Below are 265,866 nucleotides of genomic sequence, written 5' to 3' on the forward strand. Positions count from 1 at the left end.
GCTCTTCCTCTGACTTATGGTGGCCATAATGGGATTGAATTGATACTGGGAATAGCAATTTATGAAGGATTTTGATGAACTGGAGCATACACTAAAGTGGAGGCCCAGGATGGTGTAGGCTCTGAAAACCACATCACATGAAAAGCAGTGGAAAGATCTGCATATGTTTGGCCTGGAGAAGAGGTAACTTGGGGTGAGATGTGTGAAAATGTGTGTCATGGGGAAAAAAAATTTAATTTCTTATTTTTTTCCCTATGTGCTCCAGAGATAGAACCAGGTATAAATAATAGAATAGCAGGTTCTGCTAAAGTACTTTTAACAAATAGTGCAGTCACAAAATGGAACAGGCTTCCCGGTGAGGCAGTTAGTGGGTTACTCATCAATATAATTATCCAGGCAGAAGCTAGATGACTGCCTATCAGATGATTTTTAATAACAAGCTTTGGCATTTGGTGGAAGGATAAAGAAAATAATGTCAAAAATGTTTTTTGGGTTTTTTTTAAGTTTTAAAAATTTTTAAACTTAAACGATTTAAAGGGGAACCTTCATTCCTGTGTCCCTGTTGACACCTATCCTACTTTGTTTTTTCCACCAGGTGGTTGTACATAGTCTGGCCTTCCCCACATTCTGAGCTGTCCTGTGGGTGTCTCTGAACCAACCAAAAAGAGTCAAGGCAAGCATATTCCTTTTCGTTTTTATGAGCTCTGAATTGTAATAACCAATTTTTTTTGAAATTCATAAAATAAGTGGTGATTTGAAGCTTTAATTCTGGCTCTTGGACCTCCTCATAAATCTTGGCTAAGAATTTCCAGATCATGAAATAGCTTTTCCCCTGTTATCATTCAATAGAGGGAAGGAAGGTAAATTTTCCCCAAAGTTGTTTTCTCCCCCTTCATGATTCCCTTCCCATCCTCTCAACCACGGCAGTTGTGGGCAAGGGCCGGGAACTGGCAGGGAGCGATGAGCCTGGTCAGGGAGCTTTTCCAACCGTCAGATGCTCAATTCCTCAATGCACTGCTGAGTGCTGGGCGAGGAAGGGATTGCAGCAATCTTATACCAATTATTTGGCATTCCTGAGCGCTTACCCTGCTCTATTTTTCTTAAATCAGCACTTCAGTTATTTACTTCTGTATTATGTCTATTGTTCATTGTCTCTGCCGACTGGAATGCAAGCCCGATGAGGGCAGGGTCTTCGTGGGTGTGCTGTGTATGTTTTGTTTTCTGCTACATCTTAAGTTCCCAGAACAAATCTGCCATGGTATAGGCTCTCTAACATTTGTTGAATGAAAGAATCTGGTGGATGAGAATTCAGTGTTACTTTAAAAAAAAAAATCGTTTAAAGTAAGTTTGTTTTATTTTTGGAATCTTATTAATTTACCAGTAAATGTTGTATTAGTCTGGATTCTCCAGAAAAACGGGATTAATAGGGTAGATGGATAGATATGTGGATGGATCGATTTTAAGAATTTGGCTCATGCAGTTTTGGAGGCTGGCATGTCCAAAATATGCAGGATAAGCTGACAGGACGACAGGCTGACAACCTAGGAAAGAATTGGTCATGCAGTTCAAATCCAAAGGCAGTCTGCTAGCAGAATTCCGCCGTCTTCTGAAGAGGTCAGTCTTTCTCTATTAAGGCCTTCAACTGATGGGATATTACAGAGGATAATCTACCTTACTCAAAGTCTACTGATTTAAATGTTAGTCTTTAAAAATACCTTCATAGAAATATCTAGAATATTTGTACAAATATCTGAATATCATGCCTACCCAAGTTGACACATAATATTAAGCATCACAAATATCAATCTAATAATTTGTTTTACAGCTGCAATGATCTCAGAGAGGAACACTCAGCCTATGGACCACAAAATGGAGTCATTATGAGACAAATAACTGCTGTACCCAAGGTAACAGATGACTCACACAGTACCCCAGGCTCCTGACTGCCCATCCTATCTATGTTCTAAGAAAGGAAGCAGCTACAAAATGCTGTTTCAGGTGTTTTAGTCTCTTTGTTTTGTTTTGAGAAAAAGCTTTGGTGCTTCATAGTACAATAACACAACTGAAGTAATGCCTTAATCCCAGATTACTGTAGACTTAAGGAATTTATACTGTAGAGTTGTATAGTTTGGGGAGATATAGTTCCTAGATATCTTGAACATGCATAATCTGAATCATGTTATAGTTATTTTTATTGTCTTTAAAAATGCAGTTTATGTTTTCATCCAAGCTGTAGCGGACAGGTACAACAGGGTGGGGGAAGGGTTGTAATAGGATAAAACGGTTCTATTAAAATAGGAGTCACTGACAAAGTAATATTTGAGCAAAGACTTAAAGAAAGTGGGGTAAGAGATTTAAGGCAGAGAGAAGAACCAGTGGGAAGGCTATAAGTGAGGAGGATGACTGGCCTCCTTAAGAAACAGAAAGGAGGTCAGTGTGTCAGACTGTGTGAAGCGGCAAGTAATGGGAGACCAGGTGGAGGGCAGAGGTACACAGCTCATGAAGAGGGCCTCATGGATCATTTTGAATTTCACTCTGATTTAACTGAAGGACCATTGGAGAGTTTGGAGCAGAGGAATGTCATGCTATGACTTCATTTTTAAAAGAATCCCACCGTTGAGTGAGTGGGGCTAGACTTTGGTTGGTGGTGGTCATGGGGTGTTGATTCAGGGAGACCCATGGAGTTGAGAGACTCCAGCAGTTATCCAGGTGAGGGATTATGGTGGTTAAGACCAGCTGCTAGTCATGGAGGGACCAAGAAATGAACAGATTCTGAAGGTGGAATATGAGAGAATGTGGAGTATGGCAGTCTGGAGCTATGCATGGAGATGTAGGTTTGAGACACAAATTTGGGAGATAGAAATTTTCACTCAATTTGGTTAATCATTTATTAGGCACTAACCTAGACATTTCAGGTACAAATATTAAGAATATATAGCACCTCCCTCAGGGGTCTCAATTAATGGGGAAAACAAACATCAATAAAAACTGAAATATTTAATAAAAGTGGGTATAAAGACCGATGAAGATGCAGACGCAGGGATGATTAGTTAATGAATTCTGCCTGTGGGAAGAACCAGGCAGGGCTTTAGAGGGGAATTAAACAATTGAGCTGGAACTTGAAGATCAAGGAGAACTTCCCTACATGGTCAAAGTAGCATATTACAGGCAGAAGGGAAGGCATGAATATGTACAGTTTCAGGTTTCATGAGGTAAATGTGTTCCGGTATGCATTAACTTGTAACAAATTAGTCAACTGAATACCTGATGCATTTTCCTCAATAACATGGAAAATACAAAGCTGCATTTACTATTAATACTATGGACCTATACATAGCCATATATATGAAATCCAGAGACCTTTATTCCTGGGACTTAAAAATAAAGACTGCCCCGCATGTAAGTTACCAGTTTATTCTGGTTCCATAATACTTCATACTAACCTTTGTGTCTTCTCCTGTGCTTTCTGTGCATGATGGCTTTCCTACCAAAGATAGAGCAAAAGCCAGAGCAGTCTACTTTCCTGTCTCATGCAATGGATGCCGAAACCCAGAGAAAAGAAGAAGGCCACCCGTCTGTTTTAAGCATGGCTCTGAAATCATCTCAGGGAGTAAACAATAGAACTCAGAAAGTGTTTCATAATCCATCTGGCACCACCATCTGGGCTCCAGGGGGAGGGGCTGGGCAAAGGATAAGAAGGCATAGAAGGGATAGAGAGTGTGGTGGTGCCAGAGACTGAAGAGCCAACTCGGAAAGTCATCTCAGACAGGAGTAGAGTCAGCATTTGAGGACTGCCTGGAACCCACTCCTGCCAGTATTGCCCTTTACCAGCTTGGCATGTATTGACCACCCACAGGAGTGTCTGCCTGTCTGTGCCCTAATCTTCCTTTACGTGGGCCACTCCCCTTTGAAAAACTCCAAACTCTGCTAAGCACTCCTACTGATCTAGCAAAGTGTGGAAAGTCAAGAGATTGGGGGAGGGTCTCAGGGAAAGTCTTACACTCAGGTGAGAGAGAACAGGATCAGTTCAAAATCAAAACCCTCGCACCACCTGCCTCAGAATGGGACAGGGATGATACACACCCCTGCCAGAATCTGTCCTCCTCCTTTCATTCTGCAGGTCTTTGCCGGGAGCAGCTGGGTTCTTGAGGCATAGCTCAGCCTTGGATTGGACTCCGAGGAACAGAATTTTCCACTAATTGGGTTCCTTTAAAAACATGGCTGTCTTGGGATGACTGATTAGTTCAATTGGTTAGAGCGTGGTGCTGATAACACCTGGTTGCCGGTTAAGGGTTCGGTCCCCACATGGGCCACTGTGAGCTGCGCCCTCCTTAAACAAACAAACAACAACAACAAAAAACCCAAGGGTGTCTTCTGTGACATCTGCTGCCCCAGAGTTTTTGGTTTTGAGTTCCTTCCCAAGTCTTAGCCCCTTGTACTACTCTTTATGTCCCAGGGATCTTTTATTCTAAGAAGCTTGGTGTTTCTTTAAATTGCTGATTAAACATTTCTCTCTGGGTATAAACTTGGCTTTGTGTCTGGGAGCCCTGTAGAAAAAAATGTTATTTAGTAAGCCGAAGCTGTTAGAAGTTGTTAGATAAATGATGTTACAACTGGCAGTCAGTAATAAAGTAAATAGTAAAAAGATAGCATGGCTAGCTGCTCCTTCAGATCTCAGACAACCTGGAACTGGACTTTTGTACTTTCTGCTTAGAAAAGCATGTGGTGACTTTGAGTTTGAGGCTTTACAAAATGACATGCTCATGGGCAAAGAAATTAACTTTCTGAAGCACTTGGACTACTTCTCTGCTCACTTTATTTTCCCTACAGTGGAATGAGGTGGGCAGGCCCATGTTTGACAAATGAACTATGCCCAGCGCAGGGCAGTTAAAATGTGTTCCCTAGGTCACACACAAGGACAGTCCTCAGACTGGGGCCTGTCTCTGGACTCCCTGCAGCCTTGTGCTCAAGCTTCTGGAAATCCCTCTCTTCTATAATGCCTTGTGTCCCTGGTAAATTACTTCATCTCTCTGTCTCGGTTTTCCAACCTCTAAAATAAGGTCCTTCCAACTTTTAACTGTCTTTTCTTTTCGTGGTGCCCCAGTGAGCAGGAGTTTGGAAATTGGTTGCAGGTGGAGAGAGGCAATGTTTAGTTAGCTAATCACGCTTTCCAAGCTATGTTGCTGGTTTTTCTTCCCATGCCTGCGGTAGCTAACTTTTCTGTAAGCATTCTTTCGAATTTGTTGACGGCATTTAGGCTGTTTTAGGTCCTGCCTTCTTTTTGGGAACAGGGGTGGGCGGAGAGGAAGGAAGTATCCTGCAACTACCAATATTTTCCTCTAGGAGGAGCTGCACAGCTCCGAGGACAGTGACACGCACCAACTCCAACTCCTCGCCGGGAAACGCTTCATCCCAGCTCCTCGGAATGCGTGGCCCGGACGGCGATCGGCACCTCTGCAGCGAGTCTCGAACCAGCCGCCCTGAACTACTGAGTCCCCTCGCTTCTGCCGCGCTGGTCCCGGGGGCGGCGGGCCAGGCCCGGCGTGACCTCTGGTGAACCGCGGCCGCCGTTTCCCACCCCTCCCGTCCCATCCTCCCTTCCCGTTTCACCCCGCCCCCTCCTTCTCTCCAAGCCTGACAGCCCCGGAGCTGCCAAGCTGGGCGCAGCCATGGGAAGAGGAGGCGGTCTAGGGAGCGGCGGTGGCGGCGGCGGCGGCGGCGGCTGCTGCAGCGGCGGCGGCGGCTGCGGCTGCTGCTGAGCCCGGGAGGCGGCGGGGACCCCGGTCTGCGGCCACGCGGGCCGGAGGCTCCCGCGCCCTCGGTCCAGTGCGCACGCAAACCCGCGCTCTCAACCCAGAGGCGAGGCTCGAAGGTACTGGAGGGGGGTTCCGGGAGTCGGGCTCTTAATTTCCCCCAGTTGTGCCAGGGCGCCTGGGAGTGGACCCTGGGACGCCAGTTGTTTATGAAAATGGGGACCTGTCTTGTGTATTTACACAGATAATTATTTTCCCGGATGACTTGGGGGTTGTCTGTGCTCCCCTCCTCGCGAAGTTTTCTGCTGGGGGGTTGTTGTAACCCGATCCACGCTGTGAACGTGTGTGTGTGTGTGTGTGTGTGTGTGTGTGTGTGTGTGTGTGTGTGTGTCTGGAAGTTGATGGGGGCGGCCGGGAGCTGAGGGCGACGGGAGAACCAGCTTACGCTGGAGATTGCTCCCACCGGTGTTGCGGTTCCTGGAGGGGCTTCCTCCGAAGGTAGTTTTGTAGTAAAAGTTTTGCGAGTGTTTCTGTTTGACATCATCAGTCGGACGGGGGCAGAAACGCTGAAGCTGCCGCGGCTGAGCGGGGAGAGGTCCCAGGCTGCGCGACGGGAGGAGAGGGGAGGTGGTCCGGCGGTGCGCGTCTAAACCGAGCGCTCCTCCCCAAAGCGCACCGCCCTTAGTGGCGTTTGTGGCGGCTGGAGCCTGGTATTGGCACGCGCGGAGCTGGGGTCACTAGAGTCACGGCCACAAGATCCCCATGAGCTGGGGTGGGTGGAAATCCTGGCGAGCCGAGTTTCCCCAGCCCTGGACATACTCGCGGTTATGAAATCAACCAGGCTCAAAGTTTTGACAGAACTGCTGGAGGCATGACGGCTGAGCAACTGGTGAGTGGGGTAGCCGCGTGTGTGGGAGATGGTGCTGGCGGCGCGAAGAGGATGTCGGGCAGGGCCACCCACTTGCGGGTGCGTGGGGAAGTCTTTTTGGGGGCGATGCTTTATCTATAACCCGGAGGTGTATGCTGGCGCGGGGCTGCGGGAGTTGGTGGTCTGACGCGGAGTCTGTGTACGGAATGGGTGTACGTGTGCGCGTGTGTGCTCCTGGGGAGGCGTGTCGGCGCCTGAGCCAGTAGGGTGTTCAGGGGGGAGGAGGAGACCAGAGAGGTGCCGCCCGCCTGTTTGTGCCGCCAGACCTTGGAAGGGACAGGGAAAGGTAACGGGAGGCCTGAGAGTTGGGAAGTCGCGGAAGTTCCTGCATAGGATTTAAGTGCCACGGACTTTAAAATTCTAAACCTATTGCCTTCGAGGGGCATAGGGCTGGAGGTGGAGGTTTCTGGAACTCTCAAGAGACCTGCAAAGGGGGATCGAGGGTTCTAGGAGATGTGTGTATGTATGGGTACGGAATCCTGTAGACACGGACCCAAGTCGGAGCTGCGGATCTGAGAATCCCGGGGTGCTGCTGTCCATAGTCCAGAGACGAGATGGTCTTTGGAGTGTTTACTGTTAGACTCCCTGGCGTCTGCGCCTGGGAAGGCACTCACCTTTCCTGGCAGATACTGTGGCAGCTCTGTGTCCTGAGCAACTGGTGTTCTAGGCTAGTTTCTACCTGGGTCACCCTGGAAGTCCTGTTCCCTGTCAAGGGATAGACCTTGAAGGTAACTAGTATTGAAACATTTCCAGAAATTAAAATGCTGGATAGAAACAAAATAAAATGATTTATCAGACAGGGTTGGGTCCATCTTTTCTGTGATTTCGGGATTCTGTTTCCTTTTAAGAAAAACAAAGCTCAGTTATTCCAGATTAAATATCAAGAGGTTTCCAGTTATTTATAGTTTCCCTTCAGATGGACTTTAGATGGAGCAGGGAGGATGTGTTTTAGCACAGAGACCCTTGAATACATCATTTGTAGTGTAAGCATGTCCCATACCTCATCTCTTTCTTCCAGCCTTGTAAACTTTGTGTTTCACATTGGTCTAAGGAAAGTTGGTGAGTCAACATTCAGCCTTTCTTTTCGAGTAAATATATCACAGTGAAATTACAGTTTTGGTCTCCTGAATGCCATGGAAAGCCAACACTTAATGGGCAAAGGTGTGAAATGAAAGTCTATAAATGCAATGACAAAGTGACGACATGAGTGTATGTTGTTTTTTTTTTCAAACCGAGCATAACTTTGCCTTGCAAATATTTGTTCTAGGCAGAGTTTGGGACTGTGTTTTTGATTATTAATTTTTAAACAGCAGACTACTCATCATAAACCACTTAAACATGGATATTAGATGCCTTCTCTCCAGCTCTCTCTGGCGCCTGCATTAACAGATGTTTATGATGCTTGGTAACCTATGGGATTGTCATGTTGAGTATCTTGTTAGCTCAAGACATGTTTATAGTATAATGTAATAAATGGAGTCCCGCTTGCAGCTTGCTTCTGCCAAGTGCATGAAGCACCCCGGCATGGAAACAAATCTTGAAGGTGGTCCAACTTGGCGAGCCTTTTGGCTATCTGCTGGTAAGCATTATGAATGTAAAGAGAAATGTAAGTGATACAGTGTGAATATGGCACAGCAAATTGTGGAGCTTAGGAAAAAAGGAGGCATAGGTTATATTTTTTAAATTTGCTAACCCGAAACTGAAGCTTTTCTGTCATTCTGCTAAACTGCAGAATTATGGAGACGTGGTTTGCTTTTAGAGAACACATTTTTTTAATGCGTCAGTAATAAAAATAACTTCTATTTCTTAGTGTGCTCACATGTGTCAATACAAACCATCACTTTTTCTTCTTCAAATAAGTATAATCTCTGTGGTAATGATTTAAATAATATGAGTGTTCCAATCACCGAATCACTTTCTGAATCTTGAACTGATAAGAATTGAAGTTTGGGAAGACAGGACTCAACCCTCTGCTAGTTGTGTAATAAGGCAAAAAGGTTGTCTCCTTGGCAAGTGATTTTTTTTTTCAACCTATAACAGTATAGTGTAAATAATGTGCCCCATAAAATGGTTGATGGGGATGATAACCAACGTCAGAGTTAACTGTCTGTAAGGTACATGAAATTCTACTTCAGTGTCTCTCCCTGTGCATGGGCCAGCCCACCTTTTCTTGAACATAATCAGATGAGAAACTTGCTTCCTTGCTAGCTGGTCTGTTCTAGGAGAGATTCATTTTTGGAAAGTCCCACCTTGTACTGAACCAACAGTTTCTTCTACCCATTGGCCTACTGTTCAGTTGCTGGAGCCATACACAATGCATCTAATCTCTCTTTCCCTTAAGTGCTATCTTTGAAAGCAAATATTATGCTCCTTCTTCCTGAATTCTTTTTTGTCTATTTTTGCAGCCTTGCCTCACCCACTGAGGGGTCCCACCCTTCTCTACCCTGACCATTATGCCCTAGATTCCACATTCTCTCCCTCCCTCCTAATGTGTATTTAAAACACAGATGTGAAATCCTTAGTTCTGAACTCTCTACATCAATGAAGGCAATTTAACATTTATGAGCTTTTTTAGCCTTATCACTACACTCTTTGCTAATTTCAAATCTATAAACAAGATAACAACTCATTCTTTTCAGATTATTAGTCATCCATAGTCAAAACATGTTTCCAGACATTTTTTCACGCCTGAATTTTCTTTGGAAAGTTTAATATCGTGCAGGTCCATTGAATTCTACATGCAGTGCAAATAGCTACTGAAGTTCTGTCTGTCAAGAAATACCAACCTCAAAAATACCAGATGTAGAATGTTCTAAAGACAAGCAAATTGAAGCTGCATACTGTAGACAGGTAGAGCCTACCTTATGAGGTCCTTTTCATGGACCTTATTGTCTGCTTCCGCAAGCATGAGTCAGTACTAGCAATCAGGCATTTATTGAAGCCTTATTCTGTCCAAGTCTCAGAGAGTATGCCGTCTGGCCCTTAGTGAGATGAAAGTACATCAGACAGAAAGTACATCAGACTGGGATTTAAGATGTACCTATACGACATGACTGAGTCAACAACCTGCTCTTCCTCTGGAGCTAAATAGCCTGCTAATGCTCCAGGGGAATCGAAAGCAGGTATTTCACAGCATCAGTTCTAGGGGAGGTTCAGTCCTCTTGTGTGTCTGGATCCACGGATGCTCCTCACTTACCAAGTCCTAGTCTTGAAGGAAGGAAGCAAATCTAATATATACTGTGTTGCCCCGAAAATAAGACCTAGCCAGACAATCAGCTCTACTGCATCTTTTGGGGCAAAAATTAATATAAGACTGGTCTTATTTTACTATAATGTAAGACCGGGTCTTATATAATATATAATATAATATAATGTAATGTAATGTAATGTAATATAATACTGGGTTTTATGTTAATTTTTTCTCCAAGAGATGCATTAGAGCTGATTGTCTGGCTAGGGCTTATTTTCAGGGAAATACAGTACATGAGGTGAGGGTATGATCCAAAGGCAAGCACTTTGGGGCCCACTGGACCTCAGTCTGAACCTGACCTTTACCACCAGGCATGCAAATTGCTCCTCTGAGACTCAACATTTCCTCCTCTGTGAAAATTACAGTTCCTACCATCCAGGACTAAGGTGTTTACAAACACCTCATTTCTGGCCTGTACTACGCATAGAACCTACCTGGATGGGTGATTTTTCTTTTATGTATCTGTCTGGAGTTGCCCATTTAAATTACAAGTTTCTCCCGCCCCCAGCTGAGAGTCTGCCACAGTGAGAATCTTCTGTCTTCCTGCTGGAAATGTTAATGGTTGCTGATGACGATGGTGCTGTGTTTTATCTATCTATGTATCTATGTATCTATGTATCTATGTATCTATGTATCTATCTATCTATCTATCTATCTATCTATCTATCTATCTATCTATCTATCTATCTCAGCAAGTCTAGGTATGAAAGAAATGACTGTTTTTCTTGACGAAGAGGATAAACCAACCTGTAATACAGGCTGACATCTGGGCCTGTCAGAAGCCCCTACTTTGTGCCCAGAACTTCAGTCAGGACGATGAGTCAGTGACATTCTTGTGCCTTAGATAAAATTGTCCATGCCATTACCCCCTCGTGTGTGTGTGTGTAGCAACATTCCTCACTCATCCCCTTGCATTATGGTCTCCATCCATATTACATTTGCTCCTTTCCTTTATTCTGTTCCCATACAAAGACAGAAAATAATCAATGATAAAGAGCATTCTTTTTAATTTCAAAAACTTATTTCACTACTCCCCACCTCCTACGTTCCCCTTCACTTCCCCACCAAAAAAATGTAGCAGACCCACTGACGTGAACTTGGACATGCAACTTCTAAACCCTAGTTCTACTTTGATACAAGAAACCCCCAAGTTAGGATGGCATAATATAAAATAATAGTAAGCTAAGTGTCAGGAAAGTTGGATTCCCTTTAAGTTCTGCCTTTAATTTGTAATTTTTGCAAACTACTTAACCTTCCTAGGCTTCATATTTCTTTCATGTTAGAAACAAATAGACAACAACAAAAGAGTTGTAAATAAGATGACATCTTAGGACTCTTTTCAGGCCTATGATTTGAATCCATTTAATTATTGAATTTCTCTCAGCTCCTTTGACACTTTGCTTGAACTTCTCTGAGAATACGTAATTTCATTTTAGTTTCATGGTCTACTTTTTACATATCTGTCTTCCTTGCTAGGCTGTGGGTTCCTCGAGAACAGGAAATAAGCTATTCATTTTTATATTTTTCCGCTCTGTTGAATGCTGTAAACACAGCAGATATGGGAAGTCTTAGTTGAATTAATTGGAATGCTTTGGACAGTTGAGCTATACTTTATATCACTTATTTACCAATACACAACAATTTTGAATATAAGCACTAAGAAATAGTATTTGCTTATTTTATTCCCTCACCATTAATTTTTTAATCACTTAAGTAAAACAGATAAAAATGTAATCACAACTATGCCTTCATCTCCCATGCTGAAACAATTCCAGCTCATCATGGTCATGATGCAGAGTCTTTTCTTTTGTTGTTGTTTTTGCTTTGAGCTAAAGAAACTTCTATGATGAATACCAGACTCTTAAAAGAAGGTTGACAGAGAGAATCATTGTTTAGTCTCAACTTCTTTCTCCAGTGCTTCCCTCTACCTTCTAATATAGGCAAATGAAGCCTTAGATCAGGCACCAATTTTACTTAATAATGATTCATAAGAAGGCAGTGATTTTGTCGGAAATTGTTGGGCTGTGTGTTTTTAATTAGCATCTAAACTTACCTTCAAATACTCCATTCCAAAATCAGTAGATAATTTCTTCTACAGAGGCCTTAAAAGTTCCAGATGTGTTTACTGCTTTGATTAGGACTCACTTCTTTTGTTACTGACTAGACTTCCATCAGTTTTCTTTAGAATAATATCGTTGTAATCCCAATGAAATATACTTCTTTGACTGTGAATTTGTTTAAACATAAACAAGTGTATCTCCAGCTGGCCGGGCTTCTAGGTGAAAAGTTTATCCTAGGGAAAAAACTCATTTCATGGAGATTCAGCACAAGTGCTAGAGAACACTCTACCCTGCCTGGTAAAGCCCTCGTTTAGCATTAGAACACCAAAAGATTTTGCAAATTGAACAGGTTCTTTTACGTATTTATCTATGATGGATAGCCTGCTAGGATAGACATTTGTTGTAGTAACGCCTTGACCATTTCCTCAGTTGTTTATAAAATGAAACATTTAAAGTAGTATATAATTTAAAAACTTAAAAGAGGCATCCCTCTCTGTTCCTTTAGTATATATTAGGTATGATAGAGTCATGAGTCTAAAGACAAATGCTTATTTTTTTCGTGCTTAAAATGTACTTTATCATATTAAGCATCATATCCATCTTTTTAAAAAATTTTTTGAGTTGCCCTATCAAAAAGAAATAGAGAATAATCATTACAAAACAGTCATACACAGTATTCTCCCTGACACACAAAAGGTGCTTAAGTGATGCAGGAAGTAGCTCAGCTTGAGTTTGATGATGGCTGGTGAGAAACCTCAGTCAGATTTTCAGTTTTGATTGCCATTGGGCGGGAAAGCAGCCTTTGTCCTTGGTCGGTATGCTGCCGTATGATCCTAATTCATCATGTAAACTGCTTTTTTGGAAACCTTCAGGCTATTGAAGTTATTGTTATCTTAGAAAACTTCCATTTGTCAAAGCAGAAAGAAGAATAGTCTGGCAAATCATATGTGAATGATAAATTGTGAAAAGAGTCCTGAAGACAGAGTCTCTACAATGGCTTCTTCCCCTCGGGGTAGAAGAAGGTACCAGAATCCCTGGGCAAGATGATATTGAATAAAGAAAAGACACCATTTTTATACCTAGCAAGTCAGAAATATTAAAGAAAGAAGAGCAAGAATGAAGAGGAATAATTTCTTTCATATTGGCACTCAGTGGGGCATCTTGTTTCCCTTAGAAACATTGACAAAATAGTGCTTGTCTTGTCATAGATGTTCAATAAATATTTTATTGATGATCTTAGTATGTAATATAACACAGAGATAAAATGAAGTGTTTGACAAGAAGTATATATAGAGTTGGGGGCAAAAGGATGTGGATACAATCAGATGATAACTAGGATCTAAGCTCATAAATTCATATTTGGTATTATTCCCCTTAGATTAATTCTCCCAGACTTGATGACTAACTTTCCAAAGTGGATCCTGTTCAGGGTCTTGGAAACTTCTAGAAGTTTTTAATATTTAAAGCACTATTGAGATGTGTTTTGAATTTTTCTGTAAGACTTAGTAGGACTTAGGAGATATCCAGTTTGCCAGCTCTTGGTATACCCCTCATCACAGAGTATGAAAATTTAAATCCTTTGCTTTCCTCTTGTAAAGTTTAGTGTTTTTACTTTTTCACTACAGTATATATAGGGAATGTGAGAATTAATTATGTCATCTAAAAAGTACTTTGAAAACCACTTGGGAAAAGATAAGAGTAAATAAGATTTTTTCATTATCCTACAGGATGTAAGTTTGGTCAAGATAGTGATACTTTGGGGATCGGTGTGAAAAATCAAGGGCAGAAAACATATTTATTGAGCTATTACTGTATTCCCAGGAATGTGCTAGACACTCTGGGGAGTACGAAAGTAGTGTAAGACGTGACCCGTGACTTTGGGACCTAACATTCAAGCTAGGAAGGCAACACTAATAATGTACATGGTGTGATTATGGGACAGTTGACAATTATGAGGCCAACATTACCCTGATACCAAAACCTGGTAAAGATAACACAAAAAAAAAAGAAAACTACAGACCAATAGCTCTGATTACTACAGACACAAAAATCCTAAAGAAAATACTAGCAAATCAAATACTAAAATATATTAAAAGATTATACATCACAATCAAGTGGGGTTCATTCCAAGGGTACAAGGATGGTTCAACACATGTAAATTGATCAATGTGATACACTACATGACAAAATAAAGGATAAAAATCATATGATTATATCATTAGATGCAGAAAAAGCATTTGACAAGATACAACATTCATTTATTTATTAAAATAATAAAATGGATATAGAAGGAAAGTACTTCAAAACAATAAAGGCCATATATAACAACCCCTCACCTAATATACTTAATGGTAAAAAACTGAAAGCTTTTCCTCTATGATCAGGAGCAAGACAGGGATGCCCTCTGTCACCACTTTTATTAACATAGTATTGGAAGTCCTAGCCAGAGCAATCAGGCAAGAGAAAGAAATAAAAGACATTCAAATTGGGAATGAAGAAGTTAAATTATCGCTTTTTGCAGATGATATGATTTTTTATATAGATAACCCTAAAGACTCCACCAAAAACCTACTAGAAACAACAAAAAAGTACAGTATAGTTGCAAGATACAAAATCAATGTACAAAAATCCATTGTGTTCCTATATACTACATTGAAATTTCAGAAAAAGACAGGATAAAAAACAATTCCTTTTTCAATTGCAACAAAAAGAATAAAATACCTAGAAATAAACTTAACAAAGGATGTGAAGGACCTATACAAAAACTATAAGACATTATTAAAAGAACCTGAAGAACACAAAGAAATGGAAAGATATTCCATGTTCATGGATTGGAAGAATCAACAGAGTTAAAATGGCCACCTTACTCAAAGCAATATACAGATTTAATGCAATCCTCATCAAAATCCCAATGGTATTTTTTCAAGAAATAGAACAAAACATCATCAGATTTGTATGGACTCACAAAAGATCCCGAATAGCCAAAGCAAACCTAAGAAAAAAGAACAAGGCTCGAGGTATCACACTCCCTGACATCAATTTATACTACAAAGTGACAATAATCAAAACAGTATGGTATTACAAGAAAAAGACACACAGACCAATGGAATAGAATTGAGAACCCAGAAATAAACCCACATATATATGGGCAGATAATTTTTGACAAAGGAGCCAAAATCATATAATAGAGAAAAGACAGTCTCCTGAGTAAATGGTGCTGGGAAAATTGGAAATCCACTTGCAAAAGAATGAAATTAGACTGCTATCTGTCACCATATACCTAAATTAACTCAAAATGCATCAAAGACCTAAACCTAAGACTTGAAACAATAAATTGCATAGAAGAAAGCATAGGTACTCAACTTATAGACCTTGGGTTCAGAGAGGATTTTATGAATTTGATCTCAAAGGCAAGGAAGGTAAAAGCAAAAATTAACAAATGGGACTAAATCAAACTAAAAAGCTTCTGCACAACCAAAGAAACTACCAACAAAACAAAGAGGCAACCAGCCAAATGGAAGAAGATATTTGCAAACAACACCTTCAATAAGGGGCTGATATCCAAAATATATAAAGAACTCATACTATTTAACAACAAAAACAATCCAAGTAAAAAATGGGCCAAGGACCTGAACAGGAGGCACGTGTGGAGCTCACTGGGGTAACTTGTAACAGGGGAGTTGGCAGGGTGTATCAGGCTGTGGATTTGTTTTCTACTGGAAGCCTTTCTGATATCTTATTATGGATGCTGCATATAGGGCCATCCCTTGGGTAGGGCTATTGGATTGACTACCCTGAGCCTCATCCTTGCTGGGGTGTGGTGACTATTGCAGGGTGTCTCTGCATACTTCTCTTGTATGAACATAATATACACGTAAATTCAATTTTAGAACTTTTTTTGTAACAATATTCCAAGAGGTCTACTAAAGATGCCAATAATATGGCTTCCTTTAAAGAATGTAGTCTTAAACAGATGCGACAATGTAGAGTTGTCCTGGAATTCCCTCCTCCACCTCCACTTCGCTGCCACGCGCTGCTACTGACAGTCTTGGCCCAGTAGAGCCACAGGGCCTCATAGAACTTGAGATCATCTGCCAATGATTCTTAACCAAATACTGTTCTCTCTGTGAGGTGGTGCCTAGGACATTTGGGAATATGGTTGTTAGAAGGACTGGAAAAGAGGTATAGGCTTTTAGTGCCTATGGTCAGGATGCTAGATTTCTGTAATGCCAGGGGCAGGCCTACACAAGGCAGAATTGCACCTCCTCAAATGCCAGTGGACTCATGTTGAAAATTGAGTCCAACATCCTCGCTTGATTTATAGGTAAGGAAGTGGGAGTCCCTGGGAAATGGGATTTCCTGAGAAATAACAAGATTTCCCTAAGACTGAACTCCACAGTGAGAGATTTGTAACCTAGTTCTTCTCGCTTTCTTTCAAGGGCTTTTTCTGCTACACCACATTCCCACCCATAAACAGTGATCAGAATCATGGAATAGCATGTTTATCTCTGTCATTCATATGTGAGAGAGAGAGTTAGCTGTGTTAACTATCTGAGTGGGTGGGTTGTGAATTGAGACAAGTGACTCTTGACCAGCCGTTCTTTTCACTGGGAACACACAGAGATTTGCTTGTGAATTAGGGCTGGCAGATGCCCTCTGATTTGTCAACCCCTGTGAAAGCTTAAAAGTAGGTTGACATTCTGGAAAGGGCATTGGGTAGGCTTTGGAATCACACAAATCTGGCTTCTCTGATGGTATTTGAGTCCATTTGCCATCTTCATGACTCTCAGCAAGTTAATTAAACTCTCTGAGCTTTCTCTGCAAATGGGAATGGTGATTCTTACTTTACAAGGCTGTTGTAGTTTACATGAGTCAAAGTGGTGTCTGGCACCTACCAGACACCACAGAAACAAATGACTCCTAGAGAGGTTCTGAGAGAGGAAACTTAAAACCTTCACTCATCAAAGATCCACTTGATACCAACTATTGCTTCCCGCCACCCTTTTTCTTTCCCAATAAACTGAAATTAAGGCTTTAATGAGTCCCCAGGTGTTTCTTTTGTTCGTGTTACTGGGACCCCAATGTGAGAGTCCCTCTGCCTGCATGCTCTGGCCCAAGGAAATGCACAAGCAGGAGTTTGCTGTACCGGAAGAAAAATAGTTTAACATTGAATTGGCCAATCAGAGACAGAGAACTTATGGTCTAAAGACCCAACTCCCCAATGGCATGTAAGTTTCAGATTCTATAGGGCAAAATCAAAAGACACCATGGGTTAGGAAGTTCATGAGGGTCGTGCTGGTAACTGATTGGTCAGAGGTGAGGTAAGGGTAATAAATAATTTCTTCAGGCCTTGAGGACAGTTTTGACATCTGCTCCTGCATCTTGTTGTCTGATCTCATGGAAACGTAGCCAGGGGGTCATTCTACCTGAAATATAACTTAAATCAAGATGTTATCTTTATCTGGATCTTGTGACCATTTGTCAGGTCTGGGCTATTATCTTGGGGGTTGCTGATTATCCAGGGGGAAGGCCAGGTCTCTTGAGAAGTATACCGTGTTTCCCTGAAAATAAGACCTTGCCAGACAATCAGCTCTAATGCGTCTTTTGGAGCAAAGATTAATATAAGACCCGGTATTATATTTATTATATTATATTATATTATATTATATTATATTATATTATATTACATTACATTACATTACATTACATTACATTACATTATACCTGGTCTTATAGTAAAATAAGACCAGGTCTTATATTAATTTTTGCTCCAAAAGACACATTAGAGCTGATTGTCCGGCTAGGTCTTATTTTCAGGGAAACATGGTATATACGTGTATATAGAGAGATATGATTTCTGGAACTCGGATTTAAATATAAATTTAATCAAAGTTATAGCCACCTCTGGTTTCATTTGAATTATTGAAATTTCCCTTCTTCAGAAGAGTACTACTGTCCGAAGATTAATGACTTGTCTGTCAGTGTGCCTAGACTATTGCCGTACAACAGAAGTAGAAGGTATATCCCAGATGATTATTGGTGCCATATGAAGTTTGGGTTTAAAAATCACTACTAAAAGCCATTCCTGGATGTATATGTTTGTCAGAGAGATTTCTGTCTACCAGCAATGGGAGACTCTAATCCTTAGGCAAGGTGATACTTTGGGCAAGTTAAGGGACAATCGAAAGTTGGCCAGTTGGGATGATGGGTGTTGAGGTAAAGAATAGCCTATGATGATATGCTATCAGATATGAGAACCTAGAGGAAAGCACACAAAAGCCTCGCTGTCTTGGTCCTATTAGAGTAAACTTCCCCCAAGTAGGTCATGCTGTTACTTCACCCTGTTTTATTTTCTTCATACTAGCACTTATCCCTATCTAATATTATCTTGTTCATAAATTTATTTTCCTGTTATTTTTCCATCTCCACTGACAAAAATGTAAGCTTTCTAATAGTAGGAATCTTTTCTATTTTGTTCACTTTTTATCCCATAGAATATCCTTAGTAAGTTCTGGTTGAATGAATGAATGCATACATTTTATTAGTTACTGGAAGTTTTTGTTGGCATTCTTCCAAACATTTATTTCCCTTCCATGCATCCAAAAATGAGTGGCTTTCATGTGTCAGTTCCCAAAGTATTTATAATTTGGTGAGATCTCTTCATGGTATGGAGTGAAGAGCTCTTTCCAGGAGCCAAAAATAATCCAGGACAATATCTCCCTGTAAATGACCTTAAACCAATATATGTAGTGGCTTCTTCACTTCATCAGCAAATATAGTTAAGAGTAATGTCTTGGTTTGTATTCCCAGCAGACCATGAGACCAGGCTTCAGGTAAAAATTTATTTGGGAAAGTGAAATAAGGCAGGGAAAGGAGCCAATAATGGGTGCATTGTGAAGCAAGTTACAGCCGTCAGCAATTGAATTTATAATCTTTCTGGGGAGACTTTGGGAGTCCAGGCAAAACACACATCTTAGAGTCCTCTCACCTAAGGTTGAAAGAGATTAACTCTTTACCCATCAGCTTTTATCAGGCAGTAATTCCTGGGCACTAATGCTGGGCGGGGCTAAGCAGTCTCTACATGCTAGAGAGAACCTTCAGGCAAAGAGCTGCAGGTACTGGCAGTTAGAAATTAGGCGCCGTGAGGTCATAGGGTGGAGCAGGGACAGAGACTTGCATTGGGTAATGATTTTTTTAAATAGACGTTTTATTTGGGACTAATTTCAGATTTACAGAAAAGTTGCAAACATGTATAGTTCCTGTATATCCCTCGCCCAGTTTCCCCTAATGTTAACATCCATAATCACGGTATATTTGTCAAAACTAAGAAACCAACAGTAATGCAGTACTATCAACTAAGTTCCAGACTTTATTCAGATTTTCTTGGTATTCCCACTAATGTCCTTTTTCTGTTTCGGGATTCAATCCAGAATAGCACATTGCATTTAATTTTACAATTTTTAATTGTGCATACACTTTTTTATTTTGGCCCTCTCATGCATTCCACTAACTAGTCTTTATAACTAGACAATAAGTTCTATGTGTGAAAATACAGTGATGTTGACATCCAGAATCAAGTTGGACACAGTATGTTCTCAAAACAAAGTAATTATATCAAAGCAATTACAAGAACAGGGCTTTATTCAGTAGGCATCTGTGTAGCTAAGCCTCCAGCAGTTAGCTAAGAAGTATTCACAGCAGTGTTATGACACATTTTGAACATGTGTCCTGAACAACAAATGTGAAGCAGGACCCCCTAAATCAGACACGACCCCATCCCTTCACTGTGCCTAGCATTGTATGTACATGTCACACTTGATCCTGCTAGCTGTGAGTCATATAGCTTTGAGTACCTTAGATAGATGACGGAATGCGACTCAGGGACATTAAGTCACTTACCCAGGGATTCACAGGTGGTAAATGACACAGCTGAGGTTAAAACATGTTTAAAACATGTTTTTTTTAAAATAATTTCTTTTTTTCAGTTACAGTTGACCTTCAATATTATTTTACATTAGTTTTAGATGTACAGCATAGTGGTGAGACATTTATATAATTTATGCAGTGATCCCCTTGATTAGTCTAGTACCCACCTGACACTATGGGTAGTTGTTGCAACATTTTGACTATATTCCCCATGCTGTATTTGATATCCCCATGACTATTTTATAACTACCAATTTATGTTTGTAGCCTGTACTCTTAATACCGAACTCAATTATTCGCGCTCTTCTCCACTTGCCCAACCCCCGTCCTTGGTGCCATTTTGCTAGGCATACAGTCTTTGACAAGTCTGTATTATCAAACTGCAAGAGACGTGGATGCGTCTGGAATGTGGTACATTCCTTAGTGAGCGGCATTAAGTGTTAGTCTTGAATCTGTGGATTGTTTTCAAAGGCTACCTAACATCGGTAAAACCTAACGTCTTGGTATCCACATACGTGGACCACAAAGCTCTTTAGAAAGTCATCCATATGCCAATAATAAATTTTTGATACAAGGGTAATAATAGACTTGGAAACAAACATGTCTAAAGAGCATGACATTGATGTTGTATAATAATTCAAATATTTTATTATTTTATAATGTGTTTGAGTTTGGATAGTTGACCTCCATTTCTCAGTCTTTCTATGGTTATTGTTTTTTGTTCTTTTGTTTTTGTTTTTTTGAAGTGTTACATGAGGGATATGGAATATTCAGTGAAATCTTTGACTAATCTTTATACTTGCAATGATCCAAATGAAAATTACCGTTGGTTGCCTTGGAACTTGGGGCATAAAATTCAGAAGGAGAAAGTCTCATAAATTATTTGAGCTTTGACTCTGGGAAGATAAACAACATGGGTATCTAGGCAAACCAATGCTAAAATTCCCTCTAACCTCTAATTCTAAATTCAGAAAAGAACAGGCTTTAAGGTTTTTTGTTTATTTTTGCTTTGATTACAAGTTGTTGGAAGCCTAGAGTTAGCATCTAATAACAAAATCCATGTAAAATACAAATTATTGACTCAGAATGAGATCTAACTTTTAAGAAGCTACAAAGGGACAATCGTAAAAATGGTGGTCTTTTTTGTCTTAGAAGGAATACGCAGGAATTGACGGACAGGTATTCCCTTCAGACTCTAATGTGTAGAGCATTGCAAATTTTTAAGGAGAAAAACCATTACCTTTCAGAACATATGTATGAAACTGTTTTCTTTACTTAAATGGCTCTATTACGTTGGCATGGTTTTAAGCCATGACCTTTGACCCTTTGTATATGCGATTACAGGCATAGTCTGTTCATGCAGACTTATAAATTGTGCTCACCCCTCAGGGGCCTTGGGGTGTCCAAAGAAGGTCCAGCTGGCTGCACTGTGTGCCTCCATACCTGCAAAGTGCTGGGCTTTGTTTTACACACAGCACTTCTGAGAAAATTTACATTAAAGGAACAGCCACTCTTCTTTAAAGAAACAAGCAAACAAAGATGATTAAACCCATTGTATATTTCCTTATATTGTATAGACTGCTTTCTGACTGCCTATCGTTAGGAAGCCCTCAGATTTCTAGAGGAAAAAGCACTTAGCTTTGCTATAAGTTCAGATTCACTTTCATAACTGCTAGATTGTAAACTCCCACAGGGCAAAGAACTGTGTATTATCTACTTAGTGGGCACTCAATAAATAGGTTGCTTCACTAATTACCGTTGTGTGGACAGTATCAAGGAAGTGCTTATTATGACCGAGGACTATACCAACTTCTTTTATCGGGGTCTATTATTTAATCCCACACAAAGCCCATATGATCCACCTAATTGTACATTTTCTGAAACTATGACATGGGGAGGTTAAATAATTTGTGCAAGGACCCTCAATTGGTAAGTAGCGCAGTCAAGACTCAAATGCAGATCTTCCTAATTCCAAATGTGTCTCGCTCCCATGCTTCTAACCACTGCCTGTGTGGTGCTTTTACAAATATATCCACAAATTCTTTGTTACTCCTCCTTTCAAGAGGTGGAGCTCAAGTTCCCTCCCTTTGAGTGTAGGCTGGACTTGGTGACTCATTTCTAACGAACAGAGTAAAGTGAAAGAGAAGTTGTACAACTTTGTACATCATTCAAAGGCACTGTGGCTTCTGTCTTGGTTGTTCTGTCTTTTGGATCATTCACTCAGGGGGAGACTAACTGCCATGTTTTGAGATGCCCTATGGAGAAGCCTACCGCCACCGTGGTATGAAGAACTCAGGCTCCCAGTCCAGTAGCCAGTGTGAAACTGAATCCTCTTAACAGCAACATGAGAATGACCTTGGGGGTAGAGCCTTCAGCCCCAGTCCAGCCTCAGAATGACTCTAGAGCCTTCCCCACCCCCAATAGCTTGACTGAAACCTCATGAAAGGCCTCGAGCCAGAACCACCCACCTAAAGCCTCTTCTCGGTCTCTGCCCCTAGACTGTATGATAATAAATGTTTGCTGTACACTGCTGAGTTTTGGGTTAATTTTTATGCAGCAATAGATAATTTAGGCAGCCTAACACTGCCTTGATCATTTTTTAAAAACGAAATTGTCTTCATTTTATTAAATCATAGATTTTGAAATATTGATACAGCCAGGAGAAATTTCCAGAAAAAAACATGCAGCCAAATTTAAGAAGTATAATATTAATGCCCAATTAACATAATAGTTGTAATGACTTCTCTGGGATTTGAGATTTTGTAATTCAGAGGACAACTGCTTAAAAAAAACCCATGATTTAAAAAGGAAGGATATTAATAATAACCACATTGCTAAAGATAGCATTTTGAACTTTAAAAAAATCCTCGTGGAAAAACTCAGGAAGTATTCTGTTTGGTAGGTTATCACTCATAATCTTACATTGTCAGGAGCATGCTTGTACTTCACATGATTTAAAGAAGGATATAAGCCAAAGTTGACTTTTAACCTCTTCCCCAGTGATTTTCAAAGGGGGATCCTAAAAGCTCATAGGACAAGCTATTCTTTGGTTTGCTGTGCCTCACAAATTGCATTAACTCTGCTTTATGCCTGCTTGCAGTTTAATAAATGACTTGGACTTAGATTATTATCTTTTGGGCTTAAGCCCAAGGATTTGAATAAAACTTTGGGATATAGTACTATGTTCTTAATTTAAAGACGGACTCTGAAAGCTGGAAGGAGATATGTTAGTGTTGGTTTAAAGGATACATATGGGTACTAAATTTGGGACGCTTAAGTCCTTACAGATGGTCCTATAACTATGATTTGCCTTTTAAAAAAAATGTGGAAGTGACTTTTTTCTTACATGTGTACAAAGAGATTTAAATGAGTTAAGGAATTCATTCATGAAATGGATACAGCTAGGTCTTGTCTGGTATTCAGAATGAACATAAGCAGAGATGTTGGTTTTCCTCGCCTAAGTTGGAGAACTCAGCACAGACCCTCCAAGTCCTTGCCTTTCAATATTTTCCCTCCATGCAGCTTGTGCCCCGAGTTCTCAAAACCAGTTTTTATAGTGAACTGGACTTGATCGTTTATCGTGACCTTGATTCCTAGGTTTTTACTGCAGGGTAGAATAAAGATGAACATTGATAGCCTAACTATAAAGAACCATCATTACCATAATTCATTCATTCACTCACTCACACCTAAACTCACTCATTAATTCAATCTACATTTTGCCCAACAGAACAGTGGACAAGGTACTGGAATACTGTGGTAAGCAACTTAGAAATAGCCTCTGCTATACAGAAGTTCATGGTCAAGAATGGAGAAAGGCTTTAACCAAATATAATTAAAAGCTATTGTAAGTAATCTGAAATAAAAGTATAAGGGGGCCAGATTCAGGTTGGGGCTTGGTGGTTCTGGAAGGCTTTCAAAAACAAAATATTTGAAATCGAAAGGAGTAGCAGTGGGAGGGAGAAGGTGAGCAATCTGGGCGGCGATTACAGGAGCTAGGAGCAAGATCTAAGAAGAGGCAGGGGCTGTATCTTACAGTGTTGCAAACTATGTTATAGTCTTTATTTATCATAAGGCCAATAGAAAACCATTGAAGGTTTTAAAGCAAGAGAGTGACATTATCAGGTCTGCATTTTAAGGAGGTCATCTGGCTCTATTATGAAAACCGGTTGGAGGAAGAGTGGAAAGAGGTTTTCAGTGATGGATTATGGGGTTGAGATGTTGGTAACTTGGACCAGATTTGTGGTGGTAAAGGTGGAGAAAAGTGACTAGACTTACTATTATGTGTGGGTGATAGATTTCCCATTTATTTGTGAAGATGATTGGACTTAATGCTGACTTGGCTATGACTGGGTGAGGTTTGCCGTGGATAACTCTCAGGTACTGGGCTTAAAGTGAATGGGGAATACTGCAGGGAGACCAGGTACAGGTTGGGAGAAAATAGTTTAGCTTGGGGACAGTTTGAATTGGACGCCTTTTTAAGACTTCCACAAGGAAACACAGTGCAGTCTTGGTTCCTGGATCAGAGGAGGTATCTGTGATGTAGAATATTTTCTTTGTGCCGAGATTGTGTTTCGTGAAACCAAAGAATGGAAGCACGGACCAAGGAGAGGTGAGGAGCTGTAAAAGAGGATAGTCCATTGAAGGTAAAGAGTAAAGAGTTGTAGGTCTCGGAAGGAAAGTGGGGTTCCGACCGGGTTGCCCAGTGTCCATCTTTCTACAAGGATATGAGTGTGGCTCTTGAGTTCCTGTAAAGGGCCCGGTTGGCCCTCAGTTTGTGCCGACCCTTGGACTTGATAGCTTTATTACGGTCCACCATCTTGGAATGGGGCTGAAATTCTATTCACTGAAATCTCATATGAAGGTACATTAATGGTTTACCTGTAATTCAGTGACAAGGATTATCACTAACAGGTTTTTCATTAAAAAAACTTACCTCTGTCCTTTCTGCATTAAATAAAAGGCCATTGTATAGTTAACTTTTGGCTAAGGTGGGGTGTTTATGAAATGTGTAGGGCTCACAGACATAACTATCGCTAAAGAAAGCCTGGCAAATCTAGATACTCCCAATCCCATAGCCTTGTCTGTCATTCCATACATCTACTGTCAAGGGCATTTTCTGGAGAAGAGGATCATAAGAAGATTTAGATACCGTGTTTCCCTGAAAATAAGACCTAGCTGGACAATCAGCTCTAATGCGTCTTTCTGAGCAAAAATTAATATAAGACCTGGCCTTATTTCACTATAATATAAGACCAGGTCTTATATAATATAGTATAATATAATATAATATAATATAATATAATATAATATAATATAATATAATATAATATAATACCGGGTCTTTTATTAATTTTTGCACCAAAAGACACATTAGAGCTAATTGTCTGGCTAGGTCTTAATTTTGGGGAAACACGGTAGACATGGAGCACTTTGTGAAAACACTGGCATGTTTTATCAGTGCGTGAGTCAGGGTTCTCCAGAGAAACAGAACTAATAGGATATGCATATATATAGAAAGAGATTTATTTTAAGGAACTCAGTCACAAAAATGTGGCAGCTCTCAAATCCAAAATTTGTAGGGTGGACCAGCAGGCTGGAGACCTATGGACGAGCTGGTGCTACACTGCAGATCTGAAGGCCATTAGTTGCAGAATTACCTCTTCCTCTGGAGAGGTCATTCTTTTGTTCTGTTCATACCATCAACTGATTGGATGAGACCCACCCACGTATGGAGAGCAATCTGCTTTATTCAAAGTCTGTCAATTTAAATGTCAATTTCATCCAAAAGCACTCTCACAGGAATAAAATAATGTTTGACCACATATGTGGGCCCTGTGGTCCAGTCAAGTTGACATGTAAAATAACCATCACATGCAGGGAGGTTATAGCACCATCTTCTTCTCTGGATCCAACAACAACAATAATATTTAATCCAATTTGCCATTTATGGTATTTAATGTGTGTCAGGTATTATACAGAATATAGACATCTTCATACTGCAAGTTGGCCTTCGTTGGGGATGGTGAACTTTCCTAAAATATATTTTTGGCCCTTCTTACAACACTGAGAATAGTTCTGTGCACATAGAAAGTATGCAGACTGCTCAGGGCCAGTGACAAGGGACTTCATAGCGATGTGTCTGAAGCCACAGTTTTGTGAAGCAAGACTCCATGAGCAGTTAATAGATTTCCATTTGGCAGTAGCTGCAGCCATTAATCAGGAGGTTCACTACTGTTTTCAGCTCAGACCCCTGAATTGGAGCAGATGTAACAGCCACAGAACAGCCCTTATTTATCTTCCTTTAATTCTATCTCACCATTGCCAAATCATCTTGAATAATTATCGCTCTGACCACTCACTTTCTCAAGAATCATCTTATTAGCCGATGGCCTGATTTTCAGATTCCTTAGCCTGGCATTCACAGCCCTGTGGTATTACACCAACTTACCTGTCCATCTGTGTTTTTGCCGAGCTTCAAACTGAATGCCTTTGCTCTCAAAATATCTCATTTGTTTCTGCCCAACAACTTCCGTTCATGTTGTTGCTTCCACAGTGGGCTTTCTCATTATTGCATCCTCTCAGTCTCCTTATCCTTTGAGGCTGAGCTCAAATGCCACCGTGTGAAACTCCAATCCAACCCTTCCCCTTCCCTTTCCAGCTTGAAGCTCTTCTTTTCCTTTTCCCTAGCACGTCATTGGCACGTCTGTTAAGACTCTCACACTTCCTCCCGTCTCAGTTTCTCATAGGCTCTGTCTTACTGTATATGGCCTGCCTTCAGGATGGCTGTGTGCAGTCTCCCCAGTAGCCTCACGACAAAACCTTGCAGATGCTGAGAACTCTGTAAGTTCTTGTTGGAAAATTAAAGTCAGGGACCTAATGTGTAAAGCCTCATTATGACATGTGTTTCATCAAAGAATAAAAACAGTTGTTGACTTTTTTGCACATCCTCCACAGTACTTAGCAATGGGGGGGGGGGGGGCACAGTGGGCATTTAGTAATTAGCAATAGATGGATTTATTCCGTATTTGATAAAGTTTTTTTGGATGCTTTCAGACTAAAGTAGGACTAGTCTGATGATACAAGTTTTAAAAGGCCATATTATTGCTGATGCCCATTGGGAGGGAAATATGTTATCTTTTAAAGTCCAGCAAACAGAAAAGTGAATCAATCATGAGTCAGATTCATTGATGGAATTGTGACACCATCAAGTTCTAAAGTCTTAGTAGTGATGTCTCACTAGAAAATATCCCACTCTGAGAGCATCCATCGCTAGTTTTATGTACTGAAATAACAGTATGAGTGTGTTCTTCTGCTAGAGGAAGGACTTGGTGGTCCCGTAATCATTGTGGTTTAAAGTTTTTTTTTTAATTTATAAATTTGACATGACTCTACTTTTCTGTTCCCTCTAATTTCTGGTGGTGAGTCTTCTGAAAATATTCTTGATTTCTCCTGACTTAAATCACAGTAAAAGAGACTTAAGCAAATAGCAAGAGACTCTGCCTGTATTATCTTCTGATTTGAAAAATGTACTTCCGTTCAGTGAACATTTACATATGTCATATGCTTGTACACAGTGCTGACTAGCTAGGGTCTGACTTAAGCTCAGTGTGCTTGACTGAAGGGAGAAACTTTCGTTTGTTGGTTTGTTTTAATGTATTTCAAGGTCCTTGTTGAGATATAATTGACAAATAACATTGTGTAAGCTTAAGCTATACACCACGATGAGCTGACACATGGATACACTGTGAAATGATCACCACATTAAGGTTAGTGAACCATACCCATCTCCTCACACAGTTACCTTTATATAGGAGGCCTGACAATTGAGTTCGAGAGGTCATCCTAGAAAAAGTGCTACATACCTCATTGCTGAATATCAATCACTACGGTTACCTTTGAAGTACTCTGTGGGAAGCTATGCACCAACACCAGCGCCTAGTTCACCCTTCAAAGCAATTTTGGAACTCTTTTTCTGGAATGGCCATTGGAGCTGTCATTGTATTACACTTGATGTCCTGAATGTCATCAAAATGTCTTCCTTTCAATATTTCCTTTATCTTCAGGTAAAGAAAGAAGTCATTGGGGGCCAGATCAGGAGAGCAGGGAGGGTGTTCCAATACAGTTATTTGTTTACTGGCTAAAAACTCCCTCACAGACGGTGCCGTGTGAGCTGGTGCATTGTCGTGATGCAAGAGCCATGAATTGTTGGCGAAAAGTTGAGGTCATCTAACTTTTTCACTCAGCACTTACAAATAGTAAACTTGGTTAATTGTTTGTCCAGTTGTTACAAATTCATAATGAGTAATCCCTCTGATATCAAAAAAGGTTAGCAACATCGTTGCCACAAGTTCACAAACTCAATTGTCAGACTTCGTATGTGTGTGGTGAGAGCATTTAAGATCTACTCTTCTAATAAATTTCAAGTATACAAGACAGTATTGTTAACTATAGTCACCAAGCGTACATTAGGTCTCTAGGACTTATTCATCTCATAACTGAAAGTTTATACTCTTTGATAAATATCTTTCCATTTTACCCACTGCCCATTCTCTGGTAACCACCAATTTACTCTCTGTTTCTATGAATTTGACGTTTTTAGATTCTACATGTAAATGAGATCATGCAGTATTTTCTTTTCGCATAAGAGACTCATAATGGAGCAGTTGAAGCAAAGTATTAATAAGCAAAACAACCACAAATGCCAACAGGCTTCCTGTGGAGAGAAGCCATAGCTGCCGTGGGAGGAAGAACTGCCTGGGAACCCACCTTTGTCTGCTTGCCCACACAGATGGGGCAGCAGCAGCTGGTTGAACTTAGCCAACCTGTGTTTCCTTCTGCGTGCCTGCGTGAGTCCGGTCCCAGGGAGGTGATGAAGGACAGACCTGGGCTTTGGAAGCACCCAGCCTGGAGGCTTTTCACCACACTCACAACTAACCCGTTGGGAAGCAGGGGAGACGGGAGACAGGACAGCACAGACTCATCACTCCTGGAGGAGGCAGGGAAGGCTTCCCAGATGTGCCATTTGAGGTGATTCTTCAAAGTTCTCTAAGAGGCCAACAGGCATAGAAAAGGGGAAAGGGTGTTCTTAAAAGGGACAACGCAGACACATGGAGAGAAGACGGTGTGTTAGGGAAATGGTAAGTGATTTAAATAGCTGGAGCAGAGGATGTTTGAGGACAGGGGAAGGGAAATGAGGCTGGAAAAGTAGATGTGGTTCATAAGTTGTGTTCGGGAATCTTGGACTTTTCCTGGGGCCCAGTAGGTAGCTGCACCAGAAATTCTTATATAGGTAAGGGATGTGATCAGATTTATTTCAGAAAGACAACTCACTATGAAAAGAGAGATGCTTGGATTATGTTGACATGTGGGTGGAGGTGTACTTTTAAATAATAAACCAAATGAGCAGTAACTTGATTACTCTTGCACAATGAATAGGATTTTGCAAACATCTGAATAGGACGAAAGGAAGCCTGTTATTTCTCACCAAGGCCTTTAAGATGGAAATATAATACCACCCTATATTCCATCTTTGAGGACAGTCGCTGCCTACGGTGTGTAAAGAGGAAAACTGCAAGTGCAGACAGACCAGTGAACGCAGCACATGTCTGTCACAGGCAGTCAAGAAGCCCTGTAGACAGGATATTTAAGTTATGGATATTGCTATTAGCAAGGGTTCCACTCCAAGGAGAATAAATACACCGAGTTAGTGGTAGTCATGAGAGTGACATAGAGTTGTCTGTTCCTTTTTTGTGCTGTTGCAGGGAAAGCAAGGTTTAAATCTAATGAGATGGCTTCTTGTGACCAGCTTGCCGCTGTTTCACTTACTGTTTCCGGCTCTTTATCAACAATGATCTGAGTGATCCTCCCCTTAGACCTCGAAATGTGTTTCCTCTGATTTGGTTCTAGTCACTGACGTTTCTGTTTGGGACTGATTTTTGAGCTTTCATGGAACTTTGTTCCCAATTTATATGGGAATAGAACGTTGAAAATCCTAAAGTCATGCATTGACTTTGTACTTCTTGGGGTGTTGCCTCACCTCACTGGTGAGGGAGGGACTGAGAAGTCCTTGGCCTTCCAGGAGTTTATAATCCAATGTAAATGCTGCAGGATAGTCACTGGATTTGGGGGGAAAAAGGACTCTAGCATCAAAAACTAATACTTCTGCTGGTCAAGCATTTGAAATATTTTACAAACTGTATGTATTGAAGCCCAAACTCCAGTTCATTGGCAAAAAAAAAAAAAAAAGGCATTTATATTAGAGTTTTGCTAACAGCATGTTGGGATGAGAACTATTATTTCTTTCCTGCTAGCTGCAGGTTGCTTCAATCTTTGGACCACCGTTTTGTCATCTGCAGAATTAATGGGCTAGACCAGAGTTGTGGTTTTCAACTCTGTTTGCATATTAGAATCACCTGAAAGCTTCCCCGTGACCAACTAAATCAGAATTGCCATTGGAGGAGGAGGCAGGCATGCGTAGTTTTAAAGATGCCAGGTGGGTTTTGTTTTGTTTTGTTTTTTTGAAGCCAGGCTGAAATTCACTGGACTAGGTTGAAGTCTCAACTGGAAATCTATAGGGGAGCTTTCTCAGCACATGGGTATGAAGCTTAATTATATTTTAAATTAATTGCCAACATTGAAAAAAAAAAAAGATTGCAGTTTCTCTTGAAAAAAACATGGAAAGATTGGGCAACAATTGGATTTTTATTTCTGAGTGGCAAAAAATCCAACAAAATAAACCAGTTTCTACTGGGCCCACATCATTCATTTGTGTTACCTTCCTGGCTCATCTGTGAGACTGAACTAGGTTGTCTTTAAAGTCTCCAATTATTTGAATTGCCTGCTTCCAAAGCCAGCATACCGATGGAAAACAGATGACACCTTTATCTATAAGGTAGTTGCTATATGAAATCAAAGGATACTTAATCTTTGAAGATGGAAAAATCCCAGGGTTCTGTGGAAGGGAGCTAGGGCTTTTAACAACAGAAATCCCCACACTACTACGTAGAGGACACCTGCTGTGAGGGGGGGGGGAGTGAGGGTGGTGACAGAGGATTAATTCATTTTCCAGGGATTTGTTAGGAAGCTCTCCCTCCCCTTTCTCATTCTTTCCTGTTGGAGAGCTAGATCATTAGTTGGGATGTGACTGGCTTTCCCCAGGGAGCAAAGAGGCCATGGTCAGAGATTTCTCACTTCTCCCTGTGCTTTGCTGCAGAACGCTCCTGAGGTTTTGGCCCTCCTCCCCCTTCCTTGTGGCTTGCTGTGTCTGCCTGAGAGCAAATACCTGGGGGACTGGAGGGCTGCTTTGTGTGGTTAATTGGCAGCTGCCTGGCATGAGATTTAAGTGGGGTATATTTGAATTAACAAGAGTTTACTTTTTACAGGTTGAAAATGTGTACTTGATTTCTGTATGACCTCTTACCTGAAATGAATAATCCTTTGTGCCTTGCTCTATTAAAAAAAAAAAAAATTTACACTATCAACTTTAATATAATGACAGTAATAAAAATAATTTAATGAGCATTTTATGTGCCCAGGTGCTTTACTTAGCTATTTATTTCTCACAACTATCCTATGAACTTAGGTTATGTTATTCCTGTTTTACAGTTGAGGAACGCTGAGGCTCCAAGCAGTTGTTTGATTTCCCATATTTCAAAGCTAGGGTGCGATCCATTCACTTGGATAACCAGACCGCTGTTAGCAGTTTTCTTTGTAAATTCAAATGTGTATTGGTTTTGCCAAAGACAAGGCACACTGTTGTATATTAAATATTATTTTTTTACTATTCCCTCCAATTACTTTTTTGGATATGTTGTTATTGTCTGATGTTTCACACAGTGAATTACTGAATTCCATATAACTTCAAAAATCTTGAATTTATCTAAGCTTATTGCCTATATTTCCTACCTTTAACTTTAAAAAAAATGGCACTGATAACCCAAGCAAATTACTTACTAACCACATGACCCTGGGCCTCTCTGCCCCAGTTTCCTTGTTGGGAAAATGGAGATTATAATATAAGTGTACACCTAACCTTAGCCCTAAGGGATATTTCCAAGATCAAGTGTGATAATGACTGAAAATGTATTTCATCAACACTACAAGATGCCCTTGTGTATCTTAGGTGACGATGTAGTCGTTATGCCATGGAAAGCAAGACAAACATGCTTTTGCTTAAAGACAACTCTCCATGGAGAGTTTTCCATTTTAGAGACTTAATCCCATGAAAGGTTTTTCGATTGATTGGGCAATGAGAATTCTTTGTCTCCGGTACTCAGGTTGAAAGTTGATTTCATTCTCCGCCTCATTTCTGACAGTCGCCTTCCACACTGTCTCGAGGCAACTATTGCCAAGCTCTTCCCAGTTATGATGGATTAATTTCTCCTGTGGAAGCCATGTCTACTCCTCATGTCTGGAAGGTCGCTTATGTGTGTGCTCAGCCTCTGTGATAATTTGACACATGAAGTGACTCTTCTTGTATAGCTCACGCTAACTTGTCAGGAAAAGATTTGTTGGGAGCAAGAGGAGGGTGGGACACAGTATTTCTTGTCTGCTAAGTAATCTGAATTTTGAATTGAGCCTTTCATTCATTGTTTTGTGTGTGGTTGTGTGCTTGTCATAATTATTTGTCTTTAGAGTTTATGGCAAAAACACACTCTTCTTAGGTCCTAGTCCCAGTGTGAGGGTGTACAACTGTATGTACTCATATGCATGTGCAAACCTATACACAGAAGGTGCCCCCAAAATGTATACACATTTTAAGAAAGGAAAAAACTGTATTAAAATTGTAAGACTCAATATATACCGATAACAAAAGATGAATACAAGTCACGTTTTGACTTCTGCAATTGCAAGAGGTGCTCAAAGTGGTTACCATCAGCATCCAGACACTTCTAATTATGGCGAACTACTGCTTGAGCAATGTTGACCAAAGTGTCCACTTGTATACATTTTTTTGCACCCCTGGTATGTGTGTGTATATGTGAATTTTTATGTATCTGTAGGTGGTGTGTGTGCATACTTACAAAAACTAATGCTATGTATAATTACCACTGTGAATTCAACAATGACAACAGTTACAAAAAGGCCAGGAAATGTAGTCGTCTCAGTAAATACTTTAGCTGCCCAAGAAACTTCTTTGTTTTTCATATTGTGGGATAAAATACACATTTGTCTTTATATCAACTTTCTCATAAAGTCCTTTGGTTGGTACATACAAAACCAATATTTGTTGGCTCTTAATCTTATGAAGATAGTGAAGGATCAATGCTCTGAGCTCTATAATTTCTCCTACTCTGTTTAAAGATTTATAAAAGAGAAATTTAGGAGTTGTTACTTTTTTAATTAGTATGTTTTGGGGGGTATTATGTTAGTTTCAGGATGGTTTTAAGTCTTTTAAGGGTTACTTATTAACACAAGTTTTAAATCTTGTTCTAATTCAGTTAATGCAAATTTCTGCTTAAAGGAGAGGGTTTTTATTTCCAACCTCTTCAGTAATGTCTACGTTGAAAGAAAATGATGCTGAACTAGAGAAGCTATATAAATCGTATGACCACATACCTGTTTTCTGGCATAAACTAATTAGTCTTTTGACTATGTTCAACGTACTATTGAATTATCTGCTTGTTTATACTTCAGTTTCAAAGGCTAAATGCCAGTTCTTGTTGTTACCCTGGGTTTCAGTCAAAGGTTTTTACTAAACTTTGCTCCCTGATGTGAAATGCTGGGCAGGGGAATTTGCAGTATAATCATTAAAAATTTCAATCCGTTTCATTTATTAAGAGCCCATAAGCAAAGTAAAGAAGCAATTGAAAGACTAATGAGTGTGACACTAGCACGGTGAGATGGATGGGCCACTTCTTTGTGTTTGCTAAGCTGGGCTCGAGACTTGGTAAATAAATAAATATCTCAACACACTAGTAATGATATTTCAGCCTTCTGAAGCCCAAACTGCTATACCCCCCACTCTCAGAGGGACAGCATGAGGAATAGACTGGTCATAGCTCTCAGACCTCTTTTCAAACCTGCCTGTGAGGAAGCGGTTAAGGTCAAATGAGATTATAGAGGCAGGATGCTAACCCACCAGGGCTCATGACTTTATAAGAAGAGGAGGAGACACCAGAGCTCTCTTTCCAACATGTGAGGACACAGTGACAAGGCTGCTGTCTGCAAGACAGGAAGAGAGCTCTCACCAGGCATGGAATTGCCCGGCACCTTGAGCTTGGCCTTCCAGCCTTCAAAACTGGGAGAAATAACTTTCTGTTTAAGTCACCCAGTCTGTGGTATTTTGTGTGGCAGCTCAAAAGACGGATATACCACATAGGCAGGTTACTTGAATTTACTAGATAGGTAAGTAGGTTATTTAAAATTTCAAATCCGGGATCTACCACTTACTAGCCATATAAGCACATTACTTTTCCTTCAACCAGCAAAATGGTTTTGTTGTGAGTTTTAAGTGAAATTGCATATGTACTTGGGTATCATGGTGCTGACACATAGTAGGCCCTTAAAGTTAGTTTTCTTTCCAGGAAGCTTGGAATGGATCTTAATTTTGCTAATGGTCTGCCCAGGGAGTGCTTATTCCTCCCTGAGAAGGGTTCACCTCCTGTTAGAATAGGCCTATGACTGCAATAATCTTGCATGTTAAGCTTACATTTTTATCTTCAGGGTGTTAAATCTGCAAACACCATCAGTTAAACCCAAAAGCAATAAAACGTGTTTCCAATAGTTAATAATTGATAGATTAATAAGAAATCTGGAAGAAACCATGTTTAATAATGTTTAATAATGAAGGCTATATTAATGATACCCATTTGAGTGCCTGTCAGTAAGGAAATAGTTATCTTTTGTTATTAATCAGTGGAAACCAACTGGCATAATTAGGCTCTGGTGTGTTCTCTTTAAATGACCTTCTAGTACCTTATTCAACATCACATGAGAGGCACATATGCTTCCAAGTATCTCCTAAGGTCTGCAGCAGCCCAGCTCCCACCATTGGCCACGCAGGTCCTCACCAAGAAGGAGGGTGCAGCTGTCTCTTATAAGTGGGGCCAGGAAGGGGGCAAGCACACTTTGCTTGGCTGGGAGGCAGGCAAGCTGGCTGGGTTTTGCCCTCTCCCGTACCCTGTCTGTTGACCACATTTGGCCAGAGCGACCTTTTCCTAAACTCAGACCTCATTATTTCATTCATTACCTGCATACAATTCTTTAATTGTTTCCCAGTGCTCTTAGAAAAAGTCTTTACCATTTTCCTCAAAAGCCTGCATGGTCTGGCACCTGTTTACCTCTCGTCTTTGTAGCACAATCCTCCTTTTGGGCCCTGGCTGCATGTGTCAACTTTCAGGTGGTAAGACTGTTTACTCCTCTCTGTGTCCCCCTATGTAATGACTGTCAGTTTAGTTGTCATTTCCTTAAGGAGGCGTTCCCTCAGCACCTTCACTGGCTATATGTTTCTACGATTATTTGATTCCCGCTGTCTTCCTCCCAGTAACCCATGAGCACCATGAGAGGGGGACTGTGTGTGTTTGGTTTCAGCTCTGCCTCCATCACCTTGTCCAGTGCTGGCTTCGTCACCAGAGCTCTCTTAATATTTATGGAAAGGAACATAAAAAGAGGGGGGGGGGAAGGCAAGAAGACTAACCCAGGGAGTGTGAGATGTGAGCATGTAACCTTGGGGATGCAGCAGAGTGCTAGCAGGAGAGATTGGTGGGAACTAGTTCAAAAGAATGGAAAAGCACAGGGAATGAGTGTTACCTTCTTCAGCATTTTGCCTCTGGCGGATCACCTCCACATCAGATACCTAAGAGGGTATAGAAATAACCCCTCTGGTATGCAGGTCTCCTCTTCCTGCCAGAGGCATGGTCCCTAGGGACCGAGAGATGCCTCATAAGAAGCAAATTCCAATGAAACTGTTCAGGGGCACACTTCGGAAGGAGGGTCTTAAAAATGAGTGTCAAATCTAATGTTCACATTTCTAACCCAAAGACAGACACTGACGTGAACAATGACACTGAGAATTATTTTGTACAGCACTTGAATTGCTGGGTTTTTCTTGTCAGTCTGTTACAGGGCATAGCTCTATTCCTGTCATTAGAATGATTTTAACATTTCTCAACTCAGGCCTCTATGAGTCAGAGAGTAGTTTCATTTTTCAGTATGACCATGGGACTGATGACGTCACTTCTTATTAAAATGAAGGCAAATTAAGTTTAAGAGTACTTGTTTGGGAGTTTTTTTAATTTTGCTCCCAAAAAAAGATGTAAGAGGGGGGGAAACTTTAGATTTTAATGATTTTCTTAATTCAGATATAGAGTGTCATAATATGTAAATTAATTATTTCCTCCTCAGGTGGTCTATTTCCAAATATTTGCTTGATGTAAGGTTATAGCCATTCCTTATTATTGAAAGCAAGTTCCTTCCTTTGTCTCTGTCTTGTTATGGTTATGAGAGTGAGTGCTTTGTTTTAGATATTTGACAACAAGTTGTGTGTGCGTGTGTGCGTGTGTGTGTGTGTGTGTGTGTGTTTGAAAACACCTGTGTATGTATATGTAAGGAGGTCCTCGAATCCAGAAATGCTAGATGGTTGAAATGTCAGCATTTCCGATTGCATAGTTTTGTGTTGAGGACATATAGCTGTGCATTACAACTCATTACTGAAATGGAAAACTAGAATGGGGGGGGGGAAGGTAACATCAGATCTGAATGGGAATTGGCATATACTCTAACTTAAACTTTTGAAAAATAAAGAAATTGCCAGAAAATAACTAATGATAACTTAGTTTCAATATTGCACTGATAAGACTAAGGTATAAAAAGGGAAGGGGGAGATTTATCATTTTAAGGCTTATACTGCAATTCCTGAAATACTGTAATATTTATTTAACCTTTTCTTTATTTAATTTAAATGAAATTACTGTCATCTCTGTAAGCATTTATGTAATAATGTTTCATTTACTTTTCCATTAAAAATTACTAAGATAAATAAGGAGTCCTGGTGAATGAGAGATAATTTGATAAACATGTATTTCTTGGTAGAAAACTAATCAAGTCCAGCTCCAAATATATATTTAGAGAGAAGCACAGTAGACAAGCTTAATGATTTAGCCAATGATATGACTTCAGGGAAAATGTTTTTATTCCTTATTGGCCATATCTTTTAATACTTGCATTGAAAATAAAATTACATTGCAAGATGGAATGTGGTCTGTGGAATTTCATAATTGGATATTTGAGTCCTAAATTGATTAACAGAAGTATAAACATAGAAATAGATTTTAGGTTAAACCTGAGAATGATTAAAAAAAAAAAAAAAAACTTAAAATCTTTGAGTATATGACAATAGGAAATTCAGATATTTTCCTGGAAATTTTCCAAATGGAAGAGTCATCTTTTTGGAAACACAAAATAATAGGGAGAGGTGTGTGGCTGGACCACAAACCTTTTCAGAGACTTTTCAACCTGTAGCTGTAATTCATATATTTTATCATCATAGAAATTTTTTTTTTAATTAAAGTTTATTGGTGTGACAGTGGTTAGTAAAGTTACATAGGTTTCAAGTGTACAATTCTGTATTTTAAAACAGAAAATAATTCTGTCCCATTGATTTTTTTTTTTTAAGATTTTATTGGGGAAGGGGACCAGGACTTTATTGGGGTACAATGTGTACTTCCAGGGCTTTTTTCCAAGTCAAGTTGTTGTCCTTTCAATCTTAGTTGCGGAGGGTGCCGTTCAGCTTCAAGTTGTTGTTCTTTCAGTCTTAGTTGTGGAGGGCGCAGCTCAGCTCCAGGTCCAGTTGCCGTTTCTAGTTGCAGAGGGCACAGCCCACCATCCCTTGTGAGAGTCGAACCGGCAACCTTGTGGTTGAGAGGACGCGCTCCAACCAACTGAGCCATCCAGGAGGCAGCTCAGCTCAAGGTGCCGTGTTCAATCTTAGTTGCAGGGGGCCGAGCCCACCATCCCTTGCAGAACTCGAGGAGTTGAACCAGCAACCTTGTGGTTGAGAGCTCACTGGCCATGTGGGAATCGAACCAGCAGCCTTCGGAGTTAGAAGCACAGAGCTCCAACCACCTGAGCCACCGGGCCGGCCCCTGCCCCATTGATTTTTAACCAAGGAAAAAATTTGCTTATAGCCACAAAATTTAATTCAGTCAGAGCCAGTGGTTGAATGCAGGTCTTCTGACTTCTAATGTAGTTTGCCTTTATTATTTTCTACCTGTTGATGACTAATCCTCAGAGTTCCTCAGAATCTGTGTGTGTGTGTGTGTGTGTGTGTGTGTGTGTGTGTTTATCAAGCATTTATAAGGTGCTAGCACTGCTCCAGATGTCAAGGATATAATGGTGAATGGGAGCTCATGTTCTGACTCAGAAATGAGTGTTCTTCTTGTTCCAATTGAAAGTACCCTTTTATCTGCAGCTTTGAGTTGTAAGTTTATTTTCACTTGCATTTTTAGAGAATTAGAGTGGGGCCCTGTTATCAGAAACACCTATGTGAAAAATTCAGATGCACTGTGTGAATGAGGTCTTTGGAAGGTAGGAGATGATGCAGGTAGAAATGCAGCGCATAAAAGGTGGGCCTAGTCAAGAGAGAAGGAAGAGGCAAGCGTGAGGCGGAGGAAAAGTAGGAGGGTCATAGTACGTTCTGCAGATATGTGCTGATGGACTGAAGAAGGAACAGAACCAGGGAAATCTCAGCCACGTTACCTCAGTTTTATCAGGTGTATAGTGGGGATCAAAGTGGGTTGAATTAAGCAAACCCTAGAGTCCTTGGCAGAGCTAATAATTCTCAATTATGGATGTTGTACATACACAGACACACACACACACACACACACACACACACACACACACACAATGTACTTACTAATGTTTATCATCAGGAGTATCTCCTATATTCTCTACTACAAACAGTGGAAGAGAATCCTCTTCTCTTTCCAGATTAGAAGTAACAAGGTGGTAGTGACCCAAGTGAGTGAATTAAACTGACTGAAAAGGTGCACTGTAATATATTTATTTGGGGGGAAAATAATAAAGATAAGAAAATTGAGGCTTAGAACTATTTATTTCTGGTATATTCTGCTTTGACAAACCAGTCTGTCATCTGCCTTAGCCTATACTGGAGGAAGTACCAAAAGAGAGGTAGGGAGGTAGAGAGATGATGAGAAAGAGGGGAGAGATGGGAGCGGGGAGCGGGGGGAGATGCGAGAGAGAGAGAGGGGGCACATGAAAGAGGGTGGATATGGAGAGGGGGGCAGTTGGGAGAGAGGGGGAGATGGGAAGCATGGGAGATGGGGGAGAGAAAAGAGTCTCGGCGTGGTGGGGAAGGGCCTGCTTTGTCCTTGCCGTTGCTCCTGCCTGCCTCTGCCTCTACCTCTGCCAGGTGTGTCGAAGCACCTTGTCTTAGAGCCTCATGAGACCTTCCCCTCTGGCCAGTGTTCAGGCATCTTCCCAGAACTCTAATTCCCCTGACAATAGAAACGGTCAGACTGGCAGACAGGCCCAGGGTGGGTGCTGAGAGGAGAGCAGCCACCTCAGACCCCAGAGACCTAGGACATTCCTGGAGTCAAGTCCCCTGATACCTGCGTCACCAGCACAACTGGGAAATGGAGCCACTGGTAGGAGAACAAGAACATAAGCATACGCAATGTTTGAGGTCTCAAGTTTGGACTTTACCTGGACTGTTACTTCATTTTCTAGCTGTTGACTGATTTTTACAGCACAAGAGGTTCTCTTTTGAAAGCTCCCAGGGACACTTCTCGATGGGAGCAGATACTCACTTTGTCATTCAGAAAAGCATGTCAAGAGTTATCCTGTCTCAACAACCTAGCAGTCTCACCTCCTCGGTGGGAGTAGAGAAGAATATATATTTGTGTGTATGTACCGTGTTTCCCTGAAAATAAGACCTAGCCTGACAACCAGCTCTTTTGGAGCAAAAATTAATATAAGACCCATATTACAGTAAAATAATAAGACTCAGTCTCATATTACAGTAAAATAAGACCAGGTATTGTATTGTATTATATTATATCATATTATATTATTATATTATATCCGGTCTATTACAGTCAAATGAGGCTGGATCTTATATTAATTTTTGCTCCAAAAGACGCAAAAAGTCCGGCTAGGTCTTGTTTCGAGGGAAACACGGTATATACTCATATCTGTATATATGTATATATATGCATATGTAGCATATACATATTGCATTATTTAAAACCATGTCTTGCAATTATTAATTATTTTTCTGCTCTTCATTTGATATATCAGAACAATATTTCAGTTATAAAAGGTGAAAATTCAAATTCATATTGGTATTCCCAACAGATTTCCTCTTGGGGGATCATTCCATCCACCTATAATATTAGTTCTATCGCTGTTCCAGTGGTGCTTCATTCTAGTGAAATGTGACTTTTGGTCATTTAGAAGCCCAACAGTGCCTTTCTGATGATTAGAGTGAATCACCGTGAACTCCATTTAACATATATTTTCCAGAGAGAAATCCTAAACTTAGAGACTAGTTTGCCACGGACCCTAGCCCTAGACTTCTGTGAGGTTCATTGTGAAACAGAAATATCCCTCTTAGGGGGTCTGGCTCTGTGCAGTCTTGTACATTTCTTATTCAGATACAGGAATGCTGAATTCAGTTTGAATATAAATTTAGAGTAAAAAATATCTCTCAGTAGAGCTGCTTCTGTGATCACTTTGCCTTCCAACTTGCTTTTCCTTCTTTCCCTATCACTGCACATTCTTGAGGAGTGTGTTTGTTTTAGCTTTTGTGGGCTGTCTTTAATTATTTTTTAAAAATTAGTTGCACTGAGCCCACTGGGATCAGTGTACTCAGAATATTGAGCATCAAGGAAATATTGAACTCCAGCAGACTCACTGACTGGGAATGTGTGTGTGAGAAGAAGCCTGGAGCAAGGTAGGAAGTCCTGAGAATGTTCTTGTTTGTGAAGGTAGAAGTCACTTTTTATACTATCGTAAACTGCCTGCAAGTATCTGAGTGCGTTTCTGTTCCTGCCTTCAACTGGGTCAGCGCTTAGCTCTGCCATAGTCTGCACCTTGATGTTTTTCCTGAGAAATGCGTTTTTCTTTTTCCCTCAGTCCTACTGCCTGGTGTAGCACTTTTTGATTTGTTGTTGTTCTGGCAGTAGGTCAACTGGCTCTCATGGCCCTTAACATTTCGGGTAAATACTTCCAACAGTTGTGACTGGAAGGAATCCAAATCAATTCAAGGCATTTGCATCCACTCTATGTTCAAAGCACTATATTTTGACTGATTTTTCCATTGGTCAGTAACTTAAAAAAAAATATGACTCAGGAGAAACTACTGTCTAAAGAACCAATGAAAAGTCAAGTAGTTTTTGATACTAGGAGATTCACTTACTATGTAAGGAGTGTGATCAGTCATCAACCAAAATGTCAGTCAGAAGTGAAAACGGAGAGACGGAGTGAGAGTGAGTGGGAATCCATATTCCTACCAGCATTTGACAGTGGGAAAACGGGCCTTTTCCCCCTCGTCTTTAGGGTCTCTTTTGAACAGGAATACTCTTTGGTACAATTTTAAGTAATGTTAAGAAAAATACTTCCGATTAAATAATTTTAAATTTCATGAATTCTTAAAGGTAATGCCAGTTGACAATGAGTTAATTGTGAAAATAATGGTGGAGAAACTGCTGACTGGAGAGAAAATATGTTTGAACACTGCATTCTTTTTCTACTGCTACTTTACATAATTATAAAGGCTTTTCCCAAAGTTTCCTTTTGTGGGAGAAATATGGCCAACAGAAATTCAACAGAAATTGGAGACTTCTGAGTTTCAGGCAATTTACAGTGCTTCAGGAGTTCCCTACTGTCTACTGGGCTATCAGTGAAGTCCTGTTGGGTCTCTCTGTTCTGCCTCTACCCCATCTCTCCTCACATACACTTGTAGTTCTTGTTGGCATTCATACTTACTCTCTTTTTAATTGTCAGTGTACACAGCTTGCTAATGAGAAATCTGCCCAAGGAGCCTGCGCTTGGTGAATAAAGGCTCCTTTCAGCCCTATCTGTGAGTTTATGATTCTGTGAGACCATAAAGATGTATTTTATTTGGACATGTAAAAACAAAACAGAACAAAAAACCCTGTTTCTTCACAGCATCCAAATTAAATATTTTATTGACGGTGATAAGGATTATTGAAGAAAGGGGTATTCATGATAGCACCTCTTTCCCGAATGATACCTAGTTAACATGTTATGATAAGGAATCAAATCTAAAAGTGATGCCCATTTAATGATGCCAAGTGATGTAGCAAGAGCCTGGAAATATATAAAATATAATATGTACATAATAAGTGTAATAAAAGGAAATCTTAGCCCAGGTCCAAAACATTATCATTAGCATAAAGACAGATTGCTGGGGAAAGAGTAGCTATTTGATCAATTCATCCAGATCTGAACTCTCAAAACTCAAACACTGTTATTTTGTCAGAGTGCTGTCAGAGAAGGAATTAAAAACCAACAATTGTAACATTCTGGGCTGTATTCCAGGGGCAGGATTTGACTCAGGTTTTTATCTTGTTATTAGAACCAGTCACTGTTTCTGTGCTCAGCACAAAGTAGGTGCTTAATAAAGCTGGCTGACCCGCTCAAGGATTGGTAACGGTGGTGAGTGCATATGCTAGCTAAACACTTTGCTCTGGGAGATTGTCTCCCGTTGGACTTTTCATACTATGACATGCTTTAAAAGCTAAGAAAAGTCATCTTTACATACAGACATGTGACTCATTCCATGTGAACGTAGAACTCAGTGAAATGCTGTTCTTCAGCCAAAACTTTCACGTTTGTGGCATACAGTTCATTAACTAAAAATGTGATTCCTACTGTACCTTGGTTAGGACCACAGGTTGCCATTGTTAGGATGCCCTTTAAGTCTTGTAGTTTGGAAGGTTTTCAGAAGTTGTAAAAAAAATGACTAGTGAAAAATAAACATTTTCCAGAAGAGGGAGGTATGATATTGTGATTAATCAGCCTGAGGCTTAGTCCTGGAATCGTGAAATCTGATCAAAATGAAAAAGTTGTTCTGTTTGCATTTTCTTCCGGAAATAGAATGCCTGCTACTCTCTTGTCTTAAGTGTAACCGTGCTGCCCTGAGGAGAGCCCAGAACTGCTTTTAAATTCAAGAGGACAACTGCTTTCTGCTCATTCAGATCCTCTGAGACGTAACCCAAGACAGGAAAAGGGTGCTTAGCAGGGGCTCTTTGCCAGAGATTCAATATGTGAATTTTACTATGACAATAAAAAGTTGGCCCACTTATAAAAGGTTAATCAAGAGTTCATTGTAGTGTGTTCTTCTTTCCTAAGATGGAACCAATTTAAATTCTGGCCTCTGAGCAGCAATATTTTCAAAGAGGTAAGCAACTCTTCTGCCAAGTGGCCCCACAAATACCTGTAATCCCCATGGCAGGAGTATGGAAAATGGAAGGGTTGGACACTCCTTTGACAATTTACACCACTGGTTCTTTTACTTTAAAGCCAGCTGGGAAGAATTCTGAGAAAGGCTTTTACCCAAGTTCAATATTTATGAACTGTTGAAAATGAAAAAAGTGTCTGAGCACTGGGTTGGTTGATAAAAATTACACCATCAAATTTGCCCATTATTTTCAGGCTGCTGAAAATCATTCGAAAAATCAGTCCTAGAGCTGGAAGAGACCTTGTCCCTCCTTCCGCATAGTCTTACTTCTACAAATCCATGCTGGGCTGTCTCCATTCCTACCCTTGCCCTGCACTTTCTTACTGTCTACCTTTAAAGTCTTCCATCTGTTGACTTTTCTCTCACTCTTCAAGGTCCAGCTCAATGGCACCTCAGTGTGAAAGTTTCCTCGTTTTCCTTATTTGGAGTTCACTGCTAATTCCTCACTGTTCTCCAAGCCTTTTGTGTATATCAGTACCCCCATCATAGCCTTCCTCACATAGCCTTCCCCTCGCTTTGTGCTGTGGTTATTTATTTACTGATGTATCTTCCCCTTCTTTGTTTGAATAAACGAATTCTGGATCCAACTTTACAGGAGAGAAAATGAGCTCTGAAGAAGTTTAATCACTTTCCCCAGGCCACACAGTCAGAAGGATGACGGGCTTCACTGCAAGTCTGCTAATTTTTGTTCCAGTGCAAATTCTCCTCCAGTCTAATGCAGAAAAGCCTTCTCTTCTCTTGTTGGCTTAATTTGATTTAGTCCATACATATACACATACATATACACACATATATACATACATACACATGAACATATGTGTGTGTACACACACACAGTAATCCCTAAATTATAATCAAGCTGTCTTTCCAGGGTCACAGTCAGTTATCTGAAAATCAGAATGCAGTTTCACATAGACTCATTACTGTACATGTAACTTCAGAAGCCAGCTCCCAAGAAGACTTAGATTCCACATCTAAGTGAGTGTGTGGGGACAGAGCCCCAGAAAGTAGTTTACAGGCTCTCGGCCTCACGTGGAAGCGTGCTGGCTCCGGTGGTGGTTGGCCGTCAGCTGTAGCCGGTTGGCCAATTGGCCGCTAGTATAACTGCTGTGGCTACCGAGGAGAGCCAAGGAGAGCCAAGGAGAGCCGAGGAGAGCCGAGGAGAATGGAAGAGAGCCGAGAAACAGAGTTGAGGGGAGTGGAGGAGAGTCGTCGGTCAGTTGGTGGAAAGGCGGACAGCAGGTCACGCGTCCGGTGGGCCCAGCCTCCAGTGAGACCATAGTGGTATGACTCCCCTACCTATGGCTCCGTGGGTGTTCCTTTTTGGCCTCACCATATCCTGCGTTCTTGTGTGGGGAGCGGGAGCAGAGACCCCGCAGGCCGCCCCGCCCGACAGAGATCACAGAGTATATAGTGTCAGATGGGTAGTAGACTTATTGGGGGGATCACTTCATAAATTCTATAAATGCCTAACCACTATGCTATACACCTGAAACTAATATAAAATAATATTGAATGTCAACTACAATTAAAATAGTCATAGGGATGTGTAGTGGAGCATGGGAATATAGTCAATAATATTGTAATAGCTACGTACAGTGTTGGGTGGGTAGCAGACTTGTTGGGTTTATCACTTTGTGAGGTGTGTAAGTGTCTGATCATTATGTTGTTCTGTGCACCTGAAACTAATAAAAAGAAAAAAAGGCCTTTCATTCAGGAAGGTATGCTGACTAGCTTCACATAAGCCTGGTGCACCTGGACCAGCCCTCTCACTAATTCCTCACCTCCGTTCTCCACCCTCCCGGCAGCTGTTCTGTATCTCCACTCCTGGTGTCCTGAGCCCACCCTCCTCTTCTCAGCAGATGATCAGGTTTACTGTTTTAACCAAGATGATTTAGGTCAGTAGTTCTTAGACTTTAGTGTGTGCAAACATCACATGGAGGGCTTGTTATAACAGTTCCCTCGGCCTGTCCCCAGGGGTTCTAGTTCAGTAGGTCAGCGGTGGGGCTCGTGACTTTGCTTTTCCAACAAGCTGCCAGGTGACGCCGCTGCAGCTGGTCTGTGGACCACACTTTGAGAATCAGACTTAGGCCATCCTAGGTGACAGGTTATCTTCTCCAGTACAAAACCTCTCTGGAATTTCTTCCTTCCTTTCTTTCAGTGAGTCAGAATTCAGAGAAGAGTTTTTGTGGGGACAGAGCCAGGAGTGAAGTTGCCAGGCTCTCGGCCTCACGTGGAAAGGTGCTGGCTCAGGTAGTAAATGGCCATCAACTGTGATTGGATGGCCATCAGCTGTGGCTAGTTGGCCGTCAGCTGTAACCAGTGAGCCATTGGCCACTAATATAACTGCTGTGGCTATGCTAGCAGGAAAATGGGGGCTAGCAAGAAGATGGGGGCTGAGCTAGCAAGCGCGGATTGCAGTTAGCATGGCGGGTTGCGGACAGTGTGGATCCAGCCTCCAGTGAGACTATAGTGCCGCCAGCGAAAATATAGTAGTATGACTCCCCTACCTACGGCTCCGTGGGTGTTCCTTTTTGGCCTCACCGTGTCCTGCGTTCTAGTGTGGGGAGCGGGAGCAGAGACCCTGCCTGACACCCTGCATGACAGTTATTCTCTTCCCAGGCCAAACCCTTTCACCATCAATTTTTCATCCCATTGTGTTTCAGCTATTTCAGGACCTTGCTCCAGCCTTTAGCTGATCTTCTCTGTGAGTCTTTTATATCACCACTCTATTGACTTTATTTCTCTCCTACGTTACTAACAAAACTGCTCAGGTTTCCTCCCTCAGGTGTACTTGTTAACTTGCATAGCTACGTCTAATGATGGTAAACCAAATGATTTCTGTAAGAGTACATGACCGTTTCAGATTCAACTCAGTTGGCTGGGACTTGAGGTCCTGTAATGTGGGAATTGGCTTGCAGACAGCAGAATTAAGCCAAGTGTAATTTTTTTTTTTTTTTAATGGAGATGGATGGAAGAGAATAATAACATTGCAAAAGACAGTTAACTTGTATATTTCTTATTCTAATAAGGGTTGGTTCCTCTAGGTATTTAAATAGCACACTTGATTCACTGACTTGAATTTGTTCTCTGAGGCATTTCAGTATTGGCAGGCCAGGTGAAGGGACACCAGCCTTGTCTGAAGCTGTTGGAGGTGGGAGAAGGGAGGACAATGTACAGGAGGTCCTTGAGTAATGAATGCTGTTTAGTTCAACGTCATTTCATTGTAATATTGATAAGAAAAAACAAAAAACAATTCTCTGTTTGGGCCACTGTCTGGGTGGAGTTTGCACATCCTCCCCACGTCTACCTGGGTTCTCTCTGGGAACCCTGGTTTCCTCCCACATCCAAAAGATGTGAATTGGCGTGTCCAAATTGTCCCAGTACGTGGGTATGTGTGTGAGTGGGCCTGTGATGGAAGGGCGGGCATGCTGTCCAGGGTTAGTTCTGGCCTGGCGCCCTGAGCTGCCGGGATGGGCTCCGGCCACCTGCAACCCTGGACTGGGATAAGTGGATTGGAAAAGAATTATCTTACTTGTTTTTATTAATCTTTCTTAAATGTGTGTACAGCTCACATTTATGTCAGTGTTTAATATTAGAAGTGTTTTGTGTCTTTATTTAGAAGTTTGATGTTGTTGTTATGACCAGAAATACGACAAAGGACCTTAACTCTTGTTTATATGGATTAGCCTATGGGAAAATTGGTTTCCTTCATTCATCGTTTGACTTGAAGTCGCAGTTTCCAAGAACCTATTTAGGACATTAAGTGAGGACTTACTTTGAAATGTTTCACACAAACTATTTTGCATTCTAATGATTGTTCTCCTTACCTAATCACTGCGTGGGTAAGTATGCTTTGTTCTTTCAACGATCACTTACACTTTTCATTTGCATTCACATCACTTCACTAATCTTGATTACTTATAAAGAATCATAATCTTACTCTGTCATACTAAAGGTGACTCATTCCTATGTGTGTTCTTACTATGAACACTTTTCCTAGTTGTTCAATGTTAGTGTTCTTTAGAAAACATAGGAATCAGATAAAACATGAAGGGAAGGCATATAAAAGAAATTGAACCTTTTCCGCTTTCTTATTCATTTTCTAAAAATTGTTTATATTCCTATAAAACATGTAACTTTATTTGTTCATGTGTAGCTCTACATTAGTTTAAATTATCTGGCAGAAACCTAATGAAATATTGTCTCCTATCTAAGGTATATATTCCTTGATATCAAAGACCATATCTTATATTGCTTTTGAACTCTTACTAACATTTTAACACACTGCTCAGGACTTACCAGTGCCAATTGAATGAATGAATGGTATACATGAGTGAAAAAATGCAAGCCTCCAACTTCTTCAAAAGTCTCATTTAATTCAAATGAGGCTCTTTAAGAAAATGTTTGTGGTATGATGTTCAAACTTTTCCTTTCTCCTCTCTCTGCATGGTTTATAAAAATACTTGGATATTATTATTTAGCGATTTTTTTTTAATCCAAAAGGTGGATTCTAAAACATCATTTTACAAATTTGCAGAAAACAGTCTTCTACATAATGATATCCTTAATAGGCTCAATAATTCAGGGTCCATTTTTTCTGCTTCTTTTAATACGCTATAACTATTGTGACATTGATTTTCTTCAGAAAATTTTATGCAATTAGAATATCATTTCTCATGGTGAATCTCAGTAGTCAAAAATCCAATGATTGAACTCATTTCACATTGCCCCCTAAAGGGCCAAAGTGATTTTGGATTCTAAGAACTATGGAAAGGTTCTCTCGCAAGTGGAGCAGTTTTATCAAATAGAATATCATCATGAGTATTTTTTAGTGTATCAGCTTACTGTACGGGAAACATATTTTCTTTGTCTAATAACTAATTGACAATTGACTGTGTTATTTTTAACTTAAGCCTTGGCAAACAGATGTAAGCTGAGAAAAGCTCTAACTTCTGTGGTTATTTTGGACCTCTAATTTGTGCCTCAGTTTCCAAATTTGCTAAATAAAGATTATGCCTAGCTGTCACTATACTGTTCACCAGTAGGATTAAAATGGATAGAGATCATGAAATACACCACCAAAATAAGACCATTGGGGACCAGATTGCAAAATGGTAATTACAAATCAATACCGGTGACCAAGCATAATGCCAGATTACTAAATGTGGTTTCTTGAAACAGTGGGCCATATTTGTTCCTTGGCACCTACCAAAAGTACATTTTAACTGAGAGGCAAATTCCCTTTGTTCTCTAGTGTAGGAAGACCTTACTGAGAGAGCTATTTATTTCATCCATCAGCCAGTAGGCAGAATTGTATTTAAAACACTAATAAAGATTAATGCCTATCTAGCTTCAAAACCCTCCAAATGAAGCTTCTACTATTGGTGATTTTTGACAGTGGCTCTGAACATTTGCATATCATGAAACTTTTCTGTCAACGTTTAACTAAAAACTCTTTCCGGCTTCTTATGGCCACAGTGGAAAGAGAACAGCTGCTTACCATTTTTGATACAACACTTAATGAGCTTTAATTTCTGCCTCCCTCTGCCCATCACAACATGCATACCCAGCCTACTCACTGCTCTGTCTGTTGTGCCTGTCCTCTGGCTCCTGCCTTCCTTTCATCACGCTTACTTAGTTTAGCCTCGTTTGATTTAGTTCCTCATAAAGGTGCTCTCTGCATCTACTATGAGCTTTAACTGTAGTACTAAACTCCAAAAAGTAATAGTGACATCACATTTATCAAAACACTGTGCTAAATTTATATACAGAGGGTGCCAAAAAATGTATACACATTTTAAGAAAGGAAAAAATTATTAAAATTGTAATAATATAAAACTACTGATAACAAAAGATGAACAAAAGTCACGTTTGACTTCTGCAATTACAAGAAGTGCTCAAAATGGTTACCATAAGCATAATTTTAATATTAATTTAATTTTAATTTTTTTCTGTTTCTTAAAATGTGTATACATTGTTTTTGTCACCCTCTGTATTTCTTCATTTAATCCACATGACAATCTTATAGAGATTTGTAGTTCCCTTTTATAGACAGGTAAACAAAGGTCCTGGAAACAAGTAACATGTTCAAAGTCACCTAGTTAGTAACTGACTTAGCTGGGATTTGATCCCAGATCTGTGTAGTTGGAAAGCCCATCATCCTTTTAACTACATGCACATAATTATTATATTTTCTCTCCAACCCGGGTGTGACACTGTATTCACATTTCATCTCTCTATTTTAAATTAATTTTTTTAACTTGGCAGAATTTTGGTGTATTGGTGTTTTGAGTTCTTTGGTGCGTGTGTTAATATTGAAGACCCACAAAATATTTTACTTTTTATATAATAGATTTTCTCTCCCTTCTAACGTACCTATTTTCTCTCCCTTCTAACGTACATTTCTGGAGAAACTGTAAGGTGCTCATTTAAGGAGTCCCCCTTGAGACAAGCATGTATATACCTGAACCAAAGTCATCAACATCTTCATCGCCACAGCCATCACCACGTACAAAACATTGGCTTGGATTATTTCAATCAATCTTCACAGTAACCCTGCAAAGTAGATTATATTGTTAACCCAAGGTGAAGAAACTTGCCCAAGTTCGTCTAGTTACTACGTGGTCGTGCTTAAGTCCATCCAACACCAAATTGCACATGCTTAACTCCCCCCGTGGAATCTAGCGTTGTGCCTGCTTCCTTTTCCTTCCATTCCTCACCATCTGTCCGCTCTGCCTCCTTATCCTGTCCTCTCTACTCCTCACTTCTTGCCCTACCCATCACTACCTGCCTGCTTAATCTTCTCAGCTTTCCCCTTCCCTTTTCAATGCTGTTCCCTTTCAGTCCTATGTCACCTTCCCAGTGCCCTCCCAGTTCATTTTCTTGGCCCTCTTTTCATTTGTCTTTAACTTCTTACCTTTATTTTAAAATACACAGCTTCAAGCCTGAAAATCGACCCTCTGGCTCTCTTGGCAACGTTTGATCGTAACCATATAAGATGATTATTAGCTAGGTGAAAACTTACAAGGCATTTTAAACACGCACTCGCACATGCACACACCCACACACACACTTACTTTATGCGTTGATTGCCATTTTACTGAGCAGCATATTTTTGACAATGCAACAGCAGTTACAAAAGAATTTGAGTTATCATCCAGAAGCATAAATAGACTCATCATTTTGCTGCCTTTCATTTGTTCTATTGTGTAGAGAGTTGCTTTGGAAATCATTGCTCATTGATATGAAATACCAGTGGAGTTTCATTTGGATGCCTGGGCTTAGGCATTTTGCTTTCTCTCCAAATTAATTCAAATTCTGATCCAAATTCATTATGGCCATTCATCTTTATAAGTAAGACTTTTAAAATAGGACAAAGCTATAAAATAGACATTTGAGAGCAGTGTTATATATGCCCAGCTGAATAAACTGCCCTTCCATTTAGCTTTGAACTCTAAACCTCATTTAAATATCCTCCCTTTTTTTTCTCTCTAAAGAAGAGAAGACAAGAAAAAACTAACAATTACAGTAGATTCTAAGGAAAAATATAGTAAGAATATTTTGATAAGAGATAGTCCCTCATGGAAAATACAAAATTTGGGCAAGCTCTTGCGGCTGATCAGTAGAACGTGGAAGAAACATGAAATGAACTTCTTAAGCTACTGGAAGGGGATGGATAAGTTTTGATTACTGAGATGTTCACACAGCATTTACCCATCAAAACACTGGAATGGCTCATATGGTCCCCTGTGGCTTCTACCGTTTTCTTCCAGAAGGATTAGGTTGTACACTGCTTAGGACCACACTTGCTCTCAGTAATGGAATCACCACATGAATTATATTATGAATACTGTGTACCAATACATAGAAGGATCTCACTGATTTCTCACAATTGCACCCATTATGATTATAACCCTGGCCTAGAAATCTGCAATTACGTTGAGCGGTTGAGTCCACCTGATTACATTTGCATTTGTGACAGCCAGTATGGCCTTTGTTGGCGTATGCCACTTTGCTGAGCCCAGGGCTGTGAATGCAAAATCTGGTCAGGAGACCCAGGCTGCACAGATGTAGCTGCCCCCGATGAACTGTACCCCAGCTCTAACCTGGCCCCCAGGATCCTGCCTGTCTTTCTGGACTGACCTTCCCATGACAGATTTGTTCCCTGAAAACCATACTCTTACACACTTTTGCTTTTTTCAAAAAAATGATGAAGACTACCTCCCGTCCGCCACCGAAAGCGACACAGTAGTATCCGTTGTACCACATCTGTACTTGCACAGATTTAAAAATCACAACGTGACTCTGGACTGTAAAACATGAATATATCATAGCCTGTATGACAGGCTAGTTTGATGTTAGAAAGCAATTTTTCTGTATTTTAAATCATCAGAAAATCCAACTATTGAAGAGAAAGTGAAGGTGTTAATTTTGAAGTAAGCCTGGCACTTGAAGAGAAACCCATAAATCTTACTTGGGGGGAAAAAGGGGAAGTTCCAGTTTGGACACTGCAAATGACAGTGCCAGCTGTTGTCATAATATTTCTAACATCCATGGAGGATTAATTCCAGGCCCAGCAAGTTCATGGATGAGCATAAACAGCCATAGAAGTAAACACTGGTGCTTGTACTCTGACATTGTGAAATTAGGCAGGAGACCTCTGTGGAATTGGGTGTCTTGCCAACGCTGGATTATCATGCCTGTGGATCACTCACTTTGTGGATTATCTGAAGAAATGTTAATCCCAAACTTGCTTTCTTCTGCCTCCTGGCTCTCTTCCTCTGTAGCGGTGTACTCGGGAAATGCAATCTCATTTGAATGTAACCTTGCCATGAATATTCATTAAATGCTCATAGAGTACAAACCAAGGGACTGAGAGGTATAAGACGCAGGCCTGGTTTTAAAGCATTTACTTTCACTGCAGAAATAAAGGCAGTCAGCATAATGAAACAAGCATGGGTTTCAGAGACAGGTGAACCTGGATTCAAACCCTAGCTTTTTCTATTGAAATATGGCCTTGGGCCTATCTCTTAAATTTTCTGAGGCTCAGTTTCCCATTCTATAAAATATGGGTCCTAACACAATGTTACAGAGTTCTTTTGAGAATTAGAAATGTTCATACAATCCCTATATCACTGCATGGTAGCTGTACTTCCAAAATAGATACACCTCATACACCTTTTACTATCTGTTCTACAAGGCATAATACGGAAAGTGCCAACTGAGCAGTCCAGTCAGAGAATTCCCCAGGCCCTCAAGAGGCAGGAGGCATGGAGAAGGCGGTCTGCCGTCCAAGGGCTGGGCTCCAGCTAAGGCAGGACATGTGGGTGGGACTTCACTAACCAGGCAGAGGGAAAAGGCATTTCTGGCAGCAGGTGTGGGTCACGCCAAAGCATGGAAACAGGAATGCATGTGGCATTTTCAAGGTAAAGATTAGGAAGTTTTAGATAAGACTGGAGGTGGATACTTTGAACAGCAAGCCAACTACTGTGTTTCCCCCAAAATACAACCTAGCCTTACAATCAGCTCTAATGCGTCTTTTGAAGCAAAAATTAAAAGGGTCTTATATTAATTTTTGCTTCAAAAGACGCATTAGAGCTGATTGTCCGGCTAGGTCTTATTTTCGGGAAACACGGTAGTAGTTCATTGAAGAGTGACTGTTAGCTGGAGTAAAAGAAAAATCGCAAGGCCACTTTCCTTCCTTACCTTCCCTCTTGCCTACATCATGTTCGGGCAATCCCAGCTTTTTTTTGCACTCTGTCTCTGTAAGTAATTTCAAAAAGGCAAAGCTTCAAAAAGGGTCACTCTTATATCTGCACTTGTATAACTACTGTGAAGCTCTTCAAACCGTGACCCTGTAATAATCAGGCAAAAGGCCACCTGAGTTTAAAAGACCAGCTAATCCATATAGTGGATAGTGGTGGGGGGAAAAAAAAACTAGTGGCTAATATGAGAGGATTAGAATAGAGAAAAGTAAAATATAGAAAGACAAGTGAAAATTAAGATGAAATATGGGGAAGGGACAGCTTATGATTCAGGTTAAAGCGGTGTAGACATTATATTGATGAATGGAGCAATGTATCTGATATGTCTAGCCAAATATTGATGGTGGCCTGTTTCTGTTGTTGGTCTGAGAATTGGAATGCCTGTCCAGGAAGATGCTGTAAGCAGTAGTGGAGGTTGAACCCAAGGAGGAGGAGACATTTGGGTAGGGCTGTGGTTCTGCTTGATGTAAGGTTATGTTTATATGTAGAGGAAAGAGTGATTTTAAACATAATTAACTAATGGTAAATTATGAACTAACGCTTGCAGATGTGTTTATAATCAGATTTTCTTTTTGCTGCTGATTTGGAAAACAATCTTTGGAGAAATATATTTGCAATGGGTGAAATATTATTTTTAGGGAGCACATTTTGATATCAGAGCTTCAAGGTACTCCTAAGAGAAAGCTTTACAAGTGGAGTAACCTAAAAAGATATTCTTTATGTGCATTCAAATTCAAAATAAGGGAACAGGAAAGAGTGTTGCCTGAGTAAAGGTTTTTCAGAGTTAAAGGGAATATGGCAAACCCTGGGCAGAAATTGACTTAAAACACAGATAAGCCTGCAAGTATTTAAAGGGTGGAGGCATCAAAGAATGTAAGAAATAGTTTAGATCATCACAAATAAGTAATGGAATGTGTAACAGGAAATCAGAATCCATGCTGTCAGGAAAAGTCATATTATTGTGTAGAAACTCCATTATTTGGTACATTTCAGTGGAAGTGGTGTTTTCAAAGGATTGGCACCCCCATGTCCTCATGAGTGTTTGGGGCCTTTTCTGGTTTTTCAGTGATTCTGCAGGCAGAAAACAGGTTTTGTTGCCAAGTGTGTCAGTGGAGGTGGGAGATAAAGGACTCGTGTGTTAAATGAAAGCTATTGTTTAGAATAAAGCCAGCCTTTCCTTGGCAAGGAGAAGGAACTTGGTGTAGTATATCGTCAGGAAAAATGTTCTTTTAATAGCAGATGTTTTAAATCTTGGTTGTCAAGAGTGTTTTTTAAAAAACTACCTAAATATTTAAACATTTTCAAGTTCTGATATTTAAAAAAAGAATGGAAACTTGTTTTTATATAGGGCTATATGCTTAAAAATTATTTTTTGTAGTTACATGGATAAATAAGATGCATAGTTTCAGATCTGTGTATTTGGCTTTCTAGGAGGACTGTAGTATCCAATAATTAATGATTTTTGTGGCGGGATCTAACACATAATTGGAAGGTTCATACATTATCTGTTTCTTACTAATGGGGTCCATCTACCGTGACAGCAGAAAAGAAAGTGAACTTTTAGGGTCTGTTAATGCTTATAAATGTAGAGCAAAAGAAATGTTTCTGAAAGTACCACTTCTGCATACATATACCCAATTACCAGTTTTGTGCACGTTATACATGTATTAGGCTTGAACAATTTCTTCCAGTTTTCATTTGCCAAGACAGACCATGATAACATTATCGTGTTTACCCAAAAATAAGACCTAGACGGACCATCAACTCTCATGCATCTTTTGGAGCAAAAATTAACATAAGACCCGGTCTTATTTTACTATATAAGACCAAGTCATAATATAATATAATATAATATAATATAATATAATATAATATAATATAATTAATATAATATAATATAATACAATACAATATAATATAATATATAATACCGAGTGTAATATTATATAATATAATATAATACCAGGTCTTACATTAATTTTTGCTCCAAAACAGGCATCAGAGCTGATGGTCCAGCTAGGTCTTATTTTCGGGAAACACGGCAGTAAAATACAACTGGGGTGAATGAGTTATTCTTATCTTGCCTACCCTACAGTCATGCTGCAAACCCTCCATCATGGTTTTTTGGCTGAGGTAGGTCTTGGCTGTCTAGCCGTCGATTAACATTGCTTCACATAATCAGCATAGGGAAGCCTCTGACAATTCTGACTCTGAGCTCTTGGAGGGCAGAAAGTGAATCTTAAAGTTTATTGGGACTATTCCCCACTGCATCAGAGAATGGATGCCCAGTAAATGCTTCAGAGAATTCAAGTCCCATAGGACAGCATACGCTTAATTCTACTTATCACGGCCAAATTCTCCTTGCATCCTATAGCTGAACTCAAAAGGAACAACAGGAACTCAAGGGAACATCATCACCGAGATTGCACCGTAAGGCTCTCTGGCTAACCTAACACTCCTCTTCATGTTGGAACTATTGGCTGATTGGAAGTGGTGGGATGCTCATTTTCTGGGGGAAAGAAAGGGGCATACATAAGTTCTTGCCTCCCCAGTATCCCTCTTGCTGGGTACTAGTTGCTCAAGAAGTAAATGGAACCCTATGCAAACTCCTAATATTCAGGCATTGACTCTAATTATTAAAGATTGTTAGGGGGAAAAATGTCTCATGTCCTCTTCTATCTAAAATCCCTTAAGTACCATCAAGCATGAATGGATATATGGCAGTATCCAGGAGACACACCAGCTATGTAACTAACCTTAGAATCCTAAGCGTTCACTCAGCACTCTGGAAATTTGCTACGAGGCAGCCACAGACATCTCTGTGTATCTTCAAGAACAGCTTAGGATGAATGGGAGGAAAAGGGAGAAAGCACGCTGCCTTAAATACAACTTACGTGTCGCAAGCTGATCCTTAGACAGTTGATAACATCCTCACCCAGAATTTAAATCTAGTGGCGAGTCTTCTTGAAATTGATTTTTATTTCTGTTCCTGGTCCTTTACAGATGGATGAACTGCAGTGAAGGTGTTTTTACTTGTGCTATAAAAATTCATTAGTTCTCTCTGGTGAGGTGCTTGGCTACCAGCACCAAACATGAAGTGGCTGGAATTAAGTTTCCAATTTAGCATCCCTCTTAGGTGATGAAAGCTCCCCACATCTTGGTGTTTCTGTTTCTGAATATCTGCCATCTCACTGAGACGATATGTCAGCTTCTATATTTTATTGTTTTACAGGTATGGAACTATGTGACGTAGCTTCCAATTCCCTCTCTTATTTAGGGGGCTAGCTTACACTGTAACGTATAGGTATCGGTATAGTATTAATATTTGTTGCTTTTATAGACAAGAAAGGAAAATAATAGCTAGAAGGAAGGTGCGCCTATACCACATTCAGGTCGTGCCATCTGTCTAATAAATACTTCTAGAATGTTCCAGGCACCTTGCATGCACTGGGAGATGTGCACACAGAACTGGAATACAGCAATAAATTACTTTGACAGTGATATGGTGTGGCTGAAGGGTAAATATAATTTTTCTTCTCTACCCCCTGAGAAATTTATGAATTATTTATTAGCTAATTTTTCCACGAAGATTATAATCATCTCACCTGTTGCTTGCCAGCCTAGTGAATTATTAATACTGGTTGCTCTATTTATTTACATAATTTCCTTATGTATGTTATTCGTCCTGTATTAATTAAACACACACACACACACACACACACACACACACACACACACACACACACACACACCAGGCACCATCTCTTATTTTTCTTCTTGATGGCCTTTCGTTACTGACTTTATCCTGTGAGATTAGAAAAAAAAATCCACTGACCTCAAAATTAGCCCAACCCAGACCTATGGGATAGTAGGTTCACTTGGGTTGGGGTAGAATGCTGTTTGTGTAGATAATTGAAGCTTGCGTACCATGTTCAAATTTCAAGAAGAAACACTTGTAGTACAAGAAGCATGAAAGCTTTGGCTTGTAGTGGTGCAGTGGAGGTGGAGCTCAGGAATCTCAACCATTTAGCTCTATATGTCTTCATTATACAGGAGATTAGGTTGCATATTTTATCTCCTGCTACAGATTCGTTTTGAAGCCATCATCAAAAGCTTTCCTGACGATCAAGTAAATCCTATCTGTGCTTACCTTCACTGTATAGGTAGATCCACCCTTGACAGCAGCTCTGTTGGCTAGTAAAATTAGTGATTCTACTAATTCTGTCAAGTAGACTTATCCTTTGTGAATATCCCTCTTTTTATTAAAAAAGGAAGGGAGGGAGGGATGGAGAGACAGAGAGAGAGAGACAGAGAGAGAGAGACAGAGACAGAGACAGAGACAGAGAGAGAGACAGACAGAGACAGAGAGACAGAGAGACAGAAAGAGAGAAAGAAAGAAAGAGATAAAGCTCCCTGTATCTGGCCGGCTGTGATTTAGCCCTCAGTGAAGAGTTATGATAGATTGAGATGGTGCCAGGCTGCTCCTATGATTCATCTCTTCTCTTGTCAAGACCAGTTGAGGCAACACAGTCAATTGTGAAGAGTTACTTTGTGCTGGAAGGGAAGCACAAGCAAAAAAATATTATTAGGCTTTCTTAGCAGAGAGAATTAGTTCTTCTTGATTAGTGAACAATTCTTGTAATTTGAGGTCAAAAGTATTGTCAACCAATTTAATATACAAGCCTTTTTCATCATTTGCAATGATTTGTTCTCTATTTGAAGGTCATTTAGCAAACTAAACTAATTATTTTCTTAAAATCTTGTTGAAGACCTAGCGACATGCAGAAAGTGTAAGGCCAGATATATTGGATACATCTGTATTGAGGTGCAGATCCTGGCGCTCTGCCTGACCTTGGGACTCCCAAATGGAAAGTCATGCATTTGCATTGTGGGAATCGAGTTTCTAGAAGTTGAGGCAGTATTATTTGGCCTAGGAAGTTGTAAGCTTCAGGTATGCCATGTCCAACAGCTGATTACAGCTACTGAAGGACAGATAGCATCCATGGATGGTGAAATACCCAGAATTAGCAGTGTCCTGACAGAAAACTAATTTACCCTCATCTGTTGTTTTCATCCCTTCATGTTCATCCCCTTAGCTGAAACACTGATCCCCATATAGGGCATATTACTAGTCACATTCCATTTCATTCAATATAATCTCTTCCTGTCTTCACTAATTTCACCTTCCTTCTTTGTCTTGCCAAAAACCCAGAGCTCTATGGCTCAGCGGTAACATTTCAAAGAAGCTTTCTCTAGATTGGAACTGGGTAATCTATCGGGTCTAGTTTCTGGCTGGCTTTCGAGAACATACATCTTTAGTTTTATCTTTTGGATCATGGATCATCATGGGAATTTTAATTGAAAATCCTCAGTTTACAGATAAAACAGTTGAGGTCCACAGTTGTTAAGTGATCATCTAAGTTGCTCAGTTGATCCGTTGTGGACCTGAGATTGAAACCTAGGTCTCCTGGGACAGTGCTTGGAATGTGATATCATGTGGCCTTTCACTTTATCATGTGTGTAGGTGTTCACTGTGCCCCTGCACTGAGTACTTGCTTTTCATCCTCCAGTCCTGAGACCTCCGGCTGTGATTTTCTTCCTCCTCATACTTTCTACGCTGAGCTTGTCAGAGCATGGCAAAATATTGGCTAGAGGGTAACAGAGGATTATGCTTCATTACTACGAGAGTATACTTTAGTGCCATTCAAGAAATTTATTCCTTAAGGAATTGAGTTGCAAGTTATCCCAATGTCTCCGAGGCTTAGCTTTCAGGAATAAGAACGCTTTACTCCCATGCTTGCATCTTGTATAAACTCTTCCTTTACACTTTAAAATATCTGCTGAAAGAGGAAGAAACTATTTATATACATACAGATGAAATACTGATAAATCTAGAATCTCCTCCTTGCCTGAAAACTTACTCTTAAGCCCTAGTATGTCTATCCTTTAAACTTGTATAAAACTCTTATTATATAACATTTTGAACGTATACAAATGTAGGCAGAATAGCATAATGAATCCTCAAATACCTATCACCCAGCTTCAATAGTAATCAATGCATGACCAATTTTGGTGTCATTTCTGCCGCATCTAATTTTCCTCTCCCATATTATTTGGAAGCAAATTTCAGACATCATTACATTTTATTCATTAGTATTTCAGTGTAAACCTCTAAAAAGTAAGCATTTTTGAGATATATTACTATACCATTATTACATGAAAAAATTACTCATTTAAATCATTGAATATTCAGATCGTGTTCAAATTACAATTGTCTCATAAATGTCATAAGTTGTTTTGCATAGTTTATTTGTATCTGGCTCTAAATAATGTCCACATATTGCAAATGGTTATGTCTTTTAAGTCTCTTAATCTATAGGTTCCAAATAATCAATGTCTCTCTACAATCTATTTGTTGAAAACACTGAGTTGTTTATCCCGGAAAGTTTACTGCCATCCGGATTTTGCGGATTGCTTACTCATGGCCTTGCACATATTTTTCTGTCCTCTTTATTTCCTATAAATTAGTAATTGTATCTGAAAGTTGTATTAACATTTTCTTAAGAAAATGAAAAAAAATATACCGATATACACTGGCGCGTGGAATGGAGTTGTTGGTGTGAGGTGACCTGTCAGGGCTGGCTTTTTGAATGTGGAGGAAAAGGACTGTATGAACTCAGGATAATGTGGAGGTATGTTGAGAGGAGAGACCCAGACTTCCTGGGTTTTAGTTCCAGTTCTGTCACTTCTTAGCTGTGTAGCCCTGGGAAAATTATTTGACCTGTCTGTCCTTCAGTTGTCTCATCAGTTCAGTGAGAACATAATAGGACCTAACTCAATTTGCATTAATCCTGGCACATTTGAGTCTTTCGTTTTGCTTGATAAGCAGTGTTTCTAATGCCAGAATGCCTGCTTCTCCCATTTCATCTTGTTTTTCTCTGTTGGTTTTCACTTCAAGCCCTCTGGCTTGTTTCAGGGTAATGAGTATTGGTGAGAATCTTATTTATCACCAAATGTTTCTTGTTTGCTTTTGCCTGGTTGCAATGTCCTTTAAAGCAGAGATTGCCAAACTATAGGCCACTGGTTTTTGTGCATGCAATTTAATTGGAACACAGCTACGCCCATTCCTTTAAACATTATCAGTATCATCAATGGCTGCTTTCTCAGTAGAGTCGAGTCTGGTAGTTACAACAGAGACTGAAGACCACAAAGCTTAAGACATGACTCTCTGGCCCTTTATAGTAAAAGTTTGCTGGTGTCTGCTTTAAAGAGAAGGAAGTTATCAGATTCACAGGGTGCCAAAGAACTGCTGGCTAGAAAAGAGAAGTTGGGGATTTCTATGGTTTTCTTAAAAAGTAGAAAACATTGGAAAAGAGTCTCCTGTTCACAGGTGACTTGCATACACACAGGTATCAAAATAACATGTGTGCTTGTAGGCTGAGGGGAGGAATGGCAGGGCTTCTCCAGGCCCTGAAGTCATACAAAGGATTGCTTTTCCTCTTTACTTTCCTATTTTGCCACAATTTCCCTGGAGGATGAATGTCTTGAGCTGTAATAGGATTTGGGATACTTCCTGATGTTTACTTTATATCTGATATTCTTAAGTTCCCTACTAAACAGAGTCACACTTTCTCTGTGCTTCAGCCTGGCAGGCCCAGTCTGCTACTTACCTTGGGTTCCCACTGCTCACCTTGATGGGAATCTCTTTCACTTGCCTGGGGCCTTGTTTACTCAGTAGTATCTGTGCCAATTGATACCAAGTCAAATATCACGTTAGACCGAGGCCTACTCTGACTGGTAGGTAGTAACAAGTAAATTTGGCTTAATTTCTCCTTGAGTCTGGAGAGCTGTTTGGAAAGGAGAAAAGAATGATTTATTTTTTGACTGGATTGACCAGTTTATATCAGTCATTGGCTCAATTTCACATTTAAATCCCCATAAAAACTCTGCAAGAAAGATAATATCATACTTCAGGAAACAGACTCAGAAAAATAAGTAAATTTTATAGTTTCTGTATAAGTATTATATATATATAATATATAAATATTGTAGTCTCTATCAGCAAGTGTCATTGAGACAGGTTAGTTAGTATGTTGTTAAGTAGACAGGAAAGTCTCTGGTGGAATAAACAAAGGCAGCCATATTCCTGAAACTCCAGGTTCTGAAATAGCTCATTCACTCCAGGACAAAAATGTAATGGCGCTCTGAGGTTAATAAGTTATCTTGTAAATCCCTTTAGGCTAGATGTACAGAGCAGATCTGACAGATAAAAATGGGTTATTTCGTTAATTCCTTCAGAATGGACAAACACAGCAAACCTGACAGACGAATTCCATTAGAAGGCGCCAGTTCCCTTCTCCAAGCAGACAAGAAAAGATATAAGAAGCAGAGCCTTTTGCCTTAGACACTGGGCACCCCAGTTGGGACCCCCTCTCGCTGGAGAGCTGCAACCCTTTGCTTTTAATAAACTATCCTCTTTTGCAATTCCTCGCCTCTCTGGTCCGTGCTTCCATTCTTTGGTTTCATGAGACCACGATCCTGGCACTCACAGAAATTTCCTGCATCATCATGAGCTTCTTCTAGCTTTCTGTTCTATAATTCTTACCATATTGCTCTTTTTCTCATGCTCACAAAATGGCTGCAAGAGATCCAGGCACTGTTTCCAGGCAAGAAGACGGTGAAGGGTAGAGGACAAAAGGCAAACAGACAAGCCAGCCAAGTTTGTTCTCCTTCTTAGATGTCCTTCTTGGTGACTTCAATTTACATCTCATTAGCATCACAGGGCCATCCTTTCTGTAAGGGAACATGGAAAATGTGGAGTTTTCTGTTTATTTTAAGCAGGGCACATTGCCACCCCCTTCAATGTGTTCTGTAGGTACAGAATGGGAGGAGAATTGTTACTAAGTAGGCAACTTACAATCTCTCTTTCAAGAGACCATTCTAATGCATAGAAAGATTGAGAATCTCTAGTCCAAACTCTTAAGGATCTTGCTTTTTTTCATTTCAAATGAATTTGACAGAATAATTGTTAGTTAGCATCCTTCTCCAATCTCCTGATATAGACAGAGAGCCAACAGATAGCATGACTTCCTTCTGGCTTCCACAGTAAAACAAGGCACATCCCAGTGAGGAGTGGCAACTGTTTGATGTTCTCAGTCAAATGTGGGGAAGGATGATGACGTCCATTTCTCCTAGCTATGCATTAGCAACGGGCATCTCTATAGACCAGCCGGCAATCCATTTGGCAAGGGCATGGGAAGGCCACTGGGGTCTACTGGACCACATCAGCTTGGCAGAGACAAGTGTCACATATGCTGCAGTGCTAGCTGAGTAAGGACATGTCTGACACCTACCAGGTGACTCTTGTTGAGTCATCGGTAACTTTTACCTTCCAGTTGCCATTCCCTATGACTCTTTGTTGATTGCGCACAAGCTCCAGGCCTGAGTGGTGTAAGGAGAAGCAATGGTAGTGATGCCTCCGAAATGTAAACACTAATGGGTGCAGTTTTCACCTTGACAAGGAAGTACTACTCTAAGTGTCTGAGGTATCCCATGCCTGGATCCTGGCCCCATATCTGGCTACCCACAACAAAGTTGTGTTTTTTGCTTTTGTTTTTTTTTTCCCTGTCAGACATACAGCCTCAAGAAAACAGTGTGCCCTAAAACAAACAAACAAACAAAGAAACAAGGATTTCAGCCTGCGAAGGAAAACAGTCCACCCTGTTTGGTCACCTGAGGGAATCGGTCAGCTCAGGAGAGCTGGACTTGCTTTTTGTTGCTCTGCAAAGTGGACCAAAACTTAGTTGAAGCACCATGACTGGACCTTTTTTGGGGAGGAGAAGGGAGGGGATTTTAAAACTATATGCCAAAAGTGTAATATAGTTCAGAGGTCACAAACTCGGAAAGCCTATATAGTCTTGGCAGGTAACGTGAGACATGAGCCAGTTGTGCACAGGCCAGCGTGTGCTCCTTCTAGAGACATGTTGTCTCAGAGACTTGTTGTCTAACTCCTTCCTTTCTCCCCTCCCTGCCTTCTTCCTTTCCTCCCTCCCTCCATCCCTCCCTCTCTTTTCCTCCTCCCTCTAGACCTGGGCTTCAGAATGGGCACTATCGGCATTCTGGGTCAGATAGTTCTTTATTTTGAGGGCTGCCCTTCACATTGTAGGATGTTTAGCAGCATCCCTGCACTTTACCCACTGGATGCCAGTTATACACTTCTCCCCACTTCTGACAACCAGAAGTTATCCCTGATATTGCCAAATGCTACCTAGGTGAGACATCTTCCTGGTTGAGAACCACTGCTCTAGATTAAGAAAAGCAGCCAGATTTGTAAGCAACAGTTTTGTGGGGCTTCTTGTGTGTAGGTTTTGTTTTGTTTTGTTTTTTGACAAAAGCTCTAAAGATGGAAAAGTTTTAAAACTAAGCTCATCTGCAAGCTATCCTGACAAAGTGCTTCGAGAAAGACCCCGTAATCGCCATGCTTGGCAAATGCGCGGTGATGCCCAGCCTCAGAGCAGCGTTTCCATGTGTTGTATTAATTGCTATCAAACTAGATAGCAGTTTGAAGGGGGTGGGCGTCATCATCATCCATGTAACTCTTAAAGTATTTGTGCAGATTTTTCCTAACAGGAGTGTTGCTTGCCCACGGGCACTTGCATATCAAACTCAGCGGGTGAGAGTAAGAGATACATAAAACAGGGAGGGAACTCAGAGATTTTCAAGTCCACTTCTTATGTTTTGTGGGACAGGACACAGGTCTCCAGAGTATAGTTTGCAGCACAATTTGTTATGATAATCCGCAGTGATTCAGACACTAGCCTGAAATTTTTCACGGTATAGGATAGAATTATTATTGTAAAATGTTAAAATTTTACTCTAATGGCCATTTTCAAGGTTTTAGGAATAAGTAAGGAAACCAGAGGCAAAATGAAAAATATTTTCTTCAAATTGAAGGCTCAAAAAATTAAGGATACCATCAGTGTGCGTTCTGCTTCAGGACCTAGAAACTTAGATTTGTTTGCTTTTTGTAACATGTTTGCATAATGTCAACTAATTGTGTGTGGTGGGTTTCCATTCATTTGTCTTACCATACTTATAAATTATTCTTACTAAATAATTTGGAACTTGAAAGGATTGATGGTTTATAATTGATTTGTTCTTAAATCAGACCACATATTCTCACTATCTCTCTTCCCATCTTCATGCAGATTAACATCTTCACGTAGTTTATGATTCTAAAATGAGGTGATGTGAATTAATTCATCCCACTGGTATAGGATACCCATTCCTGTGTCCAAATTTCACTAACTGGAGGCAACCACTAATTGTATATTTTAACTTGAGATGTTTTTAAAAATATATAGTATTCATGTTTTCTCCATATGGTCAGTTGCTGATCTAAAGGAGAAAGAATAAGACAGGAAAATTATCAGATTCAAATGGTTCAAGTGAGAACATCACCAATAGAAAGGTACAACATGTTCTGGTATGTACACGTTTTCATTACAGGGTGTACTCTCGCTCTCTGGGGTGGTGCCTGAGGCTCTGGCTGACTTTAGTTTGTGATTACCAGAGTCGCTGAAAAGTACTCTCCAGAGTCAGGTATGGGTCTAATTTTTCTCTGACCATGTTTCAAATATTTTCCTATGCCCAAGCTTCTGAGCAATAAAAAAGAAAGCTTCCTACTGTAACATCGTGTAAAGCTTATTGAAAGACTTCAGGAAATGCCTTTCATCTTGTTTTGGGCTTTGAGTATGATCTCATTCAGAAATAGGTAGAGTGTCAAAATACGGAATGTGCTAGTATAAGAAGCACATGATTCGCTTTTTAAAAAGCTTTCTGGGAGCACGGAGATGCAATCCATTCTAGACTTTAAGGAGAAAAATGGTTGAAGGGATGTGGTACTTCTACCTAAAATGTGGTAGATTATACTGTCACCTTTTGGCAATGATGTGAAATGAAGAATCCCTTTGAAGACTGTTGTCAATGCATTTAGCACGTATTTATTGAGAGCCTTTATGAGCTGGTTGCTGTTATAAGTGGTAGAGAGTCCAAGTCCTTTTTTATATTTAATAAAAAGAAACAGACAATAAATAAGTATATCATATGTCATGTACAGATAAGTGCCATGGGGAAAGACAGTGCAGGGTAAGGTGAAGTGGATTGAGCCAAAGAGTTAGTATTTTATGTGTGATAGTCAGGGAAAGCCTCTCTAATAAGGTGACTCAGAGAACTGAAGGAAATAGAATGGAGAACCTCATGGACATCTAGGGGATGATATCAGCAACGATTGTAAATGTTCCAGCAGCAAATGTTAAGAACAGCAGGCCTATCTGTGCTTAAAGGTGAGGGGCTTCGGAAAACCATTAAGGATACATTAAATGTATACACTGGATATATATACACAGCATTGATTGGAGAGATCATAAAATTGGGTTATGTGTTTGCAAATCTCTTACCTGGCTTTGAAATATGAGAAGACCCATAGCCCTGGTGCACATCATGGTGTTTCGTTGTAGCTGAGTTGTGATGACCATGGGATTGTCTTTTGGAGTCATCCTGCAAAGCTCAGACTAACTCTGAAAGCAGTGGTCAGTATACTTTGCCCAGGTTGGATGATGTTACTAATCTGTGTTGAGAAGTAATACAACCAGATTGTGGCTAACTGTGGGCCCTGGTCCAATTCACTAGATTCCGTGACCGATTTTTAATGGGCCAGGCAGGAGGGAAGAAGAGGGGCAGTTTCAAGGAAGAGACAAGTTACCTGCCTCCACATCCCTCACATGACCCTCCTACCTCAGTCTTCAGTACGAGCACTGTGTTCTTCTCAAAGGTGACACATCTTCTCCAGGCCAAGGCGGAGACACAAGGGCTGCAACCACAGCACCTTCCCCGGAGGAGCTTCTAGAAAATTCTTACCTTATATTCTGGGTCTCTTGATTATCTGGAGAGGGGCTTCATTTGCTTTAAATGTGAAAAGAAAAGAGGCATCAGCTCAGCTAAGATTGCTGCTCCAGGTATCTGAATGCCTAACATTATGAATGCCTAGCACTAAATGTGTCACATGTACCAGTTTGAAGTTGTTTCTCTGTTCTCAAGGACAGTCAGATTTCACCTACGTGCCTCTCAGGCTTGCCCTGCTTTGGGGGTTCTTGAGCGTGCATGTTGGGAGTTGTTGACTGTTAAAGAAAGCAGGACTGGCATAGGATCAGCAGGAGAATATGCTAGAATTCTACTTCTTAGAGCTGAGGAGAATTACTTTTCAAGCCCAATCCTTGGACTGATGAATCAAGAGTGATTAAAGAAGCAAGGAAGCACTTCTTGAAAAGGGATGGTATCCAGGTACAAGTCGTTACTTGAGCAATTTTGTCCACAGTTTGCTTGTTTCAAGTGCTCCAGTGTTGATGGTTTTTTGCTTTTCAAGGCTTCTTTTTTTAATGCTGTCATGCACTCAACAGATATTTTTTGAGCATCTACCCAGGACCCAGTCCTGTGCCGTGCATTTTCAAAAGAAATAGGTAACATTTTCCTTGCACTTGTGGAATGGATAGTTTTGTTAAAAAAGATAAGACTTCCAGCAATCCAAGAAGGAGTAAGTGAGAAGCCAAGTAGGAGACATAAGTTCAGTGGGAAAAGTCCAGGCTTTGGAGTTGGGTAGACCTGGCTTTGAATCAGATCTCTGACTCTGACCAAGAGTATAGAGTGCCTTTGTGAGATTCACTTATCCTGGCTAGGCCTCAGCTTCCTCTTCTGTAAAATGAGATAATAGTACCTAGTACACTGTCACATTGGATGCTGTAATGACTCAATATTATACATAAAGGTATTGTACAGTACCTGGCACATATTAAGCACTTATATTATTATTGTTGTTGTTATTATTAGTCAGACAAATAGATCTGGGTTCTAGTTTTGATTCTGCAATTATTTAGAGCATTTCGCTAAGTCGCTTAACTTGATCTCACCATCTGTGCAGATTACCTGTAAAGCAAAGAGAACAGTCTCTCTACAATATATTTTACCTCCAAAATTCCATGGTATTTTGAACTGAATTGTATTTGAGCAAAAACCTCAGTGGCTGCTTCTCTTTCTTAACACTAATACTAATGCTAACAATAAAACATCGATATTTACTGAGGACTTGCTCTGGAGCCAGGAGCCAGGCTGTGCTCTGCACTCTTTGTTATTTATTACACGTAACACAGGGAGATAGATACCTTGTCCTGTTTCATAGCTTCTAAGCTAAAGCTTATCTAGTTTAATATTTCTGAAGTCAGATTACATTTATAATTGTGAGATTGTGAGATATATTTCATATGGTCATATTTTTCTTTTTTCTTTCCCGAGAGCCATTTCTAAGTGAGATGGGCCACCTTATAACTGATGGTATCTTTGAAGCAAGGGAAATGAATATTTTTTTCCTGTATTTTGGATGATAAAACTGAAGCTTAGAAAGGCAAATTTGCATGCCCAAGATGAATACAGTAACTAAGGCAAATCCAGAATTTGAACTCATATTTGTCTGGTTTTGTTCACTCCAACATACTTCTTAGGAGCAGAGGTTTAAAAAGTCACCAACATATAGTCTTTTGTTCACTTCATTTTCCATTGCAAGATATTTTTGCTCCATCACTAGTCTGAACTGTTGATTACCTATTTATTAATTTTTAACAGGAATACATTTTTAGCCCTCCTAGCCAGACTTCATAGATTGTATCTTGTGCAGTGTAATGTTGGTATCCGATGGCAATATTGGGTCTGTCTGAAAAGTTATTTTCTTTAAGATAGAACCTACTAGACTCACAGATTTTCTTTAGAAATTTCTCCCTAACCTGGGTTCACCTGGGTAATAGCAGCAGATTTTTGGCTAGACTTTCAAGATCCTGGGTCCTTACAAGGAAATAAGGGTACAGTGATTAACAGTTGATTATTAAGCAAATTCATTGAAAATTAACAGCAGTGTTATTTGACCTTAGTCTTTATAGCCAACCTAATCTTGGGTAAATATAAGATTGTATTACTAAACTTTTGACATTTAGCACAAATTAGCTATCAAATGGGCCAGTTATTACTGTCGAAAACTTTTTTGAAATATATTAAAATTCTTCTCGTTTCCCATGTGTTTCTTTCTCTGAAGAAAGAATCTCAGAGCCTTTTATTAGGCCAGGGGAACCTCTCAAACAATCTAATAACTAGCTAATTGTCCATGATATTACTTCAGTTTTGTCATCAAAATAATTATAGCTTTAGAGTCACAGTTAACAGAAACAGATTTCAGCAGTCTTTTGATTGATTGTTGAAAGACAGATGACCGTTAGCCTTTGTAAGTGTCCTTTGATTAGGGAAGTGAAACTTTTATCGAAAAAAAACTATTTGCAGACGTGGTTTCCTGTTAAATTATTCTGAGGTTCTTAAAGGATCTGTTTCTACTTTTAACAAGACATAGGTGGTAGCATACTCCCCTAGAATGAATGAATGAATGAATGAATGAATGAATGAATGAATGAATGAATGAATGCACGCATGCATGTGTGAACAAACAAACATATTGCATACATGTGGGATCTGCATTGCCTTCCTCTGGTCTAGCAGCGTCAGCACCAAAGTGCAGTTATCAAATTACGCATGGTGGAATTGAAAACGATGTGTCAGTCAGGATCCTGGCAAGACACAGAGTCTAACTTAGAAGTTTCAGAAGCCCGTAATGAAGGGAGATGTACAGAAGTGTGGGTAGGATTAAAGTCTGCAACAAGGCGTGTTGAGGCACTCGGACCCTAGCCGCAGGGGGAGGTTGTTACCACCCCTAGACCTGGAGCAGCAGTGAGAGGAAATGGTGTTAGTGTTACTCTGGTTCTCGGACAGCAGGAGCCCTAGAAGAGGGGCTGCAAGACAGAGAGAATCCCGTGGGGACTTGGGCTCTGCCAGAGCCCAGGGAGTGTGGGGATATCACCCCTGACCTCTCTTTCAACCTTCTAATCTCCACTGTTCAAACCCAGTAGGAAAACAGCCAGCAAGGGAGCCTGGAGATTGAGCTTAAGCAGTCATACTTCCTGAGGTATAGGAAGAGAGAAAGACTTCGCATGGATCTGCTAGGAGAGGAAGGCCGAACAGAGAATAACCAGCCCCGGTGGGAAATGCTATTTTAGAATCCCAGAACACTAGTATATTTAAGCTTCTAAAAAACAAGGGTACATTCAAGGAATTCAGGGCCCTGACCCCATTTGATCTTGGGTTAGCATCCACTTTCTGAAACTTCCTTCCAAATACACTTGTAATACCTGATGACAGCAGCCAGAATTGCTGGTCAGTTCAACCTGTCCCAGCTTCATCACTCAGGTCCATATGTGGTGATGGGCTGAGAGGGTTGGTCCTCTGGCTCGCTGATGGGAGAAGGTCCTTAGAGAAAAAAATAAAGAGTCTCTTCAGGAAGTCTAACACCTAGGGATAGAATAAGGGTCGCAAGGACTCTGAAGGCGGCATGTACATGAAAATGACTTGCAAATGATTTCACGGCTACATGGTAACGTTCTGTCCCACACTCCTGCTGGCCCCCACTGTCGTCCAGAGTCCTCGTTTGAGAGCAGGTTTGGTGGGCTCTTTATTATCAATATAAATAGTGACGCTCAAGAGATGATCACTCTCAGTATTAATGGGAATAGGACGCATCTTACCCATCTCCCAAAAGAAAGTTTGTGTTCGATGTTACTCTTGTTCACCAGCTTGAAAGGGAAAAAGGATACTTTTTAAAAGAAGGGGGCAAAGATACCACCATATGATAAAATGTGTATTATGGATTTTCATTTGCTATATGACAGTTGCTTAAAGCCTATACTAGTTAACTCTCCATTCGCAGCTGACAAGAAATAAAATCCTTACCACACACCACATTCCGTGGGTCACGCCTTAGTCCTTTTGGGCTGCTATAACAATATACTGTAGACTGGGTAGCTTATAAACAACAGAAATTTATTGCTCACAGTTCTGGAAACTGGAGGTCTGAGATGAGGGTGCCAGCATGGTCGGGTGAGAGCCCTCCTTTGAGTGGCACACTGCTCGTTGTGTCCTCACATGGTGGGAGGGGCCAGGGGGCTCCGTGGTCACTTTTACAAGAGCCCTAATGCCATTCCTGAGGGCTCCACCCTCGTGACCTAATCACCTCCCAAAGGCCCCAACTACTCATACCATCACCTTTGGGTGTTTCGATTTCAGCATATGAATTTGGGGGGGACATGACCATCCATAGCAGGTCACTGTCATAATCTTTTGCACATCCTGTGCTGCATCGTACTTTCATCTGGCAAAATTCCAGCCCAGATTCACTCCAGCTCTCCCCCTACACCATGCCTGTCCCGGAGAGCAGAATGGCATTCGGGAAAACATACCGCACGCCAACTGGTTTCACTTTAAGTTCATAGCCACTAAGCTCACTGAGCCCTAAGTAATGACTGGCAATACCTCCATATGTCCCTTGTCCATTCATCTTCCTACTCTTCTAAAGAACCACATCACACCTTCTCTTTCCTCAAGAACAATTCCCATGTCCTAGTCTGTGAAGGTAACCTTTCTTCCTGTTTTACTGGGGGAGAAAATAAAACCCAGAGGCCATCAAGAGAATGCACCCACCACATCTGCTCCTTTCTGAGAATCGGTATCCATATGCTGTGCCTTCTTCCTGTTAACAGAGCTTCTAAGACAAACCTCTCCACTTGCCACTCGCTTTCCTTCTTGTCTTCGGCTCAGGGACATTAATTACCCCAGCAATTCTCCCCCATCTTCTCTTGTATTGTCTATTTTTCTCTCTCCACTGGATCATTCCAGTCATCATAAAAACATGCTGCAATGTCCCAATATTATGACAAATAAACATACAATTGTTGATCCTGTGTCATTCTTTAGTCACTGCCCCATTTTTTAAAAAATCCCTCTTTTCAGCAAAACTCCTTGGGAGAGTTGTCGTAATCCCTTGATTATCGTGGGACAGCAGATGGGAACTGGGTGTGGCCACTGGGACAGTTGCTCACCTATTTCAGTTGCTAAATTCAGTAGCAAATTCTCAGTCTTTCTCTCTGACCTTACCAAAACTGAATTGGTCACCCTTAGCTCCATCCCCCTTTAGTCATCCCCACCTCAGCTGGTGACACCTCCGTGCTTCAGTCACTTAGACGGAAAAATGTTGGAATCACCTTGACTCCTTTCTTTCTCTCATTTCCCAAAGCCAATTCATGCGCAAATCCTAACCGTTTCACAGCATTTCCACTGCTACCTGCTTGGTCCAAGTCACCATCCTTTCTCACCTGGATTATTGCAAAGGCACCTAAGTGGTCTCTGCACTTCCTCATGCTTTCTCGCCCAGCCTCCCCCCAGCACCCCAGTTTACTTTCAGCCACCGTATAATCTCGTACCTCTGCTCAGGCCCTCCTGTGCGCTCTCATCTCATAGTGGCCTATGAGGCCCTTTGTCATCCTTGACTTCACGTGGACGGATATTTCTGCTATAATACTATACATCACGTAAAACTTTGTGTTCTGCAAAATGTACTCTAAAAATGATAGGGCTTACGAGAACATTAAGATGAGAGCAGACCTCTCGTGTCTTACATAACTTTAAAACTTCACTAACCAAAGCAATCATGAACACCTTAGGAGAGCTTGAGAAGGGGGCACATTACTGGGGAGACCGCTGTGGTGCCCGTGCTCATTTTTGTAATGCTCTTGAATGTGGCTGTGCCACAGCCAACCTGACCTCCTTCCCTGCGAAGGTCAGATTCTGCTCCTGCCATTCTGGCTCCTTTTGCCTAAGAAAAATCTTGTTTCTACATTATACCAACATTATCCTACTATTTACCAATCGCCTATGAGCTATTGCTGTTACTAGAAACGCATGTTGTAACAGAACAGCCTGTCCTCACTTACTGCCAATTTAGCTGTTTCTCAAATGTGTCAGGCAAGCACCTACCTTGAGCCTTTTGCACTTGGTCTTCTCCCCGCCCAGAGTGCCCTCCCTCCAGAAGCCTCTGGGTATCATCGTCTCTTTCAAATCTTCATTCAGATTTTTCCCTGAGAGTGTCAGCTTCCCTGACAGCCCACTTAAAAGTACAACACCCTCACGGCCCTCCAGACATTCTCCCCTGCACGTCATTGCATATTCTTCTCGATAGTGCTTATCATCAACATCTGATACATTAATATATTACTCACTTATTGCCTGACCCACATCCATGATTATGAAGCCCTGGGAAGGCCAGGACTGTGTGTGTGTGTGTGTGTGTGTGTGTGTGTGTGTGTGTGTGTGTGTGGCGGGGGAGGGGAGGTTGATTCATTTGCTACCTTTGTTTTTCTCTGCTGCATCTTCAGTGCCTGGAACATGGTCCAGTACATGCAAGGTACTTCATAAATATTTGTTGAATGAATGAATGAAACTCAAACTTCTTTAGAAAAATTCATCTGAATTTCCTTCTTACATGCAGAATAGTCCCTCTGCCTTTATTTCTTTTCTGATTTTGTTTAAGTGTGTGTGTGTATATATGACAGGGAGAGTGGCTTTTGTCTTTTTTATTAGTTTCAGGTGTGCAAAACAATGTAATGATTAGACATTTATACCCCTCACAAAGTGATAACCCCACCAAGGCTACACCCCTCTGACATTGTACATAGCTATTACAGTACCTTGACTATATTCCCTATGCTGTACTTCTTGTGACTTTGTGTGTGTGTGTGTGTATTTGACATTCAATATTATTTTATATTAGTTTCAGGTGCACAGCACAGTGGTTAGGCATTTACATAAACTATGAAGTGATCCCCCTGGTAAGTCCAGTACCCATCTGACACCCCAAATAGTCTTTAGAACATTATTGATTATATTCCGCACAGTGTATGTCACATCCCCATGACTGTTTTGTAACTACCAATTTGTGCTTCCTAATCCCTTCACCTTTCTCACCCATCCCCCAAGCCCCTCCCATCTGGCAACCATCAGTTTGTTCTCTGTGTCTATGAGTCTATTACAATTTTGTTTGCTCGTTTATTCTGTTCTTTAGATTCCACGTGTAAGTGAAATCATATGGTATTTGTCTTTCTTGGTCTGACTTATTTCACTCAGCATATGTTCTCCAGGTCCATCCATGTTGTCACAAATGATAAGGGAGAGTGGCTTTTTCAAACCTGGTTTCGTTTTTTGTGTGTGTTTTTTTTTGTATGCATCAGACTTGCATGCTGTTTCACACTTACCACTCTGTCCCTGGGATGTTCCAACTTGCAAAGCTTTGATGTTTTAGTCATTCATTATAAAGGGTGTCCTGGAAAAAAATTGTGACGCAGGTTGTGTGTTATCTTTTTGTACCCCTCTACCAACATAAGCACTCCTTGCTCGCATTCTAGGAATCCAAACTCTCGTGCTGCCAATTAAAAATTTAGTCCCACAGGCTTTTGAGATATTAGCTTGTACTCTAGCAGCTAGTAGGTTGCTGGAAAATCAAATTGTTATGGGAATTTGAATACATTGCCTCTACACCCACTGCTAGTATCGGTATACAGTCAAAAAAACAGGTCATTCCAGTACTTCGCAGTGATGGCCATGGGGCAGTTTTATGCTGATGTTATAAAGGGACAGGGACATGGTGACTTAACTCCCTCTGGTTCTGGGCAAGGCTTCACAGGGATGGTGATATGAACGCTTGGGTGTAGTAAGTACAGAAGTTCTCCATGCTGAGAATGGCAGGGGGTGAATCCAGGAGTCGACATGTTAAAAAGCACATAAATGGAAGGTTCCTGGTAGGTGTGTTACCGGGACCCCAATGTTACAGTCTGTCTGTCTGCATGCACTGGCCTTGGGAAATGCATGAGCAGGAGTTTGCAGTATAGAAACAAAAATAGTTTAATATTGAATTGGCCAATCGCAAGAATGGGAGTTAATGCTCTAAATACCCGACTCCCTGATGGCATGTAGGTTACAGATTGTATAGTATAAAATCCCAAAGACACCCTGGATTTAGGGGGTTGGGGAAATGCTGGGAGTTGATTGGTCAGAGGTGAGGTAAGGGTAATTAATCATTTCTGCAGGTCCTGAGGACAGTTCTGAGTACTGTTCTTGTCTCCCTCTGTCCAATTTCATGGGAAAGTAGCCAGGGGGTCATTCTACCTTAGGGCTCAGGAACTGAAACATAACTTAGGTCAAGATGTTATCTGTAGCTGCCAGAGGTCCAGACTTCTGACTGTTGGTCAGGTCTGGGCCAGTGTCTTCTCCTGCCTTGGGGGCTGCTGATTATTTGGGGGAAAGGCTAGGTCTCTGAGGGGTATATACAGAGGGTGCCCCAAAAATGTATATACATTTTAAGAAAGAAAAAAAAAACACACTGTATTAAAATTGTAATACTCAATAGATACCATTAACAAAAGATGAATACAAGTCATGCGTACACATTTTTTTGGCACCCCAGTCTATAGAGAGAGAGGATTTCTAGAACTAGGATTTAGAGTTAAATTTAACCAAAGTCATAAGGACCCACAGTTTCAGGTTCAGGGAACAGTATGGTGAATCATTTGGCATGGAGGTGGGGAGTGTAGGGTAGGCTGAGGTAAGTTCATACGCTTTAAGGAGTTTGGACTTGATCCAACTAGGGAATTAGCAGTTTTAAGTGATATGACTACACTAGTCTTCCTCCTCCTCACCTTTTCCAACCAATCCCTGGCTTCTTGAAACTGTCAGCTTTAAGCTTATGTGGACTGGACGTAGATGAGGGCCTGGCATATAGAGAAAGACCTATTTGTTTCATGAATATATATGTATTTGTGTATATGAATGATCTATCAATATTAATTTCTGCATTTTCTCTACAGCAAACTTATTCTGTAGCCACATCATTGACTAGCAGGTCACCCACCATAACGTTTTTTGACTTGACCTAAAAGCTCTGACACTTCCTCTTTCTCAGGTCTTAGGTTCCTTCTACTAGTTCTGATTCACTTCTCCATTTGTGGTGATATCGTCCCCCAAACATTTTTGAACACCTTGAAGTTCTTACTTTGGTGGCTTGAACTTATGGCGCTGGGAGAAAAGTTTTTTTTTATTTGTTTGTTTGTTTTTTAAATAATCACGGAAATCAGGTTGAATTAGAGAGATATTTAGTTGAGGTTTGTGATGAAAACAATAGCCTGCTATAAGCCGTATCTTGGATCTGCCCTTGACAGGTTGTGTATCATTAACAAGTTACACCATATTTTTGCACCTCAGTAGACTAATGTAGCCAAATTTCAACAAATGATTACTAGAGGACTTATGCTTTAACCCCCCCAAAATGTTTTTCTTTAGTAAGATTTCAGCTGTGTAGGGGCAGTTATTTGGGAGAAAAATGCCCACTTAGCCTCTTAAATCATGCTTCCCAGGACTGGTAGAAGAAGTCTACAGTTTCTTGCATATTATTCAAATGACTTTGTGGATTGTGCAGCCTCTAGTCTGCTCCCTCCCATGTGGAGGCCAGCTATCTCTGGCCACTTCACAGCTCATTAACAGTCCAAATAGAGACCCGGGAGAGGAAACAGATGAGATGAAGCTTAAATATGTCACATTGGTTATTTCTTAGCAGCTCTGATAAAAGGCTTAGCAGGATGAGGTTAAAACTTGGTTAAAGAGGTTTGAGGATTATCTGTGACTTTAGCCTATGCATGCTACCTTCCTCCTTCTCCCTCGTCCCTTTTTGTAGCCATTACACATGAGTTGGCTAAAAACATTAATGAAACCAATATAAGTTTTTTACTATCTGTAGATCTTTGAAAAAAATATTTTATTACTTACAGGAAAATCAAAATAAGATCAAAACTTTGATCAGAATGTTATTTTTCCCAGTCAAAATTGGCAAGCTCTTGAACCACTACTGGTCTTGAAGACAAGTGGCTAATTATAGGTAAAGATTTGCTAAAGGCAGTGGGTGCATCTTACCTATGTTTTCGATTCCACATGTAGGAATTTGGCGACTTATAAGTGGCTCTGGGTACAGGTCCCGGATTTCTTCTGCAAATCTCCCAGGAGCAAGGGCACCTCTTTGGATAGGCAGATTCAGAGATTCCATACTGAGAAGATAAATTCACACCATACTTCTTGGTGTGATCTCCAGTGTTGCTTCTCTGATAACCAGGTCTCTCTTCTCTCCTGTTAAGAGTTTATGATCCACAAACAGCAAGTGTTTGGGGGGTTATGCAAACTCCCAGCTATATATGGTGACATAAATGGTTCAGGATGCAAGAAGAAAGAAACTATTCCGAGATACAAGGATACCTTGGGATCAATGTAAGTGGAGTAACCAACAGAACTAGGTGCTGGGTTTGATAGTTGGAAGATTGGGGCACAGTCTAAGTAAGAGAGGGTGCTAGGGCAGCGATTAGACTAGGATCTCTAGTGAGATAATGCTTGGGTCTGTCCCTGGAACTCTGCCATGGTGGGGACATTGGTGAAGTTCTGTGGTCATTACAGAATGAGAGGGGAGGATGGAACGAAAAGATTGTGGGAGGGTCAGTCGAGGTCCCCGTAAGTCATATGACCCCAGTTTCATTTGCTAAAGGAGCTATGTAAGGTTTCCTTTGTTTAGTCTCAAACATCTGAAAGAAAATTAGACCTCGAAAGACCAATGAGACACTCTATTTCACTGGGAGTTTTGACATCTCAGAGAAGGAAAAATGATGGGGACAGGTGATGGGGACAGCTAAATTTTAAAGTCTCATGAAAGGTGGCCAGGAGAGGGCAGTCACCTTTTATCAAGAGCACAGACTAAAATTGGAAAGAGTAATTAGGCCACAAAGTCATAAAGTATGATGCAGGCTTAACCCAAATGTAATGTCTTACACACAGTAGGCACTTTGTATATGTTTGCTAAAGCGTGTTAGCTGCTGCTCTTTCCCCAGATCTCATCAGAGTCCCATAGAAACCTTGAACCTGGTCCCTTCCATAAAACCAAAGAATGACTCTGAAGGGAAAAGATTGAAAATCCAGAAAACAGTTTTGCCTTACTGGTGAAAACAGTTTTCTTTTCCTTGTAGTTTACTTTGGCATAAGCTAGTGTCTCTTTCATGCCGACAGCTACTGTTTACAACTGTTGTTATCATGTTTTTCCTTCTTCATCTTCCGGAATACTCTCTTCCTGTTGCTAAATACTGTCAGTTTACTAATGGAACCCGCTTTCTAAGCTGCTGCATTTTTCGTTTTCCATCGGATCCATGTTATTATGTTCTGTGTTATCTCAGTAATGGTGACTTCTGTGTACCAGGTTGTTGTTCAGAGGGAAGAAGAGTGATGGTGACACAGGTTGAGAACCAACTTGATGATTTCATGCATTTGGCAATAAGGCTTAATTAAGACCCCGGCTTCATTCTGCTGGATTTAGTCTGTAACCTGCTGGAACTCAGGCTTGAATTAACACGGGCTGGATATAAAAGCAGTAAGCCAAGAAGTGTGCACTTCTCTCAACTGTAGCTGTTTATTTAGCTGGAGAAAATTTAGTGGGTGGTCCAACCTTCACCACCAGTGAGAACAGAGTTGAGTTGTAAAAGTTTGGTAAAGAAAGGGCAGTAGCAATCCTTCCACTTTTTTCAGTTTTATCACAGCCTATAAATTAGTTCATTAGGTATGTTGATCACATAGGAGCTAATATTTTAGGTTTCTCTCCATCAGGTTATTTAGTTTACATCTAAGAACTGTGCCCACTGAAAGCTCTTCCTGACCCATGAAATGAATCACAATAATAAAAGTTAATAGAAACAAAGATTTTATTAGGCTTATTTTTGGAGTAGGTCCAGAGAATTACTGGGGTATATTTTTGTTGTTCTTTACATTTTGTTTATTTGTTTGGGTCATTATAACCTCTAATTGGTATTTGTTCCTTACTCTTGTCAGTGTGCTCCCACATGGGAGAGGCAAAAGGACTGAGGTTGGTGCAGTTGGGACATAAAACCTTAATAAATTGCCCCATGAATTGCCACCTTAACTACCACCTTTAAAGCATTTTAATACAGTGAGAGTTTATTAGATTTTTCTCAAGTATAGCAAAGATTAAGATGAATTTCTTATATATCACTGCTATTGTTCGACGTCATGCCTAAAACACAGTTCGTCTTTATCATAAACACTTAAGCCACAAATCACTTAAGAGGCAGTAAGGAGAAGTGGCTGAGGACTCTGGAGTCAGGTGGGCTAGTTGGAATCCTGCTTCTGCTGCTTCCCAGCTCTGTGACCTTGGGCTTCAAGGTCCCCCTTTTGCAACATGATTACAGCTTCATAGGCTTGTGAAATGAGGTAATACATTTAAAGAGCTTAGAACAGTGTCTCACTTGTAGGGAGAGTAGGGGAAAAACAGGGGAAAGGAGACAGGATAGTTGGGGAAAGGAGAAAAGACAGTTGTGGGGGCGCGAGGGAGATAAGAGAAAGTTACAAAAGGGAAGTGGAAGAATTTCAAATACAAAATGGCTGCTCTTTAGTTATTCCAAAGAAGAAACATACTAGGTGTGCTCATTGGTTTTGAAAATCCTTAACACTCATCAGCAAAAGACTGGAGCTTATATTGAAGCAGAGGTGTAGACCCGCGTGACTTCTGTCCTGGCCAATTGCCTGGTGTCCCCTGTGGTAAGCTCCATCCCTATTGGCACAAAGGGTTTTATGGACAGGTGGTTGGGGCAAACTTTGAAACCTGACTATTTGCACTTGATTGCCAGAATGTGTAATTATTTACCGGTGCTTGCTAAGGGTGTCAGTTTAGCTTTTTTGGCAGAGAAAGGATTAAGTTTAATAGTTGAAGGCAACTTTTTCAGTTGGCCTGCCCTGGCTTTTGTTACAGCCCTTGGTTTGGCATGTAGTAACCAAACCTACTGGTTAACTTGTTAGGCACTTATTATTTAGAAATTCTTCTTCTCAAAGCAAAAAAAGAACCCTTTGTCATGCCATAACTCTCTCTTCTAAAAAATGACAAGAACTGAGAGTTTAGTATCAAGGGCCTAATTGGAGAGTTGAGAAAATAAGTTTTGGAAAGACAGTAATAGCTTAAGAATTTTCCTTAGATGGAGGTTTCCTTTTTAAAACCCAAACTGAGCTTTATCAAAACAATAACTGAACTTTGCAATAGGACTGCACTTCCGGGTTGTTGGAGCTGGGATGTGTCTGTGTTGTTCATGACTATAATCTTTGGGCCTCCATCAGTATCCAGCACATAGTAGGCACTCAGATGCTGAATGAATGAGTACAGTATTTAAATTAGCATAGCTGTCTCTCTGAAGCAGTCAAAGGGGATGGAAGGCATGTTAAACCAAAACATAAGTCCTAATGCTTGAAATGTCATCACTTTTTCAATGGTCAGCACCTATTTCGTTTGTTCCAATTAAAAGAGAAAATCTTGATGTAAAGGAACATCAAACAAAATGTTCTGCACTCATATTGTGCTTTGACATCTGCAGTAAGGTTTAAATAAGAATTTCCCAAATCCGATTGTATTGAAATTGCCATGTGTTTCTTACTGGTATTGTTCATTCAGACTTCAAGTGAGGATAGTCGCTGCCACTCAAAGTGGACATATGCTTTTCATTATGAAAACGGCCTGTCTTCAGGGCGTTGTTGTGTACTCTAACAGCTTGCATGTTTCCTTTTGATGCTGTGCTCTACTGCCATTGCAAAGTCGGAGGACTCAGTGTGGTCTTGTTCCCTTCCTGATATTCTTTTGGTCATTTTAAAATATGCTAAGTGCATTCACACAGCTGACTGGCTTCGTTCTCCCAGTTCTGGGGTCTAATCATATTAGATTGTTCTCTACCAGCTAAAAAGCTGGACATAAAAAAGAATGATTATAATCCTCTTCCTCACTACCCTCCCTTTCCTCTCTTTCCCTAAAATTGGCCTCTTGATCTCATGATACTAATTTTGAATAGTATTAATAGTATTATGATTTTTAATTAATTTTTATTAATACTATTAATAATGATGAATAGGGCACGTGTGTGCACATATACTGAGGGGGAGAGAGAGATTGGTGGGTAATTCAACTTGCTATTAATACTGAACTTTCTCATTAAACAAGTTTTTTTGGGGGGTATTGTAAATAACAACATTGTCTTCTTGGGATGTGGGGAAACGTATGCTTAGGAAACAGAACCTCCTTTTCTCCTGTTGGTATGGAACACACATGCAGAAGGAATGAAGGGATACATTTTCTGTAGCCAGGGCTCTGTGAGAAATAACACTGGTAGAGAAAAAGACTCAAAGAGAAGTCAGAGCTCATGGCACTTTTCTCCTGGCACATTACCTCGTCTTCATCAGCTTTTCCTGTGCCTCCGAGAGGCACATTTGGAATGACCAGAGCAGAGGGCCCGGCTAGCCTTTGGATCGCCATCTTCCTCTGCCCAGTGTGAGTGGAACATTGTATGACTGGTTCTGACTTTTCCTGCCATGAGCACACTCATCCCAGATGAGTAACTCCTAGCTGAGGAGGGCAGGGAATTTGGGCATTCACAGGGAACCAAGTTGCTATCTGATCTGCCCACTGGAGAAAAGTGAGCAAGAATAATTCTTTGGGATCCTGAAAATATAAACATGAATTGAAAAATTAAAACTGAAGAATCCACTTGGAGTCGATAAAAAGTGTTAAACTCTCTGCTGGTCATGTGACATATTCTTGGCATTCAGGGAGCCAGAGACTCTTGTGGTCTAATCTGGAAAGAGTCACTAACTCGCTGTGTCACCTTGGCAAATTGGTTGATCTCTTTGTGCTGTGGTGCTCAGTCCAGCTGCTGGAAGGGATGAAAGCAAGGCCTCACTGAAACCAGATGCTGCCTCTCTGAAAAGCTTTCAGCAATAAATAATATCGTATATACTTTGTTCTTGGCAGAATTTACTGAACTGTTATAACCCCCTGTTTTCACTTGCTTCTAAATTTCTGGAAATTTCTCCTTTGGGCTTGAATTTTTCCATGCTTATCCTCAGCCCAAAGCTTTTTGGAAAGTTTAACCAAAGTTTTACTTAGCTATTTTTCCTGAATGATGGGAGAATACGGGCCATGCATTGTTTTTTCGGTTCAAAAAATAAATTTTAATTTTTCCAGAAAAATAGCTGAGCTGCTACACTTAACGTGTAAAAAAAAAAAAAAAAAAGAAAGAAAGAAAGAAAAAGAAATAGTGAAAAACTCATGGTATGCTAAAGAATGCCTGCAGAAGACAGTTTTAGGTTGCTGAGTGTATCCTGTCTTTAAACAAGAACACACGCAATCAGGACACAGATTAAAAAGCTCTAGTCTAGTTTTAAAGGTGACCAAAGGATGATTCCACATATTCTCTCAGTAAACCATTCTCAGTTACCAAGAGACAACTTCAGCTACCATCACTGATCATGTTTCTTGACCACTTGCTCTCTGTTTCCCGGCCTGGTTCTTAAAAAGGTTTCATGATTATGAGCTGGCATTGACCTCCTGTTGACATTTGGAGTTAAGTTAACCATGTCTTTCAGGTGGGCCTGCAAAAAAGCCTTCTCTGGTTCTCCAACTGCATAATGTATTTGTTCACAGCACTTATAACATAATCACATACGTGAGTGGTGACGTCAGTCTGCTTCCCCCATGAGACCAGCAGCTCCATTACAGCACGAACAGCGCGACGTGTGTCTGTTTTACTCACCGTTGTCTCTGTGGGACTTAGCATAGTGCTGAGCACATAATAGGAACTTATTGCTGAATAAATTAAATGAACCTGCATACAGTGTTCTTGTTGGAATTTGTTCGTAGATTTGTCCACTCAGATAGGCGTGTATATATTCAACAAGCCTCATGGAGTATCTGCTTTACGCCATGCATTGCTGGGAATCTTTCCTTTGGGAGACATCACGGAAGTTCTTGAGGATTTATTACTTATACACCAAATCAAAACAATTGTATTATTGGGGTACTATTACTACACCTATAATTGGAATATTGGGCTAATAAAGCCAAAGCGAATCAAGGAGACTTTATCATTTATTGGGCATTTATTATGTGCCTAGCACTGTGCTATGTACTGAAAAGAGAACAATTAGTAAGGACTCTGCCAGGAAGTCACTTATAGGTTAACAGTGGCAAGAAAACAAATTCTGAAATAACTATTTTTCAAGGTGGAACATAATAGGTGGAAGGTAAAAGCAAGAGAGATATTACTGTACCACAAGATACCTTGTGATCTTGTACAAATCTCCTAAAAAGCCAGGAAAAGCATTATGACATTCCCTATGGTCAGAGTTCCCATGAGAATAGGCAGTTAGTCACAGTTCCTCTTCTAGGCATATTCTGCACTTCTTAACCCTACTAGCCATTCTCTCTCTCTCTCGCTCTCTCTCTCTCCCTCTCCCCCTCTCCCCCTACCCCTCTCCCTCTCCTTCTCCCTCTCCGCCTCCCTCCCTTCCTTCCTCCCTCTCCCTCTCTGTCTGTCTTCAACCATGAGAAACTGGTCATATGTGTTAGTACTGGAACCTAAATTGGAATGAAGCTCAAGTTCTTGACATCCATGTCAGGAGAGTCATTGTTCTGTACATAAGACCCTAAGACCTCTTTATGCTTAACACAGCATGGGTATGAGTTCTTTGTTTCATCCCAAGTTTGAAAAACATGTTACAGTGACATTAGTGTGTGTAGTCATAGATTATTGACTGGAAGACAGACGGCTCCCTGAGCTCCAGCCACACTGACTTTCCTTCTGTTCCCTAACACACAGAGCTAACTGTCTTCTTGTCTGGAATGCTTCACCCTCAGGTTTTGGCATAGCTGGCTCCTCTTGTCATTCAGTTCTCAGTTCACCTGAAAGGTCTCTGTGACCCCAGTTACACGAGGAACCTCCTCACCCCATCCGTATCCATCTCCGTCACTCTCTAAGATCACATCAACCTATGCTGTCTTTATAGCATTTTTCCTATATGACAGTTTCTTTTTTTACTCATTTGTTTACTTTTTTTAACTTTTATTTATGTAAGTGTGTTTTTCCAGGACCCATCAGCTCCAAGTCAAGTAATTGTTTCAATCTAGTTGTGGAGGGCACAGCTCACAGTGGCCCATGTGGGGATCGAACCGGCAACCTTGTTAAGAGCACCGCCCTCTAACCAACTAAGCTAACCAGCTGCCCCCATTTGTTTACTTTTTATTGTCAATTTTCTCCCACTAGAATGTCAGTTCCATGAAATAAGAACAGTCTTTGCCAGTCTCTTATTTCCTGGAAATAAGTGCCCAGCAAAGTGCATGGTGTTTGATAGGCGCTAAGACATGCTTCCTGAATGACTAATGAAATGTGTGAATGACGTGAGCGTTTTATTCTGCTCTGTGCCTGAAGAAAGCTTCTAGCAAGAACATTAGCTGTTCTGGAGGTGGCTTTGCCTCGGCTCCAGCCCAAACCTCCTCTCTGCTTGTGCAGAGTGGGCACTGGGAGTGTGTATATCCCTGCTTTTCTGATGAAAGGACAGTGTCTTGGACATAGGCTCCCGTTAGTCTATCCTGTGAAGCTACAGTTGCTGAAGCCAGTATCTTTCAGGATTTAACCCATATTTCTTACTCTAAACCAGGGGTGTCCAAACTTTTTTCAACGCTTTTCACCAAGGGCCATATGCGGTAAAATACACAAACAGCTGGGCCACTCACTCAAGGTGAAGTACATATTGCCTCACCTGGTTTATTTAAGTAAACTAAATATATTTTTGGAATTTGCTGCGGGCCAATAAAAAATGGATCGCGGGCCGCAGTTGGCCCACGGGCCGCAGTTTGGACACTCCTGCTCTAAGCCTCTCAGACATCTGATGCACTGGCTTCCAGGTGTAATTGAGAATGTTGGTTTACGTGTGTAAAGCGATTTATGCTGTAGACCTTCTCTAACACTTTCCCAACACATTCAAAAAGCTTTACACTTTCTCTTGTTAATGATTTTCATCTGCCAAAGAGCTTGTCTGGTTATAAAGAAGATCACTGGAAATACTTGGCACATATTTTCCATGTTCCTAAGGCTGATTTTGTTTTATTTATTTCTTTTGCTTTGCTGGGAAAACCTGTTAATAAAGGAAAAGAAAAAAAAATTAATTTATCTTTTCAGAAGCAATGTTACTTGGGTTCAGAGTTCTATATATATATATATATAAAATGCATTTCTCTAGTTCTTAGCTGAATAAAAATTGGAGCAAATAGACAATTTTGGGAAATAGTTTGGGGTGAAAAGGTTTTGGCATATTCATGGATTCTCTCAGCTATTTCAAAATAATTTTTAAAGACTTATTTGTATTGTCCAAATTAAAGATTTTGGCCCAAAGGAAAGGTTAAAGTCATGGTTTTTCTCAGCTTGACTTTTTTTGGTGTTGTGAATTTATAAGCAGGATTGTTTGAAGGGGGAACATAGATGGGACCTTCGGCCAAAGTAAACACTCCATTGTTTCATAGTTTTGTACTGCACATCGGAAAACATCCATATCAGTATTCTATCAAGGGGACACAGATTACCAGATTTGTAAGAAAAGTCCAGTGGTTGATTGAGCCACTTTGAATGTAAGGGGTGGTGCACGTTGACTGCCAAATTTCTGTCAACACAAGAAAAAAAATTCATATATCAAAAAAAAATTTTTCGCTCATCCGTCATGTAAGAAATTTATGCATGTTAGTACTTACCAGAAGAAATGGCACAGATAGTTTTCGTTTTCAGCAGTCTGTTGAAATATCTTGATCAAAGATATGTTCTGTTTTTGTAGAAAATAGAAAATATCTATTTTTGTAGAACATCTTTAGTAGATTGGTCTTCCCATCATTTTACCACTTTTTTAACTCTGGTAACAATATTAGCTATGGTGATCCACATAAAACTTCCAACTATAAAAACTTTTTTTTTCTCTGATCTTAAAATGACAGGTCAAAAAGCCCCCACTACTACTCCCAGCTCATCCTAAAAAAGAGATTAGTGTTTATAATCATCCCTGTTCTTTGCTGCCAAGGGGGGTTGGCATTATGGTTGCTTGTTGGGCAATTTTTCTCAGTCCCAAGGTTATTTCTCCCATTATAAGAAAGGGTATTAAAACCCAAAGATCATGCACCTTGTGGTGAGGTGATGAGATGGTTAGCTCTACTCCTATTCAACCAAGTCTCATTTACTGGAGGGGAAAAAGAACATTTTATTAGGGACTATAATTTTCCAGACATTATATAAAATAGTAGAGGAAGCAAAGATGAGATCTTATTTCTGAAGGTTTAGGTCTATTTCCCCTTGGGCACTGAGAAATGAGAAGGCAGGGCTGAAAAGATAAATTTATTTTGTTTTATAAACCACATGATCATATTTATCAGGCACCCATTCCATAGTAAACAGTGTCAGTTTAACACTAAATATACTTATTAAGCCTCTACTGTCCTAAGGGAATTTAAAACTTGGGAAAGAGAAGACAACTTACACCTCATTGTCATAGACAGGCTGTGACACACTGAGGAAGAGAGTGACAGAGAAAGTAAAATGGAGTTCCAGAGCACAGAAAAATCCCACCTGATTCAGTGACTGAGGAAAACTTTCTGAAGGAAGAGCCAGTGCGAAGAGCCTAGAAAGATTGGTAGGTCTTACAAGATGAAAAAGCTGAAGTGTGGAGAGAAGGAAGAATAGCGGATACTCCGAGTAGTACCGAACATAGCGAGTAAACGTTTGGGCCTATCCGTGTAGCGCACTGAATGGAAATGCGTGCTGAGGGGACTGCAGCTTGGTAGGTAGACCAAGACCAGTTTGGATGGGGCCTTGATGGCCACCTAAGGACTCAGGGTCTTCAGCAATGAAAGGTCAGTAAAAAACAACAAACAAAATGTTATGTTCAGCGCCAGACTTTTGATTCCTAGCAACAAAGTACACGGTGGGTTGAAGGCAGAAGAGTTGGAAAACTGGGAGACCCATGGGGACTGTGCAGTAATAGTTCCTAACATCAACAAAGAGATAGAGCCATGCTTGTGTATGATTGCAACAAAAGCCTCTTCACAGATTAGTGTCTTTCAAAGGCGTAGTAACTGTATAAAACACAAATGAAATGGAAAAATTTAATGGCGTTTCATTGTAATGGGATTTAGTCTAGATGGTTCAACTGTGGAATTAAGAGCCAAATCTAATGCTGTAGCAGATCACCATCAGCTGATACATACTATAAGACATATATTCAAATATACCTGTCAATATACATCCCCTTTTACTTGTTAAAATACTGGCCATCTCATTATTATATGATAGTAAAGCTTGCAGGGTTGTGCACCAGGACCCATAATAGAGGCAAGTTTTGGCTTTCCCCATTTATCTGTAATGACACAGACAGACGGCTGAGTCCTGAAAGTGAATCTGGCCAATTTTGAGTTTGACAGCCTGCGTGAAAGTGGATGTTCCACATTGTGTATAACTGAAGTGCGCTCTCAGGAGCACAACTCTTGGGTGGGTCACTTAATTCTTTCTCAGTTAGGGTGTCAGTACGTTTCAGATCTACAACAGAAATACCCGACTTGCCTAAGGTGGGTTTGTGTAGTATATTCACTCTTGTCCTCACTTCCATCCCTAACATATAAGATCTATGACTTTTTCTAGATCAATGGTTTTTAAATATCTCCTTAGTAAGTAAAAATGGAGCCAAAATCATTCTCAGGCCCAAAAGGAAAATGAAGGTACAGGGACTCTTCAGACCACCTTCCCTAACTTTATTCCTCTGGCCCCATCTTCTTCACCTGACACAAGCTAAATGTAGAATTAGCACTAAAGAGAACAAGAGTGAACATGTTCGTTTTTGAACACTGGCTACAACCTACAATTCAAATTAAAATTCTGATGGAAGGAGACAAACTTGTCATTTGGCTCTTCAGTTTTAGAAATGTTAACTGAAAATTTAAAGTTTTTAAATATTTGTTAATTTTTAAAAAAAAAATACCAAGTCTTATGAGGAAGGCTCAGGAGAACATTTGTGAATGAATGAGTGGGCACTTACCTCTGAAATTGTTATGGAATAAACGTACATGCTGTATTATAAACTAATGCACATGCCAATTTAGTTCAAAGGGCAAGATGAGCCATGGATATAACTCATGGCTCTGATTTCCTCGTCTGGTCTATTCCCTACTTGGCCTTTTGGCTCTAAAGTGAGAACCACATTAGAACTCAAAGAATAAAAAGCCTTTACCCTTTCAGGGGAGGAAACTGGAAGCACTTTTACATTTTCTAGACACTGAGGCAACTCTGTGGCTATGGAAATTACTACTAGCACCAAATCTTGCATTAACATGCAAGGTGTGCCAGTTTTACACAAGCTGTGTCATATGCAGAGATAGATTGTTGGCACGAACTAAGTCACCTATTTTCTTCATTTTCCACCTCTTTCAGTGAGGACAGCTAAATAGACTGTTTCTAGATGAGCATTTGAAGCAGCTCTGATCAACTCTTTGGAAAATGTTTGTGAAGGACATTACTATGCAACATGCAGAGTAGATAGATAAGGGAACTACTTCTGCCTACGTATATTGAAATATAAATGGAAGCCTATTAGAATAATTATATTATTTCCTAAAAGTTAAAATCATTTTATTTAAACCATTAATTCTGTTTCTAAGGAATTCTCAGCAGGGACTTCTGAGTTCATTCTCAAGGATACTGCATATTAGTAGAGAAAAAGAATACTGATTATGGACTTTCTCAGGTTCTTCTCTGCAATTCCTGAGACCACAGTGAGTGTGGCGTTGTGGTGTGTTTACACTCAGAAACGGAGATGGCCATGGATGTATGAAGCTCTCCCTGGGTCGCTATGTCCTTTGCAGGGCTTCTGCCTTGTGCTGTCCTCTTACGGTTACTTTATTTTTTTTTATGTTTCTAATCAACTGAATCATATTGTAGTATGTAAAATGTTTTGGTTCTTGTTTGAATGGGTGTTTACTATGCAGGATTCACAATGAGTCACTTGAGTAAAAGGAACCAGCCCCTTCATAGCCATTTATTGTAATTCATAGTGACGAAGACTCCCTGGTCCAGCTTATCAAGGTCTTGTTGGTGTATTTGTGACTTCCAGGGAGAGACACCGAGAGCAATTTATTAATCATTGTGTCCCTAAATCAGACAGAGTTTTTTATAAGAGTACTTAAGCACTCAAATGAACGTGCTTCTTGAAGGCTAGTGACAAATACAGCATTTTTTTTTTTTCCCCGCATTAATCAGACTCTGGTGGCATCAGACCTCTGGGAAGCCTTGTGACAGGATCTACACTGTGCAATATCACATGCAAATTGCTTTTCTTCCAGGAAGGGTTTTTTCTGGAATCTATGAAGAAAATGTTCCTCGGGCTAGAAACTGGGATTGAGAAAGCTCCTCTTTCTTGTCAGAGGACACTAAGTCTGGTGAGGCCAACTGTTGAGCCCTGAGGGTGGGCAAGGTGGATACAGGGTGACAGTCATAGGTGAAGTGACTGGAATCTAGCCGAGTAACCCTTCCAGCCCTCAGAATGGTTGCAGGTGTAGCTGCCCTCCATGGGGAAAGTCATGAATCTCCTTTATCTTTCTACCTCTCTAACTTTTTATGGGCTTGTGATTTTTGACTCTGGGCAGGGATATAAATGCAGAGCTCTCTGACTTGATTTGTTTTATGTTGTTTTTTGGGTTTTTTTAATATACTAAAGATGCTACCTAAATGCCTATGTACCTGCCATGCAGATGAATACATCAAACGTAAACATTTTTCCCATGTGTACCTTCGAGTTATTTGTTAAGAAACAAATTATACAAATAAATTTGAAGTCCCCAGTTTTACCTCCCCTAGTCTCACCCTGCTCTCTGCCACCCCAGAGGAAACAACTGTCATGTACTGGCATTTGTACAGTCCTGTTTTCGGACTTTTATATTTTATTGTGTCTGTGAAACATGTTTGTTAAATATATGGAATAAATTATGTATTTTAAACTGTACATGTATTTTACTTTAGGTGTAGAATTCTGGCAGTTACTGTTTTTGTTTTTACTACCAAACCTTTTGATTTCAGAATTTGTGTTGTTATATTACCCTAGTTCATTTTTTTCTTGCTGTGTGTTACTCCATCTTATAAAAATATCACAATTTATCTATTTGAATTGATTCAATTATTTTACTAAAATAAGTGATACTGAAGTAAACGTCCTTGTATATGTTTCCCTTAGGACACATATGACAAGAGTTTTTCTGGCGTATATGTCAGTGGACTTGCAGTGTCAGAGGATATGTGCCAAATTGCTCTCCAAAGCACTCGTATCGTTTCATACTCTTACCAGCAATGTGTGAGAACATTCAATTTCCAGGTCCTTATCAGATTTAATTATGTGTAAGTTGTTGGATATAAATAATTATCTCATTGTTTTAATTTTTATTGCTCTGATTATTTATAAAATTGAGCAGACTTTTTACAGGACCATTAGGAATTCCTTCTCCCTAAGTAATCTATTTTTACTCTATTCTTTTTTTAAAGATTTTTATTTACAACATAGCTAACATACAATATCATATTAGTTTCAGGGATATACCGTAGTTATTCAACATTTATTCATTCTTTTACTGTCTATTCGCTTTATAGAAACATATGTGTGTATATGTATATATGTGTATGATTCTAATGTATATGTATCTTGATGTATATGTTTATATTTCATATATATGTAAAACTAGTCCTTATTCTGTTATACATGGTGAAATTTCTGCCTCACATCCACTGATTACATTTTTCATGACATCTTTTAACACAGATAATTTTAAATTTTGATATAGTGCAATTTCTTTTATTTTTCTACTTTTGTGCCTTGCTTAAGAACTCTTTTTCCCCCATGCTTATATTATATATAAACTCCTCCTATTTCTAAATTACTTTAATTTACTTCTGAAAGTTTTGTTTTAAATGTGTAGATTTTGAATTTATGTGGAGTTATTAGGTGATGCAAAAGTAATTGCGGTTTTTGCAATTGTTAACCTTTTCAACCGCAATTACTTTTGCACCAACCTAATAATTTATGTGTATGGGGTAAAGCACGGACTTTTTTTCTTTTTTTCCATGTGAAACACTAGTTGTCCCAACACCATTTACTGAATACCTCTATTATTTCTTCATTTATAATACTTTCTAAATGACGCTTTCTCTGTTAGGCTGATCACATCCATATAAAGCAACATTAGTGTTCCCATTCCATATACATTATCTACACTTCTCCCGAACAAAGCAGAAAATCTAGCACATTTTAATTGTCCTTTGAGATAATCTTACCTATTTTCCTTTTTTTTATTGTATAAAATTTACTTTAACCTTTGGATCAACAGAAAATGTGGTCCATGTTGATTTTACAAGCAATATCTTGTTGAATTTGTCATCATGTTTTACCTTTCTTTTTTCTCACCATTTATTTGTTCACCTAATAAATCCTTAGGTGCATTCCTTCTATTGTTCTGCCATGGTTATAAGTACTTGGAAATATAGCTGTGACAGAATAGACAAAATCCCTGAACTCTTGTAGTTGACATTCTAACAAGAGGAGAGAAAGAAAAAAAACAGTAAACAAATATATGTCAAATAAAGATAAGTAGTATGGAGAAAAATAAGAGTTGTCATTGATCTAGGTTGTCAGGAAAGAGCTCACAGATGAAGTGATATTTGAATGGATACTTGAAGAAATTTTTGCAGAAAAGTATCCGAGGCAGAAGGACAGCATATGCTGTATGGGGTCTTCTAGAAATATCAAAGAGTATAGTGTTATTGGAGCAGATGAGCAAGAAAAGTGTGGTGGTAAATGGAGGCATAGATAGTGGGTGGGGGTGGGGCTGTGAGGGTCAAGGGAAATCGAGTAAGACTTTCAGACCACTGTAAGCACTTTGCCATTTACTCTGAGATAGGATGCCATCAGAGGGTTTTGAACAAAGAACTGGTAAGTTCTTGTTTTAGTGAGGTCAAGATTGTGATGGATAGCTTATGTATTTGGGGATAAGGAGATTCAAGAGCAGAAGTATGTAGGCCAATTAAGAAGTGATCACATTCTGGATATAATTCGAAGGTATGTCTGAGTATTAGTTGATGGATTGGTTAAGGGTATGAATGAAAAGCCTGAGAATCTGGAAGGATGAAGGTGATATTGACTGAAATAGCCAAGACCGTAGAATGAGCAGGAGGGTAAAATCAAAAGTATAGTTATAGATTTATAAGTTTGAAATTTCTATCAAACATACAAAGGAATTCTTAGTTAATCGAATATATGAGCCTGTAGTTCAAGGAAGTGATTTGGATTAAAGTTATGTATTTGGAGAACATAATCGTGTGGATAATATTGTCATAACACTGAATGCAGTCACCTAGGGAATAAATGTATATAGAGAGAATACGAGAGGAGGATAAGTCCTGGGAGAATTTTGATATTACATGGTTGAGAAAATGAAGTGGACACAGCAAGGTAGACCAAGGTCAAGTGCCGAGTTGGGTAGGAGAATCAATGGAAAATGGCATCCAAATACCAAATTAAGATGATTTTCAAAGAGTGATACACTGTGTTGTATGTTATTAATAAGCCAAATGAGATGATTAAGAAGTAACCACTAGATTTAGCGATATGGAAGTCTTTAGTGACCAGGAAAAAAGCTGTTTTATTAGAGTGATGGGGGTTAAGGCCTGATTTGATTGGTTTTAAGAAAATGGAAAAAAGAGGAATTGAAGATAAGCGTATAATGCAATTCCTTCAAGAAGTTTTGTTTTAAAGGGAAGCAGAGAAATGTGCCAATAGCTATAGGGATAATAACTGGAATAATTGGGAGAGAACTTTTTTCTTAAGAGGCAGGAATTTCAGCATGTATTTAAGATGATTCTTGTCTTTTTGCAAAAACAAATAGCCTCTTTTAGTTATTATTTAAACTAGAATCTTTAGGTAGCAAACTCCCAGTTTTTATATGCAACCCCCGCCCCCAACACACAAAAGACTTAGTGATAGTTTAGTTAAGTATCAAATTTTGAATGGATGATTATTTCTCTAACACTTTAGAGGTTTTCATTTGTGTCCTGGCATCTGTTGTTGCTGAGGAAAATTTTTCTACGGATCCATTTGAGTTCCTTAGTAGATAATCTGTCTCTTATTTAAAATACATTGAAAGATTATTTTCTTTATCCTGATGCCTTATTGTAGATTTACTTTTTTATTTCTACTACTTAGTGATTACTGAGTTTTTAATCTGAAAGCTTGTTTCATTCTTTAATTTTGTAAAGTTATCAATAATAACCTTTTCCAAAACTGACTCTTTTCAGCTGAATTAAATCCTCTCCTTCTGGAACTCCCATCATATGTGTGTTGGAGCTTCTCACTCTGCCTTCCATGGCTCGTAATTGCTATAGAGGGCAGATTTTCCAGTACTAATGTCTTAATTAAAAGTAATAACAAACCTACCACTGCAGTATTTGGCACAGAGGAAGAACTTCAAAGTGCAAACTTGCAGTGCCACATAGGCCAGCACTTCTGGCATTGGTTATTTTTTAAAGTTATTTTTAAGGCTAACCTTATCAGGCAGCTGATCTCAAAATAAAGTGAAGACTAAAAGCCTAAGAGTAGTCTAATATCAGCCTAGCAAAAATCAAGCTGATTAAAATGCTCCCTCCCATTCTCTTCTGCTATACCTTCATCCCTAAAGAATAATGAGGAAGATTGCTTTAAAAAGATGTGTGTGAAAAAGCAGTGAGAAAAAAAGGTAGGACCTCCAGCAAACAAAGAAACCCAACAAAAAGTGGGAGGACATACATAGATAATTACATTAAATGTTTCAAAGAATTAGCCTCACTAATTCTCAAATAAATGTAAATTAAAACAATGAAAGGTCATTTTTATCCTTTGAATTAGCAATGATGAAAGAAAAAAAAATTTTTGCTGACAATTGTACAGTGAAATTGAAGTTCTCTGCTGGTCTGGTCTGAGTCTCAGTTAGGACAGTCTGAAAGCAATTGAGTAATATCTAACAAAAATCTCACAAACTCCTTTCATGTAGCAACATCACTTCTGGGAATCAACCATTAGGCAATAAATGGAAATACAGGCCAAATCCCCTTGCCCCAAGAGATGTTTATTATACCATGATTTATATGACTGAAAAACTAGAAACAGTCTATATCAATGTCCTACAAATTTTTTTGAGTGCTATAAGAAAATATTGAGTCTGCATAGTGAGCCAATAGTCATACACATGCATTGAAGTTTCCTGTAATGAAACTGTCTATTCCTTTTCATTCCATTCCATTCCGTTCCGTTCCATTCCATTCATCTTAGGTGTTCTGGCCGCTATAACAGAAATACCATAGTGTGAGTGTCTTATAAGCAACAGAAATTTATTTCTCAGTTTTGGAGGGTAGGAAGTCCAAGATGAAGGTCCTGGCAGATTCTATGTTCGATGTGGGCCCAATTCCTGCTTCATAGATGCCTGTCTTCTTGCTGTGTCCTAACGTGGTGGAATGGTGAAGGGAGCTCTCTAGGACCACTTTTACAAGGGCGCTAATCCCATTTATCACCTAATCACCTCTCAAAGGCCCTCCCTCCTAATACCATCATGTAGAGGACGAGGTTTCAACATATGAATGTGGAGGGGGCCCAAACATTCACTTTATAGCACCACTCCATTTATTTAAACAAGCTTGAAAAGCACAGAACTGAATGGCTAGTAATAGGCATGTGATGGAATGTTAACTAATGTAACCATTGCATTATGTTCACAGTTGTTGTTTTGGGTGGTTGGGGGTAGGCATTATGCAGCTTTAGGCAGCAAGGAAGAGGATGTTTTTATATAACTCCATATAGTGGGGACTTACTGTAATGATCCCAGGTTTGTGTTGCTGTGCACAGCCATTCTCATGTATCTCTCAATACATCATGGGTCCTTCATGGATTCTTTTATGATGTCCTCACACTCCCTTTCCTCTCAGTTGCAATTTCTCCAAGCTGATAGACTCTACCTGAGTCACCCAACATTTAATTTCAAGCAATTTTCTATTGGCCAGCTGTTGGTATTAGGACTTTATTCTCAATCAGTTAATTTAGCTAAGCTAGAATGATTTCATCTGAATCAACAAAGAATTGCTAAAAGCTGCATTTCCTAGGAAAGGGGACAATCTAATTGGCAGGTTACTTATGAGATGGTACCGTGTTTCCCTGAAAATAAGATCTAGCCGGACAATCAGCTCTAATGCATCTTTTGGAGCAAAAGTTAATATAAGACCCAGTCTTACATTATATTATGTTAGATAAGACCTGGTCTTATATTATAGTAAAATAAGACCAGGTCTTATATTAATTTTTACTCCGAAAGATGGATTAGAGCTGATGGTCTGGTTAGGTCTTATTTTCGGGGAAACACGGTAATAATGTTAAATGGAAAAAGATAAATCAGAAACAAGCAAAAAAAGAGACAGCTTTTTGTATGGGATCTGTTTTCAACTTTCTTTAGAAATTTTATTAGAAAGAGAGTAACATAAAAGGAATCCAGAATTTTCATTATATTAATATTTACTAAATTCCTACATAAGCAGGTATTGTGCATTTGTAATCAGGAAAAAAAAATAGAATTGGCTGTGGGAATAAAGTGATCATTTTGCAAACCAGCATCATGTACTCCTACTCTTGATTTAGTTCATCTTGGTATAAATATGAAGTGTCTATGAATAAAATTCTGTTTGAAGCAGAAAGCCTCATATTCGTCCCACTAACACAATTGCAGAATACATTGCTCAGTGTCCAATTTGGTTTCAGGGGGCTGGTACAGAAGCCTGGAAAGATATAACCCAGTAGTAGGCCAGGCTCCTTTTCCTAAGGTCCTATACTTCCCTACTCTGTTTGTGTAACCTTGTCACAGAAGGCTTTCTCACATATAAACAGGAGAGCCGCCAGGCAGAGGGAGTCTTTTAACCAGCAAAAGGCCTTGCTCATTCTGTTTGTGGTCATAAATCATGAACCGTCTTCTTGTGTTGAGAGTATGGACAGAACTGTTTGGACGCGCAGGAATATTAATCTCACAGGGACTTGCGTGTGCAGCGACTCTGCCCACATTCGATCAGGGGAATTGTCATGACTGTTCTAACCACGTGAGGAGCTGCAAGAAATACAGTAAAGTTCCAGAGCTAGAAAGCTGTTGTTTTGTCTCTTGTGTTGCTTGTGTACGTAATTCACTAAATATTTAGTGTTTTGCACCTTTTAGTTGACTTGTGATTTTTTTTGTTGTTGTTGTTAGGAAGAACTACTTCCTCTATTATAAGTTAATTAAAAAGAAACAAAAACCACTTTATCTAAATGCTGTGTCCTCCTGCCCAATCAACCAAAATATCCTACAATTAATGTGTAGGTGGTACTAACGCTTTTCTAGTCAACTACTTTGCACCACTGGTTAAACATCCACAGTTCAGTGTGTTAGGATTTCCAGTGGGCACTAATGTGTTGGCATTCATCCATTTATCCTGCATGTAACGAATAAAGTATTGCACTCTGGGCCCTTGGGGTCCTTCAGGCAGATGCCAGCCAACACAATGAATGGACCCCTTTGCCCTCTGGGAGCTTTCATTCTTGCATTCCTTAGAGAAGCCATGAAATTAGTTTCAAATCTATGACTCTCTTTAACCCATCCAAATTGTAGTCTTTGTCAGATTTTAATGCTTGGCTTTCTTCTTAGCTGGTCTGGCTGGCTCTCTTGTGACGGCTCTCATGAGGCTCCAGCCCAGGCCTGGCCTTCACTTCAATTGGCAGAGCCCAGAGCAGCGCTGGGCAAAGGTCGGGGTTTCATTTTGTGAGGCAATGGGCTGTGTGCTTTCATCTGCTCTTCTGGTACCACGAGTGTGTGTGTGTGTGTGTGTGGTTGGAGGGAGGGAGGGAGGGAGGGAAGAATAGGGAGGGAGGGAAAGGAGACTATAATTGATTTGGGGAGGATTTTGCAAAGGTTTATATATAAAAGCAGCAATACCGAGAAACTAGAGATTAAGACATGCCAAGCGGTGATCAAGAGACTTTCACCATATTCCACCTTCCACTCCACCCTCTCTGCCAGATTTTAACCAAATTGGTGTAATGTGGTCTGCTTGCATACATGACTGAATGAAAAAGGAAATTTAAAACATTCTTGCCATAAAACCCAGAGGAAACCATATGAAAATCCAGTCTCAGGAAAATCTGCTGGACTATTGGTTCGTATTCTCTTCTTGTTAATTTAGATTTAAAAAGGCTGGTAATCAGGTCTCTTTTTTAAACTTGCTTTGGCATTTTTTAGATGTAAATCTCCAATATGGCTTAGGCCGATTGTTTTCCATGTCCTCTTACCCCTCATTCTTCCTTCTTCTGGCTTAATTTCTTCTTGCTCCCTCTTTCCTCTACTTCTCTGCTCTTCTCCTTTTTGCTCTCAGCAAAACATCTTTTTCTTGTCCTGGAGTTTATAAAATATTCTTATTAGGCAAAGCCCCAGCCTGTCTTATTCCTTGTCTGATCACCATTCAAGTATAATTTGGGCTTCCAAAGTGTGTTCTTTGAATGAAAGGCTAGTTCTCTGAGCATTTAAGAAGCTGGTATGTTTTGAGAGAGTCGACAGAGATTATAATTTGCACTCAGGAAACACTTCAGGTTTTTAATTCCGGTCTATGTTTTACATTTCAACAGTCAGTTTATATTTTAGAAGAATATTGTAAAGAAGAAGTGACACCACAATTGCATGTTTGTTTTGCATTTCTTCCAGGTTTTCTAAAGTCTTAGGGATGGCCAGCGCTTTGAAGAAAAGGGAAATAAGACTGTCTTTTTGTGCCTCTAGCCATACCTCCTTGTTGATTTTCTCCGATGCTGTGGGCTCCTTACTGCGTGCCTGATTGGGACTGTCCCATCACACCCAATGTGATGGGAAACATGACTTACTCTATCTCAGTAAAAAGCATTCAGATGAACTTGCAATAGAAAGACTTGCTCCCACTTCTTCAAAACACCTATTTTAAAAATAGCATCAGAGTTGGTTCATGCCTCCAACAATTTACGTAAAACTGAGTGTGCTAGGCACTGTGTCAGGTAGTGGGGGATACAAGTATGACCCTCAGGAGCGCAATAAGAAAACCATGGGTATCTTACAGTGCTGTGCTAAGAGGTTCATCAAGACTATTACAGAAGCTGAGAGGAGGGACACCTAACTCCACCTGGTAGGGAGAGGGAAGTGGTGTTGCTAGAAATTCATAGAAGTTGGAGTGACCTTGAGCTGAGGTTGGGGGGAATGGGTAGCAGAGATGGATGAAGTAGGAAGAGGGCAAGAGGCAGAGGGGCCAGAGGTGTGAAAAACTTGGAACCTTCTCAGAGGATTCCTCCAATGACAGAGGAAATGGGAGCTTTGGGGAATTTGTGGAAGATGGTCTGGAAAGGTAGAAAGAGGCTAGATCAGATCACAGAAGGCTGCATGTATCTTTCGAAGAGTTTATCATTTTTACTGGAGAGTTTGAAGCAGAGGCGGCCGATCTACAGTTTTAAGAAAATCACTGTTGTCAGTGTGGAGAATAGGTTTTTGCAAGGTTCTAACCAGGATTATTTTCAGAAAATTAGGCTCAGCTTGGTCCAGACTTGAGGGGTTTGCGAGTAAACTCCTTTTCTGGATTACTCCAGGGCTCTTTGTCTACTTCAAAGAAGGTGGCAAGGGCGACTCAGCTCCTGTTGAGGGTGGACGAGTGGCCAGGTGGCTGGGGCAGCCAGACGAGCCTGGTTCGCCTTATACCCAAATTTGTTATGCTTTGTTTGTACTGAACGCCTGATGATAAACGACATGTGTGACACCACGTGTGAGGCGTGGCGTTTTTGCTCCTTGACCTGCTCCTTGGAAATAGAGTGACAGGTTGGAGACAGCGTGGAGTTCTGAAAAACCCATTGAACCAGTGATAGGAGACCTGGGCGTGGCTCCCAGCTCGTCTCTCACCACTAGTGGGGTCTTACGTGGCCTCATCTCACTGGGCTCCGCTCACCTTATCTATAAACTGAGACCTTTAGACTGACGTGGTCCTGAGGGCCCTGTCCAGCGCCCATATTTTCATTGTGATTCTGGTTTCCTCAGTGGTCCTCCTGGCCCCGATCACCACTAAGCCCTGACATTCTGATTCATAGAGAAACTAGTGAAGCCATTTATCTTTAAAAGAATTGTCCTTTAAGTGTTATAATCTGCTGAGCATGGGAAATAACTTGCAAAGGAAAAAAAAAAATGGTGATCCATGTTCTGTCCTGTGCAGGTGATAAATGGAAAGCAGAAAGCCACCTGCACACATCTTTCTTCTTCTTCTCTTGACTTTCTGCTTGTCCTTCCTGCAAAAGTAGAGAGCAGATTGGAAGGGGCTTCTGAGGGGACTGAGGGTTAGGCACTGATGGGGACCTTTAGGAAGCTGAGCTCTGCCACCTTCCGAAGGGGTAATGCGGCAGAGGCAGTCATTCAGGTGGGTCCGAGGCAGGATTTTGACCTAACTGTGACCTTCCTTGCCTTTGTGAAATTCTCTTGCATCTATACGAAGCTCCCTCAGGTCGTGTGCTGGCAGCCCGAAGATCAGCCATCGGCTCATCCTCTAACACCCAAATTTCCTTCTCTCTTTTACGGAAACTAAACTTCTCCTGAAGATCGAGAAACAATAGCTAGATGGTGTTGTGGATATTCTTGGGGTGGGGGGACGTCTAATGCCCCTGGCCTATCTAATACCCAACAACACGCCCCCCAAACCCACACATATAGAGCACATGTCTATTCACTCATCAAATCCTGAAAGGCATTTTGGGGATGGGGAGGGGGAGAAGGGAGGCGGATAGAGTGGTAAATGGATGAATTGGATCTGTGTCTTGCCCTGAGAACTTTACAGATAGCAACACAGGCACTAAGAACCCATTTATTCCACAAACGGCTTCATCATTCCCTGACTTCAATTCTGTGCACATTTGATATTAGAGGTTTAAAACAAGCCTGTGTCGAGGCCCAGAGGAGTGAACAATTAAGGTTCAGGGGAGTGTGGCAGACCTCATGGAGGTGGTGACGTGTAAGTGTCATCTGAAGAGTAAAGAGATTTGTGTTTTATCTGGCAGCAGCCCAGAAAGTAAAGATAGAGCGTGAAGTAGGCTGTTTGAAGTCCTGAAAAGAGAAGGGCTAGGACTGGGGAAGGAGGAATTATTCCAGAGAGAATTCTGAGGTAGAATCACCCCCTTACGGTGACAGGTTACACATAAGAGGGGATGGAGTAACCAAGGTATCTAATTCAGGTAACTTGGGGAACCCTAATCTCATTAAGCAAAACAGGAAATATGAGATGGAGCTGTTTGTTCATTAGGTAGGGGTTGGGGGCAGGGGGAAATGCTGGGTTCGGTTTGGACAGGAGTCATTTGAGATGCTTATGGGCATCCAGGTGTGTTATTCCCCTGGGTCTGAGATCCCTGCCCTCTGGTTCTTTAGCATTTACATGACGCTCTATATAAACTGCCACCCTGGGGGATTCCCTGTAGCTTTTCTCCCTCATTTGGAAGTACAGTTTTAACTGGTCACTTGATCACAAGTGGTTGAAAGTGAAAAATTCATTTGAATCATTTTTCAGTTTAATGGGAAGGTAAATGTTTTATCGCTGTTCTACAAGATGTGAAATAACTGATTTCACTCAAACAGATGGCAATGAAAAAGCACTTAAGTGTCTATTCCTTGACTTCTTGGTAGGTGGAGAGTCTCTGTGAATCAATAGTGGTTCAGGGTTTGGCTCAGCATGCTCATTCCAGCCCTTATCCGCCAGCCTCCAGCCGACTGATTTAGGAGATACACAGCTAGGTCATTGAATTACAATTTCCTGAGTTATGCTGTGGTGGTCTCATAGGGTGGTAAACAACAGGATCCTGGGAATTGACCGTTTAGTTCGGAAGGACTGAAAACAGGCTTTCCTGAGCCAAGATGCTAGATTTACAAGGCCATGTTACAAAGATAGCCTGTCCTTCCCCCTTCCATATCACTTTTTTTTTTCCATAAATACATACTCCTTGTCCTTATCTTCCCCCACCCTAGTCTGTCATAGATTTTGACCTTGGTTTTGATTTACCTTTCCATTGACACATCATCTGTTTTCTAATTTCCTAGTTAGACCTGAGGTTAAGATGAGAAGCTAGGCCAGCAAACTGATTTAGACAGGCTCTCTCTGGCTTTCTCGCTTTCTCTGAGGTCATCTCATGCCCAGATTTATGTGTTCAAAAAATAAATGACCCATGAAATGACCCAGAGGTAATCAGACTCTAGGGGCCCGATTTAAACTAGCCAATTTCAAAAGATGGGCCCGTCTACCAGAATGCCAATACATTTGCTTATTCTTCATTTCCACTGTCAAGCAATTTTCATTTCAGCTGTTATTGTGTTAGTTTTCCAGAAAGATCGCAAATTCAAAAGACAAGAATCAGAAGGTAATTTGGCAACTGTAGAGTTGGAATAGAGGGAACTGAAGGAATTTAGGGAAGAGCGTCCCTAAGCTCTGTTTCTGTATTGGGACATTGCTGGTGGCTGGTCAAAGGTAGTTAGAAGAGACAAAGCCATAAATTATTTACTCTCTGTTTTTTTTCAGCATTCTTCATCCATCATTAATTGATTGGACTAGATTGTCTCTAAAGTTCCTTCTGACTCCAAATTTTTACACTCTGCCCCTCTTCTGATAGACATGTTTCAGTGGTGACTGGATAGTTGTCTTCGGGATTGATGTTTAGGAAGTCAACCTTGGACTCTCTAATGGACTTTGAGAAACTATATTAGTTTTCTGTTGCTTCCATAACAAATGATAAATTTAGTGGCTTATAGCAACACCCATTTATTATCTCACAGCTCTGTAGGTGAGAAGTCTGGGCACAGGAGGACTCAGCTGGATTCCTTGTGTAAAGTTCACAAGGCTGACGTCAAAGTGTCATTATGGCTGCATGACAGAGGCTCTGGGAATTAATTTGCTTTCAAGCTTGTTCGGGTAGTTGAGAATTCAGTTCCTTGCCATTGCAGGACTATCTTCCCGATTTCCTTGCGGGCTGTCAGCTAGGAGCCAGATTTTGCTCCTAGGGATTGGCTGCATTACATCTCATGTTTTCTTCATGGTCCCCTCAAGCACCAGCAAGTCAAGTTCCTCTTGAATTTCTAGTCTCTCTGACTTCTTCTTCTACCACATCTCACCGACTGACTTCCTAGCCAGCTTTTATAGGCTAATGTGATTACACAGACTCCTTGGATAATCCAGGATAATCTCCCTGTTTTAAAATCAGTTGATTAATAACCTTCATTACGTCTGCCAAGTCCCTTCAGAGCAGTACCTAGGTTAGTGTTTGATTGAATAACCACAGATGACGATCTTAAGGGGACCTCTTTAACATTCTGCCTAGCCAGTCTCATGAACAGACTTTGAAATCATGTTTGTCATTACTTGAGTGATCATGTCAGCGGGTGGCTGATTCCATCTATTTACATGTAGTCTTTGTATCTTGCCATTACATAGGACATTTTCTTAACCTAGCTTCACATTTAGTATTTTAACCACTTAGCATAGAAGGTTCTCTATTATAAGAAGTACATCTATTGGTTGGTTGAATGGGGAAGACTGATATGTCTTCCCTCTCACTCCACTCAGCTGAGGAAGTCTCCTTGGGGGAGATGAGCTCTATTTTTCACAATCTTAAAGATCATAGCACATTTGGTTTGCACTAAATCAGTGATTCTCAATTCTAGCTGCACTTTAGAATTGTATGACAAAAATTGTGAAGTATTACTCAGGCCCTACCCCAGAGATTCTGATTTCTCTATGGCAAAGCCAGGGCATTTTTTTTTTTTTTTAAGTTTCCGCAGTGGTTCTAATTTGCAGCCAATGCTGAGAACTATTGATAAGCTCCAAACATTCTATTTTGGAGGTAAAGAAGCTGAGAGTGAGAAATGATTCACTTGAAGTCTCATAACCGGTGACAGATCTGGTGTTCTCTGACACAAACAAAAGGTTTATGGTTTAATTTGTATGCAGAGTTCAGTGCTCAGTACTGTGTTTCCTCGAAAATAAGACTGAGTCTTATATTAAGGTTTGCTCCAAAAGACGCATCAGGGGATATCATCCTGAAAAATCATGCCTGGGTTTATTTTCCAGGTAAGTCTTCTTTTCGGGGAAACACAGTAATTGTACGCAAAATGAGTGTTGGGGCAGTCTGGAACACCATGCATCTGGTTTCAAGACTGTTTCTTCCTAGGGCTTTAAGAAGCAGCTATTAGACCTAGCAAAATAACTGTTTAAAGGTCTCTTCTCAAAAGCTTGGCCTGCTCAGAAGCAAGAATAAGCACAGATACAATACATTCTGCACTAGCCAAGGAGCTGGCAACATGCGTGCCCACAATCTCTCAGTGTCTGGAGCTGCACAGTCCAGTGCAGTAGCCACTTAGCTGCCTGTGGCTATTGAGCACTGGAGATGTGGCCAGTGCCCGTTGTAGTGTGCTGTGAGTGTGAAATACACCAGATTCAAAGATTCCACATGAAAAAAGCGTGTGAAATAGCTCACTAATACTTTTCCTGGTTACTCCATGATGAAATGATAATACTCCGGGATCTATTGGGTCAAGTGGGATATATTACTAACATTGATTTTACGTATTTCTTTACTTTTTTAATGTGCTTATTAGAAAATTTAAAGCTGCGTACGCGGCTAGCATGTGGGGCGCACGTTCTATTTCTGTGACACAGCACTGTTCGGGAGAGCACTTTCTATTAAAGCTATTAACAATGCATGGTGCAAGTCCAAGCTGTTCCACCTTCCATATCTGAAGGAGTGCAGTGGTATCTTATACGCTTCCTGGAGATAAGACGTGACATTGATCTGCCCTGTGCTTGCCACCTATTTGGCAGCTGGTCAGTCTGGCCAAATAGATTTCTTTCTATTTATGTGTATAGGCTTAAAGGAGGTGGGGGGATGCCCCTGTGTCATGGAAAGAGCACACATCATAGCTCTTAAGGAATGCACATGAAGGTAGATCAGGTGCTTGGAGGCTCAAAGGCCTAGAGATGAATGTTATACCCCTTGAGCAATACTGTTCCCAAAGAAACTGCTACGTCAGCATTGATGAATTATCACCGTCCTTGACGGCTCACTGGAAATACTACGGTGTCTGCCCTTGTCTATAATTCAAACGTAAACTTTACTCTTTTTCTTTTTCTGTAGTTTTTCCTGCTTCGTTGGTATCCTGCACAGGTGTTTATTCAGACTGGTGTAGCATTTTAAAAGAAACCAATCGCTACCCAGAAATATTCTGTCTAGGGGAATCACCTCTCAAAATTCCTCTAAACTTTCATTTTCTGATTTTTGAAATTAGGATCTCTCTTGCAGAGTCTTTGTAAAAGTTGAAGAAAATAAGACACCTGGCACACTTCTTCATTGGGCAGATTTTTGGGGAGGCATCTACTCTGTGCCAGGCCCAAGGCTAATTGTTGGGGTTCCGATAGAGAGCGAGACATGACTACTCCCCCTAGTTTGCTCACAGCTAAAAGAAGAGAAGGACAGGAGGCTGGCAGCATCAGGACAGGAGTAGTCCCCAGTGAATGGCAGCTGTCATTACGTCACACAAGGGGGGATTTAGCTTATCACAAAGTCATGGAATGTTATGCAGATGAGAGAATTGAAACCCACTGTGATTAAATGACTGCTGGCGTCACCGAGTCAGGAAATGCTGGGCTGGCACCAGGGCACAGGATTGCTGACTCCTCCAGCAATGCTTTTCCCAGGAGATCACATTGCCTCACACTTGGTTTCCCAACTGGTTTACGTTAAAAGAACAACTTCATCATTTTGGACTGGATTAAAGGAAAGAAGAGCTTCTCCCAGTTTTGCTCTCTGTTGTCTGGGTATGCTAGCACACTATCAGTTATTGTACTAATCATCATCGATTAGAATGTCATCAAGATAATGCATGTATTCATTTGAAGACTTCGTTCTATGAAATATTGTCTTCAACAGCTTATCATTTCTTATTAAATTAGGTTAAACAAAGCTAATTCCCATCTGAGAGTATAAAAGAAACTTCCAATATCTTCAACTTTGTTTAAGGCACATTCCCCATATTCTATATAATCTATCACAGTAATAAAAAAAAATTACATTTAAAAAAGAGCCTTGTGGAAAAGGAGAGAGGAATCAGAAATGCAGTGAGAGGTTTGCTTTTTCAAAATCTGTTATGGAAAAAAAGACTTGGTAGGTGCAATGGTGTAAAGTAAGATATAAAAAAGAACACATTGTTCAAATAAGCACCTATGTAATTGATTTTCTCTTCCATGTGAGAGTCACACCTGTGTTGTGAATCAGTGGACGCACCAAGTGAATTGGGCTGGGTGAGTTTGACAGCCATCCATAGCAATAGTTGCTATGGTGAATTGCCACTGTTGCAAAGTGTCACTGGATCTTACTGAACTCAAACAGAATGCTCCATGCACTGAAAAAGGTCCACTACCAACAGAAGACACGTGCATACCAAGATAGGAACAGCACCAAGCACTTAGTACTGAAATGCCCCTTATTTTCTCCCTCCTCCAGAAAGGAAGAGGTAAAGACCCAGGTTCCTATAACCCAGCTGCCTTCTCTGTTCTCACGAGAGTCCAACCTTTGTCAAGTCAACCCTCTTGTCATTGGAATTCATCTACCTACTTTTCAGTTCTAGAAATCTGTGATTCACAAAACAAATGATCCGGACCCAGTAAGAACAGTGTAGAGTTTTCTTACAGTAGCTGAAATAGTGATAAGGGGTGAAATCAGCCTCTAGATTATTTCCCACACAATTGGGCCTCCAGTCCGAAGGTATGTAGTTGCCTGTACACCTGAGCAAAAATGGGCAGCATCCCTGCCTTATCTGAGGAGATACACACATTACATTATGATGAGCCTTCACTTTCCCTGGACGCTTACATGCTATAAGTAATTGAAGAAGGGAGTCTTACATATTCTGGCTGCCGAAGATCACATTTGCCAATAGCTTTGCCACCTCCCTAGGCTTCCATTTCAAGACATACAAATATAGGACCCACTCTCAATCTGCACCATGGAAATATTATAAAGCATAGTCTATTTATTACTAGTATCAGAAAGAGTCTAATAATAGCTAGCATTTATGGGATGCAGGCAGAGGGCATACCAAATGCTTTGAATAAATTATCTCGTTTAATGCCCTCCTGATTTTGCTATGAAAAAAAGTAATACAGTTATCATCCCCATATTAGAGATAAGTAAAATGAGGTTTGGTAAAGCCAGGATTTGAACCTAGCTCTCTCTGACTCCAGAACACATGCTCTTAACCCCTAAGCTTCCCCTGTCTGTAAGTGAAGACAAGGATGGCATCTAAAGTAAAGGCTGACATTAATTTCTAAAGACCTGAGAAAGTACCTGTGAATGCTTATTAACTAAGTGTGACCAGCTGACAGTGCAACAGATGGCATCAAATGAAATCAAGTATACAGGGTTCACCCAGAAGCACTCTTATATCTTGTATCAATGTCAGCACATTGCTTAATCTTTGTACCTGTTACCTACACGTAACCTAGATAGCACCGTTCATTTCCCCAGCCGGTGGTGTGCTGGGTCCAGCTCCTCCTGGCTTGTGAACCCACATTCAGTGACTTCAGTGAATCCAGTGACTTAGTGAATCCAGGTTCATGACTTGGTAGCTTAAAATCAGCACTAGTGGAGGTGTTTACATCACAGAAATTGGCAATCGCTACAAATCATGGCCCTTTTCTTTATTCCAGAGAGAAAGTTGTTAAATATTTATCGGTATACCACTGTCTATGACTCAAAGAGTGATACAGTGTGAATTGTCACACTTCTAAAGGTAAACAAAGGCATACTGGATACCTAAAAAAACATTCTACACATATAATCATACCTAACTCTTCAGTGAATCTTCTGTCCCCATCATTCTGCATTTAGACCTCTTAAAACATAACCACAATGATTTTGTATGTCACTAGAAATATAAAATTGTATTTTGTTTATTGTTTTTATTACAGAAGCAATATGCTCACTATTTAATATTTATGAATGCAAGTACAACCATACAAACCATGAAATGTATATATCAATATTGTCAAATAGAAATATAAAACACAATGCAAGCCACATATGTGATGTAAAATTTTCTACCGATCACATTTTAAAAAATAAAAAGAAACAGGATATTAATTTTTAATAATATTTTATTTAACTCAATCCAAAATATGATTTTAACATACTGTCAACATAGACATTTCCGAAATATTTTGCATCCTTTTTGTACCAAACCTTCAAAATCCATGTATATTTTACACATACAGCACATCTCAATTTAAAATGCTACTTTCATCAGAAATAATCTGTATTTAGATTTCATAAAATCTACAGCTGAAAAAGTGGATTCATATACCCAACCTGTTCCAAATATACTTAATTGAATACTTAATTGAAATATTTAATTAATTAAAATTAAGTAAAATTTAGCTCAGTTAATTCTTCAGTTGCATTAGCCACAATTCAAGGGCTCACTAGCCATAGGTGACTGGTGATAACGGAATTGGTCAGCATAAGTACTTTCCATATATGCTTTATTTGTTTTATTAAAAAGGAGACCTAATATATACACTACTCCCCAAATCTTTTTTTCCCCTCATTAATTACACATTTAAAATACTTTCCCATCCTGTGTTCCCCACTGGTTCCTAAGAAAAGAGAAATCTCAGCAAAGTAGTTATATCAATAATGTCTGTGAACTTTTTCTACCTCACTAATGGGAAGAAAATAAGTTGACCTAAGGCATTTTGGGTCTCACCAGTTTTCAAATTCCCTCACCAAAGAAAGTGGGTAAAAACATGAATTTCAAACGTAGACTGTTCAAGTAATATGCCTGGTGCTAATTAGAATGGATCATTTCAAATATCTTTTGGAATTAGCCTCTTCCTTTTTCAGTGCTGAATTTTTAGGAAAGCTTCACCAGGGAATCAATCAGATTCAGTTTGGCAATATTTTATTAATAATCAACATCAGTATCAGAAAGTACACATTTATTAGGTTACCTAGGCCTTGGTTTTGCAATATAACAATTCTGCTTCCATGGGGATTTTTTAATCAGCTCTTGCTTTTTCAGTATCAGCACAGCTAAATCAATTAAAAAAAAAATGAGGAAACATTATTTCTGGTCGATGGAGCTGCCATTTTGGTATTTTGCCATAACACCAAGTAGCAAAGATAGTCCTGTGATCTCCTCCCTCTAAACAACTCAGAACCCAAATTTCTGATTTCTGTCCATGGCACCATCTTTCATCCACACATATACTACATGTTCAGTCATTGGTGATAGACATGTGTCTCTTTATCGTCTCCTGTATCTAGTCATCACCAGATCTTACCTGTATTTCTCAGTGATATTAAGTGAAGAAGATACGAGGGGCAGATTTATCCTGAGAAAATCTGCTTTTGCACATGATTTACCTGTACCAAAACTTCTAGTGACTTTCTGATTAATACGAGTTGAAAATGCTGTTTCAGTCAGTCCTCCCTTGCCATCGAATTTTATTCCTTTCTTCGTAATTCTGAACCTTGTTCACTATCTCACCATCCCCCTCAGACTACTACCCTGGTCTAATCAGAACCCAGACCCATACCCAGGACATTTTCACTCTGTGAGCTTCTGCCCATAGCAAAAGTTCAACCATATCTTCTTACTTTTTCTTACCTATCACCATCTTATCCATCACGTAGTTCTAATGTTAAGCCCCTCAATTCAGTGGCTGATTTTTACCTACTCTGATCTTCCATTTTTAGGTATGCTGCTGCTTTTCACGGTTTCATGTGCCTATCTTGCCTAATTCTTGAAGTCGAGAACCATGATTTTGATTGCTTTTGTATTCTGCATCGTGCCTCGCACCCTGCTAGCAGATGCTAGTAGGTCAACAAATACTTGCTAATTTTCAATGAAAGAGAATTGAAACAATTGCTTTCTTTGCCTGGAGTTGGTTATAACATGTTGGAAAAAAATATATTTATTTAATCTGCAGCTCTTCTCATGTGTTTATGGACTGTTTTATAGCCAAAGAATAAAAGTCAGTATAACATAGGCCTAACTAATTTAGAGGCCTCCTGTGCTGGGCAGTCTACAGAATTAAAACTCACGCCAGCTAAATCTCACTGCTTTTCAACGGGCTCTCCCTTGAGGGAGTGGGGAGCAGGCAAAATGCCTCAAGCTTTGAAAGTAGAAATGGTGTGAGTTTCATTATGCAAGAATTGAAACTTTTCCTCCCCCTCCCAAATGAAAATCTTGCCATGAGTCTATAGCCAAAGAATGCATAAATATCATTAGAAATTTAGAAAGGGATTTTCCCTAGAAAAAATATTGCACACTTAAAAAAACCCAATAAGCTAAAGTACAATTTGGTAGATTCCTCTGAACAATGCCTGCCTGTATTCCAATTATAATGGGGAAAGGGAAAAATGGGACTTTCTCCTGCTCACATCTGGCACATCATTGATAGATTACATTAAAGTTCCAAACTCTCTTCTCTCCTCAGGACACTTTATCTCAGCTAGAAACTAATAAAGAAGGATCCTCTCATCTAGAAACTACCCCACGTAGCTCTACGGAGATGAAGGGGGGCAGTTTACAATCCAGTCAAACAGAATGCTCATTGGCCTAGGTCATGTGATGGCTCTAGAAAGTTCACTAGGGGAGGATGACGGGGGCCACTTTAGAGTCACCCCCACTGGTCCAGCAACAGTGGAAGGGGAGCTAGTCTCTAATGGAGCAATTAGCTCTCACTGAATCCAGCCATATTTAGTTATCCTCTTCTCTGCTCTCAGCCCGAGTTAGAGTTGGAATTAGGTCCCTCTGCAGAGCTCTCAGTGGCAGTAAACTGTTCTCATCTCCTATTTGGGAGAATAGCAGTTTTGAATACCTCTTTTTTTTTTTTTTTTTCTGTAGGAGTGTGCAAAAATGTTCTGGTTAATTTTGCTTTGGGGATTCTGATTGATTTGTTTCTTTTGTGAGATAGAACCTGCTATTGAGATATGTTTGGCTGTTAAAGGAATTGTTGTTTGGGAGAAGTGAAGTTCATTTTCAGGCAGCAGTTTTCAAAAGTTTGGGGGTGTGAAGGGGTCAACTACTGTTCACCTGAAGCAAAATTCACTTGTTTCTGGCATTTGCTAAGTCTCTTTGAGATGTTTGAAGAAGTGACTTCCAAACCAGAGAAAGCACCCTTCGAGAAATACAAACCTCTTCATATCCTTAGTCAATTGGGAAGCAAAACCCACTACCTGGGAACTGGGAATCTGTTACAACTTGATATAAGACAGCGTGTGCCAGAGAAGGCTTCTTTCCCTGACTCTAAGCGTGTTGGGGGATGACTGGTAAAACTAACTATATACAGAGTAAAGTTTCTTTTCCTACTTAACAAATACTTTAAAAATAAAACCTTAAAGGAAATATCCAGTTACCCACAGCGTGGCATTTTTCAGCCTATAACATATTTGGTTTTAGCCTTTTTATGTATTTCTATTAGAGGCTTCAAACTATGGTTCCATAGCCTATCCACCTAAGTGTAAAGGACCTAGGGAAAGATACTCAGTGGTTCACATTTGTGAAGCAGATGAGAATGATGCAAGGCCCTTAATCCAGAGCCGTCCAGGTTAGGAATTGAAAACATCACCGGTACCACTACAGCTCACATTTGAATGACATCTCGCAGTTGGCAGAGTGTGTTCATCTGCTCTGTCACACTGGATCCTCTCCACGACTCCTCGAGGCAGTGTGTGAGAGCCTTCTTTGATGTGTGCTGGCATATACATGCGTGCTGAGACACAGGAACATACTCAGTTTATGGGGAGATGTATTGTCTTAGAATTTGTAAGAATGTAAAATCATATGGAACGAAAGGAGATGATGGGTCATCCACTGTGTAGAAAGTATAGACCATCAGACATTTTATACCTCTTCAGAATTATGCAGCCATTACCCCTGAAAACAAACGTTCGTGTTCATCATTTCAGCCCAATTAGTGACAAGGCTATTTCATTATTGTTAAGAATGTACAATAATAAAAGTGAGACCAACAGGGGCGCAGGTGGAGCTCCCAGTGTGGTGATCGGGTATGCCTGGGTGACTTGTAAGTCAGTGTAATTGTATGGAACTATTACCGCTCAGCCATACAGTAGTTGGCATTCGTTAGTTGTCAGATGTAGCAACAGCTCTCCAGAGGGCAGTCTGCTGAGTTCATTTTAAACCAGTCCAAACTCATATCTTCAGAGGTCCTGGAAGTGGACCCCTGGCTTATTTATTCCAAAGAAGCTTATTTCCTCCAGGTAAAGGTGTGCGTTAGCTGAGGCACGCTGACTTTCCCCGTTCATCAAACTGAAGGGTGTAAGGTGTGGCCACATTGGGATCCCAGATGGCTAGAGACTGGAACTGACCCTTCTGTAACCCTGAGATACTCCCATTTTGGGCCTTTCAGAAATCACATTCCTCCTACAACTAAAAACCCTTGAGGACTCCCAGTGTCCTAGGGAGGGCACCTTGGCAGCACAGATGTTTTGATTTCTTTAGCTTCTCACCTTCTCCTTTATGCTGCCTTCTAGCTAAATCCTTTGGATGGTCCATTAGCACAGTATTCTGAGGGCTAATTGAACTCTTTCGTTCACTAGGAAACACAGTGAGACTTTTTACTATTACAGTGGGTTGTTTTGTTTTTCCTTTTATGGCCTGTCCAGCTCAAGGCCCCAGGCTTGGTGATACGGCTGACAAGGTTTTCTATTTCCGGATCAAGTTACAGTGAACCACACTGGCCCTGTTATTGAAGCAGTGCGTGGGGTCATTTGCTGTGAGGTGGGTCTAGGGCTGCCGGCTAGGATGCGAGCATTTTATTTCCTGAGGCGAGCACCCACAGGAAGTAGAGTGGATTACAACCCATTATTGGCTGTCATGAAAATTCTGACCCTATGAGACTCTGGAGCAATGAAAGACTGACTAGGATTCCTTCTAGAATGAACATGCATGTCGCTCCTTCATGGTTCAGCAAGTCTTTAAACCGTATTTAACGATAATAGCCTGCTTTTGGTTGGCTTCCCCTCATGTTTTCTTTGTGTGCTTGCAGGTCCTACAGGTATGGATCTTTGGAAGCTGCTGTTGACCTTGGCAGTGGCGGGCTCAAGTGATGCTCTTTCTGGGAGTGACGGTGAGTTCTGCTTTCCCATCCCCAACCCCAGTGTTTTGAAATAACACTGAACTTTATTTGTTAAATCTAAGTGTGTTGGATGATTTAATTAAAAAAAAATGTACATTTTAAGTGGCAGCAAATAGGAAACTTCTCTTAGCTTTAAAATCATCAACTCGGAGGACTTTTCTGTGGATGTTTTACAAGGAATACAGTAGCTAGTTTTGGCATCTGATGTTTTCACATCAAAAATAAATGCTACAAATCATGCTGAGGGCATTTACATTGAAGGCCAGCCAGCTCTCTTGGACCTGGGGGCTGGGAAAGGTACTGATATTGCACTGAAGGGTGATTAACCTACTGCTCACTCAGGTCATCTCTGATTAAGGACACCATGGCCTATCTCCAGAGTTCACAATTAAGGCCTCTTCATCACATTTTCTGTGAATGGAAATCGCAGGTTTCAAATAAATTTCACCTTTCACTCTCTGGGTGATTTTGGCTAAGTTTGAAGGAAGAGACGCCTGAGATAGCTGAATCAAGTACGCAGAAGTCGTGCACCTCTTTGGCTAGTTCTAGTTCTCCTTCCTACCAGAGAAGTCTCAATCTGTTCAGACTTAGGTCTCACAGCAGAAATAATTGGAACGAGCAAGGGTAATGAAAGGAAGTGAGAGGAAAGAGTTTTCTGTCCAGCAAGACAACTGCACTCATATATAGGGGTTGGGAGACTTTTTAGAAGATTGTCTTGAGTACTTGATTTTTTTCCTTGCTTGGGCTTTAGCAGAGGAAAGAAGTAATCTATTTCTCCTATGCTATGACACCACATTCAGTTGTTGCTTTCAGAGTAGCTAAGTCCCCTACTCACCAGGCAACTCATGTTGGAAAGCATAGCTTAAGAGCAGAGGTAGTGCTTTAAAATGTCCTCCCTAACCTTTGAGCCAAAAATAAATCCATAGTGGTGAACTGCTGAGGGTGACCAAGGTAACTAAGAAAACAAGAAGGGTAAAATAGTGTTATTTTATCTTGTAAAGCAATTTAAAAATATTTATAGAAAAGAAATCATAATTGTTTGAAATAGTTTTGGTTCTCTCTGGTGTTATAATGTCAACATTATGCAAGTCAAACATGGAGAGAATCACAGGCTCCATTTCAGCAGCTTTTCCCATGGCTGGTTTTAGACCCTGGTTCTGAGCCAAAGAATTACAGCTGAGATCCTCCGCTGTTCCAAAGTCAGGGTGCTTTAATCTCTACGTTCTTCATTAAGGTGACTTTCACACCACTGGGGAAGGCTTGAGACATCTTAAAAACCTGTGAAAAGAAAAGTATGGCAAAGGAAATCTTTAAAGATGTATCTTTTAAAATGTATCCCCAGCTGAAAGTCTGGAGCTCAAGTTTCTTACGTTTTAGACCGAGAGAGTCTGCAAAGAACATCTATTTCAGCTGCTTTGACATTTTAGCGCGGACATAAACCTTTAACTTCATAAGAAAAGTGAAGCAAACAACACCATTAGCTGATTTTAGATTTGCCTTTTGGTTTGCTTTTCCATTGCTTCTTGTTTGCTTCGTTTCTTTGTTCGGGAGGAGCAAAGCATAAGAAAACGCAGTGGTTTTATAGTAAACACAAATCAGGTAGCCTACCGGTACTTGCACATAGTAAGTAATTTAGCAAAGGAAAAAATGTGTTCCTCCTCCTTTTTCTCTTAGTGGGCTAACCAAAATTCCTTTGGAATATATGGCTACTCCAGAATTCTACCTTAAAATGGCCTGGGGATGGTTAGGGATGGTGTTTACGTAAGAAGGTGTAGATGAGCATGTTTGAACATGAGCACGCACGCCTGTGTGTGTTTGCCAGTTCTGGCCATTTATCTGATGGGTTTAGCCAAAGCCATCACCTGACATGACATGGATTCAATCTCAGATGACATTTATGTGTCATGTGTTTCTTTTTCTGCCAGGTCTGCATTGTAGCCAAATCATTTTATTTTTATTTTCTTTCCCATTGTAGAAAGCAGACTAAAAATATAAGTGAGGATTTAAAAAGAAAAAAAAAAAAAGTCACTACTGTAGTTTCACCATTCATTCATTTGAATTCCGTTTGGTCACTGAAAGAAATGGCACTGCTGAGTAAGAGATCTGGGAAGTGTCACCTGGAGGAAAGTCGCCCAGGAACTGGTAGAAGATGACAGATCTGTGTGATGCCTGAGGAAGGTTGGCACTGGAAGTCTTGAGCAGGGATTTTTCTTGCCTGGGCAGATGAGCAATTAGAAATATACTGGCCCTGAGAGGATTTTTTTATTAAGTCTAATGGTACTTTGGGAAATTTAATGAGAACTAAACATGAAACAGTGCCACCATTGTGTTAGCTGAAATGTTGCAATAGCGGCTCTCTCGTCCTTGTCTTTCATCCTTAATATTAGTCTCTATGTCTGCTCCTCAAGGCAGGTTGCATAGTCACAGGGAGAATTTCTTATTCCAAAATCAGGAGTGACCAATCATGCCTCACTGTCAGAGGGCTTCACAGGGTTGAACTGTCACCTGGCTGCATCAACACTGCTGTTCCTGGGATGGTGGTTTTAATAAGAAATGTATACGAAGATTTGCTGGACATAAGTATTCTTCCAAGCAGTGCCTGTTACAAATTAGCTCTTATCTCTACTATTTCAGTCAATGTACAGCTATGCTCCCTCTTTGACCTCAGCACCCTAAGGTGGGAGAGGGAAACCCCTGTCCTGAAAAAGCCCCATCTGGTTGGGATGTATGGAACTTCTAGAAATGAAGGAGAGACTGTATAGCTTTAAGGTCTAGATGGTGTGATGAATACAAATGGTCAAGATGCTCTGAAAAACAGTAAATCATGGTGGACTGGACTAGTTAATTTAATAAATTCAATGTGCATATATATTTTTAGAGCTTTCCATTTTCAAAGATTGAACTTAGGGCTATGAGGAATGCAGCGATTCTTCCCTCAAGGAATTTATCGTGAGTTAAGAGATCAGGAATATACACAAAGAATTACGGGATGAGGCAATGTCTGCTAACTATGGAAACAGTGGCCTGAACTGCATTCTTTAAGAGGAGTGAAGAGAGGAGGGTCGCTTCTGACTGTAGTGAGTTAGAAAGAATGTCACAGAGGAGGTTGATGTTATTTCAGCAGAAGCTGAAATACTGAGTTAAGACTTCAAGTCTGAGAAGAGCAGGTGGCAACTATAGGAACAGCTAACGTGATCAAGGAACAACATAAACAAAAGTGCACAGGTATAGATACCAGGTGGTGTATGTGGAGAATAGTTCATGCAGTTATGCTGCAGACAGGGCACTGTACAAAGCAATGCATGGCTCTAATTCACACATTTCATATTCAACAGATATTTTTGGAGCACTTCTTTTGTGGAAGGCATAGGATTAATGTGTCCAGAGTGTGTGGTACATGAGCACTGTATTTGTAATGATTTCCTTTGGAAGAAAACGTAGGTCAATAGATTTGAGTTAAATTATAGAAGGCCTGCAGATGGTACAAGCTTCCTGGGAAAGGCAAGTCTTGCTGGGCCTTAAAGAATGGGTAGTATTTGGAGAGGAAGAGAAGGGAGAGGAAGTGAATGTCGTATCGAGCAAGTCATAGTTCTTCTCAAAGTTGTAAACCAGTGAAAAAGGCTAAGCTCGTGATGGGGCATTATCTGTGTATGTGTGTAATCTTTATATATAGCATATATAAAATTTATGTACAATACATTCTATGTATGTGTGTGTACACACATATGTATAGTGGCTTGCAAGCAAAGCACATAGTAAGCATCTTATGACTCTGAAAATTTAAAGGTGCCGCATCATTTTTATATACCTGTCAAGGTAAGAAACTTACACACTAGGAGTGAGATGCCATGTCCTGAAGGAACCTGAATCCCCAAAACAATGTTCTGTATATCTCTGAACATTTCTCATAAACCTGTGCAAAGCGACACATTACTTACTTGAACTAAAAGACACCTCTGTTCTCATTGCTAACAGATCGGAAATAATGGCTGACTAGAAGGAACATTTATTTTTCTCAATAAACCTTACCCCCATTACAATTGAAGCTCCACAGAGCTCTGAGAGGTTGCCAAGGCATGTAGGATATATTTCAAGCTAGTATTAGAGTCATGGTGGTAGAGGGTAAACAGCAAAGGGTGTGACTGCTCAAAGTTTTCAAGGAGGAACAATCCCAGGCTTTCCACTCACACTGGAAGTGAGGGAGGGAGAAAGCCACAGAGCTTGAGATTGCGGCTGTCTTTACTGTCACAAGAGGCAAGAAGAAACCTTCCAGTCTCCTCTAGTGCTATGGCCTGAATCCATGTATATCAGCAAGCCTGGGTCACCGGGTTCTCCTGGTACCGCAAACGGCGTTGACACTGGAGTTCAGCGGGCCCTAGCAGCCCAGGGTACAGCGCTTCTGGTCTTGTCTATCTAGACAGTGCCAATGGAAGATATGAGCATAGGCCTTTGCAGACAAAGACACGGAACAGTCTTTCAGCGAGTTTTTATCAAGCACTTTTATGGATTCAAGTATGAATTTTAAATTTATGTTCCTGTTTCTGAGGAGCTCATGGCCTATAGAAGAGAAGACAGGCAAGTGAAAGTAATTTAATTCTGAACCACCTTAGTGGTTCAGGAAGAGTTTTAAGCAGGATAATAATACTGTCAGATTTTCATTTTGGAAATAATACTTGTAATCGGATAAAAGTATATTTAAGAGAGATGAACACAGAGGAAGATGACTGTAATAGGTCAAGAGAGAGATGATGTAAGTGTGACCATGGTGGTGAAAGATGGATGGATCATAGACAGATGTTGAGGAGATGGAATCACCAGTACTTAGAGTCCAAATACGTGTGGATTTTTGACTTCAGGAATTGTCAGAGCTTTGTGAGTCCATCCATTGCTAAGGCTCCACATTTTTAGTTAATGTTATCAACATCAGCAGTGACTCACTTTAATACAGTGAAGTCCTGGAACACAGCTCAGTCTATTAGCAGTGAAGTGGTACTTGCACGCTACAGCTCCGTGGGGGAGGAAACGTACTGAGACTGATGACAGCAGAGTATCTAAACCATCTCTATTTTATACCATTTCCCAGAATTCCTGCCTGTGCTGAGCCTGGGTCCTACCATTGTCTGCTCAGCTCTCCAGTGTGGCCATGGTGTGGCTTAGGCTACTGTGCCCTGAGGGTCCACAGCTGGAATGAAGGCCCGAACTTCCTCCCCATGTAGTCTGTGAACATTCATGACTATAGCCCAAGTCCTTCATAGACCCCAGATATTTTTATCATTGCTAGAGTATGTGTTTACCTCATGGAATGCAATAAAATATATGCAGGATGAGCTGAGAGAAGCCAAGCTATGCGCTGGGCAGAATCTGGGAGGTCGGTTAGGCTTGCACAGTAGCTAAGTGACTCACCCCTGCAAAGCAGCTGGCAGTGTGAGTGATTAGGTTTGTGCCTCAGCTAATTGGTACTAAAAGGACTGGGACCACCCAAGAATAGTCCAAACCTTGAATGTTCAATTTACGCATGCCAACAATCGTCTGCACTTCTAGTCTTCCACCTTAGATCCCAACTATTACAGGACAAGAGCCAGTCCTGGTATGCAAAGTGTTGCCACACCACTTTGATTCAGTCGCCTAAACTGAGGCTTCTGTTACGGGGTAAACAGGAACGAGGTTGACATTTGATGTGTGATGCTGTGCTGGCCACAGGCCCTTGTTCATGGACACACCTGGTTTTCTGCCTCTGGCTTAAGGCTAACCCAGGTTCAGCTGTGCAGAAATCCATGCCAGCTTGGACCTCCCCAGCCAGCCTCTGCTAGAGATCGTCCTCCACAGCAAAGGGCCCAGTGTCTGTCAGTCACCCAGCACCTTTTCCCCCAGGAACCCTGTCGGGAAGAAACTGTGGTTGTTAGTTTTCTCCTCACTGTGAATTTAAGTCAACAGGTTATTTTCCCAGATCTAGTTTCATTTAAACTTGAACAGTAATCTCTATGTGATAAAGACTTTTCAGCATCTCAAAGCCATCCACAAAAGCATCTTTTGACATCTGGCTCCTGTTCCTTGTAACTACTTACTTATCCATAGTACTGTACTCCTAACTTGTCATCAGGCCAAGTCGCCAGCAGCCACAACCCCCAGCACTACCCTCATCTTTCACAAGCAGCCGGCACCACCAGGCAATTTTGGCTTTTCCAGCAACACTCACGTGGGTTTAAGTCATGCTGTCAGTGGTGTCATCCTCCAACCCAAAACGAAGCCTCCTCCTCAGCTGTAGTTAGCAGCATAGAGGCACTGGTGATGTGTGACATAAATACATTTTGAAATCTGATGCAACTGGTCCTACAAACAGAGGGTTCCTTCGTGCCCTGTGTGGTGTTTACTGTACAGAGGGGGAAGCCCAGGGGCTTGGAGCACTTTTTCAGCTTCAGCTGCAAATCAGAGTTTGGTCTGTATCTCCCAAGTGTGTTCAAAATGAATCCATGGTATTTTATCAGATACGTCCATCAGGAATCTCTGTTTTTGTTTATTTAACAACTTACTGGCCTTAAGCCTTCACCTTAACGAATCACAGGGTCTGGGTTACATTTCCACGGCAGGCTTGCAGGTGTCAGAGCATGGTGGATCCGTCCCGATCACGAAGGAAATGTTTCAGGATGTTGTCATAGAAGTTCCCACCAAGACGCAGGACACGGGATGGTCGGGCGAAGGGGGAGAGGAGGAAAGGAGGTGACATGTGTCATGTGTCCCTCTTCTACATGAAGTTGTGATGACATCTGTGTTTCAAGTTGTGTGACAGAGTCTGGATTGAGCTTGAAATACACGCAATTTAGTTCTTTTCAAATGATTGACAGAATGACCGCTGCATACTGTTATGTGTTATGTGTATGTGTTGTAACACATATTGTTAATGTGTTATGTGTGATGATTACTGCAACATTTATTTAAAACTCACTAGACCTTAAAATCCTGGAAGGATGTTTTCTTCATCCCTGTATGCCTATCCTCTAGCATTCAGACACACAGAGGAGATCTTCATTTATTTGTTGAGTGAAGGAATCAGAATCTAAATCCTGACCTGGGACTTCCCGGTCGTGCCCCACAGTTGTCACTAATGTTCTCTATGTCCATTCCTAACCAGGAAGGGGCTGAATTAGGATCCCCTTCCAGTGGGCAGGGTCTGGAAATAGCTGTACACTGTAGAATCCAGAAACAGTGGCCTCCAGGAAGCCCCAAACATCCCCATGCCCCACTCTAAGCCCTGATTTGTGTGCTTTCCCTGTGGAGAGAATGATCTCATTTTCCTGCTGTATACTTCAGATGCCACCTGGACCAGAACTCTGCCCTACACACCAATGCCTTGGAGCCTATAATGCCTTCCTAAGCCTTGTCAACCTTTTCCCAGGTGACTGAACTCTGTACCCTAGGCACCAGCCACTGGCCAACATCCTGCATTGAATGAACCAGTCACCCAGCACCAACCCCGACACCACCTTTATCTGTGCCCCACCTACCTGATTAAAACTCCTCAAATATTGACAGACTTAGAGAGGTATAATGAGGCCTGCAGATTTCAAATCCAGGTTTTCTCTTTCCCTTTGGACATTGAACTTGAGATTATGAAAGACCCTGATTAGGAATCATATGGGTCAATTTTCCCGGCCCCGTTCCTTAAGTATCAGGTCTTTCTAATTTTCCAGTGAGAGCCCGTCTTCAAGTATTAAACTCAAAATTTAAAGTCCAAGTTATATTGATATAGTCCTCAATTTCTTAATCTCTGAATATGAAAAACAACTGGTATTTTGTGTATCCTCTAATCTTTTAGCAAAACTTTCCAAATTTGTGCAACAAGAAGTAATAATAAGCCGAACATTTGACTCCTAGGTAGTCATGTGCTGTGTGTAAGTACTGATAGGTTCACATTAGTGGAGATTGAATTGGTGATATTTGCCATGCAATATTTTGGGGAGCCTTGGCTTCCCCAAAAATGAGACGTCATTTTGTAGAACAGGACCATTTTGTGTCTGCCTAACATCTAGGACATATCCTCCCTCCTCTTCTACCAACCATGACCCAGCTGCTTCCTTGATTGGAGCAAGAGGCACCATGCTTTTCTCAACAATTGCTAATGATGAAAGGATGTGTTCTGGTGACAGTAGGATGGGAACGTCAAAGAGCCCTGCCCCGTGTCAGGGCATAGTTTGACCAGATCAGCTTTCACAGAATAGAATGTTGCAAAATACCCGATGCGCCATGCTCAGACAGCCCTAGGTAGGTTTACAAGCTGGTACATGACGGTGCCCAACTTCCTTTGTGAGCCATACCAGCACCATACTCTCTGGATGTTTGCTCTGAACCTCGTAAACACAGTTGACTACCTCTCTCTCCCCTCACAGCAATCGCTAAGCCTGACTTCCTGGAAGCTCTTGTACCCTGTTTCCCCGAAAAGAAGACCTAGCCAGACAATCAGCGCTAGCGCGTCTTTTGGAACAAAAATTAATATAAGACCCGCTATTATATTATATTATATTATATTATATTATATTATATTATATTATATTATATTATATTATATTATATTATATTATATCATATACCGTGTTTCCCCAAAAATAAGACCTAGCCAGACAATCAGCTCTAATGCATCTTTTGGAGTAAAAATGTATATGAGACCTGGTATTATATTAATTATATTATATTATATTATATAACACCGGATCTTATATTATAGTAAAATAAGACCGGGTCTTATATTAATTTTTGCTCCAAAAGACACATTAGAGCTGATTGTCCAGCTAGGTCTTATTTTCGGGGAAACATGGTAAGACCCGGTCTTAGAGTAAAATAATACTGTGTCTTATATTAATTTTTGCTCCAAAAGACGCATTAGAGCTGATGGTCCAGCTAGGTCTTATTTTGATGGAAACATGGTAGAGGAATAGAAAGAGCTAGATTAACTTCTGTGCATATCCTGGCCATATTTTAATGTCAAACTCATGTATATAGCAATTGCGGGTGTGAGCAAAAGTATAGCTATGACCCAAATGTCTTTATCTTATTTCCATTGGATAGGTGCTTAAAATCTGTATTCTCAGGTCTAAAAATCTTACTTTGAGGAGAAAATAGAAGAATAATTAACACAAAAATGGAAGGCTGTTAAGCACTTTCATTAACATGAGATGTATCTAAAGTGAAAGTATACACTGTTGAATTTTGGGGGTTGGGTTGGTTGGGAGAGGGTTGCTACGTCAACTGATGCTTTAAAGCAGAAGATAGAAGGAAACAACTGAATCTCCAGGCTGAAATGAGACTATGGCCACCTCTGAGCCCGCAGTTGGCATTCAGTAAATACTGTGTAGATTACTGATTGATTTCTGCAGTCAGTTGATTAGAGCTCGTTTGGATCTGCATTTGAATTGGTTATGCATGATGTCCTTCTGGTGCTGTGAACTCGCCCTTGGCTATCACTCCCTTGGTACAGCCAAAAGCTTAGATTGTCGGAGGGTGTAGGGGGCCAGTGGAAGAGCTCCCTGGGAGAGGAGGAGAGGGTGGTCAGGGGGTCCTGGGTGGTACTCAGAGAACCCACAGAGATGTGCAGGGAGTAGGACCAGTAAACAAGTGTCTGTACCAGTCACATCTGATTCCTGTCTCCTGCTTCTCTGCCATGGTCAAGATTAGGGATTTCAGAACATTGATCTTGGACTTTGAACTGAGTTTGAATCCCAGCCCTGCCGTTTATGAGTTGTGTAATTTTTTTTTTTTTTTTTTAGATTGAGTTCCCCAGAAACCAGATGCTGAGACTAGGATTCAAATGAAAGTAAATTATTAGAAAATGTTCCAGGGAGAAACTGATAGAAGTGTAGGGAAATGAGACAGAAGGGCAAAAAAACAAGCAAGGATGCTATATCAAGTACTGTCACATGGTGGGGTGGGTGGTGGTGGGGTGAGTGTCTGTCTCAGTCCCTTCTGGAAGCAGTGTTTCAAGTTGTCCACATGAGCCCTCAGTGGGTGGGTAAGGGCTAACCACAGGAGAGTGTAAATTCCTAGACACTATCAGTTCTCCAAGTGCAGGTCATGGTAGCTCCAGCAGCCATGGGCAGCCAGCGGAGACACGGGTGCTGGGTGTTGGGAGTAAAAGCACACAGAGTCTGTGCACAACATGGTTAATGGAGCTACATCAGCAAAGCACTGACAGCATCTGCTACAATGGCTTGGGTAGTTTCTTAAACTCTCTGAGCCTCGGTTTTCTCATCTGTTAGATGGGAGGAAAATACCTTCTTTAAAGTCATTAGGGAGTAACACAAATAAACCAACCACCTGTTGAGATTATACAGGAAAAGCACATACATATTCAATAACTGGTAACTTCTGTTGGCTTCATGTTGGATTACTGCAAACCCTGAGACCTAAATAAACATACAAATCAAACAGATATGTAGAATTTGATTTATAACTTTACGTGCCTTAAAGAAGCAGTTCAGTTGCATAAGGAAGCTGTGGAAGCTAGAGATAATTTTAATAATGACTCCAGAAAACTGTCTAGAAGAAGATTCTAATGTTTAAGATGTTTTCAACAATAGAACTAAGATATAATGGTGTAAAATTTTATAAAAAGAGACTACTATATTTATAGTTTTAACAGTGAATTCCCCGAAAATAAGACCTAGCCAGACAATCAGCTCTAATGCATCTTTTGGAGCTAAAATTAATACAAGACCCGGTCTTATTTTACTATAGTATAAGACCGGGTCATGCATAATATAATATAGGACCAGGTCTTATTTTACTATAAGACCAGGTGTAATATAATATAATATAATATAATGTAATATAATTCTGGGTCTTATATTAATTTTTGCTCCAAAAGACACATTAGAGCTGATTGTCTGGCTAGGGCTTATTTTTGGGGAAACACGGTAGGTTTGATAAATCTTGGTGCTCTAGTTCTTGTACTTTTCGTATTAATAAATTTAAATCTGATCCACACAGCAAGTAGGTCTGTAGTGAGTTGGTTCTGATGCTGGGAGTGCTACTGGGTGGGTCAGTTCAGTTCAGTGATGGTTCCTGTAACATTTGCCCTGTGGCAGACGCGATACCCAAAGGAGTGAGGCACAGTTCCCCAGCTTCGTCACCAGGTGGACTGGGAATGTGGGAGACAGAATTATAACCAATGTATTGCAATAGGAATAGAAGCATTTTGGTGGATTGAGGTTTAAGTACTTTGTACTTAATACCTTAGTTAATCCCCACAGAATACTAAGAGGAAGGATCCATTATCACCTTGTTTTAGCTAAGGACACCAAGAATCATTATGTAACTAGTTTACATAACTACTGAAGGCAAAAGTACAAGTTCAGCCCAGGCAGTCTGACCCCAGAGTGCACACTACACTGCCTCTCGCGTCCTAGGAGTCCCATGGTGGCCGACTAATTATAGTGCTCACTGCTGATTTATGGAAGTTGCATTTGTTTTACATGATCAGTCTAGCTAGACTCGTGTTATGTCAGAAAGACAGGTGGTGATTCCATGAACTCCCTCTGTAAATCCCCCAAGATTAAGTTTAATGTAGCTCTTAAACTTTCAGTGTTGGACCTCATCATTTCACATACAACGTGTGTGTGTGTGTGTGTGTGTGTGTGTGTGTGTGTGTAATATTTTTGTGTGTATATATGTTATATGTATTGTACATATATATGATATATAAAACTTAATGTGGGTACTTTCTTAAAGTAAATGGGCATCTCTTCCTGAGGCTAAATCAGGAGCCAAGATTTGAGGGGACAGGAGCTACCTCTTCCCCTTGGAAAAAACACTTCAGGGAAGGTACCTCCTGGGCCACTGAACCATACCCTCTGCTACTGTCCAGCCCTGCTGTCTACAAGGCTTTTCTCCACTGTTCTGGGAGGTGCAAGGACTGTCTTATGGAGTCAACTCTGGGTTTGCTCTCCTGTGTCATTCATTCATGAATGGTTCATGAATGCAGAAGCTGCCAAAGGAAAGGAAAGCCATCTCCCCTCTCTACAAACACGTCTATAGACTTGTACTACACGCAGACTCACTGGTGTACCATATGCTTTTGCCCGTTTCTAAATTATACCTCCTTATCCAACCTTTCCCCACCCTCTTAAGATTAACATTCCCTATTTTGTATAGAACTTGTGTTGGGTATAATATTGTTCTTGTACCATTTTTCTGATATGTTTCTCCCCTGTAAATCAGGGACAGTGAAACAAAGCTTATGAAAACAAGTCTTTCATTCACTGGATTTTCTTTTTTTGTGTTGCTCTTTTAGGAGAAAGGCAAATTGTCAGACAAGAAAATTGTATCAAGAAATTATTTAAAAACAAATTGGGATGTCGTCTTTGCCATTAGTGATCCCATCTAATGGTGTGATGGGGGAGGGGAAAACATCAGCCGGTTAGCAACTCTGGCTTATGAATCCAGTTCTGTCAGTACTCAGCTCTATGGTTGTGGACAAAAGCTCTTAAATTTCTCCAAACTCAGTTGCTCATCTGTTAATAAAACTTTACAGAGAGAAAAATCTAATCTGTCCCTTTCAACTCCAGAATTATTTTTTCTATTATTTCTTAGATATGGATGTGGTACTCTGCAAGGGATTTCCCTCATACTAAGCCCTTGTAATAGGTCGTTTTCTCCTGGACTTTTTGTTTTTTAAATCAGTTACTAGAGTGAAGATGAGGAAGGCAGGCTAATCAAATCTGCAGATGATGCAAAGCTAAGAGTAGCTAATGTGCTAAATGACAGACGTAGGATTCAGAATACCGTTTCCCCCAAAATAAGACCTAGTCGGACCATCAGCTCTAATGCATCTTTTGGAGCAAAAATTGATATAAGACCCGGACTTATGTAATATAAGTAAAATAAGTAGTAAAATACTTACTATAAGTAGTAAAATAAGACCCAGTCTTATATTAATTTTTGCTCCAAAAGACGCATTAAGAGCTGATGGTCCGGCTAGGTCTTATTTTCGGGAACACATGGTATCTTCACAGCCTATAGCGGTCAAAACTACCACAGGCCAAAACTACCAAGATAAAATTTAATAGAGATAAATGTAAAGTCCTGTGTCTAGGTATTTTTAAAAAAATCAATTTCACAAATGAAGGAAGTAAAAATCTTGGTTTACGGCAAGTCCTCTTAGAGAGGTGACATTATTAATATTTAGTTCATTGCAAGTATAATGTAACTAAACTGTTACAGTGTAGCTGCCAAAGTAAGCTAGCTAGCTCAGGCTGCCCTAATAGAAATGGGGGATCTGGAGCAATGAAAGCACCCGTGCTCTGGTCTACACTGGCCACAACATATCTAGAACAATCTGGTGAGTCACAGCATCAAGATTTAAGAAGGATATTAACAAACCGGAACAATACAGACTTAATGGTGAAGACTCTTGAAATCATGTGAAAGGTACTAGAGATATTTAATCTGAGGGTGATGAAGGAGCAATGGCAAGATATTTCTTTTAAATGTATCATGTTGAAGAGGGATTTAAGTAGGTATTTTTAGACAACATGGTAAAATAATACAATATACCAAAAAATGTAGACTTTGGAATCAAACATATCTATGTATGAATTTCATTTCTGTCAATTTCAACTCTGACTCTGAGCAAATTATTTAACTTCTCAGCTCTTTCATTTCTCATCTATTAAAAGAGAGATAAGAATACCTTGCTCAGAAAGCCATCCATGAGAATTCAGTGAGATAGCATGCTAAGAACCTGGCATAGTTACTGGCAAGACTTAGTTTTCAGTAAAGGCTAATCTCCTCTTTGTTTACCTTCTCTTCACAAGAAGAAAAACAAGGACAGTTAAATTGCTGTTCAAGAAAGTACTTTGTAAGTACAAATGGGTAGTCACAAAATAATCAGGGGGATGTGAAATACCGTATGGGGAATATAATCAATAACGTCATAAAGATTGTAGGGTGTCAGATGGGTGATATATGTAGGATGATTTATCGGGGGGATCGCTTCATTGATTATATAAATGCCTAACCGCTGCACTATACACCTAAAGTTAATATAAATAATATTGAATGTCAACTATAATTTTATATATATACATATATATATAGTCATGGGGCGTAAAGTAGAGCATAGGAATATAGTGCATGGTATTGTAATAGCTATCTACGTACGATGTCAGGGAGTAGTAGACTTGGGGGGATTAGCACTTTGTGAGGGGTGTAAATGTCTAATCATTATGTTGTTTTGTACACCTGAAACTAATAATAAAATTAAATTTTAAAAAGTACAGTACTTTATGTCAATTACAATTATCCCAAAGTGGAATGAGTTACTAGGTCTGACAGGGTTGGGGTTTTGGTGTGGGAGTGTGGAGCTGACTTGCCAAGGAACTCTGGTACCCCACTCTTGCCCAAACACAGTTTCATATAATAATCGTTTTTATTTTACACAGTGGGTTTCCAGGTATGATTTTATGTGAATAAATAATTCAGTAAATTTTTAAAAGGCAGAAAATCAGTGGGTAAGATGAGCCCTGCACTTCTTCTGTTCTCTCTGTTCTATGCACTGGTGCACTGTGGGAATTGACGTTCACTGAACAAGTAATTTACTGCTAGAGACTGAGTTATAAAAGATCCAAGTGTGTTACACCACTACACCTACTAAGTTAGGGAATCATTTCTGTAAGTTACAGAAAGATACTCAGTTGTGACAAACAAAAGAGATCTCTGGCTACCTCCGTACATTTCTCCACTTTCTGCAGTACCATCACTTCTTGCTTGCTCCCATTTACTCAAGTATGGTTTTCTCAAAGGCAAAAAATAGAATAAACTTGCCAATATTGTGACTCTGGGTTTCGTTTAAACAGCTGCTATTTAAATCTACCTAGGCCTCTCTAGCAGTCCTCCTTGGAACTTTACTCATCAGAAACAGCTAAGCTTGTAAATGTTCTGAAATACCTCAGACAATGAATTCTTTCTTCTTCAAATGTGTGGAAGAACCCAGGTGCTAGATACACCCGAGTGCCTTTGATAAAGGAACAGTCAAGGCAAACCAAACGTTCCTCCTCAGCAATGAAGAATCAAACCATGAACTTGCCATTCCCATAGTTTTTGGTTAGTTTGTTTGTATGTTTTTGGAGATGACTGAATGCAAGTAGTTTTATATGGTACGCTGAGTAATTTCCTATAGGATATACTTAATCAGAAAAATATTGTTGGACAGGAACTCACAGAAAAAAAGGGTTACAATAGTTTTTGAAGGTTGAGGACCTGGATGAGGGTTTCTCAGCCTTGGCACTACTGGCATTTTAGGCAGGCCAGATGTACATATTTGCAGTGGGAAGTATCCTGTGCATTGTAACATGGCTAGCAGTATCCATGATCTCTACCCACTAGGTGGTATCAGTAGTACCCCCCACCCTCAGTTGTAACAACCAAAAGGTCTCTACACATTGCTAACTGTTCCCTGGGAGGCAAATGGCTCCCAGTTGAGAACCACTGGTTTAGAGTGATTGCATGTTGAAATGACAGGGCCCAGAATTGTTGTGGGGGTCAAATTAGATAAAGCATGTTTTAGTACTTTTAAAAGTAAAACAAATATTTATACAGATAGTTACAGTGTGCCCAGGTAGTACAGTACCCCCAACCCCTTATCTTTTCACTGGTTCATTTGTTCATTCATCTAAGACTTTTTCTGAGCCAGGTGCTAGAGACCCATAAATAAATAAACCTTGAGAGGCTTAAATGTTTGCCAGGTTATCAAAGAGGTTAGAAGAAAAAGAGAGATCACGTGAGACATCCCATAAAGAGCGTATGTATGTAACATGCACAAAACGTTGTGGGAGCCCCAAGAGAAAGAAGGGCTGCTTTTGAACCAAACCGTAGAAAACCAGTTGGACCGTACGGCTGAAGCTCAATAACAGCAATTACCAGTTGACTAATTGTGACTAATTCCTTTTCATGCAATGCCTTGTATTCAAGCAGTTTTGCCAGAAGGATTTAAGGTGCATGCTGACAGACAGGATTCAGCACAGATTAAGGTATTGTCATTTTGGGGGGCTACTCTCAGTGTGGTACGAAATCTGAACGAGCAACTTAAGAACTGAAGTTGTCACAGACATCTGTTATTTTCCCCTATCTTTTTTCATACCTGCTCCAATGATAGCTAACAATCAAATGAAAATAGTAAAGATTAAAAACTCTAACCCAGATCTCCTTAAGTAGAGCCACCGATATCGAAGACACAGGATAATATGAGGTCAGTGCAGAAGCTCAGGCCTGTATACGAGTATATTCTCCAAGTGGACCTTGATCGATTCACTCTGGGTCTGTTGATTCAAAAAGAAACAGGCATTGTGAATACCTGTTTTAAATTCTAAATCTGATATTGTATATTTATATAGAAATAGTTCTGCCTAAGTAATTACCTGCTAGTACTAAGGAGATTGGGTTGATTATCATGAAAGTACCGGAATTTACAAGATTTATGCCAGGCGATTCTACATGAAATATTCATTAACAAGGAAACTCCATATAAAAGCCGGTGTGCCCGATGGAGCTCCACTCACATGAAAGGCCATTTTCTCCCTTTAAACCTCCCCTGTGATTTGACCTGTTCCATGTTCCGGAGGTGCTCTTACGTTGAATGGAGCAAGAGTTAGCTTTAGCATTTGCTGCACTGGTGGTTGTGAGTCCCATTTGTGTTGGACGATCACAGCCTGTCACTCATGCTTATTTATGAGGAAAGCTACAACTTAAACAGGGGCTAACAAATACCCACGAATGCACAGTCACATCTGAATGCTTCCAACAAATGCTTCCCGTCACTTCTCTTTCGACAGCTTCGAGAATTAAAAGTCTGGTGGAGTGAACTGGGAGACACAGATGAGCATTTATTAAAAAGAAGTATGGGAGAGGGTGATAACTGCAAAGCCAGCTGTTGAAATTAATATAATTGGTGTGAGATTAAATTTCCTCAGTCCAAGACTTGCCTTTTACCACCAGAGAAATTATTGTCCATATTTAAGTTTACATTAATATGGAACATTCCACATGCTGAACTGTCACATGCCTTTAGAATAACCACACCATGCTGTTTTTCCAAGCTTTACAAGTAAAACAAATAGCTGACAGGTGGATCTCATGGTACATTCAGAATCCTTGTGAAAACTTCCCAAACATTATTTTTAAATCTCAATTTCATTATTTTTATGGGAAACAAACATACCACATGTAGGCATAATTAAATAGCCTTTAATTGGCAGCTCAATTAAATAACCTTTATTTGGCAGCTTATTATGAAAACCAAATTTGTATTATGGTTTATAAATGAGGAATTTATTGGATATAGTCATGTCTTATCTCTGGGTTGAGCTATTGTCTTCAGCTTCCCTCACATGGAAAAAAAACTATACTTTTGATAAAGGAATTAATTCATTCAACAAAATTTTCTGAGCACCTACTATGTGCCAGGCACTATTCTGGGTGCTAGGAATGCCTCAGTAACAAGAAAGATTAAAATGAAAACCTCCTGCTGTCATGAAGCTTTCCTTACTTTGTGTGTGTGTGTGTGTGTGTGTGTGTGTGTGTGTGTGTTTGTGTATGTGTGTGTGTGTATGTGTGTGTTCTGAAGATGTAGGTAGGTGAGGCGGATAATAGGCTATGAAAATAACAATGAAATTACCTAGCATGTTCAAAGGTGGAAAGGGCTATGGAAAACTATTCCATTTCTCCCCCATCAGAGTGTGCCCACAAGTTGATCTTGAATATTTTATATGACTCTGCTAGGTTTGTAATATTAGAAACCAGTTCAAAATAAATGGACACTAACCATGGCCTCGAGGTCTGTCTGGAAGCTGCAGCACTGACCCTTTCTGTTTATTGATGGAGAAGCCCAGGCCCAGGAGGGTGACATGACTTACCTGAGACTCCAGCAGCGACTGGCAGGAGTGGAGCCAAGATACAGACTCCTGCTGTGTCCTCCCAGGGCAGCCTTTGATGGCAAACTGGAATCTACCTGAAAATCTGTTTTGAAACATTGCAAAATTGGAAATGTCTTAAAGTGCATGCTGAGTTGGCACCCTCATGGCAAGAAGGGTCAACAGCAGAAATAATATTTTGAGGTTATGAATTAGGTTGTGACAAGACCCTTATGAAATCGCTCTGCTCTCCCATGTGGCAAGCCAGCCACAGAAGTGTGACCTCCAATTTATGAGCCCTCATCCATCTTTCTCACTCACAAAATACCGCTGACCATTTTCCTTCTGCTTCCTGGAGCACCAGAAGACATGGCTAGAGATGGGTCTGTTGGCCTTGCCATCATAACTTTCTCTGATTCTTGTCTCCATTCCTGTTTTGCGTATAACTTAGACTTGGCATCATTCTTAGAGTTTCGCTGAATCATTTGATGAAAAGATTGTTTCTAAATCCAGATTAATAACAGAATTGAAAAGGCACCCTTGTTGTGATGGAGTAGAGTAAACAGAAGTCAACAGTCATGGCTTCTAGACTCGCCACCCTGAGACAGCCTCGCTGGAACTTGGTTTCCCCGACTGGAAATGGGGTTGTCATATCTTCAGCTTACAGGCTGGTTGTGAGGATTGAAAGGTTAAGAGAGTGTGCGCCTGTCATAACACTGAAAACCGTAAATTGCAGTTCACACTCTAACAATTTCAGTACTTCTGCCCTTTTTTTCTCTAAAGACAAGTTAGTAGAGGGATAGACAAGTTGACCATTATTTTGAAGGTTGCTTTAGGCCTATTTTATGTCAGGGAAACTAGTCTTCTGAGAATTGGAAGGGACCTCACACATCCAATGGGACCAACCTTGGCTGTTACTCAGAATAAATGGAAGTTTTTGAAAAATACAGATTTATAAGCCCCATACCTAGTGATTCTGATGCATAAGACCTAGAGTGATGCCCTGGATTTTGCGTGTTTGCATGTTATGTATTGGGAGTAGTTTGTTTTAGGAAAACTCCACACATGAATCTGAAGATTAGCTGGTGTGGGAAACCTTGCTCCTGCTTCCTACTAATGCTGAACTTCTTCTCCTTCCATCCCTGGTTTCACTTAGAAATGGAAAACCATTCATTACTCGGGCTCTCATCTTTTGCAGTCAGTTGACTTGTCCCCTTGTACCCCCATTGCTTGATACCCCCCCTTGACAGCTTCTGTTGCCAAGCATCACCATTGATCCATTTGACATCCTGTCCTTTCCCCCTGCTGCCCTCTAGTGGAGGTGCTGACAAGCAGCAAAGTATTTAAATGGTGGCCCCAGGGGTTGGCCAGTCTGAGCTGGTGAGCTCCCAGGGAGCAGTGCAAGTCCCCACAGGAAGTCCGTAGACCACAGCTGTGAGAGAAATCATTAGAATAGCCTCAAGCTGTTTGAACACTGTTTACATACAACTTACGTTTAGAACAGCTTTATAAAACCTTGGTATCGATTTATAGCGTTTTTCCAGGTTTCAGAAATTTACCTAGAAAAGATTATCTTTGGGATATTTTTGTTCTTTGTCCTTCATTTCTTTCTCTGTCATTTACCCAAATTCCACCTCTTGCAAAAGAAGATGGTTCTTCCCTGCCTCTCCCAACCTTGGGCTTTTCCAAATCTTGCAAAAATTGAAAGGGTATATATTTTTTAATCCTTACAGTTTGGAAGCTTCCAGGTCCTAGGTGAAAGGGGCTGATGTGAACTCATTGTTAACAGAGTGTGACAGACATTTAGGCGATGCGTTCACCTTGCATCCCCCCAAGACCTTCCGAGGTGCCTAGAGTTGTCCCTCTTTACAGGACACAGTGAGGTTAAGAGAGCTTGCGCAGACTGTGGTATGTCACAGAGTGAAGCGCAGAGCTAGAACCTGAGCCAGGTCTGGCTGATGGAAAACCCTCCGGTGTTCCTTTCGTGTGCTGTGCCACGTCCGTGCACTGAATGTTTAGTCTTCTGCTTAGTAATAAAGAAATAATAACATTCATAGTAGATGATGTTAAGTCTCATGAGACTACGTTCGTAGTAAAATCATTCAACTTTACTTTTAGTAAATGTATCAGTGTATCACTGCCCACTCCCCAGTTCCACATTTTAATGCTCTTGCCTCCAAAATGGTTTAGCAAAGGAACGTGGCAGATGGGTAAGTCTGGGCAGGAGATGGGGACAGCAAAAGCCACAAAACTGATGCAAAGTTGAGAACAGCTATAACAAAGTCGATGCCATATAATTCTCCAAGCTTCGGTGAAACTAAATAGTTATCTATATTAACCAGCAGAGCAGAACTCATAGCCAACCACCATAAAAAGGGTAAAGTCATGCTGGTATAGCAATCACATAGGATCCTGTAAGGGACGTCTCTCTCTCACACACACACACACACACACACACACACACACACACTTTAATACTCTTGCATCCAGCATGCATTTACCCTTTTAATGGTGGTGGTTTTTCACTCTTTTTTTACCCTTGATTGTTAATAATGTAAGTAGTATTTTATTAACATTTTTTTCTTAAGGAACATGAACAATGTAAGATTTTATTTGATTTTTCTTTTCTTATCACTATATATCATTATTATTGGAATACTGTCATACAACCTATTTAATTTCTTAACTGGAATGTGTGCGCGTGCATGTACACAAACACACACACACACACACATACACACACACACACACTCCTGAACTACCTTTTTTCCTGTAATGATAGAATATAAAGCTCTATGTAGATAAGAAACTTTGCTTTGAGTCCCAGACCTAGCCTTTATTCTCTGTGTGAACAGTATAATGTGCAAAGTATAATACTTAGATCTGGATTCCAGTTCCCTGCCCTCCTACCATTTTTAACTTTGTTAACCTGGGCCAAGTAAATAAACTTCAGTGAGCCTCAGTTTCCCCTGTGAAAGGGATATATTACATATGTGCCTCAATGAAGCAGGATTCATCCGGGACTTGACAGCTCTGGGAGCTGTGCCTTCGCTTGTGTGACAATTGAAGCCCCTGAATAGTTAAATGGAATTGTGTTCATTAAAATTAGATAGCCATCGGTTGAGTCTGTTTTTTTGCTGGCTTACATGAATGACGCTTTCTTTGCCTTCCATTCTGATGGGTATTCAAGAGAAGATTCCTTCCATCTGGTTTTCTCTCATGTGATTTTTCTAGTTCACAAATAGCCTATAAACAGACATTAAACTGGCGTAGTTAAAGGAACCCTAGATTAAGCCTTCATAAAACAAACACACCTGTGTAAATAATGACACCTTATTTTTCATTTAACCTGATTTTGTTGTGAGTTCGAGTTTCCTGGTGTAAGGCACATCTGGCTAGGTAGCTGAATGCTGACCTGCGGGCCATCAGTCCTTATCCAGAGCCCAGCCCTGGAATGTTCCCTACACCTTTCTGTGCTTCCTTCTCACAGCTTGTCCCTGATGAACTCGCAGGATGTAAGAATTCTAGCCACACACCCTCCCGCCCCCTTTTGCTGGGTACTTGTTCAGTTTGTTACTGTTCTCATAGCTTACTTGTTTCAAATCAAAATAAATTTTAAAAAAGCCTTTATCCCACAGAGTTTGAGCCCCTTGAAGTTTCCAGAGTCAAAGGAATAAATCATTTCTATTTTGTTATGAATAAATAAATGTACAAATATAATTGCTGTCACAAACTTGAAAATTGAAAATGGGGAATTAGTTAGACTGAAAGCGAGAATGCTTCTAGGCTAGCGATGCTGACTGCCCAGGGTTACAGCTGGCTGCACAGCACAGAGGCAGAAACACGGAGCAATGCAGGGCGGACCGCAACCATCTATGAGTGGTGTGACCTCAGGGAAGTTACTGTGCCTCCGTGTGCCTCACTTTCCTCATATGTAACAGGGCAATAATAGTGCCTAGCATACATGGTTATTGTAAGGATTAAATCAGTCGATGCCTGCAAAGAACTTTCAAATCTATCTGGCTCATTAATGCTCAACAGATATAAGCTATTATTATTATAAAACTAAAGAAAGAGCACCCATAGTCATCAGGTTTGGTGGGATACAGGCGATGTTTTCGTTTCTTCCTCCTCCTCTGCCCTCTCTGACCCCATGTGACTTACCTACCAGTCCCCCTCTGCCTCTTACTTCTCCTCCTCCCAACTGAAGAATTTTCAGCGAAACTGTTCAGAAGAAAAAGGTGTGCACTTCGAAGGGTGCCAAGTTTTTTGACAGTCAAGTATACTTTACAGCTAAAGTGACCATATCCAACAGTCATGGGCTTTATGACAAAAGAAAGCTTTTTTTCTTAAGAAATGGGTTTAAATTTTGATGGATGGATCTCTTTATATGGGTAGATAGAAATTAGCTCAATGGTAAAATAGGACAGTTGGACTCCGATCTAAAGGATGAATGTAGAGGGGATGTGATCATCCTTTTAGGAGTGACGTTTACTCTGCAAAGCTCACTTGTCTTACTGCCCCAACCTTTGGGTGTAGTTGTTGCATTTTGTACAGGTGATAGTCATGGTGGCACATGGAAGTCACAGTCTAGGAGCAGAGTTACCTCGGGCCCTCGGCGCCTTTGGTGTGTCTTTCCAGACTCCCTGCTCTTCACCCTCCTCACCAGGGCCCCATTGACCTCAAAGGGCCCTTCTTGCCAGGCCACGAAGTGCATCTGAGCCAGCAGGCTGGGATTACAGCCAAATCTGAATGAAGGTGCAAAATGTATGACTAAAAAAAGCCCCAACACATGGCACTGGGTATAGCAGATACCCAGGGTTTATAAATAACGTGGATAGGAGAAAGGGGTAGAGGGGTCAAAATAATGAGCTGTTGTCCGGTTCTTGAGGTCAGTTTCCCCATTTCTAATACTGAACCCAAAAGTAATAGTAAAATGGACTCCCTAAATAAAGTCAATTCCACCTGGGCTTATTTATTTTCTTATCAAGATATTTGTAAGTTTGGCAGTAAGCATTTTTAAACAGAATTTATTTTGTTTGGAATACATTTTTGTTTTGAAGTATATAACTTAAAAAACAAATTAAGGAAAACAAAAGCAAGAAATAAACCCCATGAAGGGATTGTACTTTTCTGAGGATGGCCTACGGCTGTGATGCTACAGAAACAGGAATATTTAGGGATCTTATTGAAATGGTTTCCTTCCCCTCTAAATAAAGCCACCATTCATTACAGTGGGGTGGATGGACTAAAGACAGAAGGAATAAGGGAAAAAAATGAGATCAGTAACTTGGGAAAGTTTTCTTTTTCTTTCTCCCTTTCTGTTTTTGGTTTTGTTTTGTTTTTCCCTTGTCAAAGCCAGAAGGGATCTGAGTTCTGGTCCACAACTCCCAAGCCCAGAGGGTCAGGGAAAGCCACTCAGAGGCTAAAAGCTGTGATCTTATCATTAGTCTAAACCCCTCCTCCTTCCTTCCTAGGAAACTTATGTAAACACAATTGTCTGGTCTTCCTGTTTAGTGGCAAAAGTTTTGCTCTTTTCTCTTTCATACGGGAATATGAACTTTGGGAAATGTCTTTTGCTGTTGTTGTCTTTAAAGAAACAAAGACTTGATCTTCTCACAAACCTTTTCCCTGGCACAGGGAGACCGCAGTAACTAAAGAACAAGAGAAGCTTAGACAAATGTGGGCCACATGCCTTCCCCAGGAGCTGGGCCATATTTCCCATCTCCCATCATCTCTTCCCACCCACCTCCATCCCCACCGTACTTTGTGGTCATGTGTCTACCCCTTACTGTGAGTTATAATCTCCCAGGAAGAGAATCCATGGGCTCAGGGCCAATCTTCTGAGAAGTGATTGAACTTGTCTTTTCTCCTTGCCAGGACAGTCATCTTTGCCACAGAGAGCTGAGTCAGGAAGACTGAGATTTTCAGTGTTGAAGTGTGTGTTGTGTAACACTGTGATGATTTGCTGTCTGCTTTAAATCTCATTCTCAAAATCAAAATGATGCCGTGACTGAGATCACACTGCTGTAGCTTCTGAGGGTGTGAGGGAAGCTTCGTGCTAGTACAGCCGCTGCGAGCTGGAGGTCGGCAGTGACACATGATGATAAGGAGTGCCCTGTTCCTTTGCAGGAGAATTTCAAATTCAAACTTAGGACTTTATATTTTCTTCACATTAGTTGGGGAATTTTAGTTCATTTTCGTCCATTAGTTGAATCTAGTGTGAGGTTTTAGATTGGAGATCCTGCTCTTCCTTGAAGATCATGCCCCAGGCTGTTGAGGATTCTGTAATTAACTTCTTGGGTTATGTGTTTAACCATCAATAATTCACTTATCTTTATAATTATTCAGGCCATAATGCTATATATTTACTCACAACATATTATGAAAGACTACATCCCCTGCCTCACCGATATTGAGAAACATTAGATGAACACTCCCCTCAGTAACAGTCAGATAAACCTTTCATGAAAGGAAATGGAGAACATTTCCTATAATGATTTGTTCGTAGTGAACCCATGATGGCTCCTGTTGTTTTCTTTCTAGGTACTCAGAAACAATCTAACAATTCATTCTAGAATGTTGTTGGGGATTGAGGATAAAGGCATAGTTTTAAGAATTCAGCTTTCTAACCTATTCAAGCATTGAGATATCTCCTATTTTTGTCCTCTGAAAATCCTCAGAAATAATCATTAGTTTATTGGTCCATTTATGCTTTCAGGATCTGGAATGAACATTTGAATGCATCAGTAGCTTTGAGATTGTGCTTACTGTCCCATTGGCTTTAGCCTTCAGTTTTATTAACTACATTTATTCTATACTCTCCAGTCTTCCTGGTAGTACCCTTGACTGAGAAGAAGAAAATTCTGTAAGCATACCCCTTTGCTTTCTCTTTCTTCTCTGAGTTGAATCATTGTTGTTTTCATAGTAGAGTTTTGTGAGATGAGAAAAAAAAATGTATCTCAGTTTATAGCTTTACTTTTAAGTGTAAAAGTTCTGAACTACTGGTTATCATTTTTTTTAATAATCTAGTGTGTGTGTGTGTGTGTGCTTATGAATTATTATTATTATTATTATTATTATTATTATTATTATTTGGTATTAACTTGGCCACTGTCTTTCAATGCATCCTGAATATTTAAGGTCATTTGTGCTACATGAGAAAAAACTGAGGCTACCCATGCATGAAGTTTAATTTAAGGTGGAGATGATTCCTTTGAGTTAAGTTGTTATTCTTGGAACAAGTAAAAGTTTCAAAATTACAATTTAAACATGGCAAATCATGAAATGTGGTACTATTACTTCGCAAAACCAAGGAAAACCAAAATCATTTTCAGGTAGAGAGAAATGGCGGTGAGAAATTCAGAGCCAGAGAGGGCTATCTAGAGGTGAAAACACTTGTGAATTGCTCTGGGACCCTAGGAGTCAGCACGAGGTCATGGGGAAATTGGGGAGAGGAAAAGGCAACATTAACCAATTATTTCATTCATTTATTTGTAACTGTTTATTGGGAGAATACTGCATGCCTGACATCATCCTACTTTCAGTAGAAAGGGTGAGGGAGACACAAAATGAGAAGGTGAAACTAAATGAGCAGCAATGGTTCTCTGACCTCAGTTACAGCTGGGCCAGTCCATATGTGGAATGCTTTTCAGTTCTGAACACGCAACCAAATACTTAGTCAAAGGAATAAGCCATAGACAACTTATACTTTGACACACATGTAATTTTTCAGAACAAGAGGAAGAAAGATCCCAGAAGAGTCTGTCTGTAACCATTTAAAGAGTCTTAAGATTAAAATCAGAAAGGAAGAAGTATTTCTGTGGGGAAAGTTTTCGTCTAGTGTTTTCTATTCAGCTACTAAACATGATGTGTTTCAGTTTTCTTTCTTCCTTTGATTATTAACTTTTAGTGGAAGGCTGCTGTGTTGGCAGTATGATAGAAATGTGATCGGGGAAATGGAAACACAGAGCCATTCAATATTCAGGAGCTCCTGGTCTCCTAAAAGTAACCACAAGTCATCAGCTTTTGCCACATGTTCAGATTGCAAACCAACCAACCACAGAGCATTAAAAAGTTTTTTATTACAACCAATTATCCCTGGGTTTTTGCTGCTCAAACTCAGCTGTGGGATATGTGACTAAAAACCAGCATTGAAAATAAGTAGTTTTGATATTAAGAAGCAGTGTTACTCATAACAATAAAGACATGCTTATTGACATTCTAACAGGTGATTCTAATGGATTTGCTGGATCAGAAGCGCAGTGCATCTGCCTAGAACTGAAGAAGCTGTTCACGGGGAGTGTGGAGTGAAATGACTCCTTGCCTTCCATATTGGATTTCTTTATACAGCTGTGTGTGTTGCAAAGACTACAGTTGATTTCCCTGATGTAAAGCCCTAACAACTTGTTTTTCAGTGCAGCACAGTAAAATGTGAGCAGAAGATGACTCCCTGGTGGCCACCCACCTCACAGTCTCTAAGAGGGAACTCTGCAGAAGCATTTCACATTAAGCGTATGTAGTTCTGCAATGAAAATGAAAAACACTGGAGCTGAATTGTCTACCATTCGCTATAGCTTGCAGCCCTGATCTAAAGGAATGCAGGGAACCCTGCAAGTTTACACGGTTTGGCCAGGCAAAGAAACAGCTGTAACATTGTCAGGGGGTGTCTGTAGGAGCCGTGCAGGCTGTTGACAGCACTTCGAAGGGGGGCAGATGCTTTCCGTGTTAGGTCAAAGGAGTGGCAGTGGCTGGGTTCATGAAGTGAACTTTTGACCCCATATGAGGCAAATGGCTTTCTTGTGGACCTTGTCCTGTCAAACTAGTTTTCTCTTTCAGAACCAGCGGATGGGATCTTTGGTTTTTAAACTGCTTCACTTTTATTACAAATTAAGTATTCTTACAGCTGCAGCTGAATGGAGGGAAGATGAGGAATGAGAACTGGTTGGCCCGCTACCTCTCAGGGTCGGCCATCTCCCCCTGGGGTGGCAAAATCATGTCAAGGGTTGTTGCACTAAACCTTGGATGTGCCATCTGGGGAGAACTGTGCAGCTCACAAGGTTGTTTCAGCATCTAATGACCTCCGCACCTCTCTCTCTCTCTCTGAGACTCCCCCTCCAGTCTCTTGCCCTCCCATGTCCCCCTGACTCAGCTCCCTCCCACTGTTCCCTCTGCCATCCCTGACAGGCCTGCTCTCCCAAAAGAGCTCTAGACCTTGGCCTTTCTTTTCTACTTCAAAACCTATTTGCATGTGCGCCAGACCAATGGTGCATGGAAAGAGTCAGGTGAAGTAATTTATGCTGAGTATTCTGAATGTGATAACTCTCTCAGGGGTATATGCATTTTACTAGGGGACCATGATTCGTCTAGGTGAATAAATCTCTAATGGTACAATTTCTGTTCTCTGTACCAGCTGATATGGGCGTTTTGGGACCAAAGGAATCTTCCCTCAGACTCTCAGGTCGTACTCTCTGGGTAAATGCCTAAACCAGCTCCCCAAATTTTCTCTTTAAAAATGTAGCATTCAGTCATTATGTCTTAGAAAACAATTATCTTCACACATTGCCAGAATTCACTGAAGTCAGTAAAAATAAATTTTGTTTTGCTTCCATTTAATTTTTAGTTATTAAACCAAGTCTCCAATCAAACTTGACATCCTTTACCTATACATTTGTAAAACTTAAGAAAACTTCTGTTAACCAAAAATATGAAGTAATGCCAGGTGGATGAATTGATAACAGGAGATACCTTAGTCTAGTCAATTAGAAAAGGGTAGTAGTGGCGCTCTAGGAAGGCAACAATCAAAAGGAAATGATTTATATAAACCAAAAACAACAAAAGAACAAGACAAACAAATGAGAAACAGAAACTCATAGACACAGACAATAGTTTAATGGTTACCAGAGGGTAAGGGGGGTGGGGGGGTAGGAGATGAGGGTAAGGGGGATCGAATATATGGTGATGGAAGGAGAACTGACTCTGGGTAGTGAACACACAATGGGATTTATAGATGATGTAATACAGAATTGTACACCTGAAATCTATGTAATTTTACTAACAATTGTCACCCCAATAAATTTAATAAAAAAAAAAAAAGGAAATGATTTCTAAGAGTCTCCATGAAGGCCATGCATTTCCAAATGGAAAACCTGGCCTCTACCCTCAAAGTTGTGTTATAAATGTGTAGTTTAGAAGCAATGAATGATGGGGACATTGTTCTTATGAAAATGCTAGTTCATTGTGCAAGCATTATTTACTGTTACAAAACAATAGATTTGGTAAAGACATTTTTACAAATCAATATAGGACTTAAATTTTCAGCGGTGCGATTCCATGTTATCATTTTCTTGGATGCAAATGCCTTGAGTCAGGTACCATATCTCATTAAGTCTACATAGCATCTAGCAAAGTGCTTCTGTGTAAAGTAGGAACTTAATAAATCCTTGGTCAATGAGTCTATATAGTTTTTGTTGTTATTTTATTTTGCTTTTTGTGTTTTCCTTAGTGTATAGGGGGTTAAGCCAAGGGAAATTGTCTCTCAGAAGTTCTTATATGTACATACTGATGTCAAGGTAACTATTTCTGCACGAACAAAGAAGCACATTCAACCGATTTGGTGAACATTATACATCTATATAGATATATCTATAAAACCCCACCTATATTCAAGGCATTGAGCACTGGGCAGCCGAAGAAGTATGAGGCACTGTTACTTCAGTCTTTCTTGCCTAATTGGAGCCTAGCCTTTACGTTGGGTGAGCAGCCTCCTAGGGAGGCCACAAAGGCAGTGGCCCTGCTGAAGATATTTCTGAAAGCAGTGCGCTGGCATTTAAAGTGAGGTCCTGCGAGATAATCCACATTTTCTACTTGTAAGGAGGGGAATTCCCGTAGACGGAAGTAGATGGTTTCAGATACTTGATTCAAACCTGGCTTCCTCTTTTGAATTAAGTAGACTAGTAACCATTCTTGAGGCTTTGAAATGGTGACTGCTCTTCTTAGTTGGGACTTCAGCTACAGAATTTTGAAAGTGAAGAATGAAACGGGCACAGGACAATAAGCAGATGTAGAACAAGGAGTCGTTTATCTAGTCCAGCCAACCACCCAAAATTGTCCCTGAATCGTCCATAGAACATTAAAAGAAATTGCTTGCAGTCCCCAAACCACCTGTTTCTATTTGGAAGCCCTTGCCATTGGAGAATTTTCCTACATGTCTAACCTAAATGGCTCTTCATGAATGGTGCACATATTGGCATTGCCACAAAATTTTGTGAACATTTTGCCACATTTTGCTCATGAAAATATATCTTATCTATGAGTCTATCACTTTAGTCTTCTTGTCTTCTAGATTAGAAGTTCCCAGACCTTTCAAATGTGATCCCCATTTAGAGTCAATTTCTACAGCCCTCACATCCCCTTGTTCACCTCTATTTACTGAAATACTTATGCAGTCCTTGGAGGTGCCGTGGATTCTTGGATCCACACAACTCCCCTCTCCAAGCTTACTCTCGCTCCCACACAGGTGGATGCAGTCCTTAGGCTGAGAATCACAATTTTGGATTAAATACCCCTAAACCTTTCCATCAATTTTTGTAGCTCTTACATGATTTCCTCTCATCTTCCTTAAAATGTGAAAACTGCAGTGCACATATTATTAAACTAATGTCATGACCAGGGCTCTGTTTAGATAAAGCTGACTTTTTCCCCTAGCCACTGAGATAGTAATGCCAACTGTGGTCTCTCTTTAGAATGCTCACTTTAGTAATCATAGGTCCTAGAGCACATGTGCTGTGACTTTTTAAACAGTTTTCTAGAGTCAGTAACGAAGCTGCATAGTAGATCAGCAGGCCCCTGACACTCGTGTCACAGGGCCCCTTTATGTCTTCTTCCAAATTACTGAAGACACCAAAGAGCTTTTTGTTTATAGGGGTCATAGCAATATTTACTGTATTAGAAATTAAAACTGAGAAATGTTTAAAACACACAGCCATTAAAGCAGTGACACCTTCACATGTCATGTGGCCTCTGGAAAATGTCACAGTACACTCATGAAAAAGACAAATAATAGTTTAGTATTGTAATAATAGTTTTGACTTGTGGACCCACCAACATAGACTATATTCATGACACATTCGCTAACATCTAGAAACTTACACTCAAGGCCAAAAGTAAATACTAATAAGTGATGCTACATTCTGGTTTAACTGCTTCCTCCAGTAACCCTAAAAATATAGATTGGACAGAAGCGAGGATATATTCATTAGCCACTGGCTCTTGCCTACTCTTGTACTCCATACCCTGGAGTATTGCTTCAGCCGATTTTCATTTTATAAGCAGCAGCCCTCTGAAAGGTTCTACCATAATCTTAGCAATGATGTAGGGCACACTGTTCCCTTTTATGATGATCTATGGGAGAAATGTATCGTGATCTGTGGGAGAAATGCCAAATGCTATAGTAAATCTCTGCTTCTCCTTAGAATCTGGTATGTTCTTATCTTATGGCCACTGTAAATCCTTGTAACTGTGTTTTCTGGCCTGTTTTGGCCAACAGGAAGACAAGAGCTGAAAATCCAACTTATATTTATTTATTGTTCAGAGCCCCATGGCATTATTTCTATATGAAATTTTCCATGGAATTATCTTATTCCTTGGATCTCGTTGTTCTTAACTTATTTCTTGGATCATGTTTTTCCTTTGCTGTGATTTATTTTTCTTAATATGTTTCATTGTGGATCTTTCTTAACATGTTCTATTATGTATTTCATCTCCAATGGGAATGAATGGATAAATGAGAAAGAAAGATATGTGATCCAGTGTAGAGGGATTGTCGGAGGACCTGGCGTGGTGCAGACCAGGCAGGGTTAGCCGTATAAGGTTTCGTTAATTAAATGGATCTTGAGTGGAGCTTAGGAGGAAAAGGAACTGGGTTGCTGGACATGGAGTGTTTTACGTGAGAGACTGGCTGTTACAAAGATGCAGCTATAGCGTGAGTGAGTGGTGTCCTGAGGGCAGTGAGGAGATGTATCTGATATGGTGCAGGAGCTGCCTTATTATGTTAATATTTGATTGAAGAGGGAGCTGAGGATAGTACCTGTGGAAAAGTGGAGTAACAGTTTCCTATCCAGGAAGGATTCTCACTTAAGTTTCTAAAATAAATGAGAAGGTAGAGAATTAAAGACTGAAAGGTCAATTAGGAGGAAATTCTGATAATTATATATATATATATATGAATGAGAGGGAGGGAGGGAGAGAGAAATAGAAAGGCATATCTTAAACACAAGTACAGAAGAGGCACATGAGGGTATGAAGAAGAATCAGTGAATTTCAGCCAACTTTCGTAGCTGGTTCAAGTTAAAACTAATTCACTATGTACTGACTTTTCACCAGCTCTGCTTTATTCATTACTGTATACAGAGTCTACCACAGTATATAGCACATAGTAGGTGCATCATAAATGTTATGTTAAATGAATGAAATAGGTCCCTACCTCCAAGGAAAATAAAGACAAACAGCTAGGTAAATACACAGGTAAGTGAAATATGTATAAATTGCTTTGAGAGGGTCCTATAAACAAGGACAGGAGCATTCTCAGTAGAAAGGCTGGAGCAGCAGTCATTGGGGAAACCCACAGAGACAGCAGCAGAAACAGATATGCAGCCCCTGCTTTGCCTTTTAACATTCTGGGGCAGCACAGCTATGTTCTTACAGGGCCAGGGCCCTTAGACTATGGAATTTCCCTGATTAGGGAAGGGTTGGCTCCTCTCAAGTGTGATCAGGAGCCAGGATACAATAGAAATATATGATGGAAATTGGTCGCCATCCTAATCCTGCCAGCTGAGACTTTGTGATTGCAAGTAGTACGAACCTCTCTCCTGGCATGATCAAGTGTCTGAGGTCCAAGCCTTAAGGTTGAATTGATTGGGTTAAAACTCTTACATAGAGCTTTGTAGGAAGTCAATTCCTTTTCTTAGAGGCCAACTGGTAGATCAGTCTAGAGCAAATTAGTCCTTAATTCTCAGCTCATCAGCCTACTTGAAAGGGCAGCCTCTAAGCATTGCACTCCACTGTGCTCATAACCTGTTCCATTTCAACCTGCAAGACCTGTGAGGCTGGTCAGTGACATCACCATAGGACACAGTGGAAGAGGGTTAGAAATGGCTGGGTGACCACTGGCTGGTCACCAGGGTGAAGGCTGTATTCACTCAAGGTAGATTGGCAAGAATTGTTTGCAGTGGTACACTGGTAAATGTTTAACAACTGCTCTTGGTGGTGGTGGGACCAGCAGGAAGGCAAGCAGCGATTCGTAGTATTTGCTGATATCCATCATATAAATACTTCCACCATGGCTAATTTCAAGCTCCCAGCATGCCTGAGAGGCACAGCAGTGCACCATTTTATAGCATTTCCACCATACAGATGCAACAGACATAAATCACCTTAAGATCATAGATAATCATTAAATGTAGTAAAGTAGTTATGAAGTATTAGGTTTTAAGTATTTATCACCTTTATTTTTAATATAATTTGTTTAATTTTAAGTTGATATAATTAATTTTTAATAGTGACAGTGCTTAATAACCAGTTCAAAACTTCCTGAAAATTTGACAATCAGCTCACTCCCATGAGCGGGTAAGAGCTGACTCCAGCATACCCCGAGGTGAGAACAACTTGGAAGGAAGTATCTTGTCCTGCCAAGAAAGGTGCCAACACTGGCCTCCATGGTTCTCGGGCTACGGTTGAGGAAAGACGCACTAGGTCTTGCAGCAGTGTTCCCACGTCTCTCCCCATGGCCAGGGAAACTCATTTTGAAGGAAGGATGAGTTGTCCTGAACGGCTTACTTAGCTTCAGGTCCTGGTATCCACGGTTGACAGTCAATTTCATTTGCAGGTACTGGATGCTGCAACTTCATGAGGTTTGCCAGGGGCCTGAGAGGCCCTGAGAGCAGCGGTGGTATTGTTAGGAGACATTAAGATGATTACCAGCTCTCCCCCACCATGTCCAGTCCTAAATGGGAAGCCCAGTGATACATTTCACTGACAACGCCACCAAGGAGTTCGAGACAGCCTGGATAACATTTTTCTTGGAGAGAGTCAAGGGTACAATAGGCAATATGCAGAAATGAAGGAGAAATAATTATAGCTCTGAAATGGGTCAAAGAAAAGTGAAGAGAGGTGGCTGCATTTGAATTGGGTCTTTAATGATGACTAGAGAAGACTAAGCACTGAAGTGGGAGGGGAAAGAGGAGAGAGAGTGGGTATTCCTGGTAGAGCGATCAGGGTAGACAAGGAATAGAAAGGAGCATAGAGTGTTTCAGTACCATCCAGGTGACTACTTGTCTACCTGGGAAGTTGGCTCCTATGGTCTGAATGTTTGTGTGCCTCCAAAATTAGTGCCCTTAGAAAAAAGGCCCCACAGTGCTTCCTGGCCCAGAGTGCAAGTAGAGACAAGAGTGGAAGAGGAGATTCAGGGCCAGGTTGTCAGGGCATTTTAATGCCATGCTAAGGAGTTTCTGAGTGTTTTTCCTTTCCAATAAAAGAAAAACCTTAGAATATGCAGGGGACTGCAAGAGTCAGGTTTGAGTTTTTGAAAGAATTCCGAAAACACCCTTGGCACCACTCCATTACGTGGGGATTATGGGTAGAATTTCCCAAGTCTATATCCAGGTTGCTGGGGACTGCTTGAGGCTTTCTTCCTGCCTCCTATTTCAACACTATGGCCTTTCAGGACTTGGCCCTAACTTGTTCTTAAAGGGAATGTTTGCTCACTGCCAAAACAGTAGTCTTCATATGTAAAGTTATTCTACTCCTTTCCCAAAGGTAAATTAAAAGAGCAATATACCTTTAATGAAGAGAATTGATCCTTCATCCTATAAGTAACTCTCTGCTGCCCTTCAGTTTTAAAGACAATTTGATGCACGTAACTAGCTTTACGCCCCCAAAACGCTTTATGCTTGCATCTTGAATTTATCAGACCTGCCTTCTGCCTATAGTTGTAGAATTTTCTTTGTCCTGTTACCTTTAAGAAATATACTTCTGTAAATCTGAATTGAGAATTTGGAAAAATACACATAGCCAACGTCTCTTAAAACTTTAAAAAATAAAATAAAAAAGGACCAATCACTTGAGAACATCTAAAAGAAAAAACAGGAAAATAGATATGTCAGTGAATGTGCAGATATGAATGTAAAATATGAAAAGTATCTGTAGGCAGGAGCCTCTCAAGAGAGCACAACTTCACTTAAAATTAAACTATCTGGCATAGTTTCAAATCTTTGGGTTATTCAGTTTTGCAGTTTGAAAAAAAGAGAGAAAAAAGGATAAAGTGGAGTTATTAAGCTTTCTATATCACTACTGCCAGAGGCAGTGGATAAAGCTATTCTATAAGAGATCAATAGCTTTCATGCAAACTTGGTCATTATCACATCCCTCATTGGAAAAAGGGACTATCTGAGGTGGGTTTTAGGTTAAACCCCTTGACCTTCACCTGGTCTTCTGATGGTGCATAAATTGCAGGTGTTACCACATTTTCACAGATGTCAGATTAGGCAGAAACTAGAAAAACCAGCCAGCTACCAAGCATCCTTCTGGAATTGGCCTCCCAGGGCCATGTGGAGCAGAGAAATCTCAAATCACAGAGCTCACAAATTGTTGTCAAGGTGGGCCAGACCTAGCTCATGGGCATGTTTTTATAAAGTCAGATTGATTGGTATCATTTAAAATCTGAAGGACTTAACAACATGAGCAAAAATTCTTACTTCTGGCTTTTCTTTGATTGCACAAGCCTGGGCCTGCAATCTGAAGACAATTGGCTGGAACTGAGTAGCCACTGCCCCTTTTAGATGGGGAAGACAGTCTCCACTTTTCCTCCTCCCCCCTTCCAGGCTGCTTCGTTTATTTTTGCTACCTACTTGGCTTCAGATGGCTTTGGTCATGTTTAAAATTTAATAAAGGGTACCACACGAGCAGATACCAGTCAGAGGGAACCAGGCCTGAGTGCCAGGTCAGAATTGTAGAAAATGACTCTGCAAGGCTGGGCATTACCTTTTAGTCACTAGATCCTGGGAAGGTCCAAAAAGTCCCAAGGAAAAGGCTGGAGAGGCAGTTTGGGGGCTTGTAGGGAGGTTTTTACCCACTGCCATGGAAGTATTTTCAATATGTTAAAAACCGATATCACAAGTAGTGTTCTCCAGGAAGCTGACTGTGAGATGGAGCATACGGGATGTTTATTAAGGGCACTCTTTAATCATCAATACCTGTGGAAGGGAGAGAAAAGAAGTAGGAGTGGGCAGGGGGGCATCAGGCTGCAAAACAGGCCTAGGGACAGCCTCAACTGTGACACCCTGAGGAGTTCTAGAATTGGGATGGCCCTTCATAATTGTTTCCCATGGGACCAATATGGCCAGGCCATTCTGCCTCAATGTGGATCACTCACTGAATGTGGGAAGGGCCTTGCCCTTGGGTGTGGCAGGCCCCTGCACTGAGATGATCCCTTGAAGGGGCTGAGAACTGAAGCCTGTTGGCCTAGAGCACCTCCAGCAATGGAGCACCAAATTTTTCATTGAAGGGCAGCCATCAAAGTGGCTACCACAACCAGCACTGCACGACAGATGAATATCAACTCTGCCTCCAGGCGCAGGGTACGATCCTGTCCTACAGGTTACCCAAGGCTGCGCCTAAATTCTTTGAACTGATTCAGAATCAAGCAAGTTCTGGGCCTAAAGAGAGCAGTTCGAGACCATGATACTCTCCACCCATTTACCGACTTACCATTCAGTCACTACAGAAATTGTTTCATCTTCAAATAGTATTAGCTCATCAAACTATTGCCGCTCTGCGTCCAGGAATCTGAATCAACTCTTATTATAACTTATAAACTCAGAAAAGAATGCTTTTTGAGAAGGACCAGACATCTTTCTTTTGATGTCTTCCCTTTCCTCCTCTCCTGTGTTTACCACGTAATGGATAATCAGATGTCTGCAACTGTAGTTTTTATAATTGCTGGTTCAACTTTTTACTTCTACTAATTTATTTCATTTTAATCTATTCGTGAAGATTATTGCCCCAGGCCTTTGAAAAAAAAGTTTCACTTCATTGCAAAAGGGTTTTTGGGGACCTTGACCCAGTAATAGATATTTTTTTGTAAGTGGTTCTGAAGCGATTGTCCCAAGTAAGAAATTACAGTCCCAAATACATCATAGGTTTGTTATTTTCCCAAATCTCATTAAAGCATTAATGCAAATGGAATTTTCCTACTACTCCCCAGTCTTCTCTCATCCTGACAGGATTAATGTCATTAATTGCTAAAATCTAATCTGATTTATTATAACTTTGTATTATATTAAAGATGCATAAAGGAAATTGCCTTAAATGTCAAATACTAAAGAACCTGCTACTCTTTTAGTTGTGCTGGGTCTTTCTTTCCTATCTCTTATTCAACTTTTTATTCATCTCATAAATATTTAATGAAAACTTATTGTGTGTCAAGGGTTGTTGTTAACAGGATTTGCTCAAAAATCTTCTGGTTTCTTGACTGAAAATTTTAGAACTATAAAAAGAAATACAGAAGGAAACAAACAGATGATAAAAATAAGTCTGGCATTTATTAACTGTTACTTAATTTCTTAAACACACCAACTAGGTGTTCCGTATTGTGCTAAGGGCTAGGAATGACATAACCATAAATGGCTTTGTTATCCTGCCTCTAAGAGAATTCACAATCTAATCAAGAGAAAAGACTGACATATAGCATGAAAGCAAAATAACAAGGCACCATAATCAGTTGTTTAGTGTTGTGGTAATATATAAATGATAGAATTCAGAAAACTGAAAGGGGACAGGGTAAGTAGGAGTTGGTCAGGGAGACTACATAACTGAGAAGGAACTTAGAGCATCAAAGAAGGGGTTGGGATTTGGAGACAAAAGGTAGTGTCTTATTTCAATAGAGTAACAATAATAGAGATGCAGAGCACGTATCAAGGTGGGACTAGAAGAGGTTTGATGCTGGTAAGAACTTATTACTCACTTTCTCCCAAGAATTTCAAATGTTGAAAACATCCAACACCTCCATCTACTTTCAAGATTCCCTAGCTAAATGAAAGAGGCGATTATTTGACTTTCTCAGTTACTATACAATTGGAGCTGATTCTAACTACTGACTGGTAACCCAGAAGAGTCAAAAAAATTAGCAGTTCAGGCTAAGAAGATGAAAATCTCTGCTCGCTTTCAGCATTGTGAACATGACCAAGTCGTTTACTCTCTGCAGGCCCTGGTTTTCTTGTCTAAGAATGGAAATCAGAGCCTTATCTATTTTACTGGCTCACTGTGGTTATTAAACTATATTAATCAATGTGAAAATTCTTTGTAAACTATTAAACAGCATAAAATTTATTAGTATTTTTATTATTCTTTCTACTAAGCCACATTTCAGGTCATGGATTTAGAGCCTTTTCACTAAAAAGTTAAATGTATTCAGCAATGTTTTTTACACTATAAATAGCAATCACTAGACTTCCATGAAATTTATTTAGTAAGTCTCAACTAGTATTTTTTAATTAAATAGCACAGAACAGAAGAGTAAGACGTATATTGTACTCTTTAGTATGGAAGATTATGTCATTCATAGTAATTGTAAGTATTATTTAGTGACACACAGACATAAGTGATGAACATATGGGTCGAATGTAAAATATATTTGTTTTTGTGGGTTGTTGTCAGAGAAGATTGAAAGCCACTGGTTAATAATATAGTACTGCAAGTACAAAACATTCATTCCTCATTTTTTAAACCCTCAGGTTAAACTAACCAAAAAGATAAATTTCAGAGATAATTTATACTATGTAAAGAACGTCAGATTATGATGAAATAGGGCATGGTACTACATATTCTGCATTTTTCTCTTGTCTGTTGTTGAAACTCAAATTCTATCTTCACATCTACCCAGTACAGAAAGTGTTTGTTTCTGTTAATAGCTACATGGCTAGAACCTCATCATACTCTACTTTTTCTGGCAGCTTGGAAGGTGCTTATTTTCGAAAACCCTCAGTCAATATTGTGGAATCAAAAAAATAAAACTCAATGTGTATAGAAATCCATTTTATCAGTCTAGGTCCAGTGAGGAAAGAGATGGCATATGCAGAGAGTTCAACTGGAGAGAGTCTTTACAAAAGGGCCCACAAAGTTAAAGAAATCAACCAAGGATGGTGAAGGACCCAGAGCTAGCAATAGCCGAGAGCCTTTACTTCTCCCAAAACAGAAAGGGCAAGAGGAAGAAACAACGTTCTAGATCCCAGGTGGGGCTCGGAGCAGTGGGAGAGAAGCCATGTGATCGGAACTGTTGTGTGAATCAAAGCCTCTTCCAGAAGCACAGAGAGGCAGACAGGGGGCTTTAAATTATTTTTGGTGGAAGTAGCAATATCTCATTACCAGTGGCTGTTAATGGACGTTTACTGCTTAACTTAAAAGCAGATTTAGAAGTACGTGGTCTCAGGTTTGTTTAGGCAGCTTAAGGATGCCATCAAGATCTCAGGCTTTTCCTGTATTTCTGTTCCACCCCTAGTGTGTCAGCTTTTTGGCTTCATGATTGTCACTGCATGGTGGCCAAATGGTAGCTAAAACTCCAGACATCTCATACATACTGAAGGCGTGGAGATAGAAGAGGGACAGACTTCTCTTGTATACAGCTGTCCGTTTTGTTAAGGCATCTAAAGGGGCTCCAGAAGTCCTCACCCAACTTCCTCTTCAGTCTCTTTAGTCAGAACTCTGTCACCTGCCACCTCCAGTCGGTTGCAAAGGATGTTGCAAGGGTGAGTATCTGACAAAGGTGAATGAAAAACCTTAGCAGGTTTAGACTAATCCCTATCTAGCCAAGGGTGAGGTGCTGTTAGCTCGCTAACCAAAGGTGTCCACCCACAGAAACTTCTTAGAAGACCCTGAGGTAAAGAACAAAGTGTCCTGATTGATTTCATAGACACAACAAATTCTAGATCACAGGTTCAAAGGAAATAAATTGGTAGAGTGAGCAAACACAAAATTGGCCAGATTCATTTTCACTCTATTGTGAACACATTTATCTTTTGCTTTCTCAACATTAATCTTTTTCAGATACCATTGGAAATCTCACCCTCCTTTTCTATAATTCAAAATCAGCCTTAACATCTGTGCTGTCTGTCATTTGGCACAGTGCTTAAGAAGGGAAAATAATGGTTCAGTGACTAAGAAAAACCTTGGAAGATGAAGTGGCCTTAGTGGCTGTCACTAAAACGCAAACATGGCTTTAAATAGTAAATCAGGAGGCATGGAAGGCTCTTGACAGCCAAGGCTCTCATGAAGCCCTTGAATGGCAGGACACAGAATTTTGTAAGTCTGTGATACCGTAGGAGTTACTCTTCTTTTTTTATTCATGTGTCAAAGAAGGGAAATGAGATTTCTAGTGGAAGAAAACCAGACAGAAATCACAGGAGTGTAGAGGAAATAAATGTAAGGATAGCACGTTCAAGGGAGAAATGAAAAGTAAGAAAGTCTTAGATGCTGAGATTAGCCATGTTCCTCCAGCCGGCTAGGCCCTCCTTGGCAAGCACTAAATCTAACCTGAGGCTGAACCCCTCCAAGTCCTTGAGACTCTCTTCTTATTTCAAAGCTTGCCAACCTCTTTAGCCAGTGCACGCACTTCACTTTTAGGAGAAGAAACAAAGCTAAGCAGTTCATAAGCTCATAATACAGTGTTTTCGGGTCTGTTCAGTGACTGACCAGTTAAAAGCATTTATTTTTCTCAAGCTGTTGTGATTCTGGGAATGAAAGGGTTGGCTGCTATTTTAGCCTGGGTTTTCTGAGATGCAAACCTGTAAGAGATTTCCTGGGAGATTAGATGTATGCAAGAGATTTGATAGAGGAAATGCCTGTGAGAAAACATGGAGATGGAACTAGAGGAGACTAGCAGAGCTATCAAACTATAATGCAGGTCTGACCCCTATGACAAAGAAAAGAAACCAAACAAAGGAATATAAAAAGAGGAGATAAGGAACAGGTCATTTTAATATATCTATACCACGTGTGTTCAAAGACAACCTCAGCTTAAAAATGAGTAGCCACCTGACTTATAGGTCAGTCTATAGCAATGTAGATATAGGTTTTTACAGTTGTTAGAATTTTTTTCTTTTTCCCTGTCTTCTCAAAAATAAAGGATATTTAAAAAAGAGAGAGAGAAGGAACATGATGTAGCCTCATTCATTTCACAGTTTATTTGGAGAAATATTTTTATATAGTATGGACCTTTTCCCCTGTTCTATGAATATTTTAATGGTGTCATTTTCTTTTCCTAAAGGAAGCTCCCAACTATAGGCAGATTTTCATTAAGGCAAGAATTGCAATCTTCACATTTTAGTGCCTTGAAACTCCAGTATGGGACTGTTTCTCATACTAAATTCATTGTCATTATATCTAGTGTTACTATCTCAAAAGTTGCTTACAGTAGAAAACTTGAAAAGATACGTGCCAGCTTTAACACAGAACTAGAAAGACCATACACGTTATTTTAAAAGAGCAAAATAAACGTTGTTTTCCCAACTTCTGTACTGTTTTTTGTAACCGAGATAGTTCCCAGAAATAAGTGTTTAGGACATCATCCATTTGGGACCAAGAATAAATCAATGTTTGTAGCTTACCTACCAGAGAAATTGTAGACTACATATTCTGCAAATGTGATGACTGGAAACATCAAATTTAGGTATTTAATTTCCAAAAAGAAAGTCTGGAACACACACATACAGAATTAGCTCTTCTTCCTGAACAATGAATGAATGCCTCCAAGTCCCATTACAAGAAAGTTCTGGAACAAACACATCAATATGGACTTTATGTAGTGTTATGATTTACAGAAACTCAAAAAAAAAAAAAAATAGGCATTTCACTTAAGTCTTTGGAAAGATGAGCTGTGTCATTGATTTGACCCAAAGTTACAGGCATAGCATTTCTCAGAAATGTTCTGCCAGCAAGCCTGTGTTGGGAAAGCCGTTTAATTTTGTTGTAACATTAATAATGTTCACAATTATAGATGATTTGCCACACATGGAGGATTAATATTGGAAACTCTTCACAATTGCTTTTTGGTTCCTTCACAAGACACAGATTCATAATGATTAAAAAAAAACTTTTCTGGCATTTTGATTTTTAAAAATATAAAAAATATTCCTTGGATAGAGGCCAAGAGTGTACAGTATGATGACTTTAACTTAATAGCACAGTGTCAGGTGGTGATTCCATCTGAGGCAATATTAAGTGATGAGGAATGATGACAGGGAGGATGGAGAGACCATCCTGAGGACCGTATCGGCCACGACTGGGTTCTGGCTTCTGAACCAGGGCATCTCTGAGGTTGTGTAGTTGTTGCTCAAATATTTTTCCAGTGGTAACTTACTAGGTGTTATTGTAGTTTGTTTATATTTTATATTTTTAATAATATTATGAAACTTTTGGCTGTGTACTCTTAGCTCAAGCCATTTGTTTGACGATTTGGTAAGCTGTTTATCCTCCCTGGATTAAATTAGAACTACATTTGCTCTCAGAGTGATAAGTGCACCTTTCAGGGGAGATTGCTTTTTTTCCCTATAATTCTTTTTTTTTTTAATTAAAGTTTATTGGGTGACAGTGGTTAGTAAAGTTACATAGATTTCAGGTGTACAATTCTGTAATACATCATCTATATATCACATTGTGTGTTCACCACCCAGAGGCAGTTCTCCTTCCATCACCATATATTTGATCCCCTTTACTCTCATCTACCCTCGCCCCGCTTCCCCTCTGGTAACCACTAAACTATTGTCTGTGTCTATGAGTTTTTGTTTGTTTGTCTTGTTCCTTTGTTGCTTTCAGTTTTATATCCCACATGTCAGTGAAATCATATGGTTCTCGACTTTTTCTGTCTGACTTATTTCGCTTAGCATTTCCATCTGACTCCAGAGTTCTGTGCATCAAAACATTGTTGTCTATAATGGCACCTGCTCAGAAATTCTCAGTGTATCCAGCATGCAAGGCAGCTCCTTAAGTCGCCCCTAGTATCTATATAAGCTTGGGATCTAGACCTTCTGTACATCAAGCCTCATTTACTCACAAAATGCAGGGAATCATTTCTAATTGCTCTTCCAGAGGAGAAATTATTTCTTTTTACAATGATTTCGGATAGAGGTATTTCAAAGTCAAAATAAGTGCATAATATTATCTAGGGCTATGCCCTCTTGACATTTCTCTTCTTCTAACTCCTATCTAGCCGTCCTCCAGGATCCACTTCGAGTCATAATTTATCCATGTAACTTTCTCAGGCTGTTCCAACTTTCAGTGACTATATATCACTGGTCTAGTTAGTGTCACTCATCAGGCAACATTTTGGGAAGGCCCTCTAGTAATGCTTTCTTAATTCTGACTCATTGCTGATGTTTCACTGTGTATGTGTTCCTATCTGGCTCCTCCAATTAAGCTGTGATCTACTTGAGCATGGGGATTTGTCATACTTCTACTTCTCACAACCTTTGCCTCTTACATTGCCTAATCTATGTTTGATAACCAATTAGATTCATAATAGCCACTTGATAAATGTTTTTAAGACGTGAACAAACCAAGTACTTCTTGGTAAGCCTCTGTACGAGGCATCACTGTGGAAAGCTATATAATTTGTAGAGCATGGTTCAAAAACGGGATATCACTTGTAAATTATTTCAGGTATTTGATTTGATTATCTTGAAGACATAAAATTGCTTTGAAAACAGCCACTTGAACTTGGACAGAAATGGAGATGAGTGAATGAATGAGTGAATGATGTACCTAAATGTCGTGAAATGTGGAAATGATTTTGAAAAAAGGAAAAAAACCTAATCTGTTTTTCTTCTCTCATTAATCTTCACTGGAGGTGGAGCATGGGGAAGAACTGAGTATTTATAACAGGAAAATATTCCCGATTCTTGGCTTATTAGAGTTAGGGGCATTAGAAGAGGGGGACATCTGCTTGTAAAATAAGCTGGCATTGCAAAGTGTAAGTGGTTCAGCCAAGTGCAAATTTTATAGGCTAAATAGAATTTTCCCAAGTCTAATGACTTTTGAAAACTACTTGTACCCTGGCTCACAGGACGTTTTTCTTGCTGTCTGTTGTAAGCAGTCAGTAAGCTGTGTTTGGGACCTGGACCAAATGCTGGTCTTTGATTTCTCAAATTACAGTTTCATGGTCCCAGTTCAGAAGTCCCTCCATACACAATTTAGACAAAAATTAGCAGCATAAACATAGAACCAGAGCATAACTGTGCCTTGTTCCCTCCAAAAGAAAAATGTGAACTGTCTTCCCATTGGACATCTGTTGATTACCTAATCCCAGATGTCATGACATGGTTTTCATCCAAGTGCTGCAGAACAGAAAGAAGCCCCTTTTAAAAGCTTACCTTTCATTACTCATTTGGAAGGGTTGTTTTTGTTTGTTTGTTTGTTTGTTTGTTTGTTTTGGGGGGCGGACTCCATAAGAAATGCAAGGGTATGCCTGGTGTTTGAGAAGTGGAAAAGAAAAAAGAGAAGAGAAACCACCTAGAGAAGTGCTTCTGAAACTTAAAGGTGCATATAAATCACCTGGGGAACTTGCTGAAATGCAGATTCTTATTTTGAAGGTCCAGTATGGGGCCTGAGACTCTGCGTTTCTGACAAGCCCCCAGGTCATGCCAATGCTGCTGGCCCTTGCTACGAGAGTAGCAAGCTCTGTAGGACAGGGAGAACATTTTTTGCAAGGAACACAAATTACTACTCTATTCTAGGTTACAAGTCCAAGGAAATAATGACTGAGAAAATGCTGCCTTTCAACACTTTTGAGTCATTTAGTAAGAATGGAAGGTGAACATTAGCCACTTAACATATCATATAGCAGGAACGTTTATTGTTGCATTACTTTGTGTTCTGTCCCAGCTCACATTTCAGAAAGCAGGCAAGTGTTCTTATTCCCTTGGCTCCAAGGGATTTTCAGGTCTAGGACGGGATTTCTCTTCCTAAATTTGTTTGTTTACAAATATTGCAGAGAGAGGTGAGCATGTTAGGAGTTAAGGAAAGTTGGGACTTAAGGAGAAGAAAGATAATGGATATTTGGGAGGGGGGAGAGTAAATGTTCACCTCTGTGTAAGATCTCCAAAGACCCTCCCTTGATCCAGGAGTAAGAAATAGAGCAATTTCCTATGGAAATAACTGAATTGAGTATCCCACCAACTTGGTAAGAACTGGGGAGGCTCAGCATCAGACTCAAGTCAATGTTAGAGAAGTACGATAATGTGGCATTCTTTGCACCCGGAGGACTTTGCAGAAAATTCATACCTGCTTCTTAATCCAGTCGTCAACCGATGGGCATTTCGGTTGTTTCCATGTCTTGGCTATTGTGTGTAGTGCTGCAGTAAACATAGGGGTGCATAACTTTTTTTTGGATTAGAGTTTTGGATTTCTCCAGATAGATACCTAGGGGTGGAATTGCTGGGTCATCAGAAAAGAAAAAAAAATCATACCTGCTTTAAATGAAATCCACACCTGGGCAGTTTACAAGACTACGCTCTTAAGGTTTTATAAACTCTCCAGAAAACAATGCTAACAAGAAAATTAGGATAGTTTTGTGTACATACACTGATGTGCATCTGTTATCTGAGAAATGAGTAGAGGCACAAATAACCCACCGTGTAAACTTGAACCTTTAATTGTTAGTAATATGATGCATTCCGTACACAATGCTGTCACTCCTGACATTTACTTAGGTTAATGCATTGCATATTCCCCCAGAAACTGTTAATGAAATCTGTATATAAAGGAGATTGAACTGTCGAAGGATTTATTTGGTTGTTTTCCAAATTTATTCTGTAGTTTTTCCATCTCATAATCTCATTTCTTTGCTTACTAAAGATATTGGATTACTTTTTAAAAAGTCACCAGCAAACTAGTCATGGGGATATAAAGTACTACATAGGGAATATAGTCAATAATATTGTAATAACTATGTATAGTGACATGTGGGTGCTAGACTAATTGGGGAGATTACTTCGTAAAGTATATAAATGTCTAACCATTATGCTGTACACCTAAAACTAATACAAAATAATATTGAATGTTGACTGCAATTGAAAAATGAAATAATAAATAATTCTTTTTAAAAAAGGAAAAAAAATCACCAGACAGATATTGTCTTGGGCATTTTTAACCAAACTGATACTATTGAGATAAGGTAGCCATAAAATATACAGTTATGTGGACACAGATATTTGAGTGTTACATCCATAGTGCTTTGAGTTATGCCAGTCATATACTAGGTGTAGTAAGTTTTCAGTTATTATTTATCGATTTAATAAGTAGAAAAGTTCTTTATTCTGCTGCCATAAGTGCCTCATAAATTTCCGGGTATTAGTAAAAATAGCCTCTGAAATATTATAATTAAATCAAGTATTTTATTTTGTTTTTTAATTTCTCAACTTTTTGCCAGAGGCTTTTTCATCACTGGTTTCTGCAAAGAGGAAGCAAGTAAGTGCTGCCTAGTGGCCAGACTTGGGCCTTCTCCACCCCCTCCAATTAGAGTGGCCCTATTCTAAAATATACAGACCAAGCCTTTAATATCAAAATCAGATTATTCTATTTTGATGAAAGTGTCAGAAATTTTCTAGAACCTTTCCAACATGGCATCAAAGGAGCTCAAACTCAAGAGGAAAGGGGAATTTGACATAGCCCACTTTTCAGGGAGGTGAACATTTAATAAAAAGTTTCAATATTTTATTTTTCTCAACAAGTTAAAACTTTTCAAGACAAGCATTTGTGTTAATTTTGGGGCCTTCCTGGATGTGAAGTTTCAGCTGATGCAAATTTATGATCAATTATGTGTTTTATCACTTAATGGTCATGAGGGTGAGGGTGGTTCTGAAGGGGAGGTCTCCATCCACTGAAGGGAAGCAGACAAGGGGGATGGTCCTTAGCAGACTTGGCAGGAGATGTGAAAGAGGAAATTTTCACATAGAAATCAAATCGTGTGGAGAAAGCCGCATTTTGTCAAGGTCTTCTGAACAAGTAGCAACAAGAGAGAATAATAGACATGATCTCAGTATTCCCAGAGGTCATTCCCAGGCCATTGCAAGAGCCCCTTGGATTCGCCAGTCCCTCAGGCATGCAGATGAAGAGCCCAGCTCCTGAAACAGACCGTTTGTCCTACACACTCTAGCTCAAGAGTCTTAGTGGCTCCCATTTCCAAATGCTTCAAGTCTGTGTTTTGAGGCCATCTGGCTCCACATCAGATGTCCAACTTTTCCTCCATCTCCTCCCAAACACACCCTCCCATCGTGGCCATACGTGTCCCTAGCAATGCTCCTGTAATCCGGTCTTGCCCTTTTATCATTGCCCTGGGGCAAGTTACTTCATTCACCTGCCCGTTTATCTGCATCCTCCATTCTCTACATGCCTTCAAAATCGATTGTAGTCCCCACTTCCATTAAAAGTTATCAAGTTAGTCCTGACTGTGCAGCTCTCCCACTTCTTGAGCTCCTTGTGCATCAATGAGTTCTCGCCCTTTGGAGTAGCGGGTGACATCTGGTCTGCTAGTTTTGCTTCCTGACTAGACTATAGCTTCTAAGCCCAGAACCATCTCTTCAGCTACTTTTCCTTAGCCTACAGAACCTAGCAAAGAGCTAGGCGCAGGCAGTTAGGCAACACTCACTATAAATGTGTTGACTGAAATGATTATGTATAATCAGTTTGTCGTCTCAGTATTTTTCATTATCAAGAAATGGGATTAGGGAAGACATTTTTAGACGATATGGATGTATCATCTAAACCTTTTTACGTGCCACCCGTTATGAATAACAAATAGATATTGTGGTTAAGAAACAAAAGGGATTACCTGCTAAAATTGCACTCTGGAAGTAGAATTTTTTAAGTAAACATATACTCAGGGGCTTTTAATTTTAAAAAGGGGATGTGAGTATAAATTTTAATATTTCTAAAATAAACCTATTTATGCCAATCTACTGTGAGAAAGTGTTCAAGGAGGGAGAAAAATGTAAATTATTTCCTAGAAGCTTTGGATAGATTCTAATTATTGGAAATAAGTGTTCTAAACAGTTCACATTCCAATGTGACTTCAAGAACTTTTTTAGAAGTCTGTGTGTTCTCTTCCACTGTTAGGCTACTCATTTATAGCATACACTCAGGTCACATTTTCCTGTTTGGAGAGATCAGCCTAATGATAGTAACTGTACACAAATAGTTTGCATTCCATGTTCTTCCTCAGCGATCTTTTCAAGAAAAATCACTGATAGAGAACTTCGGTGTGAGCACGAAAGGGAAGGGGTCAAATGTCAAAAATTGTCAGAATGGAGTCCATTATCATGAAAGGTTTTATAAAGGAGGGGTCTTTTCCAGTGAGTCAGAGGTTTTTCTTTGGGAGGAAAGGGTGGAAACTTTCAGCAGAAGAAGAGTAAAGAGAAAAAGTTTAAGGAGACAGAAAAGAGGATACAGACTGACTGACGATCGGAAGGACCCTGTCTTGTCTGAAGCATGTGTTTACATTAATAAATTGTGGGAAAGAAGTTGGAGGACTAAAGCAGTGCCTTCTGAAGGAATGATTTGAATGTTGGGCTGAAGAATTTGGATTTAATCCAGCAAGCGAGAGGGTGCCATTTGAGTCCGTAAGCAGGGGTGTGGCAAAATGAAAATGTTATTTAGGAAGATTAATCCAGCAGGAATACAAAGAATGTACTGGAATCCCCTGCTCAGGGCCTGGGTGAAGAAAGGAGATCGCATCAGAGGAAAAGAGGGAAAAAGAGGAAGGGAGAAGCCTAATTATCACTTAACGGGAAGCAACAACCAATGATATGTTCTGACAATTAGTAGGAAAAGGAGGAATCATAGAAAATCCAAAAATTTAAGTCTTAGAGGCCAAGAAAATAGTGATGATGCTGAGGATAGGGAAAAGATATTAGCTACTCTTCAGATTGCCAACTATTTGCATTCAAAGATTCTGCCTGCTTTAACAGCCTTTTATGCCCAGCTAAGCAAATTAGCAACCATTTATTTGTTGCTAATTTTAAGAAATTGTCATAGGCTTTCCAGGGTTTCTTGAACTTAGGAAGAGATAGCGAATAGCCCTCCATCCAGTTATGCCTCCTCATGGAACTGGGGTTGGGTCACCGTGCCTCGGGGCTCAAAAGCTGCTTGGAGAGGAATAGCTACCTCTGTTAGGACAGAGGAAGAGGGAAGACAGTCTGGTAGTCATGTTTACTACATAAAGGGTCTTGGTGGCCATTATAAGGAGTTTGGACTTTGATTACGTGGGAAGCGTTAGAGAATTTTACACAGTGAAAGGACATGATCTAACTTATGCTTTCAAAATCACCCTGTTTAATGTTTCAGTAGTTAATTGAAGGGGGACGAAAGTGGACATGGAACAATGAGTTAGGAAGCTATTTGATAGTTCAGGCGAGAGGTGTTGGGGGCTTGGGCTGTAATAATAGCAAAGGAGGTGGACAGAAGTGAAAGGAGATGGAACTGACATAACTTGTTGATGGGTTAAAGGAAGTGATGGGACTTAGGGAAAGTGAAGAAACAAAGATGACCTACAGGTTTTTGGCTGAAGTACCAGGGTGGATGGTGAAATAAGTTACAGAGATTGTGAAGAGCTGAGAAGGAACAGGTTTTGTCAGAGATTACTCAAGAGTTCTGTGTTAGGATTGAGACACCTATTGGATATTTGGTGAAGATGCCAAGGAGACTGAGGGGGGCCTGGAGTTCAGTAGAGAGGCTCAGGTTGAAGGTAGAAATTTGGAACCATCAGCATATTGATGGTGTTTAAAGCCATGAGACTTTATGAGATTCCCCTGGCAGGGGAAAAAAGGGGGTGGGGGGTGGACTCGTGAAGAGTCTATGACACTGCAATATTTAGGGGTCAAGCAGAGGAAGAGCAACCAACAAAGGAGACCAAGAAAGAACAGCCAGTGAAATAAAAGGGAAACCAAGCAAATTGGGCATCATGGGAGCTAAGCAGAGCGTATCTTTAAAAGACAATGATCTACTGGGTCAAATGCATCTGAAAAGGTGAGTGATGTAAGGAAGGAGAAAAGACCATCGGATTTGATAAGTACAGTTTTAGTGGAGGGGAAGGTACAGAGGTACAGCTGAAGTGGATTCAGAAGAAAAGAAACCAGGAACTGGAGTTGGTCATTCAGGCAGGGCTTAAAAGATCCAGGAATAGGAAAGAAAATTCTGGGAGCACAACAAATAAGAACCCAAAAATAGAGTACACTTTCCAGATGAGTTTTTTTTGTTGTTCCTTGATGTTATTCTTTAGAAAGAGAAATGTCTCATTTACTAGAACCTATTGTGGTGTATATTTGAAATGACATTGGTGGCCTAACAATTCTGGCTTCTATAGATAGATCCTTTTCCCTACATGTTCCTTCTATTAAAAAGAAACCAGGCAATTCAGATTTTCCAATTGAGGGCAGGGGGCTAATTGCAAACAAGCCTCAGTTGGGATTTAAATGTTCATATTATTTTGGTTGCTCTTCAGTTGCACTAGCTGCTGCTAGGAAGTTCATTAAATATAAAGATATATGTAAATTAATATACATTAAATGTAAATTTAAAAATATAAATTAAATATATAAATATATACATATATGTTTTTATATATAGCATGTATACAATTTCCTGCAGATCCTGAACTTGAACTCTATAAAGTCCCATAACCTTCCTTTGCCCAATCTACCCAGAGGTGTCCTTCTCCGCCTTTTAAACTTACATCTACCAGAAAGTAGAGCAGAGCAGAATTCTGTGGGAGTCCTATCCCTCTCCCTCCCCATCACCTCCTGGCCTCAGCACAATAAAAACTCTGTTCAGAACTTGGCTAGCTGCTGCTTTTCCCACATTCGATCAGGGAACACTTAAAGCCATACAGTGTCCTTGTCCCGCCAGAAAGCCTATGGGCAGGATGCCCCTTCAGGCTGACACAAAGACACACTGTGCAAGGCATCCATGGCTGGAGCAGTGGCCACATATGGATTATCAATAAGGCTTTTGATTCTTTTTCTTTATGTCATATCATCATCACACTAAACGTAACTCAAGCCAGGAAACAAAACTTATGTTCTAGACTTTTAAGACTTTGTCTGCCCTATAGCTACAAAGAAATGTAGCTACTTTTTAGTTTAAACATATTCCTTCCAGAAAAATGTCATAAAAACATTTTTTTTCACACCCGGTATAATTTTCCACTTTAAATTGATGGTGTGTGATTTGATTGACTGTTTTGACTTTAATTTTAATTGTCCATTTTGGAAACTGTAACATTAAATTTAAAGTTAAGGTTCAGCACCCATAAAGGTTGCTTCTCACCGCAGCCAAAAACTACAGAAGGCACAACGAAAAGGACAAAGTTTAAAAAAATAAGCATCAGGTACCTTGCTGCCAAGGTACATGTCTACGGTAGGTTGTCACCTTATCCATCTCCATTCACTTTTTGGTAGAGCTTCCATTTTCCACTGCAGAATAATTTTTGGCGCTGGTCCCATGTTAGCCACAAAGCAGAGTTTCAACAATTTCTTTCCAAAATTGGCCTTCAGAAAATGAATCTAAAAACTTTGAGTCAAGTATCTGAGAGAAGCTGTGTCAAAGTTTTATGTTTTCTTTTATTATACACAGATGTGACAAATATATCTGTAAAATGTTTATGACCTTCCACTAAGACTCTTTGTTAACTAATAAACCTATAATCTGATAAAAACTAATCAAAAGGACAGGTTGTTAGTATAAAAGGCCAGATTAGCTAACATACTACAGATATTTATTGAGGGCCTACTGTGTGCATGGTTGGAAAGGATACAATGTGGCTTCTACTTTCAGGGGATTTGTATGTAACCTAATTGAGGGGGAAAGAATATCAACACATGCAAACTAAATAGTGCAAGATACAGCATAGGACATAAGTAACTATCTGATGAGTGACATATATAATAAATGCCACTAACTGAGAGGTAATTGTAATTATAAACACTATGTGCCAAACATCCTATGAAGTACTTTATGTACATTATTTTGTTTTCTGAAAACTGTTATTCCCTACTCTATAGATGGGAATTAACCTCTGATCTTCCCATTCTGGAGAAAGCAAAGAGAATGATGTAACGTGAGCAGAGACCTAGTCTCAGGAACGTACCAGAGGGCTAACAGATGCATTGTTCTGGGACTGAGGATCCGTTTAGGGGAACAGAGAGCAATGAACTTGTGGCCTGTGTTACTGTGTTCACCACCATATACCCATGTGTAGCATAGTGCCTTGCACATAACGGATGTTCAATAAATATGTCTTGAACAAACAAATGGCCTTCTGGTTTGTGTCAGTAACTTAGACCAAGTACAATTGGATAACAATTATTAGTGAATTAAACGCATACACCAAATAGCCTCAGGATCCAGTGCTACCATCTCCCACTTCCCAACTATTACACTAAAGGATTCAAGTGGGAAGGACATACCACAATGGAACAGGTCTGACGCAGTAACAGCTGCAACTCACTTGGGTCCTTTTCATGGAACCTGACATGGTGAACAGTCTACAAGTCCTTACCCTGGCCAGCAAGACCAGGAAAGATCTGGCCCTGGCACCTCTGCAACTTCAAACCCTTCTTCTCGCCCCTCCCTCCCGCTGCTCCTGCCCACCAGCCTCTTTGTCATTCCTCAGACCCATCCTAGAGCCTATATTTTTCCATACTGCTTTCAGGTCTGTGATAGCCACTCTCCTCACATCTTGCTACCCTACGCTGCTATGTGGCATTATCTATTTTCTTGTCTGTGTACTGTCTCCCCCCGCCACACACACACACCAGAACATGGGCCCACAAAGGCAGAATTCCACCTGCTGTCTTCACCACTGTATCCCCGCTATCAAGGACAGTGCCTGGCACATCGTAAGTGCTCACACACTGCAGTTCTGACTGAAGACCACTTTCTCTAGCTCTCAAATACTTACCAAGAGAACAGTGTTTTGTTCAAGATATATTACATGGAAATCGAGGAGTGGAGCTTAGAAAAAAGAGGCAGAGTGGCAGGAGCCCAGACCAACCTGTTTATAAAAGATGCCTTGGCCCAGAGAGGAGAAAACACACCTTAAGACCTCTGGCAAAGTATAGGCTTTCTTAGGACACTTTTAACATGCTGTGCCTCTGAAACACTGCCTGGTCTGAACCAGAAGCTCCATGAATTTGCCAAAGCAACCAATTTGCAGGACTGAAGAGTCCCTACTACCAGTCTCAGCCTAGTAAACAGGCAACAAGTATCGTCCACCTTAATATCCAGATGGGCTTGCTGCTGTATCCAAACCAGGCAAATGCATCCATTCAGGTGACAGGAAGGGAGGTGAGGAAATTGAACAATCTTATTTTCCTATTTCTTTTCCTCACTGAACACTTTTAAGGAGCTAACTACCATGAAAATGAGTTAAAATACGCTGGCTTTGCCTCAACTTTGAGCATTCATGGTCGCAGAACAATTGACGTAGGATCTAATGATGTGCTTTAGGGTCTTCTTTTGTGCTACTTGAGACTCCAGAGGCCACAAAATGTCTCATAAATGCAAAGTAATAATATAAGTCATGATACCTCACAACTTTTTTTTTTTTTAATTTATTTGGGTGACAATTGTTAGTAAAATTACGTAGATTTCAGGTGTACAATTCTGTATTACATCATCTATAAATCCCATTGTGTGTTCACCACCCAGAGTCAGTTCTCCTACAACTTTTCTTGAAAGACCTCCTAGTGAGGTAGTCAGTGATTCTATGACTATGTATTGAGCATGCAATACATATTTAAGGAACTGTGCTAATGCTGTGGTGGGTCAAAAAGAGAATGAGACATGGTCCTTGTCTTCAGACTTCAAGTTTCTCATCCATTGGGCAAGTCAGATAACTAAGATATTAGGCAGAGAATACTAAATGCCATGATCCAGGAATTTTTTTTTAAAAAAGTGTCGTGAAAGCACAAAGGATGGAGAGGTACATTTCAACTCAGAGAAAATAAAAAATACTTCATGGAGGAGAAGACACTCAAAATGATCTTGAAAGGTAGATGGAATTTTCACAGGCTTAGATGGCAGAGAGTCTTGACTTATAGCATTGATTTGCCAATTATGATGGTGTAAATATTTCCACTATGGCTGATTTTAAGTTAATGATGTGATTATCACCAAACACAGAGTTGGGAAGAGGTGCCAGCTCCAGCACACCATCTGTGAGTCATCATTAGATAAATCAGCCTGAGTTTGTTGCCTTCATGAGTAAATCCAAAGGTGTTAAAAACATCTAAGACAGCATTATAAGGGAAGAGACCCTTCTGCCCTTCTCACCACACTTCAGTCTGACCCTCTCGGTATGCTCTTTGTCTATCCTTCTGGTCTCAGTCCTATGCCCCTGACTGGCCTACCTAGTTTTGATCTTAGCCCAGTTCCAACTGTGGTTCTGGTTGCTCCTCTTATCGTGGCTCTGATTTCTCTGGGCCCCTGCTGTCTCCTTGCATACAGGGCTGGCTTATTGCCCATTGCCTACTATTGACACCTTTTCCATTCTCCATAATGAAAGGCAGCTTTAGGGGCAGCTAGCTGGGTTTCACTGTTCTTGTAACAATTGGAAGGGAAAGCTGGAGTTGTTGCTGGGAAGTTTTGCCAAAGGAAGATGCCGTCCAGCTGAGACCCAGCTTTTATATTAACTGTTCCTTTTAGTATCCTTAAAAAAATAATAATAATAATAAAACCCGCCATCAATGTGTTCTTCTTAAGTCACTGCACCTTTAACTGGTCTTATCGCCCAAAGGACTGCATTTGCAAAGCCAGGCCCCGGGTCTTAGTCTCTAACTACAAGCAGATGTCCTCAGTACGTGCATAAGCTTGTGTCAGGAGGATGTTTTAAAAAAAAGAAAAAAACTCACCAAAGAGAGCATTGCCAGACAAGAAAGGAATATGTAAAGCTTAAAGTTATTAGGAAACTTCCACATTTGTTCCACTGAGCCAGAGGTAGACCTGTGAGAAAAGGTAAACCTGCACATTGACTCTTGTACCTTGAGGCCTAGCTGCTCCCAAAATACATTTACAGCAAATATTGCCATTGCAAATTTCTTTAAGTATGTGCTTCTTTTCATGACACTGGTTTCTCTTCCAAAATTTCTGTATATTGTTTGCAAAACAGTTTTTGTTTGTTTGTTTGTTTGTTTAAATGATCTCCCATAACGTGCTCTATGATTTACTGATGAAGTATAGAAGAAACACAGTCCCTCATGGAGATCTGGGGAGGTGATGCTGTCTGTTTGGAAGGCCCATAGATTTCCTGTTCAGATTAGACAGGCTTCTTTAGAGCTGCCAAGAGTCATAATGTATACAAGATAATACACTTTAGTTCAGGAGAAACTGTGGCTGGGAATCCAATCCAGTGAGCCAAAAAACAAGGGACATTTCAGCTTAGAATTATCACTGCTCTCAGGCCCAGGACTGGGTGTGCCAAAGGGTAGCCATGACAATTGAAGTAAAACATCATTCGATGATGGAGCAAAGGCAGGAGGCCTGGCTCCTAGGTTGTTACGACCTTGCCTGGTTCCTTGTGAATTGACCTCTAAAAGGTATTTCTGCCCAAAGCCTCAGCAACCTGACCCCATCAATGTAACTTTCCAGAATTCTGCGGCATTCAAATAAGTCAGCCCGTGCTCTCGTGAGTGTGTCCTAATGAGCACCAGCTGTGGGCACATAGAGGGGAAGCCCTAGAAGTGGGACCCTGCAGTCACACAGTGACTCTCACCTGAGTGAGAAAGTAGAATATAGTGAAGAGTCCCCTCCTCCCACCATATCATTCATAAAAATCACCGGCTAGGGGGTGGAACGTGCAAGGTCAGCTTATAGCTTCCCAGAACCTTGCCCACATACAGACTGACCAAGGCCATGGAGTTCAGATCTATAGATCTGGGTCAGGACCTTGGAATCTGTATGTGTGACAAATGCCACAGTAGACCTTGATGGTCAGGCAAGTGTGGGAATCAGGAGGGTGGGATGGAGAATCTGACTCCAGTACAGATTTAGCCTCTCCCATGTAATTGCTGGGTAGCCTTAGAAAAGATCCCTTAGCTATAAAATGTGCCTAATAATACCCACTTCAGAGTGTTTTTGTGTGAGTAAAATGGGAAAACCCATAAAATGTGCTCAGTATAGTATCTGGTGCATCTTAAGCACACAATAAATGAGATATACACACCTCACACACATTTTCTGACTTTGCCATCAACCAACCCCCTTCAAAGGCAACAGGGTGGTCCAGGCGATGGCATTAAGGTAACCACACAGTGAGCTTGAACCTGAGCCTTATTGCAGGGGCAGGTTGGAGGCAGGTAAGTACTTTAAAATGAATACTCTTCAGTGATGGTGATCATAGTTTAACAGAAAGGAAGGACAGGAAGGCAAATATGGAACTGGAAGGAGCTTTAGAGGCTGAAATCCAAGCAGGGAAAATTTCTGGAATACAGTCAAAGATAAACAGACTTCAAAAAGATAGGAAACATAGTCAAGCCAACTTGCAATAGCCAAGAAGAGACACTATTTGCTAAGAAGAAATGATTTTTATTTGATTCCCTTTTAGCCCCAAAGCCAACGTTTAAAGCATTTGAAATTCGTCTTCATCTGCCTCATTGTTTTAGCAAACTTTAGTATTCCACTAGGTGCCATGCCCTGTGCTCCTAGCAGACATTACAAAGCCGAAAGCAGCAGTGCTTACCTCATGGAACTCACTGTGTGTCCCAGGGCACAGGCAAATGATTACAGGTACTGGAGGGGCAGTCCTGAGGCTGCTGGGTGGCGAACAGCTCACCTGCCTGAGGAGAAAGGAAAACCTCTTAGAGGAAGTCTTTTTATTAACATTTTTCCCCCGGCTTTATTGAGATAAACATAAACATTGCCTGAGTTTATGTGTACGACATAATGATTTGATATACGTATATACTGCAAAATGATTATGACAGTCAGAGGAAGTCTTGAAATAGAGATATCATGACAGTCATTATCATAACCATAGGCTAAGAGTGATAACAATAGCTGACATGAACCACTGCTGATTTCATGGCAGATGCCATGCCAGGCCCTGTCCTTATGTAAAGTAATTGCTATATGCAGCACCTTGTACAGGTAATTGTGTTTGCATCATCTATTCGGGGCTGGTTCTAAATGCCATTGCTGCACAACTGGTCAATTTCAGTTCTTGCCAGAACATTGATCCTCTCACTCTAGCTCCCTTACTGATGCAGCAGAGGATTCACTGACTTCCAGGGACTGGAATTGATGGCCTTTAGTCCAAGGCTGAATCTCTGACACAAGAAGATTTCCATCCCCTGCCCCTTTCATATCACTTCCCTGGAGTCCCACTGCCTACATGTAGCCTGTGTGGGTGGGTTTAAATAGTGGAGGTCATGCTGGGCTTAGGACAGCATCCCATCCTCATACTGTATTTTCCCAACAATAAGACCTAGCTGGACCATCAGCTCTAACGCGTCTTTTGGAGCAAAAATTAATATAAGACCCAACTGGGTATTTATATTATATTATATTATATTATATTATATTATATTATATTATATTATATTATATTATATTATATTATATTATACCCAGTCTTATATTATATTAAAATAAGACTGGATCTTATTTTAATTTTTGCTCCAAAAGACGCATTAGAGCTGATGGTCCGGCTAAGTCTTATTTTTGGGGAAACATGATATATACAAAGCCCTAAGTGCACAAAGTCTGGTGTAAAAATACTGTCAGGTTCTCTGTGGGAAAAGATATGCCCTTGTTATCAGGGTAGAGGCTCGCGGTAATAACAATGACAGTAATAATAACAGTGATAAGAATATCTAGGGCGCAGAGAGCGAGTCAAGATGGCGGCACCCGTGGATTTGGAGTTGAAGAAGGCCTTCACAGAGCTTCAAGCTAAAGTTATTGACACTCAACAGAAGGTGAAGCTTGCAGACATACAGACTAAAGAGCTAAACAAAACGAAAAAGCATGCGCATCTTACAGATACAGAGATTATGACTTTGGTAGATGAGACTAACATGTATGAAGGTGTAGGAAGAATGTTTATTCTTCAGTCCAAGGAGGTAATTCACAACCAGCTGTTAGAGAAACAGAAAGTAGCAGAAGAAAAAATTAAAGAATTGGAACAGAAAAAATCCTACCTGGAGCGGAGCATGAAGGAAGCCAAGGACAACATCCGGGAGATGCTGATGGCACGAAGGGCACAGTAGGAAGCCTCGGGGAAGCTTTTCCTCCTGACTCCTCCCATTCCTGGCAAGGGTGAGCAGCCGTCCGGGGCAGCAGCCTCGCTTCTGGCTGATGGACGTATTTTCTGGACTGTCTGGTAACCCTACATGTCCTCCATCACCATGAGCCCCTTGCAGATCCTAACCCTGTATTTTTTATCCTGGCTCAGCCTGACACCTGTGCCCACGATGATCCTCTCCCCTGGGGGTGTCTTGAACTCCCAGGAGAGGGAAGATGGGAGCCAGGACGGATTAGGGGAGCTCTGCCCAACCCCCTATGAGCCATGCTGCTCAGACCAATAAAAGGCCTCTGTGCCCCAAAAGTAAGAATATCTAACATTTGGGGCAGCTGGCTGGTTCAATGGTTAGAGCATAGTGCTCACAACACCAAGGTCGCCAGTTTGATTCTCACATGGGCCAGTGAGCTGCGCCCTCTACAGCTAGATTGAAGACAACCCGTGCTGCTGAGCTTCTGGACCTGCAGCCAGATGGCTCAGTTGGTTAGAGCATGAGCTCTCAACAACAAGATTGCCGGTTCGATTCCCATATGGGCCAGTGAGCTGCACCCTCCACAACTAGATTGAAGACAATGACTTGGCCTGGAGCTGAGCTGCAGCCTCCACAACTAGATTGAAAACAATGATTTGACATGGAGCTGATGGGTCCTGGAAAAACACACTGTTCCCCAATGTTCCCCAATAGAAATTTAAAAAAATAAAATAAAAAGAATATCTAACATTTACTAAGCACTTATTGTATATTTAGTATCCTGCATGTGCTAATGCATTTAAACATTACATGCAGATACTGTTACTGTCCCCATTTTACAGACAGAGTAACCAAGGTCCAGATATATGCCATAGTTGGGAAGTTGAGTACAAAGTTGGACATATATAAGAAAGTTAGAGTGCAGTTCATTCTAGTCTCAGATCCCTTTTCTTGCTCAAGTCCAACATGAGAAGTTCCACCCACTCCCAACTGTATACTCCAGCCGTACGCCACCCACTCCCAACAGATCAAAGTGCTTTACCTACCCAGGCTGTGTCTTACATTTGTGCAGTGGTTCCCTTGACACCAACTTCCCGTTCTCTTCCTCTTCATTGCCTATTTGTCTCAAGTTCAGCACCCATCTCAAGGAGTCACGTTCCCTGGGAAGCTTGTCCTGACTTGTAAAGGGCCACTCCATTGCTGGACCACTCCTTCCCTTATAGATCCCTGCCCAGAAACTGGGCTCACTGAGACAGGGGCTGTGGCTAACTCATTTTATAATGCCAGCATTTTAAAAAACCCTCTATAAACATACCGGAGTAGTGGTTCTTTGCTTATCGTCACCCTTTATTTGTTTTTCCCTCGTGGCTCACCATTTCCCGACATTAAGGACAGCTCTGACACTAACTAAAATTGACAACTGAGCGTGACACCACCATTTGCTAAGGTGGCACAGTTCTGTTTATTATGCTTTACTTTTGTAACCAGCATCCTCAGCACTGGCGTAAATCTGTGGTCCTTCCCCAGGATGTCATTTGCTCCTTTTATGTCTTGATTCATCACATATTGTGGAGGGTGTCAGCTGAGTAATAATTTTTGCTTCATGAAAGTGTTACCAAACACTAACACCATAAAGGGGAGAGCACCAGATGTCTGTCTGCAAGGAAAGCACAATCCTGGTGTATGAGCAGTGAAGAGTGGCCAACACTCCTCAAGCGTTTCCAGGCCTCAGGTTTGGCTCTGTGCGCTCCCTTGGGGCCTCATAACTGACCCCCACATTCCATTTCAGGCATCATTCTGGAGAAATGTGTCGACTTTACTGTTGGTCTGAGCCTGGAAACTGGTGTCCTTTAGTTTTCTCAGTTTCAAGCTGAAAATTGAGACAAACTTGCTAGATAATTTTGACCAAAATAACACACATTGATTGTGTGTCATCCCATGATTAACTTAATTTTCCTCTTCCTTTGAGCTATCGAAACTTTCTCAAGGCATACATAGTTGTCAGTGATACAGGTCACTCATGGTTGGAAGTTATATAAACTTGCCAAACCTTGACCAAAACTATTTTGTGTTTTAGTGTCTAACTCAGGGGAATGGGTAAGAAAACAGTGTTCTCTGGTTTTAACAAGGAATTGGGGTGGGTGACAGGTTCTAAATAATGGGAATATTGAAGATTTGGGATATCAAGGCAGTGAATAGACTTGAGGGGATTGTCATAAAGTACAATTTTCCTTTTACATTAAAAATCAATGTGTAGTGTATTATCTTTTTGCCATAATTTGTTATTGCATTTGGGACTAAATGAGCTTCTACAGATGAAGTAAATAATAAAATTTAGAGAGAGAAAAGAAACACTTTCAGAACTAATAGAGTTTAAAATATTAATTCACCAAAGCCCACAAAGCTTAACTTTACTTGGAAAAATACCCTCACTGATGTGCCCAGACTGAAAACACTTGCAAGGGTTATAATTCTGTAGCGTTTAACAAGAAGATCTTAACTTCATCTGTTAGGTTCTGTATTATGAACTCCAAACCCAATAGCTGCTTCCTACCATGTAGCTAGGTGCGAGGAGTTGTAAAAAAGCACAGTGAAAAGTGGATCAGAGTATTGAATATCCTTGAATGTGTCTTTATGATTATTTGCAAATATATAGCTACAAAAGACACTGAGAAATAAAATGGCTAGAGGTGAATGTTATGTCGATTTTTTTTTAAATCGTGACTCACAAGCTGCTCTCCAGTGAACAGTGACTTTTATTCATTGTCATTGACAGATTGAAAGAGTTGAGGCTGCTGTGTTTCCAGGAAATCAATTCTCACATTCTAACGTATGTTCATACTATGCAGCAAAGAAAGAAATAGACCTTGATATGGAAAGGTCTTTAAGACAGATTATTAAATGAAAACAGCAATCTGTAGAAAAATATATCTCTGTATATGTACACATACGTATGATGGATATATATATATGTATGTAAACAAAGACAAAAGGTCTAGAAGGACATCCATAAAACAAATAGCAGTGATTACCTTTGGGGAAGAAAGTTGGACTTGAGCGAAAGTTGGATTAGTGTGGTGATTTGCTTTGTTTCCGTGAAAAAAATCAGTGGGTCAGGGCAAGTGGACAGGATTCTCCCAACTCTGAAATTCAGGGAAATGGGAGTGGGTTCGCTCACTGCCCATGTCCCTTCATTTTCTTCCTTTCTTCGTCTATTAGAGAACAATTTCTTAGTATTGTTACTATGAGTTTCTATTGAGGACCAAAAGCAGCAGTCATTTCATGGCTGTGCGGTAATGCTTAGTGTTTGTTGTGGGCCTGTGCCACATTGTTTCTCTGTGAATAACCCATAGATAACATGACCTGATGTGGGAAATCCTGGATAAACCCCCTTCTCCACCAAGCCCAGATAAGAGTTGCATACTTTTGTAGCTCAGATGCTTGCAACGCAACCCAGTTCAGCAATTCAGTAATAACTACACTGATCGTTTCCCATTTCTCCTGTTTTTAGTGCAATCTAATCCTAGTATCAATAAAATTATAACTTTTATAATAGATGACTCATTGCCCATCTCACATCATAAAGTTCTGTGTCTCTCTTGTCCAACTTTTCTCTTCCCTTCATTCCTTCCCTACTCCCAGGATTGCTCACAGTTATTTCTAAGAATAAAGTTTTCTGAAGGAATTCTTTTAAAGAAAGAATTTATGTTCTTCATTTTCACAAGCAAGACTCAAATTTGGACTCAAATGAGATAGGAAGACATTTTTTCACAGTTTCTGACTGTGTCTAGGCATGAGACCAGAGGTGGCTAAGACCAGCCGGTTTCCATTTGCTCTGATATTTCTGGGTTCTTTTTTAGAGGGTATGTTCAATTTTAATTTTAAAAAAAGAAAGAAAGACAAAGAGACAGCGAATTGTTGTGAGGTTGGGCCAAGTTACCATTTGTCATTTGAAAGTGAGGTTGCAACAGGGACACATCAGACCATTTTTACAGAAATGACTAATGGTTTTTTCCTCTTTCTGTTCCAGACACACCAGCTATCCTTGACAGAGCATCCCAGAGTCTACAAAGGGTTAATCCAGACCGAGAGACAAGTAAGAACTTGAGTACTTTTTCTGCCTTCAGTGTCCATGCTTTATTGTAATTGAAGCTACTGTCCTCTCTCCATTTTATTTGAGTCATGGTAACTGGATGAATCACTGATTGAAATTGCACAAACACTTTTTTCAGAATTTTTTTTTTCAACTTCTCTGCAAGGCTACTTCTGTATTGCTCTAATTTGCTCATCCTTAGAGGTTAAGTAAGGCCAAGTTAATGAGAAGGAGAAAAAAGATGAAATAATTTATTGTGGACCAATAATTAGTTTGTTCAATTTAGGAACCTGCCTCCTTTTACAAATCCTGTATTGTATCATCATTATTATTTTGAGATATTTCTTTACCTAGCAATCACATTGACAGTTAAACTTGTCACTTCAACCAAAAAGCCTTATGCTTCAAAAGTCTGCCTTCATGCGAACTCTCTCTTTTCCTTAAAAATCCCTTTCTTGTCCTCTGACAACTTCCTCTTCCTCCCCAAGACTGAACTCAAACATCAGCTCTGTGGGGAAGCGTCTCCACATCCTCTAGGCCTGAATGAAGACTTGTTCTGCCTCTGCGCTTCCGTGGAACTTTGTCTGTTGCTCCATGAGAGCATTTGAAACCTCACGACATTTTAGTGTATATGTTAGTAGCATGCACAGAACTCAATGAGTTGTGTGGGATTGCATGAATTAATTATGTTGAACTTTAAGGCAAAGCCCACAGTTTATGCTGCTTCTACGACCCTCACATGACCTGATCACATAGTAGGTACCTTTAATTAAATTCTAGGGATGGATTTTTTTTCATCAGTTGAAGTATATGCTAGAGTCCACATTATACAATAAAGGAAGGGAAGACGTTGTACCTAATTGAGTTTAAGCCCTTGCTGTTTCATTGGTAATTCTGGTGTCATGAAACCATAATTGGGTTTTTATGACTAAATTAGAGTAAATTTCTAATATGAGATGTGAGCATCATTTCCTTGGAAGTGACTCCAAGGGATGGTTGGTGCTGTTTTTTAACTAATGTCATCCACTTGTCAGTTGTGTCAGACCACAAACTCTTTACAACCCTCCTGTTTTAGGACATCTAACAAATTAATCTGCTTCCTAATTAGTGTGTGGGGTTGAAAAAGGTGGCAATTTGGTTATGTTTGGGTTATCCCAACTAGTATATTCCAAATTCTTCACTCGGCAGACAATGTGACTTATTGTTACTTTCCGTAAGGAAATGAGAAGGAATCAGTGAAAATGTTTTCCTAACAGTGAAACATTGGAAGCCACATTGGAACCCTCCCAACACACACCCATAATACACTGCCCTTCAGTTTCCCCCGAAGTGGTAGTATGATTTCCCCAAGCCATTTTCTTTGTCAAGGCATGAGGTCTGAGGAGCCGAAGCATTGAGCCTTATTGAACTACAAGCTATGGGTATGATGGATGTGTTGAAGAAATTCCTACCACTCATTTGCCATGTTAATTTTTTGTCTTTGTGATAAGCAAGCGTGCTATCTAATTATCCTTCATCTGTGGTGTATCACATAGACACTGACCTGACCTCCCCGCACAAAGAAGAATCCTATCCTTATCAAAAGTTACCTGCCCTCTGTCCCAGGACTGATTGGATAAGGTAACCCATGTCAGTGGATATTTCAGTATCAGTGGGCATCTCCCACAGTGCACAGGCTTGGACACATGGCTGCTGTTATCATTTGAGCACTTCACAGAGATGTAGCAGACCCTAGTGCCCACATCACCTCCCTGAGTCACTGTGTACACGGTCACTGTATCACACAGTAGATTCTTAAGAAATATTTTCTGGAAAGAAAGGTCTTTTTTAAAGTCCCATCAGGACTTTTCAGCCCGCAAACATGGGTAGCAGCATACTTCACCTGTGCAAAAGCTTAACTATAAGCAAAAACACACATTCAGGATAAGGATCTTAAGGGAGTTAACAGTTTAAAGAGATAGAGACATCTTAGTTACACTTTAAAAATAAAATACTGCCATTTGGGACAACATGGATGAATCTTGAGATTATCACACTAAGTGAAATAAGTCAGACAGAAAAAGTTGAGAACCAAATGACTTCACTCATATATGGGATGTACAACTGAAAGCAACAAAGGAACAAGACAAACAAACTAACAAAGAATCATAGACACAGACAACATTTAGTGGTTTCCAGAGGGTAAGGAGGATGGGGATGGTAGAAGAGGGTAAAGGGGGTCAAATATATGGTGATGGAAGGAGAACTTAATCTGGTTAGTGAACACACAATGCAATAGATAGATAATGTATTATAAAAATGTACACTTGAAACCTATATAGGTTGACTAACCATTGTCATCCCAATACATTTAATAAAGATTTTTTTAAAAAGAAGTAATGGTACAAACTGATCACAAAAAATGCTGCTTCTTGTTGCTGGGGAGAGTGATAAAGTTGGTTAGAATCTTCTAGAGGAAAGCAAACATTTTTAGTATTCCTGAAGAAGACAGACACTTCAGGGTGCTGGGGTTCCACGTTCTTTGTGTTTTCCAATAATTTTATTTCTCTGTCATAGTTGATTATTGGCAGAGGATTTGATGATCATTTGGGCTAACTATATGACTTATTAAGCATATATAGAAACAAAATTTTAGATGATTGCACATCTTTCTGAGGAGGATTTTTTTCTCTCATTTTTTAAAGTCATTCCTTTTCACTGAATTTATCGCATATCACTGTGAAAGTGTAAATTTTGTGATCTATGGCATTTCCACCTCAAAATAAAACAAATGTCCAGCTAAAGAAAAATATTGCTGTTTCATTGACTGGCATTTGGGTCATAAATTAGTGCAAGATTTTATGAAAACAGACATTCTGAACGTAAACATCAATGACTGAGGTCAGTTAAGTTTTGAAAGGGTTCCAAAAGATACCATGTTAGACAGGCGTAGCAACCAAATTGCTTAATTTTTTCTAAGTTCACAAGCAACTTCTTTCACAACTGTGAGTTGCTTCTCAATAAAAAACACTTTTATGAGACAAAAAGCTTAATATGGTAACTGTCATCTTGCTTGTTCATGTCCTTATTGAATGTTATTAGCCGAACTGTTTTCCTAGCCTCGTAATTTTAATTCCCTACCTCCTATTTTTCCCTCTCCCAAGCCAGTCTACTCTCTGTTTCCACATTCATTCTTCCTGCCTACCTCTGATCCAGTGATTCTTCTGCCTGATCAACTTCAGTAGCTCCCCAGTGTTTTCTAAATTATGAATAAACTCATTTCCCTGGCCTTCCAGAAAGTCCACAACATGGATCCTGTGTGCTTTTCTAGCCTTATCTCCCCTGTGTACTATGTATGCCCACGTTTATGTCCTCTGCATTCTTACTTCATTCTATCCATTCATAATGACTCCTTTGCCATCAATTCCCTCTTCTTGCTGTCCCGTTGGGAAAAGTCCTTCATGGATTTTGTCTGTAAAGTATACTTCAAATATCACTTTATCCGCAAAGCTTTTCTCAGTTCCCCCAAGAGGATGCATACTTCCATTTTGGAATCTCTGTAGCTCTTTCTTTCTCCCTGTCACGGAGAGAGAGTATATATCACAGTACTTGAAGAATTCAGCCTCTGGAGCAAGACAGCTTTGGTTTACATTCCAGTTCTACTACATACTTTCTGCATGATCTTGCCTGAGTTTCATAACCTCTGTGTTCCTTGATTCTGTTCTCTTTTGCTTTTTTATCTCTAAAATAGAGATGCTAATAGTACCTACCTCATAAAGTTGTTTTGAGAATTACGAGTATTGATATGTATCTAAGGTGATTAGAATAGTAGCTGGCCCTGTAGTGTTTATTATATTCTTTCACGGCTCTTATTTTATTCCAACAAGTGTTAGAATTGAATGTGAAGTTTCCCATACTCGACTCTATTTTGGACCATAATATCGTTACGTCATTTGTTTCAACCTAATGGAGACTTTTGTGTGCTTTCTAATCCTTCTTAATAGACTGTGCTATCTTTAAAGATAGGGGCTGTATCTTGTACATCCTTATATCCGACAGTACCTGGTAAGTACCTGGCACATGCCAAGTGTTTAATGAATAGTCATTGGATTTTACATGCACACACAAAAAAAAACGCAGGAAAAAAAAAAATAGAAGCCAGGTCTTCCCCAACATTTTAATCACTCTGGCTACCACAGAGTACCTCCATGCCTTTCAGCTGCCCTTTATGAAAGGAGAGGGATAAAGATATACAGGAGGAGAAATTTCTCTTGTCCATTACTATAAATACTTACAGTCTTTCCCAAAAGCCTTCCACGGAACCTTAACTTCAGGTCATGGGACTAGTGTCATGGTCTAGCCTTGGAGTATGTCACAGGACATGTTTGTGTCATCACTGTGGTATTCTGTTGGCACTTCAGCTGCAAGGGACCAGTAGCGCCCCTCTAGCCTGTGACCCATCACTGCTCCCATAAGACCCAAATAACCCTCTCAGCCTTAAGCATTCTTTTTCATAAGATATTTTCAACTTTAAGGGCTTATTAGCTGACAATACAGCTAAAATAAGCACAACATAAGAGAAGTGTGTCTTTGCAGGGATGGTATCTTAAAGAGAATGTGCAGTATTTATTACAAAAAACTTGAGCTTCGACGTGAATTAGACAGCAGCACTGACATTGGGTTCTGACATTGAAGCTGACACTGAATTCTTGACAGTCTACTGTTTATATACATTTAGCCAATAATTCAGTAATTAAGCACAGATTATTATGATCCTTTTTAAGGAAACAGTGTTGATGTTGGCTCTTTCTTGCACCCAACCTAGTGGTAGCCCTTTCTCACTCACATATAACACTCATCTCTAGATAATGCCAAGTATCCTACAGATAACTATTTATTCCTCTTCTTTGCTTTTCTGAAGTAAGAGGAAGGCAAGTAGTAGTATGTACTTTCTACAAGAAGAAGTGGAGGTATGAAGAAAATAGCTTTTCTGAGTCTCTCGACAGACCACCAGGAGAGTAAAGAAGATACCCGTCAGTGCAGTGCTTGCAAAGTCAAGTGGAGATGATGCATATTATTGGTAATTCCAACAACAATGTTCAGTTATCTCAAAATATGGACTTGGCAGTTACTTTTATTCCAGGCCTGAAATACCCAGATAATGCCTGCCAAATTTCCCAGTGTTAGAGCTTTATTATACACTGCCCTGCTTTCACATGTAATTGTTGAGAGATAAGAATTCCTTGTAAGATAAACATTAGGTCTTAACTTTTTTATCCTACTTCAGCTCCCAGCAATTTGCGGAGCCACAATCAGAGTTAAATGGATATTCACCACTTACCTTACAAGAGATCTGTTCTCTGTGCTGATGCTTAGGCCAGTGTTAGTGAAACCTCTAGAATGAGGAATGAGCACAGAGCTCGAGGTCAGCCCCCTCATGTACCTGCAGGTCCTCTCTGGTTGTAAACATCTGTCAAGGTCTTCTGTTTCTTCTGGAACCCAAACAGTAAGAAAATAGGCTTCTAAGAAAATGGGCATAGGCCTCTAGAAGCCTTGATCTTAGAAGTGAGTATTTTTATTTTTTTTTTAAGTCTGAGAAGGATGATTAAGCATGCCCCTAAAAATTCCAGGGGGCCTATGTGTACTGTATATACCAGTTCCTAGTATGGTTTCTCTTTCGAAGCATGACACACAGTTTTCAAGGAAGAAAGCCAAGACAAACATTCTTTCACCCCGGGTGACCCCAGGGGGTGGTGAACACTTTTTAGTGATTTCTAGAATCCCAGAGTTGGTTGTGACCTTTGAGTTCTTCTAGCCTGCAGTCTTCTGATTTGCTGCTGAGTTCTACAGCTTCAAAACCAACACTGTAATCACTGCTCTCAAGAGAGCGCTGACTTCTGCACACAGGAGGCTCTCTAAGGAGAGGACTCCTGACTCTATTGTTCCAGAAAAGCCTTCATCCATTACTAGTTCCTAGTTGTGATGAACAGTTTCTTCAGATAATGTGCACTTGTGCCTTGAGAAAACAAAGCTTGAATGCATTACATAGGTGTGTCCTGATTTTAATACAAATTAATCTATGTACTGAGAAAGCAAACCATACTTCACATTTATAAAAAGATTTGTGGAAATCAAACATAGGTACCATTAAGTAGTAGTTCAAGTAATAGTGTGCTTCATGGCAAATGCATGCAATATGCGATAATATATATTTCGACCAAAAATAACCCAAGAGGTTATTAATTACTAAAGAACAGATCATGAAGAAAATAGATTATAAAACTTTCAAAAGGCTTTTAAAAATATATGATTTATAGGAAATTGATTTGTGTGTAATTCATAATATATGATAAAAAATAAGCTAATTCTTTTTTTTTAAGGTCAACAATTATTTAAACCAGAGGTTGGCAAACTGTGGTCCTCATACCAGATGTTAGTTTTTGTAAATAAAGTTTTATTGCAACACAGCCATCCCTATTTATTTCAGATTGACTATTGGCACTCTAGGAGTACAATGGCAAAATCGTGTGGCTGAAACATAGGCTATAGCTCTGTAAGCCTAAAATATGTATTTACTGTCTGGTCCTTTAAGAAAAAGTATGTTATAAACAGAAGAAAGATTATTTCTGTAATAAGGTATTCTATGGAAACAGTCATCATGTCTCTATTGGTTGTGGTTCTTTAGTCTCCTGTGGAAAATTATCTTCGGTTTGGTAACTGACATTAATAAAAATACAGGATTCACTTTACAAATTTACTTCACAGTAAACTCATATATTGTGAAGTATGTGTAACAGTATCTGCTAATCAGTGTGGACAAGTATATTATATTATAATTATTACTATTATTATTATTAAAGGTGCTCCATCAAATGAAAGTTGAGCATCTGTAAATGCTTGGTGATGGATGGAATGGGCAATAATTTGAACTTAACTGTCTGAGATGCATCATCATTATCACACAATAGTATCTTATGAAGAGTTACAGTCAGTGTAACGCACGGCTCCAATACGAGGGGAACTTAGCTTTGCAGGTTTGTAGATCTTTCCTCAACTGACGGCTGCCACTGAATCATGCTAAAGAATAAAGACAGAAGATTCTCCTGTTAGGAAATTGTGCACTGTTAAAATACTCATAAACTTGAAACCTCACAGCATCATCATAGATGTCTCAATTCAGATCAATGGCCTTCATGAATCCTTGAGGTGTTTTCAAGTAGTATTTATGTCTTTACTGCAACAGGTTATCTTTTGATTTTTCATGTATCATGGAAAAAGCAGCCTTTAACTCTTTTTCGTCTCTTAACATTTTAAAACTCCAAATTTGGGTTAATGTGAAAGCAAATATTTGCCGGAGAACCCATCTGTGCTTGTGTTGTCAGCACATAATGGCTTTTGTGCACCTGCCAGCATGAAACTCCTGCCAGGCAAACCCCAGAGACATGGAGAAACTCCTGGGTAGTACATCCTTACTGTGACCAAAGCTCTTCTTTTTCTGAACTCCCAAAGTTCTTGAAGTTGTACATCTTTTGCACTGAACTCAAGTGCCTTGTATGCATGGTATCTTCCTTTCTAGAATGTAAGTTCTTTTGAGGGCAGCAACTCAGTCTCTTTATATGCTCTGCTCCCTTTCTCACAACTTAAACAGGGTCTGCCACAAAGTGAGAGCTTAATATTTGTTAAGTGAATATCATACTGAGCTCTAGGAATTACTTGAGAGCAAATGCGGAAAGGAAGTGGAGGGAGAGCCATTAGCATAGATTTCATGGTGTTTGAGTTTGGCATTCTCCACCAAAACTAACACTAACACAAACACAGATGAGTGACGTAATTGTTTCCTCAAATGTGAGAGCCCTAGATGCATTTTCCTCTTCTGCCATGTTTCTTCCTCATGGTGAAAAGTAGACAAGAGGCCCTACCAAAGTCTTAGAGGTATTTGTTCTTATCAAGCATGAGTGGTTGTGGCAAACTCTGGTATTAGTTTTAGCTAGTGTCACAGGCTGTGTGGTGAGGATTTCGGAGTTTGAGAGCTGAAGACATGAGTTGTCATATGTATGCAGCCAGCCTAGTGACAATGTGCCATGAGCTTCAATTTATCCATCTATTAATAGAGATAGCAACATTTATCTCAAAGGGCCATTGTGAGGACCAGATATGTACACAGAAAAATTCCTGGTACAAAGTAGGTATGGAATAAATGTTAGATAGTTTATTATTTTTGCTGCTGCTCCTACTATTACTCCTACTGAAAGAGTGGTAGTAGCCTGGGCTGCTGGAAGCACCCCACCTACCTCTTCACCCCACTTCCCAAAGCTTATCTCCTGTTTAAGTTTATTTACATCTTTTCTGGGAAGATGGAAAGGATGCTGGATCTATGTAGTAGAGTATATCTCAGAGTTGAGCAGTATATTTTTCAAGGAAATAAACTTCTCACACACTCGAGAGAATGCCTGTACAACCCAGGTTGAGAAAAGAATTTATTTAAAAAATACATGTCTTAATGTTATAATGTCTTTCAATTGTCACTTGATTCTACAAAAAGTACAAAACTTAATTTTGTAGCCCGAAAGACCCTGCTTTCATGCTCTGCCATCAGCACCTCGGGGTGGCCTGCATGTTAGGCTGCCCCTTTAGGGGTGGGAGCGCAGGGTATCATTGAAAGGGAGGGACTGAGAGGCCTGCCACTCTCCACATGCCAGAGGATGAGACATGGCGCCAGGTGGGAAAACCAGAAAGCCAACCAAAGGGGGTGGTGGGCAAGAGAGAGGCTGGCTTAATTGCTTCAGTCTCTCCTCAGGCCTGCCCTGAGGCAGGATCAGGCAAAATGTTTATCACAGTGCTTGGCACCTAGTGGAATGTTGTTCCCTTTCCTTCCTCTTTCTCCTTAAAAAGACTGTCCTTAGGTATAGAAGAAATAAGGCTATATACACAGCCTTATTGAAGGTGTGCCATCAAAACAAACTTTTTCTACATTTCCAAAGGGAACTTTACCCCCTACTGGACTATACTCAGTGCCAATCCTTTTTCTCTGAGCTTTTAGAACATTTACTGCCTGGATGAATCATTTGGCTATAATCATGTACTCTTTTATTGGAAGGATTTTTTTTGTATGTATAGATTTATACACTCCTGGAGTCCCTAGCTTAAAATGTGTTTTTGTTTCAAAAGGCTTTCCAGATCAAGTTTAACAGGAGAAACAAATAATGTATTAACTAGTGGTTAAATGCCCAGGCTAGCCTGTGACAGCCTTTTAGAGTGATGCTGCAGGTGAGCTGTGGCACTGAGAGCTGGGTCAGGAGCTCCATGATACATAAGGGCGGTAATGTGTCCTGCACCATTTCATCCTGCCGTTGACCCCTGCCCTCTATCTTCCACTCCACTCCACTCTAAATACACTGCCTTTCCTGGGTGAGGGGACAGCTGGGGCAAAATTTTGAAATTTTCCTTTAGTATCTTCACTAAAATTTAGGTTTTGACTGAACAATCTTGGTTAACCATAGTCAGCCTCTATGTGAAAAGTTGTCAAATCAGAAAACCAGAGTAGCATACCCCACCTCCTTCCTGCCTTGCAAACCGCTAAGGTCACATTGAGAGGTACCGGGGGTTAGAACTGAGATGTATTTTGGGGGGATACAATATAACCCACAACAAATATGTATTTCTTTTAAATCCCCTCCACAAATTATTCTTTGCACATTTCTGCAAAGAACTCTGCCCTTAGCATATTAGCCCACCATTTCTCCAGTGTTTGGGAAATGCTGGAAATATGCAAAGTTAAACAGCCTTCTTTATTGCAGAACCATTCAGAGTCTCTAATATGTTTGGGTGCATTATGAATAGGCAAGAGAAAAAAAAGAACCATAGCACTTCCTGAGTATAGTGGACCAGGGGACTGCTTTTCAAGGGATTACGTATTACTGCCTCCATAGCCACTAGGGTTCAAGGGAACACAGGCTGCTAGTGATTATGTCACTTGTGCAGCTGTGCTCAGTGACATGGACATTGCCTGCGTCTAGCATATGAGTCTACCACAGTGTTCAAATGTTTTAGACTGTGGATGTTTGTACTGATCCCTCCCTGAGTAGGAGTAAATCCTTCACGAAATATCCACAGAGGGTTCCTTATAGGATTTGCATATGTGCATGGATTTTTAGATGCCATATAGTCTCTACTCTTGACTTCAGCCATTTTTATAAAGGGAACCTGGTAAAATATTAGAGTAATAGGAATAAAAGGGAATAGAAGGGGAAAGATAGCCAAGATTACACAATGTGCTTTTTCTCTGAAAACAGCCCAGAGTAGCTGAAAATGGAGAAGTGACTTCATCATTTCTATTCTTATAATTCCAGTCCATTAAAAACTGGTATCAAAACATGATTCATCAGTAAGTTCATACTGATACTTTTAAAAAAATGATCTCCTTTGGAGGTTACTAGGGCATCTACTCATTATTCTAAAAATTGATACATTAAGGGAACTAATGAAGCAATTACCTTGAATTTTTGTATAAATTGCATTTCAGGGTAAATGAATAGTTGGTGAAGGCAAGTTGCTTTTTTGTTGTTGTCTTTCTTTATATAGACATATTCTAGCTAATAAATGCAGATAAAATGGTAGGATTAGAGAAATTACCACTTTAGAACCTCTAATAGCATAATAGATTTAGGCAAGATAAAATATTTTGTTGTACTCTATTCTGGGTGTATCAGGCTGACGAAATTTTGAACCCAGATCGATCACACAATCATACAATATTATATCCCTGATACAGGAGTTCATAGTACCACTCGTAATGGATTCCATGAGAGTTGAACCAAATCAAATTAATCCTCTAGGCCTTACTGCCAATTCATAGGAAATAACAGAGATATAGGAACATTTTAAATGACTCTTTAATAATGCAATAAGCTAAAGGAAATTATCTTCAACCAAAACAAAATGATATAATAAAAAGGAGAAGAAATGTCATGGAGCTGAACAGACTTAAGAGACATTGTGGAGTCCTAGTCTGTATTCTGTTTCAAACAAATTGTCAAAAGACTTTTTTTGAGATATTTTTGGAAAATTGAGCACAGACCGAGCATTTGATACTGAGCAATCATTACTAATTTGTTAGGAGTGATATTGATACTATTTTCAAAAAATGAGAACGTCCTTAGTTTTTAGAGATACATATGTAGGTGGTTATGGTTGGAAGCAGACAGTTTAAAAAAAAAATAGGTAGAACAAGTATACAAAACAGGATTGGTAAAATGTTGGTAATTGCTGAAGCTAGATGAGGAACATGTAGTGGTTCTTTAAATCATGCTTTTTGTTTTTGTGTATATTTGAAAAATCCATAGTGAAAAATAGAATAATCCCTCGTGAACAATTCCTGCCCCCAAGTAAAGACAATTCACATTCCCAGTGGAACCCATGAAATTAGACTTACTAGTGACTAAGAGTTCTATCTCTGGAAAGTGGCAAAGGCCCATGTATGAACACATAGTTAGAGAAACCAAAAAGAAAGTGAGAAGATAGAGAACTAGTTTGTTACAATTTTCTAAATGGTGCCATTTTTTTATTTCGACTTTCTAGATATTTGCTCTTGAAAGATTGCCATTTACAAGCCTATGGAGAACCTTTGGAATATGACCACCACTTCCCTTGTCCATGACACATGGCCTGCTTTCTCCCCACTCACCTGTGCTCCGTTGTCCCAGGGCAGGGGCTTAGAGGCTGAGAGCGGTGCAGGTAGCATACTCACTCAAGCTCACATAAATAAGGAAATCCAAATGATAACCAAAAATAACAGAATTTTATTTCAGAGACTATTCAGTTCTCTTAGTGTTGCTGACTGATTTCTAGGAGCCCGAGGCTCAGCTCTTGGATGTCCCAGAACCAAGGAGAGGAATCATTTGCACCATATACATCCATTTGTTGGCCTAAAAGCTATCGAATTGATTCATAACTTGGCCTTCTCTTAAAAGAAAAAGAAAAATACCCATACACTTCAGAAATAATTCCTAAAATAAAACCAAGAGACCTATACCTGGGCATGCCTTCCCACCAAGTCATTTTTTATGGTTTCCCACATGTTTTCTTCTCTTCCTCCTGTGACTAAGGTTTCGTGGAACAGGACAAGTCAAAGAATGTCAAGGTTTTATGAAACATTTCAAACCAGAGGCTTTGGGCAGGCAAATGAGAGATGCCCTGGAAATGAAGCATGTATCTCTGCCTCTACCAAGTTCAGAGAGCTGGCCGGTGCTCTCTCATACAGATGAACCCAGCGTATTCCACTCATTCCCCAGTCCTCTCTTTGCCAGACTAGGTTCATACCCATATGTTAAGAAAAATGGCGCTTTCAGTCTACAGCTGGCTGGTGGACGTTTTGGCATGAATGAATCTATACGACTCATAGTAAAAAAGTAAAAGCTTTCTTTTTATTCACTCAGGTAAATAAGCCAAAGACAGGTCTAAAATACATTAGAGTTCAGTTCCATGAGAACAGAGATTTTTGCTTTGTTCCTGTTGTGTTTTTGGCACCTAGAACTGGCCCATAGTGGATATGAATGAAGTATGTTTTAAAGGAATGAATGTCCTGCTGCACTGAAGTTCTCTGTGCTTAGATGAGTCATTTACGAGGTGTGATCAAACAATATGGTGAATGTTTAAATAAATAAAAAGTTTATTACAAAGACACATTGCCGTTCATCTCCCACAAAATATCCCCCCTCTCTTTGAACATGCTTATCCCATCATTCTTGCCACTTTCTGAAGCAGTTCTGGAAGTCCTCTTTCCTGAGTGTGTTTAGAGTGCTGTCATGGCTGCTTTGATGTTCTGAATCATTTTGACTTTGGGGAAGACCCAGAAGTCACACGGTGCCAGGTCTGGTGAATAAGGTGGATGAGGACACACCATAATGTTTTCCTTTGACAGATATTGCTGTACCAGAAGTGACATGTGACACAGAGACTTTCTGTTGTGATCACAAAATACAGTGAATGCTGCTGCCGAGTGCCATCCAAAAGAAAGGCAGGGATCTTCAATACAGGAAGCGGCACATTGCACCTTAGTAACAGTGTGTGTGACAAGTTTCAACTTGTTCAGTGCAATCAGTCAGGTATGAGTTACAGTTGAGAGAAGGTGTATTTTAAAGTATACCATAAATCAGGGGTGTCCAAACTTTTTTCAACGTTTTTCACCAAGGGCCATATGCGGTAAAATACACAAACAGCCGGGCCACTCACTCGAGGTGAAGTACGTATTGCCTCACCTGGTTTATTTAAGTAAACTAAATATATTTTTGGAATTTGCTGCGGGCCAATTAAAAATGGATTGCGGGCCGCAGTTGGCCTGCGGGCCGCAGTTTGGACACCCCTGCCACAAATCATGGATCACGAACAACGCATTAACATGAAATAGGAAAACGATTTCATCCTCCATCATGACAATGCTCCGTGTCACACATCGCTTACAGATACTGCACTTTCTGTCAAATAGAACCATTACGGTGTGTCCTCAACCACCTTATTCACTGGATTTGGCACCGAGTGACTTCTGGCTCTTCCCCAAAGTCAAAATGACCATGAAAAGCAGACGTTTTGAATAGATTTAGGACACCAAGGCAGCCATGACAGCACAAATAAAGAAAGACCTGAAAGAGGACTTCAAGAACAGCTTCAGAAAATGGCAAGAACAATGGTATAAGTGTGTTCAAAGCACGGGAGAGTATTTTGAGGGGGATTAATGGGAATGTGTCTTTTACTGTAATAATTTTTTTAAAATTTAAACATGCACCGTATTGTTTGATCACACCTCATGTCCTATAGGCTCAGAGCCTAGATCAAAAATATTGACATGATGTTAGTCCTGCAAACTGTCTTGAGGTGCTTGTGGATGCCTTGCAGCAAGGCAAATCAAGGGAGGACATCGCTGAGACCCCACCATGGCCATCATGCTAGTCTCCATTATCTTGCCCATCCTAGATTTTCAAATTAGGAGTCACTGTGGTGAGCAGACTTGGAATCATGTCTCCCATACTTTTTCATATTGGGGTTTTGGGGGTTTATTTTCTTCTTTGGCTTACTGGTATCTGAAATTGTTGTTCAGAGAAGCATATTAAGACCATAACTCTTCCATTACCATGCATTTCTTTTACCAACAGAGGAGGTAAATGAATCACTTAAAATGAAACAATTCTATCCTCTTTAGTACACTATAAACATAGCCTTAGCTTTGACTGTAATTATATTGTGTGGGTGATGCTGCTGAGAAAATGGTATAATTATAACATTATGGTTAAGAACTGTCTAAGTGGAAAACACTGAGCTGCACTGTGCAAAGTTTAAGATGGGATTATAATCCTTTTCAACATGAATAAGACTAATCAGCCAACTGCAACCAAGAGCTTTGTAGTATGATATTAATAGTATAATAAAATCAAGAGCCAAAGTAACAATGAAGGGAAAATGTGATGCCTTTCTTTAATTGTCACATTTTCCTAGGAGTGTTATATAAAAGTGTAATGCAAAGCAAAGCTCACCAATTTGAATAAAGTCACAAGAAGCTAGCTTAGAAAAATCAGTATTCTAGTTTGTTTTCCCCTCTTCCCTCCTGGAAAAAGGACCTTACATAGGTATGTCAAGTGCCTAAAGTTTTATTTCCCTGAATATGGCTTTCTTTCCTGTTTTTAATAGACTTGTCCAATGGTCCTAGATTTTATGCTACCATAATTTTTTTTAAATTAAAGTTTATATATATATATATATATATATATATATATATATATATATATATATATCACATTGTGTGTTCACCACCCAGAGTCAGTTCTCTTTCCATCACCATATATTTGATCTCCTTTACCCTCATCTACTACCCGCCTCCCCCCTTTCCCTCTGGTAACCACTAAACTATTGTCTGTGTCTATGAGTTTTTGTTTCTTTGTTTGTCTTGTTCCTTTGTTGCTTTCAATTTTATATCCCACATATCAGTGAAATCATATGGTTCTTGACTTTTTCTGTCTGATTTATTTTGCTCAGCATAATAATCCCAAGTTCCATCCATGTTGTCACAAATGGTACTATTTCGTCTTTTCTTATGGCAGAATAGTATTCCATTGTGTATATATCCCACATCTTTATCCAATCATCTATTGAAGGACACTTTTGTTGTTTCCATGTCTTGGCCAGCATAAATAAAGCTGCAGTGAACATCAGAGCACATATATTTTATGGATAAATGTTTTCAGATTTTTTCAGGGTAGATACCTAGGAGAGGGATTGCTGTGTCATATATGATACCATAAATTTTAAAAGACAGTGTTCTATTTCTTGATTGAGGTGTCGATGACACTATGTGTATTTGTTAAGTCATTGAAATGTAAACTTAAATTTGTGCTTTTCACTGAGTGTAAAGTGTATCTCAATTTAATTTTTTTTTTAATTTTTTAAAGACCAGAAATGCACATGTTCCTTGCAAGTGTTCTGGGACTCTGTAAATCATAAGGAGTTCTTAGGTTTATTCTCAAAGGAGAGGAAATAATAGGTTGCTCCAAACGGTGAAACACAGTGGCAGAGAATCTCAGTCATGTAACTAGGCTCTCGTGTTATTTTCTCTGGTGAAGAGGGAGATGCCAACAGTGCACAGAGTTTGCATACGAATTATGATCAAACAATATGGTAAATGTTTAAATTTTTTTTAAATTAATTAAGTAAAAGACACATTGCCATTAATTCCCCTTGCTTCAAACATACTTAACCCATCATTCTTGCCACTTTCTGAAGCAGTTCTGAAAGTCCTCTTTCATGAGTGTCTTTAGTTGCACTGTCATGGCTGCCTCAATGTCCCGTCAAAACGTTTTCCTTTCATGGTTATTTTGACTTTGGAGAAGAGCCAGAAGTTGCACGGTGTCAGATCTGGTAAATAAGGTGGATGAGGACACACTGTAATGTTTTTATTTGACAGAAACTGCTGTACCAGAAATGATGTGTGACACGGAGACTTTCTGTTGTGATCACAAAATATGGTGAATGCTTCTACCAAGTGCCATCCAACGGAAAGGCAGGGATCTTCAATACGGGCAGCGGGACATGGTACCTTAGTAAGAGTGTGTGACAAGTTTCAACTCGTTTGATGCAGTCAGTGGGTGTGAGCTATGGTTGAGGGAAGGTGTGTGTTTTAAAGCACGCCATAAATCATTGATCACAAATAACACATTAACGTGAAATGGGCAAACGGTTTCATGATTCCATCATGCCAACCCTCCATGTCACACATCACTTCTGGTACGGCAGTTTCTGTCAAATAAAAACATTACGGTGTGTCCTCATCCACCTTATTCACCAGATCTGGCACCATGCAACTTCTGGCTCGTCCCCAAAGTCAAAATGACCATAAAAGGTAAACGTTTTGAATCAATTCAGGATATCGAGACAGCCACAGCAGCGCAACTAAAGGCACTCACAAAAGAGGACTTCCAGAACACCTTCAGAAAGTGGCAAGAACGATGGGATAAGTGTGTTCAAAACGAGGGGGAATATTTTGAGGGGGATTAATGGCAATGTGTCTTTGACTGTAAAGGATTTTTTAAATTTAAACATTCACTATATTTGTTGATCACACCTCATATGTATATGATGTGCTTTGGAGGATGAAAGGGAAAATAATTTGTCTTCCTGACTTCATTTCTGTTTCTGGCTTTTCTTAGAGCCTTATTCTTCTCTTTACCTCAAGCCTCAAAACAGGGACTCCTCACCATCCTTTGTACATAAATGTCAGAAAACTGAGATTTCCATTTACCCTGTCTTACCTACTCCCTTGGTTTGTGACTGTTCTAAATGAATAATAATGATAATAACTTTATTATTATTATTGAAGAGGAGGAGAAATAGAAATAGTTCCTGCACCTGACTGACAGCTTCTGCAGAAACTGGGTTATTTGTACTTTGCTTGTCTCGTGGCATCCTCTAAAAACTGACAACCTGTGAACCTTTAGCCTTTAAGATCCTGTCTCTGAAACCTGACTAATATTTCTTGTGCTGGAATCAGTAATGATAGTCTTTTCTGTCTGAGAGGCTCAGAAAACACAACTGAATTTCCTAAAATTTCCCTCACATGAGAGGAGTATTTGAGAAATGAAACTGAAAGGAGCCACCCTCGCAAAGGCCTTGTCGAGGTGCTCAGACAGGGAATCAGACAGATGTGGCTTGAATTTTGACACTGCTACTTAAGAGCTGTGGGATTTCAGACAAGTCACTTAATCTCTGAGCCGTAAGAAGCTGCTGATCTGTAAAGAAGGATAAATACTACCTACTTTATAAGCCTGCATGAAAGTTTCCACTGAGCATGTCAGTTTCCGTCCCTTTTCTCCCCAGCTTTGAAAATATGTGGCGTAGGACATGGTTAACATTTCATTAACACAAGGAAAAAGTGTATAAATATTTGAAGCCCAAAATCAGAGATCCTTCAGCATGTTTTTTAAAGGGCTATTAATTTGGAATTTTATAAATTGAATAAGGAGTATTTGTAAAAATAATAACAAAATTTAAAGTAAACAAATAAAATACCTTAATTAATATATCTAGGAAAAATAAACTAAAGGTAAATATTCAGGAAAAGAGGAAATTATTAAACTAATAAGGTACAGAGCCCTTGATATTTGTAAAGTAATACAGAAGCGATAAAACCCCATTTAAGAGGAGGCAAAGCCAAAAAGCCTGGTTCTCTTTGAAGGGTTCCTGAAAACAGACATCTGGAAAATCATGGGCTACTCACTGGGCCTTATTTCCCACTCTGGATAAGCAACTTCCTCGTGTACAAAAAGAAAAGCCATTGTAACCAAAGGAGATGAAATGATTTCTCAGTACTGGTTAAAATAATTAAATCAAAAAATGCATGATCCTGAGCATGGAGTGGTGTGATTTCTGCAGACATTTTGAAAATAATGTAGCCAAATGCAAGGATTTGGTTTGACTGCTATAAAGCAGTGTGGCAGGTTGAGCAAACTGAGAATGTTCTGAAAATTGTTTACTTTTGATGGTGAGCCAGTCATTCAGAGGAGAAACCAGATGGCTTTCTCAAAGCCCTGGCTTTAAGAAATAATAGATTTCAGTTGGAAGAAACAATTAGAAAGGTAGGTTTCAACCTTAAACCTACTAGTGACTGAGGAATATTTACTGAGAACCTGTTATAAGCATAAAAATAAAGTTATCTTAAGTGATCCAGGAAGTGGATTGTTTCGGGGGCCAGGAGTTAGAAAGAAGATATGGCCCCTGGACCTGAAGTGTTCACAATTTACTGAGAGTTCTTTGTCCCCATTTTCCTACATTATGATGCTTTTCAAGGTCATATAAGAGGCCACATAAATTTACTAAGGATGGTATTACAGAGCAACAGTGACACTTAAATGCCCCGTTATAGTCACTACTCCACTTATTTACAGTGCCTGGGGGGTTTGTAAGCAAGGACAGGAAAATGCCAGTACCAGCTAGTTCCAGATAATGAAATTATTTGCTCCAAACATTTTCACTATATTATTAAATTAAATTGGTTGGGACTAAATAGTAATAAGATTGATTTTCTTATGAGGTTCATGAATTAATTTAACTCAGAAGCTGGTTCCCAAGAAAGAGCTGAAAACAAATTCTTGAGCAATAACAACCTTATTGGGAGTTTATTTAAAACTTCTCAATGGCCTCACTTTTAAAGAAAATGTTATTTAAATATAGGAGTACTGGCGTAAGGATTAAAATTATGTGTTATTATTTTATAATCACATCAAGTACTAACAATTGAAACAAAATCTGAGAGAGCAGTTGAATGCAATAATAATATATAGAATATGGAAGTCTTTTTCTATGAATCACGTCATTGCTATAATTGTGGTTGTCCTTTTGGGCCCCTGAAGCAGATTCCCCAAATAAGTGGGTAACGGCCTTTCTCTTGAGCACCTTTCCAAGCATTGTAAATTCATGAGTGCCACACAGCTATAAACTCCAAGGTGATTTCAAATGGCTGTAGGTCTTTATTAGAATAAACTGGATTTACCATCTAACCTGCTCCATGCTGGAAACAGGACCATGCTGGAAGAAAGCGGAGCTGTCAAATAGGGGGAAAAGATCATGGGAATAGGGTTTGCCTGATTTCTCCATCCTAGTAAAAAGGGTCTTGGGTAGTAAAGACTCCTAGAATGACTGGGAGATGTTCACAAATGTTGGCAAGGCTTGGGCTTTTATGATTTAATGCCAGAAAGGCCGCCACACTGCTCGTGCGTTCCCCTAAGGTGTGCCTGGTTCACATCAGAGAGGAAAAGTCTCTATTTATTTTATAATAGTATAATAGTTTGGTCCCAAGTAACCTTTAGGCTCCACTCGATCACATCCCTCACCTTTCTATCGCCCTCCCAGTATCTTGCAAATCCCAAAGGCGTTAAGGAACCTCCAGATTCTTAAGGCTAGATCAGGTTTCAAGTGGATACCTTGTGCAGTGTTGGGAATGAAACAGAAACCTTGGTGCGTGGTAGCCTTTTATCAGTAGGGAATTGAGAAGAGCAGGCCAGGGCCTCAACTTAGTAAACACACATGGACCAAAAAATGAAAGACATACTTCTTAGAGTGGCATGCTGAACTGTTTTCAGTCTCTCCTCTCTCCTCCATTTCCATTTATTCTCCCGATCGCATCTGTCCAGTAAATTTGTTCCTCAGAATGCTTTTCCAGTCTGATATTACCAATTCAGAAAACAGATGGTAGATTTTTATTAAATGGGCAAGTTGTATTAGCTGATTTGGTGAGATTTCTGTTGTATTCTCAACTTCAGCATTATGTCCCAGTATAAGTATTTTTTTTTTAAGTGTGTTTTTAAACCTGATAGCATATTTGCCTCACTCTTGAATTAAACTCCTGGTTAAAAAAATTAAGTCAAAAAAAGTACTAAAAAAGAGGCACTGTTTTATATTCTATGAATGAGTTATATATTAAACTATTTGGGGGCATCATTCAATTGTTTGTTTTTATTTAGGGTCATACAAAAAGGACACTGTGTAGACACTCTATTGTATAGCTGTGCTGATGCCTGGCTTTCAATTTGCAAATCGGAAACCAAGATTTGTGGGGCCAGAGGAAAATTCAAAATTAGAGCCTGGTAAACTCCCTGCTGTAAGAATTAAGTAAAATGTGGTAAACATCTCACTCCTTATACCACACAGATGAAAACAAAGTGCTAGATTTTGTATTACAGGTACTTGTGACAACTATAGGGAATTATGGACTTTCAAACTTCAAGCTCTGAACTTGAGTTTTTTGACCTTGAAAAAAATAACACGTGGTCTTTAAAAGTAGATTTTTAACATGGCCATTAAAAGTGCTGACACTGCTACAGCGTGAATTTTCAAAATTACAGTCTGCGTGTGGTGGGTGTGGCTAGGGTTCTGCTGGGAGTCTCCATTTTGATGAGTGCCTATTTCTAAAGACAATGTTTTTACTTTTTCTCTTTTTCTTACCTTACGATTTCACCGACCTAAATGGATTTTAGTACTGTTCACATCACAGAGAGGCCAAAACTAATTATTGTGTTAAAAAGAAATTGAGACATGTTCGTTCCTAAAACACTAGCAAAGTTAATATTTGATGCAGAATTGTAAGAAAGGTTTATAATCATTGACAGGAGCAAGAAGAAAGCAGATTGTTTCCATTTCCAGTGTTGAAGGCATTCAGCATCAGACTTTATTATCATAATAGTATTTACAACATGTTTACCATGTGCTAATTGAAGCCCTTTACATATTTGAATCATTACTAGTCCTCATAACAATTCTATGAAGTAGGTACAGTTATCCTGTTTGACAGATGAACAGACTGAGGCACAAGGAGATTAAGTGACTTGCTCAAAGCACACACAGCTAAGAAGTGCAGGGCCATGATTCAAACCAGGCATCCTGACTCCAGCAGCCTTCTTGTTATCACTGTGCTGTGCTGCCTCTTTATATCTTCTTGGTGTAGTACTCTTCTTCTAGAATAATAGGAAGCAATAGTATAAAGAGATTGAGAGTATGGCTTTGAAATAGGACTTCCTGGGCAAGGTACTTCCCATCTCTGGGCCAAAGTTTTCCCATCTTTATCATGGCATACTATCATTCCCATCTCCTACTACTTGTTAAAAGGATTGAACAGGATAAAATACCAAAAGCCTTGAGAACAGGGACTGACAGAATGATGGTACTCAATACATGTTAGCTCTTGTTATCATAATAAATACGTTAAAAGCAACTTTAGTGTGTAATTTATGGTAGCCAAATTTCCCAGGTGAGAAATGAGAAACATTTATTAAGCAGGCACTTTTTTCAAGTTTATCTTATAATAATTCAGTACGATTGCTCTTACCATTCTTATTTCACTAAATTTGAGGAAACTCAGATTATAAGAAAAGATGTTATTTTTTCCCAAAACAGCTAAGCAAGCATTGAAATTCAGGGCACACTGGCCCCAAAGCCTCAGCTCCTTCTACCTCCCCTATCTTGTTCTAAACCCCAGGTCCATATTCATTGATCAGAAAACACCAATACAAAATAGAGGGGGAAAATTAGTATTAAGCTTGTGAAATTGCATCATGGGCATGGTAACAAATGGAATCGTAGCTGTATTGGCTCAGTGAATAACAGCCATGCGGCTCTGGGCTCAGACCTGTCCAAGTCCATTAATAAAGTTACATTAATAATTACGGCATGATGAGAGACCACCCAGGAAATCTCGGTTGATATAGGAAGTGGCAGCTGTGGCTCCTAATTGAGAACTATTGCTTCTTGAATCAGCGCTGCACCGTTTCTCCAGGGGGGTATTAAGCGTGCTCTGTACATAGAAAATGTGAAGCTCAACAGCTGTCCCGACCACTTGTCACTATTGATGATCCTAATAAAATTTCTCTTAAGATGGGAACTCTGTGTTCTCGTTCAAACCAAGAGAATGTTTCCTGTTTGTTGACCTACAACTTCAGGAGTACTAAGTCATCCATTTAGAAAGGTTCCTTTATTTCCCTCAGTTGTATGTTATTGTACTTCGACTGCAAAAAGGAATGCCTGAATGTTTCCTTTTGGCCAGATACACTAGCCTTTCCCTTTTTTTTTTTTTTTTTTTTTTTTTCACTATTTCCTCTATACTTTTATTTTTCTGTCATCTGTTCACCAGTGGTATCCTGGATTTAGAACCAGAAGGGTAGTAGTACAAGCACAGTTGAAAATGCACTGGCTGTAAATTTCAGCAGTCTGGTGCAAATCTCACCTTTGCCTCTCACCAGTTAAATGAACTTAGGTGAGACAGTTAACCGTTCAGAGTCTTCCGTTCCCCATCTACAAAATGGGCCTAATACAAACTGCCTTCTATGGTTACCTTAAGCATTAAATGTATGTGTTTCTGGAACGCAGTTGCATGCAGTTGAGTATTAGCTGAATCTGTCCCAGTGCCCAGCCGCCCCCCCCCCAAAAAAACAAAACAAGTTGTCCTTTTCAAAATGAAGGTTTACAATCTCTCCTCAAATGTATCCAGTTAGAGTGTTTAATTTCCTTTATGAGCCAGAAATTGTCTTATATTTTACTGAAGTTCATAATATGCATATAATATTATCTTTCAAATGTGAGCCCTTAATGACCGCGAACCAGCAGAGGAACCCCTGATCTTATGTTTTCTCCTTTTTTAGTTACCAGACAGCATATTCCTCCTGAGAGGTGAGACCCAAAAGTATACACATCAACTAGGGGTATCAAAAATAGTGATTCCCAAGTCCCTTCCAAGGAATTTAATTCAGTAGATCTGGGGTGGAGCCTAGGAACCTGGATGTCTGTCAGGCTCCACAGGTGATCCTGGTGTAGGCAGACCAGACCCCCAGGACCATGCTTTGGAAACACTGGCCTATAGGAAGGGAATATACCTTCTGTAGAAGAGTTATGGCCTCTCAGCCAAGCTCTACAAAGAAAAGGGAGCCAACATAGAAGAACTCTATCAGGGCCATGGAAACCCCTTATCTGGGAGGGAAACTTCCCTTGGCCTGCTCCAAAATGCCAGACTCTTTTCTACACACTCACATCAATCTTTTATTTCTAAGCCATTCCTCATTCTCCTGTACAGTTCAAAATAGTGAATACATTTTTAGTAATTCTCTTGCTTATGAGTGTTCACTTGAAAAAATTTCATTCTAGGAATAAGAAATTAGCTTATCCAATAGTGTCTTTCCACTCTAATATCTGAGTACTTCCTTTGCACCTGATTCATTTTATATGATGGGCAGATGCCTCCCCTTTAATATTCCTTTTACTTTTGTTTGTGCTTCGAACAGAGCAATCCTTAAAGGATGAAGGCCCTTGGAGAAGTGTAGGAGGATAAGGAGCCCAGGTCTGTGCCCTGGATTTGTGTACCTAAATGTATATCTGATAAATTAATCCTGAGGAGGGACAGTGAAAGCAGAGTAGAATGAAATGGAAAAAGTTTGAGTAATAAGAATTTAGGAATCTATGTCATATAGTGACATTGGCCATACCTAAGTCTCTTGTCTCTTTTTACACTTTCATCTTGTAAAGGGACTTGCTCAGTCATAGGTCGTCAAAGTTTGGATTCTATTAATATATCCATTAGTAAAAACAATTTGAATACACACTCACAATGTACATGTTTACATATTTGTAAATTATACATATATACAATGTTCTAATATGTTTTGTTCGTTATAAAATATATAAAAATATAACTTTTAAAGTCCTGATAAAGTTGAACCGAGCAATAGTATAAAATATTTTAATTTTAATTTTAATGTTTGATAGAACAAAATATTTCCCGCAGTGTGTTTGAAGACGTTTACTTCTTTTGGAGGGGGATGTCCTCATCTAACATCCACAGTTTATGAAAAGTACAGTTTATGAAACACAATTTGAAGGTTGGCTTGACCTTCATTTATTTCAATATTGGTTTACATTTATTTGAATGCTTACATTTATTTCAATATTTGGTTTTAATTACAATCTCAGTCTCATTTCCATAAAGGGCACAATACACACAAGTTAGAAGTTCAAAAAATGAGTAGTAGTCGTCAATCTGAATTTCAGATAGTCTTTAGGACAATTTCCCATTTTGCAAGTCAAATTCCTATCATCTTTGCTTAGAGCTTATTCTAGGGGTAAGAAAAGAGTCAGCTCAGCTATTTTCCTATTGTTGATTTGAGCTTGCCTTATTAGAATTACCTTTAATATGAGATTTTTTTACCTGACTGTTTTTAAGCCACTTGTTTGTTACATCATGATTAGTTAAACCATCATAATATCAGTATAACATGTTTATCCATTTAATCAGCTATGTAGAACCTGTAAAAAAAAATGCTCTAACATGTTACGTGAAGAGGCAAGTAAAGGTACTACTAAGTACCCCTCAGAACTGTGGTCCTCCCACTCTTCCTGCAGAATTTCTCTCCTACCAAATATGACATATAACTCTGAAGGCTGACTGAAGGCTCCATGTGTTCAGTATTTATATGTTCAGTATTAGTAAACCTTAATTTCTTTCCTATTTTAGATAAACAACACATATAAATAAAAGTTTTAGTGTTTTTGTTTCATTCCCCAGTGGATCATCTTGCATGGTTCGTTTTGAAGACAGTCACCTAGATAATGGTTAGGTCCTAACGGTGATTTAATCTTTCTCAATTTCAACTATCTCTGTTGCCAGTATTTACAGCCTGCTGTTGGTAATACTTTACTGTCCTGTGAATCCTGATGTTATATTTTGCAACATCTCCTCCCAGAGTTGTCTTTTCACTACTGCATATCCCCTATCCTCTGACTGTCACTCTGCCTCTGAAGGCCAGGAAAAAGATCCTGGAAATACATAAAATATTGTCCTACCTGTCCAAGAGTCAGTGATTGTACACTTCAACATTGCAGCAGTTCACCACAATATTTAGCATCCTATTATGTATAAGGAGGAACCTCAATTAAAAAAAAAAAGGAACCACAGCTTCTTTAAGAGTCTTAGAGAGCATGCAAGAGCTTAATACTTGTGGAAACTGTCACTTCATTCAGGTAAATTTAGACCCAATCTGTGTGTGTGTGGTCTCATTTTGTTTTCAATTTCCTAGTTAATTGAATATACACCTAGATACCTGTTTGCTGCCATCTAGTATAATAAACAGTTTTATTATCATGGAATCCTGAACTCATTACATGATTCAATGTTAGTACTCAAAATAATTTTTCTTTTCTGTGAACCTGTTTTCACTGTGAACCCTGAGCATGGCCTTAATATTGTCATAGAGTCCAAGGCTCAGGATGAAGCTTGATTCACTCTATGAACATGTCACTTGGTAATTTAGTAGGGCCTTAGTGGTCAGTAGAGCTGAAGTAAATACATAATCATAATAATCAATAATTATCCAAATTTAGTGGCCATGATTTTCACTTCATGAAGGCGGTATAACACATAGCCTGGCTCCTTACCAGTTGTGTGATCTTGGGCATTCACTTCTCTTTTTTGGACATGATTTTCTTTATCTATAAAATGAAATGGTGAGCCTAAGTGACTAGCAAGATCTCTTTCAGCCCGGAGAGTGTGCGACTGCATGTAAACAATTTTCTTTTTGGAATTGCCAAAGTCATGTTCCCAGAATCCTCTTTTATGTCTGAAATAAATGTTGCAACTCTTCTATAGGTTTAGCTATCTCTTGGTTATGGTTAGAAGTGAGTAGAAATTCTGACTTGGACGAGAGAGAGACAAGTGTGACCATGATTTTGTTCTCTTTTTTCTTGAAAGTTGTCCAGTGGAATGTTGTCCACCAGTGAATAAGTAGATACTTATGCAGCTAACGTCTTCTCTTAATATTATACCCAAAGTATAATACTTGTTATAAATTATCAACTTCCTAAACTGCACTCCTATTTTTTGTCTCTCCATTTCCTATAAGAACTTCTCTATGAAGTGTTCTAGATCTATTGTAACTCATACAGGTCTTCCCTTTCTTTATACTGTTCTATATAGCTACTCCAGTATATCCTAAAATGTTTCATTTTCAGATTATTTCATACGTGTAAATCTTATTTCCCCAACCAGGTTGAAAATTTCAGAGACAGGGACTGTCGTTAGTTTCTCATTTCCATGAGGGGATCTGGCACTATTGTTTAGGGAATGGTTCTGATAATAAGAATGCTTTTCCTATTTTATATAAATGAGGGTAAAAGGTGAAGTACAAGGCCTTCTCAAATCAGGTACAGGACAGTTAATCTCTAAGCTCTAGTGTCTGCAAGCTACCTAACAGCTCATAGAAACCAATAGTTCTCTGAGCCTAATGCCAAGAAAGCAACTTTACCATAAAGAGAAAACACAAATAAAACTGAGATGCAGTGCAATGTATGGAGAAAAAAAAGCTTTGATGTGACAAAAGTCAGGATTTAAGTCTCAGCTTTGCTACTTATTAGTTAGTGTTTTGGCTAAAAATTACCTAGCTTTTCCAGAGTTGGGTTCCCTTATCTGTAAAGTGAAGATACAGAAAGTGTATACTGTCATATGACACTCCTTACAGAAGTATTGTGAAGATGAAATGAGAAAGCACAAGGCAGAACTTAGCACTGAGTAGGAGCTCAGTCAACGGTAGTTAAAAGGAACTTTAATACATTGCTTAAGTAAAGTGCTTTCGCTTATATGCAGTAAACATTCAACTTAAGTGTAATTATGCACTAGAAGCATAATCAGAGCATCTGTAATTGAGATATGAAAGTTAGTGATACATGCCCTTAGAGCAGAGGTTCTTCCTAGTGGTGATTCTGTCCCCAGAATTCATTTGGCAGTGCCTAGGAACATTTTGGTTGTCACAACTGAGAGAGACGGGAATGCTACTGGCATCTAGTGGGTGGAGGCTAGGAATGATGCTAAATGTCCTACAAGAACTGCACTACCACCCCCACCCCCTCCAACAAAGAATTATCTGGTCCAAAATAGCAATAGTACTGAGGTTGAGAAACCTTGCCGTAGAACCTAGGGAGTCTATTACTTCTGACCTAAATTTGTTTTACATTTGTTTATCAACTGGGTGCGTTGATAAGAAGGTGGCTTCCATTCTGGTGGATTATGATTTGACTGCCTAGTCCTAAATATTTTTCTCATAGAACTTTTCCAGTGCCACATATTCTCATTGTGAGGCATACTTGTAGCTTAAGGCATTGCAATGTATAAGGCCCTGTTATATTTCAAAAGTTTCCTTGGAGCTCAATGGATGGAGTCACGTTCTACTAATCCACAGAATTGGTGAGTTTCTTCTGTGTAATACTAGTGGTGGTTCTTTCTTGAAAACCAACCATGTGTCAGGTACTTTAAATATCTGATTTAATTTTAAGCAGTTGTATAGGTATTTTGCTCTCATTTTGCGCATGGGGAAACGGGGGCTTAGAAATTTTATATAACATTTCTGGCGGATCACACGTCTGGGATTCTATCCTAAATCCACCCAGCTTCCAAGCCTGTGCTCTTTCTACTATTCCATATTGCCGCTACCTACCAAGGGTCTAAAATTGGAAGGGGTATATTTCACAGGAAATAAGGGAGGAGAGAAAATTTTAGACTATTAGGGCCTCTGCTCAGAAGATTAGATTGGCTCTCCTGCTGAGGCACTTGAGTGACCATGATCTAGATGAAGAAACTGAGCTGGACCAGTGGGATGGATTCATTGAACTGGGGGTTAGCTCTACACAGCTTGCCAGTTTAGCAACTTTCTTAGATCCTCCATGTTTTAGCCTGATGCAATACATTTTCTTTTCTTTCCTATTTTTTGATTAGCTTCAGGTGTACAAAACAATGTAATAGTTAGACATTTATCATTTATATCTCTCACACAGTGATAACTCCCCTCCCCCAATCTACTACCCCTCTGACATCAGATACAGCCATTACATTTCCACTGTCTCTATTCCTAATGCTGTACTCCACTTCTTGTAAATATATATATAATTATATTTGACATTCATTGTTGTTCAGCCTCAGCTTCAGATGTACTGTGCAGTGATCAGGCATCTACATCATCCCTGAGTGGTCTCCCTAATGGGACAAGTGTCCATCAGATACCCTACAAAATCTTTACAACATTATTAATTACATTCCCCAAATTGACTTTCATATCCCTGTGGCAATCTTGTGGTTACCAACTGTGCTTTCTAATCCCCTCACCTTCTCCCTTATCCCCACCCCTACCCCTCTAGCAACCCTCAGTTTTCCTCTATGTCTCTGAGACTGTTTCTGATTAGTTCGTTTCATTTATTCTTTTCTTTAGATTCCACATATAACTGAGATCATATGGTATTTGTCTTTCTCTGTCTGACTTATTTCACTTAGCATAATGTTCTCTAGGTCCATCTATATTGTTGCAAACGGTAAGATTTCTTTCTTCTTTATGGCTGCGTAATACTCCATTGTATAAATGTACCACAGTTTCTTAATCCAGTCATCTACTGATGGGTATTTCAGCTGTTTCCATGTCTTGGCTATTGTGTATAGTGCTGCAATAAACATCGGGGTGCATAAATTTTTTTGAATTAGAGTTTTGGATTTCTCCGGATAGATACCTAGGAGTGGAATTCCTGGATCATAAGGTAGTTCCATTTTCAGTTTTTTGAGATACCTCCATACTGTTTTCCATAGTGGCTGCACCAATCTGCAATCCCACCAACAGTGCACAAGGGTTTCCTTTTCTCCACATCCTCACCAGCACTTGTTGTTTGTTGATTTATTGACGATAACCATTTTGACTGGGGTGAGGTGGTATCTCATTATGTTTTATTTGCATTTCTCTAATGATCAGTGAGGTTGAGCATTTTTTCATATGTCTATTTGCCATCTGTATGTCCTCTTTAGAAAAATGTCGCTTCGTGTCCTCTGCCCATTTTTTAATCGGGTTGTTTGTTTTTTTGGAGTTGAGTTAAGTGAGTTTTTTATAAATTTGGGATATTAACCCCTTATCAGATATGTCATTGGCAAATACCTTCTCCCATTCAGTAGAACCGCTTCTGTTTTATTGATGGTTTCCATTGCTGTGAAAAGACTTTTTAGTTTGATGTAATCCCACATGTTTATTTTTTCTCTTACTTCCCTAGCCCGAGGGGATATATCAGTAAAAATCTTACTTCTGGTAATGTCTGTAAACTTTCTTCCTATATTTTCTTCTTGGTTTCAGATCTTACATTGAAGTCTTTCATCCATTTTGAATTTATTCTTGTATATGGTGTAAGGAGGTGGTCCAGCTTCATTTTTTTGCATGTGTCTGTCCAGGTTTCCCAGCACCATTTTTTTAATAGACTGTCTTTACCCCACCATAAATTCTTGCTTCCATTGTTGTAGATTAAATGACCATATAGGAATGAGTTTATTTCTGGGCTCTCTAGTCTGTTCCATTGATCTATGTGTCTGTTTTTATGCCAGTACCATGCTGTTTTGATTACTGTTGCCTTGTAGTATAATTTGATGTCAGGTATCGTTCTTACTTCTCAAGATTGCTGAGGCTATCCGGGGTCTTTTAAGGTTCCATATAAATTTTAGGATTATGTTCTATTTCTGTGAAAACTGTCCTTGGTAGTTTGATAGGAATTGCGTTGAATCTGTATATTGCCTTAGGCAGTATGGACATTTTAACAATATTAATTCTTCCTATCCATGAGCATGGTATGTGTTTCCATCTATTTGTATCTTCTTTAATTTCTCTCTTCAATGTCTTATAATTTTCTGAGTATAGATCTTTTAGTTCGTTGGTTAAATTTATTCCTTGGTGTTTTATAGTCTTTGAAACAATTGTAAATGGGATTGTGTTCTTAATTTCTCCTTCTGATGTTTTATTATTGGTATATACAAATGCAACTGATTTCTGAGTATTAATTTTGCATCCTGCTGCTTTACTAAATTCATTTATCAGTTCTAATAGTTTTTTGGTGGAGTTTTTAGGGTTCTCTATATATAGTATCATGTCATCTGCATATAATGACAGTTTTACTTCCTCCTTACCAATTTGGATGCCTTTTATTTCTTTTTCTTGTCTTATTGCTGTGGCTAGAACTTCCAGCACTATGTTGAATAGAAGTGGAGAAAGAGGGCAACCTTGCCTTGTTCCTGATCTTAAGGGGAATGGTTTTAGCTTTTCCCCATTAAGTATGATATTAGCTGTGGGTAAAATTAATGTTAATAATATATTTTTTTGTCCAATATATCCAAAATATTGACATTTCAGCATGTAGTCAACCTAATAAACCCAGTGTGTATTTTACATTTATAGCACATCTTAATTGGGACACTAAGTGTTCAGTAGTTAATGTGAAATGTAGTCCTACTAAAACAATAAGGTTATACTTAAGGAAAAAGTCTTTTGCACCATTTTCATTTTTAAATTTGAATTTAAACTAGCTGAAATTGAATGAAATTAGAAATTCAATTCCTTGGTCACACCAGCTTCATTTCAAGTGCTCAGTAGACACATGAAGCCAGTGGCTAACTTACTGGATGGCACAGACTACTGGAAGCAGCATCTGGGAACTTGTCAAAAGTACAAAATCTCAAGCCCCACCTACTGAATTTACATTTTAACAAGATCCCCAGGTGATGCTAAACATTTCTGAAAAACACAAATCTCTCCAACAAAGAGCTCCAGAAAGAACGATTAAATGAAGAACTATGAGGGCTTAAGAAAGCTGCAGCAGGAGTACGATGCCAAGGATTGGTATGTGTTCTGTTGAGAAGTTGTTAGTTTCCCACAAAGGCAACCATGGCTATTCTACTGTGTGGACTGACACAGGGGGCCTGGAGTTGGCCCTGCTCCCAGGATCTACAGCAAAAAACCTAACACTAACTTCCATGACTCGCACAATTAGGCAGCTGCACTCTCACCATCATATAAACTTGAAACTGCCACTTTAGAATCCCTGAAACGCAGCTGTGAGCATATACTTCTGCTCCACACAAGGGAAATTTAAGGCTGGACTTTCCTGGAAGATCCCAGGGAGATCACGCACCAGAGGTCCTCGTGCTGCCCACCACGCTGCCTGCCCTGAGAGCCCACGCAGACGCACTCGATAGCCTCATGATAGGGGTGTGGGTCCAGTTCCCCCCCAGAGATTCAGTACGTGCTACTTCACCTTGCTACTCCTTATTTGGTTTATTTTTCACAGGACCCAGCCTTTGAGGGGCCTTTCAATGGACCATTTGCTTAAGACATTCATTGTACTAATCTAACATAAAAGCCCATCCTTCTAATTCAGTGATCCTCAACCTTGGTTGCACGTCACTCACCTGGGCACTTAAAAACGTACCAATTCCCGGGCATCACCCAAATCTTCTTTTTTTTTTTTTTTAACTCAGTATGTTGAAAAGTGTTAATTTTTCTTTTCCGCTATAATGGATATATAACATTTTGTAAGACATCATCCAATCCAATTAAATTATATCTCTGGAAAGTAGTTTGTTAAAGGTCCCTAGGTGATTCTAATGTGCAACCGGAGTTGAGAACCACTGGTTCAGTTAGAAAGAGCCCCTAGCTGGCAGTAAGGTGTCGTACATCAGTGCTTCTCAATCTTTAATGTACATACAGATAACCTGAGATCTTGTTAGAATTCAGATTCTGACTCAGCACATTATGAGGGTGAATAAACCTAACTTTGTGTATGGATGTGTCCCTGGTGGCATTTGGGCAATGATCAGCAGCAGCATCTTTGCATCTCAGCAAACAAAGTTGAGTTAATCACCGCCTCCTTACTCTTCAAAACCTCCCTCTGTGCCTCCACCCTCAGCTCTTAGTAATCACTACTTTCCCTGATTTCCTAAAGCAATTATATTTATGTTAGCTGCTTTTTATTGTTAGCTACTTCTCATATGCACATGTGTTATTTCCTGTACTAGAATATATATAGGTCTTCAGAGGTGGAATCCATGTTATTTTTATAATTCCCACTGCACCCAAAAATGTGCCTTACACATAATAGGTGCTGCGTAAATGCTTCTTGTTAATTGAAACATGGAATGTCTGATGTGAAAGTCTCTAAAAAAAAATCCAAAGGACTTAAAAAATAAATGCCAGGTGTTTTTCTTTGTTGAGTGGAAAAAAAAAAAAAATGCTTAGACAGGCAAGGAGGTGGAGGAGATGGGGATTTAGATTTTTCTGTTAGCTTTTTTCACTCTGGGTGGAAGAGTTGGATGGGCTATTAGTGAGAGATCCAGAACTTTAAAATTCCAGTTCAGCACTCTTCCCACTTAACATGCTATTTCTGAAAAGGTCATTGCCAAGAAACCTATTAAACTTCCGCTGTGATTCCAGAGTGCCCAAGTCACTAGGGAAAAACATCAAATAACGTTCTAAATGTTCCAGAGAACATTTTAGGGCCAGCCCTACAATGTCTTCATGAGTCACTGGTAGTTCTTTTCCCCAAATGCGTTTCTTCATAGGCTTGCAGCATTCTCTTTTCATTGTTTCTCACGAACCACAGAGAAGGCCTTTGCTGGGAATTTTTTAAGTTTCGAGACGAATATGTAATAATACGGCAACATCCTCCAGTTATCTAGATCTCAGATTATGATAGCTATGGCCATCTAGAAACAGCCATAGAAAATCGCCTGTGAACAGTGAGGGAAATAACTCTCACAATATCATCACATACACTACAGATGTTTTGACTAGCACCACTGGACTTTCTTTTTTTAGTATTATAATTGAAAATTTTATTTCACCCTTTCACAAAATAGGTTATATGTGGCATATCAGTGGACTTATAATTGCATGAAAAATGAGAATGGATTTCAGGTTGAGCAGTGTTCGTTATTTTTACTTCCTAAGTGACAATAGTTTAAAAAATGACTAATTGACAATCACAGCTAACTGTGAGGATGGAAATAATAACAGCAAACACTTACATAATGCTTTCTCTGTACTAGGCACTGTTCTAACAGCTTTACATATATTATTAGCTCATTTAATCTTCACAATAACCTTTTGAGATACTATTATTATCCCCATTTTACAGTTGAGGAAACTGAAGAGGTTAAGTATGTTACCCAAATGATGGAGGTGGGATTGGAACCCAGGAGTCTGGCTCCAGAATCTCAGTCACCAGCCAGTATTATCAAAAGTTATTCCCAGTAACTTCTGTCAATTGTCAAAGCAACTCTCAAGATGAAGAATTGTTATTATTATAAATTGTGTCATTCCAGGGAATTAATTGTTTAATTATTTAATACTTGTGAATTAAACAAAGCTGAAGTGAGAGCATTAATATCACCAGCGAAACAGTGAAGCTACTTAGTGTAGGGGCAAGAAGAGGCCAGCCTGTAGTTATACCATTAATTCAATATGATGATCCCTGATCCCATGCAAAGCCATTGAAAAGGTCATAATGACATTTGACAGACTCTGTTAATCATTCAAAAAAATCCTAATATATTTTGGGAAAAATAATTTCAAGAGTAAGTTTCAGTTGCTTGGAAAACATAGTTCTGTTGATCATCTCATAATCTGTGCCAAATAAATGAAATGTTCTTGCCTTGCTTTGAGGGAATTGCAGACCAACATTCATATTAATTTTCAACTTTCATAGAGGCAGAATAGCTTAGTGTGCTATGTTTTTCAAACTGAAAGTGGTGACCCATTAGTAAATCAGTTTACCAGGTTGTAAGTAGCATCATTTATAAACTGAAATAGAGTAGATCAGAGTTCATAGCAGGCATTGAGTTTATATGTTTTGAGATATTTTATTTATATATAGGCATATTATATATATATACACGCATATATCGCATAAATAATAAATATGTGTATACTGGGTCATGATATAAAAAAATATTTCTTCTTGAGAGTCACTTTCAAAAACTTTGAAAGCTACGAGTATAGTGATCTAGATGACAGACTCCGAAGCAGGACTCCCTGGTTGGAATCAGGGGCTTGCCACTTACTAACCAGGTGACCTTGAGCTAGTTATTTTACTTCTCTGTGCCTCAGTTTCTTCATCTCTAGAATGGTGAGAATAACAGTATGCGCCTCATTCCATAGTTGTGAGAATTAAAGGAGTTAATCCATGTAATGTGCAGTACAGTGACGGGCACGTGGGAACTCCAAAAAGTCCTGGTTGCTATTACGATATTGTTATTCCCCTTCTTTCATGTTTTTGCCTGAGCAGGGGACTTGGCAAAGCAACTGTGGTGAATGCAATGAGTTCTTTCTTTCCATCATGGAAGAATTACATCTTCTTCTCTCATCAAGCCTTTCAAGATCATGAATATTCTGTTCTATACTATTGCTTTACCCAAAGATAGAGGCTTTATCCAAAGATGTTCTTAAATCACTGATACATTTAGGCTCATCAGTCACCCAAAGAGTTTACCCAAAGCCCATGCAGGCGAAGTCCAGGAAGTGGACTGACTCTGCTAGGATCACCATCTCTTGTTTATTATTTGTGGAAGGAACATTACAGTTTCACCATACTTGGCCTGCACCAGTGTGCTTGTGCAATCTTCAGAACATATGAAAGCTATTTCAACTGACAGCAAGTATTTCCTCATTTTGGCTTATGTTCAGTGGCAACCATTCTTTATCCACAGCAGGGTGACTGAGCCTGCTGTGACCATTCTCTTCTAAAACTGACCCTTGAGTGACTGCATACGCAGGTTTCTTAGCAGAACCCAGGTTCACCAAAAAGGAGCCAAAAGTCGTTTGGTCCGATGTGCATCCTGCTTTTCTGTCATTACAATATTTCCTCTTTCATTTTTCGTGCACATATCACCACATAGTGGTCCTATAATTTATTTCCTCCTGTAGGATTAAAATCATGTTTGAAGTTCATTTATCTATCTATTAAAATTGTTTTACTTCGTGTTTTTACAAGTTTTAATGCTTAATCATATTAAGAACTATTGTTTTGTTTTCTTACTTTCCTTATTGTTTGTCTACTGCTGCCCAACTCAAGAGGAAATTCTCAGCTAGTTATGTTTAGCTACACTTTGGTCAGAGGGCAAGGTTTTCCGTTCAAGCCCCTCCCCACACACAAGGTATTAAGTCCCCAGCCTCTGTTCAGGGGTGATAATAAGTGTCCAGGACTATTGACAGCAGATGATCCGCAAGACGTGGTTCAGGGGAGGTCCCACGTGCAAGGGCAGATGTCTGCCAAGTGCCTTCCACTCCACAACCCAGAGCTCTGAAAAAAGGTTGTCCTTTCGCTTCAAAGACTTCTTTTCTTCCAACCGTCCCCTCTCACTTCAGTTCCCTCTTTTCTTCCTTCTCCACTAACCAAAAGGCTTTTGGAAGATCAAAGCTAAATAGGATCAAAGCCCGGACGAGAACACAAATCTCTCAATTTGTAATCCGGTGTATTTCCTCTTCTTTTTTATTTTATTTTATTTTATTGGGGAGCAGTGTGTTTCTCCAGGGCCCATCAGCTCCAAGTCGTTGTCCTTCAGTCTAGTTGTAGAGGGCTCAGCTCAGCTCTAAGTCCAGTTGCCATTTTCAGTCTTTAGTTGCAGGGGGCACAGCCCACCATCCCATGTGGGAATTGAACCCACAACCTTGTTGTTGAGAGCTCATACTGTAACCAACTGAGCCATCCAGCTGCCCCTGTATTTTCTCTTCTTATCTTCTGTATGAAAGAACAGTTAGAATGTGAAATACTCTCTCTCTTCAAACTTGCAAGCATTAAAATGGTTGTGGTTTAAATATGTTTTATTAATCACTGATTTTCTGGAAGGGCCAAAAAATAGTGTTTTCAGTGCTTTAGCTAATAGAGAAAGGAACTTTTCTAGGTACTCTAATCTATAATAGATGCTGCCTAATGAAGCACATACCTTTTTCACTGTATTCATTTGTAACAGATCATGCAGTCTCCTGCCCTTCAGAGAGGGGTTCTTAAATGCTGACCTCGTTCAGAGAGTTGACTGTCTGCCCCTGGTACCAAGGCAGACCCCATCGATGCCCCGAAACTCTTGTAAATCTCTTAGTTCATACAGGAAAAGGAATATTTCTTACAACAGTATGACCATGGAATTTTATTAAGAAGAAAATTCTGCCACCCCTAACATATGCTCCCAGGGCAAAGGGCCTAGCTTCAATTCAGGATTTCCCAAAGATTTATTTGTTTGTGGCCAGACTGTTGAGGGCAGTCAGTTATAAAACAGGGACATATTTCCCCGGCCTGAGCTTCTTTGCTGTATTAATATGGGTATTAGTGAAGGAAGATGGATCCCATTGCCCAGCCTTATTTTTCTGCATGGGACCCCGCCTCCCTCAACCCCACTGTATGGGAAACTCCACGAGGACCACACATATCAGTTTTGTTTCCTGCTTTGTTCTTGGAACAGGGCCTGGCACACAATAAATGTTTTAATAAGTGTTTTTTGAGTGGATAACTGAATGATGGACTTGTTTAGAAGGTTTATGATATGCCAGCCCTTGTAAGTTTGTTGACAAAGGAAAAAAGAGGCATGTTTCAATTCAGAACATCAGATGTGTACCCAGAACTTGGAATCAGGAATTTTTATAGGTTTGTATGCTATTTATTTTTAAATTAAGTTTTAAAGTATTTATAAAGATAATTTAAGATTGAGAGCCTCCCTATTGAATTAGAGTTTTGGGTCAGAGAACAAATATATTAAGTTTACAACTGAATTGAAGACTAATCAGATAAAAGGAGCAAAAAAAAAAAAGAAAAGAAAAGAAAAACTTGACCATCTCCAAAATGGCCATGGAAGTCAGAAGAACAATGAAATTGATACACACAAATCGGTTTTGCCTCATTCTTGTGTGGTGCACATCCACAGCTGAGATTTCATAAATGCAGAGGAGTTTTGGCTAAAATCCTAACATATAGGAGGCGTTCTCCACTCCCCAATTAGAATTGACAGAGATGTATGCATAAGTTGTTTCCAGTTGACATCTATTTAATACGTTTACTGGCTGAATCTTTTAAAAGAATGCAAACGTAAGTGACTTTTTATCAAAAATCTGTAAAAGAGAAAAGGCCCTGCGGTGGATGCTGTGGTGCCCACGGCACATCCCTTTGGCCCACGTGATGTCAGCACATCCATCCATGATGGACAGGTGGCAGCCACCATTGCTGGGCACACTTCAGGTGCCCACCTAGGTTTCTCAGAAGTCAGGTGGGGACCCTCAGCCCATGTTCAGGTACAGCCTAGATGTTCATGGGCAATAATACCTTCAGGGCAACCCTCAACCCGGGGGCGATGGGCGTTGGTCAATAAACACCCAGCCTCTCTTCGTTGTCTAGGACACCACAGGTCCTCAGAGGAGCTTCTGTGGGGATGGGCCCCAGCTGGCCACGGTGGTAACCAGCTGAATAGCACACACTTTAGTAGCTCTTCTTCCCCTTCCCTCAGTCCCTTTCCCTCATGTCTAGTTCCTAGGGTCACCCTCCAAATAAACTACCTGTACCCACATCCTCATCTCTAGCCCTGGTTTCTCACAGGCCCTACGAAATAATGTTTGAAATAAAAACAAAATGGTTTCTCCCTGGAATCAAGGGCTGGCAGAGAAATAGCTGACACATAACAAGCTCTGAAACTGATTTAGGTAAACCGTGTTTCTGGAAGAACTGATTCTTCTCTACCACTTTAAATATAAATTTCATTAATGCCAATATTAATTTCATGCCTTGCCTTTTCTTTTTATTCTGCAGACTCTTCTGGGAAGCCTAAATTCACCAAGTGCCGTTCACCTGAACTAGAGACTTTTTCATGCCACTGGACAGATGGGGTTCATCACAGTTTAAAGAGCCCAGGATTCATACAGCTGTTCTATAATAGAAGGTGCAGGATTTATGCCTTTTTGACTTTTATCTCGATAGATTTATCTCCATAGATTATCTCTTACCACATACAGTGGTAGGAATGGAAATGATTTAGTTTAATGACCTAAATGTATTCATTCGTTCATTTATGCAAAAAAAAAATATGAGTGAAGCCCTTACTATGTGTTGGGTACTATTTTAGGCATTGGAGATACAGCTGTGAGTACAAAAAGATAAAGTCCCTGGTCTCATGGAGATTCATTTTCAGTGGGGAATGGTAGACAATATAAAATTTCCAAATAAAATGTTAGCTGATAATATGGTTTATTAAGAAAAGTAAAGCTAGAAAGTGGATAGAGTGTCAGCACTGTATGTGAGTATATGTGTGTGCATGAGAATGTCTGAGGGTGAGCATGTGAAAGTGTGGGTGAGTGTACATGAATGTGTGTACTATACAGGGAGCTTGGGGGATATTGTAAATGAGGAGGTTATAGGAGTGTCTCTAATGTGGTACATTATGGCAGAGACATAATGAACTAAGAGAGGCCATAGGGGAAAGGCTTTCCAGGCAGAGGAAATTGCAAGTGCAAAGGCCCTGAGACCGACTTGGCAGGTTTGCAGAAAGCAGACGGCCAGCATGGATGGTGCAAGGCAGAAGCTGGGGAGGGTGAGATAAAAAGGGGTCAGAGAGTAAGCCAGGCCAGACTCTGGTAAGCCTTCTAGGATATGGCACAGCTTTCTATTTTACTCTCTCGGTGGTGGGAAGTCATAAGGGTTTTTTTAAAGATGTGTGTTTTAAAAGATTCAGTTTGAATTCGGTGTAGAAAAGAGACTATGCTCCTGTTAAATTAGTTACATTCAATAAGAGACTGTAATATTTTTCTACTCCATTTTTACCAGCAGTCCTTTAAAATAACAGGGTAAGAGTAAAACAAAGATCTCTCGATAGAATCACCACCCGTTTATCTCTTACCCCTCACCTGGCATTGTTTCATTTCTGTGGACTTTTATGTTGTACCTTTGTGCTCTTTTAAATTTTAGGCTCAAAGGCACTCTATCATCTCCTCTTTTCCACCCAACCTCCAAAGAAGGCCTAAGCGAGATGCAGGGTTAGTGGGGACCCTTTCCCCTAGGCTGGTGGCATTCATGAGTCTACAGAGATGCTGTCCACCTCCCAAACCCGAGGGGACAGGGGAGTAAGGTGCAGCCAGCAGTTAAGGACATGAGCTCAGGGCCGACAAGCCTGCGTGTCAGCCTGGCTCTGGCCCTCGCTCACCGAGTATGCCGGGCCAGTTAGTCAGCCTGTCCACAACTCAGCGACCTCATTTGCAAAATAGAGCTAATAGACCTCATGGCTTCTAATGAGGATTTTAGTAACTAATACATGAAAAACATTTAGTGCAGTGCTTGGCATATAGTAAGCACTCAATAAATGGTAGCTGCTATTTTTATTATTGGTAGTGTAATGATAAAATAATAGTGGTATAGAATTCCAATTCCTGGGCTACAAACTTGATTTTGATTCTTTACTATTTGTGATTATTGATATCCTATAAGAACATTTTTAATGCAGAGCTGGCTGCTTAGTTTTCAAATAAGATATACTTGAGTTAGCAACCAGGACTGGCATTACCTACCTGCCAGGTGTGAGAGAGGTCTCTTGGATGCACCCCAAAAGGCACACAAAGATGAGATGGTTGGGTACTAAATGCACTTTGTTTTTTCCTATTAATGCTTACACTGCAGAAAGGTAAGAGCCAGTAGACAAAATTAATTTGTATTTTGGACCGGAAGCTAAACTATTTGGTAGCATTTTTGAATATCTATTGAATTGATGGTTAAAGGAAGAGAGAGGGATTTAGTTGGTTCAATTTTCATACTTTTGCTTCAGTAACTTAGCGAGGCCAGCTCAATCAACACAATATGAGTTACTTGTACAGGCACAATTAACTAAACTGAATAGAGAAATAGCAGAGTGGGACCCACTTGATGAAAATAGGTTTTCACCATCCTTGTAAGATTCGCCAAATTTGAGGCTGAGCAGAAGGATAAATCCACAGGTGTGAAGCCTTCACAAATATGTTTGTCCCTGATCCTCATGCATCACGGCCACGTACCTTTACCGACAAGCTTCCTCTGCATAGCCCAGGACTTTCAGCAGCCCTGGTCCAAGATTGGCTCTGTACCAACGGAGATGCCACTGACATTGTGATCAGGTGGAGGGAGAATCTCGGACATATTCAGAAGGGTGTCATTAGTTCAGGCCCTAATGGAGTTTGGGGTCCCAGGGGGGAAAATTGTCACATCCTCAAACCCCCTAAGTACAACCTCGTGATTAGTGCCTACCTACCCAAACTGGCAAAATCAGTGTTTTGTGTTTTCTATAAAAATATGATTATTGTGAATATCTTACCCAAAACGGCATAAGCCCCCTACCTGGTTTATCTGAGAAGGGTAGAACGGGAGGGTTTGGAGTATCAAGACTGGGCTGCAGTGAGTAGTGTACAGACCTGGCAGACGCACATCATCCACTTTCACAAACAGGACACCGGTGCATTTTCTGACCCCTGTCACTGTTTCTTAGAATTCAGTTCCCAGGCACCTCCTGGAACTACAGAATCATGACTCCCCATCCCTAACACAGATACAACGGTGACATGGTTTCATCCAGAACCAGCGCCGTGGAGGCAAGGGGAGCCGAGAAGGGACCGATCACCTGGCTTTCCATTCATGGGCCTAGCCTTGGTAACTAAAGCACAAGGGACCTAAACATGTCAGGCTGTCACCAGGACAACCCAGGTGAGCTGGCAGGAGAGGCAGCCGATTCAGAACAGCCTCTGCCACGCTGTGATGGAGACCATGCCAGATTCCGCCTCTGAGCTTGGAGGGGACTCAGCATGAATGCACAACACAGGAACTGCAAAAGGTGGCTCTGGGAGCCTGTCAGAGATTCTGTGCTCTCAGCTCCTTGCCTGCAAATGCCTCGTTTCCAAGTGAGTGTGTGAAGACTCAGTCCCTAAGGCTGTATCTCCCCACCTCTGCCATCCTCCAGCAACCCCCCCCCCCCCACCAACAAATTATGCTGGCCTTTTAAAAGAAAGTTTGTTTTCCATGCCAGGTTGTGGGGGGAAATTAGAAGGCAAAAAGTGCATTGCTACTTTCTTTTTTCTAAGGAAAAGGTTACATTTTAAGGCTAAAACACATAACCTGTCTATAATGAAAACAGTTGCCTTTAAAACATAAATGATGTTTTATTTTTTTTTTTCCAATTGGTTACCTATTGATGGAAAATATTTCTTCCACTCCTTCTTCTGATTTGTATTAATCATCTCTTTCTACAGTTCTCACTCCGTCTATTTCCCAAGATAGACTGGAAACCTAGAGCACTTAATTTGGGGGAATAAGAGAAGGAAAGAGTAGCTTCCATAAATTAGCTTTGGTCAGCTGTATATAAACTCAACCCAATGACGGCAGGTAATATGGTATCTGTTTTGTGAGTCAATTTGGTGGGGTTTTTTGTGGGGTTTTTTTTGTTTTGTTTTTTGGTCTAAATTTAATAGTTTAAAAATAAATGTTAAATATTTATTTAAAATAAAATGCAACTTTGGTTAATGAAGGAGGGGGTTGGGAGTTGTGTTTTGAACTAACTTACTCTTCCTGATCCATCATACTTAAGATAACTGCTTTAAATTGTTTGTTCTTTGGAGCTAATGGATTTGGGATAATCTAAACAGGGTTTTTTGTACAGTCTCCATGGGGACAGAGTGCTGACGTGCCCAAGTTGAGAAAGTGTGTTAAACCCACAGAGCTAACCTCCTCCCTATAACAAATCCAGACCTGCTAAGCACTGGCCTACATCTTTAGGACATTTTAATACGAACTTTAGTAGTATTGATTATGCTAAATACATTTGATATTCTCTCTATTATATGAAAGCCTCCTCATTCCTTGGGCAATCTTGTTAAAACATTTTATGTACAATCTCGTTAAACTTTTTAATGTACTGTTATTTAGTTTGAAACTCAAGGTAAAATAAACCACACTATAGTTCAATGACCCACCTATCCCTAATTTTTTAAAAAACCTTTTCCTATTACAAATGCACATACACACACGCACACACACACACAATTTATCCTTGCTTCTACCCTCTACCTTCTTTTTTCCCATCAGGAATGAACCTTCCTCTCATCCAAGGGTATGCAACTCTTAAGAATCTCAACAAGAATTTGAGTAACAGTTCACTGTCTCAGACCCTGGTGTTTCTGCCATTTTAATTCCAAGTTCTTTCCAACAGCTGATGAACAGCTGTCCCAAGAACCTCCTGATATTGCACAAGTTTCTTCCTAGTGCCAAACAGATCAGCCTGAGAAACAGCTGTAAAGAAGGAAACGTGTCTTCTCCCAGCTCTCCATCCCTTCCTTCCAGTGCCTGCCTTCCCCACAGCCGTCAGTATCTTTGTTGCCAGCACCCATCCCCCAGAGAGATGTGAACACCTCCCACCTGGCCTGCCAGCCCTGACACCTGCGCCTGCTGCCTTTTTCCTCTGCCACAGATTACTTGGCGTTATATCTCCTTGACTTGTAAACCCTCTTCTCAGCTGATAGCCGAGTGAATAATAAGCGAATAATGAATTATCCCCCCAAGTAACAATTCTAATTTAAGAAAGTTTTTCCCAATTATTCCATTGCCTCTTGCTCCCCGCACCACATTCATGCCCATACTTCCTTACCTCAATGCCTTTGACCACTCTATTCCCTCCCTTCCTTTCCCTATTGCCACATCCATTAAACTTCTACCCATCCTCAAGATTGCTAGAAACACCACCTCCACCCTGAAGCCTTCCATGAACAGCCCGAGCAATCATTCCCTCTTCTGAACTTTTAGGGAGGCTGAAGAGCACTATATGTGAGCACTTACCCATACTGCTTTGTAATGCTGTTTTTCAATCATGCCCCTGAGGCAGGAGTAGTTCTTTAGGCCCACGTGAATCCCCCAGAATGCCCAGCACAGTGTTTTATATATAATCAGTCCTTGTTAAATATCAATGGAATGAAGGCAGAAGACCAAAACACTACTCAGACTCTAATTTCTAAGTCTTTTTCTAGCCTGAAGGTAGGGACCAAATCTTTTTAAACATTATATCCACACAGTGCGAGGGCTGGATATAATGCTTATATAGTGCTTACGTAGTAGACTCCCAAAGATGGCTTGCTGAATTCAGTCAGTCAGTCAGACAGATGGGGCAGTGGAGAGCTGCATCCCATTCTATCATGTTTGCTCTGTTCCTGCTGAGGGAGCACTTGAGTCTGAGCAATCCTTTGATTTTTGTTCAGGTCCCCCTGGCAGCAGCCCAGGGAATTTCCTTTCCCTAAACTCTGACTTCCTTCCACAGTGAATTTCCTGGCATCTCTTTTCCATTCAACACATATCCTGCTGTTGTTTTAAGTGATTGGGGCAAATGATGCTTTCTGTAGAGTGGGATAGAGATGAATAACTTTATGGTGGAATGTAAATGTGAAGATGCAGCTTCTCTGATTTATTCAGTGTTCTCCCATCTATCCTCCATGATTTGTTTCTTTATTTGTTTGTTTTTATCTGATCCAAGATATAGGAAAAGAGGAACTTGTTCTTTGTAGAGAAACCAAAAAAAGGCACTCATAAGCAAACATGTTGATTCAATTTATCCCATGTTTGTTTTCCCTTTTTTGTGTATATACTATAATTAAATGTCCATTCGCAGTTACAAAATGGAAAAGAAAAATGCTTTCTGGGTTTGGAAATATTTTTTAATTTCTGGGTTCATGCCTTTAATCTCTTTCGGGATGGAGGAGAAAAGGCTGGGAATCCCTCATGGATTCCTATAAGTATCACCTGGGTGTCCAGCATGTTAGAAATGTTCTCATGGTTCTTCATGCGATTGAGGAAAAAGTCAGAAGTATGGAAAGGCATTCAAGGCATCAGCAGAGCGCCCCCAAGCATAGGACAGCCATCAGGCGAAGTACAGGATGGTTCAGAGTAGGGTGGTGGCCGATTTTCCACCTCAGAGCCTCCCAAACCTTAGTGTCACTCAGCCTGGAGAACACCACCAGCGTGCCTTGGTTCCTGCCACCATGAGTTTGGGAAACACCCAGGTCTAAAGACTCGCAGTTCTCTGGGAATGTCTATAGTTTGGGAGTCAACTACCTGCTGTGTTTTAATGAAGGACATTTTTAAACCTCCCTAAGCCTCAAAACCTTTATCTGTACGATGGGGTAATAAAGTAGCTACCAATGAATCATTTAGTTTAGGAGCTGGCACATCGTATGCAGTCAGTGAACAGATGCTTTTACAGTACTAAATGGCCCCCTATCGGTCTGCAGACACTGGTGATGCCTGCAGATGCTATGGTACTCTTTGGAAGTGGCACCACTAAAATACTTGCTCATAAATATTTGTGTTCCAGTTTATTGCATCTGACTGTCAAGCAACTCACTTTGACTAAGCTATGACATGATTTTGGAACAATTCATCCTCTTTCATCCTCCATTTCAGGAGCACTCAAGAATGGACTCAAGACTGGAAGGAATGCCCCGATTATGTCTCCGCTGGAGAAAACAGCTGTTACTTTAATTCATCTTATACCTCCATTTGGATACCCTACTGTATCAAGCTAACTAGCAATGGTGGTACTGTGGATCAAAAGTGCTTTTCTGTTGAGGAAATAGGTAAATTACAGGTTTGTGTTTTATTTGACATGGCTTTAGAGTAAGTAAGCGGGGAAGCCTGCAACGTCCTAGCGTATTCGTGTGGGAAGACTTTGTCATCATGCTCAAGGGGTGGATGGAAGTCGACAGGGCACAAGATCAGCTGGTGAACAAGAGGGAAAGGGCAGAGGAACACAAGTTGGCTCTAACATAAAAGAATCCAGCAATAAGTGTTGTAAAGTAACGAATAGGAGCTTTGTGGAGACTTTTCCTTGAAAAGGTCAGCTGGACCTTGTGTGCCACTGCAAGGGACAAACTCAGTGTACTCTTAAGAGTCCTTCTTTCCTAATAATTTCATGTGGTTATTATATTCAGGTCTACTGGCATATGTTGGTCTCTGATCTCTATCATTGCTCTAATACATGCCTAGAGTTTCTTTATCACAAAGCATGACTACTCTGGAATTTTACAAAACAGCCCGAATCAGTTAAAAGACATGTTTATAAGATCTCAAGACAAACATTGGAGATAATCAGCTCAAAGAACTAAGTGAAAGATCCAAACAGATTACCCTTTGCCCATCATATGGACACAGGGGAAATGAAACAAAGCAAAAAACAAAACAAACAAACAACTATAATTGGAATGTTCATGTTTAAACTATAGTAAGTATAAACAGCCAAATAGAAAAGAAAAATCAAAGAATGACTTTGAGTAGTTGACATTGGTGCCTCAAATTTATATACAAAAGCCTATTTGTTGCTTATAGGAATTCCTTGGAGCTGCTCTCACATATGCTGTTCTAGTATGTGGTTTTTTTAGGCACCAGCTGACTGGAAGAGACTGAGAATGTGGCTGGAAGCTACAGACAGAAACAAGTAAATCTGATAGCTTGACTTTGAGGAAGAAGATTGAGAAAACTTCAGCAGAAAAGAAAACACAATTGTATAGTTTAGAGAGACTATTTAGTATAAGTCCTGACATCAATAGGCAGAGCTATTGAGTGGCTAAATGGTGATAGTAAGAACACTGGGTCAAGACCGGTGTCTGACCCTGCCTCTGCCAACAGCCCACCTGCTCATTTACCTGGACAACTTTCACTGGGCGCCTGCCACAAGCCAGGCACTGTTCGTGCACTGTGCCCGAATTAGTAAGATACAATCAAGTTGGGGAGACAGGTGTGTGAACAGATAACTGCAATAAACAATAACAAATAATTGCAATTCCACACAGTAGGTATTGGACTCAAGGTGTGTGGTGTACACAGCAAGCCAAGCTGGTGGCCAAAGCGCAAATGATTGGACCCAAGGGATGAGGAAGGGCTACATGGAGATCGTGACAGTTCAGTGACATCTCAGTGCATCAGTGGGGGTTGCCAGGTGTACAAATGGATTGTACTTCCAACAACTACTAACCTCCAAAAGTAACAAACAGCTCAGAGTGTTCAAAGACCCAGGAGCAGTTAGGCAGGCCTGACGGGTCGGCAAGAGAAATCACCGGTGGTTTTGTGTAGCCGACAAGGGAATTTGGACTTTATCTTACCGCCAAGGGGTACATTTTTGGGTGTTTAAGCATGGAAATGACCTGAGGATAGCAGTAGCTAACGCTTACAAAGCATTCATCATTGGTCAGGTATAGTAACCATGTGTTCTATTGTAATTCCCGTTTTATAAATGATGAAACCGAGGCTCAGAGCAGTTAAGTGACTAGCTCAAGGTCAAACAGCTAGTAGGCAGAGCTGAGATTTGAACCTAGGTGGCGTAGCTCCAGAGTCTGTGCTCTTAATCTCAAAGTTGTACGGTACCGCCTGTCATGCTACTAATGCCTCAGGGAAATTCGTCTTGCTGTGGTCTGGAAGGTAGATTGGGGTAGTACAGATTAGCGGTTCAGAGAGAGAACAGTTTGTGATTATTAGGGTGAAAGATGAGGACGGGCAGAGTTACAACAGTAGCAGAGAAGGAGGGAGCTGAGAGTGAGAAACAACAAAGAACTAAAGGATCTTAAGATGTCAGTCACACACCTCAGCGTCCTCGTGTGTTACGTATGTATTCTACTACAACCTCACAGGGCTGCTCTTTAGATTTAAAGTAATATGTTAGTTAGACATTTGTCATTCATTCAGTTTATTCAGCAAATATTTATTGGGTCTCTTCCTTGGACCAGGCATGTTCTAGGTGCTAGGGACCGAAAATGTCTACTCTGGTGGGATTTTATCCCAATGAGGGAGGAAAGAGACAATACTACGAAAAAAATAACGTAGGGAAGGAGAACAGAAGCACTAGCGGTATTGCTTTTTTCAATAGCGTTATCAGAGTTGACTTCACAGAGACCATGACACTTGGGTAAAGAAGGAAATGAGAGGATAGTCATGTGTATATTTGAGGGAAGAGCATTTCAGCAAATGGGTACAACAAGGGTAAAAGATGCTGAGGCGGGAGCATGCTTTTCCTCTCTCACGGACCAGCACGGGGAGAAGGAGCTGGCACAGAGTGAGCAAGGAGGAGAACGATGAGACTAAATCAAGAGATCTAGTCTTTCAGCCCGTGTAATGACTTTGGCTTTCACTTGGAGTGAGATAAGAAGCCTTTGGAGGGTTTTCAATGCTGAGTGATATGATCTAACTTAAGTGTGAAGATAGTCACTGTGACAATTGTGTTGAGAATGGACTGAATGGGGACAAAGACCACAGGAGGAGACCGTTTAGGAGGCGACTGTAGCAAGATGGACACCAAATTATAATGGCTAGGACCAGGTTATAGAGGTGAAGGTGGTGAGAAGTGGTTGGATTCTGGGACTGTCTTGAAAGTACAGCTGACAGAATGTGGGGTGGTGAGAAAAAGATGAATCAAGGAAGAGTTCACCGTTTTTATCCTGCACAACTGGAAGGATGAAGAGAGAGGGAAGATGAAAGAGGAGCAAATTCTGGGGAGAAGAGTAGGCTTGTTTGGGAACGTATTCAATCTCAAATGCTTTTTAAACATCTCAGAGGTGTTGTCAGGTATGCCACATGGAGGTATGTGTAGAGGCAAGGGAGAGGTTCCTATGCTTAGAACAATGATCCTGAGCCTTCTCCAAAAGGAGCCTGTTCTATTTAAAGTGAGGAGATTTTTAAGATGCAACATGAGTGACATGTTTCAGAAAATTTTTCCAGCAAAAACATTTTATATAGTTCAGTCACCTAAAGGGTTAAGCTTCAGTTGTCAGAATTCATCTGTCCCCAACCAGTCCAGAAAAGAGGGATATTACTGTCAATATGTGGCAATAGGTAGCTTAGCTATTTTGCAAATCCTTCCAATTTAATTTCTAAAATTTAGTCATGATTAGTCAAAATTGGACTTTTTTTTTTTTAAGTGGTGTGCATTCCACAGTGGCCAATAGCATGCTCTTTTGCAATGATTGTTTACACTCTGGTTGAATACAAGAGCTACCCTCTTTGGCCACCAGATTTTAACAGGCAGTAAGAGCTCCTCACAGTGTATATTATCTCTGATCAACCCTGGAGACCCAGACTTTGAGGCACTCTAGGTGACCTCTGCATGTAGTAGAAAAGAAAGTAAATTTTACTCTGCCAGTGGTTTTTTGAAACTTCAGTACTGAGACCTAACTAGCAGTAATTTATTGAGGACTATCTTGAATATAAATTTAGATAAAGTTCCTAGCTTTGGAGTCCATATTTCTCTTCATCAGCCTTTGGGAAATTGTGGTCTTTGTGGGCCTAACTGGCTGAATACCACAGATCTACCTGAGATTGTACAGGATGTCAGTAGAAACAAGCAGAACACGATTTCAGATTGTCCGTGTACAGTCAAATGCAAGACAGAAAACACCGAATCGTCACCATTTGAAAGCACAGTGTGCTGCCTTCCTCTTAGGTCTAAAGAAATGATCACGTGTGGCCAGAAGATGACAAATGAAGGAGCATTTGCTGAGTGTTGGGAAGGATTGTACTAGTAGCAATACAGAAATAAAACAAGGGCCTTGCCCCAGATCATAAACATTTTGAGAGAAAAAAAAGGATTTCTCTACCCCAAGTTCCAAAAAAAGCCACATGTTTAAATGCTATAGATTTTTCTGATTCTGTTCTTTTAGTTTTTAGTTAAAATGAATTCCTTTGCCCAAATCCCAAAGCATTGATTCTAGCAGAGCTAAAAGAAATGTAAAACATGACAGATCTTTAACAAAACTTATAGATCAGATTTTAGACTCGAAAAGGAATTTTGTGTAGGGGCTCTTTTAAGAGTTAAAAGCAGATCATCCTTAAGTTAAAAAATGATGTGTTTTCTTTTTTAAGTTAAAAAAGTGAGAATATGCTAATAGAAATATTAGAAGAATTACGAGTATCAATAATACAAACGTATAAAGTAATTTGGTCTCTTCAGAAGAAAGCATTCTATTAATACCCAGCTGTGTCTCTCTGTGTACTAACTCTCCACCGAAATGCACAGTACAACCAGATCCACCAATTGGCCTCAACTGGACTTTACTGAATATCAGTTTAACGGGGATTCATGCGGACATCCAAGTGAGATGGGAACCACCGCCCAATGCAGACGTTCAGAAGGGATGGATAGTCCTGGAGTATGAACTGCAATACAAAGAAATAAACGAGACCCAGTGGAGAATGGTAAGGTATCATTATATCTCACACTTAAAAATCTTTTGCATTTTCTTCATTTAATTTCAACAACCCCCTCTCATTTATAATTAGACTTTCTTTTGACCTAATACCACATGCCCCTGCTATTTGCTTCATAATTGCTTATTTGAGGAAAACCGATGTAATCAGTAAAATATCATCTTGGAATTCTGTCCTCCAGCAGATGCTTACATGCAGCTTAGATGGAAGCCTATGGAAGGGAAGGAAAACTGTTTCCCCAATCACCCTTGGTGTTCAGTTTGACTTTAGAACAAAAGTGTATACTTTAGACACTTTGATGTCTTTGGGGATGTGGCGAAACATGGGAAGGGTTATGATCAAGGTCAACAGTGAGCTATGGCTAAATATTCTCCCATGACTTTAGTTGCTACTACTTACAAGACTTCCATTAAAGTAAGTTATTAAATTACTGCAGGAGGGAAGCAGAAGGAGGGCATTTGTCCCTTAGAGGTTTCAGAAGGATGTTTTGTTAAGTACCTTAGGGGAGAATCAAGCTAAGAGGTTTTTATGTAGGCAAGTAGCATGGCACTGGTTGACCTCTGAAGTCCTCACTTCCTTGCCAAGTGCATGGGAACTAGGTACTTAGATAAATTCCACATGGCACACAACAAAAAGAAAAACAGGATTATCATGCTGCTCCCAATATAACTAATTCTAAATCAGTCTACCCACAGCCACAGCCCTAGCCAAGCCAAGTGGTTTCTGGCTGGTCATGAGGTCATGCCCAGCAGCCTGGCACAGCCAGAACTTTGAGACACCAGGCCCTGTCCATTCAGTAAATTGCTGTAAAAAGAAGCTGATTTTGTCATTAAAGAAAAGCTAAATTTGGAGCAGCTTTGAACAGTTAAATATTGGGTTTTGAGGTTCTGTTTTCAGCATCATTTTAATTTAGATGTCTATTCTTCAACTTGGTGCAAAAAGCACTTGGTTGGCTGCTGACTCAAACATGACTTTAAATTCAAGCTATAGTCCAACATGTATTCAGCAACAAGGTATTGAAATAACTACTGTGCACAAGGTACTGTGCTACGTACCCCCAAGGCAGCAGTTCTCAAAGTGTGAACTGTGGACCCCTGAGGGTTCCTGAGACCCTTTTAAGGAGTCCACAAGGCCAAGACAATTCTCACAATAATACTAAAATAGTTCCTTGTTTCCCTGTGTTGAGATTTGTATTGATGCTACAAAAGCGATGGTGGGAAAACTATTGCTGCCTTAGCACAAATCAAGGCAGTAGTACGAAGTGTACTGATAGTCACTATATTCTTTACCACCAAGCACTTGCAGTAAGAATGGGAAGGGAGGGAGCCAGTTGCACATCATACTGCCCTTCATGAAGCTGTAAAAATTAATTTTATTACATCTTGACCTTTGAGTACATAGCTCTTTAATATTCCGTGTGACACATGAGAAATACACAAAAGCACTCTGCATACCGAGGTACTGATGGTTGTCTTGAGAAAAGAGTTAAACAGCTGAGATGCCAACTATTTAGATGTTGTTTGCATGGAATACCATATGGGACACCATTTTTACGTGAAAGAACAACTGATAAACAGATAAATTGTTATTTATTAATATAGTTGAGATGGCAAATACTTGGCAAACATTTCTTGAAAAAGAATGAAATGAGCTTATCACTTCAAGAAAAACACTTGACAGTATTTATCGGCAATGAAAAAAATGTAGCTTTCAAGGGGAAATTAGGATTTTGGAAAACTTTCATGTGTAACCGTAAGCTTGATAGCTTCCCAATCATTAAAGACTTTCCTGATGAGATCAATGGTGATACTATTGGCAAAAGGGATATTTTAATATTGCATAATAAAATGTGTGTACATTTAGAAAATCTGCAGAACTCAGTGAACCAGTTTTTTCCACATGACTATGATGTAACCAAAATCACTCATGGGGACATGATCCATTCAAAGCACTAAATGGAATCATGGAATTTAATGTAACAAAGTACAAAAGATTAATTGATACAGTTTAAGATTCCACATTGCAACTGACCTTTAAGGAAATACCACTTACTGAGTTTGGGTGTCAGTGTTAAAGAAGAATATCGATGATTATCTAAAAACGCTATTAAAACATCCTTCCTTTTCCTCATTATATATGAGGTGTGATCAAACAATACATTGAATGTTTAAATTTAAAAAATTTATTACAGAAAAGACACATTGCCATTAATCCTCAAAATTCTCCCCCTCACTTCAAACACACTTATCTTATCATTCTTGCCACTTTCTGAAGAAGTTCTGGAAGTCCTCTTTCATGAGTGTCTTCAGTTGCACTGTTGTGGCTGCCTCAATATCCTGAATTATTTTGATTTTGGGGAAGAGCCAGAAGTCACACGGTGCCAGATCCAGTGAATAAGGTGGATGAGGACACACTGTAATGTTTTTATTTGACAGAAATTGCCATATACCAGAAGCGATGTGTGACAACAAGAGCGTTGTCATGATGGAGGATGATTTATAGCACACTTTAAGACACACTTTCTCTCAACCATAGCTCACACCCAAATGACTACATGAAGAAGTTGAAACTTGTCACACACTGTTACTAAGGTTCAGTGTGCCGCTTCCCATATTGAAGATCCCCTACCTTTCTGTTGGATGGTGCTTGACAGCAGCATTCACTGTATTTTGTGATCACAACGGAAAGGCCCTGTGTCACACATTGCTTCCAGTACAGCATTTTCTGTCAAACAAATACATAACGGTGTGTTCTCATCCACCTTATTCACTGGATCTCGCACCATGTGACTTCTGGCTCTTCCCCAAAGTCAAAATAATCATAAAAGGTAAACGTTTTGACTCAGTTCAGAACACCAAGGCAGGCACGACAGCACAACTAAAGACACTTACAAAAGAGGACACCCAGAACTGCTTCAGAGAGTGGCAAGAACAATGGGATAAGTGTGTTCGAAGTGAGGGGGAGTATCTTAAGGAGGATTAATGGCAATGTGTCTTCTACTGTAAATTTTTTTTAATTTAAACATTCACCGTATGTTTTGATCACACCTCATATCTGTGAGAGAACAGATTTTATTCATGCACTTCCACCAAAACAATACATCCTAACAGATTTAATTCACAAGCAAATGTAAAAATATAGCCATCTTCTACTAAGCCGGACATTAAAGAGATTTGCAAAAATGTAAAGCAGTGTCAGTCTTTTCACTATAATTGTATATTTTTGGTAAGTACAATAATTTTTATAAAAATATGTTAACATGAAATCAATGTATTATTTTATTTTTAAAATTAGCGTTTTTAAATTTCTCAGTTTCAATTTGTAATGTGGTAAATAGTGATAGTTATAACCCAAATAAACCAAGTCGGTAGGATTCTCAATAATTTTTAGTAGTGTAAAGGAGTCCTGAAACAAAAAAGTTCGACAACCTAGAAAAAGCAAAGATGTGAATCAGAACGTTAGCATTCATACATTTATTGATCATAGTTTCAAGCCTGAAAGTTTCTGGCATGTAGTTATGTCTCAGCCGAGGCACCCTGAGTCAGGAGCTAGGGAGCATGGTGCTCAGTCAGCTGACAGTTCAGGGCTGTCTCACATATGGCTTTGTTGTACTTTTCATTGTATCCTGCTACAAAAATTGCATTAGATCATCCAAAGGGATCAGTTAATGTTTACTTACCTTTTATGAGTGAAGTCATGTATTTATGGTATTTATAAGTTTGGTCATTTGCAAGGGTCTCAGACAGAGTTGTCATGAATATCAAGGGCCTATCCATAAGAATTGGCCTCTTTCTGGAAGAAACACACTATCTAATTGATTATGAGTACAAGTGTCATAAGCATAAAAAGAAGAGAGGTTTGTAAGTAGAGGGGAAAAAGCTAGTATTTGTTGCTTGTATCAGAAATTCATGTTACCATTTGGTAATATTGAATTTGGTATTATTGTGTCTTTTTTGAACAGGTGTTTACATTTTGAATATAGAAGTAATACTAATGACCATGTAGTTGCTTACAACTATTTACCTGCTAAACCAAGTTAAGAATTTATGGTGTTCTAAGGACTTTATGGGTGGCATAGAATTATCCACAATGTATGAGCTATCTCTTGAGCACCAGCTGTATACCCGGTATTGTGCTGGGCTTTGGGAATGCAAAGATAATGAAGGCATTGTTTGCCCCCAAAGAATTTGCAGTCTAATAGAGAAATCTGGGCAGTAAAATATAAGAAGGACTATAGGATGTGTATTATCTAGCAGGATGGAGTAAGGAAAAGTGCCAGGAAAGTCTTAGAAGTTCCGCTATACTTGCACCAAGAACAGGCTTTCCCTCACAGACAGGTGGCAGAGTTCACTGTGGCAGCAGGAGCCTTGTGAACAGATCTTAGTGGCTGGTGCGGAGGGTGGAGGAAAGATGGAGAGGAGACCATAGATCAAATCACCAAGAACCCCTTTCTGGCTTTGTTATTAGTAAAATTTGTAAAGAAATAACATTGGTGACAATGACAGAGAAATTAGGATTTCAAGAATAAAAACATAGACTTTTAAAATATTTTAAGGAAAATGGTGGGGTTTTTTTGGAAAATAATAAATTTAATATTCAGAGTCCTACCTTTAGGAAAGCATTTTAGGCATGCAAATATTCCATGTATTAAGTATAAGCTTCTGTAAAAGATGCAAAATTACCATCCCATGTACACATAGGAAAGAAAGAGATACTTAGTGAATAAAAACTAGCTGAGGTGAAAGAAAAATTTGTTTTAGAAACTGAAGGTCCAGCTTCTGATTTAGTAAAACAAATGAGAATCATATTTATATGAAAAATCTATGCTGTTGAAAAAGTGAGTTTCACGTTTTTTATAAAGAGGAGCAATCTGTTCTACCGGAAGCCACATGAAAAATACATATTGAATGCCTGCTTTAAATATTTGACTTAGAGGAAAACACTATCACTAGTTGGGTCTACTTCTTTGATAGCAACATGTTTTAAAGGTCTAGTGTTCTCACCCACTCTTCCCCAGGAAGGTAAAAGAATATCCTGGCCTTAAGGCTTGTAGGACCCTGATGTTAATTAACTGAGGACTCCTGTGACTTTTCTTTGCAGATTTTGAATAGCAAACTATTTTGAGGTGTCTTTAAGCCTTCTAGAGTAAGCAGATTAGGTATGTAGTTGCTTCTAATAGAATTATTTGAAAGTTCAATTAAGACAACTATGATTTTATGAATGACTATCCAGAATTTCCAAAGAATGACTATGATTTGTTTTGGTGTGAAAATATGTTTGCTTTTTCTGTTCTTATGTCTTCATACAACATTGTAATATCCCAAAGGGTAGGCGACATATCTGTCATCTTTATAGTTCTGTCATTTTCCATAATAATTTTATTATGCTTTGATCTTAGAATATTTGACAACGTAAGTCAAAGGTATCGCTACATTTCTATAAAAGTCTATTATATCTTTGGGTTTATACCAAAATAAAATTGAGACCTATTATCCATTTAACAAATGATTCTTTGTAAAGTTATTTGCCTTGATCTTTCTTTCCTTAAATAGCAAGCATCCCCCACAGTTCATTTTCAAATATTACCTACTTTACAGAAATTCATTGAATGCAAATGCAGGAACATCTTGTACAGTTTATTGCATTGAGCTGTTGACTCTCTAACCAATACGTTTTATATTTTGTCTTGAAAGATGGACCCTGTGTTGTCAACCTCAGTTCCAGTGTACTCACTGAGATTAGATAAAGAATACGAAGTGCGCGTGAGATCCAGACAACGAAACTCTGAAAAATATGGCGAGTTCAGCGAGGTGCTGTATGTAACACTTCCTCAGATGAGCCCATTGGCATGTGAAGAAGGTAAAAATAAAAGATTAAAATGGCAGCCAACATGACTTCATCAATAGGCAGTGATACTTTCCCTACACTATTTGGGTGTTCTCCAGGTCATCATATATTAGCTTCAAATGTCAGGGTGAGAGACCTCGAGCTCATTCTCTATAACAGGTATTATCCATTAAAAAGCAGGAGGAGGATTTAGTTTTTGAATTATTTAATTCAGGAAAAGTCCTGGGGTGGATGCAAGTTAGACCAGGGAAGATATTAATAAGGGTTACCTCTAGATATCAGAATTTCAGGTGATTCTTTCTTTATATGCTTGCATAATTCTAAAATTTTCTACAATGAGTTATTTGCATTTATAATCGGCAAAAAATGTTTTTCAAGTACATAATGAAGAAATGCTGTATCTATAAGGATGGATGTAATATGTGACATCTAAGAGAAAGTCTGATATTGAGTCAGCATATGTAGTCAGAGGCAGACGCTGATTGGTATGAGACAATTGAAGTGTGGCTTTTACTTAGAGAAGGCTTAATGAGTAGTGTGCCACTTATGCTCAAAAATGACTTGGAACATTTGAGGATCCTATATAAGAGAAATGCAAAGATAATTATAGTTTGAAAAAATGAAAACTATGAATTCAGAATGTAAGAATTAAAATTTTTGGATACGGAAATAAAGAATGCTGCTTAACAATGCATATTAAGTGTATAAAATATTATCACTCTCAAATGAGAATTGGCTGTAGCTCATCTCCATTAAATACAGAACTTTGCAGGGCCATATAAGGAGCTGAGATTTGTTAATGAAACAATTACAAGCTACCGAGAAATGAGATTTATGTGTATGCATTTATGGGACAGGTAGAATTCATGATACTAAATGACACTTCAATAAAAATGTCTATAACTCCTTTTTTTTCTAAGCTATACTTAACAGGCTTGCTGTTTCAAACAATTAGATGTAATGAAACACTTGCCACCGCCCTTTAAGCTTATTGTGATGGCATTTAATTCACCTAACACAAATTTTTTTTGAATTGGCTTTTACTTTCATGTTAAAGAAAAAAGATGATGAAGCACTAGCATTGTGTTGTGTTCCTGAATATGTCACTGATATAAAACTATAAATAGCACATGATACAAATGGTATTCTCTCCCCCACTGATTCTTTATAATGCCCATTGTATCTCCCTTGGGGATTTTAATAAAATTCAAGAAAATTAAAACAAGGAAAGAATATTACAGTCTAAAAGCTTACTTTTCATAAAACAATGTTAAGGTAAATTCCACCTGTCTTTTTAAATTAAAAAGCAGTTAACCTCTGCCAGTGTAGGAATACTGGGGACCAGCTACAAGGCAGTTGGTAGGCATTTGTTTCTAAGGAATAAAATAGAAGTTTTACAATCAAATTCCCCCCAAGTCTGCTAGAAAGTTACTAAAATCTGAAAGTGGGAGCCCTAGTTCTGATCTTCTTCCGTCAAAGGAATTTTTTGTAGCTGTAAAATAATGTGCTCTGCATGTCTGAAAAGTTTCAGTCATGATTCAAAAATAAAAACTCTGCCCCCATCTTTTTGATAGACCTTAATCTGGAGAATAAAAAAATATCACCACACCTTGAAAAGAAAAAGGAACCAAGTAGACACTGTTTAGTAAAGTGGTGTGTTAACCAGCAGCAATTTTTCCTACAGCTGAAGCCTTTAATGACATTTCATGAACTCATACCTTTTCCCCAAAAATAAGACCTAGCCGGACAATCAGCTCTAATGCATCTTTTGGAGCAAAAATTAATATAAGACCCGATATATTATATTATATTATATTGTATTCATTATATTATATTATATTATATTATATTATATTATATTACATTACATTACATTACATTACATTACATTACATTACATTACATTATATTATATTATATTATATTATATTATATTATATTATATTATCCGGTCTTATAGTATAGTAAAATAAGACCTGGTCTTTTTCATTTTTTCTCTAAAAGATGCATTAGAGCTGCTTCTTGGGCTAGGTCTTATTTTTGGGGAAACACGGTAAGATGCTTAAAGCAGTTTTGTTTTATAAACATCGATTGTGCTTAAAGTGTATGCTATATCTTTATCTTGATTTTTTTTAATGTGAAAGGATTTGAAGAAGTGTTCTTTGAACAGAAAATACTTCTAAAGCATTGCATTCTGTTTCAGTGAAATCACTGACTTTACTAGATGAATACAAATTAGGAAGTATTTTTATGGGAAAACAGGAAATGAAATGTAAACTTCAACTGTTCCTAATCCTATGAGTGAAATATTGTTCTCGTGTATTTCAGATTTCCAGTTTCCATGGTTCTTAATTATTGTCTTTGGAATATTTGGGCTCACGGTGATATTATTTTTATTCATATTTTCTAAACAGCAAAGGTAGGTGTGAAATAATCTACTTTGATGTTTTTGCCAATTGTTTAGATTTTCATATGTTTCCATTTGTTATTTGATATTTTCTTTTGCAAATCATGAGTGAAAATTTTAACCCAGGAAAACAGTATCTCCAGTTACACATTTACCATTGTGTTGTGTTCATCAAAGAGAATTAGCAGGTTTTGGTTCTATCGGGGAAGTTGTATACAACTTCAAGAGGCTGAGGCTGGTGCCTGCCACCTTGTGATACGCTCCTCCTTAACAAAAGTAACAAAACTGTTTTCTCAGTGCTGCCTCTTCACCTCTTCAAAGTTGGCCCATTCGTTCAGGACCGTGAGGTAGCACTACACCTTTGGCGGAGTTTGACGCAGTCCTAATGTACAAACAAATTTAGGTGGCAAACTAAAGCCACCCAGATAAATCAATCTAATAAAACCTTTTTAGACTTCATATAATGGCAATTTCAAGTAAGTTCAAATTTTGTTTCAATTATGTGGATACTTATGATTTTGCCTGCATTTGTCAACACAGCTAAAATTCTGAGTTTGAAGAGATTCCTTTCTGCATTGTCTTGGAATTAAAAGACTTGGGTTCCAGGTATTATTCTGCCACTATGTTTGACCTTGTTTGAGTCCCTTCTCTAGGCCTCCATCTTCTCATAGGTATTATGAGAGTATTAGAAAATATATGACCTTTCACTTTCCTTTGAGTTATAAGATCTATCATTCTGTTTTTCTTCCTGAAAGAAACTCAGTACAGACTACAAGAAATTTTGGTACAAATATAGAAAAAATTATTGGTACTGATTGTCAGTTTTCTTAGAGTATTTTTAAAGTCCCATGAGTTAATCTTGCCCCTTCACCTAGAAGTAGAGTCACCAACATTCCCAGTTTGCCTGGGACTTTCCTGGTTTTAGCACTAGAAGTCCTGTGTCCCTCAATTACAAGCAAACCGAAATGGTTGGTTACCTTACCTGGAATGGAAGACAAGTTCTCCAGCTGAAGCCAAGAAACATCGACAAATCAAAGTAGGATCTATGTGAATATATTGTAAGAGCTTTTTAATTTATTTTTTGAAGTCCTATGGCGTTTTTCAACATTAAGACAGAAAGAAAAATTCTGAGAATACTGGAGTTCTAGAGTTTCAAGCATGCTAAAAGTCTCTAAGTGAATGCAGAAAGGGTTATTTTTAGTAGAGTGTCATCTCCAGTTTTATAATGTCAACCAATAGGAAAGCAAAATTCACTCTATAGAATTTCATTTTGCACCTGATTTTCTAGCAACATTTCTCTTTTACGAACACAACTATTATAAAGCAGGACAACCCAGATTTCAGTTGTTTAGGGTAAAATTAGTAAATAAGTAAATACATTGTTGGACTTTTAAGTAATTTATATATTTAAATAATGTCAACAACAAAGGAGCCAAATTATTCTGTTGGTTAACTTGAATTCATTGATCTGTACAGTTGAAGGGCTAATTTGTTTGTAACTGCAGTAGATAAAACCACTATGTATATAAAGTAATTTATTCTTAACATTAGCTGTCAATTTCAGGTCATTGTGAAGGCCAAGTAAATTTGTTATGTAGTTAAATTGTACTAGCTAACAATGTTTCAGAGAAAAAGTATCCTTTCAACAAATAGAATTTCAAAGAAAACATATTTACCTTTGTTTAAAAGAGTATTTTCTATGAATAATGAAGTTTTTAACTATAAACCCTGATCAAGATCACCAAATTGTGAAATTCTTTTGAAATCCTTTTTGTACTTCCAAATTTCCTGTGCGAAATTAAGTTCTGTGTAGAAAATATTTTTTTTTCTTTTATTTAGCCATTAAATCCTTATCATTGTCTAACTTTCCACATTTTAATGAAATAGGAAATGGTATAAAATAGTTGTCAGCAGGTGTGGAAAGGACATGTAGTTCTAACAATTAAAATAATACTCCAAAGAAGGAGGTGCTATGTCAGTCTTCCCCATAATCTTAAGGCTGTAAAAAGCTCCAGGTCCTCCATGTCTTTGGTTGAAGTTTTGCAAGTCCACAATCTAAGCCACTTCTCCCTTTCTTAATTCAGATAATTGAGGTAACTGTAGCAAAATTCATAATGTAATTTGGATTTGAATGCAATGATAGCAAAGTGTCAAACACAGTTTTATGCTAGGTTATCTTTATTCTGTACTCTGTGACATCATATGACATACCCGTAGCCTTCAAGCTATTACAATCAGGAAAAAAATAATAGTAACTGAATCAGCATAAAACACAAGTGCAAACTGGCAACTGAAAGCCAAAGTCAGCCTGCAGAACCATGTTTTGTTATTTTATGTTATTTTTATTTTGAATTAAAGATTTTGCTATAAAGTGTAGGGAATTTTCACACAAAAATTCAGATTTCCAGATTGCCTTTAAAAACTGAAAGTTCTAGTGAAACTGGGTTCATATGCCTGCATGCCAACATACACTGAAGCTGGCCAGCTGTCTCATTTGGGAAGGACATATATTCTCTAGTTTGTTACCATCCGCATCCCTCCCTATGACAACCCAACTGGCTTGCTTCATTCATCTGCATGAGCTACTTGAGCCCTACAGGCCACAGGACTGGCCACCCTGGCAGAAGGTCAACTGCAACTCATAGAAAGCTAACTACCAACATGTGCCTGAATGTCGTCCTCCCCTTCAAAGGAGAGGCATACATAAAAGTCAGGCACTAGACATTTGGGGATCTTTGCTTCCTATAATTAGAGTTAGGTTACATTTTTGCATGTTTTTGAACATTTAAAATATTCATTTAAAGATTCAAAACCAAATAAGAGCAGCATAACAGCAGGTAAGGGCCTGGGCTTTGGAGTCAGGTGCTTTGGATTTAAGCCCCAGCTATGCCAAGTATTAGTACATGATTTGAACACGTTCCTTAAATCTCTGAATCTTTCCACCGGTAATGTCATCTGCCTTCTTGGTAGTTATAAGAACTGCATGAACTGTTTAGAACAGAAGCTGACAAACTTGTTTTAGAAAGCCTAAATGTTTAGGTTTTCTGTGAGCCATGCAGTCTCTGTCATACCACTCGACTCTGCCACAAAGGCAGAAAAGCAGCCATAGACAATATGTGAAGTAATGAATATGACTGTATTCCAATAAAACTTCATTTACAAAAACAGAGGTCAGACCAGGTTTGGCCCACAGGCTGTAATTGGCTGACCCACAGTTTAGTGCAAAATATATTTCAGTGCCTGGTCTGTCAGAGACATTCAAAAAATGGTAGTTATTATTAATAATTTATGTTTTTTCCTGTATCTTATATTTATAAGTAATAACTTGTCTTACTACTTGTCCCATTGAGTAAACCTAATGGAGGCTACTCAAAGCAACTTATAAAATGGAATTTGGCTTACACCTTGGTTTAGGTAAAAAGGTACTGTAAATATTCAGAAGATGGGTTCCCTATTGAATAGACTAAACTGTCCATTCACATTGAGTAGAATGTCAGCTGGTATACAAAAATCAGGTTATCATCCTTGCCCAATAGTGGTATCTCTGGCACTTAGAGTTGTTTTTTTAAAACAGTAAAATGAGTTCGTTGAAATTTATAATCTCTGAGCTATTTTTCTAGTGCTACAATGTTGATTTTAAAACAAACACTAGGAATGATATCCAAAATATATAAGGAACTCATATAACTCAGTAACAAAAAAATAAACAATCCAATCAAAAAATGGGCAGAGAACAAGAAAAGACATGCAGATGGAAAAAGACACATGAAAAGATGCTCACGATCACTAATCATCAAGGAAATGCAAATCAAAATCACAATGAGATACCACTTCACACCTGTCAGAATGGCTATTATCAGAAGGTCAATAAATAACATTTTGGTGAGGATGTGAAGAAAAGGGAACCCTGTGCACTGTTGGTGGGACTTCAAACTGATGCCCCCACTGTGGAAAACAGTATGGAGTTTCCTCAAAAAACTAAAAATAGAATTACCATATGACCCAGCAATTCCACTTCTGGGCATTTATCCAAGGAAAACAAGAACACTAATTTGAAAACATATATGCACCCCTATGTTCATTGCAGTATTATTTACAATAGCCAAGCAATGGAAGCAACCTAGGTGTCCATCAATAAATGAATGGATAAAGAAGATGTGGTACACAGACACACACTCATATATTACACAGCAATAAAAAAGAACGAAATCTTGCCGTTTGCAACAGCATGAGTGTTATGCTAAGTGAAATAAGTTAGGCAGAGAAAGGCAAATACTGTATGGTTTCATTTATCTGTGGAATCTAAAAAACAAAACAAGTGAACAAACAAAACAAAAACAGACTCATAGAACAGAGACCAAAGATACGATTACCACAAAAAAGGGTATGGAGGGTAGGTGAAAATGGGAAGGGGAATATAGTCAATAATGTTGTAATAAGTTTGCATGGTGACAAATAATTACAAGAGTTAGCGGGGTGATCACCTTGTAAAGTATAAAAATGTTTAATCCCTATATTGTACACCTGAAACTAATACAACTAGTATAATATCGTATTCAAACTAGACTTAAATTTTAAAAAGCTGAACTCAGTAAATAAAAAAACTCTAGTTACATTGTTTGAAAAATAGATAAATGATTTATTCAAATTTATTCAAGAAATGTTTATTGAGTACCTTCTATGTGCCAGGAATTGTTCTAAGTACTGGTGATACAACAGGCACAAAGCAGGCAGGATAGACACTGAAATGGATTATAAGTCAGAAAATAATTTAAGTATTTGAATCACAGAAAATTTAAGTGCATCTTAGAATTGTGTATATAAACCCATACTGATTAGTTATAGTTCAAATTTAGTCTGTCCCAACTGAAATGAATGCTGAAGTGACACTATGGTTAATGAGATCATCTTATATAACTTTATAATTAATGTGAGCTCTGTGGTGTAAACTTATCCCAGTCCACCCTAATTTGGCTTCATGTTGATTGGCCCTTCCTTCCTTCCTTCCTTCTTTCCCTTTGCAAATTAGTAATAAGATGTGCATTAAAATTACCTTTCTTATAACTGAAATTGAAACTGAATTAAATTTCTCACTTCTAAATACTAAAGCTGGCTGTCAATAAAAGACATTAAGAAAAAAAGTTATAGGAAAACAACATTTTATTTAAATTGACTTCAGATGAGGGCCTTGTTGTTGTTGTTGTTGTTGTTTCTATAGTTTTTTCCTTATCATTTACTGCTTAGTATTTTCCTTCTCTTTCTCATATTCCATGTATAAATTACCAGAATATTGGGAATAAGTAATAGTATTGTCAATATTTTATTTCTATCTTTTGAAATAAGAGAATGTGCAACTTTTAAGATATGTCAAACCAAAAGTTTATTTGTTTTCAAGGATTAAGATGCTGATTCTGCCCCCAGTTCCAGTTCCAAAGATTAAAGGAATTGATCCAGATCTATTCAAGGTAATTAATAAATTATCTAAGTTATAGAGAACACTAATTAAATGATACCTGAAGAACGTTGTCTTGTGTTGAGAGCTTTTGCAAGCTATATGTAACACATTCCATTTTTTGTACCCCTTCTGGAGAAAAATTTTTTAAATATTACATCTCAACATTATGAGACTATCTTATATGTTTAAAAATTCTTCACTAATGCTATTTTTTTATTATACGGTTCCATTACTATTGTTTTTATTGGCAACCATAATTAGTCTCTAAATGTTAATTTGTTAAATTACTTAATCATTATGAGTTTCTTTTCATAGATCTTAATTTTCTTCATTTCCTAGGAAGGAAAATTAGAAGAAGTGAACACAATCTTAGCCATTCATGACAATTATAAACCTGAATTCTACAATGATGACTCTTGGGTTGAATTCATTGAGCTAGATATCGACGACCTTGATGAAAAGACTGAAGGATCAGACACAGACAGACTTCTACGCAGTGACCATCAGAAATCACTTACTATCCTTGGGGCGAAGGATGATGACTCTGGACGTACCAGCTGTTATGAACCTGACATTCTGGAGACTGATTTCAATGCCAGTGACGTGGGTGATGGTACCTCAGAGGTTGCTCAGCCACAAAGGTTAAAAGGGGAAGCAGATCTCTTGTGCCTTGACATGAAGAATCAAAATGACCCATCCTCTCATGATGCTACCCCTGCTACTCAGGAGCCCAGTGTTATCCTAGCGGAGGAAAACAAATCAAGACCACTTCTCATTGGTGGAACTGAGTCAACTCATCAGGCTGCCCATACTCAGCTAAGCAATCCAAGTTCACTGGCAAACATCGACTTTTACGCCCAGGTAAGCGACATTACACCAGCAGGGAGTGTGGTCCTTTCCCCGGGCCAAAAGAATAAGGCAGGGATATCCCAGTGTGACATACATCCAGAAGTGGTCTCATTCTGCCAAGCAAACTTCATCACGGACAATGCCTACTTCTGCGAGGCAGATGCCAAAAAGTGCATCGCTATGGCCCCTCACGTCGAGATCGAATCACGTGTAGAGCCAAGACTTAACCAGGAAGACATTTACATCACCACAGAAAGCCTTACCACTACTGCTGGGAGGTCTGGGACTGCAGAAGAGGGTCCAAGTTCTGAGCTGCCTGTCCCAGACTATACCTCCATTCATATAGTACAGTCTCCACAGGGCCTCGTGCTCAATGCGACTGCCTTGCCCTTGTCTGACAAGGAGTTTCTCTCATCATGTGGCTATGTAAGCACAGACCAACTGAACAAAATCATGCCGTAGCCTTCCCTTGATTTCCCATGAGCTAAATATTTAATGGCAAAGAGTTGGCTGGAACATGAATGCTTAAACCAAAACAATGTTTAAACTTTTTTTGGTGGGGCATGGGGAGGTGTGGATTCTAAATGCCTTTTCCTGAAATGTTGAAACATGATATTAAAAAAAAAAAAAAAAAAAAAAGAATGCTTAATCAGATAGATATTCCTGTTGTGAATTGTAAATATTTTAAAGAGTAGTCTCAAAGACTGTCTAGTGGCAGTGATTATCTTGTTCTTGTGGTTGTTAATTTTGTGATGCTAAGCATTGAATGGCTGTGTTTTTAATGTATAGTAAATCATGCTTTTTGAAAAAGCGAAAAATCAGGTGGCTTTTGCAGTTCAGGAAAATGGAATGCAAATTATAGCACAGGCTAATTTTTTTAAATAATCGGGAACTAAAATTATAGATAAGAAGACAAAAATAGTTTGGATATGTAAAATTTATTTTGACACAAAATTGATGAAGATATTTTTAATAATTTACACTACAAGCATGGCTATTTTATATTACACTACATGCGGTGTACTGTAGTTCATGCAGACCCATCTGAAGAATGTAGCAACTACAGTCTAAAGCTCGTTTAATGCTTTGGTCAGTGCACCTAAAGAAAAGAAAATAAATTAGTTTTTTACAAGGCCCTTTTTATACCTCCCCAAAACTCCTTAAACACTTCCACAATGATTGTAGTTACTTGCATTATTGGAACATGCTCGTCTTATCTGAATTTTTAAACAAATATTTGTTCATTTAGAAAACTTTAAAACGGTTGCACAGGTCAACTTATCATGAACCAAAAAACAAACAAAAAATCTTTTCTTACAAATGTTGGTTCATGTGAGAGCACTACATACTGAGAGAAGTAGCAATTATGGCTGGTTCATACTGACCGGGATGCTGAAGGGCTGCAGTTGCACAGGGACTGAGTTTTTTAGGGCACACAGATCCTGAGAGGAAAGCCCTAGAAACTCGGCAGCAGGATCTCCTTAAACACAGCATGGTTTTCTTTCATAGTTACCTAAGAAGGGAATGAGGTGCAAGAAGCGTTTTGTATGTTGAAGCAAGTCGAAATGAAGTTAACCAAATAATGGAATAAAAAGTGCAAGAAATAGGTTTTGGTTTCATAGCCCATAGCCAGACACATGCTCATTATTTATGGTAACGAGAAACAGAAGAAACAAGATTTTAAATCCCCACAGATAACTCAAAATCTCCTTAAACCAAAAGCGGAAACTATCTTCCTCACCAAACTCTATACGCATAGGATTTATTTAAAGTAGTAAAAGAAGATGTTTCATCATTTTTTATTTCCTCTCTGAGTGGACTGGCCCCAAAACAGGTAGTCAGAAGAAGGGGCCTGAGTAATTTATAAACTTATAAATTTTTCAGTCCCTTCATAACCCTAACATCATTATTTGGAGCATTCTAATAGCTCCCCACAAGGTTTATCAAAAAAGAGGAGAACCTTATTTCACTGAAGAATGCTTCTCATTTTAAGTATTTTTTAAAAGGTTAATAAAACTTTAAAGTTAGCTTTAACTTAAGTATTTGCCATTTAGCTCGGACCTTTTTAGGAAATAAGCCTAATGGTTGGTAATTTTAAATTCCCTCTTTCTTGCAAGGACAGTGAAAAGCTAGAATTGGGTGTTTAAAGTTCAACATGTTACTTCGTAATAGATGTTTAATAGCTTTTGTGCTACCTTGCTGCTATGGTTTTCTCTAATAGCTACATAAGTTAGTTTCATATAAAATTTCATCGATGTAGAACCTAATTCAACTTAAAACTGTGTGTTTGGGGAAACTATGTTACTATTTCACAATAGGCTGACAACATTTCTATAGCCAAAAATAGCTAAATACCTCAATCAGTCTCAGAATGTCATTTTGGTACTTTGCTGGCCACACAAGCCATTATTCACTAGTATGACTAGTTGTGTCCTGCAGTTTATATTTAACTTTCTTTATGTCTGTGGATTTTTTTCCTTCAAAGTTTAATAAATTTATTTTCTTGGATTCGTGATGGTATGCTTCTCTTATCAAACACCCACATGAAAAACATCCCAAGCAGACTACAAGCTGTGAGTTTTTCCCATTGAAAAGAGGACCTTAGCGCAGTTGGTGTAAACACATTGGCAATGGGTATGGAGACTTTTGTTATGAGCTGAATATATAAACATAGAGGAGGCAGCTCCCTACCTCTCTTTTTTGGGAAAACAGGAGCCCAGCTCAGAAATAGCCTGGCTTGTCTGATCTGTGCCCTCTAAGGCTCTTAGAGTCATGTTTTCAATGAGTTATAGTTTGCAAGACGTGTGGGGGGACGGGCGCGGGGCAGAGAGAGCAGTGCTTGAATCTTTAAGCTAATTTCTAGGTTGAGCATGTTGCCTGGAAGGAGGAAAATGAGCTTTCCCCCTACCATTCACACATTAGCACAAGTCAGTTTGTCAGACTAGCTCTTTGTCATCATGGGAAGCAGATAATACGTCAGGCCTGGGAAGGAGTCCAGTCAGATAGGTTGTGTAGGAGCCCGAGAGCAGTGAGCCCATGAAGCACAGATTGCTCCACACAAGGCTCCAGGCCGGTTCACTACTAAATCACAACGTCATGTGCAGGCAGGGAATCCTGAGACGAGGGACTCTAGTGGCACCTAGAAGGCCACTGAACAATTAGTTATTCAGCAAGTTGGATGCATCCTGCCACGACTTTCGTAATACTTGAGGGTTTACATTTAATACCAAAAAAACTCTACCTGCTGCCTTCTGCCTTTTGAGCCACCACTACCTGAAAGAACCATGGGAAAACCCTCAGGATTTCCTACTTTCTCATTTGGAAATATGGTTTGGAAAATCGTGTCTTTTCTTTCACTGAGATATTGGAACACATACTGCTTTAACACTCACAAAACAAATGAAGGGTCACCGTTTCTAGCATCAGATATTTATTTCTCACATATGCTATACCAACCTTATAATACTGTAAGTTTATCCTATAAACTTATATGTGTACCTCAGGGAATCAGGAGTGAAGGGAAAGGAAGGCCTGCTTACTTCATAGACTGGAAAAGCACAATCTTTTCTATTTCAAGAGATTTATGTCATATTGAAGATGGCTACACATGTGTTCCTGATTTAAATTTCCCAACTGTTTTAAGACAATTCTAATACTGAAATCTATTCTTGTGTTACAATATTTACTTATGTACATAGTTTTACATCAAAATACTAAATGTCCTTTCATGTTCCCTGTTTAGGGTAAAAAATAGGGGGGAAACTAGAGTTTCTTAAGTACAAACTTTAGTTTGGAATTCAAGATCCCACATAATTTGCCCAATGGCCTTTGCAGGCTTAAAATTAAAGAGTTATGTGTAAAGGGCACAGTTTCTGAATAAGAATTTGACAGTTGGCTAACATTCAAGCTCTGTTCCCTTGGAAATCTAATAAGATTATCATGTCCACTATGTTACGTAGGCAAAATTGCTCATGGTTAAAATGATCTCTGACTGGGAAATTCCATCTGGATGGGGAGAAACTCGAAATACCTGGAGATAAACCATACTTTGGACTTGAGTCTGGTGACTCTTGTAATTGAGCATGTCCCCTATGAGGACACTGGAAGCTATGCACGGGGTTGGAACAAGAGTTTTTGGCTCCAATAGGGCATGGAGCTTCTACGCCTGGGGGGACTCCTTTACCTGCCCAATAGGAGACTCCATCGCTTGCACCAGAGCTGTCACTTGGGGAAGAGAGGAGAAAAAACACTGGGCAGCTGTATAAACAGCTGTTCTGCATGGACTATTGCCACAACTATAACTACAGCAGAAAGCCTGACACTGCCCTGTCCTAAGTCCTTCCTGTCCTATGTTCTTTTGAGCAGACTGGGGCCAAGTGTGGTCTCTGGTCGTCTGGGGAATGTTTCCTGAACCTAAGAAGATCCCATTGCGATGTAGCAAGAGGCACTTGCTACTTCTTGAACAAAGTGTGTGCTCTCCCCTCTCTACGTCTTTGCTCATTCCTCTCTCCCACCTGAAAAGTTCCCATTTAGGGAGGAGATCAAACGCCTCCTTCATGAAGACCCCAACCCCAATTCCCTCCATCCTTAAGTGATCATTCCCTCCTCTGAACCACTTTTAATGATTCGCTCTGGTTGTTAGCTCACCTAACAACTGCCTAGGATGGGTTTACCACCATGTATTCTGGGGCATACCTGTTCCCTGAAATGTTCTTAAATGAGTGATTCTGTAGCCCAGTAAGTTTGGAAAACACTTCATATTACACTTCCCTGTGGGAGAGCCAGCGTGCATACTGACATTTTAAGCTTCTACAATTTAAAAAAAAAAAAAGTTAACATTATTTCCTAATTTAACAATGAAAAATATGTAAAGGAGTACCCATTATTATAGCTATTAACACTTGGGAAAAGCTGCTCTAAGAAGACTAACTAGCACAAAATAAAGTTACAGAAAATTTCAGATGCATGTGAATCTGAACAAAGCATATTTATGTGATGCCATTAAACTTACTTTCTCAATAAAACTTCTTAAAAAATAAAAGGCAATGGGAAACAAAAGAAAAAATAAACAGATGGTACTACATCAAACTAAAAAGTTTCTGCACAGTGAAGGAAACCATCAACAAAATAAAAAGACAACCTACTGACTGGGAGAAGATATTTGCCAATGATACATCCAATGAGGGTTTAATATCCAAAACATATAAGGAACTCATACAACTTAACACCGAAAAAACAATCTGATTAAAATAGTGGGTAGAGGACCCGAATAGACATTTCTCCAAAGATATACAATGGCCAACAGGCATATGAAAAGATGCTCAATGTCACTAATCATCAAGGAAATGCAATTAACACCACAATGAGATATCACTTTGCACGTGTCAGAATGGCTATCATTAATAAATCAACAAACAGGAAGTGTTGGTGAGGATGTGGAGCAAAGGGAACATTCATGCACTATTGGTGGGATTATAAAATAGTGCAACCACTATAGAAAACAAAACGGAGGCTCCTCAAAAAATTAAAAATAGAACTACCTTATGACCCAGCAATTATACTTCTGAGTATTTATCTGAAGAAATCCAAAACACTAATTTGAAAAGATACATGCACCCCTATATTCATTATAGCATTATTTACAATAGACAAGGAAGCAATCCAAGTGTCCATCAATAGACAAATGAATAAAGAAGATGTGGTACATATTACAGTAGAATATTATTCAGCCATAAAAAAGAATCAACTCTTGCCATCTGTAACAACATGGATGGACCTATTATGCTAAGTGAAATAAGTCAAAGAAAGACAAATACCATATGATTTCACTTATATGTGGAATATAAAAAACCAAATGAACAATCAAAACAGAAACAAAGTTATATAGAGAGAGAACAAACTGATGGTTGTCAGATGGGAGAGGGATTCAGGGAATGGATGAAAAGGGGGAAGAGATTAAGAAGTACAAGTTGGCAATTACAAAATAGCCATGGGGATATAAAGTACAGCACAGGAATGTAGTCAGTAATATGGCAATAACTATGTATGGTGTCAGGTGGGTACTAGACTTATCGGGGTGATCACTTCGTAAGTTATATAAATGTCTAATCACTATGTTGTATACCTAAAACTAATATATTGTATGTCACTGTAATTAAGAAATAAAAAATTTATTTAAAAAAGGCAAAGCAGCTGCGTGATTCAAATAACCACAGATTCTTCTTATCTCAACTCAGTTACATTACTTTTTTTCATATATGGAATGATATTTTCTAAGGACTTGGAGGTCATAGAGCATTCTTTGTCTTCTCTATGACAATGTCTTGCTGAAACAGACTTTGAATTTCTTCCCTCTTCAGCTGGAAGACTGGAAGAGAACGGTCAACACATAGGACTTACCAACAATTAACAAATTCTCAGTCTCATTCAGTGCACCTTGTTTTCACTGAAATCTGAGGCTTACAACACTGAGAAATGCTTACATAACTCTTCACGAAGAGGAGCATATTTTGCTGTGAAGCTACAGAATGATATGTATCTGTTACTACCTGAACAAAACTAATTCACTCCTTACTGCTGTCTGCTGAGTTTAAGAAATCATATATATAAAATCAATCACCAAAATGGAACGTCAAACATAATAGATTTTTGCACTGTAGTCCCAAGAAGCAGTCTTTGTAAGGATATATAGAAAAGCAATTTTCTATTGATTAAAAAAAAAATCTCTACATAATTGCTCTGTGGGCATTAAGAGATGTTACCAGCATTTTCTGTAAGTATGAAATAATTTGTCAGGAAATTGTATGCACTTTGGCTTTCCCAATAGTACTGTAGTCAAAAATCCAAAGTGGAACAATTCTTATTGTTAGCTTTCCCTTAGGTAGTACCATATGATAAAATGATTTGTTTAGGATTTTTATTTTATAAAGCACTTTTATATGTATTTTTTAAAACATAAATCTGTGTTGTAGGGAAGTCACACATTACTTTTAACATTTTACAGGAGAGAACATCAAGGTACAAAACCTAAGAGATTCTCCCAGAGTTAATTATCTAGTAAGTGACGGAGCCAGAACAAAAGTACAGACTTTCTGACTAGTCCAGTAGTCTAAAAACAATGTAAGCTACAACATTACTTGATGGAGGCAGCTTCTGATCCTGTTCACAGTGTAGAGAAAGTGGAAAATGAGTTGTTTTATAATATCCATGGATCCAAAGAATCACCTGCTAAAGATAAGAGGTTCTTTTTCTGATAAATATAGCCAGTGGTATCCTAGTAAATGTTTAACAATTAATTCTTGGGGAGAGGGTGGGAGTATCCAGATTTGTAGCATTTGCCAATTTCCATGGTGTAAATATTCCCAATGTGGCTAATTTTAAGCTATCGATGTTTCATCACTGAACACAAAGTTGGGAAAGGATTGTACGATCAGCTCTCAATCAGACTGAATGAATGACTCCAGCACACCAGTGAGTCTACACAACCTTATAATTCCATCTGATGGATGACATTTTTTATAATGGCTAGATAACATTTCTAGCTAACATTTATGAAGCACTCATCAAGTGCCAGACACTGTTCTAAGCACTTTACGAACATGAACTTATTTTAATCCTCACAGCAATCCAGTGAGGTAAATTCTATAATTCTATTATTCCCAGTTTATTGATATGGAAACTGAGGCACACATAGTTTAATTAACTTGACCAAAGTCACAAAATTAATAAATACTAGATCCAGGATGCAAACACAAGCACTCTAGCTCCAGAGCTCATGCTATCCTACTTCCAAATAATAATTGTGTCAAAATTTTATATACATAATGATAACAAAAGTCAGCCGATTAGTTAGCCCTTACTAATACCATGTTTCCCCGAAAATAAGACCTAGCCGGACAATCAGCTCTAATGCATCTTTTGGAGCAAAAATTAATATAAGACCCTATATATTATATTATATTATATTATATTATATTATATTATATTATATTTATTATATTTATTATATTATATTATATTATATTATATTATATTATATTATATTATATTATATTATATTATATTATATTATATTATATTGTATTTATTATATTTATTATAGTATAGTATAATATATTTATTATATTATATTATAGACCCGGTCTTATAGTAAAACAAAACTGGTTCTTAAAATACTTTTTGCTCCAAAAGATGCATTACAGCTGATTGTCTGACTAGGTCTTATTTTCGGGGAAACACAGTAGTCCAGGCAGACAGTTCACATTAGGTATTGTTCATCTTTACATAACACAGCATTGTCTTCCCAAACCTTCTGGGGCCACCATCTAGATTCATATCTGGGGAAAACAGAGATTGCTGAATGTCTGCTTCTGAGTCACTGTACAGCCATGGTGATTTCATCTTGTGTCTCTCCCCTTTATTCCAAGTTTGCTGCTGGCCACTGAACAGAACTGGACCATAGACTTCCTTGAACTAGTGATACAGTGAATTGGGGTAGGTCAAACTTCTTGATAGTTTCTGCTCCCCTTATTCACCCAAAACATCTCCAAACCAGCCTGTGCAGAAAGATGGTGATTCAGGTTCTCGTTCCAGCCACTCAATGTAGGGGCTGTAAGAGAATAGACAGACCCCAAGCATTGCCTCCCTGCTTGTGAACCCAGTGTTTTCAGCTGACGCTCCCTCAGAAGATGATCAAGGGTCAGTAAAAAAAATAGGTAAAATAAGAGTCTGTGCAGACCACTCAAGCCTGATCCATGTGTGGGCAACACCTCCCCTGGGAGGCTGGGATGGGAACTGTCTGGGGGGCCACTTTACAGGAAGTGGGGGACCTTATATACTTACATGGCTGGTTGATGTGGGCTAAAGCCAACAGCCTGCATTCCCAGGAGCCAGTGAGTGCCCACCTCTGAGCCTCAGTTTTCCCATTTGTTGAATGAGGGTTCTGGGCAGACAATATAGAGGTGTGCTGTTCAATATGGTAGCCACCAGCCACATGGGTCTTGTAGGTATAAAATACACACCAGATTTCTAAAACTTAGTACCAAAGACACACAAACATAAAATATCTCATTAATACACTTTTATTTTGATTATAGACTGAGATGATAATATTTTGGATATACTGGGTCAAATAATATAGCACATTAAAAATTTTTTTAAAGATTATGATTGACTAGAGAAAAGTACAATATTATCAGGGAAATTTCATTTTTACTTGTAAAAGCTTGTGAACACACATGAAAAAAGTAAACCCTTAACAGGGATTCCTCTCATGGACACCCCCAAGCCCTTGCCTTCCCCACCTCCCTTCCTGAGGCCCAGCTTTCTCTCTGAGAATCCATCTTTCTTCAAACCATCTAAGTGTGACTACCTCACTTCTTTAGAAAAACCCTGCCCCACTTTCACAAAGGTTCATTTGCCTCATACCCTCACCCCTGCCCCAGATAATTGGTGAGACAGTACAAGGTCAATATTATCTTCCTTCACTGTTGAAAGGTAAAGACATTGAGCTTCCTGCAGTTCTTTGATGTGTACAAGTCACAGTGCCAGTGTGACGCAGAGGTAGCATTCTCCCTCTGTATCCAGAGCCAGTCTTTTTTCTACACCACAATGCTTCCAGTCATGCCTCCCTGACCCCAGGAAAAAAACATATCCAGATAGTCATCATAACGAGGTTTGAAGAACAGTTACTGGGCATCAATGTGCAGCAAGGATTTTCTAGATGAAAGGATATGAGTGCAGCATAGGTTCTGCCTCAAGATTACCCTTGAGATGCAGTCAAACAGGTAGACAGTCGTGATACACTGAAGTCAATATTAGCATTATACATAGGACATTATGAGAGCTCAAGGAGGGAAATAATCTGCCTGGAGCATCTGAGGAAGATTTTGGTAGAAGGTGGAGAAAAAAAAAAATGACAACCAAATGTACTGCTCACATGTCAGCTCATTGGAAGGATTTTGCTTCACTATTGTGTTTCTAGAACACTCCTGATTGTGACTGTAAATGTGGTTGGTGCCAGCGTATGATGCAAAATCATTTGTAGCAGACCTGAATTTTTCCCTCTTTAGTCAACTGGTTATAAGGAACTGCTCGTGAGACTATACATGTAGGTTAAGGGAAAGGGAGCAATCAGCAACAGTAGTTGTTGCAGAAGTCTGAACTCGGTTCCTGCAAATGACTTGTGTATTCTATTCCTGCTTGAACCCAATCTCTTACACCACTCCCACTTGATGATGGGTTACTGCTGCACTCTCCCAACCTTAAGGTGTGATGGGCTAGTTAACACATAGTTCATGATTGTCAACTTAGTTGCATGCTCACTTGAGGTCACATGGCCAGGCATTGAGACTCTGCCAGGGCACAGTATCAAACCAGGAACTGTTTTCCAAAGAATAGTTATTGGCAGAAGATATGGTTTGCTCCAAAGCCAATAGGGGTCTGCACTGTGATTCTTTTATTGACACTATTCAGAAATTCCATACAGCATCCCCACTGCAAAAAACTCTGAGTATTGTTCAATCTGCTGTGTCACAACTCCCAACGGGAAGAACTATTTGTATTACAGCCTGAGCTTATAGAAATGCCTTTTCTTGCTCTTGGGCCCACCTAAATCTAGCAGTTTTATGGGTTACTAAATAAACTTTACAAGCAGCACACTCAAACGTAATATACATTGTCTCCAAAATCCAAATAGTCTCATCAAGTATTTTTAGTACTTACAGTTCAAGGTGCAATAACTATATTTATACTTTGGAAGGGATAGTCTGACATATTCCAGGCCACCAAAATTCCCCAAATCACTATCTCTTATGTCCTTACTCAGCCCCTCCAAGATGAAGAATAATGCAAAGTAATATGGGACAGGGAAGGAACAAAGGGCCTTTTCCTAACACACATTTTAGTCCTGAGACTGTTTTTTTGTATTATTAAAACCACAAATTGTCATTTGATCTCTTTATATATCTTTTACTTCCTTCCCTCTTATTTTACCTCATTGGTCCTTTGTTTTAGTTAAAATTCTTGGGTGCCAAGAAATAGAAAACCAAAGGCTGGCTTGAAAAAAAAAGGAGAATTTATCTATAAAGTCAATGGTATCTCATAAAATCCAAGAACAGGAATGAGGAATTGAAATGAGAAATTGGAAAGGTATCAAAATCCTGTAAAAAATTTTGTTCCATTGTTTGATTTCAACCTCAGTAGTATTCCCTCTCTCTCTCTCTCTCTCTCCTCCCTCTGAAAATTTGATTTTCTATTTCCCAGTACAATTGGAAGAAAGAGACAGCTTCTACACAGTTGCCCAGTCGATATCACTTCATTTCCAGCCACTCCAAGAAAATAATTCATGATATCTGAATAGCCATTTCAAATATCAGGAGGGAGAATTGAATTGGCCCATTTTGGCTCAGGTTTCCATGTTTATCCTGTGTTGTTTTCTGTCTCGGGGTTGGGAGTAGGGGGGCAGCTAGTTCACATGCCATAAACAAGGATATGAAATTTTCAGAAAACAGAGGTTGGGTTGACATCAAACAAAGCTATAGCTACCAAAATCTTCTTTTCTAAGTGAAGAAGTTGCTTCTTTTTTTATTCCAGATTTTTATTTTTTTCTTTATTTTCCTCATTGCCTTTTGGTATTAAACCGACATCTATGCCCAGCTTCTTTTAAGTTTATTGCATCCTGAATTGACCCTTTTGACATTTATAGAAGGAATTCATATTGGAAAAGCAAATGATTACTAAGGTCAACATGTGGAAAGGGGAGTTAGCCACTTGCCAAGTTTGGCTATCGGTACCGGACCACCAGTCTAGAAAACAGAATCCAGCCAGTTTTTTCTGGTGGTGCAGCCAAAGAACATTGATCAAAGCATGTTTTTGTTGTTTACATCTGTTCAGTTTTAGCTGACGGAAACACGATAAAATGGTTTTTTTCCGATTAACTCTCCATAAGTTAAATTATTTACTTAAGAGTCATCTTAATGTGTGTTTAATTTATCACAGAAAGTTCTTCATCTATCAAGTTCTCTGCATCACTAAGTGTGGCAAGAAGAGTTTCAGAAGGAATTGAATTGTTACCTCTTACAAAATCAACCTAGCGATAAAGTCAAAGGAAAAGTTGGTGACTCTTGGCTAAATGTCGTGTGGAAAATAATCTAAATCTTTTTATAGTTTGGGTGCATGTGAGGGATTTAGAGTATTCTACCTCTCATCTCATCTTTGAAGAGCACATATTTGAGAAATTATATGTAATCACAGATGAGGAGACTGACAAACTTAATCTGGACCGTGGAATGACTGACACATCTCGGACAGGCTGCCAAATCTGTCTGACAATGTCTATGAACAGTTTGAATCTCTGAGCACCTGAAGCAGTGGCGACGCCAGATCATTCTTTGCTGTGGGCAAGAACTCCTAAACTATGGTAATTAGGAATCTTTACATGATACCTTACCTGTATTTTTATAAGTTCTCATTGTAATAAATGACAACAGATTAATAAATTTCTTGTAGTTACTAGCTTTAATATTTTAATTCACATTATATGACTACTGGATTTTGTAGAGTGCTAAAATATGTCATTTAAAGGTTTAAATTTTTTAAATGGCAATCAAAATTAATATAATAGCACCTTACACAGGGATATTTAATTGCATTTCTTTACTAACTTTAGCCAAAGGTTTTCACATAAAGTTTATTGTCTATTTACTTATGAGGTAGCTAAAAGAGTTATTATATTCCTATCAGGGTTGAGAGAGAACTTAACTTTTGTAGGGCCACACAACTAGTTAGAATATCTGATACTAAAGCTCACATCTCCTTACTGAAAGTTCTGTGTTCTTTCCTCATTTAAACTATCTGGACTTGTGTGTACATTATGTGTGTGTTATATGGAAAATTTATGGTATATACATCAAAATGTTAATAATGGTTATCTCTGGCAGGTAAGAATATGGGTGTTCAAATTTTCCTACTTTTAGTTTGATGTAATTTCCTGCATTTTCTATAATCAAGGTTTATTATTTTAGGATCATAAGATAACATTAATATATTTTTAGATTTCTATTGAAATATAATACTGTGATATAACTCTCGTAAAAATCAAAATACAGGGAAATAAACATGAGAGTTCTAGTTTGTGTTTTTTTTCTCAGTTGAGGTTTTCATATTTTGTGCTTCCTATTATTTTGTTTAACTGTCTTTGAAATAGTGTGTGCACAAACTTATTAGAATTATTGTATTCACTCGTATGAGCAGTGCTTTGAAGGGTTAAACCTAAGTTGTTGCAGAAGTTAGGGTTTTTCCAGCAGTTTCAATTATTGGGATTGTTCAGGAAAATCATTGGCACACAAATCTGTAATTATTCACAATAGAAGGAATATTTGCAAAATGAAAATGTCATCAGTAGCCCTGCTCAGGAATGTGACTTGAAAGACTCTGAACTACCCATTAACTCTTTCTCTTATTAACATCCTCACTTCCACTACCTTAGCTCAGGTTCTGATTATCTTATGCCTCAGTTTCCTAAACTGTCCCCCTGATTGCATCAGATTAGGAAAGCTGTCTTTTACCTAATTCGAAAGAGGATTATTTCTGGAAAATGGCAATAAATGAAAAAATATATCGTCAAACTCTTTTCCATTACAGATATATTATGCTCTATCGTGTTTCAAATAATAGCAGTTATTCAGCCTTTGCTGCCTAAAACACTACTCCAAAACTTTGTGGCTTGAAACAACAATCATTTATTAGCTCACAAGTTGGTGGGTTGGCTATTTGGGCTGGACCCAGCTGGGCAGTTTTTCTGTCTGTCTCTGCTAGGCTCACTAATTCGTTCATCTGCTGTCAGCTGATGGCTTGGCTAGGGTTGGATGGTCTAGAATGGACACACTTACCTACTAGGCATTTGGCAGGCTGTTGGCTGGAGAGCCTCTTCTACATGGTCTCCACACCAGAGTAACTCAGGCTTGTTCAAAGTGGGGGAGTGCAAAGGGATGAAATGAAATGTGCAAAGCCTCTTAAGGCCTAGGCTAGAAATTCTCTTGACACTCCTTCTGCAATATAACAAGGGCAATCTAAATTAAAGGGATGAGGAATTAGACCCATCTCTTGAGGGCAGGAGCTCCAGTAAATGTTTGGCCATTTTTAATATGTACATTAAAAAGTAAAGAGATATCCAGTGACAGAACTAGAACAATTTAGTAGTGAGTTTAATGTTCTTTATTCAACGGAAAACAGTCCATGGGTTGAGGAAATACAGTGCCTTGCAAGCAGTGAGCACTCTGCCAGAGGGGTTTTGGGCAAGATCAAGTTTTATAGAGCATTAGAAGAACAGGATTGGCTAGGAGATTGGGAATTTCCTTATAAGGCCAGCAGGTCCTATTTTCTAGGGTGAGGTGAGCTAGCTAGAGCTGAGTTAGAGGATTATTATTATTGGTGTAGGTTAGTTTCCTTTCAGGGGTTTCCTGTAAGTGCAGGCTGATTTCGGTTTAGATTTGTGACACGGACCAGGCCACTGGGGTGGCATCCATTTTGTGGGTCCTGACATACAAATTAACTTTATAAGAAGCAAAGGAAGTCACCTTGTTAGCTACACAGCCAGGCTCCAAGACTGACTGATCCAACAGTAACTCTAAGTAATTCTTATTGTTCCTCAGAGGCATTCATCTGGTGATCTCTCCCCTCTAATCATCCCGCCCTATTCCTGTGACTCTGCCTCTTTTTCAGTGTTCCCCCTTTTACTTCCTTACTCAGCCCAAGAGAGTTCTTATTTGATTGTGTTCTCAATCCATGTAGCGTGTCAGGCAGAGTTGTCACACTGGATCACCTCCAGAGGGCGGGCTTTTAAGATTTCTGATTCTGGCCCGTTTGAAGATTTCTGGTTCTCAGTGAGAACTCCCTGCAAAGACAAGAAGCCAGTCACCTGTTGATATTATCTTTTTACTCATTCAGCCTGAACAACTCTTACCCATTCTTCTAGAATAGGCTCAAACCTGCAAGAATTACCTCCACTGTAAAAGCTTCCCAATCATCCATAGGCAGAATTAGCAGCTTCCACCTCTGTGGTCTTGTGGTTTCTCAATTTTGGGACTAGTTACATTTGCAGTAATATCATGGAAAAAGCACTGGGCAGGTAGGCAAGGGTATAGAAACATTTCTGGTAGGCAAAATGGGCTCAGGTTGAAATTTCCTGGAAGATCCCTTTTCTGGTGTTTACCTCTAAAGGTATAGTTATTGATTAACACTCATAGTTCTCGTAATGCTGGCAAAAGACAAGTCCTATTGTACTGTTAAATTAACTAAAGAAGGCCATTAGAGTGAGGTGGCTTTAATGCCATGGCATTTACATAAGCAAACCAGGATTAAGCCTGTGAACACCTCAAGGTTAAGAAATCAAAAGCTAAGGACAGCCAATCACAAGCAGCCAACTAGGCTTTAAGCTTTAACCAATCAATAACGTCCTTGCTTTGCTTTTGCCTTTTCCCCAGCTCTTGTTGGTAGAGCCCTCCTAACTACTTCTGATTTGGCACTGCCCAATAGAATTGATTTTTTCTCAAATAAACTCTTAAAATTTTTAATATGCCTCAGTTTATCTTTTAACAACACCAAAGTAGCCTAAGAAGTTCATTGCCTAAAATCACTTATACCTCAGTAAGATATATTTCTAAGTGGTTCTTAAATGGGGTCAACTGAAAAATGATGTTTAATAATCTTTAGTTTCTATTATGCTACTGTTCTCTAACTAGAATTCTTACTAAGTCTAAAATATTGGACTATTTCCTTTTATATCAGTATCGGAAGAAAATTAATTGACCTGCAGATGAATCATTAGAGTGAATTTTAGTTTTAATAAATAAGGCATCTTTGCTAGAGTCAGAAAATCAGGTTTTAGGCTGTGAATATCATAAGGGAGGAAAATTTTTCTCTTCTGCTCTTCTAGGTTCTATGGCTGATCTAAGAATTAAATTGACATAAAACAGAATGACAGGAGGGAAAAAACAATTTTAATTATGTTTTTAGGAGCCCCAGAAATGGCAGCCAGAGGATTTAGGTTTATATACCATCCTGAGCGGAGGAAAGGAATAGAGGTCTAGGGCTTCAAAGAGAAGGAAGGCAATTTATGGGAAGTTGAATAGAGAAAATGAAATGTTTGGTAAACAAATGTAGCCCTACCAGGTAGATAAGTGTCTCAGATAAAGTTATCTCTCATAATAGTTCTCTTCCTGGTACAGGCCCCCTTTCTAATGGAAAGTACACTAAAAAAAAGTAATTTTTACTCTGTTTTCAGAGCTTTTTTTCTGTGTCTTCTGTTTCTAAAAATAATCAGCTCCAAATAATCCTTATGCCAAAGAGGCATGTTTTGGGATAGCATATTCTGCTACCCTTCAATATTTTACTTCCTTTAATAGAGCTGCAGGGAAGAAATAACTAATTTTTCAAAAATAGAGAAAGTGGAACAAAATAAAGAACAAAATGTATTTTCCTAAAAGCAGCCATTTCAGTAGTACAACAAAATTAGGTGGCCTTCTCCTTAGTGTGTTGTATTCATTTATTGAGATTGAACATTCCAATAATTTAACATAATCTAATTAAATTATTTGTATTTTAAAATTTGGTTGAAAAATAGCATGGAATTTCAGGTTAAATTCTCTAGGAAGCGGATTCTGAGCAGTTTAGCGTGTAGAATATTTGTTAGGGAGTGTCTGGGGATTAGGAAGGAGAAGGAAGCAGAAGGGGACAGAACAAGAAGTCAAGATGCAATGCAGGCCCAAGAAAGCTTTGGCTGACCCCACAGAGAGTACTGGATTTGGAATGGCCCTTCAAAATTGTCCTGAATCATCCCAAGATGTCCAGGCCTTCATGCCCCTGCCTCAATTATGTGGCAGTAGAAGCTGCTACAGCCATTCCAGAGAACAATTTAGCATCATTTAGTGTAACTGAGTAAGCACATACCTTTGGCAGAATTATTTGTTTGTGTGTGCTTCTGAGAAACTCGGTTTATAAGGAAACATGGTGTGGCAGGGAATGGGAGTCTGTGTATTATCCATCATCAAGGGACTACATAAACAGAATGGGTGAATTCATATGACAGCCCTGTTCTGTGGTCAGAAAAAATGAACTAGATGATGATGATAACATAGCAAACGTTTAATGCACTACTAGGTAATGATAATAATACTAGCAAACAGTAATTGTCCACTTACTGTTTGCCACGCCCTTTATTTACCTGCGTCATCTTTATTCAACCCTTTGTTATTTTCATTATAGTATTCCTAAATGTGGAAACTGAGGTATGGAGAGATGAAGTAATTTGCTCAAGATCACATAGCTAAAAAAGTGGCAGAACCAGACTTTAAAGGTAGGAATTATAGCTTTGAGAGGTTATACTTTTAATCACTACCCCAAGCATAGATCTTTGAGATAGAATGTTGAGTGGGAAAGAATTTTGAATTAGTGATGTTACCCTTGCCTGGTATCCTGCCTCTCCCTGACTCCATCAAACCTGAGCATCAGAAAGAACCAAGCCTCCTCCCCTGACCATAACAAAGAAATTTTGCAATAACCACATTCACCCGTATCCTTTTGAATAACCCATAGGACAGTATTTTCTAGGCTTATTTTTAAAGAATTGTTTACACAAACAGTGACTATCAATGACAAAGTACAAGGATCCTAGTTGATGCTTTCATTTCCCCCCAGGAGGACTGCAATGACTTGGTGCAGTCAACAGGGGGCGCTGCACATCCCTCCACATCTGCATCTCGAGCTTTCCCATCACACAGATTAAAGCCCTTAAACTTCCAAGCCACACATATTAAAGCCCCTAAGTTTCCAAGCCACACAAATGAACAACAGAGGAGGTAGAAGAAGGCAAACGTGGGGTCAGAATGCAGGAGTCAGAGACAGGGCCAGCTTCATGGGTGTGGGACCCACGTACTAACACAGGGCCCTGCATATAAAAGGGCCCACTCACACTTGGTTTAATGGTCTGCTGTTCTATCCTGAAATCCTTAATATTTTTTAACAGGAGCCCCACATTTTCATCTTGTACAGGATCCCACAAGTTATATAGCCAGTTCTGGTCAGAGGGCTTAGAACCTGGCACTTCCAGCCACATTTGGCATCCCTAAGGAAAGGTTTGATGCTGGGTTTTCTTCAATATTTTTTTACAATCCAGGTCCAGTCATAAAATCTTTCGATCCCATCTCCCCCTAAAATTGGCTAGAAGATACTTTGCCAGTGTTCAGCCAGTCTTTGAGTTATAGCCAATCAAATACTTTTTTTCATGTTCAAATTCCACTCTCCAGATGGGGAAGGAAGGATGGGAGTGAGTCCAACCAACATAGTTCCATAGAGTCATAGACTTGGTGCACAGGGTATCTTTTACCTAATTACTGCAAGTAATGCTGAGAGCCAGGGAACCGCAGAACTGGGACTGAAGTTGCCGTTGAAGCCAAGATAATGTGGCTCAGAAGCAGATATCGAAATATGGGAATCAGAAAGACAGAAATTTGAGCAGGGAGAAGTGTGTCAGGAGAAGAAAACGGCAATCCTGGCATTTGTCTATTGCCCACAGCTAACTTTGATGTACCCTTCAGGTCTCACTTTCATCTTATCTGCTCAGAAACTTTCCCTGAACACTATAACTAAAGCAACTCCCATTCACTTTTTAAATCAATATTATGGATTTGTGCTTCTTTCTTTGCAATTATTATAATGTTTATTTAGCTGTCATTTACTTGTTTATTAACTATTTCCCTCTCTAAATTTTAAGTCCTCTGGGGTCAGGAACCATGTCTGTTTATTCCTAGTGTTCTCACAGTTCCCAGAACATGGTTGGTGCTCAAGTATTTCTTGAAAAAGTAGATGAGTAATTGCTGGTGATCTTAAAAAGACAATGCTATGAGCCTATCATGCCAAAGCAGAAGGAGAGTATCTTATTTGTCTTGCTCTTCTTAGTGTTTAGACCCTCAGTAGCTGGTACCTGGCAAGCACTTAACAAATATTTTAGAATGAATTAATAAATGAGGTTGTGTAAAACGTAAACACCAATGTGTAGTTCATCTTAAAATCCTTACATACATAAATTAGTAGCTTCTGATTTTTTTCAGTTGTGTACGTGCGTGTGCATTTATTTTCTAAATCAAGGTGTATTTTAATGGATTCTAAGATCACTTTCTTCATACAACTGTAAAAGGCATTCCTTTTCTAAAGATGAAATCATGGGGGACTCATATGGTTTCTCATTGACAGACATTTTTAACTCACCAGGATTTGGGGGGGAAAATTGCTAACATCTATAAACTGAAAGAGAAGCTTGTCACTCATTTCAAACTGAAAACTCAAGCTCAATTTTCCTGATTTATTTCTGGTGTGTTGGTTCATCTCTATGTATTCTGACTATGCTAAGGACTATATACAGAGGGTGCCAAAAAATGTGTACACATTTTAAGAAAGGAAAACTGTATTAAAATTGTAATACTCAATATATGCCAATAACAAAAGATTACTACAAGTCATGTTTGACTTCTGCAATTACAAGAGGTGCTCAAAGTGGTTACCATCAGAGTCCAGACACTTCTGATTACAGCGAACTACTGCTTGAGCAACGCTGACCCAAGTGTCCACTTGTATACATTTTTTGTCACTCCCATATATTAGAGCTTTGTTCCCCCAAAGAGCTGACAATACAACCCAAGAGGTATCAATTCAAACAGTCCTAACAAATGCCACAAGAGGTCGGCATGGTCCCAAGTGTAATAGAAGCAGAGAGCAAAGAAAGGTAGATTACTGCTGATTGATGATTAGTAGATGCCTCATGGAGAAGGTAGCATTTCAGGTGGGTCTTATAATGGGCTTGTTGCAGTAACTATTATGATATGAGTGATGTAGAATATTTTATATATGCTAATTGGATAGAATCAACAATTCAAAAGGCCACTTTCAATATCCCTACGTGTTGCTACTAAAATCAAGGAAAGCTTACTTGGGTAGCCAGAAATTTCAAGCTTCAACTCTTGAAAGATCTTTAAAAATTAAAATAATAATAATAATAACAATAATAATATTATGTGTGTGTGAATTTTGTGAAATTAATAAGGTAAATGGCATGACAGAATGATATTTTTAAACATTTTAATGAGTAATGTTTTATCATAAGACCAGTTTAAAATTCTAAAATTTTAGCTTTGTTATCTAGTCCACTTCTCTTATTTTAAAAGTGAAAAAAAGGACTTGGAAAGAATAATCAACCTTCCCAATTTTACTAGCTGGTTAGCACAAGAGAGGGGACTCCACCCCACATTTTCCACTTTGATCTAGTTCTCTTACCACCATGTTATACTAACTTTCAAATAGTAAAGTATGGATTATCCTATTACAATTTACATTTTTCTGCTTGCCAAATTTTGGATTTCATAGAAAAACCTAATTAATAAAAATAAATCTCCCAACTCCTACTCAAAAAAAAAAAAAAGTAGATACAGCAAAGTTGGCAGTGGATACACTTTCAAACTGTTATTGAACAAAATTTTTAAATTATAGTAATTAATACTTTTTTAACACTTACTTTACACCAGGAACTGCATTAAGCAGTTTTAAAATGCATCATTTTGTTTAATCATCACAACAGCTCTACAGGTAGGCATTATTATTAATGTGTATTTTACAGGTAAAGAAGCTGAGGCAAGTATAATTAAGAATTTGCCCTGGATCACCCAGTTGGTAAAGTTGGGGCTTGAATCCACACACAGCCCATACCTTTAACCACTAAGTTACCAAGACAAAACTCTGTAGATGGGAGATGGTATCCATTAACTGACTCTGGACTACACAGACTGCATTATGTACTTTCGTCTCCATCACCTGCCTACTCCTCACTGACCTACCCACCCTGGTCTCTAGCACTTTATAAGCCTACTTATAAGCTACTCAGATAAATAAGGATTATTATTGATTCAGTGGTTCTGACTCACTAATCAAAACTTAAACCAATATGTTTTATTCTTCGGTTGGGGAAATAGTTATTGATCTGGCAGTCACTGGGTGTTGAGTCATGTTCTAGAAATAATATGAAAATATCAAAAAAAAAAAAAAAAAATCCCTAGCTATTGAGCAGAGCCAGGGCTGTGGAACTAAGGCTGAAGGTAGGGCACTGGGCCAGGGCACAGGTGGGGCCAGAAGAAGGGCGGGCCCATTGTTGGGGGAACTTGCCTCCAGAAGAGGGGAAGGCAATCAGGGGCGGACCAGGCACCAGGAGGACGTGACTGGGGAGACCGTAGGGAACCGTGAGGAACCGCAGGTAACACTCCAGACCCTTTTTCCGCGGATTCGAAATTCCCATTTTTGCCGTGGATATTCTCTTCTCCACACCTCCTCACAGTCTCCTGGGTCGGAACAGGGTTTTTCCCAGCCACTTCTCTCATGCCTGTGGTGGTCATCTTGCATTTGAGTTGGGCTCCTAATGACACCGGAATGCTGTTGGAGGGAGCCAGGAGCCCCGGTTTCAGGACTGATAGTGAATTCATGGAGGGCAGTGTGGAGGGGGAAAGAGGAGGTAATCCGAGCCTGTCCTCGGCGCTGAGGGCGGGCTGAGGGTCGAGGAGAAGGCCAGGCAGAGGCCTAAGAAAGAAATGGGCTGTCACCCATCTGCGGGGATAATCGAAGCTGAGCTGTGAAGGTCACAAGTCAGTCTCTGCTTCTTACCAAAGAATTTGACAAGCACTGAATAACCGGCTTGTCATCAAGTTCACTGGGCAAGACCATATCCACTGAAGCAATCTTGACCTAGGTAATTGGAGGAGGGGCAATGAAGATACCTAGAAATGAGTTAGATGGTGTGGCCAGTGGGACAAAAGGATAGCATGCAGTAACAGCCAGTAAATATTAATGACGGTTTTATAAGGAAAAACACTCCAAAGGTCTCATTAGGGGAAAGCAACTGGAAGAAAGTTAAGCTCAAATTAAAATGAAGTTAGTTCAGGAGCCACTTTCTGAGACAAAACCCTAGTAAACTTTTTTTTAATTAACCAAAAAGGAAGAAAAAGGAGGGAGGGTTTTGCATTAACTACTTTAGATTATCTTATAGTTCTACTAAACAATAACAGTATATCAAATAGTGATGGTTTTTAATTTTACCCCAAAAGGAATTTTGCTATATTTATTATGGGATGCTATTACAATTATTTTCCTGCCTTAAGGATCAAGTTTTAACTATTTAAGGGATTTTACATAGTTTTACTTGTGTATGTGATATAGAGGATAATATTTCAATAAACTGAAAATGTATAGCTAAAATTCTCTCAGATTTAAAAACCACTAATAGTTGTTAATGTAATATAATAAAAAAAGAGGAAGGAAATGGGATTTCTTTATGAAGTAACAAATTGTCAAGCAATGGTGCACCTCATTTTAAACAGTAATATGACCCCCCAAAAAATTAATTTGAGTAATTACTTTAGGAATTTTACTTACCTTTTACTTTGAACTAGTTGCCACTGCCACTTTCACACATCATGCAGTGTCACATGCTCTTTTCTCAACTAGAATACCTAAATTTCAAATTCATGTTTTCTCCTTCCCCTTTGCTAGTTAAAAGTCTAAAGACAAAGGCCTCGTACGTTTATATTGTATTAATCCTAATTCTTCTAGAAACTGTCCCACCCTCAAATATAAATGCTGGCTGCTTTGCAAAAGTCAATTTCTCCATCCTTACTGGATTTCTTTCTTTCTTTCTTTTTTAGGAATTGCAAATAATTTTTATTTTTGTAAAAATATGAAATAAGATGTAATTAAATCTTTAAAAGGTCTAAAAACCTTCAGATCTACTTACTTTTTTCTCATTTTATTTTATTCTTTTAATGTTTTTCTTAAAATATAGCTAACATACAACATTATATTAGCTTCAGGGGTACACCATAGTTATTCAACATTTATATACCTAAAGAGATGATCACCATGATAAGTCCAGCAACCATCTGACACCATACTATGCTATCACAATATTTTTTACTATATTCCCTATGCTGTACATTACATCTGCATGACTTATTTATTTTACACCTGGAGATTTGAATCTCTTATTCCCCTTCATTTCCCCCCTTCTTTAATTTTTCAATTACAGTTGACATTCAATATTATTTTATATTAATTTCAGGTGTACAGCATAGTAGTTAGACATTTATTTAACTTAAGAAATGATCCCCCTGACTAGTCTCGTACTCACCTACACTATACATAATTATTACCACATGATTGACTATATTCCCTGTGCTTTGCTTGATATCCCCATGACTATTTTGTAACTAACTACCAATTTCTATTTTTTAATCCCTTCACCTTTTTCACCCAGCCCCCAACTCCCTCTCATCTATCACTCCAACAAATCTAGTACCCGTCTGACACCATGAGTAGTTACTACAATATTATTCACTATATTCCTTATGCTATACCCCATATCTCCATAACTACTGTGTAACAACCAATTTTCACTTCTTAATCTCTTCCCCTTTTTTACTCATTCCCATCAAAATGTTCTTTGTATCTATGAGTTTCTCTCTGTTTTGTTTGCTTATTTTGTTCTTTAAATTCCACATGTAAGCAATATCGCATGTGCATCTGTCTTTGTCTGACACTCCCCTCAGCACGATTTCCTCCTGGTCCACCCATGTCGCCTCAGACGAAAAGAATCCATTCCCTTCCATGGCTGAGCAATACTCCTTTGTATATATATGTACCACCTCCTTTTTATCCACTCATGCATTGATAGACACCCAAGCTGCCTCTGCTTCTTGGCTGTTGTAAACAATGCTGTAATGAACATATGGATGCACACATCCCCTGGAAGTAGCATTTGGGTTTCTTCAGATAAATACCCTGAAGTGGATATACAATAGCCAAGACCTGGAAACAACCGAAATGCCCATCAGTAGATGACTGGATTAAGAAACTGTGGTACATTTATACAATGGAGTATTACACAGCCATAAAGAAGAAAGAAATCTTACCATTTGCAACAACATGGATGGACCTAGAGAACATTATGTTAAGTGAAATAAGTCAGAAAGAGAAAGACAAATACCATATGATCTCACTTATATGCGGAATCTAAAGAAAAGAATAAGTGAATGAACTAATCAGAAACAGTTTTGGAAACATGGAGGAAAAACAGAGGGTTGCTAGAGGGGCGGGGGGGGTGGGAATAAGGGGAAGGTGAGAGGTTTTGGGAACGTACAGAGGGATAGTGGATGGGGGGAGGGGGGTTCACACAGTGTGAGGGATATAAATGATAAATGTCTAAGTTTTGCTTTGTCTTGTGCACCTGAAACTAATTAAAAAAATAAATAAATAAATAAATAAATAAATAAATAAATAAATAAATAAATAAAAAAGAATATACCAGAATGTTCATCAAGACCCCTAATTAAATGTCTTCATACTAGTCACAATAAAGCAGAATTCTGAAAATAAAAAAAATAAAAAAATAAAAAAATAAACTTAAGTATTTCTCTAAATACTAAAAAAAAAAAAAATACCCTGAAGTGGGATTACTGGGTCCTTCTTTATCTCTTGTTATATATAGCCTATGTTTTAAAGTCTATTTTGCCTGGTATAAGTATTGCTACTCCAGCTTTTTTGTTGTTGTTTTTTTCATTTCCATTTTTGTGAAATATCTTTTTCCATCCCTTTACACTCCATCTGTGTATGTCTTTCAATCTGAAGTGAGTCTCTTGGAGGCAGCATATGTAAGGATCTTGTTTTCTTATCCATTCATCCCTCTGTGTCTTGGTGTGAGCCTGTTTGTCTTTTGAGTGGAACATTTAATCCATTTACACTGAAAATAATTGTTGATAGATATGTAACTATTGCCATTTTATTACTCACAATTTTGATCATTGTATTTTTCCATCTTAAAAAGTCCCTCTAACATTCCTTGTAATACTGGTTTGGTGATGAACTATCTCCTTTAGCTTTTTCTTGTCTGGGAAGCTTTTACTGTCCTTCAATTCTAAATGATAGCTTTACTGGGTAGAGTAATCTTGGTTGTAGGTCCTTACTTTTCATCACATTGACTATTTTGTGCCAATCCCTTCTGGCCTGCAAAATTTCTGTTGAGAAATCAGCTGACAATATTATGGGAGCGCCCTTATAAGTTACTAGTTGTCTTTCTCTTGCTGCTTTTAGGATTCTCTCTTTGGCTTTAACCTTTGCCATTCTAACTAGGTTGGTGCAAATGTAATTTCAGTTTAAAAGGTTAAAAATAATTGCAAAAACTGTGATTACTTTTGCACCAACCTAATATACTGTGTCTTGGTGTGAGCCTGTTTGGATTCATCTTGTTTGGGACTCTCTGCACTTCCTGGACTTGTATGTCTATTTCCTTTGTCAGGTTAGGAAAGTTTTCAGTGATTATTTCTTCATATAGGTTCTCAATCCCTTGCTTTCTCTCTTCTCCTTCTGATACCCTGTGATGCAAATGTTGTTATGCTTGATATTGTCCCAGAGGTCTCTTAAACTATCCTAATTTTTTTGGATTCTTTTTTTCTTTTTCCTGTTCCAATTGGGTGTTTTCTCCTACCTTGTCTTCCAAATTGTTTTGTTTGGGGTTTTTTTTTTCATTTTTTTAACTTTTCAATTACAGTTGACATTTAATCTTATTTTATATTAGTTTCAGCATAGTGGTTAGACATTTACATAATTTACAAAGTGATACCCCAAATTAGTCTTTTCCATCTAGCACTAAACAGTTATTGCAATATTATTGACTATATTCCCTATGCTGTACTTTACATCCCCATGACTATTTAATAACTACAAATTTGTACTTCTTAATCTGTTCACCTTTTTCACCCAGCCTGACAAACCCCCTCCTAGCTGGCAACCATCAGTTTGTTCTCTGTATCTATGAGTCTGTTTCTTTCTTTCTTTTTTCTTTTTTATAACTTTGCTATTTTTTTTTCCTAATTTTTTTTGTTGGGGAATATTGGGGAAACAGTGTGTTTCTCTGAGTCATTGTCCTTCAATCTAGTTGTAGAGAGTGCAGCTCAGCTCCAAGTCCAGTCGCCATTTTCAATCTTTAGTTGCAGGGGGCACAACCCACCATCCCATGCGGGAATTGAACCGGCAAACTTGTTGTTCAGAGCTCACATTCTAACCAACTGAGCCATCCAGCCACCCCTCCAGAAGCTCAGCGGCAGCTCACTGTCTCCAGTCTAATTGTGGAGGGTGCAGCTCACTGGCCCATGTGGGAATCAAACCAACAACCCTGTTGTTTAGAGCTCGTGCTCTAACCAACTGAGCCACCCAGGCGCCCCAGGTCTGTTTCTATTTTGTTTGTTTATCTTGTACTTTAGATTCCACACATAAGATCATATGTTATGTTTTTCTTAGTCTGACTTATTCCACTTAGCATAGTACCCTCTAGGTCCATCCATGTTTTCACAGATAGTAAGATTTCATTCTTTTTATGGCAAAGTAATATTCCATTGTATGAGTTCTTTATAAATTTTGAATATAAACCCCTTATCAGATGTATCATTGGTGAATATTTTCTCCCATTCAGGTTATCTTTTCATTTTGGTGGTTTCTTTTGCTGTGCAAAAACTTTTTAGTTTGATGTAGTCCCATTTGTTTATTTTTTCTTTTGTTTCCCTTGCCTGAAGAGATATAGCAGAAAAAAATTTACTAACAATGTCAGTGAGTTTACTGCTCACATTTTCTTCTAGGAGTTTTATGAATTTGAGTATGACTTTTAAGTTTTTAATCTATTTTGGGTTTATTCTTGTATATGGTGTAAAGTGGTCCAATTTCATTTTTCTTTTTTAGCATGTGTCTGCCAATTTTCCCTACATCATTTATTGAATAGACTGTCTTTACCCCATTGTGTATTCTTGCCTCCTTTGTCATAGATTAAAGGACCATATAGATGTGGGTTTATTTCTGGTCTCTCTATTCTGTTTCATTGATCTGTGTGTCTGTTTTGCTGTCAATACCATGTGGTTTTGATTACTGTAGCCTTGTATTAGAGTTTAATATCAGGTTGCATGATACTTCCAACTTTGTTCTTTCTCAAAATGGCCATGCCTATTCGGGGTCTTTTATGGTTCCATACAAATTCTAGGATGGTCCTAGTTCCAGGCGGCACTGGCTTGGGAATCCTTGTTCTAATATCTAGGGCTCTTCTCCTTGTTCTAGCTTGATGATCACATTTGGTTTAGTAATACAATACCCTATTGTGACAAGGTGGTTGTAATTTTCCAGCATTGCGTCTCTGTGTAGTATCTTCTGAGCAGGATCGAGCAGATACCACTCTTCCTGGGTGATGTCCATACATACATCTTGGAATGACACTTGTTCCTTGTTCCTGTAATGGTACATTCTTTTTCTGAGATTTGTTCATTTTCCACTCTTAGTGGAGGAGGGAGTGCCACAGCTCCTTCACCAGGGATTGTTTCCTCCCAGGAGCTGGAGGCCAGTGAAGGATGAGCCGGGAGGAGGAGGAGGAGCCCAAATTGTTGATTCTGTTCTCTGCTTCATCTAGTCTGCTGGTGATTCCTTCAAGTGCATTCTTCATTTCAGTTATTGTATTCTTCACTTCTGACTGGTTATTTTTTTTATGGTTTCTATGTCCTTTTTTGTCCTTGCTATCTTTTTTTGAAGTTCTCACTGAGTTCCTGAGCATCCTTGTAACCATTGTTTTGAATTCTGTATCTGGTAGGTTGCTTGCCTCCATTTTGTTTAGTTCTTTTTCTGAAGTTTTCTCTTGTTCTTTCATTTGGGATATGTTTCTTTGTTGCCTCATTTTGGCTGCCTCTCCTTTTGTTTCTATGTAATAGGTAGATCTGCTATGTCCCCCAGTCTTGGCTAGGTGGCCTTATATAGTACGTGCCCTGTGGGGCCCAGTGGTACAGTCTCCCTCATCACCTACACCGGGTGCTGCAGGAGTGTCCCTTGTGTGGGTTGTGTGTGCCCTCCTGTTATATTTGAGCCTTGGTTGCCATTGGCACATCAGTGGGTGGGATGTACCCTCAGGCTGATTGGCTGTGAGGTTTTGCCACATCCATAGCTTACAGGCTACTATGTGGGGGGCTTACCCCACTGTGTGGGATTCACCCCAGCAGGCTCTGGTGTCTGTTGAGACAACCCTTTGTGTGTGCCACTTGTGGAGCTAATTGGGCAGTGCTCTGCTGTGGTCTGAAGCCAACCTCCAAGTATGTTGGTGCTAGAGCCTCTTGCAAGGGCTCTGGTACAGACCCAGATCACCCACTGCCTGTGACCAGCCAAGGACAACCTGGTAAGAGCTACAAGGTGATCCTCAGTTGTTCACTGCTTGGGCTAACCCTTGAGGCATGTTGGAGAGGCCATGTTGCAAACAGAATGTCTGCTACCAGTACCGGGCCGGGGATAGTTCCACAAAATGCCAAGACATCCTGAGGCCTGCTGCCACCTGCCAGCTTGCATAAGTTTCAGCCACTGATAAAGCCTCGTGTAGTATGCAAATTGGATGAAGCAAGGTCTCAGGAAGTCACTAGAGTGGGAAGACTTGTGTTCACCAAGTTAATGTAAATTCTAGTTTGCCAGTGCTGAGCCTGAAGCTATTCAGCAAAAGTCTCAGCACACTGAGGCCAGTCACTGCTCTCCTGGGGTCTGCTGGACTCTGATAGTTTTCTAAGAAAGAGTGCAATGCAGGCAGGGCTGATTGCTCTTGGAGAAAGTGCCTCTGGTGTTGGGGGAGTTGGGTGGGGCAGAGTCCCAGTGAGTCAGCAGGGCAGAGCTTCGGATCTCATCAGACCAATCAGATTCAGATTTAGCCGTAAGTGTAGGGGGAGGGCTCAACACAGGAAAGATGGTGCCAGCCTGCCAGCTACACAGGAGCAGGACCCCACTCAGGGAAAATGCTAACTATCCTCCAGCCCTCGTTCTGAAGCCACACAACTAGTCTGCCCCCCCCCCCCCCCCCGTGTCTCTGACACCCCTCAAGTTACTGTCCCTTCACTGGAGCCCAAGGTGAGTGCCTGGGAGTGAGAGAATCTGAGTCCAGGCCCATTAAGAGGAAACCTGGGCTTCCTGCCACCTTCCATCCCACCCAGATGGTCAGAATCCCTGCTGTGTTTCATAGCCAGATGTTGTGGGGGCTCCTCTTCCTGGCACCAGTACTCTGGGCTGGGGAGGCTAGTGTGGGGCTGGGGTCCCTCCTCTGGTGGGAAACTTTGTGGCTGAGATGTCCCTCCTGGTTCTCAACTGCCACACAGAGGCTTGGGGTTAGCCAGTTCTGTATCTATGCCCCTCCTATCAAACTCAACGTGGCTTCTTTTTTATATCCTTATTTTTAAACTTCTGTTCAGCCATACTTCAGATGAGATGGTTCTCCAGGTTGATTGTTCTGTAATTTAGTTATAATTTTAATTCGAGCATGGAAGGAAGCAGACACAATATTTATCTACAGTGCCATTTTGGATCTCCCTTTACTGGATTTCTTATGATTGGTTTCATAGAACTAAAACTGTAACTCTTTTGCTTCACTTCAACAGTCAGCTGGCTATACCCAAAGGTATTGTTAAACAAAATAAAAAGAATAGAAATACTGAGTGATTGCTTTAAGCATATTAATTTCCATATGTCTTTGTTTGCGAAACAGGTTACCAAACAAAATGTGAAA

General features: G+C 39.6%; 1 protein-coding gene and 1 pseudogene across 3 annotated transcripts; both read left to right on the plus strand.

Moving 5' to 3' along the window:
• The first annotated feature begins 5,343 nt into the window (after positions 1 to 5,343).
• Positions 5,344 to 238,724, plus strand: GHR (growth hormone receptor). Of its 3 annotated transcripts, none has more exons than XM_019748545.3 (10): positions 5,344 to 5,872; positions 111,221 to 111,301; positions 172,537 to 172,602; positions 210,226 to 210,355; positions 216,871 to 217,043; positions 221,468 to 221,646; positions 227,352 to 227,517; positions 229,834 to 229,924; positions 235,308 to 235,377; positions 235,707 to 238,724. In XM_019748545.3, the coding sequence occupies exons 2-10, from the start codon at positions 111,232 to 111,234 to the stop codon at positions 236,676 to 236,678; spliced, it is 1,917 nt and encodes a 638-aa protein (XP_019604104.2). In that variant the 5' UTR covers positions 5,344 to 5,872; positions 111,221 to 111,231; the 3' UTR covers positions 236,679 to 238,724. The 3 variants fall into 3 exon arrangements, with proteins under 3 accessions (XP_019604104.2, XP_019604105.2, XP_074185065.1); XM_019748546.3 differs by lacking the exon at positions 5,344 to 5,872 and adding an exon at positions 6,135 to 6,642; XM_074328964.2 differs by lacking the exon at positions 5,344 to 5,872 and adding an exon at positions 96,048 to 96,280.
• Positions 168,120 to 168,556, plus strand: LOC109456311 (prefoldin subunit 1 pseudogene; annotated as a pseudogene).
• Positions 238,725 to 265,866: the final 27,142 nt, after the last annotated feature.

Source organism: Rhinolophus sinicus, chromosome 3 (genome assembly GCF_057876585.1).
Source record: "Rhinolophus sinicus isolate RSI-liver-muscle chromosome 3, RSI-T2T, whole genome shotgun sequence".
NCBI classification, from domain to species: Eukaryota; Metazoa; Chordata; class Mammalia; order Chiroptera; family Rhinolophidae; genus Rhinolophus; species Rhinolophus sinicus.

Bases quoted from the DNA above. Each gene is read 5' to 3' on its own strand.
- GHR (XM_019748545.3), top strand. From the start codon at position 111,232: ATGGATCTTTGGAAGCTGCTGTTGACCTTGGCAGTGGCGGGCTCAAGT. The intron at 111,302-172,536 runs GTGAGTTCTGCT...TTTCTGTTCCAG, and splicing joins TGCTCTTTCTGGGAGTGACG to ACACACCAGCTATCCTTGAC. The intron at 229,925-235,307 runs GTAGGTGTGAAA...TTTGTTTTCAAG, and splicing joins ATATTTTCTAAACAGCAAAG to GATTAAGATGCTGATTCTGC.